This window comes from Mercenaria mercenaria, chromosome 14 (assembly GCF_021730395.1).
Source record: "Mercenaria mercenaria strain notata chromosome 14, MADL_Memer_1, whole genome shotgun sequence".
NCBI lineage: Eukaryota > Metazoa > Mollusca > Bivalvia > Venerida > Veneridae > Mercenaria > Mercenaria mercenaria.
Window position 1 is genome coordinate 66,722,565 of NC_069374.1, and position 288,358 is coordinate 67,010,922.

Consider the following 288,358-nt stretch of genomic DNA (forward strand, 5'->3'; position numbering starts at 1 on the left):
TATATTAGAAAATACCATATTTTTTGAAAGTATAAGATCAATCTGATTTGCCTCCTGTACAAACCAAACGCCAAAACTTTCTGCCCCTTTCTGCAAAACCGGATTCAGCATCCCTGTCACATAATGCCAAAACAAACTCTGCTCAGATTAAAATTCAAAAGCAACAGCAATTTCAGTCTGTATTTAACCCCATATCCCCGTGTTTTGTCACCAACTACTACTTGTACAATGAACTGCCAGAAGCTGTTACCCGTAGCAAAATACCTTGACGGGATATTACAAACGATGTCTTGTCGGGCGCTAAAATATTAAATACGTTAACTAAAAATGCCATTTGAACCCCCAGTTTCCCTTCGCGGGAATATAAAGGTCAGCTCAAAACGCCTCAAGCTCATGGCATACTTGGTCCAAGCTCCAAATTCTGGTCGACATACACACAAGCCCAGAGGGGATCAAGGACGCGCGTTGGACTATGCCCGACTTCGGTCGCACATCGTGTGTCACTGATATGCTACAAAGTCTTAAATGGCGCAGGTTAGATATCTGACGCATAGACTCGCGACTTTCACTTATGTATATGAAATTTCAAATAATCGTTTTGCAATACATTTTGAAGGTTATCTCATTCCCCTAACTAGGAAACCAACTGCCCCACGTTTCTTCAACCACTGACTACTATAAAGCTCGTTTTACCTAAAACTGTGTAGTCGTGTGAATAGTACCCCCACCTGACATTGAACATGCAGGGGGTATCCGGGTAAATTCGGACATCGGCATAATTCGTGCAGTTTTAAAGTCAAATCTATAATTATATGTTCTCACATCCGATAAGGCTAATTTATATCTCTTTTTTGAAATTGATATGTCTCCGTTAAAATACAATCAAGTCACAAAACATCTTAATATCGGATATAACGTAACAACTGAAGTAGCTAGTACATATTCTTTCTGCGAACAGCAAAGATGTCTTTGAAGGCGGGAATTTTTCGAAGAGAATTCAATTCATGTACCAGGCATTATATCATAGTATTGCTTTTAACTTTGTATTCAAAATGGAAGATAAATATGTTAAAAACTGAATAATATCTGTTGTTTTCCCTACCATAACTTAGCCTTTCACACGTTTTTTTTTTTCTTTGTCGGGATAACGCATGTTTTTTGTTGTTGTTTTTGTCGTGTTGAAACATCTACAGAATCCCGGAGATTGGTTGCTTTGGTACCCGAGCCCGATAGGGTGAAGAACTAACGTATCCCAAGGGACTCTGAAGATGTTAAAACACATGTGTAAAATCAAATAAATTTCCATGATAATGCACGGGAATGTCTGCGTTGTTTTATTATGTTGACGTCATTTCCTTTTGAACTATCCGTTTTGTGGCCCTTTCAGGGAACGTGCATATATAAAAAGGTGTTTTAACAGCACTTGAGTGCGAGATTTTCTCTGTTAACAGTTTTGTGCTAGAATTATCTTTTAATCACTAACTGCATTTTCCTTTCCCTTTTTATTTAGTCCGATTTCCATTTTATTTCTATTTACAATCTTTATGACTGGGCTATAAAAATACATACTCATTAAGCTGGTCCCTGGAAACCAGGGGTCAATAACATGCATTGTGGTAAGAATCCTGTGAAAGGATGTTTAACACCTGGCTCGATAAAGAACCAGGGAAGCTTCTGGAACTGGAGGTGAAATCGACTAGAAACTCGTGTATGTAAACAGGCCTACAGTCTAACTATCGCAGGTAAGAACGACCCATTACGGCCTCAGCAGGCTCTTTCTATTTGAGCAAAATGCAACCCAAACAGCAGGGAGACAAACAAATGTAGCAATAGAATAGAATAACAAAGAAGCTAAAATAAGCTGATCGGTTTGCTTCATTGCAGTAAGTCTTAAGAGCACTCACAGCACTTACAGCCCAGTCGGGCCTCCATTCCACGAGCTTATCAAGCTTCGGAACTGCTTGTAGTTGGTTTCGTTTGTTACATATTGAACGAAACCAACTACATTAAATATTGATGCCTGGTAAGCTCATATAATTTTGGTATCATTTTACAGTGTAAGATTTATCATTTCGCAGGGGGAAAAAGACATTTAGTGATTCGTGCATATATCTTTTATGGTCATCTTATTTACTTATTCCACAGGCACGGGTCCAGTGTATATTTTTTTTGTTTAATATAAAAAAAATCTGTTGTTTTTTTTTTTCACACAAATATATATGTTAGTCAAATGAAAAAAAAAATCAATGACAAAAATTCCGGTCACAGTATCACATACATTCAATGTATGTGATACTGTGACCGGATTTTAAATGTATGTGATACTGTGACCGGATTTTTTGTCATCGATTTTTTTTCATTTGACTAACGTATAAAAGGTTAATTGTGTGAAAAAAAAGGATTTTTTATATAAAACAAAAAAAATATATATACACTGGACCCGTGCCTGTGCTTATTCTTGTTCAGCAGACACAACCCTTGCAAATGAAACCAAAAACATCATGGGGGTCACCAGGCATCAAAATGTTACATATTTGTGGTTCGGATACCTTAAACAAGACTTTCTTATGGCTAACTTTTTCGAATGCTTTGCTAAAATCTCGCATCATGTCAACCTGTTTTTTGTTGTACACTGATTTGATCGTGTGCTAGAAAATATATCTACTTGATTCAGCTGGTAATCCAATAGTACATTATTTGATACTACTAGTAAGTACATTATCACTGGAATAGACTGGTATGCTAACAATAATTGTTTTGGTTGCAAGTGAAAAGAAAAATCGATATTGTTTTAGTCCAGTCCAATGGAAAAGGAAAATAAACAGGTCCTGTGACCAGAAATGAATAATGTTCTGTCGTCTGTACTTTGCAAATTATTTAATATACACACGTGACAATGAACTATGTTTACGGACGGAGCATGGTTGTGATGGATTCTTTAAATGATCGCATGCGACTTAAGGACAAAGTCATCGCAAATGTAGCAAAAGCAGTGAAAAGTGTAAGTCTTAGCCTCATTCTCTTCCACTGTTCAACTTACATGACTTTGGTCTTGTTACCCTAATTTCTTGTCGTTGGTGATTACCCTGTTTCATTGTTTTTCATTTCATAATTACTGATATTTGGGAAAAAATACCAAGGGCAAGGTCCCAACCTGGGCTCGAATACCATTCCCAGACATTGTGATCCGTAGTTGAACATAGTCCAAATAATTAGACGTGAAAAAGTTGTCATTTGACGTTCAACAGTCAATATTCTGACATTTTACATTTTTACTATCAAAGCCGTTTTCGACGTCTAAACGCTAAGTATGAAAGATGTGTTTCTGACATAACATGGAAAATAAAAAAGGCAGTGGCTAGGGTTACGGTACCGTAATCCTAGCCTCCGATTCTAGGATTACGGAAGTTTCGTATTTCTAGACAACCCTATGAGAATAGGCTAGGATTACGGAAGTATTTAAGAGGAATCATATATATGTTAGAACATGCATAAATGATGTTGTTAACTTAATTGTTTCACTTAAAATAGCGATTTTTCATGTCTGTCGTATTATGGGTTAGTAAAAGAAGAAAGAGAAAACAAAACAGAATAGAGAAAAACAATTAAAAATGAAAGAAAAAAATTGCATAATCATGACTATGAAATAATAACGTACTCTTAACAAAAACAAAATTACAACAATATTTTTTTTAAAAAAAAGAAAAAGAACGATTATTTTTTATGGAAATTGAAAAGTAAAAGAAATGGGCCAATTGAACTGAGCACTCCTCGTGATGTGGCCCGGATATAGTTGGACAATTATGTAAACATTGAAACATTACTATTTTCATTAAGAATATTTTAACTTTTATCATTCATAATCATTCATCAACAGCGCATAAATAACTGTCCACCTATATTTTACTAACCCAAAATGGCGGATCGATAACATGAAATAATATGGCAGACATGAAAAATCGCTATTTTAAGTGAAACAATTAAGTTAACAACATCATTTATGCATGTCCTAACATATATATTTGATTCCTCTAAAATACTTCCGTGATCCTAGCCTATTCTCATAGAGTTGTCTAGAGATACGGAACTTCCGTAATCCTAGAATCAGAGGCTAGGATTACGGTACCGTAACCCTAGCCACTGCCAATAAAAAATGTAAAATATCAATTAAAATGAACTTATAAAGTGATATGAGTTATGTCAGGTCTTATATTTAGGACTAGATGTGAAATAATTTTTCGGTATGATTAATTAGCTGCGCCTTTATACACGATGACATGTATATAATTATGTAGTCCAACTAATTTGATGCGATCCTAGGAAATATTGAGTTATTTATCTTATGGGCATTATCTCCATTTGCTTTAACATACCTGACACGCATTGTGCGTGTGTCACACGCATTTCGGCCCTAGATCACGCTCACATGCCTACTATTCAAGGTCACACGCATTTTAAAGAAATAATGCAATCAACTGTTTTTTTCGTAGAAAATGATTGAATCAAACATGCGGGGCAACTTTCACACGGTGTTTTTATACCGTATAATACAGCTTTTACATTCACCGGTGCAACGTGTTATTTCTACGGCATGAATAAACGTCACAAAAAATAAACATGGAGTGAGACTATTCAAAACCAGATCTATTTTGTGTTAAAAATCTAAATTTTCCATGTGAGGGCGTTTCTGGCTTTTAGGGATCATCGCCCTCCAGACAACCTCACCTTTGGACCCCGATCACACTCGTAGCCTTTGTGGAGCCTTGACAGCTATGCTTCAAACCCTGGAAAGACCAAAATTGTGGAGGAAATTTCAGATGAAATTGACATTGCTGCCGATTTAGGTTTAAATGCTGATTTTTTTTGCGAATATGAGATAAATTCAAATAAAATTTACATGTATCAAAAGGGGATTCAGTTCCTCATTGATTTATGTAAAAATTATCGAATAATTTCCAAAATTACGAATTTTCTGGTAATTCAAACCTATGTATGTACTGTACACAATTAACGTTCACTGCATCTACTCTGCAATATGCACAAATGATAAAACCTATATTTTTACATGACTGTGTACTGTGATTTATCCTCCATTATTTTGGGCCGTTGAAGTTTTGACTGTTAGATTGCATGTCACAATATAAATAAATCATCAATCTGACTGTTGAAGTATTTTGACTAGTATATGAACATGAGAGTTTTAAAAAGTCCACGCTTCTCCAACCAGCCGGTGAGTGCATGTCTTGAGAAGGCACCTGTAGGGCATTGACGGAACCAGGTCGTAATTATATTGGCCATTTTTCTGTCAGTGTCCTGACTGAAGCTGGCGGGAGTGGCACTGAAAAGGGTCCATTTGTGTTCGAAAGGTGCTACCTTCTTGGTGACAGTCTGCGGATACTAAGACAGCATGCAGGAAAGACCCCAAGCCTCCTAATCCTTACACTCAAATTGGGGTGCGGGACTCGAGGGGCACATCACCACCAGTGACAGCAGCAGCGAGCATTTGCAGCTCCAACTGCCATTGTTAGGGTGACCTTGCTTACGTTTTGGTATATTTGTCAGCAACCACGTCTGTCGGGTCTCTGTCGTTTATGGTGGCATTGGCTGTGACAGTGATCCACTTTTTGATTCAAAATAACTTGGAATTTTTTTTTGGCTTATACTCTACAGAAATTGTGTAGAGATAAGTTCTCTTCACCATAGACTAGCCACTAGACTAGTAATTAAGATATTTCTGTGATTTATTTCTTTTTCTGTGACCAATTCCATTTCATAGAGACAAAAGCCGGTCTATTCTAGTGATTATTGCTGAGCCAGCTTCCGGAAGCGAAGACATAATTGTCCAAATTTATGGCTGTTCGGTGTATGTGCATGTGTCCGTCCGGATTTGTTTACATACAAACCATAACTTTGACATATATGGAACAATCTTGTTTATATTTTGCATGAATGTTAACCTCAGTGAGACGGAGTGTCATGCGCAAACCTCAGGTTCCTATCTCGAAGGTCAAGGTCACAGTTGGAGGTCAAAGGTTATGTCGGATCTCGTCCGGCCCATAAATTTTGCATGCATGAGGAATCTTGTTTATATCTGGCATGAAAGTTAGCCTCAGTGAGACAAAGTGTCATGTGCAAACCTCAGGTTCCTCTCTCAAAGGTCAAGGTCACTGTTGAGGTCAAAGGTTGTGTCCGATCTTGTCCGCCCCATAACTTTGACATGCATTGAGGAATTTGTTTATATTTGGCATGAATGTTTAACTCAGTGAGACATACTCTTTCTCAAAGGTCAAGGTCAGAGTTATGGGTCAAAGGGCGGGCTTGACATGTTGCCCGTGGGCATCTAATAGATCTAAGAGGACTGATGTTAAAATATGATATTGGACATTGGATATAGACTGGCTCAGTTCACTACATTAAATCATAAAAATGTAAAAAAATATATATCATAGTCTAGGAGTTAGTCTATCTTCACCACTTTAGCTTCAGAAATTCTCTAACTGCATGCCTGGTGACATGACAGGGGTCAGTACTCTTACTTAGCATAATGCTAAACTGCACTGTGGTTGTTAAAGCCAGTTGGACCCTTTTTAAAATTCAAGCGAAATGTTTGAAGATTAATTTCAGCTGTTATCATCAAAGAATTTTCATGGGCTGAATTAAAAGACAATGCCAGGTAGTAAATGAAAAATACACATGTATCTGTTAACTCAGGGGTCTTTTTACCAGGAGGGGAATGGGCCCAGGCCTGTGATTTGGGTGAAAAAATAGCTAGATATTTGGGCAAAGGGGAATAAAAAACCTGATGTAAAGTCAATTTTGGGGGAAAACTGCATGATATAAAAGAAATTTTCTGAGGGGAAGGGGCCTATTAACTACCCCTATTATAGAAGGGGAAAAAAACTGTAACTCAAGGCAATCTTTTAAGTTGTATAAATGATTTATGTATGTTTTTTATACCCGAATCATGAAAACAATGTTTGAAGTTGCAACTTTCTTATATTTTGTAACAAAAAATCCACAGGTGCTGGATGAATTCTACCCATGCCTGGAAGTAAGTCTTTTTGATAGACCATGACAGATTAATAGGACATCCGTGAATATTTCCAAGAAGTTTGAATCATAGTTTGATTTTGACAAATTACAAAGAAACACTGACATTTAAGTAAAAAAATAGCATTGGTTCAAATTAACTTTGGTCAAAGAAAATAAGTTAGAAATTGTTACTTTTATGAATGACACCAGCTTTGAAACATTTCTGTCGTTTGTCAAATATGATTTATATATTTGATTTTTGGAAAATTCTGGCCATTTATAGATTGATTATGCAAATGATATTTTTAAGTTGAAATAAATGCGTGAAAATGCAAATATATGTCTGATTTTGCAGCATAAGCTGTTATTTTTGAGAATGAATATGCACATGTATACAGTTTCGGGTGGCCCTAATTTTTATTTTGGCCACAAAATATCTTAAGTCAGTGGTGCATAGGGGATGGGGGTTATTCTCCAACACACTGCAATTTGAAAACATCAAAGTTGCGATTTATTTTTAATTCCTTTGAATAGCTTTTAGATGTATCTGTGGATATTTCAGTGAGGTCTAGCTCTCCAGCTAGAATGACTGTCCTTGCCCTCCACAGGAGGGTTAAGTTTCTTTAATCTTTAGTCTGCTGGCGGTAATTGGTTGTGCCTTTGCGCCCAGTGCAGACCAAGATCAGGTTAATGATCATGGTCTGCACTGTTTGCCATTCAGTCAGTATCTTTTTGGTAAACACCCCTTTTTAACAGTTAATGGTACTTATGAAATGGAAAGATTTACGTGTTCATTAAAGAAATTTAGCAGGGTAAGGGTTAAAGATTTGATACATGTTCTTTCAATTTATTTTGTTACTTACTTAAGTTAGTCATAGTCAATGGATGTGACAGTTGTTGCATATCATCACCCACATCAGATCATACACCCACATATTTTACAAAATGTGAATTTTTATTTTATACTAATTATATGCTTAGATAAGTTCTGGTTACCAAATTTAGAATATATAAATGAAAAGGAAATCAGCAGCCACTCGTGACTGTATTATGCATCACATTTGAATGATTAATGTTTTACTTGATAACATTCAAAGATTGGGTTTTGATAAAATTCCATTTTATATTAGTAAAATGAATGAACTTAACTTGATTGATGGGGCCTCTGTGGTCGAGTGGTTAAGGTCGCTGACTTAAAATCACTTGCCCCTCATCAGTGTGGGTTCGAGCCTCACTCGAGGCATTGAATTCTTCCATTGAGGAAGCCATCCAGCTGGCTTACGGAAGGTCGATGGTTCTATCCAGGTGCCCGCTAATGATGAAATAATTCACGGAGGGGCACCTGGGGTCTTCCTCCACCATCAAAGCTGGAAAGTCGCCATATATGGCCTATAAATGTGTCGGTGTGACATTAAACCTAACAAAATAAAATGAATAAGTAACTTAATTGATTATATTATACTTTGACATATGATAGATCAGTCTTGCAGAAATCAGAAATTTGTTTTCAATTTCTCTGACTTTAAAGTTCCATACTTATTAGGTCTTTTGTATTTATGCTAAAAATAGATAAAGCAGCTGTTCATATATAAAGAATATGGGTATTTACAGTAAAAAAGTTTTAATGTTGCACATGAACTAATACTGATGGAGAAAAACAAGGATGTATGAAAAACGAATGGACCTAATACCATTTTCTACCACCACATTTCAAAGAAAGGCTCTTTTCAAGAATTTTGTTGAAATTTCAAAAAATTGCTTTTTTTAAGCAAGCATTTGTATTGAGAATATAAATTTATTAATTCAAAACTGAAATAGATATATAATAAATCACTAGAAGTTTTTATCAGCTCACCTGTCACATCATGACAAGGTGAACTTTTGTGATCACCCTTCGTCCGTCGTCAGTGCGTTCGTCCGTGCGTCCGTCAACAATTTCTTGTCTGCACGATAGTGGTTTCATTTATGATTTGATTTTTACCAAACTGGCACACAACTTGTATCACCATAAGATCTTGGTTCCTTTCTTGAACTGGCCAGATTCCATCATGGGTTCCAGAGTTATGGCCCCTGAAAGGGCCAGAATTAGCTATTTTGACCTTGTCTGCATAATAGCAGCTTCATTTATGATTTGAATTTAATCAAACTTGCACAAAACTTGTGTCACCATAAAATCTTGGTTCCTTTCTTGAACCGGCCAGATCCCATAATGGGTTTCAGAGTTCTGGCCCCTTAAAGGGCCAAAATTAGCTATTTTGACCTTGTCTGCACAATAGCAGCTTCATTTATGATTTGATTTTAACCAAACTTGCACACAACTTGTATCACCATAAGATCTTGGTTCCTTTCTTCAACTGGCCAGATTCCATCATGGGTTCCAGAGTTATGGCCCCTTAAAGGTCCAAAATTGGCTATTTTGGCTTTTGCAGCCGTATCGAGACCTTATTTATGGTTTTATTTGATACAAACTTCCAAAATACCTTCAACAACAATAAATCTTGGATTCCATGACAAATCAGATTCAGTCGTAGGTTCCAGACTTATTTTATATATGATTACCTCCCCTGATTGTAATCAAAATGGATTTATATCAGTAAGTACTTATGAGACTTATTTGAAATTTCATTATTGTTATTAGTTGGACTGAGACACTCAGGGTAGATAACTATGGACTGATTTTATGTCAAATTACCTCCTTTTATTTCAAATTAAAATGGGTATATGTTTGAACTAATGAAGATACTGATCTGAAATTTCATTTATGTCAACAGATTTATTTGGCAGATTCTTTTTTTGTTCACTTACAATATTTTTTTTAATTACTTCCCTTTTATGTTACTATAAATAGCTTATTTAGTAACTTTTTTATTATTGGCCATAGGGAAAAACCGAGACCACTTTTCTGTGGTACAACATGGATGGTACCTCCAATTTTTAGGTGTATTTTGACATATCTATACATTGTAAGAATTTTTTTTTTCTTTTTGGTTAAATTTCTTCCTATACATTGTAAGAATTTTTTTTTTCTTTTTGGTTAGATTTCTTCCCTTTAGATATTTTTGCTGAGGGCCTTCTTGTCCTCAAGTGCAATGATAACAGGTGAGCGATATAGGGCCATCATGGCCCTCTTGTTTACAAAGTCTTAAGGTTCAAAACAAATGTGGCAGCCACATATGACCAGAGTCCTCATATATTTATATATATTACATTTTTTTCTGAAATTTTGCTCATTTATTTTTAGCTTACCTGTCACATAGTGACAGGGTGAGCTTTTGTGATCGCCCTTCGTCCGTCGTCCGTCCACAATTTCTTGTCTGCACAATAATGGTTTCATTTATGATTTTATTTTAACAAAACTTGCACACAACTTGTATCACCATAAGATTTTGATTCCTTTCTTGAACTGGCCAGATCCCATTATGGGTTCCAGAGTTATGGCCCCTGAAAGGGCCAAAATTGATTGGCTATTTTGACCTTGTCTGCACAATAGCAACTTTATTTATGATTTGATTTTTACCAAACTTGCACACAACTTGTATCACCATAAGATCTTGGTTCCTTTCTTGAACTGGCCAGATTCCATCATGGGTTCCAGAGTTATGGCCCCTGAAAGGGCCAAAATTGGCTATTTTGACCTTGTCTGCACAATAGCAGCTTCATTTATGATTTGAATTTAATCAAACTTGCACAAAACTTGTGTTACCATAAGATCTTGGTTCCTTTCTTGAACCAGCCAGATCCCATTATGGGTTTCAGAGTTCTGGCCCCTGAAAGGGCCAAAATTAGCTATTTTGACCTTGTCTGTGTAATAGCAGCTTCATTTATGATTTGATTTTAACCAAACTTGCACACAACTTATATCACCACAATATCTTGATTCCTTTCTTGAACTGGCGAGATTCCATTATGGGTTCCAGAGTTATGGTCCCTGATAGGGCCAGAATTAGCTATTTTGACCTTGTCTGCACAATAGCAGCTTCATTTATGATTTGAATTTCATCAAACTTGCACAAAAATCTGTGTCACCATAAGATCTTGGTTCCTTTCTTGAACTGGCCAGATCCCATAATGGGTTTCAGAGTTATGGCCCCTGAACGGGCCAAAATTAGCTATTTTGACTTTGTCTGCACAATAGCAGAGCTCTTCATTTATGATTTGATTTTAACCAAACTTCCACACAACTTGTATCACCATAAGATCTCGATGCCTTTTTATACACCCTAAGAGACATATTATGTTACCGCCTCGGTGTCCGTCTGTCTGTCTGTCTGTCTGTTGGTTAGCAATTTCCCTTCTGCTCTGTAACTCTTGAACCCCTTGAAGGATTTCAAAGAAACCTGACACAAATGTTCACCTCATCAAAAACGGTATGCAGAGCGCATGTTTTGGATGGCTCACTTCAAGGTAGGGGTGACTATTGAGGCCGATTTTGACTATTGCAATACTTTTGATATTGCTTAAAAACTATTGCGATACTATTCTATTGCAGGTTACTATTGCGATGCTATTGCAATAGTTATCGGCCATCCTATTTTATACAGTAAAGCTACCAACTGGCATTGTTACACAGTGTAAGAGACGGCACTGTTTATAATTGCTGTTAACACACACTGAGATGTTTGTATAAATGAAATGGACAGAAATAATTCTAACATTAAATATTTCTTAACTTCCTTAGCTTTGGAACAATAAGTAAAACAATAAACCTATGCAAGGTATACTCAAACGAATCGGCCATTTTGTTGAGAGTGTCAACATGTTTAATAACCCAAAGCATCGAAAAAGACGAAAATTAACGGATCGGTTTAAGGTGTACTAGCACTAAATGAAGGGCCCTACCGAACAGTTTGCTGTATAATACAAGTATCCTTCTTTCTCCATGTCCATAGTACATTTTCTCATCTAAGATTAACAGGTTATTTAAATATATTTAATCAAAGTTTCTAAGAAACTAAATTTATTAATTATCTCCAGACTTCTCAGTCCTTTATGGTAGTTAAATTCCGTGAGGGTAATTATTGTAATGGAGATTTTAACATTTTCCGAGGCACAAATGAAAGCTGGCTCTATTTCTTGGTTTATAAATTATAATTTATTTCTGTATTTACTAAAATTTCAAAACTATCAAAACTATCGATTGTTGAAGGAACTATTGGCGATAGTTATTGGATCATGACTTTTCTATCGATGCATGCTATCGGGACACTTAGTATCGCAATGCATCGATAGTTCGATGTATCGTTACACCCCTACTTCAAGGTCAAGGTCACACTTAGGGGTCAAAGGTCATATGACTTTGTTTTGTGTGTATATTGCTCTGCATTTGCGTTGCATTGCAGTGCTCTTGTTTTTATTTGGCAGATCCTTCTTTTGTTCACTTACAATAATTTTTTTTTAATTACTTCCCTTTTATGTTACTATAAATAGCTTATTTAGTAACTTTTACCGAGACCACTTTCCTGTGGTACAACATGGATGGTACCTCTAATTTATAAGTGTATTTTGACATATCTGTACCTTTAAGAAAATTTCAACTATATTTTCTCATGATTCTTTTGATTGATCTTGATTATGATTTTTTGACCTTCTTGTCCTTACATGCAATGATGACAGGTGAGCAATATAGGGCCATTATGGCCCTCTTGTTTAGATCAAAGAATTGAGAAAAAAAGATAGTATATAATGTCACCACATTTGAAAAACATGAGATTGCTGTTGATTAAATTTTGAAATTATTTCTTTTCATCTACTTTTTACAAAATGCTTACAGAATGGATCCCAACACTAAATAACATTTTATGTGATTTACGGTAGTAATGTTAAGAGGTCTAAACAATAAGATGGTCCCCAGGAATTGATTAAGTTCAGCCTTAAAATAGAAAGCCTGCCAAACAAATGCTACCTTGGCATCTTCACTATGGGTGTTTTTTAATTCTTTTGAGGGAAGTTTAATTTACTTCTCCTGTAAAGTTATTTTGCAAATAAGTAAATAAACGTGAAAATTGTCCTGAAATCAAAATATTTTATTTTCAGATACAAGAACTTCAGATCCTGTCTAGTTCAGGGACCTTAACTTTGGGGAATTATGACTGGCAGTGTCACAGGTTATGTGAGCACTTGGATCACACATTACTTCATGGGTAAGTGTTGACTGACAGTTTGTTTGTTTTGGGTTTAACGCCGTTTTTCAACAGTATTTCAGTCATGTAACGGCAGGCAGTTAACCTAACCAGTGTTCCTGGATTCTGTACCAGTATAAACCTGTTCTCCGCAAGTAACTGCCAACTTCCCCACATGAATTATCAGAGGTGGAGGACGAATGATTTCAGACACAATGTCTTTTATCAAATCGACACGGAGAACATATGCCCCGCCCGGGGATCGAACTTGCGACCCCATGATCCGTAGACCAATGCTCTCCCTACTGAGCTAAGCGGGTGGGCTAGTGTCGCATATAATGTGTCACAGGTTATGTGAGCACTTGGATCACACATTACTTCATGGATAAATAATGACTGTTAGTGTCACAGACTATGCGAACACTTGGATTACACATTACTTCATACCGGTAGATAAATAATGACTGGCAGTGTCACAGGTTATAAAAGTTTTAGCTCGACTTTCCGAAGAAAATGTAGAGCTATTACACTCACCCCACCGTTGCCATTACAGTTAAAGTTTTTGATAAAGTCAAATATCTCTGTTACTATCAAAGCTATTGACTTGAAACTTAAAGTAATTATTTACTATCAAAGTCTACACATGAAAAACAATCCGTATAACTCTGATTTGAATTTTGACTTAGTTATGCCCCTTTTTAACTAAGAACTTTTTAGTTAAAGTTTTTGATAAAGTCAGATATCTCTGTTACAATCAAAGCTTTTGACTTGAATTTTGAAATAGTTATTTACTATCAAAGTCTACACCAGAAGAAACAATCCCCATAACTCGGATGATATATTTGATTGAGTTAAGCCCCTTTTACTGGCAAAGCACTAATTCAGAGTCAAGCACTGAGAAAGGTCGAGCGTGCTGTCTTACGGACAGCTCTTTTTTAACTTTTTTTCAAAATGCTGCTATCTTGATTTTGAAAAACAGATACAAAAGACATATGTTTTCTATGTCTTTTAAATAAACAAGTTTTTATCAAGTACATGAGACCATAAAGAAGGTATATGCAATTACCACAAAAATATTTTAATACAGTATTGCTCAAAGAAATGGAAGCTGACTCGTCCATAGTGTTTATGCAGGATTTTAGCTTTCAGCACTTGAATCAAAGAATATTGCATCTGAAAAGGAATGTTTTTGAATTCAGATTGTTGAGAAAGCAGTTATTTGTTTTCTGAATCAGGTGGCATTATAGCTTGTACTAGGGGGCATGAGAGGTGTTGCAAATTTCATTGCCTCTCATGAACAGACTCAATCAAACCGAGTCTGCTATTATTGTTCTTGGTTGCATTCTGTGCTTCCAAAGGATCTTTTTACAGATTTTATTATGCCCCCGAAGGGAGGCATATTAGTTTTCAACTGTCCATCCGTTAGTTAGTTCGTTCGTTAGTCACAACATTAACTTTTTGAATGAAGGCACTTTACTCGCGAACCACTGCACCCAGGACCTTCAAACCACATGCTGATAGTACTTATTGAGTACACCACCCCTACTGACTTTGGGGTCACCAGGTCAAAGGTCAAGGTCACAGGGGCCAACGTTAATTTTTTGCATGAAGGCACTTTTCTTGCGAACCACTTCACCCAGGACCTTCAAACTTCACATGCTGATAGTACTTATTGAGTACACCACCCCTACTGACTTTGGGGTCACCAGATCAAAGGTCAAGGTCACAGGGGCCAACATTATCTTTTTGCATGAAGGCACTTTACTCGCGAACCACTGCACCCAGGACCTTCAAACTTCACATGCTGATAGTACTTATTGAGTACACCATCCCTACTGACTTTGGGGTCACCAGGTCAAAGGTCAAGGTCACAGGGGCCAACGTTAATTTTTTGCATGAAGGCACTTTACTCGCGAACCACTTCACCCAGGACCTTCAAACTTTACATCCTGATAGTACTTTATGAGTACACCAACCCTACTGACTTTGGGGTCACCAGGTCAAAGGTCAAGGTCACAGGGACCAACATTAACTTTTTGCATGAAGGCACTTTACTTGCAAACCACTTCATTCAGGACCTTCAAACTTCACATGCTGATAGTACTTATTGAGTACACCACCCCTACTGACTTTGGGGTCACCAGGTCAAAGGTCAAGGTGCTGCGGGGACATTTGTCACCATTAGTGACAGCTCTTGTTAATGTATAAATTAAATCAAATCCTAATGTTTGCATTTTGAGAATGGATATCCAGCTTGCATCTGAACTTTTGATAAGAATTTACTTGGCAGCAAATTTAATTTTTGTTTAGTAACATATTTTAAACTGTTGTTTAAGACACAAATGCAATTGATGGGTAAGTGTAATTAAAAAATGATTTTAAATTAGAAGATAATGATAAATAGAACCTTAGGTAACTGTAGGGGTTACACATGTTTTTTTGTGTGTTACAACATCTGCAGAATCGTACGGGATTGGTTGGTGCCAGAGCCCAGTAGGGCTAAAGTACCAATATATCCAGAGGGATTCTGCAGCTGTTATAACACAAAATTTATATGTTAAACTTTCCAGCTTAAAAGGTGTAAAAAGCTAAAAAATGAGTATATTGTCCAACGTCTTCAAATGTCTGTCAAATGCACAGAATATTAACCCTGTTTGATTACATTGACATCATTTCCTTTTGAATTATCCATTATGAGGCCATAATACATTTACGCTTTGCCACTGAATGCATATTAGTGAAAAAATATGTTAACAGCAGGTGAGCGTGAAGAATCTGTTAACACAACTTTGCTCTCTGGTTAAAAGACCCGCTGAAAACAACAAAAGCAGCAGGTTAATACTAGAATGGCATCCTAAATTTAAAATGATTTTGCTTGTTTACAAACAAAAAGTCTCTGCTGAGCCTCCACTTAAATAATTTCTTCGACTTGCCTAATAGATTTAAATTTTATGAAACAGTAACTTAACATTCTCCATCACAATGTTCTATATAAAATTAAGCTTTTACAGTTCTGCATCATTATTGACGTAAGCAATATTTGTTAACTTCAGATTGCGGCATGTCACCCCTGGTTACTGGAAAATTGTGTCCGAGTTCACACACAAAGACTGTGTGAAGGAGATTAAAAGAATGAGAAATGTCACGACAGACCTTGGAAGAGGTAATTATGGAGCCTTTTAAAACAGTGCCAGTATTTATAAGCACTTCAAGTCTGAAATTTAGACTGACTTATAAAATTAAAAATCTTTTTTTTTTTTGCTCTTTATTGTTTTGTAAGCATAGATTGTGATTGAACTTTGTATGCATGTTTAATCTGCAATTACAGGCTACTCGGCAAACTTTCATCAGTACAATTTTACTTTGGACAAAGTTTGAGTTTCAGGTGTAGACTTTAAATTTTGCTGAGCAGCTGAAAAGAGGAAACCGCTCTAAACTGAACAGTTGTTTTAGTGTGGAATAATCTCCCTAAACCATAAACCTCACAAAATTTTTCTTTCTCTTTGGTCAATTGAGTGTTCAGTTAAGAGAGGTTCCAGTGTACTTGCTCATAAGTTAGTAAAATTAGTCTCAATTTTGAGGTTCTGAATTTAACTAAAATGGGTAATTTTTTTGTTTGTTTTTGTGTAGTAACTCAATTATAAAAAAAATGTATAATGTTGTTTGTTTGTGTTACATATATATGATTATTGTGAATAATAATTAAGCTATGTTCACTGACCTGAAAGAATGTGTTATGTTACTTATTTTGAATTGTTTGACCCCAACTGCTGTCGGTTCAAGCAGCACCAACTGAATTTGCAGCAAATGTCTTAGGGTACATATTTCGGCTCCTTCATTGATGTTCTGTATGTAAGAAGGGCAGGCTGGTGTATAAAACAGTTAAACTTCTGTTTGCATTAAATTTGGTGGTTTCCGCCCAGATGCCTATTCAGTTAGTATATGAATTTGCGTGTGTCTAATTCTAAGGATGAAGCAGTTTTTTTCAATATTCATTGGAATGTGGGCTGAGGTACTGTAACTAGGAAGTACAAGATTAGTCTCCCTTAAATAATAATGATTTCAAAGAAATGAACACAATGCTAAACTAAACAACAGCAAAATATGTAAGTTTTATAATAAAATAGAGTAAAGGGCTCAGATAAAATGTATTTATTTCTACTGTTATAGGCAGAGCTTGGTTATTTATGGCATTGAATGAGTGTCTACTGGAGAGCTACCTACGATGTTATCAACAAAACGAAAATCTGGTGGAAGAATATTATGTGAGGGATGCTCTAGTCAGAGACCAAGATGTAAGTAAAATAGTGAAACATTCTTTGTTGTTTTATGGGGAAACTAGAACTCCTGAAAACATTTTTAGCTCATCTGATTTTTTGAAAAAAAATGATGAGTTATTGTCATCACTTGAGCGGTTGTCGGGGTCGGCGTCTGCGTCGGCGTTGCCTGGTTAAGTTTTATGTTTAGGTCAGCTTTTCTCCTAAACTATCAAAGCTATTGCTTGGAAACTTGGAATACTTGTTCACCATCATAAGCTGACCCTGTATAGCAAGAAACATAACTCCATCTTGATTTTTGCAAGATTTATGGCCCCTTTTGTACTTAGAAAATATCAGATTTCTTGGTTGAGTTTTATGTTTAGGTCAACTTTTCTCCTAAACTATCAAAGCTATTGCTTTGAAACTTGGAATACTTGTTCACCATCATAAGCAGACCCTGTATATCAAGAAACATAACTCCATCTTGCTTTTTGCAAGAATTATTGCCCCTTTTGGACTTAGAAAATCAGTTTTCTTGGTTAAGTTTTATGTTTAGGTCAGCTTTTATCCTAAACTATCAAAGCTATTGCTTTAAAACTTGCAACACTTGTTCACCATCATAAGCTGACTCTGTACAGCAAGAAACATAACTCCATCCTGCTTTTTGCAAGATTCATGGCCCCTTTTGGACTTAGAAAATATTAGATTTCTTGGTTAAGTTTTATGTTTAGGTCAACTTTTTCTCTTAAACTATCAAAGCTATTGCTTTGAAACTTGCAACACTTGTTCACCATCATAAGCTGATCCTGTACAGCAAGCAACATAACTCCATCCTGCTTTTTGCAATAATTATTGCCCCTTTTGGACTTAGAAAATCATTTTCTTGGTTGAGTATTATGTTTAAGTCAACTTTTCTCATAAACTATCAAAGCTATTGCTTCAAAACTTGCAACAGTTTTTCACCATCGTAAGTGGACACTGTACATCAAGAAACATAAGTCTATCCTGCTTTTTGCAAGAATGATGGCCCTTTTTAGACTTAGAAAATCATGGGTAGGACAATATTTCTATTATACAAAAAAAAATCAGATGAGCGTCAGCACCCGCAAGGCGGTGCTCTTGTTTTTAACACATCATGCTGAGCATGACTGATTCTGCATTTGCGACCAATGTAGTTTTGATCAGCCAGCACATCCTTGCAGTCTGATCAAGATCTGCACTGTTCGCCATTCAGTCAGTATCTTTTGGTAAGCACCCCTTTTAACAGTTAATGGTGCAGTACAAATTGAAAGATGGACAAGTTCATTATAGAAATTTAGCAGAGTAAAGGTTAAAGGACATGTGCATTAATTTTATGTGATCTTAAAAGGAGGTGGATAATTGTTGACAATGATCAATACTAGCTGGGCTTCTAAAATACAAATTCTGTATAAGAATCACAGGGGTTTTTTTTACGACTGGGGGAAGAGGCCCCAGCCTGTCATTGGGGGAAGAAAATAGCGCGCGACGAGCAGTTTTGGGGGATTTTTTCACTCTGGGGGAATTTACAGTTATGTATAATAAACACTTTAAACTATGTTTTTATTACATATTCTTGCAACCTTTAGCAACTATACACACTGTCACTTAGCAATAGATGGACTTACACTAATGTTCACTTATCATTGTAACAAGGTGGGTGGGGAGAGTTGAAATGCTCAAATCATTGAATATTTAAAGGTCACATGCTTTTATTCACAAAAAATGCTTTAAAATAAGAGTTGCTTTTGCTCTAGCAAAATACCTCGGCAAAGATAATAAATTTGCGTAACGGCCGACCGGCTTATTTAATCGAATCAAGCACATAAAATAATTACTTTAAATTAACAACACATATTACACAATACAGAATAAGCTGTTACCGCTAATTAAGAAGAGGTACAAACACGATAATCTGACGCTGCATTGTTTATCATACTGATAATAACCACGTGTCAGTCGGCGCGTGGCGTGATTGACATCTTTCAGTAGCTAATTAACATACGACGCTCCGCCTACTGTCATACTTACGCTGGTGTCGACAAACAGTATGAAGTTCACTGGGATTTTGATTGACAAGGGGCAGAGCTTTCGAACTCGTTACGCATCAAAGGGTATTACCGCGAGACAAGCAGACGCCAACGGCATATTATGTGCGGGTCAGATACGAGTTTTTATCGATTTTCGCTGGTCTAAACCGGAACCTCGGGTCCACTGAACGCTCTTCTAACATTTTTCTACTATTTCTAAAGGTTTTCACACCCACTGAAAATTGTGAAAGACCGTCTGCAATTGTGAACGGGTCCGATATTCGGTCGGGAAAATCGCTGGGAGTAATCTCCATTGCTTTGTTTACGATTTTGGAGGGGGGAATTTCGGACGTAGGGGAATTTCGACTGAGGTAGGGGAAATCCTTGGCTGTGGGGGAAATCCTCGGCTGGGGGACGAGGCCGATATTCGGCCTCTGCTTTAGAATAAAAAAAATCCCTGAATCATATTGTCTTCTTTGCATGAGCTGTCTTTATTTTGAAGACCAATTGTAGAAAGATTTTAAATTATTTAAGACATGTTAAAGTAATGTCACATTTTTAGCTCAACTATACGAAGTATAAGGAGAGCTATTCTACTCGACCCCGCGTCGACGTCTTTCCGCCTCCCCACCTTGGTTAAAGTTTTTTACACTTTCTCTTTTTTAGCTCACCTGAGCACAAAGTGCTTATGGTGAGGTATTGTGATCACACTGTGTCCGGCATCCATCGTGCGTGCGTCCGTCCGTCCGTCCGTCGTCAACATTTGTGTTTAAACAACATGTCCTCCAAAACCATTGAATGGATGAAACTTGGCCGTGATGTTCCTTGGGTGGTCCTCTACCAAAGTTGTTCAAACGATTCTGCTTGGTTGCACATAGGGGCTGCCAGAGCTGAAAGTAGAAAAAACTTCAAACGACATCTCCTCCTAAACCGATGGTCCCATTTTGAAATAATTTCACACAAATGGTCCTTATGTCATCCTCTATCAAGTTTATTCAAATTATACCGATTTGTCAAAAAACATGGCCACTGGAGGGTGTGGTCACTTTTTCCTCTATGCATATAGTGGAAACTTTAAATATCTTCTTGTATGAAACTGCTTGTCCGATTTTAGAATCATTTTACACAAATGGTCCTTGTGTGACCCTCTACCAAGATTGTTCAAATTATTGGATTCGTCAAAAAACATGGCCGCCAGAGGGCGTGGTCACTTTTCCCTATATGTATATAGTGGAAACTTTTAAAATCTTCTTGTGTGAAACTGTTGGCCCGATTTTATAATAATTTACACAAATGGTCCTTGTGTGAGTCCCTACCAAGATTGTTCAAATTATTTTGATTCATCAAAAAACATGGCCGCCAGAGGCGTGGTCACTTTTCCCTATATTTATATAGTGGAAACTTTAAAAATCTTCTTGTGTGAAACTGCTAGCCCGATTTTAGAATGATTTTACACAAATGGTCCTTGTGTGACCCTTTACCAAGATTGTAGAAATTATTTTGATTCGTCAAAAAACATGGCCACCAACGGGCCAGGTCACTTTTCCCTATATGTATATAGTGGAAACTTTAAAAATCTTCTTGTTTGAAACTGCTAGCTCGATTTTAGAATAATTTTACACAAATGGTCCTTGTGTGACCCTCTACCAAGATTTTTCAAATTATTTGGATTCGTCAAAAAACATTGCCACCAGAGGGCGTGGTCACTTTTCCCAATATGTATATAATGGAAACTTTAAAAATCTTCTTGTTTGAAACTGCAAGCACGATTTTAAAATAATTTTACACAAATGGTTCTTGTGTGACCCTCTATTAAGATTGTTTAAATTATTTGGATTCGTCAAAAAACATGGCTGCCAGAGGGATGGTCACATTTCTTCTCTGAATCAATAATAGCTAGAGCCTTGATATTTGGCGTGTGATATCAGATTTGTAATGTCTACCATAATTGTTCAAATTGTTGCCCTAGGTTCAAAAGTGTGTGTGACATACATGTACAGTGAAACACCGCTCGCTCGAGCATCGATGACTCGAGCACCCGGGCTCGCTCGAGCAATTCATGTGGTCCCGGCCGATTTCCTTCTATTTTCTATGTGAAATTACCATGGCTGAGTCGAGCATCGATAACTCGATCGCTCGAGTATGACACCTGGTCCCTGGGTATTAACTTACTCTTTGTTGCTTATGGCAAACTCGAGCAGAGGTGTCAAAATTTTTCACACCACCGGCGGTCAGAATGTATCGGATAATTTAAAATTTTCTCACATCGTGAAAATTGCATAGTCTATTCCCCGACTATCTTAAATGTTTGTTTGTCGGTATATTTGATCTGATAATGAGATTAATTATTGATGAAAGGTGGAATAAAAATTTTATTGATCAAAATTGTTATTAATTATTACTTTTTTTTCTGCGGGATCGAGGAGATAATTATGAGGTCTTGATATTTTAATCAGCAGTTGTTTGCATACAAATAAAGGAAATAAGATAGCATTTTCATAAAATTGAGACGATAATTATGAGATCTTATTTTGGAAAAGAAAATTGCGAATTCGATTACAGTATTTCAAATAAAAAAATGTCTTAGCTGTTTCTTCACATGTGCCATTTACGATCTCTCATAAATAACGTTTGTAATACGTTTTTTGAAAATGTCACGTGTGTGTTATTATAACGCATCACCGTTTCCTCTGCAAATGGTCTCGATGACAGTTGGTAAAACAAACTTCAATTTTCTTCGTATGGTGGTCAATGTTTGGGTCGCTCGAAACCATGGATAACTCGAGCATTTTGCTCATCCCCTTGCGACCTCGAGCGAGCGGTGTTTCACTGTATATAATATAGGCTAACATAGAAGAAACCTAACTCTGTACTTATATAAACACACTTGAAGCCTTGTACACAGGTGAGCACTTTAGGGTCAATCACCCTCTTGTTCTTCTTATCTCTGTAATTAGTTGATGGATTTGATTCAAACTTAAAATAGCTATTCCTCATCATCACCCACATTTTCTGACCTAAGGGCCATAACTCTGGCACCAATATTTCATGATTTGTCCCCTCTTTTCACTTAGATTTTAAGGTTAAAGTTTTGGTGCACTTTCACTCTATGTCTGTTATTACTAAATGGATTTGATTCAAACTTAAAATAATTGTTCAACATCATCACCCACATCACATGACACAAGGTACATAACTCTGGCACAAACTTTTAATGAATTATTCCCCCTTTTTACTTAAAGTTTCAGGTTAAAGTTTTGATGCACTTTCACTCTATCAAAGTTATTCCTAAATGGATTTGATTCAAACTGAAAGTAGTTGTTCCACATCATATGACACAAGGCCCACTCTGGTACTGATATAAAATGAATTATCCTCCCTTTTCACTTAGATTTTCAGGTTAAAGTTTTGGTGCACTTTCACTCTATCTCTGTTATTACTAAATGGATTTGATTCAGACTTAAAATAGTTGTTCAACCCCATCACCCACATCACATGACATTAGGTGCATAACTCTGGCACAAATATTTCATGAATTATTCCCCCTTTTTACTTAGAATTTCAGGTTAAAGGTTTTGATGCCCTTTCACTCTATCTCAGTTATTACAAACTTAAAATAGCTGTTCAACATCATCACTCACATCATATGACACAAGGCCCATAACTCTTGCATCAATATTTTTTGAATTATGCCTAATTTTTGCTTAGAATTACACTTTGGTATTGTTTTGGTACATTTTATCTTTACCTTTCTTATTATTACTTTAGCTATTGTGCAATATCATCATCCACCATTGTAGTCATTAAACACTCTAGTGACAGCTCCGCTTTCCTCAGATGTGCCCAGTTTCACTATATAGCATCGAAATAGTCGAGCGCAATGTCTCCTGTGACAGCTCTTGTTAAGTTTTGTTTTCTGTCTTTCAGAAATTCAATGTATTACTGACTGTTATCTCTGGTTTAGAGAGTATTGAATTTCAGCTTGAATGTGTGAGTACCTGAATTACCCTATTAATTGTATTGACTGATAGCACATAACAGACATTTGACATGGATCTCAACATGGCTTTGGTTCTGACAATGACATGGAAATAAATAAAATGTAACTGTTTTCTTGAAAAACCATTGGTTCACTGTCAAATAATAAAGTCCATGTTTATGCCAATCTGCTAAACTGACACATTTTTCTGAATGATTAGTAACTGAAAGATATATTGTTGTTGTGAAGCTTGTATTGCCCTTGCATCATTCATATTGGCCGAAATTTTCATGTACGGGCTAAGTTTAGTTTAGAATTGACTCCATCAGTTTCATGTGATATAAACAAGAAACAATGCATCGCATATGTGGTCCAGTATTTCATAGTAACTGTTGAAAAATGATAACCTGTATTTTCTCTATATATATTACACAGGATATGCCTTATTTAGATCTATGTGTGTACCCGCCAAACAGCAAGCATACCTCCAATGTAGAATCGACAGTAGATTTTGACAGATTGTCAGTATGCAGCATGGAAAGTGTACATATACATGCATCTAGGCCTTTACCCCAGGTAAGTACTTTGTAACAGTAGTTGAAATATACTGTATACCAAATATTGATGTATTTTTGTAATGATAGAAATATTTTCAGATTTTATGGTAATTTCTGTTGTTAAAAGTTAAAGTTCCATAGGGCTCGTATTAGGGCTGTCATCGATAGAAACGATATTGATGTATCAACGATATTTTTTTGCCGATCGATTATCGATTCCCATTTTCAAAAATCGATATTTTACAGAGAGAAAAGACTATCCAGATAAACACTCAGACCCTCAAAAACAATTAAGCTTACAAAGTTGTAAATTTAGATAAATGCAAAAGAGAAGTGAAGGCAAAATGAAAAATGAAAGATTTTATTAATTTTTATTTATTTCTTTTATTTTATAAATACAAAAACAAAACACAGTCAAACAGTAATATGAAAAGTAGGCAACTTAAAATAGCATTTACAGGAAGGTATATAGTATGCATATGAACAAATAGGTTGTTAATCTAACTTAATAATCGATATATCGATGTATTGTCGATATTTGTTTTCTGATCGTCAATATGCCTAAGACCCAATCAATGACAGCCCTAGCTCGTAATTTTTATGTTATAAACAGGTAAGTGCTGTTAGAGACTGCACCTAATTAAATAGTTAGAAATATCATGCATGAAATTTTGAAGTCAAGGTCACAAAGGGAGATATCCAAACAGTGCATTTTAAAGTACTTTCTATTAAGTTAATTATATAGTCAAACCTATGACAAATACATGAGAAAACAATTATCAAACATTAGATTTAACAAGAAAATAATATATTTCATGAACGTAACAAAAATTGTGGCAGCCACAGTTTAATGAAAAGCATTATGTCCCTTTAATGCATATTCTACTTTGATATCAGATCTTAGGATTGACTTAAATTACAGAATGTTTTTGTATAATTTAGCAAGTTTTTTGTTTAGCTAAAAGCGTTCTGTCTAAAAAATTCGAAATAGAAATGATATTGGATGTTTATTTTAAAACAGTTTTCATAGTGAAGTACATGTATATTGCATTCATCAATACATTTATACACATATAACATCTAAACTGTGTTGCTTGGAAATTCATCTTTAGGATAAACTACCTTCTTCTCAACAGGTGTCACACAAATTGATAACGTTATTGGAAGTTGTTGATAAACCTTCAGCCTGCTGGCGGCAATAGGTTCTGCCTTTGCGACCAGTGCAGACCAAGATCAGCCTGCATATCCGTGGTCTTTCGTAGTATTTCAGAAATTCAGGAATCCATGAAAATTAGCCTTCTCACAAAAATTAATGATTTTACCATAGATTGTAACACAAAAAAAAACGGTCTTATTGCAGAGATTTTAGTCTTGCTTAGAATTTTAGAGATTGAGAAATCACTTGTTTAGTTGTTAATTAAAAGTGAAAACTGTTATCCAAGAATATGCTAGCATGATTTGTTTTATGTATAGAAAATTGTTTTTGTCATGTTAGTCACAGAGTAAAATTGTGAGGAAAGATAAAATGCATATATCAATATTCTGTAGGAGTTAGCAAAATTTATCAACTTAAATCATATTCATTTGTGATATTGTACATGCCTTTTCATCTGGTTTGAAAATTAAGTTAATTCTACCAATCTGGTGGTGAATTCTTTTTGAAATAGTTCCACCAGAGTTATTCAAACATATTGTATGAAGTGATCCAGTGGCATACAAAATTTGTCTGTGAACATTTTTGTCTAATGCAGAAAATTTCAGGCATCATGATTGACAGATTTGTCTATAAGTCTCTTGGTAGAAACAGTATTTCAGACTGTAGAGTTTTAAATGAACACTAGGCCTGTTTGTGAGGAGTCCTGTGGTATTTTCTGTGTTATTTAGCATTATAGACAAACTGCTGAGAGTTTTCCTACATGATATACTCAAACATTTTTCGGGGTGCTGGGTGTAGGGGTGGTGATACAGTTTCTGCCGTGTCCATCTGTCTGTGTGTCCTCAGTCCACCTGAGTTTTATATGGATAAATCCTACTGTTTGTAAGGCATTTGGCCCAAGCTTACAGTAATATATCAATCTGAAGCATATTGTCAGAACATGAATGTACCTTGCCTACTGCAGGAGTAATGGCCCTTTGAAATTTTACAGTCTGCTTTACATTGCTCAGTATTGATACATGCTTTCTGGGTAACTCCTACAGTTTTCAAGCGATCTGACCCAAACTTACAGAACAATATTGATCAGTATTAAAGTGAACTTGCACCTGTTGCCAGGACATGAATGTACCATGCCAGAATGTAAATACAACTGAAGGGCTTGTGCAGATAAATCTTACAATAGTTTTCAAGGCATCTGACCCAAACTGACACCTGTAACAGTGCTCAAACAAATATTGCTGTTAAGTTACCTTGCACATATTGTCTAGATATATAGCCTCCTTGTACCAACTAGCGAACGCTACCATCTCTCGACCGATTGCAATATATCACCGGATTACCGCTTTCTGCAAAGGTACTTTACTAATCTATTGGCATTTTCATAGGTCTTTTGCCAGTTTTTAGCAAAGAATTGGTAAAAAATTGCTGAAATATTTGTCTGATTTGGTGTCATGACACCGTAAAGGTAGTACTGGTGAAAGGTTGAGAATTGGTTCTCTGTAGAATGTGATTATCGATCAAACCTACCTACATGTACATTACTGTATTACGTCATGTAGTAGAAGTGAACATCCCAAAATAGAATACACAGCTTTGAAAAAGGTCAGTCTACCAATCAATGTCGATATCTTATATTTGATTATTTCTTAACCTATATAATTACTACAAAATAGTGTAAAACTGGGTCGAGAGATGGTACATGGAGGCTAATTATGTACTAAAATACATGCAAGTATAAACTGGTCCGCTTTATAAATGTAGTTACAACTGCTGTTTCCAGGATATATTTGGAGAGCATACATCAGTTTACTGATAGATATTGTACTTTAAATAAATGGATAATTAATTATTTTATTATAAGCTAGTAATTGAATGCACATGACAACAAATGTACATTTTAAAGAAGCTGTCACATGCTGTGTTGTTTGGCTAATTTCACATGGTATGTTCAAGTGTTTTCATATCATAAGATAAGTACTACTTGTGAAAAAAACAAAACGTTTTGATCTATTTTGAAACATTATTTTTAGCTCACCTGAGCAATGCTCAGGTGAGTTTTTGTGATCACTCAGTGTCCGGCGTCTGTCTGTCGTCTGTCGTCTGTCAACATTTAGCTTGTGTATGCAATAGAGGCTGTATTTTTCAACAGATCTTCATGAAATTTGGTCAGAATGATTACCTTGATGAAGTCTAGGCCGAGTTCGAAAATGGGTCATCTGGGGTCAAAAACTAGGTCACTAGGTCAAATCAAAGAAAAACCTTGTGTATGCGATAGAGGCTGTATTTTTCAATTAATCTTCATGAATTTTGGTCAGAATGATAACCTTGATGAAATCTAGGCCGAGTTTGAAAATGGGTCATCTAGGGTCAAAAACTAGGTCACTAGGTCAAATCAAAGAAAAACCTTGTGTATGCGATAGAGGCTGTATTTTTCAATTAAGCTTCATGAATTTTGGTCAGAATGATTATCTTGATGAAATCTAGGCCAAGTTTAAATATGGGTCATCTGTGATCAAAAACTAGGTCACTAGGTCAAATCAAAGAAAAACCTTGTGTATGCGATAGAGGCTGTATTTTTCAATTAATCTTCATGAATGTTGGTCAGAATGATTACCTTGATGAAATCTAGGCCGAGTTTGAAAATGGATCATCTGGGTTCAAAAACTAGGTCACTAGGTCAAATCAAAGAAAAACCTTGTGTATGCAATAGAGGCTGTCTTTTTCAATTAATCTTCATGAATTTTGGTCAGAATGATTACCTTGATGAAATCTAGGCCTAGTTTGAAAATGGGTCATCTGGGGTCAATAACTAGGTCACTAGGTCAAATCAAAGAAAAACCTTGTGTTTGCGATAGAGGCTGTATTTTTCAATTAATCTTCATGAATTTTGGTCAGAATGATTACCTTGATGAAATCTAGGCCGAGTTTGAAAATGGGTCATCTGGGGTCAAAAACTAGGTCACTAGGTCAAATCAAAGAAAAACCTTGTGTATGCGATAGAGGCTGTATTTTTCAATTAATCTTCATGAATTTTGGTCAGAATGATTGTCTTGATAAAATCTAGGTCAAGTTCGAATATGGGTCATCTGGGATCAAAAACTAGGTCACTAGGTCAAATCAAAGGAAAAGCTTGTATATGCGATAGAGGCTGTATTTTTCAATTGATCTTCCTGAAATTAAGTCAAAATGATAACCTTAATGAAATCTAGGCCGAATTTGAAAAGGGTCATCTTTGGTCAAAAAGTAGGTCACTAGGTCAAATCAAAGAAAAACCTTGTGTATGCGATAGAGGCTGTATTTTTCAATTGATCTTCATGAAATATGGTCAGAATGATAGCCTTGATGAAATCTAGGTCAAGTTCGAATATGGGTCATCTGGGGTCAAAAACTAGGTCACTAGGTCAAATCAAAGAAAATACTTACTTATACTCAAGATTTTTGCTCCAATTTTAATGATAATTGGTCAGAATATTTTTTCCATGAAATCACTAGGTCAAACATGTTTACTCTGTTTAATATGTTGTGTTATGGTGTGTTTCTCAGGTGAGCGACCTAGGGCCATCTTGGCCCTCTTGTTTATGAAAATATTTTCTTTGTTTATACCAAGGGCCAAGGATTTCTGACTTGATTTGAAGCAATTTACTTTTTTTCTAAACAGACAAAGCTTTCAAGGAAGATAACAGTAAGATATGCATGAGTGGTGACTTGCTGTTGTTGGTGAATGCTATTCCCTTTTATTTTATTTTTTCCATGTAGATAAATGCGTAAATGTTGTGCTGGCCTTAGTATTTGTATGTTTGCGTTAATTTGTCAGTGATGTTTGTCACTACATTGCTTCCTACAAATGTGAAAGAAAATATTTTTGCACATACATTGTATGGCTAGACAATTATTGTAAATCAAATACTGTTTCTTATATGATGATTCAGAAAATTCCTGTAGGTTGGTTTAAATTACTTAGAAAAAAATTTTAGTTACTTTTGCATGCATTGTTTTAAAGAAGTTTGCCTCTTACACTCTAAATTTGCTTTGAAAAACTGAATCAGCCTGTGAGTTTAGAGTAAGCAGAAATAAACAATGTAAGTCCTACTACTTTACCAAACCTTTTTACTTTGTGACTGACACATTTAAGAGATTTTCTATGTTATTTTGTAGACAGTGTTAATGTTTTTGTGCACCCTACTCCCCCACCCCCTCACTGAATTACACTTAAATGAAGAGGGCACTTTGATTTACCTTTGTCCATCTGTTTGTCCCTTCAACCATCTGTCCAACATTCAGTTTTGTTTATCTCAAAAAGTATTTCATTAAACATGGGATTGCTAATTTGCTATTCAGCATTTGCAGTTGGATATCTGGGTTTTAGCTTGGGTTTTCACTCTTCAAGACTAGAGTTATGACACTTGACATAGTCAAAAATATGCATAAAGGGTCGAAAAGTGTCATATGCATCTCAGGTACACACCTCCCCAACATACGCAGGCCCACCAGCACCCTCACCCCAAGGGTTTTTTAATCATTTTGGGTTTCTTGCACTTTTACCTCACCAGAAGAGCTCAGCTGTGCTATTGCAAATACTCCCAATCCTTACACACTTTCCTTCAGATGAAAACTCTTGTAAAACAACTGATCAGAATTGCCACAAACTTGGTCAGTAGCATACTGACATGGTCCTCTATCAGGTTTGTTCAAATGTTTCAGGTTAGCTGCTTTTAGGTGCTGCCAGACCTAAAAATAGAAAAACGTTTAGATGACTTTTTCTCATGAACCGCTTGATTGGTTCTCTCCCAACTTTGATCAAATTTGGGTGCTTGGCCCCTATTAGGGTCCGCTAGAGCTGAAAATAGAAAAAAAACCTTTAAACAACTTCTTCTCATGAACGGCTTGGTGGATCTTTGCCCAAACTTGGTCTGTAGCATCATTGTAAGGTCCTCTTCCTCACTTATTTAAATGAGGGCACTCAACTCCCTTTTAGGGGCCACTAGAGCTTGATATAGAAGTACCTCTAAACTTCTTCTCATGAACCACTGGACACAGATAACCATGATTGTAAAGAGACATTCCAAAACATCCTCAGACTATGATCTGTCTGTATTTTTTTTTTAGCTCACCTGTCACATAGTGACAAGGTGAGCTTTTGTGATCACCCTTCGTCCGTCGTCAGTCCGTCCGTGCGTCCGTCCGTCCGTCCGTCAACAATTTCTTGTCTGCACGATAGTGGTTTCATTTATGATTTTATTTTAACCAAACTTGCACACAACTTGTATCACCATAAGATCACGGTTCCTTTCTTGAACTGGCCAGATCCCATCATGGGTTCCAGAGTTATGGCCCCTGAAAGGGCCAAAATTAGCTATTTTGACCTTGTCTGCACAATAGCAGCTTTATTTATGATTTGATTTTTACCAAACTGGCACACAACTTGTATCACCATAAGATCTTGGTTCCTTTTTTGAACTGGCCAGATTCCATTATGTGTTCTAGAGTTATGGCCCCTGAAAAGGCCAGAATTAGCTATTTTGACCTTGTCTGCACAATAGCAGCTTCATTTATGATTTGAATTTAATCAAACTTGCACAAAACTTGTGTCACCATAAGATCTCGGTTGCTTTCTTGAACCGGCCAGATCTCATAATGGGTTCCAGAGTTATGGCCCCTGAAAGGGCCAAAATTAGCTATTTCGACCTTGTCTGCACAATAGCAGCTTCGTTTATGATTTGATTTTAACCAAAGTTGCACACAACTTGTATCACCACAAGATCTTGCTTCCTTTCTTCAACTGGCCAGATTCTATCATGGGTTCCAGAGTTATGGCCCCTGAAAGGTCCAAAATTGGCTATTTTGGCTTTTGCAGCCATATAGAGACTTCATTTATGGTTTTATTTGATACAAACTTTTGAAATATCTTCAACAACAATAAGTCTTGGATTCCGTGACAAATCAGATCCAATCATAGGTTCCAGAGTTATTTTATATCTTGATTACCTCCCCTGATTGTAATGAAAATGGATTTATATCAGTTAGTACTTATAGGACTTATTTGAAATCTCATTATTGTTATTATTTGGACTGAGACAATCAGGGTAGATAACTGTGAACTGATTTTATGTCAAATTACCTCCCTTTATTTCAAATTGAAATGGGTATATCTCCATAACTAATGAAGATACTGATCTGAAATTTCATTTATGTCAACAGATTTATTTGGCAGATCCTTCTTTTGTTCACTTACAATTTTTATTTTTAGCTCGACTATTCGAAGAATAAGTAGAGCTATCCTACTCACCACGGCGTCGGCGTCGGCGTCACACCTTGGTTAAGTTTTTCGTATCAGTCCACATTTTGACAAAGTCTTTTGAGATAAAGCTTTGAAACTTTCAACACTTATTTACCATCACCATGGCCAGTTATAGGCAAGAGTACATAACTCCATCAAGGATTTTGGCTGAATTATGGCCCCTTTTGACTTAGAAATCATGGTTAAGTTTTTCGTACCAGTTCATATTTTGACAAAGTCTTTTTAGATAAAGCTTTGAAACTTTCAACACTTGTTTACCATCACCATGGCCAGTTATAGGCAAGAGTACATAACTCCATCAAGTAGTTTGGCTGAATTATGGCCCCTTTCGACTTGGAAATCTTGGTTAAGTTTTTCGTACCAGTTCATATTTTGACAAAGTCTTTTGAGATAAAGCTTTGAAACTTTCAACACTGTGTTTACCATCACCATGTCCAGTTATAGGCAAGAGCACATAACTCCATCAAGGATTTTGGCTGAATTATGGCCCTTTTTGACTTTGAAATCTGGGTTAATTTTTCGTACCAGTTCATGTTTTGACAAAGTCTTTTGAGATAAAGCTTTGAAACTTTCAACACCTGTTTACCATCACCATATCCAGTTATAGGCAAGAGTACATAACTCCATCAAGGATTTTGGCTGAATTATGGCCCTTTTTGACTTTGAAATCTGGGTTAATATTTCGTACCAGTTCATGTTTTGACAAAGTCTTTTGAGATAAAGCTTTGAAACTTTCAACACCTGTTTACCATCACCATATCCAGTTATAGGCAAGAGTACATAACTCCATCAAGGATTTTGGCTGAATTATGGCCCCTTTTGACTTAGAAATCTTGGTTAAGTTTTCCGTACCAGTTCATATTTTTTGTAAAGTGTTTGACATATGGCTTTGAAACTTTTATCACTTGTTAAGTATAATAGTCTCTATCTGTAGGAAAGAGTACATAACTCTGTCATCTATTTTGGCTGAATTATGGCCCTTTCTGGACTTCGAAATTGGTTCTGTTTTCATACAAGTCCACCTTTTGTCAAAACTATTTGACATATGGCTTTTAAACTTTGACCACTTGTTTATCATTATGATTTCCATCTGTAGGCAAGAGTACATAACTATTTTGACTGAATTATGGCGCTTTTTGGACTTTGAAATTGGTGCATATATTGCCATTTAGTGCAAGACTTATCGAAATCAAAGAAATACAGGAACATTGTTTGTCTAATCTATTTATTTCTTTTGTCTGAATATCTGTGGAAATATTTTGACCCCATTCTTCAATCAACTCTTCGAATAGTCGAGCGCGCTGTCATCAGACAGCTCTTGTTTTAATTACTTCCCTTTTACGTTATATAAATAGCTTATTTTTAGTAACTTTTTTTATTATTGGCCGTAGGGAAAAACTGAGACCACTTTTCTGTGGTACAACATGGATGGTACCTCCAATTTTTAGGTGTATTTTGACATATCTATACCTTGTAAGAAATTTTTTTTCTTTTTGGTGAAATTTCTTTGCTTTGTTGTTCCTGTCCTTTGGAATTAGATATTTTTTCTGAGGACCTTCTTGTCCTCAAGTGCAATGATAACAGGTGAGCGATATAGGGCCATCATGGCCCTCTTGTTTTTTTTTTGCGCTCAATTTTAAAGACCCAGTGCTTGAACTGTTTGTCTTCTGTCACAACAGTGTTTAAGCTCTTAAATAAGGTGAGAGAGATGAGAAAGATGATTTAGCTGCAACATGGCCCTCTTGTCTTCATTGGTAATATCATCCTCAAGACATAACTTTTCCTGTCTGATTTCAGAACAATGAAGTGAAAGGTTTTTTGTCTTGTTTTGTCAACAAGTAACATGTACCTATACCGTGACAGTGGGTAGGGGTGGGGGGCACCTGTGTCCTATGGACATGCATCTGGTTAAAAATAGATAATTCCATAAATCAACAAATTGCTTTATTATGTCTCCCCCAGGAGACATATTGTTTTTGCCCTGTCCGTCCGTCCTTCCGTCCGTCCGTCCGTACGTCACACTTCATTTCCGAGCAATAACTGGAGAACCATTTGACCTAGAACCTTCAAACTTCATAGGGTTGTAGGGCTGCTGGAGTAGACGACCCCTATTGTTTTTGGGGTCACTCCGTCAAAGGTCAAGGTCACAGGGGCCCGAACATTGAAAACCATTTCCGGTCAGTAACTTGAGAACCACTTGACCCAGAATGTTGAATCTTCATAGGATGATTGGTCATGAAGAGTAGATGACCCCTATTGATTTTGGGGTCATTCTGTCAAAGGTCAAGGTCACAGGGGCCTGAACATGAAAAACCATTTCCGATCAATAACTAGAGAACCACTTGACCCAGAATGTTGAAACTTCATAGGATGATTGTACATGCAAAGTAGATGACCCCTATCGATTTTGGGGTCACTCCATTAAAGGTCAAGGTCACAGGGGCCCGAACATTGAAAACCATTTCCGGTCAGTAACTTGAGAACCACTTGACCCAGAATGTTGAAACTTCATAGGATCATTGGTCATGAAGAGTAGATGACCCCTATTGATTTTGGGGTCACTCTGTCAAAGGTCAAGGTCACAGGGGCCTGAACATGGAAAACCATTTCCGATCAATAACTAGAGAACCACTTGACCCAGAATGTTGAAACTTCATAGGATGATTGCACATGCAAAGTAGATGACCCCTATCGATTTTGGGGTCACTCCATTAAAGGTCAAGGTCACAGGGGCCTGAACATGGAAAACCATTTCCGGTCAGTAACTTGAGAACCACTTGACCCAGAATGTTGAAACTTAATAGGATGATTGGTCATGCAGAGTAGATGACCCTAACGATTTTGGGGTCACTCTGTGAAAGGTCAAGGTCACAGGGGCCTGAACATTGAAAACCATTTCCGGTCAGTAACTTGAGAACCACTTGACCCAGAATGATGAAATATTATAGGATGATTGGTCATACAGAGTAGATGACCCCTAATGATTTTAGGGTCACTCTGTTAAAGGTCAAGGCCACAGGGGCCTGAACATGGAAAACCATTTCTAATCAATAACTTGAGAACCTCTCGACCCAGAATGTTGAAACTTCATATGATGATTGCTCATGCAGAGTAAATGACCCCTATTGTTTTTGGGGTCACTCCGTTAAAGGTCAAGGTCACAGGGGCCTGAACATTGATAACCAGTTCCGATCAATAACTTGAGAACCACTTGACCCAGAATGTTGAAACTTGATAGGATGATTGAACATGCAGAGTAGATGACCCCTATTGATTTTGGGATCAGTCTATTAAAGGTCAAGGCCACAGTGGCCTGTTCATGTAAAATCATTTTTTGGTAATAACTTGAGAACCACTTGACCCAGAATGTTGAAACTTCATAGGATGATTGGACTTGCAGAGTAGATGACCCCTATTTATTTTGAGATCACTTGATCAAAGGTCAAGGTCACAGAAGCCTGAACAGTGACTTGAGAACCACTAGGCCAAGAGTGTTGAAATTTAGCGGGATGATTGGACATGCCAAGTAGATGATCCCTATTGCAACCAACCATCAGTGTCTCTTTGACTTTTGCTCCTGACCCCTATTGACTTCTTGCCTATAGGACTTTGCATTGGGGGAGACATGCGCTTTTTTACAAAAGCATTTTCTAGTTTCATTTACAGTCATGACGATTGTATTAAATATAAAAGATAAACTTGCTTTATGTTGAAGAAAAAAAAACATAAATCAGGAGGCATGTCCCTTTAATGCATGCTTTATAGAATGTCAGCCAAAGTGGCTGTGATTTTAGTAAAGCTTTTGTGATAACTGCAAACTATATTTAACTATGAATTGCAAACTATAAATTGTATTTTGTAGTCAAATGGGTTCTCTAGGCTGGGGTTGTCTCTTATTCTAGTAATAGTAATGCTCATGCTTTTTAGTTTGTGAATATGTAAATTTTTTTTTCGGGGAGGGGGGGGGGGAGGTTTCTAGTACACCCTTTTCATTTGCTTTTTGCAGTATTTCAGGAGAAATAATTATCTGTGCTGTATCTTATACTTTTATTTGATATAAAACAGTCAATATTCAAACCTTTGACAAATATATGAGAAAATAATTATTGAACAAGAAGTTGGTATATTTATGTTCATAACAAAAAAATAGCAGCCACATTATTAAAAATCCTGATGATCTTTTGGATATTTCTGAAATTTCAGAAGTTATTGAGGTTTGTTCTATTAAACATCAAAGAGAATGAAAATTCTGAACTACTAGTGTTGAGCTCTTTTCCGAATTTTTTTTCCTCCTTGACATAGACCAGAATGTCGAGACATTTAAATCCTTGTAGCTTCAGTGAAATGCTACGAGCTGGAACAAAATTGTTTGAGAACTCTTGCTCGTTCGAAGAGTTCATTTGTTTTCTTTATGTTTACTATACATGTTTGGATTGCTTGAAACCCTAAATAACTCGAGCACTGTGCTCATCCCATTCATTGCGACCTTGAGAGATAAGTGTTTTACTATGTGTATGCCCATTTAATTCCTGACTTCTGTAATTTATAAAAAGTGGTTAATACATTGACAGTAATAGTAGAAAGTGCTGTATGAGACATGCTGTTGTTTTGATATTGAACTCTATATAACAAAATCTCAAATGTTTGCAGGCTGTGTTTGAGACAGGTGAGAGTAGTAGATGTGGTGACAAGGACACATCAAGCACGGGGAGTGGAGAACGACACTCTCCCTCACTAGATAGCGGTATACACTCGGACTGGAACTACAGGCAGAGAAGTATAACACCTGTTGATCAGATGAGCATTTCAAGTACAAGGTGAGTTTGGGAATTGTTCTGCTCATTAAAGAATTTCTTCTCATTATTGCTGTCTTTTGGACAATAAACATTATTGCTTCAGATTGTGATTAGCGAAATTATCAGTCTATTTAAAATTTATGATCACCTATGTTGTGACAATAAGGTTGTGCTACAGTGTGATGAAACACTCTCCACAACCAAACCCCGACAAAAAGAGTAAGTTTTCTAATTTTATAGGACGTAAATTGTCACTGTGACTCAAAACTCTACAAATCAAACCAAAAAATAGCAAGTTTCACTTAAGTGTGAAAATTTCACGCTGAAACAAAAAAAGGAGGAAAAAAATATTCAAAACTCGAATATAAATTGACCTTGCCCTAAGAATCATTAATTTTGTTCTTATAAAATATTCATTTCTCCTGAAAGGTTCATTACCTATCAGTTTTGTTTAATGTTTCAGTCAAGATTCTGAGTCCGCTAAAGGAGCAGGTCTAGAAGTCATTCATCTTAGTAAAAAAGGAAAGCCACAGAAACATAAAAAGAAGAAAAGGCGATTTGTGTCGGTATCTAACATTCCTGGACCTGATGTTAATGAAATTCATGAATCTGTTGAAGGACCTGTTATAGAAATACCACCAATAGATGATTTTAAACTCTCTAGTGCAATAATGAATAGTCAAAATAATAATGATCCAGATGTAGAACAAAGTGGAGACAATTTAAAGATTTCTAGAACTCGTTCGCCAGGAGATGGTATTGAAAATGACATTGACAAAATAGATGGAAATGTTAATACTAGAAAACATGTAGGTAAAGATGAACATCAGGATCAGAGTATACTGCAAGCAAAAGGTTCTAAAGTTCAGGAAAGTAATGTTAAAGATAAGACAACAGAAAATACTGGAAACATTGAGAATGTTTTAAGTGATTCTGGAAACAAAGTTAACAATGATGCAGAAAAGGCAAAGTCTGAAGAAAACTCTAAACCAGATCATAGTATTTTCACAAAACTTATTGAAGCAAGAGTTTCAGACATTGTAAGTGCAGGAGAACAGATAGAGAATGAGGAAAACAGGCATGAAAATGGTGCTGAATTTGAAAATGAGAATAAAGATGGTAGAGATGTTTTTGAATTCAGTGAAGATGCAAATGAACCAGTGAAAGATTACTCTGATCTTTATAGTGGAGACAGTGTCCAGGATGAAGTAGTTGAGAGGACTAAAGATGAAATTGATACAATTAAAACTGTAGAAGTTATTCCTGAAGTGCCAAGTATATATAGCAAAGTGGAGGATTCAGACTTAAGTAGTGACGAAGATACTGAAAGTTTTGGACAAAATTTTGACACATCTAAACTGAAAGATAGAGTGTCTAATAACAGTACACCTACAAGGCAGCCTAATGCAAGCACTCCAGTAAGGGATATTAAAAATTTAGCGAATGTTTCAGATCATAGAAAAATGTCGGATGACTTGGACAAAATTTCTGTCTCAAGTGATAAAGGATTATCAAGAAACCAAGGAGCCATGAAGTCACAACATTCAGATTCATCTCTGTATGGAAGATTATCCAATAGAAACACTCCTGATATGATAGCAGCCAATCAGAACAGGAGTAAGTCAGCAATGTCATACTCATCCGCCAATGAAACTGAAGATGAGCTCTTAATGAATAAGATATCAGGTAGCAGTAGAAGTAGTAGCAGAATGTCAACCAGTGAAATGACAGTTTACAGAAATTCTCCTGATCCAAGTACAGATGAAGATAAATTAAGTGTTAATACACATTCAAGTACACACTCGCCAAACACAGATATGGAAGGTAAATATTTTCTTACAATTATGAAAACCTAATTATTTACTAGTCTAGTTAGTATTTAGTGGAGAAGTGATGGTACTGTTAACTCCACTTTCTACTCTAATTGGAATGTCAGAATTTTTTGAATATCTGTTGAAGATTTTTTCCCAGTTGTTGTGCACTACTCCAGGGATCAAACTAGAGGCCTTGGAGTACTGCTCTGATGCTCTACTGAGATTTTTGGCCACCAACACTTTTCCCTGCATAATTGTAATTTCTACACACATAAAAATGTGCAGTTAGAGTAGGACTTGGGCTATGGGCATTGTAATACTGTTCGAAAACTCTACTGACTGAGCTGTGATGTTGCTTTACACATTTTCTACAAGAATTATGTTCAGCAAGTTTTTAACTCCACTATTCGGAGAATAGGGGGGCTATTCTTCTCGCCCCGGCGTCCGCGTGACCTTTCTTGGTTAAAGTTTTTCAGCAACCTTTGTTTTTCTGTCATATCTTTGTTACTATTGTATATATCTTACTGTAACTTCACATGAACATTGTCCAGCATACAAAGTATATGCAGGGGCTGGGCCCATTATACATAAGGTCAAGGTCACCGAGGTGTTATACTTAGGTTATTTGTAAGGTTAAAGTTTTTCGGCAACCTTTGTTTTTATGCCCCCGGCATCTACTGATGCGGAAGGCATATAGTGATTGTCCTGTCCGTCCGTTCGTCCGTCCGTACGAGGTTAACCAAATTGGACACGTTTCGTCTATCATCAATACCCTTAACTAGAATGACTTGATACTAATGCAGATGTATCCTGTGACCATTCCTCATCTTCAGACATCACCTGACCTCATCTTGACCTTGAACTTGACCTCGTTTTGGACTTAGGCTGCTTTGTATCGGCAAGGATGCCACCGGGGGGCATCAAGCATTTATTGAACGCAGCTCCTTGTTCTGTCATATCTTTGTTACTATTGCTTATATCTTACTGTAACTTCACATAAACATACAAACAAAGTATGTGCAGGGGCTGGGCCCATTATTCACAAGGTCAAGGTCACCAAGGTGTTATATTTGGGTTATTTTTAAGGTTAAAGTTTTTCGGCAACCTTTGTTTTTCTGTCATATCTTTGTTACTATTGCTATTATCTTACTGTAACTTCACATAAACATAGTCCAGCATACAAACAAAGTATGTGCGGGGGCTGGGCCCATTGTACTCAAGGTCACCAAGGTGTTATACTTGGGTTATTTTTAAGGTTAAAGTTTTACGACAACCTTTGCTTTTCTGTCATATCTTTGTTACTGTTGCTTTTATCTTACTGTAAGTTCACGTAAACATTGTCCAGCATACAAACAAAGTATGTGCAGGGGCTGGGCCCATTATACCCAAGGTCAAGGTGACAAAGTTGTTATACTTGGAATTATTTTCATGTTAAATTTTTTTGAAAGTTTTGTTTATAGACATATCTTTGGTACTTTAAAAGGTAATGACTTGAAATTAAAGATGTTTCTTTATATTAAATCATCATCTGCATGTGTGGTTACAATCCCCATAACTCTTATTGTATTTTGATAGAATTATGCCCCTTTCATACTTAATGATTTTTGGCAGTCTTTATTATCTTAGCTTTCTTGATATAACTTTAGTACAATATAAGATAAAGACTTGAAACTTAAAATGTATCTTTATCATCATCATCTGCATGTGTGGTAATGATCCCCATAACTCTGATTGGTATTTTTGACCAAATTATGCCCCTTTCATTCTTAAATTTTTTGACAAACTTTGTTTTCTTGACATAACTTTGGTACTATATTAGATAATGACTTGAAACTCAAAATATATCTTTACCATCATCATCTGCATGTGTTGTAACAATCCCAATAACTCTAATTTGACAGAATTATGCCTCTTGGTGTATCTTCCTTTTAAAAGTAGAGGTCTCTTATTGAGACATATATTCATTTTACTGTCAAATCGCCGAATCCTGGAGCAGGCTGTCTTACGGACAACTCTTGTTAAGTATGATTTCAATATTGAACCTAAGAATAGTTTATGCATAGATCTATTTTTATGATACAATTGAATGGTTCCTGAGTATAGAATGTAAGGTTGAAATGTATATATTCTAGAAACAGAAATCAGGTTGTTTTTAATATTATTGTTTTTCTTCTTTAGGTTCTGGCAAAGTATTACAGAATAAAGTAGAGGAATTGATTGTCCAGAAAAAACTAAATCAGTACACACATCTAACATTTGGTGAGGATGAAGATGAGGATGAAAATTTTAACCAGCTGCCAAGTCTAATACGGGAACGTACATCTAGTCTGAAACCTGGAGAAATTGAGTAAGTTGTTTTAGTTTTAACCAGCTGCCAAATCCAATACGGGAACGTACATCTAGTCTGAAACCTGGAGAAATTAAGTAACTTGTTTTAGTTTAACCAGCTGCCAAATCCAATACGGGAACGTACATCTAGTCTGAAACCTGGAGAAATTGAGTAACTTGTTGTAGTTTTTACCAGCTGCCAAATCCAATAAGGGAACTTGTTCACATCTAGTCTGAAACCTGGAGAAATTGAGTAACTTGTTGTAGTTTTTAGCAGCTGCCAAGTCCAATACGGGAACGTACATCTAGTCTGAAACCTGGAGAAATTGAGTAAGTTGTAGTTTTAACCAGCTGCCAAGTCCAAAACGGGAACGTACATCTAGTCTGAAACCTGGAGAAATTGAGTAACTTGTTGTAGTTTTTACCAGCTGCCAAGTCCAATATGGGAACGTACATCTAGTCTGAAACCTGGAGAAATTGAGTAAGTTGTAGTTTTAACCAGCTGCCAAGTCCAATACGGGAACATACATCTAGTCTGAAACCTGGAGAAATTGAGTAACTTGTTGTAGTTTTTACCAGCTGCCAAGTCCAATACGGGAACGTACATCGTGTCTGAAACCTGGAGAAATTGAGTAAGTTGTTGTAGTTTTAACCAGCTGCCAAGTCCAATATGGGAACGTACATCTAGTCTGAAACCTGGAGAAATTGAGTAAGTTGTAGTTTTAACCAGCTGCCAAGTCCAATACGGGAACGTACATCTAGTCTGAAACCTGGAGAAATTGAGTAAGCTGTTTTAGTTTTAACCAGCTGCCAAATCCAATACGGGAACGTACATCTAGTCTGAAACCTGGAGAAATTGAGTAACTTGTTTTAGTTTAACCAGCTGCCAAATCCAATACGGGAACGTACATCTAGTCTGAAACCTGGAGAAATTGAGTAACTTGTTGTAGTTTAACCAGCTGCCAAATCCAATACGGGAACGTACATCTAGTCTGAAACCTGGAGAAATTGAGTAAGTTGTAGTTTTAACCAGCTGCCAAGTCCAATATGGGAACGTACATCTAGTCTGAAACCTGGAGAAATTGAGTAACTTGTTGTAGTTTTTACCAGCTGCCAAGTCCAATACGGGAACTTACATCGTGTCTGAAACCTGGAGAAATTGAGTAAGTTGTTGTAGTTTTAACCAGCTGCCAAGTCCAATACGGGAACGTACATCTAGTCTGAAACCTGGAGAAATTGAGTAAGCTGTTTTAGTTTTAACCAGCTGCCAAATCCAATATGGGAACGTACATCTAGTCTGAAACCTGGAGAAATTGAGTAAGTTGTAGTTTTAACCAGCTGCCAAGTCCAATACGGAACGTACATCTAGTCTGAAACCTGGAGAAATTGAGTAAGCTGTTTTAGTTTTAACCAGCTGCCAAATCCAATATGGGAACGTACATCTAGTCTGAAACCTGGAGAAATTGAGTAAGCTGTTTTAGTTTTAACCAGCTGCCAAGTCCAAAACGGGAACGTACATCTAGTCTGAAACCTGGAGATATTGAGTAACTTGTTGTAGTTTTTACCAGCTGCCAAGTCCAATACGGGAACGTACATCTAGTCTGAAACCTGGAGAAATTGAGTAACTTGTAGTTTTTACCAGCTGCCAAATCCAATATGGGAACGTACATCTAGTCTGAAACCTGGAGGAATTGAGTAACTTGTAGTTTTAACCAGCTGCCAAATCCAATATGGGAACGTACATCTGGTCTGAAACCTGGAGAATTTGAGTAACTTGTAGTTTTAACCAGCTGCCAAATCCAATACAGGAACATACATCTAGTCTGAAACCTGGAGAAATTGAGTAACTTGTTGTAGTTTTTACCAGCTGCCAAGTCCAATACGGGAACGTTCATCTAGTCTGAAACCTGGAGAAATTGAGTAAGCTGTTTTAGTTTTAACCAGCTGCCAAATCCAATACGGGAACGTACATCTAGTCTGAAACCTGGAGAAATTGAGTAACTTGTAGTTTTAACCAGCTGCCAAATCCAATATGGGAACGTACATCTAGTCTGAAACCTGGAGAAATTGAGTAACTTGTTGTAGTTTTAACCAGCTGCCAAGTCCAATACGGGAACATACATCTAGTCTGAAACCTGGAGAAATTGAGTAAGTTGTTTTAGTTTTAACCAGCTGCCAAGTCCAATACGGGAACGTACATCTAGTCTGAAACCTGGAGAAATTGAGTAAGTTGTTGTAGTTTTTACCAGCTGCCAAGTCCAATACGGGAACGTACATCTCGTCTGAAACCTGGAGAAATTGTGTAAGTTTTTAGCTCACCTCTAGTTATTGTGTTCGCTTGATGTCCGGCGTCTGTCTGTCGTCTGTCAACATTTAGCTTGTGTATGCGATAGAGGCTGTATTTTTCAACTGATCTTCATGAAATTTATCAGAATGATAACCTTGATGAAATCTAGGCCGAGTTTGAAAATGGGTCATTCTGGGTCAAAAACTAGGTCACTAGGTCAAATAAAAGACAAACCTTGTGTATGCGATAGAGGCTTTATTTTTCAATTGATCTTCATGAATTTTGGTCAGAATGATTACCTTGATGAAAGCTAGGCCAAAAAGTAGGTCACTAGGTCAAATCAATTTATTTATTTATTTATTTGGGTTTTACGGCGCACCAACACAGTATAGGTTATGTGGCGCCAAACAGGACTACAAATTTTGGTTCCACATCTCATTTACATCGAAATAAAAACATGAGGTATGGAATCAAAATTTGCAAACCTGCTGGAATCACAGAGTTACTGCAAAACCAAGTGTTAAGACCCTATTAGTCCCCTCTTACGATCATGCAAGGGTAAGGCAGTGGTTCCAATTCTTTTCATTCACAGATTGTCCCAGAACCACATGGGGCAGGTCAAATCAGAGAAAAAAACCTTTTGTATGCGATAGAGGCTGTATTTTTCAACTGATCTTCATGAAATTTAGTCAGAATGATTACCTTGATGAAATTAGGCCGAGTTTGAAAATGGGCTGTCTGGGGTCAAAAAGTAGGTCACTAGGTCAAATCAAAGAAAAACCTTGTGTATGCGATAGAGGCAGTATTTTTCAACTGATCTTCATGAAATTTTGTCAGAATGATTACCTTGATGAAATCTAGGCTTAGTTTGAAAATGGATCATCTTGGATCAAAAACTAGGTCACTAGGTCAAATCAAAGAAAAACCTTGTGTATGCAATAGAGACTGTATTTTTCAATTGATCTTCATGAAATTTGGTCAGAGTGATAGCTTTGATGAAATTAAGGTCAAATTTGAATATTGGTCATCTGGGGTCAGAAACTAGGTCACTAGAACAAATCAAAGACAAAACGTTTAGTGTGCGATAGAGGCTGTATTTTTCAATTGAGGTTGATGAGATTTAGTCAGAATGCTTGCCGTGATCAAATCTAGGTCAAATTAGAATGTAGGTCATCTTGGCTTAAAAACTAGGTCACTAGAATGTGAAGCTATGAAGGCTAGAAGAAATTGAGTAAGTTCATTAAGCTTTACCAGCTGCTGTGTCCAGTACAGGACATACAGCTAGTCAAAGGATGGAGAAATCAAGTAAGTTGTTTCAATTTAACCTGCTGTCAAGTCCAGTACAGGTATATACAGCTTGTCTGGAAACTGGAGAAATTAAGAAAGTTGTTTCATGGTGTAAATTATTAAAATGATGTCATTTTCTACAGTAGTGCATGCCATTTCAGCATATTGTGAGTTTGAGAATTTTTGCAAAAATGTGAATAAGTAAACATATAAGACATACTCATAGACTGTGAAATTCATATGAGCCTTGCCATGGGAAAACCAACATAGTGGCTTTGCGACCAGCATGGATCCAGACCAGCCTGCGCATCCGCGCAGTCTGGTCAGGATCCATGCTGTTCACTTTCATAGCCTATAGCAATTAGAGAAACCATTAGCGAACAGCATGGATCCTGACCAGACTGCAGGCTGGCTGGTCTGGATCCATGCTGGTCACAAAGCCACTATGTTGGTTTTCCCATGGCAAGGCTCAATGACTAATATTATAACCATTACCATGTAATGATCACAACTCTTAAGTAGTCAATATTTTTGTAATACTGTTATATTAGTCTATATGTAAGTAAGGGATAATCTTTCTTTCAGACTGGATAACAACACGATGCTTTACTTGATGCTAGATGTGCTGAATGAAGATGAAACTATAGTCAAGGTAAACAATCTGACATTCCTGTTTAATGATAAACATGTAAATACATGGATATGTATGTAAAGGTCTTCTGTTGGCTAGTGGTTAAGGTTGCTGACTTTGGTGGGTTCAAAGCCAGGCTTATCATGTGCTTGTAGAATTCTTTCGTGTGAGGAAGCCATCTAGCAGGCTTGCGAAAGGTTAGTGGTTCTAGCGGAAGGTTAGTGGTTCTAGCGAAAGGTTAGTGGTTCTAGCGGAAGGTTAGTGGTTCTAGCGAAAGGTTAGTGGTTCTAGCGGAAGGTTAGTGGTTCTAGCGGAAGGTTAGTGGTTCTAGCGGAAGGTTAGTGGTTCTAGCGGAAGGTTAGTGGTTCTAGCGGAAGGTTAGTGGTTCTACTGAGGTGCCCACCTGTGTCTGAAATAAGAAAGAAAAACTTAAGATACAGTACATTGTGAGTTACCCTTATTATGCTGAACACGACAGATTCTGCTTTTGTGACCATGCAGTCATGCAGTCTGATCATGATCTGCACTGTTCGCCATTCAGTCAGTATATTTTTGGTAAGCACCCCTTTTAACAGTTAATGGTACTGTCCAAATTGAAAGTTGGACAAGTTCATTATAGAAATTTAGCAGGGTAAGGATTATACATATTATCAGCGCTTAAGCCTTAAAGATATGCAATAACCATCAGCCACTAGAATATTTTATAGAATATTTACTTCAAATGTAGAAAACCCTTGTCACACGCATTTAATGGTACTAAATGTGTATAAAGTAAATGTGTAATGTAGAGCTACATTCCTGATTATATGATATGCAGTAAATGTCAGTTGTTTAAAAAAATATATCAGTTATTTAGTGGTAATACACATTGATGTTGTGTTTATCGATACATTTATCAAGTGTGTATCAAACCTAATGCATATTACTGTTAATAGTGTGGTAATACTTGTAAACTAGTTAATTTTATGTTTACATCAGCTGTATTCAGATAAGAGTGTTCTTTCTTTCAGATGTTTTGTTGCCTGCAAGGTCACACAGAGGGTAAAACAAAGACAATCTTAGTTCTGATCTCCTTGGACTCTGTGTATATACTTGAGCCACGACCCGGCAAGAACAAGTTCTCAAAGCTAGCTGTGATATCATTTAAGGATATAGATTTTGTTTCAGTATGTTCAAGTTAATAGTTTATTCCATGTTGTCTTTAAAGTTTGTCATGTTCGATGTCATGAGTGTGAAGTAATGTCATGTCATATTTTTGATGCTGTACTAGTGTAGTAGCTTTTTGACATTTACATTGTAGTATAGAAGACAATGGGCGAATTAACCTTGTCTGTGATAGTCTCTAATTATAGACAAAGAAAGAAGAAAATTAATATTTCCGTAGAAAATGCTAAGATGTGTCTTCAAATTGAAGCTGAAACTTGATTAATAAATTCACTAAGAAAAGATATAACTGTAACATCTTCTATTTATGCCGTTGCATTTCTTGAGGGCATTAATTAATCAATAGAACTTCTGTTTTTCTTGACATTTAAAGTCAGTGAAACTAGATTGTTATTTTTTCTGCAATGCAGTTTATGTGATTAATTATGCCTGCTAGGTTATGGGTGTTTTGCTGACATAACACCAGTTTGATGATATTACATTTAAATTTAAAGCTTGTTTCTTTCAAGTGGCAAACATTATTGCTTGATGCAATAAGCTGTAAATTGTTTATCTAACAAAATGTTGCTATGGTAATGTGAAAATGGCTGTGTTTAGAGGATTGTCTTCAGAAACTGTTGCTGCATTTTACACAAACAACTTCAAAAAGTTTACATTTCTAACAATATTTATTCTTTCAAAAGTCAGAATATGAAATGTTGTATTTGTACGCTTTGCATGACATTCTTGTATTTCACAGATTGGGTTCAACAATCAGATTCTGCACTTGGCCTGTAAAAGTAAAAGACATAAGTACTGGCTTACTCCTGGAGAGGAAAGGATCACTATGTGAGTATAGTGTCGAAATTTATATCAGTAGATACCTCTTATGTTACACAGATTTTTAACCCCTTCTAAATCTCTTCTTTCGTTTTCATTAATCCCCCGCCACAAGTGATGGGGGTTTATAGGAATGGTTTCCGTCTTCCGTCCGTCTGTTACATCTCCTAAACCCTTTGAAGGATTTTCATTTAACTTGGGTCAAATGATCGCCTCATCAAGACAATGTGCTGAACCCATGAGTCAGCCATGTTGGCTCAAGATCAAGGTCAAAAGTTTGAGCCTTCCATTTCTTGTCCTCTCTGTATCTCCTAAACCCCTTGAAAGATAATCATGAAACTTTGGTCAAGTGATCACCTCATCAAGACAATGTGCAGAACCCATGAGTCAGCCATGTCTGCTCAAGATCAAGGTTACAACTCAAGGCCAAAGGTTTGAATCTTCCATTTCGTGTCCGCTCTGTATCTCCTAAACCCCTTGAAGGACAATCATGAAACTTTGGTCAAATGATTACCTTGTTAAGACGATATGCAGAACCCATGAGTCAGCCATGTCGGCTCAAGGTCAAAGTCACTACTAGAGGTCAAAGATTTGAGCCTTCAATTTTGTGTCCGCTCTATATCTTCTAAACCCCTTGAAGGATTTTCATGAAGCTTGTGTCAAATGATCACCTCATCAAGACAATGTGCAGAACTTATGAGTCAGCCAGGTTGGCTTAAGGTCAAGGTCACAAGTCAAGGTCAAAGGTTTGAGCCTTCCATCCATTTTATGTCTGCTCTGTATCTCCTAAACCCCATGAAGGATTTTCATGAAACTTGTGTCAAATGACCACCTCATCAAGACAATGTGCAGAACTTATGAGTCAGCCATGTCAGCTCAAGGTCAAGGTCACAACTCAAGGTCAAAGTTTGAGCCTTCCATTTTATGTCTGCTCTGTATCTCCTAAACCCCTTGAAGGATTTTAAATTTTTGCTGTGTTATTCCCCTTATCAAGACAATGTGCAGAATTCAAAATTCACCCCTGCCAGCTTAAGATCAAGGTCACAATTCAAATGTTTAATGGTTTCACCCAATACCATCAACCCTTTCACTATCCATAACAGTGGCGGGGGATATGGTTGTCTTTCAGACTGCCTTGTTTTACCTCAGAATTGACCAGAATATTTCCCAGGATTTTTGTTGCCAATTATATACTGGTACGCTTATATGAAGCTATTTGATGTTAGAATCACAAAACTTTAAGGAGCAGCCATATCGTGTTTAAAGTATTGCTGCTCAACTTTAGGGTCATGGGTTTGTCCCCTGCTAAGGTCAGGAATGCACTTCATAAGACACCAGTGCTTTGATTTTCCATGCAGCGGATTTGAAAGTGTTTCATATAAGATGAAAGTTTGGTCACAGTAAAGCTAAAATAAATTAGTTCATACATTAGCCTGGCTCCCTAGCTGCATGGTTATTGTCTTTATAAATACTGCAAACATTTTAGATAAATTTTAAGCCTCTAAATAGCACATTTTTATCTGATGGCTAAACCATACCCTTTGTTTGGAGCCGGGGGGAATAAAAAATGTCAGTATAGAAACAACCTGTTGGAGTGACTTCCACTGTTAAAATAAAATCATATATGAGAAATATACGAGATCAAACATAGGGATGGGAGCCAGTCTATTCATACATATTTTGTTTAAAATTGAATATATAGTGTTTCTATATACTGAGAAAAAAAGTATGATACATGTTTCAGAGCTCTAGTTGACTGTCTAGCAGACAGCATGGAGAAGAGTGAGAGTAAACCAGGAAGACTGGAGGTTGATACAGGCAACACTATACAGAAAATCTCTCTACAAAAGTATATCGCTCACGAGTGTAAATGCGAGGTAGGTATTTCAGCATGCTTTTTTAGACCTTAGGTGAGTAGTGCATTAATATGCATGTTTGTATTAAATAATTCCTAATGGTAAATTGTCTTTCTTGTGCATGAAGTCATGAATTGATATTTGCAAACACTTTTATGAAAAAAAAAACAAAAACAAAATTCTTTCTATAATAAACCTCTTATAAGGAACTTGGATATAAGGAACACTTGGTTATAAGGAACACTTTTTCCAGCCCAAAAGTACGAATTTCAATGGAAAACCCCTTGATTATAGCGAACAGACATGAAGAATAAAAATTAAAGAAAACCAGAAGTAAACAGGAGAATCGCTGATGACTGAGTTACGTCGGCATTTTCACGGCCTTTCATGCACATGAATAAAAATAAATAATTTTATTTCTATGATCCTTAGTTTGTTAATTTACAGATACGATAAAAAGAAAATGTATAATATCAGCATTAACATTTACCAAATACTAGACGATAGTAGACCTATATTTAGTCAAGATTATATTCGAGAGCTACTTGTATTAGGTATTTCATGTTAACAGTAGTGAACGAAAATCAGTCACGGTCATTTTTCATATGGTCTCATACTATCCTAAATAAATATGCTAATTACGCGTGATTAACAATGACAAACAGTCCAGTTTACCAACAATTATAGCAGGTGCTAAAATGGACAATAGCAAAACTATACTATAGGTATAATTTAAATTTAATCCATATGTATGGCGCCGTTGTCTATTCGTAATGCGCTGTATGTCATAAACACCTGCTTTTAAATTTTAATGGATAGTCTAATTTAACATTGTTTTCATTTTGCTATATTAATGCAGTCGAGCATGTTAAGGGGAATAACTGCAACATATCTTATAGACGTAATGTAGCGCTGTCTAAAAAAGAAGATAGAAATAACAGACAGAAAATAAACACAAATTACGGTCATTCTTACCGACATACATTTTGGCTTAGTTTAGGTTTAACACTGTGTTTCAACACTATTTTAGTCCTATGTATACATACAGGCAGTTTACCTTACCATCTCTCCAGGAAAGGACCAGTACTAGACTCGCAACTTTCTCACATAAAGATTCATGGTCGGCCCGGAGTGTGAGCACCCTTTTCTAACCTCAGTCAAATACAGTGCTCCAGCTAGGATTAAAAAAGGGCAGGGTGCTGGCACTGAAAAGGGCACTTCTGGGGTGGTGGTCAGTCCGGGACCGTGCTCCCCCGGGGAAAAATATAACTGGTCCATGCATACAGTTCATTTTAACATACTTTAGGCATGGAATTTGGCATAATTTAGACATGTTTTTTGGCACACTTTAGGTATGGTCTTTTAATAGGCTATGTCTGTCATCTCTAATGCACCTATTTATTAACTAAAAATTCTGCTGTTTGTATTTTACTTGGCATTGATTTTCAACTTGTAACATTTCTTTGTAATTGCATACTGAATAACAATATCTAAGTGTTTAGGCCTATTTTGTTGCAATTTCAGTACACATCTTCTCCATGTAGGCTACTTGATATTAATAAAATTTATACTGCAACATATTATATACAGAAAATAAAGTTTAAACTTCCACTTAAATAAATGAAATCAGGCAAAGTTTTTAACTTACAACAGTCTAAAAGCAAGTTTAGCACTTGTAATAGACATATTCCGGGTATCCAAAATTTTATATCCGGATATGGTTACACTTTTTAGCTCGACTATTCGAAGAATAGTCTAGCTATTCTACTCACCCTGGTGTCGGCGTCGGCGTCACACCTTGGTTAAGTTTTTGCATGCAAGTACATACAGCCATCAATTAAAGGCATATAGCTTTGAAACTTATTTTTTCTTTTTCTAGGTCAATTACCAACCTCTCTGGGTCAAGTCCCATAACTCTGACATGTATTTTGAGCAAATTATGCCCCCTTTTGGACTTAGAAAATTTTGGTTAAAGTTTTACATGCAAGTTACTATCTCCAAAACTAATGCAGATATTGATTTGAAACTTCACATGTGTCTTCGGGGTTATAAAACTAGTTGATAGCAGCAAGTCCCATAACTCTGACCTTCATTTTGGCCAAATTATGCCCCCTTTTGGACTTAGAAAATTCTGGTTAAAGTTTTGCATGCAAGTACATACAGCTATTTCTAAAAGGCATATAGATTTGAAACTTATTTTTTCTTTTTAGCTCACCTGTCACAAAGTGACAAGGTGAGCTTTTGTGATAGCGCAGCGTCCGTCGTCCATCGTCCGTCCGTGCGTGCGTCCGTGCGTAAACTTTTGCTTGTGACCACTCTGGAGGTCACATTTTTCATGGGGTCTTAATGAAAATTGGTCAGAACGTTCACCTTGATAATATCTAGGTCAAGTTCAAAACTGGGTCACGTGCGGTCAAAAACTAGGTCAGTAGGTCTAAAAATAGAAAAACCTTGTGACCTCTCTAGAGGCCATATATTTCACAAGATCTTCATGAAAATTGATCAGAATGTTCATCTTGATGATATCTAGGTCAAGTTCGAAACTGGGTTATGTACCGTCAAAATCTAGGTCAGTAGGTCAAATAATAGAAAAACCTTGTGACCACTCTAGAGGTCACACTTTTCATGGGGTCTTTATGAAAATTGGTCAGAATGTTCACCTTGATGATATCTAGGTCAAGTTCGAAACTGGGTCACGTGCGGTCAAAAACTAGGTCAGTAGGTCTAAAAATAGAAAAACCTTGTGACCTCTCTAGAGGCCATATATTTCAAAAGATCTTCATGAAAATTGGTCAGAATGTTCACCTTGATGATATCTAGGTAAAATTCGAAACTGGGTTACATGCCGTCAAAAACTAGGTCAGTAGGTCAAATAATAGAAAAACCTTGTGACCACTCTAGAGGTCATATTTTTCATGGGGTCTTTATGAAAATTTGTCAGAATGTTCACCTTGATGATATCTAGGCCAAGTTCGAAACTGGGTCACGTGCGTTCAAAAACTAGGTCAGTAGGTCTAAAAATAGAAAAACCTTGTGACCTCTCTAGAGGCCATATGTTTCACAAGATCTTCATGAAAATTGGTCAGAATGTTTATCTTGTTGATATCTAGGTCAGGTTCGAAACTGGGTCACGTGCCTTCAAAAACTAGGTCAGTAGGTCAAATAATAGAAAAACCTTGTGACCTCTCTAAAGGCCATATTTTTCATGGGATCTGTATGAAAGTTTGTCTGAATGTTCACCTTGATGATATCTAGGTCAAGTTCGAAACTGGGTCACGTGTGGTCAAAAACTAGGTCAGTAGGTCTCAAAAAAGAAAAACCTTATGACCTCTCTAGAGGCCATACTTGTGAATGGATCTTCATAAAAATTGGTCAGAATGTTCATCATGGTGATATCTAGGTCAAGTTCGAAACTGGGTCACGTGCCTTCAAAAAGTAGGTCAGTAGGTCAAATAATGAAAAAACCGTGTAACCTCTCTAGAGGCCATATTTTTCATGGGATGTGTATGAAAGTTGGTCTGACTGTTTATCTTGATGATATATAGGTCAAGTTTGAAACTGGGTCAGCTGAGATCAAAACTAGGTCAGTAGGTCTTAAAATAGAAAAACCTTGTGACCTCTGTAGAGGCCATACTTTTCAATGGATCTTCATGAAAATTGGTCAGAATATTCACTTTAATGATATCTAGGTCAAGTTCGAAACTGGGTCACGTGCCGTCAAAAACTAGGTCAGTAGGTCAAATAATAACATAACCTTGTGACCTCTCTAGAGGCCATACTTTTTATGGGATCTGTATGAAAGTTGGTCTGAATGTTCATCTTGATGATATCTAGTCAAGTTTGAAACTGGGTCAACTGCGGTCAAAAACTAGGTCAATAGGTCTAAAATTAGAAAAATCTTTTGACCTCTCTAGAGGCCATATTTTTCAATAGATCTTCATGAAAATTGGTCTGAATGTTCACCTTGATGGTATCTAGGTCAGTTTCGAAACTGGGTCACATGCGGTCAAAAACTAGGCCAGTAGGTATAAAAATAGAAAAACCTTGTGACCTCTCTAGAGGCCATATTTTTCCATGAAATCTTCATGAAAATTAGTGAGAATGTTCACCTTGATGATATCTAGGTCAAGTTCAAAAACAGGGTCACGTACTATTGAAAACGAGGTCAATAGGTCAAATAATAGAAAAACCTTGTGACCTCTCTAGAGGCCATATTTTTCAACAGATCTTCATGAAAATTGGTCAGAATTTTTATCTTGATGATATCTAGATCAAATTCAAAACTGGGTCACATGAGCTCAAAAACTAGGTCACTATGTCAAATAATAGAAAAAATGACGTCATACTCAAAACTGGGTCATGTGGGAACAGGTGAGCGATTCAGGACCATCATGGTCCTCTTGTTCTAGATCAATTACCAACCTCACTGGGTCAAGTCCCATAACTCTGACATGTATTTTGAGCAAATTATGCCCCCTTTTAGACTTAGAAAATTTTGGTTAAAGTTTTACATGCAAGTTACTATCTCCAAAACTAATGCAGATATTGATTTGAAACTTCACATGTGTCTTCGGGGTTATAAAACTAGTTGATAGCATCAAGTCCCATAACTCTGACTTTCATTTTTGCCAAATTATGCCCCCTTTTGGACTTAGCAAATTCTGGTTAAAGTTTTGCGTGCAAGTACATATAGCTATTACTAAAAGGCATATAGATTTGAAACTTATTTTTTCTTTTTCTAGATCAATTACTAACCTCACTGGATCAAGTCCCATAACTCTTACATGTATTTTGAGCAAATTATTCCCCTTTTTGGACTTAGAAAATCCTGGTTAAAGTTTTGCGTGCAAGTACATACAGCAATTACTAAAAGGCATATAGATTTGAAACTTATTTTTTCTTTTTCTAGATCAATACACGTCTAGACAGTTTCGAGCGCTCGATCGATGAACGATCAAGTACCCGGATGTTCGAGTAAAAAATCAATAGTCCGCCATATTGGATATTGCCTAATGAAGTGTTGAAAGTTACTCTGTAGAATTTGTTGGTTTTTGACTTTGATAATGGCAGATTTAAGTGATATGACGCTTGAGAAGTTCAAATTATGGTCCACGAACGCCTTACGGGTGTTTTTATCAATGAGAAATAAATCGATCAAAGGAAATTTTGACGAAATAGCCGCAAGGTAAGTCAAAACTGACAAGCGAGTTTACGATGTCTATATGTATAACTACTTCAAGTACACACCAGTTCTGTGTGGTTTAATAACGTCATTTTATGATGTTTTAAACATAGTGTAATTATGTCTTACCGAACTGAATGTATGCAAGATAAATCTGAATGACTGAATACTTCAAATATTGGAGTTTTAGCATGCCATCGGAGGAATGCCTACATGTACATTGTACTGTATATATTGGGAGTCTGGACATGTATGCTGTATGCACTTCTTTAAATACAATGTTTGTTTGTGTAAAATGATTGTTTGCTACAAAATGGATTTAAGTAAACATTTTTTAATTATACTAGCTGATTTGTCACGCGTTGTTCACTTTTTTTCTTCATGAAATTGAAAACGAAAGTAGAAATTTAAACATGTGATGAATAGAAAACGAAAGTACACATGTCATGAATACAAAACGAAAGTAGATTTTTTATTGTTTTGTGAAGAAAACAACAAGTCAGTCATGACTAAATAACTGCTTTGTTTTTTCAGAGCCTTTTGTTGCTTGGAGGAGAACATTACGGTGGATGTGAGTGCAGAGCAGGAGCAAAGACGTTTGCTTGCGGAATATTAAGGAAAGCTAGTGGTAGAAGGGGAAATTATACCCGATCTGATCTCGATCAAAAATGGTTGGTTGACGGAAAAGCTTGGTCGTCCTAAATGGCCATCTGTATATATCACTGACATTTCTGACTATTTAAACACCAAAAACCCAGAAACATTAATGAAACGTTTGCTGAATGAATATAAAGAAGGCAAAGCGTACAGGTACTTTTCAAGTGAGTGGGTAAAAGAAGTACATTATCATGACTTAGGTGAACATTCTGACAAATGCATTATCAAATCAAAGGTCACTCCATCTCAAGCAGTGAATAACAAAGCATACGATGTATGGATAGTGATACGAAAGGACAAGAACACTGTACCAGGCGGTCAAATTTTAAATGCGTATTGTTCATGTACAGCTGGCATGATGAGTTCGTGCAACCATATTGCCGGTGTCCTTTTCAGAATGGAATATGCTGTCAAGACAGGAATGACGCATCCAACCTCTACAAGCAAAGCCTGTGAATGGACTATTCCAAAAAAGAAAACCACCGTAAAAATGGGAAAAGCGAGAGATTTTACATGGAAGAAAGCAAAATACACACAACTACCACGCAACAAAGACAAAGAAAATGAGACTAATATAAAAAACTTAACTTCACACCATTGAATAAGAGCCAACAAAACAAAGTTAATTTGTTTGTTTTGGGTTTAACGCCGTTTTTCAACAGTATTTCAGTCATATAACGGCGGGCAGTTAACCTAACCAGTGTTCCTGGATTCTGTACCAGTACAAACCTGTTCTCCGCAAGTAACTGCCAACTTCCCCACATGAATTATCAGAGGTGGAGGACTAATGATTTCAGACACAATGTCGTTTATCAAATAGTCACGGAGAACATACGCCCCGCCCGAGGATCGAACTCGCGACCCCGCGATCCGTAGACCAACGCTCTTACCTACTGAGCTAAGCGGGCGGGCAAAAACAAAGTTAAAGACGGTGAAAAGTTCAGGAATGAATTGAAAGAACTGTTAGCCGAAGATATGCCAAACTCGTGCTTCATGCTTCTTATGAATAAGAAAAAGTTAAAAAAAATCCATCTGAAGCTGAAAATGTTAAATTAAAATTTACCACCAACTTTAAATGAATTAAGCAAAAGAGTGGAATCTCTAGATATTCCTGAATATGCAAAACAAGCTGAATTTAAAAAACATGTGTGTCACGCAAGATGAGATTGACTCTTTGAATCGAGACACAGTATCGCAAAGTAAGTCTGAGTCCTGGAAGGAGCACCGCAGAGGTCGTGTCACCGCAAGCAATTTTCACAGAATATGTGAGCGCGCTTCGTCTCTGAAAAAAGATTCCTCTGAGGACCCAACATCTGTGATAAAACTTGTAATGGGAACAACTGAGGGCATCCAAACCCATGCTATGAAGCACGGTATTTCTTTGGAACCGGTTGCGAAAAGAAATTACCAGGTTGAAATGAAGAAGGTTCATAAAAGGTTCCAGTCGTCAGACTCTGGGATAATTTTAGACAAGGATCAGCCATTCATGGCAGCTTCGCCAGACTTATTCGTGTCCTGTGTTTGTTGCGGAGATGGCCTTTGTGAAGTCAAATGCCCAGAGTCTATTAAAGACCAACAACCATCAGCCGACAGTGTCCCTTACCTTATCGTTAAAGACGGTGTAATGTCCTTAAAAAGAAACCATCCCTATTTTTACCAAGTTCTAGGACAGATGGGTATAACTAAAAGGAACTTTTGTGACTTGTATATATTTACCTACCATGGAAGTTTGAGTTTGAGAATAAATTTTGACTCCACCACATTTAATGAAATTGTTCAAAATGTATCTTGGTTCTGGGACAATTTTATTATTAACAGACTCCTGACTCACAGAATTTTACAGGAAAAAAGTGATACTGAAAATAGATTAAATATGTAATGACTAATGTTCAGGAAAAAAAAGGCAGAAAAGGAACTCATAAATTGAATAGAATCTGGATTTCAGATAATGTTGATTGTAAATATTTTATTGTTCCTTCTTTTATGCATGATATAAAAGCCTATTATGCATTATTTCTTTATTTCGCTTTTGTTAACATCCAGGGACCAGTGTCACCATTAGGTGACCAATAGAGCAGGTTTTACTGTACTAGAACAAGACCAAAATTCTTCGACCGAAACAATAAAATCTTCCCTGGGTAACAGTTAAAAAGGATTATAATAATTATCACAAAACATGAACTAGACAGTTTTATTTTTCAAATCAATAAACCTGAGTTTGATAAATATAGACAGTGTCTGAAATTAATATTCAAGAAAATGTTTACTGCAGACCCTTGAATCCTTCGAGGGTGATCACATTTTGTTGCCATTGGTTCGATTTACAAGTTGTTTCCATCTCAGGCGTCCCTTTGGGTTTCTCTTTTGAGTCGGAAAACTGAAAAGCCTGAAAAATAAATAAAAAGAAATATACACTTTGTCCTTACACAAATAAAATATGAAAACTTAAGTAAATAGGTAATCTACATCTCATTTCATGACTTAATTTTGAAAAAGGAAGAAAATGCATCAGCAACCGGGTAGCTGAGTCAATAAGAGCATTTGCCTTTAGCCTGTAAGCAAAAGACCCTGGGTTTGAGTCCCTATTAGGTAGCACATCCATTTTTTCACCTGTTTGCATATTTTGCCTAACTAGGGTCATGACCATAAATGCTCCGCAATACATGGGAAGTCATGGTATATTACTAAATTATTAAATGAAATGTGTAGCCGTCCATTAACCGTAACCTAGTCAGTCTTCTAGCAGTCCGGTAAAAAATTTATTTAGAGATTGAAGTGTAATAAATTAATTTATCAAATTCTGTTTGCAAAACATAGCAATATATACACTCATCCATATACTATGCTTAGTTAGATATATGTTTTAAATTTCTATTTCTCAACAAGTAAACGCTCTGGTGTAAAAAAATAATTATTTGATGACATTTCATTAAAAATTTCCAACAGAAAAATTCATAATTCACAGATAGATTGATTACTGGACAGATGGGAAAAACCAAAGCGGATGGGCTAGGTCAGTAGGTGACGGTTACCGGACGGTTAGAACGCAGACTAGGCCTCTGGTTACCAGATGGCTAGATACTTCTATATTAAAATTGGGAGATGATGTAGCTGTAAGAGACCGGCTCAGTAAAGCATTTGCCTGGTCCTGTTTTCGAGTTTTTGGCCAGTCTGGGCACCAGTCTTTGTCAGGCTACACATTTTTTTCACCCAGAGACATCATCATATTAAAATAAAAACGTACGTCATGCAGGTCAAATTGTTCACATTATGTGTTGACATGTAAAATTTCATCTGGAACATGATCCGATTTATAACTTTTGTCACATTTCCAAGATAAAATATTGATACTGCACGATGTCATACACGACAGTCTTTAAAAAAAGTGAACATATAATACTTGTACCGGATAATTATGCATTCTAACAAAGAAAGTAGACGGAAGAATTTCATTTCCACATTACCCCACCCACTGCGTGTTTCGTGTTTACAACCAGTTTTTCTAAATTAGATATGATATTTACCTTAAAGGAGGATTGCATTTGCAATGTTTCTCACTATGAAGACAGCCACAAACAGTACAAAGCTGCTTCTTCCACTTGTTTAGCCAATATCCGCTGTTAGAACAATTTTTAACAGAGCAGGTGAAAGCCATTGTTGTATTTTTTTTACTCGATAATAAAGAAGGATAACTCTAGCTGAACTAAGAGTATGCGCATGCGCACTTCGGAACTATCTAGAGGTGTATTACCAACCTCACTGGGTCAAGTCCCATAACTCTGGCATGTATTTTGGGCAAATTATGCCCCCTTTTGGACTTTGAAAATTCTGGTTAAAGTTTTACATGCGAGTTTCTATCTCCAAAACTAATGCAGATATTGAACTGAAGCTTCACATGTGCCTTTGGGGTTATAAAACTAGTTGATAGCAGCAAGTCCCATAACTGATATGCATTTTGGTCAAATTATGCCCCCTTTTGAACTTAAAACTCTTTTGATATTTAACCTTTTTGGGTAATATTTTCCTGCTTCTGGGACAATATTTGGAATAGTCGAGCTTGGCTGTCTTACGGACAGCTCTTGTTTCTAAAAGTCGTCGAATGTCCAGTTTAAACAATATTTTTGAAAAATTGTTATGATGCAAAGACTGTTTAACAGCATTTTACAGTATCTGACATTAAAGTGTATCCTGTCATTACATCTTAGTAAACTAATTTCAAAGAAATATTCATGAAAAATCGGCAATTTCACAAAACAGACGACAACCTACTTTCGATTTCAAAAACTTGTAAAAAGATAAAATCAAAATATTTTCCTATTTAAACTTGATTGTGATCAATTTTTATTAATTAGATTTAAATGTCTGTTGTCTGGACTTAAGTTTCAGATATGTATAAAGGGGTATTTACGACTATATTACCGAAAACGAAAGTACACTTTGACAGGTGGCGCGAAATGATAATGATTTCAGACTGGTTTGCAAACTGTTTTAACACTAAGGTTCAGTGATTTTAATGCTAGTTTAAATGCTAGTGGAGCAGTCTAAAATATCATGGTCTGCCTCGGGCATGATTACAGCAGGTAACTGTTTAATTGCTTGTTAATTATGTCAATGCCCCCCGGCGTGTATCACTCGATAAAAAGGGGGCAATAAAGCAGTGTATTATAATCACTGAGGCAAAAAGGGAAGTTTGGCTTAAAAAAGAAATGAAAGGTTGTAAAAATGGGCAGGGTGCCTGGTGGGGCAACAGGGCGGAACGAATTTCGGAACGGGCGATGCGCCCTGCTGTAAATAGCTAGCTGGAGCACTGAAATAGTGTTCGCTATACAAACTTTGGTTACAAGGAACTAGTTCGCTATATAGATATAAGGAACCTCGGTTATAAGGAACAATTTTTAAAGGTCCCAAGCTGTTCCTTATAAACGAGGCCCCATGAAAGAGCTTTTTTGGCAAGAACCACAAAATTCCATGTTAATGAAATATTGGATGAATTTACATTATAAATCAGTTTGTAGTATTACTCATTGGCAAAATACCACTAAAGTATAAAGGTTTTATATGAAAAGGATTTGACAGAATTGAACAAATAAACTCTGTAGCAAACAGATATTTCAGTACTTATTCATAAATTTGCTGTATGTTTTGTCACAGTCAGATGATTCTGAAGTGATATGTTACTCTCTGGTACACTGGGAAGACCCGACATCTGACAAGGGTTCCTGTGAGTGGGATAGAGAAGGGACGTTGTATTACAAGTCAAACGAAACAACAAATATTCTGGGAACTCAGACCTGGAGATTAGCATATGCAGCATTAAGGTAGGATGTTTTATGATATACATTACATATGATTGAAAAGGAATAAAAAAAATAGTGGTATGTTACCAGGTATTACAGATTGCAATTAAAGTCATGCATATAAAACGCTTACTGTTCTGTATTAAGGGAGTAAATAGATCTATAAGGTCTTCAGGAAGTAAAGGATGCAACAAAGTAAATTAATCTATAGCAGACTCTGATTTGGTCTATTCATGAGAGATAATGAAAAGTGAAGCACATTTCTTGACCCTTACCCCCAAGCATGGGCATAACTGGAACTCTTGTGTGTGTCTAGGCAAGGAGACTGTAACAGCTGTTAGTTACAAAAAAAATTGTTTAATTTGTTTCAATATTTTGGTTTGTTGCTTCGGTAAGATATTTATGGCCCAAACCTCTTTAGATTGAACACTGGGGAACTCATGTGTTTGTTGTACATGAGTGGTTTATTTTCTCGTATTTTTGTCTATAGTAAAACACCAATCAGTTGAGGTCACAAAGGAATGAGGAAAATGTTTGAGTTATCCAGGTTTTCCAGCAATCCAGTGGACAAACACTTGGGGATCACATAACTTGCTCTTGGTAGAGTTCTTAAGCAAATTATGCTCAAGGGAATAATGATTTACTGTAATTGGAAAGAAAATATCTGCCTTTATTGGGTAGTGTTTGCCCCTTCAAAGGTGTTCTTTAACACACTGAGGTTATACACTCGGTATGAAGATTTTATGTTGGTCCATTTAAGAAATAGTAAGTTCCCAAACGTGATTTATCGTGGAATTACCCGTGTTTTGAGTTCTTATGCGTAAGAATATATCACGAAGGCCGTAGGCCTGAGTGATATATTGTTTCGCATAAGAACGAAAGACTCTGATTATTCTACGATAAATCACACTTGGGAACTTATTATTTCGATTCTAACACGACATACTAGTATCAACCGTGTCAGAAAAAATGGTAACTACTTTTTACGACCGTGCTACACACATGGATTGGATGACGTCATTGCACGCGAGTGGTTTATTGCAGAATAACCCGAGATAGATTTTGCTCTACGTGTATGTAGGTTATTTGCTGGTCGTGTTAGAGTTTGTCATATTTCTTCTCTATTTCAGGGATAGTATGTTGTGTCTATACAATGATAAAAATGATGCCAAACCGTCCCACTTCCTTAGTATGGGTGGAGGTCAGTGTGTTGGTTGTAAAAGAGACTTCAACTGTGACAAAAACAACGCCATTAAAATTATGTTGTCTGATGGTAGTTTCTGGAGTATTGCACTAGATACAGAGGAAGAGGCAAATAAATGGTTACAGGGCTTGTGCCAGGCTGTGTCTGAGGGAATGAAGGTAAAAACATCAAAAACATCATCTGGGTTGAAAGGTTAAATGATGGGGCCCATATGGCTGAGTGTTTTAAGTTGTTGACTTTAAGACTCTTTTGTCTGTCGCTGTGTGTTCAAAACCTTGCTTGCGATGTAGAAATCTGTAATGTGAGGGAACTATCCAGCTTGCTTACAGAAGGTGAATGGTTCTACCATGGTGCCTGAAATAATGCCTGTATTGATGGTCTTTCACCATCAAAAGCTTGAAATTTACCATATTTCTTTAAATTACCGGTATGTATTTAAGTGCAACAACAAAAAATGTCATTGATTTCAAAGGCAGAGGTAGCTTTCTAACTGCAAAAGAAGAGTCCTTTCGATTTATAACGTTGCCCTCTCCTTTACTTCTGCCTAAAAGAATTGGTTGAATTTTTGTATTCTAGGACAATTTTGTGAGGGGACTTACTTTTGCAGAATTCAAAGTTGAACAAACCAAATCACAGTGATAGAATTTCAAGGTTATTTCATTCATAAACTCCCATCAAAGAAGTCGTTTTAACTGAAACCACGAAAGTTTTATGCTGATAAAATTTAATAAGTTCATAGTAGTCATAAAGAGATAATTTATTTGCATTGAAATACTACAAAAGTAGATATAACATGCCTTTACACACTCAATTAAAACATCATAGGACATGTATCAGAAAGGTTCTTTGCGTTGGTTTAATGGAAACTTTAGAAGTGATCCTTTTGAATTTTGAAATGTGTTCATTGTAAGATTTTGTTAAAAACTGTTCACTATTGCAAAGTTTCACAGTATTAAATGACCTTATGAATGAGGTTTAATCATATAATGAAGGGAATGGTTGGGTGTTCATTTACAGATGAATTCTGTTAGAGCATCATGTGTCCCATGCTGTATGGTGTTGAGTAAACAGAAGTTGTTGATGTGCCATGAAGACTTGGATACCAACTTTATACGTACGCTCGGTAGTGCTAATCTACATGACATCACATCTGTCCTCCACGATGATCTGCACAAGTCTTATATCGTTCTGGTAATGTGCAAATTCTTATTGGCAAAATTATATTTTCGTGTTTCGAGAATGATTGATTGCCAGGGTTAAAATCTTTCTTGTAATCATGCTACCAGATACTGTGAAATCATTAATATTTGTGAGAGACAAATTTTCATATATTTCATGCTGAAGTTAATCTAGTAAATTAAATACCAACAAACCACTGAAATTCTCATGCATTTTATGTAAAAAAGTTGAAAATTGATAATTTCAAACCCCCCTATGAAATAGCTGTTCTAGCGAACACAACAAAATTTCATGCCGACGAAATGAGTTTATTTCTCTGTATATATTTTCCTGTCATACCTGAGCCTTATACTACGACAAGAAGATAACGTTTGGCTGGGACATTACCATACAATAAAATTTACAACCAACCTCTTACTGATATGCAGTTAAGCCTGTATATGTAAACAACACTTGGAAGCTTTAAATTTCAGATGGTCCCTACATACAGTAAAATGCTCTGCAATCTGGTCTTAAAATCCAGGCCTGAACCTTGCCTGATCAGTATATGTATTATTCACAGGTGTTTGAGTCAGATGAAGAGACTGTATCCAGTGAGAAATGGGTGTTGTATTTCAACAGTGACCATGAGTGCAACAGGTTTAAAACAGCGCTGTCAGATTGCTGGTTCAAACATTTTCAGGTATGTAATTTTACAAGATTGAAATAAGGTGATGAAATGGTACATTGCTACACTGTCAGACCTGTGAAAGATATTGGGGGACTAAAATTAAAATGCAGAAGTGAAATGAAACACAACTATGTTAAATAATGTGAAAAAGAAAAAGCAAATATAGAAATTGACAGCAAGTTGGTGTCTTCCTTCACGGTCAAAGCTGGAAAGTCACCATATTACCTATGATTGTGTTGGTACGACGTTAAATTCAACAAAATCAAAATTGTTTTTCAAATATGAATGGTGTACATGTAATGTCAAACTAAGAGGGCTTTCTTTAGACTGTTTCTTTAGACTTCTTTTTCCACACTAATATGCCCCCCTTCGAAGAAGGTGGGGTATATTGTTTTGCAGTTGTCGGTCGGTAGGTCGGTATGCCGGTCTGTCCATAGACCAATTGGTTTCTGGATGATAACTCAAGAATGCTTGGGACTAGGATCATGAAAATTGATAATGAGGTTGGTCATGACCAGCAGATGACCCCTATTGATTTTGAGGTCAATTGCTCAAAGGTCAAGGTCACAGTGACCTTGAATAATTAAACGGTTTCTGGATGATAACTCAAGAACGCTTGGGGACTAGGATCAGGAAAGTTGATAGGGATGTTGGCCGTGACTAGCAGATGACCCCTATTGATTTTGAGGTCAGTAGGTCATAGGTCAAGCTCAAAGTGTTAAACGGTTTCCAGATGATAACTGAAGAATGCTTGGATTTAGTATCATGAAAGTTGATAGGGAGGATGGTCATGGCCAGCTGATGACCCCTATTGATTTTGAGGTCAGTCTGCCAAAGGTCAAGGACACAGTGACCTGGAACAATTACACAGTTTACAGACTATAACTTGAGAATACTTGGGCCTAGGATCACGAAACTTAATAGGGATGTTGATCATGACCAGCAGATGACCCCTATGATTTTGATGTCAGTAGGTCAAAGGTCAAGATCACATTGACCCAGGACATAAGAACTTCTTTTTGCCAGATAACTGGAGAATGCTTTGGTCTAATACTGTGAAATCATTTAATTTTGTTGGCACGAAATTTCGTGGTTTTGACCAAAACGACTGTTTCGTGGGGACGTAAATTCGTGGATTTTCAATTTTTGAGAAAACAATCATAATTTCTACAGGAATAGATCTACTAGTACTTCTGTCCTTACATGTAAAACCTACACGTGTCAAACGGCGCTACCATGGTTACCGAATTTGCAATCTACACCGCGGGAGATTAGCGAGTGATCATGTGCCAATTAACGACCGCGTTATCTATAATTATACGACCCCTAAATTGCAAAACTTTTTTAAAACTGTGAAATATTCAAAAAGATGAGTCGGCGCCAATTAAAAAGTGTCAAAACCGTAGCAAATTTCACAATTAGCATTCGTAATCGAAACAAATATAAAGTTGATTATTGATCATTTGATCGTGTTTTAAACAAGAACTAGTTATTGTACTGCAAATTAAAACAAACTGTCATAGATTTAAATAATGTTGTTTTTATTCCGTAGAACTTATATAACCATAAAAATCCTTACATAAACTGGTCCGATTTTTTTGCAAAATTAATGCGCGTCTGCATCTAAAATTACAAGCTGTTGAACCTCGTGCATGTGTTATTCCTGCCGAGAAACGTGAAATGTGAATTAGGTATTAATGCATCGGATGTAAATCTAGCAATTAATTTGTAATATTTAGTAGTTCCAAAGTCGTAGTATTTTACATGTCAGTAAAAATAATGGCTAGTGTTTAAACATTGCATAGCGCGGCTGAAAAAAATCAACAGCCCTACTATAGTGCGGTTGGCACGTGACGCTACGTCAAACTTCTATTTTTAGTATCTACTTTTACTTTGACAAGCATGTCATAAACAAACCACGGGTAAATGTCTGAATAAAATAGTCAGTTTTGTTTCCACGCATACATATGTTTATCGTTGATGGAGTCTCCATGAAGTACAGGAAAGCTGCAGGTTAGTACTGCCGCATGCATACAACTACGGATCAGATCGAATGGCTATGGCGTCTTTTTTGGCGACTTTACGTACAATCAAAAATTATCGTGGGCACAATTTGTTCGTTGGGACTTAAATTTGTGGTTTAGCTCAACCACGAAATCCACGAAAATTAATCCCCCACGAATAATAATGATTTCACAGTATCACATTTGATACAGAGTTTACTTATGAATGGTCAATGATCCATAATTATTGATTTGAGGTCAGTATGTCAAACATCCAGTGCAAAGTGACCAAATAATTTCTGTTCCTTGTGCAATTACTGAATGCATCAAGGGGGGCATTTCATGTTCTCTTGTTGTTTAATAGCTAGATTTTCTTAAGTTTTTGACAGAATTTCCTTGTAATTTCAACATTCTTCTTTAACTGCAAAAAATTATTCACATTTAGAGACAATGTTGAATGACTATGCAGAAAAACAAGTTGATCTTTGAGATATACTGCAGAAAATGTAAACTAACTATAAGTCAGCCTAAACAATCAATGCTGAAGACAATAGTATAGTGTAAGTAGGTACCAGTGTTAGGTCTGGTGTTCGCACCATACTACAAAACCCTGCTTTCATTTCAGGTTGAAGTCCCAGTTCTTCCAATAGATGACTTTTCTCTACAGAAGAAGTGTAGTGAAATGGTGCGCCTTTTAAAATCTTCCCTCACCATGACCAACAGATGAATTTAAACAAGTGTAAAGAAATTTTACACACAAGCTCTAAGCTTATCCTGTCTGCTGTTGAAGAATATCACACTATACTGTGGTTATGTCAGTACTGCAGTATACTCATTAATAAAACAAAAAATGTTTTCTGTTAATTTTTTTGCCTGTTGATTTAGTATAAGTCGAGTGTCTACAAAGATTTATGCAGCTGTGTGACTTTATTAGAAATAAGTAGTTTCATAGTGTCATCAATAAAAAAATAAGTCTCCATTAACAAAAAAAGTATGTTTATTTCTTTCTCTCAAATTTGAAATCCATGAATTCATACGCTGAGGAAAAATTGTCATTTTGACTCTTAAGATTTCACACTACACAGTATATTTCTACAAATATTTTTAAACTTGTTTAACTAACTAAAAATATTGACACATTGTGTATATTAGGTCATGTGTTTTGGATAATTAAAAAAATATATCTGTCCTTCATCAAGTTGAAGTGGTATGAAAATTATGCATTTATTTTGTTGAATTGACTACAAAATCCTGACAAACGACAAGAATTGATGCATTGGTATCTATGCAGCTTTTTAGCAGCAAAAGGGTTTTTTTATAGGATGTACCGGTATCTTCTTTGTTGATATCTACAAGAAAGGTTGTATGGTCCTTCAGAATTTTATTTTTAAAAAGTTTTGGTTGGTTAGATCATTTTTATTTTACACTTTTATGTACTGAAATGTGCTAGAATGTATTTACATTGTGTTATATCAGCTTAATGTATTGTTAAGTACAAGTTTATATGTATCTGCAAGTTTAATGAGACATTGATTAAGTAGTTAATTAATTCATTCATTCATTCATAATAAGTAAATCAAGTACACTGAATCACATTAAAATCCAAACATATTATGATGTTCAGCCAAGAATTATTGTGAAAATTGAAGGCAGAATTTTGATAATAAAATAAACATAAAGGGTTGATTATAATGTCTGATTTTTTGAGAAAAAAAAGAGTTATTGTCATCACTTGATCGGCGTCGGCGTTGGATTTGCCTGGTTAAGTTTTATGTTTAGGTCAGCTTTTGTCCTAAACTATCAAAGCTATTGCTTTAAAACTTGCAACACTTGTTCACCATCATAAGCTGACTCTGTACAGCAAGAAACATAACTCCATCCTGCTTTTTGCAAGAATCTTGGCCCCTTTTAGACTTAGAAAATATCAGATTTCTTGTTAAGTTTTATGTTTAGATCAACTTTTCTCCTTAACTATTGAAGCTATTGCTTTAAAACTTGCAACACTTGTTCACCATCAAAAGCTGACTCTGTACAGCAATAAACGTAACTCCATCCTGCTTTTTGCAAGAAATATGGACCTTTTGGACTTAGAAAATATCAGATTTCTTGGTTAAGTTTTGTGTTTAGGTCATCTTTTCTCCTGAACTATCAAAGCTATTGCTTTAAAACTTGCAGCACTTGTTCACCATCAAAAGCTGACTCTGCACAGCAAAAAACATAACTCCATCCTGCTTTTTGCAAGAATTATGGCCCCTTTTGGACTTTGAAAATATCAGATTTCTTGGTTACGTTTTGTTTAGGTCAACTTTAAAACTTGCAACACTTATTCACCACCAGAAGCTGACACTGCACAGCAGTACCGTAACTCTTCATTGCTTTTTGCAGCATTGAAGGAAACTTCTTTGGTTTACATTTGAAACTTGATGTTAATAAGCACAAGTGTATGATCTTAACAGTTTTCAGTAGGCAGTCAAGAATACACTAAAAAAACATTTTGATGAAAAATGATATCAGGCAGAAGTCCTTATTTTAACACTTTTCTTCAGTCATTTTGTGACTTTTATATTTGTATGGTGTGTCTTGTGAAGCATACAGTTATGGGGATAGGCATTTCTTCATAGTGAAATTTTAAATCGAAATCTAAGCCTAAAATAGGAGTTATTTAGAACTATCTGAGAAATGCTTTTTTAAGAACTATGTAAGTGTTGAGTTTTTTAAAGTGGTTCAGTGTCTTAGCCAATGTAACCAAACTCATATTTGTTGTTAGTTATGATTCTTAATCCAGTTGTTGTTATGCAGAAATGTTCATTAACACTGAGTACATGTTCTACACTTAGGGATGTTTAATGTGTGGTTAATGAACTCTGTATTCACCATCGGTAAAACTGGCAAAAATTGAATGTATCAAAATTAGAAGTGGTATTACACTGTACTGTAACATATACTCTTGTGTCCATGAGTTGGGTGTCCTTTAGTGATACATAAATGAAAACAATGTATTATCTAACTTATTTTGAAATTTCAGTTGTTACTACACTGTAGTAAAGGAGTTATTCACCCTATTTAGTATTTATTGAATATATGTTACAGTTTGAGTTAAGTACACAATGTTTGATGTAAATTCTTAGGAAAGGCAAATATATCACTAATCAAACTCAGACCATCTTTTATGTGAAATTTTCCAATGTTTTAACCATTGTAAAACATCCCCTAATACTAGTATTCCATTTACATTTATGCTTCATTCCTGCAAACCTTCCAGTCCTTTTTTACATCATAATATTTATTAGAAATCTTCAGCTAGAGTATATTTAAATATTAGTTTTCAAGTGCAATATTATTTTTACTTTGACTGCATAATGGTTCTAGAGAGATTTTGACATTAAATTTTATAATTTAAGAGTGAGTTATGCCAAGAGTAAGAACATTTTTATCCAAGAGAGCAAGAAACTTGTTATTTTAAAACTGCTTATTTTATAATGGTTTCTTTTATTGTCTTTTTGAATTGTTTATATAACAATGCTGAGAATCGTTAAAGAAGCTGTTCAAGGTCCTAACATCAATGTAAAATAACTTTGTTTTAGTCAAGAGTTCCAAATAATTGAGCCGTGTCGTGGTAAAACCAACATAGTGGCTTTGCGACCAGCATGGATCCAGACCAGCGCGGATGCACATCCGCGCAGTCTGGTCAGGATCCATGCTGTTCGCTTTCAAAGCCTATTGGAATTAGAGAAACTGTTAGCGAACAGCATGGATCCTGACCAGACTGCGCGGATGCGCTGGCTGGTCTGGATCCATGCTGTTCGCAAACCCACTATGTTGGTTTTCCCACAGCACGGCTCATATATAGGTGTATAGGTAGTATACTCCTGGAATCTGAAACAGCCAGAAAAGCTTCTAGAATAGGAGCATCTTCAGTATCTTACAAAATCCCCCTAAAACTTAGAATTATTCACCTTCTTCTAGGGGAGTCATTGACGAACACAGTAGGTAACTGTGGGCGACTATGTTGTATTTTGTTGTGTATTTATACCCACTTCCTTGGTTGAAGTTCACAGTGTAACTAGCCCACCAATAGGGAGAGCCCAGATCTATGGACCATGAGGGTATGAGTTCTAAGCCGGGGCGAGTTGTATGTTCTCCTTGATGTCTTGATAGGAGATAGTGTTATGAAATCATTCATCCCCCACCTCTTATCCAAAATAGAGAAGTTACTTGTTAACCGTAAAGTTTCCAAGAACACCCACTTTTACCTAACTGAAATACCTTCATAAAACAGCGCTAAACCCAAAAACAGACATTATTATGAATTATTTTTATCTATCTCAGTTCCCGGTATAAATTGGGAATTAGTTTATTGTGTCCCATTAGTATCATCTAAGTGTAAAATCTTATGCTTCTGTGACTAAGAAATTTTAAAAAAAATATGACAAGTTCCATCAGGTTGTTAACAACAGCGAGGAGTGGCATCTTGTTGTAAAGATAGTTGTCAAACATAGTTGTTGTAACTTCTGTTTGATTATCCTAATTTGTAAAAAGTAGTTTTCATGAATAGAAGCCATATATCCATTCTAATGGTCACAAGGGTGTTAGTATGAAATTTTTTAGTTCTAAAGACACCTTGAATTACCAGTTACATGCCCAAAAGTGTAGTTTTCCCTTTGTAAAACTATAAGTTTTTTCCTAATTTAAAAAAAATAACATCATAATGTTACATTTATGCTAAGTTAGATATCCTGGAAGTTACAACATATCAATCATGAGCCAAAAAAAAAATGTAAAATTTAGAACTGTATTTTATCCAGAATGGCAGAACTTTACAATAGAAAATACCCTGTCAAAATTTTGTGGTTTACTGGTCAATTTTAAACTAATGCATTGTGAAAAAAATATCCCATTACCACCCTAAAATATCTTTAGAATAATATATATATATATCGTACTGTTTTATATTTAAAAATATTTAAAGGGGAAAAGCCCTGTTCTGAATTAGATGGATGCTAGTTCTTAATCTTACCTTCCCAGGACCTTCCCAGGAAAATAATCCCAGGAAAATAATAAATGTGCAATTAATTAGAAGATTATACCTTCAATTTTATTTTGTTTTAAATGTTTTTGTTGATTTGTTTTGCTTTTGTTGTTTTCAAGAGAATTTTTAGCTCGACTATTCATAGAATAGTAGAGCTATTGGACTCGCCCATGCGTCGGCGTCCGCGTCCGCGTCCCGATATGGTTAAGTTTTTGTATGTAAACTTCACACACTTATTCACTGTGATAAACTGACTTACATTGCACAGGTTCCATAACTCTATTTTGCTTTTTTACAAAATTATGCCCCTTTTTTGACTTAGAAATTTTTGGTTAAGGTTTTGTATGTAAGCTGGTATCTCAGCAACCACTTGTGGGAATGGATTAAAACTTCACACACTTATTCACTGTGATAAACTGACTTACATTGCACAGGTTTCATAACTCTATTTTGCTTTTTTACAAAATTATGCCCCTTTTTCGACTTAGAATTTTTTGGTTAAGGTTTTGTATGTAAGCTGGTATCTCAGTACTCACTAATTGGAATGGATTGAAACTTCACACACTTGTTCACTGTCATGATCTGACATACACAAAGCAGGTTCCATAACTCTGTTTTGCTTTTTTTACAAATTTATGCCCCTTTTTCGACTTAGAATTTTTTGGTTAAGGTTTTGTATGTAAGCTGGTATCTCAGTATCTACTAATGGGAAAGGATTGAAATTTCACACACTTGTTCACTGTCATGATATGACATGCAGTGCAAAGGGTCAATAACTCAACTTTGCATTTTACAAAATTATGCCCCTTTTTAAACTTAGGAGTTTTGGGTTAAATTCTTATATGTAAGCTGGTATCTCAGTACCCACTAATGGGAATGGATTGAAACTTCACACACTTGTCCACTGTCATGAGCTGATAAGCACTATGCAGGTTCCATAACCCTATTTTGCTTTTTTTAAATATTGCCCCTTTTTAGACTTTCGTATTCATTCAGTCGACAAGGCTGTTGAATAGTCGAGCGTTGCTGTCCTCCGACAGCTCTTGTTATTTTAAAGAGAAACCCTCTTAAGGAGGTAGGTTACCTTTATATTTGTATGTGCGCATGTCCAACCGGAAGCTAACGTGATGATTTACGACGACGTTTACGACAAACTAAATGTGTTTGTATATTCATTCTTCTGAAAACAAATCATAGACCTGTCTTCGATCTGACGCTTTATGGTTTAATAATGCAGAAATAATGAATAAATTGCCGCAGAAACGCTTCAAAACAATGTTGCCTTAAAATGACGTCATTGACGTCATGGCGTTACGTGTCAGTTACCGCGCAAAATAAATAGCTTTTATCTTGAAAGTATGTAATTCTGTGCATTTTCTTTATTTAAACTATTTTCAAATAACTATTATTTGCTGAAATATTCTTTATGAGTCTTTTGCTCTGAATAATAATCAATATTTTGCTTCTTTTATGTAGTTATATTGAAATGTTACGCGGAATGTAAGAAAATGGATGATGGTAACTAATGTTATTTGGAATATAGCTGGGTGAGAGGTTACTTGTTACAGCCATTTTCAAATACAGAATCTAGCAGTTTGATTTGTAATACCTATTTTTCAGGTTCCGTTGATAATTTGTTACTTATATACTAAAACTAAGATCTAAAATTGTTCAAATTTCAGTAGAAAATCGTGGTTTCTTGAATTGAATTGATATTACCATGGAAACGAAGCCCGTGACCTATGTATCTAAATGCAAAATTCAAAAGCGTTGACACTAGTCTATTTAAGAAACACAGCTTCGGCTTTTTATTTTCATTTCAACAATATCCATGAGAATAATAGTAGCATGCTGAACGATTTTTAGATGAAAAAAGCCAGACGAGGGGTACTGCTGTAAGTATTTTAAGCTTAGAAATTTGTTTGAATAAATGCAGATAACACGAAAATATAACTTACGCTAGAAATTATATGTTTTAAAGCTACATCAGCTAGAAAGATAATCTTATTCAATATTATTTTATAAGAAATTACGACAAAAAGCAAGATATAAGCCATTTTAAACATCTCTGTTGCCATGGTTACTTTAAACATTAAGAAAAATAGGGTACCATGTATAGTGATTGGTATGTTGCTAATAATATTACCCAAATATTCCATGTTGGTCATTAACAGAATGGCACTGAAGCCGTCGAAAACCCCTATTTTTATACATAGTTGTTTAAAAATGAGAGAAAATGCGTTACCATGGAAACACGAATCCCGCGACATATACATTTTAAGCTTATATTAGAAAGCTAACATGCATACTAGTAAAATTATAGATTATGCGGACTTCTACGAATATCAATGAAACTGAAATACACTGAAAAGTGTTAAATATCCGTATTTTCCTTCTTCTTTCAATATGAAATACCTTTGGAGGGTCATGTTCTTCAGACCTGGATAAAAATTGAATTTGAAGGGACAGAGACAAACGAAACTGAGATTTTAGCTGTTAAAACTTCATATTACACGAAATACAAAAAGATGCTGCGTTTCAACTAATTTGAATTTACCCTTGTAACAAGGTAACCTACCTCCTTAACTGGTTAATTGTAACAATTTAGTGTTGTATTAACTAGTGATATTGCCATATGGAATACTTGCATTGTTTTTACTTTAATAAACTGCCATAGAATCTGATTTAACAAAATTTCATTACTTCAGCTTCAAGTATTTTTATACCAGACAAGAAATTCAATTCTAGAAATGGTACAATTGTGTACATTAATTTTATATAGTTTAACAGGTACCCGAATTTGAAATTCATGCTTATTTAATGTCTTTTTTTCATATGTTAATTTGAAGTGGTAAAGGTCCCTTACTTTAAATCTTTGCCACTTACTGCTGTGTGCTTCGAAACCTGGTTTGGATGTAGAATTCTCTTACGAAGAGAAGATGTCCAGCTGGCTTGTGGAGGCTGTTGGTCAGTTGTTCTACTGTGCCAGATATAATGTTTGGAGGGGCATTTTGGTTCCTTCCCAAAAATCAAAAGTTTGAATGTTGCCATGTGACTTAAATGATGTCAGTGAGACATTAAACCTAACGTAAGAAAAACAAATATCTGTATATGGTGGTAAATAACCTCTAAAACTTAAGCCTCTTTGTTTACACCTAGTGAGACATTCCATTGAATTACCATGATTTATGTCTTAATACATTACAAGTGAAAAAACAATTCTGCCCAATCATTAGCTATTAAAAGGGGTGCTTACCAAAAAGGTACTGACTGAATGGCTGACAGTGCAGATGATGATCAGCCTGCACATATATTTTCCAGTTTTAAATAATATTAGGTAAATTAGTATAGCATAAAGGACACTGCCTTCCGGAAGTTCTGCATAGCATGAGTGCTTATAATTCCATACTGGCCTGGGGAGAACCCTTGGCAAATTTCCAGTCTATCTCAGATTCAGACAAAAATAGTAATTTGTGACATTTTCCGATGATATATCCAAATTTATAACTGGAATCTGCTGATAATTGTAATCGGTATCACATAGATTTTTTGTTAATGTATGTCACTTTTTATGTACAAATACACTTGCCCTGTTTATAAAAGAGGTTGTATCACATACATTAACCATCTTAAAGTGAGTTTACATTTTGTTGTAAGTGTAGTACATGACAGTTTTTTCTGACAGGATGGATATTTGGCAATGTCCCAAGTCCTTGTTTACCTGTTAGAGATTAAAACATAAAACAGGAAGGTATGTGCACCATTTACCTGTGGATGTCTTCTGTAAAGTTGGTAACTTTTGTGTCACTTTTTATTTCGCAGTTTAGTGGACAGCAGCTATATTTGCACTGTCAGTATTTTATACCTCATAACTTGGTTATGCTGCATGATATTCACACGTGTTTTAAATCTGCATGTAACACTGTTTTGTAAATTTGAGCAAAAATAGAACACCACAGATATTACCAAGTCTGCATTAGCAAATGCTGTATTGTTCGAACCAAATAAGATATGTTTAGTACAATGTACAAGGAGTTAATTCTTAACAAAGAATTTTTTATTTTTTTTTTGTTATGTCTATGTATATATGGTTTAAACACTGTAAAATATGTTTGCTAAAGTTTCTGTGATGCTAAACCTGTGATAATCTCATTAGTTGTAACTTATGCTACAAAAGGCAGTTTGTTTCTTCCATTAATTTGCACACAATATGCCTGCCAATCACACATAATCACACAATAATTGTATCTCTTTCACAGGCATAAAAAAAGTTGTTCAAAAGTTTTTTTCTTCTATTTTTCAGTTCTCACTGTAAAATTATTTCAAAATACCAGTACTTTAAGAGGTCTTTGAGGATTTTTGTAATTTTACCTATGACCCTACCTGCAGTAAAGCAAATAAAATGAAAAAACATCCCTTGCAATAAGTCTGATTTTACAGTCTGCTCTCTTATGTTTATGGGCATAATATTTCAACCAGGTTAGATAACCATCCAGATACTCCAAGTCTCTCTGGAGTTATTACCCTTGTATTACTCTAAATTACAAAAATTGACATAGTCCAATCTAACTTGAGCAGTTCCTATCCATTGTTCACTAAACCTAGTCTGAATGTTTATTGACAAATTTGATAAATAGCTGGATAATCTTTATGGTTATGGAGTTATGGCCCTTGAATTATTTGAAATTGAGAAAATTGGAAACTAGCCTGCTCATTGAGTCGAGATATTTTGACAGTTTACAACTATTGAACTTTTTAAAGGAAGTTCATATTGTTCCACTTGACTACAGTAAAGGACTCGAAAATCTCAAGATAGACAAACATTTAGTCTCATGAACCGCCTGATGAATGTTAACCAATTTTGGTCAGTAGCAAGGTCATTTTTAGAGGAGCAACTTAGGCCCAATTAGGTCACTTGTAATTTCTTTTGTGCAGACTTCCTATATAGAGATGATTGTATTCTGTGAAGTAAAAATTTCAGATATAAATGATATAAATGAGGTGCAGATGATAGAACTTTTCCATTTTATGTCACATTTGAAGCATGGAGATCTTGTAAAGATTGAATTATTAGAACATTGTCAGAATTCCAAGTTCCAATTTAGAACAGGCCAGTATTTGTCACATTATAGAATCTTATCTATATTAGTAAGTCATGTACAAGTGCTACTTTGCCAAGTGTATTCTTCATTCATTCATTCATTCATTCATTCAGTGATAAGAGTTACGTACTATACACATACTTTATGTCCCAGTAATTACACAGCTGCTTGACCTGACATAATTTAACCTGACATTGAAAATTTTCATGGTGAAATAAAATTTTTTAAATAGTTTTTTTACATGTAAATTATGCTTGTGTTGAATTATTATTCAATATTTTGCATGAAAACTCACATGTTAATAAGCAGATTTAAAAATTAGTTTAATTGCAAGGAGACTCGGGTATATTTAGCCGAGGCAATCTTGTATTTTTCTTGGCTAAAGGTTTAGAGAAGTTTCCAAACACTGGCATCTGATTGGCTGGTTTTTAGCTCAGTCTTGGAATTGACCAATAGTAAGCTTGCATTCACTGACTGGTTTGTAAGACTGGAGCCAGGTTTTTATAACTCAAGAGTTAAGAAACATCTCTTTTTTTGAGGCAGTATCACCGGCTATTACATAATTATAATGTATTTGTATTTGTGCTTTGGTTATTGTTCTCACAGGAATAATGAACTGTTGTCATCATTCCGTTTATGGTATTAGTAATAGGTAAGCTGTGATTTTTCAGATTAACCAGTTGCTTTTTGCATCCCTTACTTCCACATAAGAAATAATTATCTTGCATATGCATTATGTATATACTGTGGTATGACAGTGCAGTAACTCATTTTAAAGATATTTATATCAACTGCACACATGCTGCATGAATAGTACACTTCAATGATTCTAATCAATCCTTTCATTGTAATATTAAATATTTAGAAATTAATATTGCTTATGTATTTTCAAAAAAAGACCAACAATTGATAATTTATTCAGTCTTAAAACTCTTCAAAACAGTTCTAATATAAAGAAAGAAAATGCATACATTTAAGGGGAAATGTGACAATTGTGTGGTTTTTTTATATAGGCAAAGAAGGAAAACTTTTAACTAGTGGAGAGAATTTTCTTAAACTTTGCATGATCATAGGGCATCATATTAGAAACAAATTTATGCAAAAAAAATTTGGGGTCCCTGTGCTTCTTTTTGAGTTATCTGCCCCTGAATGCGAGTTTTTTGCTCTGTTAGGTTATTTTTAAAAAGTAGCACCGGGACCCCCAATTTGTTTTGCATACATTTGTTTCTAATATAATGCTCTATGGTCATGCAAAGTTTAAGAAAATTCTCTCCGCTAGTTAAAATGTTTCCTTTTTTGACTATATAAAAAAAAAACACACAACTGTCCTATTTCCCCTTAAATCTTCAGTAGGTGGATTATCAGATTTGTTTTTAATGCTACATTCTTCATTCCTAGCCAGCTTAAATCCTGCATACTAATTGATTAAAAATAGGTTTGGACCATTAGCTTCAATGGCTGTTTCATTAAGTTAAAGGCAAGCTTGCACATACAATTGCTTAATTAATGAAGATATCTTTTAATTATTTAAGTGTGTAATATGGACTGTTTAGTTGTTGTATTAAACACCTGCAGTTATTGTGTTAGTTTTTGTTGCAGTATGACTAGGACAAAATATTATGTGTGTATATCAATTCTGTGCATCTTTGATTAAAGGAAAGCAAGATCACAGTGTTTAGTGATGGAAACTTATGATATACTGTTGGTTTCTGTTCATAAAGCTCCCTGTAAACTCTATATTGTAATAAATGAGAAAAATGACAAAAATTTCAATGTGCAATAAAAGCTATATTATATCTAGATTTGTTCTTTTCATTTGCTAACCAGACCAATTCACCCCAATTTACATCCTTTGGTAATATCGTCTGGCCACTTCCTACCAAAAAGTAGCAGCTTCCCACAAGGACTGGTCAGCCCAGTGTCCGTTGATTTTGACTGGATGAGATCATGTCGGGTTCCTATGGTATGATATTCCAATGGGGTAGCACTATAAAGTTATACATTGTGTTCACTGCTGCAAGTAGACATGATTGTTTATTTTGCATGACGTATTGTTGAAAAAGATGCAAAACCGAACACACACATAACACCATCTCAGCTACTTCCTGCATTTAAATTTTTAGCTAACCTGAACTTTGTTCAGTGTTAGCTATTAGTATAGGTGGATGGTCCTGCATCAACATTTTTACTTAAACATCTCCATGGAAAGTACTAGTTAGATTTACACCAAACTTGGTCAGTAGCATCCTGGCATGGACCTCTCGATCAAGTTACTTTGGCCCGCCAGAGCTAAAAATAGAAACAACTTCTCATTAACTTGGATCTTCATTAAACTTGGTCTGTAGCATATTTATAATGCCCTCTCATTAATTTGTTCAAATGGGATTGAATGGCTCCTTTTAGAGGCCACTAAACCTAAAAAAAGAAATACTTTTAAACAACTCATGAACTGATGGATCTTCATCAAACTTGGTCTGTAGCATCGTTATAAGGTCCTCTAAAATTTGTTCCTACGGACACGCTTTGCCCCTTTAAGGGGGCACTGGAGCTAAAGTTAGAAATTCTTTCTATGAACCTGTTGATCATCATCAAACTCGATTTTTAGCATCAGTATAAGGTCCTCTACCAACATTGGGCACTTTGTCCCTTTAAAGGGCTACTAGAGGTGAAAATTAAATTACTTCACACGAGTCGCTTGATGAATTTTCATAAAACTTGTTCTGTAGCATCATTACAAGTAGTCCTCTTCCAATTTTGTTCAATTAGAAGCACTTTGCCACGTTTAGGGCCCGCTAGAGCTAAAATGGAAAAATAGCAAAATACAGAAAAAAAAATATGTTTTATCTTCGCGAACTTTTTTAAGGATGTTCACACTAAACTTGGTCAGAAGCATGGTCAGAGTGGTCAATGTCCTCTTCAGGTGAGCGACATATGCCCATTTGGACCTCTTGTCTTCATTTAGTGTTCTGTTTTCATTTAGTACTCTTGATTCCTGAGTAGATGTTGATCCTGCGTGGCTCACAGCCAGATTCCATGGCCCACCATGGGATAGTATATAGTACTATACTACCTCCACGGGCCCACTGACTATTGGACGTCCCCTGCAGAAAACAAATCTCGGTTTCATTTAGTGAGTAGGATGATGTTTGCATTATTAAAGGTGAAGCCAGTTTTCGCTTGTCTTAATCCCACCTGACACCAATACGGAGTGGCCAAAAACGTAATCCGCCGTCTACTTGGGATTGTACAATGGCTAAGGAAGCCATTGATATATTCGGATTGTGTTATCAGATCCGAGCCCTCCAAGCATGACGCAGTTCCAGAGCCTCAGCACGAACGCTCGGCGAGACTCGCCTGTCATGTGGAAGCACCCGTCGGTGCTTGCAGAAAGGTTCAACATCTGCACGTCGAAGCTACATGATGCGTCATTCGATGGCTCCGTTTTAGGGTCATTTCCTCGGGTTCTGTACCGTAAACTAGGTCAAGCGTTGGCCCAGGTGACTGTTATCCTGTCACACCAAACATATCCTTTCTCACTGGTATGTTCGTGTTGTCATATTTAATATCAAACCCGTTTACTAGCTTTTGATGTGTGTTTGGAAGCTTCATTTTTTGATAGGGTCATGTTGATCTATGTGAAAAGCTAGGTGTGTAATGAGGATCACAGAACATCTGATTTGGTGATGTTAAACGGAGTTATGGTCCTTGCATCAAGTAAGCCTGTGTTTTCCAGTTGGTAGTATTTTTGGTGTATTTCCTTTGTTTCCTGTTGGACATTTTGTTCGAGAAAAGTAGTGCTTCAGTATCTGAGTAGGTTTTCCAATTCACACAACGACGTGTACGTGTCAATTATTTAAATGCCAAAAGACTTATCAATAAGTAATGTATATACAAATGGTGGTTTTAATACGTGGTTCGTCTCCCTATCTTCATTAGAGGGATTTTGATTAATATTCAACACAAATATTACTAATAACAAAGCAACAAGTCGCGCTCAAGAGTCACGCCATTAGCTTCCTGATCACTCATGTCACTGGACCTGTTTAGAGCCCTGTCCATAGTTGCCATCAATTAGAGTCCCGAGAAAATGCGTTAGACATAGAGATATGCCTTTAAAATGTCCTCCACAACAAGAAAGACGAATACAGAAAGAAAAAAAAAAGAATATAAAGGTTTCTATGGTCCTAGGATCTGTTAGGGAATTTCGATATCAAATGAAACAAATCTATAGCTGAAGGCTTTTTCATGTAATAGCTCGACATGTGCAACACGGAAGATTTGGAAGTTATATGTTACATTGTACAAAAACTTCAGGCCATTACTGAGCGCGGGTGGAATCACATTCTTATTAGCAGAGATATGGCCCTTGCAGTTAGCTTAAAATTGCCACGAAGATTTATTATAAAGATAATAAATTAGTATTATTTTACAGCGTTCTCCGAGATGTTCTAATTGTCTATGAATATCGACCTCCTTTTCAAGATATTGTGGGTTATTTACATCTAGTGATATAACATTTATCATCTCAGGGATTCTCATATACTCTTTTTAAAAGTTTTTTGCCTTAAAGTTGTCAAAAGATATAATGTTTGTTATTTTCAGACAGGTATAGGCCAAAACTGTCACGCTGAAAATTTCAAGTGATTTGAACACAAATGGATAAAATTTTGACATTTTACTGAATTTTCAAAAAAAAAAAATCCATATTTTTTTCTGGTGGGGTAAGCAAAATTGATATAAATGATTTATTATGCTATTATAATTGTCATATATCTCTTCATTGCATCATGGTAATTTAAGTGTTTTAAATTTTATAAGTTATTTGAGCCGTGCCATTGGAAAACCAACATAGTGGCTTTGCGACCAGCATGGATCCAGACCAGCCTGCGCATCCGCGCAGTCTGGCCAGGATCCATACTGTTCGCTAACAGTTTCTCTAATTACAATAGGCTTTGAAAGCGAACAGCATGGATCCTGACCAGACTGCGCGGATGCGCAGGCTGGTCTGGATCATCCGCGCAGGCTGGTCTGGATCCATGCTGGTCGCAAAGCCACTATGTTGATTTTCTCATGGCGCGGCTCATTTGTGCTGAAGAGTCCGATCTAAATCCACGCGAATACGAGCCTGAAACGTTGGTCCATTTTTGGGGCTAGGGGTGGTATCACATATTGTATCAAAACAATTAAATGGGATAATCTCTGTAACATCTCATGTTTCCATCTGAAAGATAATGGAATTTCCTACAAAATTACACCCAAATACTGTTTATGAAAATCTGTTACTAGGAATAAAACACCCCATCAAGCCCCTGAGAATATGAGAAAACAGCATAAGGTTTTGAAACCGAGTTTACTACTCGGTGGCCATTATGAGTTAGGCCTACGGGGAAGATGATTGCACAGACAATTCATTGTAATCGATTACAGTACTGTATACTGTATGGGTACTGTATACTGTATTGGTGCACATGTTCCTTTTCACTTTCCAATAAACAATGGAATATCGATTTTCATCAGGTAGCAGATAATCGAAATACGTTAATCCTGTGGTCTTGCCTAAGGGAAGCAATCCAAAAATGCACGAATTGCCAGGTAATCAAGGGAGGTTACAATGTAAAATTGGCTATGAAAGCTGGCAATGGGGAAGATGATTGCGCAGACAATTCATTGTAATCGATTACAGTACTGTATACTGTAAGGGTACTGTATACTGTATGGGTGCACATGTTCCTTTTCATTTTGTAAATAATTCTTGTATATCTGTTGTTTTTTTCGTTCTTCAGCGGAATTTCAAATATAATTCATTCAAGAGTTTGATACGTTTGTCAATCTGGTGTTTGATACAAGTCAACCCGGCTTTTATCAACGGTTTATTTTACAATAAAATAATGGCAAGGAACAGCAAATTTATTTGGTGTCCCTCAGTTAATTACGTTTCGAAAGAAAAATTTAATGACTAATGTAAGCAATCGATAGAAATTAAAATAAAGAGAAGATAATTTAGTTATTTAACGTCGGTAGATGTTTTCATGCTTGCATCCGATTGTATTGATACTTCATTTTCAACAAAATTTAAAATTGAAATAACCCACAATACAAATGAGGTCCGTACTCATAGATAATCGCAAGGAGGGTCGTCCGTGCTATTTGAAGTATTTCCCAGTGTGGACCGTCAGGTGAGGTTAGGGCAATGATTTCAAACATATTGTCAGTGATTCACTAATTGAAATTAAAAGGTGTAATAAATACATTTTAGAAAAGATAACATCACACTGCTAAGGTAAACAAAACCAAATCAAGTTATCATTGGCTGACTTCCTACACTCTTGTACTGCATAGACAGACCTACATTGTTACATTGCACAATTTGTACCTCAAGTACTTTGATTTATGTTTACAATAATCCTTCTAGCCGCAACCGTGACCCAGTTATGTGAAGAATATGAGGGTTAAAACTCCATTCACGAGGTCACGGAATGATAGTTCCGATTAACCAATGAAATAGCACGACCGAATTAAAGTGGCAATCTGATTGGTTTACAAATTTCTCACACACAGAGCGTGTTGGAAATTTTTCCAAAACATGTTGTCTTATCGAGTGTAAAATACATTTCGATGGAGGATAGAAAAGACTAAAAGTCCATGGCTGCGAACAATAATTATGGAATACATCTGGTTGCAGGAGGGTGAGCCATTATTTTAAGTTATTTGCTCGTGTAAAATATGTTTTTGTGCGTTCTAGTTATTTTCGGCAGTGGCAGACTGCCCAGAATGTGTATTTTTTTGTTATTATTGTACACACATGTATATTCGGGTGAACGTAAAACGAAACACGGAAGGCTGCCACACGGAAGAATATTATCCACATTATTACAAATGTAATTACAAAGTCCTTAATTTGATTGTTGCAAGGTGGCATTGTCGAAGGAGAGGTGGTCACATCCCACTGTCTGATGAAATTCATAATGATACCCAAATCATTGGCAAATGACATTAATTACATCTGTACGTGAGTCGTGACATGCTGTTTACAACTATAAATTTGTGGACTAGATTGTATATATATATATATATATATATATATATATATATATATGCATTTGGCATCATTTGAGGATAATAGTCTATTCTTAAAAACGCACTTGGGGAAAGAGGCTGTTATTTCATTGGAAGTGTCTAGGGGTACGGATCCATACCTCTAGAATCTGATTCTAGAGGTACGGATCCATACCTCTAGACAAACCTGTTAGGTGTTTTCTAGGGGTACGGACCTCCTTTTTCTAGAGATTTAGGGTTATTTATATCTTAAATTTTGTTGAAAATGAAATAACAAGTAAGACTTAACCAGTCTTCACTTAAAACTTGGATCTAATTGGTTTACAGATACCAGCGTTCACCCGATTGTTTACCATCTCTTTCAAAACCTAAATAACCGTGGAATTCCAAATGAATACACTGTTCCGTGCCGATTAGTTTTGTTCTCAAATAAACTGTTGATAACAGCGAGATCAATGAATGAATCTATCTCTTAAATGAATTCTATTTGAAATTTAGCAAAAAAATAAAATAAATTAGGCATAATAATATGCACCTATTTATTTTGTTATTTAACAAGGTATAATGATAATCTGCACGGAACTGATTGTTTAATAATCAATTAAGCGACATTAAGTAGAAGAAACGGTTTGTGAAAACGTCTCTTGTACCTCGATCGTAACGGCTACCAAATGTGTGAAAAACATAAATACACTAAGGGTTAATTAGAAATTAAAAAAAAAGTTTTATCCCAACATATATAACATTATTTTGTTTAATCTTTATATCTTTTTTCTGCCAGTTCGAATCCTCGTGATTTATTTGGTGTTCCTCGGTTATTTACGTTCCGAAAGAAAATGTAACAAATCAGATGATTATTGTTAATCTGTAAACCATTTAGATCCAAGTTTAAGTTGAATTTTGATGTGAAATGTAAATGACCCTTAATCTCTAGAAAAACGGAGGTCCGTACCCCTAGAAAACCCCTAACAGGCTTGTCTAGAGGTACGGATCTGTACCGCTAGAATCAGATTCTAGAGTTACGGATCCGTACCCCTAGACAGTGCCTATTTCATTAACATTAGCCCCGACACATTGGTCGGGAGGGCTAAGACGCTTTCATACGGAGGTGAAGGCCCCAGGTTTGATTCCTGGCTACTCCCATTGCGGTGAGACCTTGGGCAAGGCACTTTATCATAATTGCACCAGTCGACCAGCTGTAAATGGGTACCAGCAAATTGCTTTTAACTTTTAGGAAGTGTCTAGCCATCCGGTATACTGTAACTGGACGCCTAACCTGCGTTCTAGTCGTCCGGTAATTGATTTCCTAATGAATAAGACATGATATTATATAGCTTTAATGTTATTTACTTGAGATATCGATACTTATCTGTAAACAAAAGTTTGTGTAAATACATAAAATAAACATTTACGATAAATCACTGCATTATTCAGCTATTAACATGGAAGTTTGCCGATCTCAATAATGGCGAAATCGACGTGACGTCACTTATTAAAATCTGTTCATCTTGAGGCTTTTATAGGATTGGAATTTTTAAATTTTAATAACTTTTTCACTGGATTTTCAAAATTAAAACAGTTTTGAAGAACTTTCAATTTTCATATTTTAGAATTCAAATATTTTTTAATGAATTACTGTTTTATATGACATCTAATTTCAAATGCGGCAGCGTGATGTTCAAAACTTTAAGAAAAACAGTAGTTAAGCGTTCATAATTAATCCATTTTAATTTGAAATAATCATAGTCTAAATTAATTAATGCATTACCTTTTTTAGCTCACCTGAGCACGAAGTGCTCAAAGGTGAGCTTTAGTGATCACCCTGTGTCCGGCGTCCGTCGTCGTCCGTCGTCCGTCCGTCCGTCCGTCCGTCGTCAACAATTTGACTGTTAACACTCTAGAGGTCACATTTTTGACCCAATCTTAATGAAACTTGGTCAGAATGTTACCCTCAATAAAATCTTGGACGAGTTCGATATTGGGTCATCTGGGATCAAAAACTAGGTCATCAGGTCAAATCAAAGGAAAAGCTTGTTAACACTCTAGAGGTCACATTTTTGGCCCAATCTTAATGAAACTTGGTCAGAATGTTACCCTCAATAAAATCTTGGACGAGTTCGATATTGGATCATCTGGGATCAAAAACTAGGTCATCAGGTCAGATCAAAGGAAAAGCTTGTTAACACTCTAGAGGTCACATTTTTGGCCCAATCTTAATGAAACTTGGTCAGAATGTTACCCTCAATAAAATCTTGGACGAGTTCGATATTGGGTCATCTGGGGTCAAAAACTAGGTCATAAGGTCAAATCAACGGAAAAGCTTGTTAACACTCTAGAGGTCACAATTTTGGCCCAATCTTAATGAAACTTGGTCAGGATGTTACCCTCAATAAAATTTTGGACGAGTTGGATATTGGGTCATCTGGGGTCAAAAACTAGGTCACCAGGTCAAATCAAAGGAAAAGCTTGTTAACACTCTAGAGGTCACATTTTTGGCCCAGTCTTAATGAAACTTGGTCAGAATGTTACCCTTAATAAAATCTTGGACGAGTTCGATATTTGGTTATCTGGGTTCATAAACTAGGTCACCAGGTCAAATCAAAGGAAAAGCTTGTTAACACTGTAGAAGCCGCATTTATGACTGTATCTTCATGAAACTTGGTCAGATTGTTAATATTGATGATCTTAAAGTCCAGTTTGAATCTGGGTCATGTAGGATAAAAAACTAGGTCACCAAGCCAAATCAAATGAAAAGCTAGTTTACACTGTAGAGGCCACATTTATGACCATATCTTAATGAAACTTGGTCAAAATGTTAATCTTGATGATCTATAGCTCAATTTCAAATCTGGGTTAGGTGGGGTCAAAAACTAGGTCACTAGGTCATATCAAAGGAAAAGCTTGTTAACACTCTAGAGGCCACATTTATGACTATATCTTCATGAAACTTAGTCAGAATGTTAAACTTGATGATCTTTAGGACAAATTTGAATCTGCGTCATGTCGGGTCAAAAACTAGGTCACCAGGTCAAATCAAAGGAAAAGCTAATTAACACTGTAGAGGCCACATTTATGACCATATCTTAATGAAACTTGGTCAGAATGTTAATCTTGATGATCTTTAGGTCAAGTTTAAATCTGGGTCAGATGGAGTCAAAAACTAGGTCACTAGGTCATATCAAAGGAAAAGCTTGTTAACACTCTAGAGGCCACATTTATGACTGTATCTTCATGAAACTTAGTCAGAATGTTATACTTGATGGTCTTTAGGTCAAGTTCGAATCTGGGTCATGTCGGGTCAAAAACTAGGTCACGGGGGTCAAATAAAAGGAATAGCTAGTTAACACTTTAGAGGCCACATTTATGACCATATCTTAATGAAACTTGGTCAGAATGTTAATCTTGATGATCTATAGGTCAAGTTTAAATCTGGGTCAGGTGTGTTAAAAAACTAGGTCACTAGGTCAAATCAAAGGAAAAGCTTGTTAACACTCTAGAGGCCACATTTATGACTGTATCTTCTTGAAACTTAATCAGAATGTTAATCTTGGTGATCTTTAGGTCAAGTTTAAATCTGGGTCATGTGGGGGCAAAAACTAGGTCACCTGGTCAAATCAAAGGAAAAGCTAGTTAACACTTTAGAGGCTACATTTATGACCATATCTTAATGAAACTTGGTCAGAATGTTGATCTTGATGATCTTTAGGTCAATAGGTCAGGTGAGCGATACAGGGCCTTCATGGCCCTCTTGTTTAAGCTTTCCATTCTTCAAAAAATATATATAAATTTGTGTTTTAAAAATTAAAGTTTAGACCGTTAGAAAAAACATCACTTTTCAGCTCACCTGTCACAAAGTGACAAGGTGAGCTTTTGTGATCGCGCGGTGTCCGTCGTCCGTGCGTGCGTCCGTCCGTAAACTTTTGCTTGTGACCACTCTAGAGGTCACATTTTTCATGGGAACTTTATGAAAATTGGTCAGAATGTTCATCTTGATGATATCTAGGTCAAGTTCCAAACTGGGTCACGTACCGTCAAAAACTAGGTCAGTAGGTCTAAAAATAGAAAAACCTTGTGACCTCTCTAGAGGCCATATATTTCACAAGATCTTCATGAAAATTGCTCAGAATGTTCACCTTGATGATATCTAGGTCAAGTTTGAAACTGGGTCACGTGCCCTAAAAAACTAGGTCAGTAGGTCTAAAAATAGAAAAACCTTGTGACCTCTCTAGAGGCCATATATTTCACAAGATCTTCATGAAAATTGGTCAGAACATTCACCTTGATGATATCTAGGTCAAGTTCGAAACTTGATCACGTGCCATCAAAAACTAGGTCAGTAGGTCTAAAAATAGAAAAACCTTGTGACCTCTCTAGAGGCCATATTTTTCATGGGATCTTCATGAAAATTGATCAGAACATTCACCATGATGATATCTAGATCAAGTTTGAAACTGGGTCACGTGCCGTCAAAAACTAGGTCAGTAGGTCAAATAATAGAAAAACCTTGTGACCTCTCTAAAGGCCATATTTTTCATGGGATCTGTATGAAAGTTGGTCTGAATGTTCATCTTGATGATATCTAGGACAAGTTTGAAGCTGGGTCACATCCGGTCAAGAACTAGGTCAGTAGGTCTAAAAATAGAAAAAGTTTGTGACCTCTCTAGAGGCCATATATTTCATGAGATCTTCATGAAAATTGGTCAGAATGTTCACCTTGATGATATCTAGGTCAAGTTCGAAAGTGGGTCATGTGCCTTCAAAAACTTGGTCAGTAGGTCAAATAATAGAAAAACCTTGTGACCTCTCTAGAGGCCATATTTTTCTTGGGATCTGTATGAAAGTTGGTCTGAATGTTCGTCTTGATGATATCTAGGTCAAGTTCGAAAGTGGGTCACGTGCCCTAAAAAACTAGGTCAGTAGGTCAGATAATGGAAAAACTTTGTGACCTCTCTAAAGGCCATATTTTTCATGGGATCTGTATGAAAATTGGTCAGAGTGTTCATCTTGATGATATCTAGGTCAAGTTCGAAACAGGGTCATGTGCGGTCAAAAACTAGGTCAGTAGGTCTAAAAATAGAAAAACCTTGTGACCCCTCTAGAGGCCATACTTGTGAATGGATCTCCATAAAAATTGGTCAGAATGTTCACCTTGATGATATCTAGATCAAGTTTGAAACTGGGTCATGTGCCTTAAAAAACTAGGTCAGTAGGTCAAATAATAAAAAAACCTTGTGACCTCTCTAGAGGCCATACTTTTCATGGGATCTGTATGAAAGTTGGTCTGAATGTTCATCTTGATGATATCTAGGTCAAATTTGAAACTGGGTCAACTGCGGTCAAAAACTAGGTCAGTAGGTCTAAAGTTATTAAAATCTTTTGACCTCTCTAGAGGCCATATTTTTCAAAGGATCTTCATGAAAATTGATCTGAATGTTCACCTTGATGATATCTAGGTCAGTTTCGAAACTGGGTCATGTGCGGTCAAAAACTAGGCCAGTAGGTATAAAGATAGAAAAACATTGTGACCTCTCTAGAGGCCATGTTTTTCATTAGATCTTCATGAAAATAGTGAGAATGTTCATCTTGATGATATCTAGATAAAGGTCAAAACAGGGTCACGTACCTTCGAAAACTAGGTCAATAGGTCAAATAATAGAAAAACCTTGTGACCTCTCTAGAGACCATATTTTTCAGTGGATCTTCATGAAAATTGGTCAGAATTTTTATCTTTATAATATCTAGGTCAGGTTCAAAACTGGGTCACATGAGCTGAAAAACTAGGTCACTATGTCAAATAATAGAAAAAACGACGTCATACTCAAAACTGGGTCATGTGGGAAGAGGTGAGCGATTCAGGACCATCATGGTCCTCTTGTTACAAAATAGCATATGGACGTTTGGCGATCAATGTTATATCATTTCTAAAAATAGAATATCAACGGATTTGTAAACAAACACGATCTCTTGCATTTAATCAACTGAAAAATCAGATAAGTACTGATATTTTAAGTAAATAACAATTAAAACTGTATAAAATCATTACTTATTCTTTAAGAAATCAATTACCGGATGACTAGAAAATCCCCAGAGGATTTGCTCGCCGTCCGGTTACCGGACGGCTAGACACTTCCTAACTTTTAACTGTTCATAAAATAGGGTCGCTCAAAAGCTCTACAGAGCTTATGTTTATTGTTTCACAAAGCGACGGTAAATAAGATTTACCTTAATCTTTACCTTCCAAGTAATGGTCTATGATTTAAGGACATTGTGATAACTTTTGACCCAGGCACTGGCCATTTAGAGAGATGGCACGGATGAGCCAAATGAGTAAGACTAGTATTTCAGTGATTTTCATTAGCCAAACCATTTTTTCATTATTTTGGGAATGGCAGACCTCTTGAAAGTTGTCAGTCTGACGGACATGACGGGAAAATTTGGATGCAGTCCGCCTTTTCTTAATTTGGATGCGGTCCGACTGACCGGCATTTGTCGTACCCCGAGAACCGCAACATCTCGGACAACAGACAACATGTCAAATGGCGTCTAAGAGAGTTGACGGATCATTTGACAAGAAATGGACTGAAAATCACACCTGGCTGCTCATATGTGTTGGAGAAAAGCAACATATGCGGTGCACTGACATTTTTTTTTCGGTCAGGCAAAGGTCTGGCCATTTTTTCCAACTCCTGAAGTCTGGAATGGCACCAACACCATGACACCTAAATTATTTCAAATTTTTAATCACTTTAATAAACACCCGATTTAGATCCTGGGGTGTAAACCAGGAGTATAAATAAGGCAATGATGGTAGACTTTGCAACATTGAGTGTGTAAAAGTCATAAGAATGTGACAGTGTAATTCATTCGGTAGAAATAGGTGGGATTTTTAAGACCAGTTTTTGAAAAATTGAGATCTGCTGTCTTACTAGCATCAGAGAGCCTCATAGTCGGAAACCATTCCAATAGCTTTTCCATGGCAGTTTATTATTATTAAAAGAATTGACTTTGTTTTCCTCTACTTTCAGGATTGGAGGCACTGTTGGTGCAGTTTTGACCTGTCCATTAGAAGTTGTAAAGACCAGACTGCAATCATCAGTTGCAACATTCGAACCTGTGTGTTTAAAAAGTGTTAGTTCAAATATCAATCTCCTCTCAAAAAGCAATATAAACTTTAGTGCCTTTTCAAATAGTGCACATACAACTAGTTGCCAAGCTACACATGGGACAATAGCTGCCGAGAGGGCTCTGCAGCTTGCTCACAGTAGATCTGTCGGACTATATTACTGTCTCAGGTAAAGTAACTTCTTATCTTAAAATAGTGGGGGTGAGTGAAATATTAGCAGACTCAGATGGATTGAGTTTATCCATTGGAGGTTATGAAATGTGCAACACCCTTTACCCGTAGCACCTGCTTAAGTTGAATTCTATCTGTCATAGTAAAATTGAATGCTCTTCGTGATTCCTAAGGACAATGCTGAATCCGATTCCAATGGAGACTATCCGGCTGCCACATGGCACTTAGGCTACTGTTACTTGTTGGATAATTGACAAGATCTGAGAAGATCATTTTGGAAGTAATAAAAGTTGAAGTATAGAACACAACCAAGAGGTAAATGAAAAATGGAACACCCCTTGCGCCTCGCTGGCACTGGCGCTGAAGTAGAATTCTGTTGTACAAAATATTTCATTCAGTACATGTACTTGATATTTAATGATAATATTGACATTTATATATCTCTATTTGCAGGTATATTATACAGAATGAAGGGCCAGCAGCCCTGTTTAAGGGTCTTGGACCAAACCTAGTTGGTGTTGCTCCATCAAGGTGAGTTATCACATATATAGGCTGATGTGCCAAGTAGAATACGTGTGGGATATGACATATTCAATTGATCTAAATGTGAAGGGGACCTCCATGGTCGAATGGTTAAGGTTGCTGACTTCAAATCACTTGCCCCTCATTGAGCCTCACTCGGGGTGTTGAATTCTTCATGTGAGGAAGCCAGCCAGCCGGCTTACGGAAGGTCGGTGGTTCTACCCAGGTGCCCTCGTGATGAAATAATACATGGAGGTGCACATGGGGTTTTCCTCCACCATCAACGCTGAAAAGTTGCCATATGGCCTATAATTGTATTGGTGCAATGTTAAACCCAACAAAATAAATTAAATGTGAAATCCCAGTATCATTTATTAAGTTGATAATTTGATTTATAGATATTCTCTAATGTAAACTATTAAATATATTCATTGAAAAGGGATATCATATTGATAACATCTGACTATTATTTTGAGACAAGTGTTTTATGGCCTGGTGCACAGTAAAGTGCCCAATTGGGTTAGCATCTAAGTCAAAAAATAAAGTTTTTACTTTGCCTTGAAAAATACCTTTTTTCTACACTTCAACATGTTGTGCACAAGGATCAGTACCCAAATAGATAACTTTTTGGGATTTTTTTTCAAAAAAGTGGATTTAAGTTGCCATGTCGGGTTGGGGACGGACATTACACCTTCATTTAAATTAGATTCCTACTGTAAATGTTTTATACAAAACCAGTTCTTTTATGTGTATTTTCTAATAGTTTGAGGTCACAGATCAAGAAAATATAAGCCTTAACCCTTTGCTTTTCCATTTTTAAAAAATAATAGCTAATTTCTTTGAAATTACGATTATTTTCTGTTAATCGTAAAATTCACTTTAATATAAAATTTGGAAAATTGAACATTTACAGCAGGAAAACACCTTTAAAGCAATTAATTAATACAAACAACAAAGTAGAAACATAAATACTCTTATTTATATTACATTTAAGCAGAAAATATCATAAATAAATAGTGCCGGAAACGGGGGACGGACATTACATAAAATGACTGGTTCAGCTTTTATAACTACTTTGGAACATAAATTACTCTGAAATTCAAATTTCTTAACTAAGGGAACATTTGTGTCATTTCAATAGGTAATATGTCTATAAATATAGTAAATGGTTTTACTAAATGATAAAGGAAATTCATTTCAGACATTCATTTAAATAGCAGTTAAAAAGTGAGCGAGATTGAAGTATTTCATTTTTACTAATTTGCCAAAAAAATTCTAATAGTATTAAGCAGTATTTGTCAAAATCTGCTTTATAATCAATTCTTCACTGCATATTATCATAATATGCAAGTACTGTTCTGTTTCAAAGAAAAAAACATACATGCAGTACAAGCATTCCCATAAAACTAATCCATATCTAACAACCTTCCAGTAGAATACAAGCATATTAAATGTAGATGACCATAACATTACTGTATCAGTTTAGCTTTCTATCAGTGCTGTGTTAATGGTACAAAATGAAATAATGATAACATAATAATGTTCTGTCTATGATTGAAAAAATATAACACTTCAACAATTTTTTTTTTTTGTATACTTGTACCAGTATTTTATTTTTCACGGTTTAATTTAATATATGCTTTTTTTTTAAAGGGGGAAGTCTTTGGCAAAAAAGGCAAAATATATCCTAGGGGTTTTAATTTTATACAATACACTGGATTATAACACTTATATCAAAGAGTGTTGTTTTAGGTAAAGATTCCATAATGATCAATTAAGATCCAGTTTAGGGTTTTATGGTCCCTTGTATATTGGCACCCTGTTGAGAAAGTGTAATTTTGTGATCTTCTTTGGCCACCTGTGTTTTATGGCATGTTGTTGCCATCTCAATAGGTCACTAATTAATTATGTTGTTTTAATTAAGGAATGACTATGATGCATCTTATGACCTTTTATTGTGTAGATGAAAACATAAGAGAAAATATAAAAGATAAGAAATATACAGTAGGGCACTAGGGGAGGGGGATCAAGTGTTTATGGTAGCATTTCAAAAAGTTTTTGTAATTACTAAGGGACAAAAGAGGGGCATAGTTTTCTGGATATGATGTTAAAACCTATAAATTACAACACTATAAATTTCAAGAAGACAGAAGACTAAAACTCTACTTACTTTTTTCAGCATGTAGTTTTAGTACAAAAATGTAATGTCCGTCCCCCAACACTTTAAATGTGCTTGTAGATAATGTTTTGCAAAGTTTTACTTTATATATATACTCATTAGTATTTTTTCATGTTTTTGCATGAGTTCTTTATATGAAAGTAAAATTCATGTATGAAACTGATTCATTTTGCTGAAAATTTCAACAAATTTTGACATTTCTTTTACACACACTGTTTTTAAGAAAAAATGTCACAAAATAATGTATTTTACTGATTTTAAATGCATTTTTTTAAAATTTCTGTTCTTATTGGTAAATCAGAAATAAAACAAATTGAATTTGATAGAAAATAATAATATATATACAACATTCAAAATCAATGATAAGTGGGGACGGACATTACGGGGACGGACATTACAGATAACTTTTACACTTTTGTCAATATCTAAAAAACTGCTTGATGGATTTCAACAATTTTTGAAAATGTTACTCATGTCATCATATGTAATAAAAATGTGCTGCAAATTTCTAGTTTTATAACAATTAATGAAGTTTATGGCAGGGGGACGGACATTACGGATTTTTTGTCACAAACTAACTTTTGATGAGATATTCGGCTATATTTATTTATAGACTTGATGTACCGAAATGATACTTTGACTATTTCAACTTACATATTTTTCAAACTTTTCAAGGCCATCTCACATGTTCTAGCACCAAAAGATACTACTTTTTTCTTCACTTTTTTAAGTATAGCATTTTCAGATTTCTAGGGCGTTACATCCATACAACTTTGGTTCAAACCATGATTCTCAGAACAAGAATTAAAGAAGAACATGATGTTATATATCAAATGAAAGCAAAGATATTTTTCTTTCACAAAATTTAATAGTGAAAATGTAAAAAAGAACAGAATTTCTGTGAGACAGCTTACAAAAATGATGAAATTTTAGATGCTAACCCGTTACATGCAAAAATGGCTAATTTTTGCCTACTTAAACTTGTCGCACTACTTTATTTCTAAATTTTCATGATAAATGTTCACCTCCACATCTACATCTGTATCATACCTTACTTATAAACTTTATTTCATAGTTCTATCATGCATTGTTTGAAAGATGGGGCTATGTACATGATTTTTTGCTGAATTGGGCACTTTACTGTGCACCAGGCCTTATTGTTGAATAAATTCATATAAACTATCTTTATGCCTTACATAAGCTGAAATGTTTAAAAACGTTAATGAGATATGGACTATTTCTGATTTTTGGATCAGAGTCAAATTGCTGAATACCATTCCATGGTATGGCATAGGTCACAAGTTTGTCAACAGTGGAACATTTTGAGCTAAAAATAGATGGTCTGTAGTTTCTAGAAAATGTACGAATATATAGATGGAAAATTTGATTTATGTGCAGACATGTTAGAAAATAATGTGTTTAATTTTATTTTTTATTTGTTCAAGACATTAGTGTAATTTATATCTATAAAGTAATTATATTGCCGACTTGATCATAATGCCTTAAGGTCATACCATTAAAACAGTTTACAAACTGAAAGCGCTAAAACTAGGTCAAACTAAAGATCGGTCAAATGTGGCGAGTGTTACTTCAGATTGACCAGTCGATAACCTCAGGGAATATATCATTTTGTATTTATAATGCTATCAAATAACTGCATTTTTTAACTGTGTCGAGTTACAAATGCTTTTCAGTTTTGAATGGAAAAATTAGTAAAAACAACTACTAGCAGCAGTTTCCTTAATATAATCGGTCAGTCACTAAGTTTCAAAGCCTTCTTAAAAAATATAGCAGTAATTGAATTTTTATTTTTTATTGCTGCATGATCTAGAGGTTAGTGCCTTTAGAGTGACTTCTTAAAAGAGGGCAAACTACAAAAAATAACAGTGAAGCGGGATGAAATTATATATTGAAAAGTAAGATCCCCCCTAGAAATACAACCTGTAAAGCTGTTTCTGACAAAAGCTCCACATTGTCATGTATTTCTAAGACATTTAGTGGGTCTCAATGCCAAATGGTTAAAGGTTCTATTAAAGGACCATTTGCAACCTCATCTTTGTCAGTGCTTTCATTAATTATTAAGATAGAGAGGTTGTTAAGTAGACTGTATGGGTCTATCCATTTAGAACTTTGCTTGCTGTTGGAAAAGAAGTTGGTAGCTGGCTTCAGACCACTATAGAAGTTAAAGTCGGGTCCAACCACTGTTCTTTTGATTCAATCTCTGCACGGTTTATGTGATTCTATTTATTCAGAAATAGCCAAAATTGGGTAATGATTTATGAGAGAAAAAGTTGGGTATAGGTACATGTTTTACACAATTATTATATATGCAATATTTCTTTTCAGAGCCATCTATTTCTTCTGTTATGCAAACTCTAAAAAGTACCTGAACACAGTTTTAAACCCTGACACCCCTCTGGTTCATATTGGTGCTGCCGTCACTGCAGGTAATGAGCTGCTTTTTTTTTTTTTGATGCATACCTTGAGTTGCATTCTTTTTGTTTGCTCCAATGATTTTATGCTACATTGATAATCGTTATATTTACATGAAAAAATGTGTATAAACAGGTTTATTGATCCACCCATCAGTTATTCGGAAGTCACTATTGCATGCAGTTACATGAAAATCAGATTGAAAACTTTCATCTGACAGTAGTTCTGGTGATGGTAGGCATTTTGATTAAATATTTATTTTCTGTTTATTTCATATTTGGCTTGTTGGAAACACTTACTGAACCTTAATATTTTGAGGTTAAGAAACATTTTTAAAGTTTGAAAATTTTTTAGTTAAGTTTTGCTAAAAATGTCATAATGTAACTCACGACCTTCCCAAAGTACATACTGAAGGAAAAATTCTCTGCACATTAAATAACCAGTCTATTTTAATAATCTGATTGATTTACCTATAATCAATGCATGGAAAATAAACCTGTTGATAAATTGAACAAAATCATTTTGTGTTCTTTTGTATACACGTGATACAAATCTTAAGTTACTATCTGGCAAGCATTCAATAAACTAGTTTTATCTGGTCACTTGACAAAGAATTTAGGTCGGTTTTCCATTCATGAAAATAAATATTGCGTTTTAAAGTTTACAAAACAATAAATCGTCATATACTTATTTGTACATTTATCACACTCATTGGTAGTGCCTAACTGTTTTAGAGAGAGAGATAAAAAGAAGGCTGTGGAACGAAGTATATTATTATAAAGGAGCTTTTCATTGAGTATCATTGGAAAATATTGGCAAATATTTCATGATTCAATGCATGTCACTTGGAAATTGCATAATGAAGGACTTTCTGAAATTTAATATATAAATATTATTAAATGTTTGCGAATTTAGGTTAATGTTTTTGTTATGATTGGAAAACCAAAATGAAATGATTTGTCAATTGAAATACTTTCAGTAATTACCTTATTATAAAAATTGGTATATTTATAAAACCAAAGTAAAAAAGTTTGGTATTTTCAGGGTATTATCTGTCAAATTTGATCATTTATTACGCAGTATAAAATGTGCTGTTCATTAAAAAAAGTATATACTTTTCCTGTCCAATTAAAAAATGAAGCTATTCTAACTGCCTTGTAATAATGCCACATTCACAGATTTTGAGTAATAAAGAATAAAAAACTGGTTCATGGTACTATATCAAGATTACTATAATTGATTTTAGTTGATAATTAATGGAAGAACAGAAAGAAAAATCCTACATGGCTACTTGGTTTTGGCCAGTTTCACTGTTCATATATATAGAAAATAGAAATACCCATATAATCTGGGTGAAGCAAATAATTTTCCAATTTTTGTTTGAATATCTTGTCTTGAATTGATTGTTTAGTATTGTAAATTGGACAGAAAAAGTTGTTGCTATTCTGTTGAGAAATTGATCGTCCGGTTGGACATTTTTTGTTGACAACCGCGTGTTGGAATGTTTTTGCTTCAACTGAACATTTTTTCAGATGTAAGGACGATAGATCACATGACAGGCCCCAGTTGCCGCTTGAAATAGTCTAGGCGGAAAATTGTTACGATTAAACAATATATACTCCGACCTAGGTCTGCTAAGACCGCCATTTCGTGGCAATTTGGTTAAGGTAACGTCAAGGAATTTCTTGGCAACAATTTACGACATCACTATTTATAACTTTTGTGACATCATTGAAATATCTCTTCTGCCTTTATAAATGTTTCAAGTGTTTTAAGTTGTAATACTAACAATATCGAAATTTTTGATTTTGTTCAGTTTATTACAGGTTCATGCCTTGATCAAATCCTAAACAATAACCCTGTCTCTGCATTGTTGTATGGTTCTTAAGGCGTTGAATATTTATAGGTTATTAGCTTTGGATGGGGAAATATGCACATGCTTTGCAGCGAACAGATTGTGCGACTTTAGCACAATTTTCTTCAGCTAAAGAACAAGCTGTATTTCCCAATGCAAAGATAATAACCTTTTTATTTGAAAGATGTTAATACATGACAGAGCTGGGCCAGGAGGTGATAATCGGCCCGGTATTCATAATGGCCTGATAATCAGCCCGGAAAATGAATAATGGATTATGAATACCGGGCCGATTATCACCTCCCGGTCCGGCTCTGGCGTGTATCAAAGTTTTTAATACATATATTTGGTTGAATTACTCAAGGGGAGTAATTACAACTCCTGACGCTAGTTTTCAGTGGCTAAATAGTTTGGGGGTACTTTTGTCTCAAAATCTGTGTTTAGTCGTACCCGGAAGCAATATAGGGTCAATATGGGGAAAATATAAGTGAGTGCACTAAACTTATTCTTGCACTTTTAGACAAATTACAGACTTTCTTGGCGGTAAGGAGGCAGCAAATTTGTATTTATGTACTTATCAAACTCATCAAATTGTTCACCATTCTAAAAATATGGAACAACACATAATTTGATTCTCTGCGGTAGATCTATGTTTATGAAAAGCAGCCATAACATTTTCATTGAGAAGAAACCTGCAACTTCATCAAATTTTGAAACACTGTTGAAACTCGGAATTCTAGCTCCAATGTGAATATGTGCATGACCTATTTTATTCATAAAAAGCAAGCATTGTAATTCTATGATTAGCAACAGTTTAACCAGACCATTATGACATCCAATAACTTTTCCAACATTCGCTCGGCCGCCATGTTGAAAGCGCACTGACGATGATGACGTTTAATGTAGCCATTGGTTTCACGCGCACATGTTCACAGCACGGATTATAATTATGAGTTTTCGGCCCAGGCAGATAAGTCATAATCAGTGCTTGAAAGCAATAACCTGCTGAAAACACATCCATTTTTGTTACTTAACCATATAGTATATATAGTAACATATTTATTAATACATAAGTATCTACACGTATAAATGTAATGTAAATATTATGAACTTGTTCAGTAGCCTGAATAAGATTGACAATACTGAACTAAATAATAGAATTAATGCAACGACACACGTAAGATGACGTCACGCACCCGATGTGAAATTCAGATGTCAGTGTATGGAAAAATTTTGTTTACCATGGTTTGCACAGGTCCTTGAAAGTCCTTGAATTTGATCCTAAGTCCTTCAGAAGTCCTTGATTTTTTTCTTCCAAAAATCCCCTGAAAAAGTACTTGAATTTTGAAAAAAAAAAAGGTAGAAAAGTCCTTAAATTTTGCTAAAAACGGGGGTGCAATTGTATTGTAGGGGAAAAATACAAAAAATAAATAATAAATAAGTCAAAACGAGCGAAAAAAACAGTGTAAAATAAAAATACATGCACACCCACGGAGGGAACGCTAGTTGAACACCGTTTCGCTACGGAAGTAAGATACGGAATAGCGATTTTCACAACGTTAAAATATTATGCGCAAGGTCATTGTAGCGTGACTTATCAACAACAACAATGAGTGGCCCAAAAAATAAATGTAGTTTCGCCAATAAATGGCTTACACAGGATGATTATTCATCGTGGTTAAAGGAGTTTAAGTCAGACAAGCATAAGTGTATGTGATAAACTCATTGATGTCGGAACTATGGGAGAAAGTGCATTGAAATCACACGCGAAAACAAGAAGTGAAGTCCCTTGAGGACGAATTGAAAACTAGTCTTGAGAGCTTGAAAGACTTATAAGAAACATGTACTAAGTATGTATACAGGCAAATATAGCTCATAAAAGGTAATCCCATTGAAGATCTCATAAAGGTTAAGATATGCTATTGTAGCTTATGGAAAATAAAACTGTTCTGTAACTTTTCTTCTGTCATAATGCCTTATGAAGAGCCTAAATGGTTTTGTAATTTAAGATTTAAAGCGATTAAAATAGTCCTTGAAAATCCATAAAAAGTCCTTGAAAAGTCCTTGAATTTTTTTTGTCAAGTCCTGTATGAACGATGTTTACGGTACCATTGTAACTTAATGTGGAATAGAAACGAGTATGTAATAATGAAATATGTGTCCATTAATGTATGTTTAGAAATGTTAAATGCTGCATCAGCTTCCATTTATAACTATAATAAATTATGTTGTTAAACATTGTTTACTTGAAGTACAAAATTTAACTATGTTACAAAGTTATTCATTAGCAGAAAGTTTGCACTAGAGCGTTACCGCTTGTTTTCATACCTGACGCAACCACAAAAATGTTAAAATTTGTACTGTGCATAGCTGAACATTTCACTTCAAGATGAGGGCTATTAGAAATTTAACTAGCTGAAGTGTTGATTTTGCCCTGAAAGATGATTTTGAGACAGTAAGACATACTTGGCATAAGGCCTGACACACATTATAATAAAAGCATTAATAATCATACCTAGACCATGTGATATCAAGAGATATGTCCTTGACTCATTTATGTTAAGATCACCAAGAAAACCATTTAGTTGGTAGCTGATAGAGGATTTCTTATGCGGCATGTAAATAAAGCAGATATTTGCAGAGGTCTATTTTATTTAGGGTTGATATTATGGTTTGCTATTATAGTGTGAATTCATTTAAACTCTTTGACAGCCAAGGTAGCTGTATGAATGAAATACATGATGATTATTCTTATCTTCAACAAATTGCTATAGTTTAATAATTGAATCTGCATTAGCGACCACCTGTATTAATAAGCCACTTGACTGAAGCAGCCAGTCAGCTAACATGTGATACTAACTTTGTTCTGATTTCAACTTGTCTAAGCAGCCACCTGTGTGCAGCAGCCAGATAGTATTGCTGCATTTGATGATTTTGACTGTATACAATTTGTTAAACATTTCTCGCCTAGAATGATAAAAAAACAACAAGGTAATTAACATACAAGTGTATATAATACTTAAGTATTTGATCTGGGACCTATATTTAAATTTAATGAGTACAGTTAATCCATAAATGAAAAGAAGTATTCAAATAAGATGATAACCAAATTAAGAACCATACAACCCTGTATACAGAAAGTATAAAAAATCAAACTCTGATTTGATATGGGAATATTTACTGTCTTTTCAAGTCTATACTTCATTGATGTCAGTACATATATACATGTGTGTATTTCTTTAATTCATTGACAAAAGATTAATTATATATATAACCTTTTAAGGGTCGCAGGAAAAATTTCCGTAACTTTACATCAGCTTAGAATAAATAAGGGCAAATGGAATAAAATGTATTTCTGTTTGATAAATAAGGACAGAATAAAAATTCAAAACTTTCTGATTTCAGGAGTGACGGCTTGTACAGCGACCAATCCAATATGGCTGATAAAGACACGGTTACAATTGGACCAGAAGTAAGTTTTGGAAGTTTCTAAATTAAAGCACAAATACATGTTGAGGGACTCAAACTCGGGAGTCCTTGATTTGTAGTTTCAGTCTCTTGAATTTTCATGGATTAAAAATCACGCAACAGACATGATTTCTAAATGCCACAGATATGAAGCCAATCTTGATCTCCCATATCTGATTGGCTGCTTTCAAAACCAATCTCTAAATTGACCAATGACAAGGCTAAATGATATGAGACTGGTCTTCAGATTTGATTAAACCCTTGCGAATCCAGTGTTTGCAATGTCTAACCTTTTAGTTGGTACTATTTATTTTAGCTCTATTGTGATGAAAGCTTTTAAGCTTGTTTGAACCACTCTTGAGTCAGCTTCCTGGAAAAACCAGTACTGGTGTCATATGAGAGTGAGAAGTCATGGTCCTGACCCAATGGGGCTCGAACCCACAACCCCTGGGTTGACCCTCCAACACCTTAACCACTAGACCACCGCTCCCCTTGTGATGTTTGATACATGTATTAAGAAAAAATGTTTCTCTAAAGTGAGTCACTTTCTAAAATCTGTGGGATAAATTGTATGGATAGTTATATTACTGTTTTCCCCAAAACCTATCATGCGAATAGTCAAACACTTATTTTCATATTTAAAATTAATAAGTTAAAATATTTAGGAAGTCAAATTAAACAGATACATCAGAGATAAAAGTGCAGGTGAATTAGTTTGTGTTATGCATAGATAATTATGGCAAAGTGTATTTTCTTAAGTTAAAGAGAAAGGTGGCGCCACTAGTGTTGTTGATTAAGAATCTAACCTTTGATTATATGTATCACACAAAGGAGTTGTTTACACAGAAAAATATGTTTAGGTACTTTAGTATTGAGGGTAAAAAGGTCGGAAACTTCTAGTCCATTACACCTTATGTAAATATAGCACACTGCTCTAGCTGTAAACAGTTGGATCTATAATATCTAAGAGTACTTTACTCTTTGGTGTGGAAAGCTTTTTATGTCAGTGTCACTTACCGAGGTGATAGAAAATACTGTTTTGACTTTTTCCCTTGTATTTAAACTCTTTCTTTTTACAACAAAACATACACTCATACATAATTTGATTACATGCAAGATTTTAAAAGGAGAAAAATTTGCAAATACATGTAAAGTGCAGCCTGTCTGGAATAAAAACTACATGAAAGAAAATAGGAAGACTTAGAGTCTGTTGTTGTTCTTTAGTTTATTGACCTAGAATTTCATCTAAATATGAAAGAACTGCCATTGTAAGGCAGAGATGTTGGGAGGTGTGTGAAAGGGTTTGTAATGCACTTGCATAATGAAGGGCTGGAAAAGATAGAATTCATTGTACTGTAAAATCATTAATGTAAGTTGGGAAATTATTTTCATGGATTTTGCCATTGCCTCATCTGCACAAACAAATAGAATTTCCTTTTCTTTCATCCTCAGATGTTAAATCAATGAGTTTGTATCCCCTCAAAACAGCCGTTTCAAAATGGCCACTTTGGACAAAAGCAGTCTTGAGATGTTTTCACAGTATTTCACTAGACAGTAGACCTAAAAAAAAAATTATGTTAAAGCCAGAAAGATAATGTTCTTCGTTCAAAATTAAACAGGGGGCTCCATTGCCAAGTGGTTAAGGTCGCTGCACGGAGGGGCACCTGGGGTCTTCCTTTACTTGTGTCATTGCGACTGTTAAACCCAACAACGACAAAAAATTAAACAGGATGTTAAAGTAAAAATTATGAGCCTTTTTGGACTTTTCGGAATGTAGACACAGAAAATAATCAAAAGCAATGATTAGACAAAATATTTTTAAACATTTTCATGTACGTTTGTCAGAGTTTGTCAGACATTGAAATCTTGACTTTTATAGGTGATAAATGTATTAAAGTTCATTATAGTTGACCTAGACTCACCTTTTTTCTGTCATTTTGCATACCTATGTTGGATCTTATCTGGTAATGGCCTAGATCAAAATTTAGTTGATAATATATATGTATCAAATTTGTAGGTTTCTTAGTACTTGTACAAAAATAGCTTCGGTTTAGATGAAACGGTCAAGTTTGGGGAACAAATAGAGAATATGGTTAAATCTTGGTGGAGTTGATAACATTAGGAGTTTATTGCACTGCGAAGGTTTACTCACAAGGACTCCTGCTAATCTTAAATGTATAATAATGACCAATCAGAGAGCTGTAATTTCAAGTACATGTTGTTTCCCACTTTGAGTAAAAAGGGCATTTTACAATGAACACATAATGACTTTAGAAGCATTCATCACGGTTATTATTCCATAAGGAGTGGGGCAGGGGTTACTTAAGGTTACCCTTGTCTGTCCATCCTTCCATCCGTCTCAATTCGTGACATTCATATTTCAAAAAGTATTTGACCCAGAGTCATCAAACCTCACAGGATTGTTATTCAGCACGGGAAGCTGTCAACTAGGTGTTTTCATTTGGATCTCACACGGTCAGACCAGAGTTATGGCCAATTATGGCCCTTGACTTAGTCAAAAGTATGCATATAAAGGGCCTAACATTGAGTCATAAAACCGTGTACAGTGACATGATAGGGGGGCACCTGTATCCTATGGACACACATCTAGTTTGTCCAGTAACATCCAAGGTAGTCTGTCAGCTAAAACTGAATGTCTTTATGTTAACTGGGTATGTAGAAATCAGCAAATTATCAAATACACAAATTTTGAAATTAAATATATTAAATTTGAAAGAAACCTTTCCAATGGTCAGCTGTGAATGATTGAGATCATTTTTATTTCTGTGTATTTGTAGCAACCACATACGGTATGTAGATTTGTCACAGACTGTGAGACATATGTGACCTGAAATAAGAATGACCTTAGACGAGTGATTCATGTTCCGTCAATAAACAACATCTGAGTAATGCAGGGCACTGTAACAACAGTGTGGATTAGACAACGTAATTTATGCATGAATTACTTCTTCTGGCAGACAGAATATACTATATAGTAGATATATTACCTGTTCACATGATTATTTTACATTGGACTACTGGTATAGTTATATGTAATACCAGGTAACCTGTTCACGAGAGGATATAATGATAGAATTTTAGACTAAAGTGCATTCTCGAAGTGAGAATTAATAGGCCTAGTAAATGGATTTATCAATGTTTCTGTCTGTATTGCTCAGAATTTTTGAGAAGATTACTTCATACTTTCCTCCAGGAAGGTGTTTTGTAGTTGGCTGTCTCACAAGTTTGCCAGTTTACAAGACAGTTACTATTTCTGTAGATATACCTGTTCCAAAACCTGTGGAATATTAGTAATATTATTACAACAAGGATTGTTTTTGCTGTAACCTTGTAATACTCTACATCATCTATGGCTCACTTCCAAGTCTGAATTAAACTAACATTATGCAGATCAAGTCATACAAGTCGTATGCATGATACATGAGCTTATATGTAATTAAGAATTTTTAGTGTATGTATTATGTCCTACTTTACATGTTTTTGTTTGAAATGACATAAGAAGATGTCAGACTCGTGATAGGAAGATGTCACTTTGACAATAAAAATATTTTAGAAACTTTCAAGGTTTTCTTTCTGACGCAGTTTGAAACCATACAAATGATGTAATTTCCAGCTGCGTCGCCTTAGATACCTTACAGTGGCAGCATCAGGAAAACTATCGATTGTTACATTCTTGTTTATAAATTTAATATCACACCAAATGATAGGTCTTATGGCAACTTTCCAGCTTTTCATGGAGGAGGAAAACACAAGGTACTCCTCTAAGCTTTAAATCAGGCATTGGTGAGCATTTGGATAGAACCACTGGGCTTCCACAAGCAAACTGAATGGCTTCCTCACATAAAAGAATTCTGCGCCCAAGCAGTTGGTTAAAAATCACACACCGTAACCACTTGTGAAAGGAGAGACCAACTTCCGCTCTTTGTAGAAAAGATCACAACTTATTTTGTGAACTTTAGCATTAGGTATTAAAAGGGAAATAATTGTTAGATTATTGTTTATCAGATAAGTCGTTGTGACAGATCTAAACATCAAACGTAGACGGTAGATGTATTTATCAGGGCTCCAGAATACTTCTGTTGCACCTTCCACAAAATTCCAGAATCACCAAAATCATCATTATTTAAAAGATTATATCTGTGGAGAGACTGTCGATTTTTATGTCGGGTTAAGCTAAAAAGAACTGGTTGAAAAAAAAAACCAGTTATCGGCTTTGTAAATTACCTTGCATGAAAATATGTCCGGTCAGTATGGTAAATGGGCAACAGGGTGTTACAAACCCCATATATTCTGCAGAGGGTCACTAGCATCTGCCGGTACATCTACATGATACTCCCAATAGTCAATAACTGACTATGACTGGGAGGAGACTGTCTGGGGGACACTTTGTAAAACCCAATAATTACTAATGTAGTGGTTTCTGGAATTGCCTCTTGTTTGAAATTAATAACTTTCTTGCTGGAGGTATTCTTTAATGCAGAAATTGTAAAGCAGCATATACTTTTTTATCATTTCAGGAAAAACAACAGTCTTACAACCAGGCAGTGCATTAAACAAATATATGCTAAAGATGGTTTACCCGGGTTTTATAGGGGTATCACAGCGTCTTATGTCGGAGTGACAGAAACTGTTATTCATTTTGTGATATATGAGTCGGTGAAAGCTCAGCTTCTAGATTTGAGTAATCATTCCACAGATGAAAGATCCTACACTGATTTCCTGAGGTTCATGTTGGCTGGGGCCTGCTCAAAAACCTTCGCTACATGCATAGCATATCCACATGGTATGGAGAATTTTTTTTTTATTTTTCTGCTATTTCATCAATTTTAGTTCATACTTGCTCAATCTTTTGTGTATTCTTACTTGACCATTGACCTTATCTGAATATTATAAGGCAATGGAGTCCACTGCCAAGGAACAACTGGCACTGATTTCTTAAGAGATGTAGTTTGTATTATTGACTGCAGTGAAATTTTAGACTTGCCTGGCACAAGATATTATGTTATATTTAGATCTTGGCTAATATGCAGTACTCAAATATTAGAAGCAAAAAATTGAAGTATACTGAACCTGTTTAAAACGTAACTGTTACAGTCAATGATAAATTGGATTTGCTATATGAGGTCATTCATGATGAAAATCCCTTCCTTATTAACTCTGTCCAAAAAAAAAAAAAATTGCCTTTTGAAGATATTGACATGGGTAATGTAAACAGGGACATGCATTTTTAAAGCGGTTCAGTGTACGAAGAAATTGCATGAATGAATTAAATAGCTTTTTAGCGAGTGACACATGACTGTATAAATGGAACAGAATCTCGATGGTTGAGCGCAATACTGCCTTATCTCTTATTAAACAAAGAAAGAGTTACAGCAGTATTGAGATGTATCTGCTTCAGGTTTTAGTGCTCTCAGTCATGAAATTTTGATTTGGTTTTGAGATGAAGAGACAGTTTCCAAAAGATCGCATTTCTGTGGATGATTCTTAAAGATCTTTGAATGTTTTCTGTCACACCTTGAACACACCGGTAATGTTTCTCTTTTCTTCCTTTACAGAGGTTGTTCGAACACGTCTGCGTGAGGAAGGGAACAAATATCGATCATTCTTCCAGACGTTACTGCTGGTTGGTAAAGAGGAAGGATATCGTGGACTTTATCGTGGCCTTCCCACACAGCTTGTCAGACAAATTCCAAATACTGCCACAATGATGGCAACTTACGAGCTAGTAGTCTACCTGTACGAGTGTTGGAAACGAGACAGTGCAACTTGAATTTTGTTAGGTTTCGTGAAATGTTTTCCAGTACATTGAAGAGATATGATTTCTGGTTCACTTGAAAAGTGCTTTAACCAGTGAAATCTCTGACAAAGTTTGAAAAATCTATTGGTGCTTAGTCCTATTTCTACTCAAATGTTGCCATGCCAACTGGTAGCTAGAGAAGGGCATTATGGGTACAGAAGGATGGAACTTGTCAAAATAGAACATCTAGTTGGGGATTGGTTACAAATGATATTCTGTTGGTTCAAAGAACAACATGACATAACTGAAACACAATCAATCTTGAATAGTGGATATACAAAATAGCTGATACATACTGCCATATTGCCATATTTAGACACTGTTCATATTTAGTACTTAACTATGTAGTGAAAACAAATCTTATGTGTAAAGAAAATAGAACAATTTTATGATCAGCCCTTGATGCGTTACGAAATATATCTCCAGTGCAGAAAGAATGCATTTTCAATATTGATTTCTGTGATATATAGAATTAAAGTAATTAACTTTATGTATATATTGTTTTTGGTAGTGTCATTTGAAAGTTGCGTTTACTGTTGGTGTTGAATAACGTGCTTGCTGTAAGCCATGAACTGTATAGAGAAAATTAAACATGTAGGCTTTCTAAGGACGATTATGATGTACTTTTTTAATTCTTTCTACTCTACTGGAAAAAAAAGCATTATGTTAAAAAGCAAAAAGAAAATTCATATTTTTTTTTACCTTTTTGCTTCTACTTTATTACTTCAAAGAACTTAATTTGATCATGTATACAGTTAGATTTTTTAGCTCATTTTTATTACTGAAGAATATGCATAATAATGTGTTTTTTACGTTTGTGTAGTTTGGAATTTTCAATTTCATCGAATGAAACTTGACAAGTATTATTTGTAGGTTTGTGATAAGATTTGGTTAGTTATTTTCCCCCCTAGACATTGTAATCTTTGTTTGAAGTAGGAAATTGGAGTGATAATATAAATCAGATCTCATACATATTGTCACCAATTGTTCAAGGCATATCACTGATGCTAAAAAAAACAACTCCTTTGGGTGTTAATTTCTTCATGTGAGGAAGCCATTTGGCTGGCTTATGGAAGGTCTGTGGTTCTACTCAGGTGCACACCTGTGATGAAATAATGCACCCAGGTGAACATGGGGTCTTCTTCCAACAAAAGCTGGAAAGTTGCCATATGAACTACAATTGGGTCTGTGTGATGTTAAACCAAACGAAAACAATGGAAAAAAGCCAAGTCTTGCGCATGACTGTTTCATATTGTGTTGCTGTGAGTTACTATTGGAATTTTGTAAATTTGTTTCTTAGAAAGTGCACTGTAGGCTTACTGATATTAAAATAGTTTTCATAAGGGCACACCAGCTAAACTTGATAAATGTGCCTTGTAATGAATGGGTACATGTAAAGATATTGATCTAGTCTCCAGTTGGCCAAAATATATGGTGTAAGGGAGGTAAATCATTTTGGATAAATTAAAAGTTAGAGGTTTCCCTTTAGTCATGTCAGCAGTAAACATGCACTGTATATAGTTGTAGATAAAAAATCTTTTGTATATAAATGATCAGTCACTTCTCGTTTCTTGAAGCCATTGAAATGTATTGAACCCCAAGATTGTATGCATGGATTTCATATGTTACCTAAAGCCAGTGTTTTAAGATGATCTAGGCATTTTCAGTTGAGATTATGCCTGTATTAACCTTTATCCTGCTGGTGGTGAGTTATTCTGCCTTTGCGACCAGTGCAGATCAAGATCAGCCTGCACATCCATGCAGTCTAATGATGGTCTGCACTGTTTGCTGTTAAGTCAGTAAATTTTCAGTGGACACCCCTTTGAATAATAAATGGTTTTGCCCAAATTGAACAATGGACCAGTCCATTTTGGAAATATAGCAGAGTAGAGGTTAACAGTATACATGTCATTTTCTCAGACTATTAGTAAAGCTTGTTTCCGATGGTACTGTCATTTTTGAGTCCAGGATTTGATTAATTAGCCCAAATATATTTAGCAGACACCTGTAACAACTATAAGGGTCTGTCTGCACTGCATATAGAAACTCCTCTGTGAGATTAATATACTTTCAATTGTTACATCAATTTTTCACTTGTCACTGTTTAAGTTGGAATGAACTGTTTTCTGATTGGGGATTTTGTCTTGCATATCATCAAATAAGGAATAATTTGTAAGTACTTGTTTTATCTGTAGTATAATTAGAATTTGTATGGATATTTCTATTTTGATTTTAAAAACAGTTTGTGAAAAAACAGAATTAAGGTCTACATAGTTTAAAGTTTATTAATTTATCTGATTTTGATAAATTTTGTTTTACAGAAATACATGTCAGTATATAAATTAACACTTAACAGCAGTATTTTTAAGGGCTATTTTCGTATTTAAAAGTCAGTCAATTTACTTGTATTCATTAGTACCATTCTAGGTTATTATTCTGAGTGCGTTTCTGTGTAACAAATGATAATGTCCAAATGCATGCATTCTTGGTTTATAAAAAGCGGACTTTGGTCCCAGAAAAAATCGATGTTTAAAGAAAAAAATCAATAAAAGTTTGAAAACTTACATAGTTCTTATTTATCACTTGAAAAGAGATCTGCAGAAATGTTGACCAGAAACTGGACACAACTGAAAATTTTTTCCCTGTTTGTACAGTTACTCATGAATTGAAATTGAGTGGAAGTATTCTGTTATCCCCCGCCAATGAAATCGGGAGGGGGGTATTGAAATGGGGTTGTCTGTGTGTCTGTCCGCAGCCATTTCTCAGTAACTAGCAGGTAGAATTTCATAAAACTTGAAATAAACATGAACCAACATACTGCGATGATGCCCGTCAAGTTTTTAGCTCACCTGAGCACAAAGTGCTCAGGGTGAGGTATTGTGATCGCCCGGCGTCCGTCCGTCCATTGTACGTCCGTCCACACTTCCCTTTAAACAACATCTCCTCCTAAACCAACAGGCCAATTTTGATGAAACTTCACAGGGATGTTCCTTGGATGACCCCCTTTCAAAATTGTTCAAAGAATTGAATTCCATGCAGAACACTGGTTGCCATGGCAACCGAAAGGAAAAACTTTAAAAATCTTCTTCTCAAAAACCAGAAGCCCTAGAGCTTAGATATTTGGTGTGAAGCATTGCCTAGTGGACCTCTACCAAGTTTGTTCAAATCATGACCCCGGGGTCAAAATTGACCCCGCCCCAGGGGTCACTTGATTTTACAAAAGAAAATCTTAAAAAATCTTCTTCTCAAAAACCAGAAGCCTTAGAGCTTAGATATTTGACATGTAGCATTGCCTAGTGGACCTCTACTAAAATTGTTCAAATCATGACCCCGGGATCAAAATTGACCCCGCCCCAGGGGTCACTTGATTTTACATAGGAAAATCTTCAAAAAATTTCTAAAAATAAACCAGAAGGTCTAGAGCTTAGATATTTCACATGTAGCATTGCCTAGTGGACCTCTACAAAATTTGTTCAAATCATGGCCCTCGGGGTCAAAATTGACCCCGCCCCAGGGGTCACTTGATTTTACATAGGAAAATATTTAAAAAATCTTCTTCTCAAAAACCAGAAGCCCTAGAGCTTAGATATTTGACATGTAGCATTGCCAAGTGGACCTCTACTAAAGTTGTTCAAATTATGACCCGGGGGTCAAAATTGACCCCGCCCTAGGGGTCACTTGACTTTACATAGGAAAATCTTCAAAAGTTTTCTAAAATTAAACCAGAAGGCCTAGAGCTTAGATATTTCACAGGTAGCATTACCTAGTGGACCTCTACAAAATTTGTTCATATCATGATCTCCTGGGTCAAAATTGACCCCGCCCCAGGGGTCACTTGATTTTACGTAGGAAAATCTTCAAAAATTTTCTAAAAATAAACTAGAAGGCCTAGAGACTAGATATTTGACATGTAGCATTGCCTAGTGGACCTCTACAAAATTTATTCAAACCTTGTCCCCTGGGGTCAAAATTGACTCCGCCCTAGGGGTCACTTGATTTTACATAGGAAAATCTTTAAAAAAAATTCTAAAAATAAACCAGAAGGCCTAGATCTTAGATATTTGACATGTAGCATTGCCTAGTAGACTTTTACAAAGTTTATTCAAATCATGACCCCTGGGGTCAAATTGACCCTGCCCCATGGGCATAGAAAAATCTTCAAAACTTTTCTAAAAATAAACCAGAAGAGCTTAGATATTTGACATGTAGCATTGCCTAGTGGACCTCTACAAAAAGTTTTCAAATCTTGTTTTTAAAGTTACTTAAAGAAAATTTCAACTATATTTTCTCATAATTCTTTTGATTGATTTCTGTTATGATCTTTTGACCTTGAAGACTTGTCCTTAAGTGCAATGATAACAGGTGAGCGATACAGGGCCATCATGGCCCTCTTGTTTTTTGGATTGGTCAATTTCCTTTAGAGTTTTTGCCCTTGATTTAATGAAAAATCCATGTCTGCAGCCATTTTTCAGTAACAAGCTGGTAGAATTTCATAAAACTTGAAATATGAACCAACATACTTCGATGATGCCTGTCTTTTTTTTTTTAATTGGTCAATTTTCCTTAGAGTTATTGCCCTTTAATTGTTTAAAAACCCATAGATTTGTACATAACAAACCAACCAATTGGTAGAATTTCATTAAACTTCTTTCATTCTTTTCCAGGAACATTTATTATAAACATGTGAAAATTTTTTTTTTTCATTCCTTTTTTAGCTCACCTGTCACATAGTGACAAGGTGAGCTTTTGTGATCACCGGTCGTCTGTCCGTCCGTGCTTCAAAAACTTCTTGTCTGCATGATAGCGGTTTCATTTATGATTTTATTTTAATCAAACTTGCACACAACTTGTATCACCATAAGATCTCGGTTCCTTTCTTGAGCTGGCCAGATCCTATTATGGATTCCAGAGTTATTGCCCCTGAAAGGGCCAAAATCAGCTATTTTGACCTTGCCTGCACAATAGCAGCTTTATTTATGATTTGAATTAAGCCAAACTTGCACACAACTTGTATCACCATAAGATCTTGATTCCTTTCTTGAACTGGCCAGATTCCTTTATGGGTTCCGGAGTTATGGCTCCTGAAAGGCCCAGAATTAGCTATTTTGACCTTGTCTGCACAATAGCAGCTTCATTTATGATTTGAATTTAATCAAACTTGCACAAAACTTGTGTCACCATAAGATCTTGGTTTCTTTTTTGAACCGGCCAGATCCCTTAATGGGTTCCAGAGTTATGGCCCCTGAAAGGGCTAGAATTAGCTACTTTGACCTTGTCTGCACAATAGCAGCTTCATTTATGATTTGATTTTAACCAAACTGGCACATAACTTGTATCACCACAAGATCTTGGTTCTTTCCTTGAAATGGCCAGATCCCTTAATGGATTCCAGAGTTATGGCCCCTAAAAGGTCCAAATTTTGCTATTTTGGCTTTTGCAGCCATATAGAGACTTCATTTATGGTTAGATTTGATACAAACTTCCAAAATATCTTCAACAACAATAATCTTGGATTCCATGATGAATCTGTCAGATGCAATCGTAGGTTCCAGAGTTATTTTATATCTGATTACCTCCCCTGATTGTAATCAAAATGGATTTATATCAGTAAGTACTTATAGGACTTATTTGAAATTTCATTATTGTCATTAGTTGGACTGAGACAATCAGGGTAGATAACTATGGACTGATTTTTATTTCAAATTACCTCCCTTTATTTCAAATTAAAATGTGTATATCTCCGTAACTAATGAAGATACTGATCTGAAATTTCATTTATGTCAACAGGTGGACTTGGACAATCAGGGAAGATACATGTTGACTGAATTTATGACAAATTACCTCCCTTTATCTTTTTTATCTAAATGAATACACCTTAGCAGCTTCTAATGAGATTGGTTTGAAACGTTATTTATGTCTTCCATGGTAAGAAATAGTGGTATTAGATAACTCTTGATTGAACATTTATCGATTTGAATATTTTACTTGGGGTTTAAAAGTTAATACAACAAAAACAAAAATAATGGTCTTTCGAAAACGGGGGAGATTACGCCATGATGAAAAATGGTCCTATAATGGCCAGAATATTGAAGTACTTGATAATTTTGATTACCTAGGTACTGTTTTTAAATACAGGTAATTTTCCATTAAACCAGGAGCATTTAGTTGGTAAAGCCCTTAAGACAATGAACATACTATTATTTAAATGTAAACAATTTGATATAAAACCAAAAATATTATGTCAGTTATTATGCTTCGGAAATATGGGGGTATAGAAAATCTAAAGAGATAGAACGTTTACATTTAAAGTTTTGTAAAAGACTATTACAAGTCAAAATAAATACGTGTAATGCTGCAGTGTATGGAGAATTAGATATATATCCTCTATATCATTGTTAGATATGTAAGAATTATTAAATATTGGTTTAAACTTGTATATAGTAATAACATTATGCTCAAAACAATTTACAATATGGCATTAGACGTTTGTAATAGTGGTTGTATAAACTGGGTATCAAATGTTAAGAAGTTACTAAATGATTACGGATTTTCATATGTGTTTGATAATCCTGATACTATTCATATTGATAAATTCATACATGATTTTCGATTATGAATAATTGATACATATAAACAGGAATGGAATATAAGTGTTAATAATAGTTCAGTACTAGATATGTATAGAATATTTAAAACAAGTCATGACTACGAATGCTATTTAGACGTACTACCCCGAAGTCTTAGATTTTATTTTGTTAGACTAAGTCTTTCAGCTCATCCTTTAAGAATACAAACGGGAAGATATTTACGTAACAATATTCCACGAAATGAACGTTATTGTTTGTGTTGTAATAAACGAGACTTAGAGGATGAATTTCACTTTATTTGTATTTGTCCATATAATCAACAAATACGTAAAAAATATACTAAGCGACAGTATTTTGTAAATCCATCAGTTTTTAAGTTCTATTCACTACTAAATGCGACCAACAAAGATGAGCTTATTAATGTGTGTAAATATATCAAAGAGGCAATCAAAAAAAGAAATTCGGTTATTAATAATACATTATAAAGAACCCATGTCATTGTATTCTCACTTCCTTTGTTAATTACGTTATATTTGATTATATATTATATGTCTAGGTATTGTTTTCTCTTTTCTAGTTGTTAATAACATGTTTGTTACTTTCTTTAAAATTGTATGAACGTGATTATGTATATTGTAATATTGGTGTTTAGACGATGTACGATGTACAAGTCTCAATAAAATTCTGTTCTGTTCTGTTAAATTTCGGCAAAGATAGTCACTGGTTTTTACGATATCATTTTAACTATAATTTTATCATGAAAGGGTAAGGCAGTGGTTCCAATTCTTTTCATACACAGATCGTCCCAGAACCACATGAGTTCTTATATTGCTACACAGAACAGTGGTGCGGTGCAATGACCCGGCAACTTAAATGAACTCGTACAAAACATGTTTGACACAGTCTTACACAATTCACTCAACCTTTGTGATTTAATCAACGCGTTATTCCCGAGGCACTGTTTATGCTCAGTTCACTTAGCACCTGACTTTCGTGACAACATGTTGTTATTGTTAGAGCAAGCGCGGGTTTTCAGAGAGGCGAGTCAACAAAATGGTATGTAATTTTTTTATTCTCTGTTTTCTTTTCTATTTTCTTTCTATTGCTGTCGTTATTTCTTTTCTCATTTCTTCCGTTAAACTTGTAAATGATTCATTTTGTGGTTTTCGCCCATCTTTACCTGTGATTATCATTCAAATTCCTGTAAACGCAAGAAACTACTTCTAGAGAAATATCTAATACAACAGTTTGTTTTCTTTACACTGATTATAAAGATTGATTCCAAAGAATATTCATTAGCTTTAATGTATTTTACTGGGGGTGAAAAGCCAGTCGTTCTCGAGATTTTTTCAGCACGCATTCATTCCGTATAGGGACCGATGCCATTATTATGCACAAACTAGATAGATATGATGGAATTTTCGCCTGTACTTTTTGCTATTGCCTGAAGTGAACGGTTGCTATGGAAACAATCAAATTATGTTTTGTGCACGTATTTTTTACTGGGAACATGTGACTGTGACAACAACTTGGCATCCATCAAAAATTGTGCAAAAAAGGGACGCATGGCGTGGCTTACAACAGACTTCCGCTCTACCATTTAAATTGAAAATTAATTTGAAAATATTTATTTAAAATAAAGTTATATACTGTTCTATTACACCATATGTTGTCAAACCATTATAGACAAATAATCGTTAATTGGTTTATTTTAGGGCCAACTATTAACGTTAATCATATCCTGGAATACAGATTCCGGGTCTTTCTATCGATTGCAAAGCAGTATACTAGTAAACAAATATTTTAAAAATTGCCTTCATAGCTTTAACTGCAAGTGAGACATTAACGTTTAACAAATCATGTTTTATTGCAGTTTTTCAGGTTGCTATGGTGGCATTGCATAGATGACAGACCATCCATGATTCATACACAACATCGACTGACGTGGATTCAGATTTGGAGCAGGAAGGGTGTGTATTTTTTCCTTTTTGTTTAGTTCGTCGGATTTTTGAGAATGAGTCTACGCGTAATTTCGTCACTTGATCGTCGGCGTCGGCGTTTGTTAAATTTTTTGTTTAGGCCCGCCTTTTCTGATAAACCATAAGAGCTACAGCTTTGAAACTTTGCGTACTTGTATGTCATCATTAGGTGACTGTGTAGGCCAAGAACCACAGCTGTGATATGCATTTTGTCAAAATTATGGCCCTTTTTGTACTTAGAAAATTTGAGTTTCTTGGTTAAAGTTTTTGTTTAGGTCCACCTTTTCTTAAAACTATACGAACTACAGCTTTGAATCTTTGCACACTTGTTTATTATCATTAGGTGACCGTGTGTAGGCCAAGAATCATAACTCTGTTATGCATTTTTTTCAGAATTATGGCCCTTTTTGTACTTCGAAAATTTGAGTTTCTTGGTTAAAATTTTTGTTTAGGTTCACCTTTTCTGAAAACTATACGAGCTACAGCTTTGAATCTTTGCACACTTGTTTATTATCATTAGGTGACCGTGTGTAGGCCAAGAATCATAACTCTGTTATGCATTTTTTCAGAATTATGGCCCTTTTTGTACTTCGAAAATTTGAGTTTCTTGGTTAAAATTTTTGTTTAGGTTCACCTTTTCTGAAAACTATACGAGCTACAGCTTTGAATCTTTGCACATTTGTTTATCATCATTAGGTGACCGTGTGTACATACAGATCATGGACTAAGATGTTGTCAGATCTGCAGCATAAATGGTGTGTATGTTTTCATATTTTCTTTGTCTGAAATGTCTAAGGTACCCCTAGAATTAATATAGGTTTCTGTTTTACACATGACTTTCTGTTTTTCCCCCTAAATATTAAATGGGCAGCCGCGGAAACATACGTCTAGGCAATGAAATAAATAGATGGCAGCCGTTCAGATGTACAAAGTTATACAGTCAGCAGATTTTGGAAAATACAGGGAGTGTACATGTATGTTTACTTTTTCTTTTTTTGTGGCAACATTTTGATACATTTGTTTCTGTTTTTACACATGTCTTTCTGTATCTATACACTCAACGCGAACAGTGTTACCATGGAAACGTTTCTCTACATCTAGGCAATGGTGAAATGGATGACCAATGTTCAGATGTTCTAAGTTTTATAGCAGATTTTAGAGCATATAGGTTGTGTATACATACTTTTTCATTCTTGTACATTTGTTTATGTTTCACACATGCCTTTTTAGCTCGACTATTCATAGAATAGTAGAGCTATTGGACTCGCCCATGCGTCGGCGTCCGCGTCCGCGTCGGCGTCCGCGTCCCGATTTTGGTTAAGGTTTTGTATGTAAGCTGGTATTTCAGTAATCACTTGTGGGAATGGATTGAAACTTCACACACTTATTCACTGTGACCAACTGACTTACATTGCATAGGTTCCATAACTCTTTTTTGCTTTTTTACAAAATTATGCCCCTTTTTCGACTTAGAAATTTTTGGTTAAGGTTTTGTATGTAAGCTGGTATCTCAGTTACCACTTGTGGGAATGGATTGAAACTTCACACACTTATTCACTGTGACAAACTGACTTACATTGCACAGGTTCCATAACTCTTTTTTTTGCTTTTTTACAAAATTATGCCCCTTTTTCGACTTAGAAATTTTTGGTTAAGGTTTTTTATGTAAGCTGGTAACTCAGTAACCACTTGTGGGAACGGATTGAAACTTCACACACTTATTCACTGTGATGAACTGACCTACATTGCACAGGTTCCATAACTCTATTTTGCTTTTTTTACAAAATTATGCCCCTTTTTCGACTTAGAAATTTTTGGTTAAGGTTTTGTATGTAAGCTGGTATCTCAGTACTTACTAATGGGAATGGATTGAAACTTCACATACTTGTTCACTGTCATGATTTGACATGCACTAAGCAAGTCCCGTAACTCTACTCTTTTTTTTCAAATTTATGCCCCTTTTTCGACTTAGCAGTTTTTGGTTAAATTGTTGTATGTATACTGATATCTCAGTATCCACTAATTGGATTGGATTGAAACTTCACACACTTGTTCACTGTCATGATCTAACATGCACTGTGAAGGTCCCATAACTCTGCTTTGCATTTTTACAAAATTATGCCCCTTTGACTTAGCAGTTTTTGGTTAAGTTTTTGTATGTAAGCTGGTATCTCAGTATCCACAAATTGGAAAGGATTGAAACTTCACACACTTGTTCACTGTCATGATATGACATGCAGTACAGAGGTTCAATACCTCTACTTTGTATTTTACAAAATTATGCCCCTTTTTCGACTTTTGTATTCATTCAATTGACAAGGCTGTTGAATAGTCGAGCGTTGCTGTCCTCCGACAGCTCTTGTTGTATCTGTACTCTCAACCTAAACAGGGTTATCACGGAAACGTACCTCTACATCTAGGCAATGGTATAATGGATGGCCGATGTTCAGGTGTACAAAGTTATACAGCAGATTTTGGAGCATAAATGGTGTGTATGTTTACTTTTTTAGCTCGACTATTCGAAGAATAGGGGAGCTATCCTACTCGCCCCGGCGTCGGCGTGAGCGTCACACAAATGTTAAAGTTTGCGTACCACCCCAAATATTTTAAAGTCCATTGAGATATTGCTTTGATATTTTGCATACTTGTTTACCATCATGATCCCAGTCTGTAAAAAGGAGGAGGCAACTCTATCAAGCATTTTGACTGAATTATGGCCCCTTTTCGACTTAGAATATGCTTATTGTAATGTTAAAGTTTTACTCATAGCTTATATTATACTATCAAGCACTGAGAATAGTCGAGCACCCTGTCCACTGACAGCTCTTGTTCTTTTATTTTGGCAAAACTTTGATATACTTGTTTCTCTTTTTACACATGCCTTTTGTATCTATACACACAATTGCAACAGGGTTCCATGGAAACGTTTCTCTATGTCTAGGCATTGGTATAATGGATGGCCGACGTTCAGATGTACAGTTTTACAGCAGATTTTGGAGCATAAAGGGTGTGTATGTTTACTTTTCAGCTCGACTATACGAAGTATAAGGAGAGCTATCCTACTCGCCCTGGCGTCGGCGTCGGCGTCTTTCCGCGTCCCCACCTTGGTCAAAGTTTTGGTGCACTTTCTCTTTTTAGCTCATCTGATTTTTTGAAAAAAAAAATGATGAGTTATTGTCATCACTTGAGCGGTTGTCGGCGTCGGCGTCGGCATCGGCGTTGCCTGGTTAAGTTTTATGTTTAGGTCAGCTTTTCTCCTAAACTATCAAAGCTATTGCTTTGAAACTTGGAATACTTGTTCACCACCATAAGCTGACCCTGTATAGCAAGAAACATAACTCCATCTTGCTTTTTGCAAGATTTATGGCCCTTTTGTACTTAGAAAATATCAGATTTCTTGGTTAAGTTTTATGTTTAGGTCAACTTTTCTCCTAAACTATCAAAGCTATTGCTTTGAAACTTGGAATACTTGTTCACCATCATAAGCAGACCCTGAACATCAAGAAACATAACTCCATCTTGCTTTTTGCAAGAATTATTGCCCCTTTTGGACTTAGAAAATCAGTTTTCTTGGTTAAGTTTTATGTTTAGGTCAGCTTTTATCCTAAACTATCAAAGTTATTCCTTTAAAACTTGCAACACTTGTTCACCATCATAAGCTGACCCTGTACAGCAAGAAACATAACTCCATCCTGCTTTTTGCAAGATTTATGGCCCCTTTTGGACTTAGAAAGTATCAGATTTCTTGGTTAAGTTTTATGTTTAGGTCAACTTTTTCTCTTAAACTATCAAAGCTATTGCTTTAAAACTTGCAACACTTGTTCACCATCATAAGCTGGCCCTGTACAGCAAGCAACATAACTCCGCCCTGCTTTTTGCAATAATTATTGCCCCTTTTGGACTTAGAAAAATCATTTTCTTGGTTGAATATTATGTTTAAGTCAACTTTTCTCATAAACTATCAAAGCTATTGCTTTAAAACTTGCAACAGTTTTTCACCATCATAAGTGGACACTGTACATCAAGAAACATAACTCTATCCTGCTTTTTGCAAGAGTGATGGCCCTTTTTAGACTTAGAAAATCATGGGTAGGACAATATTTCTATTATACAAAAAAAATCAGATGAGCGTCAGCACCCGCAAGGCGGTGCTCTTGTTTCTACTTATCTCTGTAGTTACTTGATGGATTTGATTCAAACTTGAAATACTTATTCCTCATCATCACCCACATCATCTGACATAAGGACCATAACCCTGGCACCAATATTTCATGAATTATCCCCCCCCTTTTCACTTAGATTTTCAGGATAAAGTTTTGATGCACTTTCATTCTATCTCTGTTATTTCTGAATGGATTTCATTCAAACTTAAAATAGTTGTTCAGCATCATCACCCACATCATATGGCACAAGATGCATAACTCTGGCACCATTTTGTCATGAATTATTCCCCCTTTTTACTTAGAATTTTAGGTTAAAGTTTTGGTGCACTTTCACTCTACCTCTGTTATTACTGAATGGATTTGATTCAAACTTAAAATAGTTGTTCAACATCATCACCCACACCATATGATGCAAGGTGCATAACTCTGGCACCAATTTTTCATTAATTATTCCCCCTTTTTACTTAGAATTTTAGGTTAAAGTTTTGTTCAACATCATCAACCACACTATATGACACAAGCTGCATAACTCTGGCACCAATATTTAATGAATTATGCCCCTTTTTGCTTAGGATATACTTATATAGTGTTTTGATACATTTTATCTTTACCTCTCTTATTACTTTAAGTTGATATTTTTGACATAGACTCAGGCTATTGTGCAATATCTTCATCCACAATTGGAGTCATTAAACACTCCAGTGACAGCTCTAGTTTCCTCAGATGTGCCCAGTTTCACTATCCAGCATCGAAATAGTCGAGCGCGCTGTCTCCTGTGACAGCTCTTGTTCCTTCTTGTGGCAATACTTTGATACATTTGTTTTTGTTTCACACATGCCTTTTGTATCTATACACACAGCTGCAACAGGGGCTCCATGGAAACGTGTCTCTACGTCTAGGCTTTGGTATAATGGGTGACCAACGTTCAGAGTTTGGTGTGTATGTTTACTTTTTATTTTTTGTGGCAACAAATTTGATATACTTGTTTCTCTTTTTATACATGCATCCCTGTATCTATACATTTAACAGGGTTACCGTGAACCCTTACCACCACATCTTGGCAGTAGTATATATGGATGACCGACGTTTAGATGTACAAAGTTTTACAACGATTTTGGAGCATATAGGGTGTGAATGTTTACTTTTTCTTACATGTGGCAACACGTTGATATATTTGTTTCTCATTTTACACATACCTCTCTGTATGTATACACGCAACAGGGTCACCATGGGAACGTACCGCCACAAACACATATAGACAATGACAGGGTTCAGATGAGCAGATTTTAGAGCATATACGGTTAGTACATGTATGTCTACTTTTCCTTTTATGTGGCAACGCTTTGATACGTTTGTTTTTGTTTTTACACATGCCTTTCTGTATTTATACATTCAACTTTAACAGGGTTACCATGGAAACGTACCTCAATATCTAGGCATGGGTATATTGGATGAGCAACGTTCAGATGTACGAAGTCGTACATCAGATTTTAGAGCATATAAGGTGTGTATGTTTACTTTTTCTTTTTTTTTTGTGATGTCACTTTGATATACTTGTTTTTCATTTTACACATGCCCCTCTGTATCTATAAACACAACAGGACTACCGTGGAAACTAACATCTACATCTAGGCAAAGGTATAAATGGATGACGACGTCCAAATCTACAAACAACAGTGAGAGAAATCCTGCAACCGATAACGATCACGTGACAAACGCTTAGCTTTAAATAGTCTAAGCTTTGCTAGGACCCGTAAATGAATTCAGGCAAAACTTGAATATAAACAAACATCTGGATGAAATGTGCGGTTATTGAAAACTCAATCTACCTTACATGTGCTTTGCTGCGTAATTCTTGGTGGTCGGTGTTTGCTGTTTTGTCAGGGATTTGTTTGGCTATTTGATGGTGTTTGTGGTGGTTTTGGTGTTTGTTATGGTGTTTGTGGTGGTGTTTTGGTGTTTGTTGTGTTTTTGGTGCTTTCCATGTGGTCTTCTCGGTTGTATTCGATCATGTTTGTGTTGTTTTGTTAAAATGGGCGTTTGGTGCGAATTGTATGTCGCATTTGGTTCTTCATCGTACGTTCCGTTACAAGGTGAATTTCTTTTTGCCATTAGCAGTACATTATAACTAGATTTATTCATGTACACAAAATTAATCGAATAAGTTAAATATTGCGTTTTTTAGCTCATCTGATTTTTTGAAAAAAAATGATGAGTTATTGTCATCACTTGAGCGGTTGTCGGCGTCGGCGTCGGCGTCGGTGTCGGCGTCGGCGTCGGCGTCTGCGTCGGCGTTGCCTGGTTAAGTTTTATGTTTAGGTCAGCTTTTCTCCTAAACAATCAAAGCTATTGCTTTGAAACTTGGAATACTTGTTCACCATCATAAGCTGACCCTGTACAGCAAGAAACATAACTCCATCTTGCTTTTTGCAAGATTAATGGCCCCTTTTGTACTTAGAAAATATCAGATTTCTTGGTTAAGTTTTATGTTTAGGTCAACTTTTCTCCTAAACTATCAAAGCTATTGCTTTGAAACTTAAAATACTTGTTCACCATCATAAGCAGACCCTGTCCATCAAGAAACATAACTCCATCTTGCTTTTTGCAAGATTTATTGCCCCTTTTGGACTTAGAAAATCAGTTTTCTTGGTTAAGTTTTATGTTTAGGTCAGCTTTTATCCTAAACTATCAAAGCTATTGCTTTAAAACTTGCAACACTTGTTCACCATCATAAGTTGACCCTGTACAGCAAGAAACATAACTCCATCCTGCTTTTTGCAAGATTTATGGCCCCTTTTGGATTTAGAAAATATCAGATTTCTTGGTTAAGTTTTATGTTTAGGTCAACTTTTTCTCTTAAACTATCAAAGCTATTGCTTTGAAACTTGCAACACTTGTTGACCATCATAAGCTGACCCTGTACAGCAAGCAACATAACTCCATCCTGCTTTTTGCAATAATTATTGCCCCTTTTGGACTTAGAAAATCATTTTCTTGGATGAGTATTATGTTTAAGTCAACTTTTCTCATAAACTATCAAAGCTATTGCTTTAAAACTTGCAACAGTTTTTCACCATCATAAGTGGACACTGAACATCAAGAAACATAACTCTATCCTGCTTTTTGCAAGAATGATGGCCCTTTTTAGACTTAGAAAATCATGGGTAGGACAATATTTCTATTACACAAAAAAAATCAGATGAGCGTCAGCACCCGCAAGGCGGTGCTCTTGTTTGTTTTTGTTTTTTTTTTTTTACTTTTAGATAGCTGCAGAGACATACCATGAAAAATGCAGACGACAGATATATGGTGCAGACGACATCTCGGTAAACGCGCGCAATTGTTCTGTTTTATTTCTGTTGTTTATTCTTTTCGTTTTGTACTGCTGTTTTTTTTTCTACTAGAATGTCGGGGTACTTGGAGAATAAAGACGCAGACGGATATGGAGACGCGTACTGTCCTATTTTGTATACATTTCTCTGCAGACTTCCAAAATGGTGGATGATGTTGACTAGAAGCACGTGTGAATATATCTTTTGTAGATATCATGTAATGGTTCAGTGGATGGTGAAGCCATGGTGTTTGATATTGACTACAAGCTTGTACATGGATGTCATGTTGTAGGTTTCACAGAGGGTAAATGGACGGTGCAGCAATGGTGGCTTATGTTGACACTTTCATATGTTTGTTTGTTTTTTTGTTTGTGTTTTTTTTTCACATGCATTTCTGTATCTTTACTCTTTACAGGTGTACCTCTACATCTAGGCAGTGGTACAATTGATGACCGGCGTTCAGATGCACACAAATATATAGCAGATTTTGGAGCGTATATGGCGTGTATGTTTACTTTTCATTTCTTGTGTAAACAGAATGATGTGTTTCTGTTTTTATCCCCCGACGAAAGTCGGAGGGATATAGTTTTGGCGTTGTCCGTCCGTCCGTCTTTCCGTCCGTCCGAGCTCACATTTGCATACTTAGGTGGCTATAGGAACAATAGGTAACTGTACTTTTTCTTTGATGTCATTCATTCCGTAAGGCTTTTATCTGGCTATTTTTCTCTTACGTGGCTAAAAGAACAATGGAGAGAACAAAAGAGTAACCACATAAGTATCCATATGTAGGAACGTCCGTCCGTCCGTCCGGAGCCATATCTAGGAAATGGTTGGGAATATTTATATAAAACTTCATATACATGTTCACCAGTATGAGTTTTTGCGGCCCGTCAAGTTTCAGTCAGATTGCTCTAGTAACACCAGAGTTATGGCCCTTATAAGTTTCTAGTGTTAACTATATAGGGTACTATAAGTATGGCAATTTCTGCATCATAACTTTTGATATATTTAACCTAGAACTATGAAACTTAAACAGAATTTAGATCACCATAATGTGGTTGTGTACACACAATTTCGTTTATTTTGTAAATTAAGAGTTATTGCCCTTTAATTGTATAAAAATCCACTTAGAATTTCATTAAATTTCGTTCATTCTTTTCCATGAACATTTATTGTAAACATGTGAAGTTGTGTACCCACACCTAGTCACCCCCTTACCTTGATCACACCACTCCCCCTCTGCCCACCCCCCCAAAAAAATAATTCCTTATTTTAGATTTTTTTCAAACAAACTTCATATACATATTTACCACTATGAGGTTATGGGGCCCATCAAGTTTCAGTCAGATTGCCCAAGTAACACCAGAGTTATGGCCCTTAGAAGTTTCTAGTGTTAACTATATAGGGTACTATAGATATGGCAATTTCTGCATCATATCTTTTGATATATTTGACCTTGAACTATGAAACTTAAACAAAATTTAGAGCACTGTAATGTGGTTGTGCACAACAATTTCGTACGGATTTCTTTTGTAACTTCAGAGTTATTGCCCTTTAATTGTCTAAAAATCCACATATTTGTACATAACAAACTTACCGTTTGGCAGAATTTCATTAAATTTCTTTCATTCTTTTCTGTGAACATTTATTATAAACGTGTGAAGTTGTCCACCCACACCTGGTCACCCGATTACCTTGGTCACACCCCCTCCCACCCACCCCCACCAAATGATTTTTTAGCTCGACTATTCATAGAATAGTGAGCTATTGCACTCGCCCATGCGTCGGCGTCGGCGTCGGCGTCTGCGTCCGTGTCCGCGTCCCGATTTTGGTTAAGGTTTTGTATGTAAGCTGGTATCTCAGTAACCACTTGTGGGAATGGATTGAAACTTCACACACTTATTCACTGTGACAAACTGACTTACATTGCATAGGTTCCATAACTCTATTTTGCTTTTTTACAAAATTATGCCCCTTTTTCGACTTAGAAATTTTTGGTTAAGGTTTTGTATGTAAGCTGGTAACTCAGTAACCACTTATGGGAATGGATTGAAACTTCACACACTTATTCACTGTGATGAACTGATCTACATTGCACAGGTTCCATAACTCTATTTTGCTTTTTTACAAAATTATGCCCCTTTTTCGACTTAGAAATTTTTGGTTAAGGTTTTGTATGTAAGCTGGTATTTCAGTACTTACTAATGGGAATGGATTGAAACTTCACATACTTGTTCACTATCATGATCTGACATGCACTAAGCAAGTCCCATAACTCTACTCTCTTTTTTTTTCAAATTATGCCCCTTTTTCGACTTAGCAGTTTTTGGTTAAATTTTTGTATGTAATCTGATATCTCGGTATCCACTAATTGGAATGGATTGAAACTTCACACACTTGTTCACTGTCATGATCTAACATGCACTGTGAAGGTCCCATAACTCTACTTGGCATTTTTACAAAATTATGCCCCTTTGACTTAGCAGTTTTTTGTTAAGTTTTTGTATGTAAGCTGGTATCTCAGTATCCACAAATTGGAAAGGATTGAAACTTCACACACTTGTTCACTGTCATGATATGACATGCAGTACAGAGGTTCAATACCTCTACTTTGCATTTTACAAAATTATGCCCCTTTTTCAACTTTTGTATTAATTCAATTGACAAGGCTGTTGAATAGTCGAGCGTTGCTGTCCTCTGACAGCTCTTGTTTTTTTTATTCCTTATTTTAGATTTCAAAACTTCCATGAATATATATCAACATGCAAGTAGTACCATTCCCCCACCTCGCTCCTCCACCCAGTCATGTCCACCACAGATTATGCATCCTCTGCCCCTCCGCACACTTCACCCATTTTTTTTTCAATCGACATGTGAAATTTTGTTTTCTCACCCGTTCCCCCGCACCCCCACCCCCTAATAAAAATAAATATCATATATTTATATATATACATATATATATATTTCTGTTCCTTTTTTTTAAAAAAATGTTCAAACCTTCAACATGTTAAGTTGTGACTGAACAAACCTTGCCCTCAGCCATGTTGAAGATATCTTACTTGATAGGTTCTCTAAGACATCTGTTTCTTTAAAGTTCAAATGTACCTGTTTTAAACAGCAACACCTGGTGCCAAACCACTCAAAAACAAATATTTGTTCCAGTTAAACTCAAGCTCACATTTCAATTAACTGCATTAATTTTAATTCAAAGCTAAGCTTATTTACACAGTAAGCATATCTCCATACAAAATAAATTCTTTAGTCAGATCAAAGTATTAATACAATTTATCATGTACTCTTTAATTAAACAATTGTTTATCTGTTACTTGATTTTGACTAATGAAATTATTTGCTTTCTTCTAACAACCCTTAACTTTTTCCGATAATTTTTTTGCCATTCCTCACCACAAACTACCTTTCGGCGGGTGATACCAATTCATCGAATTTGCTTGTGCACATACCTTTCTGTATTATACACTCTATCTAACATGGTTACCATGGAAATGTACCTCTACTCTAGGCCATGGTATTCTGATGACCGACTTCAGTGCACACAAATTTATAGCAGTTTTTTGAGCGTATAAGGGGTTATGTTTACAACCGAATTCGTAAACATCATGTTTTGTAAAACATTAAATATTGCTTTTGTAACCTTAACTCGGCGTTCCATAATTAGCGCGGCTCTTTGTATAAGAAAAATGTGAGTCAAGCTATTTAAACAAAACATAATCAAAAAGCAGAAAGGTCGTTTTGTAATTAGAGAAATTTTAGTTTGAAAATGTGTAAAGTTTGTAAACACGTATGACCTATTAATCGAACTGTACTTTTCATTTCTCCTAAACAAATGATATGATTACTGTATTTGCAAATGCTTCTGTATTTAGACATTCAACCTCAGACAGGGGTATTATGAAACGTACCAGCATTAGTAAAACTGGTGGCTGCGTTTTGGATGGTACAAAAACACACTAGCAGATTTGATCATTATAGGGTGTGTATGTTTACTTTTTTCTTTTTTGTGGCAACATTTGATATACATGTATTGTTTTTTAGTTTACACAAGCCTTTCTGTATCTATACATTCAACAAGGATAAACATGGGAAACTAACATCTACATCTAGACAAAGGTTTCAAGCAGCAGTGAGAGAAATCCTTCAACAGATCACTCGGGAAACGCTTAGCTTCAAGTAATCTAAGCCTTGCCTAGGACCTGTAAATGACTTCAGGCAAAACTTGAATATAAACAAACATCTGGATAATAAGTGTGCTTATTGAATTATTGAAAACCCAATCTACCTTGTATTTTTTGCTGCGGATTCTAGGCTTGCTGTTTGCTGTTTTGTCAGGCTTTTGTTTACTAATGGTTCTTTACTTGTGGTGATTGGGTTTGTGGTGTTGTTTGTGTGTTTTGTGGTGTTGGTATTGGAGTTTGTGGTGGTAGATTTTGGTGTTGGCGGTGGTGTTTTGTGTTTGGTGGTGGGGGGTTTTGGTGTTTGCGGTGGTGGTTTTGGGTGTTTGTGGTGGTAGTTTTGGGTGTTTGCGGTGGGGTTTTGTGTTTGTGGTGGTGTTTTGGTTTGCGGTGGTGGTGGGTTTTGGTGTTTGGGTGTTGGTTTTTTTGGGTTTGTGGGGGTTTGGGTTGGTGGTGTGGTTTTGGAGTTTGTGGTGTGTTTTGGTGTTTGTAGTGTGTATTCCATGTGATCTTCTCGGTTTTATTCGATTTCGATAATGTTTCATTGTTTTGTTAAAAATAGCTTTTGATGCGAATTGTATTGTCGCATCGGGTTCTTCACACTTTCGATCCGTTACAAAATGATTTTCTTTTTGCCATTAGCACTAGCATTATAACTAGATTTATTGATTACACAATTAAATATTGCCTGTGATTAATTTTTTTTACGCTTCCCATCAGTTGATAGCTGCAGAACATTCAATGAATTTGCAGAAGACAATATATGGGGGTGGGCAGGCGAGATCTGGCTGAACGGCGCGAAAGCTGCAAAGACGTGTCATGAAATATGCAGACACAGACATTACTGTGCCAGACGAGATCTGGGTTTGAACGCGCGAAATTGTTTTATTTTATTTCTGGGTTTCACTCTTTAGTTTGGCTATTTGTTTTTTTCTACAGAATGCTGGGTATGCATACTTGAAGAAAAAAGACGAAGACGGACAAGGAGATGCAGACAAGCAAAAATGTGCGTTTCTCTTTAGATGAACAGGTATGTATAATGCACATATGTTTCCTTTTTTTAATGCATTTTTTTTCAACCTGGTGGCTGATGAATACAAGCACGTGTGAATATATCATGTTGTAGACAATGCAATGGTCTAGTGGATGTGCAGCTATGGTACATGGTATTGACAACAGCACGTGCTGGATGTCCATGTTGTAGATTTCACAGTGGTTAAAGTGGATGCAGCAAACTTTAGACCCTTTTACTGAGTATGTAATTTTTTTCTGACAGGTACAATTAGATTACATCGTTTGATAGTATTTTTTTTGTGCAGTATTTTCATCCCGCAAGTTACGCACATTCATTTTCATTTAAATAAATTTTTCTATAATATTACTATTTTTCTGTTATCGTGAGGGCGTAAATGGTTTTATTCTTTTTTTAAAAAATTTAACTCATTACTGTTAATTGTTAGATAATGACTACCAGTATTCAGTTAAGCAGTGCATAACTTTAAACCTTTAGAAAATGGCAAAGAACTAGTTCTTCTCGTAGTAATTATGGAGCGTAGGTCGTAGGTGCATTCAACTTCTGGCTATGTGAAAGAAAAACTCGAAGTATCGACAAGGACACTCAAAACTATTCGATGAGAAACTCAGGCTATCAGACGAGGAACCCGAACTATCCGACAAGAAGCAGTTTCCTGTACCATACACGTAAGGACTTGCTTATAATGTAGGGATAACGCATGTTTTTTCGTGTTATAACATCTGCAGAATCCCGAGGGATTGGTTGGTGCCCTAGCCCGTTAGGGGCGAGGGTACCAACGTAATCCCGAGGGATTCCAGCACATGTTATAACACGAAATGAACATTGCGCAAACGCTATTCTAGCATAAAACGCTAAAACTGATAAAATAATACAATGACCACTCAACTTACATTAAATGCGCGGGAATGTCTGAGTTGTTTTTCTACGTAACCGTCCATATCCGTTTTGGGGCCGAATGACGTTTACGCATTGCCACGGAACGCGCAAATATAAAAACGTTTAAACAGCACGTGAGCGCGAAAATCGCCTGTTTAACAACACGTTTTCTCTCCTTTACAACACCCCGAAAAGTGACAAGAACAGCATTTAGCTAGAATATATATTGCACTTTGAATATAGGTCGGTAAATCAGTTATAATTACACCAAGTAGGTTTTTCATGATTGGTGTAATTGTACGACGGCTCATTGCTGTGTTGGTGGTCTAAACATGCATGCGTTTGCTATTACCGTATACACCTGAGACTTGGTTCGAATTCGTGAATTTTGGTGTGTGAGTTTGAACCCCATTTTCTTTCTTCGTAAACCGTATCTAAGATTTTATAACCAACTTTTGTTTCTGTCAGTAAATAGAAAACGGGGCTTGTAACTATCTTCATATGTGGACTTTGGTGTAAGTGTTGGTTTCTGAAAAACAGTGTGGCTGTTTATTTTATTGTATTAAAACAGAAGGAAAAATTCGTTGATGTAACTACAGATGTCGTATAATGCCTTGTACTAAAAAGAAGCCGATAACCAGAGGGGCACTGGTAACCAATCGAAGGTCGCTCATCAGAGGAGTTCTGACCCCTTATGTCAACATATAATCAACTGTTCTCGACAAGATAGGCTACTAAATCACTTTATTAGAATTGCTAATTACGCGATGCGAAGTTCGAGCACAGTCTGTAATACATTCTACGGTTTTTTTGACTTATCTGACACAATGTTAAATGTGACCGGCATCCCGAAAGCTATTGTTTTGATATAAGGCTGACATCTGGTTCTGCGACATAACTTACCTTTTTCCTCTGAACATATTGAGAGATCTGTGTCAAGTTATGTAATCGCTGGAAGTTTATTTAAATTTTACAAAATAACAATTTCAGTACGAAACTTAAGTAATATCATATCCTTATGTAATAAGAGGATTAATAAGCATGACAGTTAGTTCCAAAATAACTAGCAGACGACACCTTGCTGCTTTCTACCAGATGACGCCAGTGGCTAATGAGATGGGAACCTTATGCCTATGAGTAACTTTGCAGTATATAAAGTTTGTAAAAATTTGATTTTTTTTGTCGTCATACTTCCCAATATAAAACTTTCATAAAATAATTTACTTTATGTTGTCGTCATTATGTACACTGATACTGGATTGTATATCGTGCAGACACCTATATGCGATGCATTTATGATGCGTTTGTTCCGGAAAGGAAATGAAAAAAAAAATTATACCAACCTTAAACTTGAAGAGTGTATAACTTTGCAAAGCACGGGTCGATCTGTTTCACAAGATTAACTGACTTGAAAAATAATTATTGGCATATACTGTCATTTCTAATAGTGGCATAAAATGATCAAGTAGGGACTTATAGTAAAAATAAAAAGGGGGGGGGGGAAAAAAAAAAATAATAATGGGGAGAGGGGAAATTAATGGGATATTAAAATTAATTTGTAGCGAGAAAGATGCAGAGTATGCAGCGGAATAGTTGCGCGACTTCAGACCAATATTTCGCATAAAACGAGTGAATATTTTTCGATGCAAATCTAAGCATCTGTAAATTACATACGCATCTAAAGTAATAATAGTTTATATACGATATGAATTAGTTTTTTAACAGAGCAAAATTAATCCTTAATACGTCGTTAAAGACATTTTCAATCGACGACACACGTAAAAAATACATCACAAATGACACACCACCGCACCTGACGTGAAATGTGAAAATATACATTTCTTAACGGAGTTTATATCAGAGTAGTAATTGAGGTATGTAATACAACATTTCAGCACTGTTCGATTGGTCCCCCAGATAGAGTGGTTTTTAGTGGATTCAGCCCTTTGATGGACATATCATCTGTATTTGCCCTGTCCCTGGTGATGGTAGAGACTCTTCAACACCTCGTGCACAACCAGAATCCGCGAGGTAGGCGACGATTTATTAAGGTAAAGAGAAATTTACTTCATAACGTGTTTTAAATGCCCTCGCATCTACTGATTCGGGAGGCAATATAGTGATTGCTTGTCTGTTCGTCCGTCCGTACGAGGTTTAAACCAAATGGGACCGTTTCGTCTAGCATCAATACCCTAACTAGAATGACTGATACTAATGCTGATGTAACCTGTGACCTTTCCTCATCTTCAACATCACCTGACCTCAGTTTTGAACCCTTGACCTGAACTTGACCTCGTTTTGGACTTGGGGTTGCTTTTATATCGACAAAGGATGCCAACCGGGCATCAAGCGTTTATTGAACGCAGACTCCTGTTTTATTAGTTTGAAAGTTATTTTACTGCTTTGTATGCAGATGATGAAGATTAGGTTCAATAAACATGGCATGCGGAAAACAATTCTTCTGGCATGTATGTACTTTATAAATTATTTTGCACATAAATTCGTGACATGGTGTGCTCACCCGGCTATCATGGCGAACCATTAGACTCCTGTTTGAATCTCTGATTATGGGAAACAAATCCCGATTGGACAGAACTTTGACCGCAATTTTGATGAGGTGCCGGGTACTAGTTAGAAACCAGTCTAGCCAAAATAATGAAAATACACATGATTTCAAAACTACTATCTATGAATCTTTTTAAATGAATTCTGTTTCAACTAAATGTATTTTAAAATAAGCGAGCAAGTCACTCTGAAATTCAGAATTTATTTGTATTTAATTTATGTCCCAATCGGATGTCCAAGAAAAATAGCACATTGTTAATTGCAATTGTTTCAACCTCTAAGAACTTCAGAAGACATAAAAAAATAATCTTTTATTGCCTGCTTATAGTAAAACTAGGAAACGACGTAAATAATAGATATATTTTATTACCAAGTGTCAAAGGACAGTGTTTAAAATATCTCTCCGTCCGTCAGTCCGTTAGTCACATTCTTGTATACTCAACTGCTCATACAGTAATAACTAACGAACTATAACTTAGTATAACCGATTACATTGAAATGTGTGAATTGTGGGGAATGTCATGTAATTATTCTTTCGGGGTAATGGCCCTTTTTCGACTTTGAAATGTTACTTCTATATCAGAAGATTGTGTACCCAAATTCTCATACACGTTTCTATCCAATTTAAACGAACATGAAGTGACAATGTGTAGTATTGGCACTTCCATGTCTGATTTTCTGCTCGAGTTATGACCGTTACTCGGACGTCGAAATTTTACACTACCATAGAACACTTTATGTACTTAAGTCCTCCAGCTGAAAATAAAGAAACTTTGTACAACTCAGCTTGAAGAAACATTTTGCTTTATTTCTGGAATTAGGTGTCCGATGGGGTTTTTTTTTTTTTTTTGAGTTTGCCTCTTTTTTACTTCTTAGCATTTTCCATCGAATATATCATGGTCCATGTTCCATACAATATGGACATCATTTTTTTTGTTCTTATTAGACCAATTACTGACTACGAAACATTATCTGATACATTATATGATTACATTGTTTGATTTTTTTACCTCTGTTTTAATGACATTGATTCGTATCCCTTGAGAAATTCTGCATTTAGAAGATACAGCTTACTCCATGTCTAGAGATAAACACACTTTTAGCACAATTGGCGTGATACTAGTAGTTCACAGTAACGACATGCAAAATGGGTTACTCGTTATCAATCGGGTTATCACTTTACTACACCGGACTTTATCACAGAACCCCTGTTTAAAACCTCAAATTTATTTATAAAAAGTAATCAATAGAGTATTCAAATAAACTTTAATATGTTTCATTTTATGCTTCCTCTAAGACAATGTGAGATTAAAAACTGAAGTTTGATTTTCTAAATTACCGCGAGTCAGTACATGTTCATTGTTAAAACTTGGAAAATGACAGAACTTGAAATGCATCTTTCTGATTAGTCAGTGTAGAATTTCTGACCGCCTAAATATCCATTTTAATTTGTATAAACAATGTTATAACCATGAATTTCCCCCGCTTATTGCTCAATCATTATGGTATAAATATTGGCTCACCAACTTCAGCAGACAAACAGTTTTCCTTAAAGTAGACAGAATTCAACGACCTCGAAATCGGAACACACACAGATTGTGCAATTGCCAATTATTAAGCGATATTAGCATACTTTCATTGGATTGCATGAATTTCGTTTGTTACAGTTATAAGTATAGATAATTTTTCAGGTTTAAAACGACAGGAAGACAGAGTTTTACATCGTTGAAAGACAAGAAAACAGAATCGATATCCAGAACGGGCGTCCGTGTTGTTTTCGAACAGTTGAGGGGAGAGTCCGGTGCATGTCCATACTATCTGTAAGAAATTTATGATTAATACTGTACCATAATCTGAAAATAGCTTGTTTGAAACACAATTATGCCAAATTATAAGAAGCTAATCCTACTCGGCGTCCGTGCCATTTCTGCTAGTTTCTTGGCAAAAGTATTTTTTTTCATTTTTAGCTCCACTATTCGGAGAATAGGGGGCTATTCTAATCGCCCCGGCGTCGGCTTGAGATTTCTTGTTTAAAGTTTTTCGGCAACCTTTGGTTTTTCTGTAATATCTTGTTACTAATTGCTTATATCTTACTGTAACTCACATAAACATTGTCCAGCATACAAACAAAGTATACGCATGGCTTGGCCCATTATACCCAAGTCAAGACACACGATGTTATACTAGGTTATTTTTACGGTTAAAGTTTTTCGGCAAACTTTGTTTTCTGTAATATCTTTGTTACTATTGCTTTAAATCTTACTGTAACTTCACATTAAACATAGTCCAGCCATACAAAGTATGTGCAGGGACTGGGCCCATATACCCAAAGACAAGGTCATCAAGGTGTTATACTATGGTGGGAAGGAATTAATTCCCCATGTTAATTTTTTTTGAAAGCTTGTTTTATAAGACCAAAACTTTGGTTCTTCTAAAAGATAATGACTTGAAATTAAAATCATTTCTTTATAAGTGTGTTACAATCCCCATAACTCTAATTGTATTTTTTTTTTTACAAAATTATGCCTCTTTCATACTTAAATTTTTTTGGAAATCTTTGCTTTCTTGATGTTACTTTAGTACAATATAAGATAAAGACTTGAAACATGAATGTGTTCTTTATCATCATCATCTGCATGAGTGGAAACAATCCCCATAACTCAGATTTGTATTTTTGACCAAATTAAGGCCCCTTTTCACACTAATTTTTTTTGACAATCCCTTGTTTCGAGATATCATTTTGATAACTAATAAGGTAATAACTTGAAACTCAAAATATATTTTTACATCATCATCTGCATGTGTGGAAACAATCCTAATAACTCTAGTTTGGGTTCTTGACAGAAGTAGGCCCTTGGTGTATCTATCTTCTTTTAAAAGTAGAGGTCTCTTATTGAGACTTATAGTCATTTAACTATCAAATCGCCGAATAAGTGGAGCGCGCTGTCTATGGACAGCTCTTGTTCACGTTATCTCATTTGTGACTCGTACCTAAAACATCACATCCATAAGTCCTGGCAATAATCCGTCATAAACTGCTCTCAGCGTTTAGTTCTTATTCTATGCCCCCAGCTGTCGAAGACCCGGGAGGCAGATATAATTGAACTGTCCGATGTCACACTTTTCTTGAGATTTACCTCCTGCCTCATTCCCTTCGAATACAAATGAATTTTTAGGACTTCATAATGGCAACTACGTTCTGTACATGTGTACCAATTCGATGAGCCCAGTATTCATCACCATTAAAGCACCCACGCGTGCTTATAGGACATTTCATGTTGTCTATACTTAGCTCCTATTTTTAGCCCCGAAGGTGGGCATGTAAAAATCGCACTGGCCGTTCTCCGTCCGACCATGCGTGCTTTAGTCCTCCGGTAAATTCCTAGTTCCGGCTGTAACTCTTCCATCCTTAAGGAATTTGAAATAACTTGGCATAATATTTCTCACCATAATGAAACGACCGTGTCATGAGCAGACCCAGACCCCTAGCTCCAAGGTCAAGGTCACAATTAGATGTCAAAGGTTAACATAGTCTGTTTTCATTTCGGGTCCATAACTTTGCATGTGAAGGATATTGAAGTCACTTGTCAAAAGTTTTCCCTATAATGAGATGATGTTCCCTGTGCAAGACCCAGAACCCCTAGCTCCAAGGTCAAGGTCACACATATAAGTCAAGGTGTTCTTGTCTGGTCCCTAACTCTGTTGCCATTTATCAAGGGATTGGAAAATAATTTGACACAAAGGTAACCATATTAGAAAATGTGTTCACACTTATGAACGCGAGGCCTCATAGGTCAAGGTCACAAAATGATAAGTGAATTTTTTGCGATATAGCGGTGGCATTCTTAGGCCACTTCGGGGGCATTTGTCACCAATAGTGACAGCTCTTGTGTTTTTTAATTTAACAATATACAGCTACAAGCTTTGAGCATTCAACTCTTCGATACACCTTCCATTCATTCAAACAAGACTTTGTACAACAAAACATGAACATTGGTGTTGGTAATTCATTGTTTCCGACTTGTGTTGAACTTTGTAGCAGGCTCTTTTAATTTAATTTCGTCTAAAATTTGTAGGGTGGGGGGGGGAGAAAGTCGACAAAGGCGCTTGCAGTAATTTACTACGAAGAGGGCTATATTATGACACTATGAAAGTAAGTACAGAGCCTTTTCAAACGTGCGCACAGTGCTATTGAAACACCTTGATCTAGTTGTTTTGCTTACTGCTTTTCTCAAATTAATATTAATTGTTAATATGCTGACTTTTGTCAAATATTCTATCCCCCAGCTTATTAGCCCTCGGCAATACGAAGTATATGAGAGCTATCTACCTACTCCACACCGCGTTGGCGCGGCGTCCTTCCGCGTCCCCACCTTAGTTAACAGTTTTTTTATACACCTCACCTTTTACTCCATTATCACAGAAAATACAGATGGATTTGTTTCAAACTAAAAATAGCTAAATTCCTCATCATCAACAACCCACATCATATGGGCACAAGGGCCATAACTCCCCACACCAAATTTCATGAATTATCTTCCTTTTTTACTAAGAAGTTAACGTTTTGTTGCACTTTCACATATCTTAATCATACAACATGGATTTGATGCAGACTGAAAGCAGTTGTTCCACATCATCTCCAACATCATATGACACAAGGACCAAAACTCTGGTACCAATATTTAATGAATTATCCCCCACTTTATTATCTAGAATTTTAGTTAAAGTTTGTTGGCAATACCACCTATCTCATTTATTACTAAATGGAATTGATTGAAACTTAACATAGTGTTCAAATCCTTAATCATCCACATCATATGACACAAGAGTGCATAACCTTGCAACCAATATTTCATGAATTAATGCCCCCTTTTACTTTAGAATTAAAGGTTCATTTTGATGCATTTCACACTATATTTTAGTTTATTACTATATGGATTTGATTCAAATCTTGAAAGTAGGTTGTTCAGTCATCATCAATCACATCATATGACAACCAGAGCATAACTCTTGCCTTAGTATTTCATGATTTATCTCCCTATTTAGCGCGACTTTTTCGAAGAAAAAGTAGAGCTATTGCCACTCGTCCGTCCGTCGCGTCGCCGTTGGGTTAAAGTTTTTGATAAAGTCAAATATTTCTGTTACTATCAAAGCTATTGAGAGTTTGAAACTTAAATAGTTCTATTTAACTATCACAGTCTACACCAGGAGAAAACAATCCACATAACTCTGGTTTGAATTTGACAGAATATGCCCCTTTTTAAATCAGTTAGAATTTTTGGTTAAAGTTTTTGATAAAATCAATATCTCTGTTACTATCAAAGCTAATTGACTTGAAAACACAAAATAGTTATTTACTATCAAAGTCTACACCAGTAGACACAATGCCTATAACTCTGATTTGAAATTTGACAGAATATCGCCCCTTTTAACTTAGAATTTTTGGATTAAAGTGGTTTTTAATAAAGTCAAATATCTCTGTTTACTATCAAAGCTTTTGACTCGAAACTTAAAATACTTTATTACCATCAGACTTTACAGGAAAACACTCCCCCATATCTCTGATTTGAATTTTGACAGAAATAATGCCCCTTTTTAACTTAGAATTTTTGTTAAAAAATTTTATGAAAAAGTCAAATATCTATGTTACTATATAGCTTTTGGACTTGAAACTCAAAATAGTTATTTACTATTCAAAGTCTACACCATGAGACACAATATCCATACTCTGATTTGATTTTTAACAGAGTTATGTCCCTTTTTTTAACTTGGGAATTTTTTTTTTACTGGCAAAGCTCTAATTATACAGAGTCAAGCACAGAGAAAAAGGTTCGAGCGCGCTGTCTTAAGGACAGCTCTTGTTACGAAAAATTACACTATCACTCTATCTCAGTTATTACTAAACGAATTTGATTCAATACTTAAGAGTTTTTTTTTATAGTATGTTCACCTTATCACCCACATCATAAAACACAAAAGGTGGCATAACTCTAACACCAAGTATTTCATGAATTATTCCTCAATTCACTTAGAATTTCAGGTTAATGTTTTGTACACTTTCAACTCTATCCCGTTATTACAAAATTGATTTGATTCAGACTTAAAGTAGATTGTAACACATCATCCCCCCACATCATATGACACAAGGTGATAACTCTGAACCAATCTTTTATGAATTATGCCCCCTTTTGCTTATAAATATTTTTTATACTTATTTAGTGTTTTGAATACACTTTATCTTTATCTTTCTTGTAACTTGAATTTTTCCTGACACAGACACAAGCTATTGTGCAATATCTACATCCACCATTGGAGTCATTTAACACATCCAGTGACAGCTCCAGCTTCTCAGATGTCCCCTGATTCACTAATTGCAGCATCAAATAGTCGCGCGTGCTGTATCCTGTGACAAGCTCTTGGCATTTTTTTCTTCCTTGCAAAGGAAGGGGAGAGTATAGTTCTACTGTTTATTATCTGAGAAAAAAAGTAGGAAGATTTGGTTTACGTTGATTTTACTAGAAGTACATCTTGAAGTATTTTATCCTAATTATTTTGTCATCATTTTCAGATTAGATTTCAAAACACTCTAGTGACAATCTATGCAGAAGAAAGAACCAAGTATGAAAAATTCCACGACAGACCTGGCCAAGCATATAGCATGACACCATCAAACATCCGCCATGACAAAGACATAGGTTTTTGTTTTTTAAACAAATAGACAAAGCAACATGTATATAATTATAACCCCAACGTACAAAGTATATTTGGGCTATGTCGGAGTCACGCATGTCCAGTCCATCCGTCCGTCCGTTCATATTAGTCCACCATGTGCCGCTGGATGATTTTATCATAAAACTGACATATATTGTAAACCACATCATGACGATGTACAGAGCCTCAACCTAGGTCACAAAGCCAAGGACAAGGTTACTCGTGGAGGTCAAAGTGTCAGATACTTTAGCTTCATGTCCGCTCTATAATGTCCGAAACTCGACTGTTAGAAGAATAAGGAGGAATGCTGTATTTGGCCTTGGCAACTGTTGACACTGTCCACCGTTTACATTGAAAGTTAAAATTTTAGGACAAGCTTCTCAGTGTCACTATATCGTCTTATACTGCCCTTTAATTAACATCAAACTTCACATAAGTGTTGGTTCTTGGTAAGGGAAAGAGACTTCTACATGTACTAGTGATAGGAACAAGTATCCTAAATGTCGAATCACTGGCTTAAATATTGAGATAGTTCCTGTAAAAGATTCATGATAAGCTTCTCATTTTCACAGGATATCCTCACATAAGATTGATCTTTAAAACTGCAGAAATCTTTTTGGGGGGGTTAGGGTCCAGGTTGCTCAAAGGTCCAAGGTTACTGGGGTCAGATTTTGTAACAGGTTGTTAAAGTCTTGTGGCACATTTCCTCAATGTGACTTATATCCTATAAAGTTTCCTAGAACTGGTATCCCTTCATGTCCTACCTTTTTAGCTATACCCACACTTCATCTACATTCCGACCACCCCACCCAAAACTAAAACGCGTTCCATACAAAACTTATATTCATGTTTCCATCAACTTCCTATTCCTGTCTTCACCTACCTCCTCCACCCCGTTTCACCGAAACCTTTACCCTCGCCCCTAAAACCGCCCGCCCCCTCCATAAGGGGGAAAAGGAAACAAAACTCCTCTTCGATCTCCCAAACTTACTTTATAATAAAAACAATATCTTGTTAAACATTTTCTTTATAGTCGAGCAGACAAACAATTAAATCAGATCACTAGGTCCAAGGTCAGGACACACCCTAAAAATCAAAAGTCGTGATGACAACATTTACTTTCCTTATCAAAGTGAGGTCTGTTGGGTATTAATCGACTTCAGTGATAGCCTTAGTTGATCAGGTGTTAGTGACATAAATGTGTAACATTTGCTTTATTATGGGGGAGGTGTATAGGAATGGTTTCTGTCCTTCCGTCCGTACTGCCCGGTCCGTAACACTTTCGTGTCCCTGGGTCCATATCACCTAAACCCCTTGAAATGGATTTCAAGAAACTTTTTGGTCATGATCACATCAAGACGATGTGCAGAACGTATAGTTTACCAGTTGCTCAAGTCAAGGTCACCACTCAAGGTCCAAAGGTTTTAAGCCTTACATTTCGTGTCCCGCTCTGTATCTCTCAAAACCTCAATGAAGGAATTATTAAAACTCAACTCGGTCAGATGATCACCTCATCAAGAGGATTGATGCAAACGTATCAGTCTGCCATGCCGGCTTCAAGTCAAGGTCACAACAAGGGTTAAAAGGTTTGAGCCTTCCCATGTTGTGTCCGCTTTGTATCTCCTAACCCCCTTGACAGATATTCCATGTAACTTGGGTCAAATTCTCCACTTCATCAGACGATGTGTAGAACTCATGAGTCAGCCATGTTGCCTCAATTCAAGCCACAACTTGGGATCCAAGGTTTGAGCCTTCCATTTTGTTTCCGCTCGGTATCTCTCTAATCCCTTGAAGGATTTTTTTCATGAAACCCGGGGTTCAAATGATCCATCATCACGATGATATGCAGAACCATGAGTAGCCATGACGGCCCAATGGGAGGTCAAGATTCATAAAGGTTTGAGTTCTTCCATTTTGTGTCCACTCTGTAATCACCTAACCCCTTTGAGGGTTTTTCATGTTAAACATGGGCCAAATGATTTACCACATCACAGAACTCATTGATTCAGCTATTCAAGTCCAAGGTCCACCACTCAAGGTCAAAGTTTGAGCTTCTGTATCTCCAAAACCCCTGATAGGATTTCGATGAAACTTTGGTCAAATGAATCAGATTCATAGTCAGTCATTCAGTTCAACCGTAAGGTTTCAGCTCAAGGGTCAAAGGTTCAATTTAACCCTTTCACTATCCAAACCAGTGGTTGGGTTTTAGCAGCCTTTCAGACCTGCCAAGTAATAATTGATTTAAAAGGACGGAGATATTTCTTTTCAATGTCAAAGATCGATCAAATCATTCTAAATACATCTCGTCGAAAATGTAAACTCTAGAGTTCAAGCGTGAAAAATAAATCGATTTTCTAAAGAATCAAAGAAATTTTAATATTATGGCAGTTAAATTTCTGTGTACTATAAATCAAAGAAATTTTATATATGCAATTATTAAATATATGAGTACTATAAATCAAGGAAATTTTATATTATGCATTTAAATATAGGTGTACTCTAAATCACAGAAATATTATAGTAGCAATTAAATATATTGTGTACTAAATTGTAAACAATTTTACAAGTATAACATCTCACCCAACGCGCAACGTTACGCTTAAACTTATGGCAAAATAAATGTTGGAAAAAGTTATATAGTTCTACCTAGATTGATCTCTTTTACATTTTTAATATAATTTATTTTTTAATGTTTTTTTTTCTATAAAAACATCACTGATATATAATCATATTCCTCGCGATAAATTGATGTTGCGTGCAAGTGAAAACCCTGATTATGAATTCTTGACTTCTGAAACAGTGGTTTATCAGGGTATAAACTATCGTTATATTTCAATAATATCTGAAAACCCTTGGCAAGAAATTCAATAAACCTACAAAATTTAGCGATAAAATCATAGCTCTTTTATTATTCAAACACACTATCTACTGCACTTTGTCTGGTTGGTATTAATGTAGCTTTTAAAAGTAATTTTAGCCTCATTTCTTGTTCACTGAATTTTACAGTTTGGTATAACTCGTAAAGCGACAACCTAACTTTATGCACAACATTACTCTAGCGGCTAAAATGACTTTTTAAAAGCACGTCGGTCTATTATCATAACAATGTGTTAAACTGTAAAATCATATAGGAACCGAATGGGTAGAAAAATAAAGCTGATCAATATTTAGTAGAATTGTTTGGCAAACTTTAGGTTTTTTAGTCCTCGCTTTAAATAAATACTGAAATATTAACATTAATAATCGTTTATAATATTAGATTTCAAAACGAGAGAAATACAATATGATTTTTCACTAGTACGGAACAACACTTGAACGCAAAAGGTTATGAATTGTATGTAAGGACTGGAAAATTTGCCTTCAAATAGAAAAAAAAAGATGTATAATACGCTACAAAACACTAAAATAATACACGCCAAACTATTAAAAACTAAAAGAAACATATATGTATATCGCGTAGACATATTTAACCAATTTTTTCCAACAGCATTGCGAACAACATCAAATATATCGTGGGGACGTTACGCATGGCGCAGGTCTCAGCGCGGTTGAATAAGAAAACATGAGATCAAATTAAATATTTAACTGCAAAGATAATAAAGCGGTCAAAATAAGTCGATGAGATTTTATCAATTAAACCGACTTTTGAGTTTTATTTTCCGTAAGCATTCAAATGAATGTGCAATACATAAATAATTCTGGGTATAATAATAATAATAATAATACAAATAATAACCTAATGATGATGATGATGATGAAGATGATAATAATAGTTAAAATAGATACGTTTTTCAATAAATTAAACATTTAAGAATAAAAATGAACGTGAATACATATATACATATAAAATCTGGTATAATAATAATAATAATAATAATAATACTAATGATTAATATTCAATAATAATAATAATAATAATATGAATAATATCAAAAATAATAATATAATAATTATGAATCAACTTCCACGAATGCCGAATTAACTTTCCACTCGAACACCAGCTTTCAGTTTCTTTTCGGTGAAAGAAATTTCGATCTTACACGGAAACCAACCCATGCCCCAATTTCAATATATTTTTACAGCAGCAGTAGGTAACAAACATCCATTATTTTGAGGAGAAAACGGCTTAAAAGTAATGGTTAGACAACTAGGACTGAAATCATTTAACTGATTGTTAATATTTTTGTTTATATGTTCCCACGATATTCCCGTGAAGAAATTTAACTTCACATTTTTATTCCTCAAGACCAGATGACATGTTGAACACATCAGCTATGTCTGATGGTCAAAGGCCAAAGGTCACAATTCAAGGTCAAATGTCAATATTTGGTTTTTGCTCCAAACGTCTGTGCCAAGAAAATTTAACTTAACTTAATGGATTTGAATTCAAACTTAAGATAGTTGTTCCACATCATCACCAACATCATATGACACAAGGTACATAACTCTTGCACCAATATTTCCTGAATAATCCCCCTTTTGGTAAAAATTATATTTATTTCATGTGTTTGATGCACTTTACTGTACCTCTCTTATAATTTGATATTTTTTAACACAGAATCACGCTATTGTGCCACATTTACCACCATTGGAGTCAATAAACACTACAGGACAGTTCTTGACATATTTACATGTTTTTGGGTACACCAGGTGTAACATAATAAAGATACATTTTGATGAGCATTTTCACGATATCTCAGTTATTACGAAATACATTGATTCAAACATGAAGAATTTGTCCACAACATCACCACACATATGTCACAAGGTGGCATGAAATGACTCTTGCAACCAATATTTCCTGAAGTATTCTCCCCTTTTTGGTTAGAATTATACTTATATAGTGTTTTTCATACACTTTATCTGTACCTCTCCTTATAATTTGATTTTTTTTTTTTGTGATTTTTTTAACACAGACCTCAGGCTATTGTGTAATTTCATCCATCAAATCACTACTTCAGTGATAATTTTTGACAGATATAAAATGTTTTGGGAAGGGGGTGGGGGGGGAGGGGGGGGGGGAGGTAGGGAGGGATTATATGGGGGTTTTGAGGGGGGGGGGGGGGGGGGGGGGGGGGGGGGGGGGGGTTGGTTATTGGGGGTTATGATTATTTAAGGGATGGGAGTGGGTTTGGGATAAGGAGTGGGGAATTGGATGGAGTGGAGGAATTTAAGAGGGTAATATAGAGGGGGTGGAGGATATAATGGTATGGGAGTGGTGAGGATTATGGGGGGGACGTAATGAAAAGTCAAAAATTATATGAGATGCCTTCGATTACAGTTTGTGTTATGACGGTGTTTTTCGTTTTTAGTGAAACATAGGTTAATAAGCAATGATTTTTATTGTAACAGTTTTAAATGTAAAATATTCTCAGAGTGAATTTTTTCATTATGATTATACTTACAATGTCGTGTGACTACGTGTGCTATTTATTTGCCGCTTGAGAAATGAATAAAATACCATACAGTTTGTGTTGTTTATTTTGTTTAAATAAAATAGGACAAACAGTTCCATTGATTATTGATGTTTCGATTTTCTTTGAATAGGGTATTCCTTCCAACCAATTTGCAAAATGCAGGTTGTTCAATTGTCCATACTCCTTGTCATTTGCAAAATACATTACAAAGACGAGCATCTTAACAACCAGCGGCTTTGCATCAATAGTTACCCTTCTTTCATTGACGCCATTTGTAAAAATGCAGGTAGTAACACTTTGTTACCTCGTACTGTCAGATTACCCCGACACGTCCGCAGTCATCCAGTACTTTCCCTTCCCATATTGGCGCCATCTGCAAATACTCCCTTTATAATGTACTTATGCCCTACCCCTTTGACACAATTTGCATTAAAACGAAAGGTTACCTAACCTACTTCTTTTTCAATGCAGATATATATATATACACCCGACCTTTTTCTAATCCTTAGCTTCTTTATTTCCTCCTAGTACTTTTGTAGGGAATTTGTTGTACTGCATTTGCAAAATCAAGGGGAGTTAATGTAACAACCTCTCTTTCCATAAAAGGGGAGGATAACTGACTTACACTTTTTATTCCAAAATTACTTCCCTTAATACCAAATAGACGCACATCCTAAATGGGAGGTTCACCTAACACCTCTTTTCCATGCAAAGTTTCTTCCCAATCCCCTTTTTATTTGCAAAAAAACCTGTTTTTTCATCATTAAAATTACTTCCTCATACACTCTGTCTGCCATTGCAAACATAAGGAGGTCACCAGACCTTTTTCCATTAAGGTTACTTCCCTAACCCCCATGACCTAATTTGCAAAATTAAGGTCCTGGTCACTAACCGTCCCTGTGTTTTTCCGTTAAAGATTACTTCACCACCCTTCCCGCCTTGCCGGCCATTTGCCAAATTAAAGGTGAGGCCCCGTCGACTAACCGACCTGATGTCTTTTTTCATTAAGATTACTTCCCCCAACCCCGCATTTAAAAAACCATTTGCTAAATGAAGGGGAGGCCACATACCGACCTGTTTTTTTCCATTAAAGGTTACTTCCCCTTCCTGCCTTGACACCATTTGTTAAATTAGGGGGAGCTCACTAACTGACCTGTTTTTTTTCCAATAAAGATTACTTCCCCCCTTCCCGCCTTGACGCAATTTGCAATTAAGGAAGGCACTAACCGACCTTGATTTATATTTTCCATTAAGAAGTTACAATCCCCCTAACCGTCTTGAACGCTTATTTCCAAATAAAGGGTAGGTCACCTCTAAACCGACCTGGATTTTTCCATTAACAGTTACTTGCCCTACCCGCCTTGATGCCATTTGCAAAATTAAGGGGAGGTTACTCTAACCGACACTGGCTTTTTTCCATTAAGACGACACTAGCGCCTGACCCGCCTTGGACGCCAGTTGGGGGGGGGGGGGGGGGGGGGGATGGGCAAAAATTAAGGGAGTTCACTACCGACTTGTTTTTATTTCCATTAGTTACTTCCCTCTACCCGCCGTGACGGCCATCTTTGCAAAATTAAAGGAAGGTCACACTACCCAACTGGGCACTTTCCATTAAGAGTTACTTCCCGACCCTGCCTTGACGCCATTTGCAAAAGTAAGGGGAGGTCACTCTACCCAACTTTGGGGTTTTTCCATTAAGAGTTACTTCCCCTACCCGACTTGACGCCATTTGCAAAATTAAGGGGAGGTCACTTACCGACCTTGTTTTTTCTATTAAGAGTTACTTCCCCCTTCCCGCCCTTGACGCCATTTGCAAAATTTAAGGGAGGTCCACTGGCCAACTTTAGGGTTTTTTTTCATTAAGAGTTTACTTTCCCCTACCCGCCTTGACGCCATTTGCAAAATAAATGGGGAGGTACTCTCACCGATCTTGTTTTTTTTCCAGTAAGAGGTTACTTTCCCCTCCCGCCCTTGACGCCATATGCAAATAAGGGGAGGTCACTACCCAACTTTGGGATTTTCAAACCATTAAGAGTTACCTCCCCTACCCGGCCTTCACGCAATTTCCAAAATTAAGGGGAGTCACTATCCGACCTTGTTTTTTTCCAGTAAGAGATAACTTCCCTACCCGCTTGAATGCCATTTGCAAAATTAATGGGAGGATCTACTCTAACCGTCACTGGGCTTTTTTCCCGTAAGAGTCACTTTCCCCTACCCCCTTGACGCCATTTGCACAATTAAGGGTAGTTCATTAACCGACTTGTTTTATTTTCCATTGAGTTACTTCCCCTACCCGCCGTGACGCCATTTGCAAAATTAAGGGAAGGTCACTCTACCCAACTGGGACTTTTCCATTAAGAGTTACTTCCCCTACCCGCCTTGACGCCATTTGCAAAAGTAAGGGGAGGTCACTCTACCCCAACTTTGGTGTTTTTCATTAAGAGTTACTTCCCCTAAACCCCGACTTGACGTGCCATTTTGCAAAATTAAGGGGAGGTCACGCATCCGACCTTGTTTTTTTTTTCCAGTAAGAGTTACTTCCCCTACCAGCCTTGACGGGCATTTTGCAAAATTAGGGAAGTCACTCTAACCGATCCTTGTTTTTTTTCTATGAAGAGTTACTTCTCCTACCGCCTTTGACGCCATTTGCAAAAGTCAGGGGAGTCCACTCTAACCCAACATCTGGGGTTTTTTCCATTAAGAGTTACTTTCGCTTGACGCCATTTGAGCAAAATAAGGGGAGGTCCACTCTACCCAACTTTGGGATTTTTCCATAAAGAGTTACTTCCGCCCTACCCCCTTGACGCCATTTGCAAAAGTAATGGGAGGTCACTCTATCCGACCTTGTTTTTTTCCAGTAAGAGTTACTTCCCCTACCCGCTTTGACGCCATTTGCAAAATTAAGGGGTCACTCTAACCGAATTCATGATTTTTTTTCTATTAGAGTTACATACTTCCCCTACCCCGCCGGTGAACGCATTTGCAAAATTAAGGGGGATGTCACTCTAACCCACTTTGAGGAGTTTTCCATTAAGAGTTACTTCCCCTAACCCGCCATGACGCCATTTTGCAAAAGTAATGGGAGGTCCTCTAATCCGACCTTGTTTTTTTCCCAGTAAGAGTTACTTCCCCTCCCGCTTTGACGCCATTTGCAAAATTAGGGGGTCACTCTAACCGATCTTGTTTTTTTTCTATTAAGAGTTACTTCCCCTACCCGCCGTGAACGCATTTGCAAAATTAAGGGGAGGTCACTCTACCCAACTTTGGGATTTTTCCATTAAGAGTTACTTCCCCTACCCGCCTTGACGCCATTTGCAAAAGTAATGGGAGGTCACTCTAATCCACCTTGTTTTTTCCAGTAAGAGTTACTTCCCCTACCCGCCTTCACGCCCTGTTCAAAATTAAGGGGAGGTACTCTAAAAACCGACGTTGTTTTTTTTTCAGTAAGTGTTACTTCCCCCAACCGCCTTGGACGCCATTGCAGAAATTAAGGGAGGTCACTCTATCCGACCTTGTTTTTTTCCAGTAAGAGTTACTTCCCCTACCCGCCTTGACGCCATTTGCAAAAGTAATGGGAGGTCACTCTACCCAACTTTGGGTTTTTTCCATTAACAGTTACTTCCCCTACCCGCCTTGACGCAATTTGCAAAATTAAGGGGAGGTCACTCTATCAGACATTGGATTTTTCCATTGACAGTAACTTCCCCTATCCGCCTTGACGCCATTTGCAAAATGAAGGGGAGGTCACTCTATCTTACTTTGGTCTTTCTCCATTAAGAGTAACTTCCCCTATCCGCCTTGACGCCATTTGCAAAATAAAGGGGAGATCATTCTAACTTCCCCTGCCGCCTTTATCCCGTTTTCAAACTCAAGGGGAGGTAACTCCAACCAAATGCAGTTTTTGTATAGTTACTTCCCCTACCCCATTTGCGAACAGTAATTTTACCCTCATCCTTTTTTCTATTCATTTACTTCCCCTGCACGCGTATTGATGCCATTTGCAAAAAAAAGGGAAGGAAACTCCCTTACCAACCGCCTTTTTTCAATCCAGCACACGCATTGACGTTAACCTAATTGTTTTTTCTCCTTACTCACCTAAATGCCAGATGGAGGTTACTGTCAGCGGCCTCGTCTTTTTTTAATCCAGTTACTTCCCTTACTCACTTGACGGTTTTTGTAAAACATTGGGAGGTTACCCTAAACTTAATAAACCAAAGTTACTTATCCCTACCCTTTAACATCACTGAGTTTTCGAAACTTTTAATATGGGTCACCTATTTCTGCCGAGTGATAGCAAGGTAATATCCCGATACTGTTGTAACTTTCCAAGAATTTTATTTCCAAATATCTGAAAACGTTTCAGCAAACCATAAAATATTCTAGATATTTCATTTTGTCCTGAAAATATTTAGCGCAAACATTACGTTAGTTGCTTAAATTGCCACAAGATACATGTACTTGGTAGCTATCACGATAATATTCTTCACTTTCCAGAAAAGTTGTGCATTTTTCTGAAAACATTATCGCAATAAAGTATTGTTTTCAAGATATACTTTTAATTTCCAGGAACTTCAGGCTATTGTATGGTGGCATAGCTATCAAGATAATTTGTAAACTTTCCAGGAAATGTGTGTTTTTTTCTCAAAACATTTCAGCAATACATAATATTTTCTAGATATTTTTATTTAGAAATCTATATTCTGAAAATGTTTTAGCGTAAAATTTCGAGTAAGTGCTTGGAACAGCCACGAGATGCTCGGTAATATTTTAAACTTTCAGCAAAGACGTGCATTTTTCTGAAAACATTATCGCAATACATAAGTTATTTCGAAGATGCTTTCGGCTTTTGCGATAAACTTTTCAGAAAAGTTCGAAATATCAAGATAATTAATTTCTGAAAGTATCGAGAAAACTTATCTTGCTAATAAATGGCAGTTGTGGGCACTAACACAAAATATATCGAGAAAATAATGTAAATTATTGCAATAATATTTCCAGGAAACCTTCCACTATTGAGAAAATTGGTTTTAGAAAACTTTGCTTTATCAAGATAATCTTTTAAGTATCTCGTGGCAGAAAAATGCCACCATACTATTGAGATAAAGTTTTCAGAAAAGTTAAAAAATCAAGATAATTGGTGAAAATATCGAGATAGCTACCTTGCTAGTAAATGGCACTTGTGGGCACTCACAGAAAAAAATGTAAATTACCGCAATAATATTTCCAGGAAACTTTCGACTATTAAGATAATCTTTTCAGAAAACTACGCTTTATCAAGATAACGTTTTTTTAAGTATCGCGATAGCTACCTTACTATCTCATGGCCGATATATTCCACCATGGTAACCTTATTTTCAGAGGCATTATATTTTGGTCGCAGAGCGAATAGACGCTAAATACCGTATTCGCCCCCTGTTCCTACTTTTCAGCGAGCTTCCCTCCTCGATCTTGTTAAGAAGTGTTTTCGCTTGGTGGGATTGAGGGACGAAAAGACGAAACAGCTCAATTCAGCCCTCATGCTATGCAGACACATATCAAACTTGTATCCTCTCACTCTAGCTACTGTGTATATCAATGCAGCTCATCAGCATGTCACGTGGCACCATTTTCGGAGATTCATTCCTTCCAACAAATGCATCTCTTGTTTCATCCTAACACTCTATCATGGTTTGTTCCCCCAGCATATGTCATGTGACATTATTTATTTTCACAGAATATTGTTGCCTAACAAATTCCCCTTTTATCCATCCAAAGACTATCACTGGCGATTTATGTAATATTTTTACTATTGTACTATTCACTTGTAAGCATTTCAATATATGTGTAATAGTGGCTCATTTGACATTGACTTTTATAACGTCATATTGTAACGTGCAAATAAATAGACTGATATAAAATTTTAGTGACAATTAGAAACTGGCAAATTCTTGCAATATCCACAACGAAACTATAGATGTCAGATGTCACTGTTTTAACAGCCACACGCTAAGGTATGGTAGAGACTTTATATAATATGACAAAATGTATGACTATTTGTGTAATGTAGTGGTTAAAGTTCATGCTGAACAAAGTCCATTAATTCGAATTTCTTGCTGAATCTTGTGCGTCGCATGTCCTAAAAGTTTTCTTTAAAATACATGCATATACGAATTGTGATGTACAATTCTTCCATTTGAGGAAGCCATTTCGGATGTGGATCTACCCAGGTGTCAGCTCGTGTCTGAAAAAATGCCAAGGGTTTTCTTCCACCATCAAAAGCTGGCAGCTCGCAATATAACCTAAACTATGACTTAATTTTATAACCCAACAAGAACATCTGAACACTCAAATTACACCGGTATTAAAGTGAGAAATGTCTGACAAATGGCGATTTGAGAAACAATGACGTTTTGAAATATCCTCAAATATAATATAAACAAGAACAAGCGGTTATACTTCAAAACAAAATATCACACAATTTATTGACATACTGGTATACCATTGTACACAAAGCTCAACTAATGTTTCAGGTGGGTGTTCTGTTCACATTATTCATTTTACTTGACAAACTCTTCAGTAACAATAGCTAGACCCAGCTGACTTAATTCATGTAGGTCGTTTTAAAGCATAAGTAAATACTTCCCGGATATATCGACCGTGTCCACTGCTACGCATGCGTGTACCGCCCCGTGTTTTCCCAGAAACACAGACTCGTCTTTGATTGAATAAATCGGCTGGTGCCAGATATCTGCATGAATTTGGACACCGAAACTTCCATCGAAATAAAACGCGACAAAGTTTTCAAGTTTTATATCATCCCCAGACAGAGCAAGCAAAGCAACAAATTTTAAGGCTCTTTATTCTTCGGGAAGAAAACTTGACCACCATCTGGGTGATAGTTTGCCTCTCTGACGAGCACGTGCGTCCGATCTGTAGGTGAAATATTTATTAGCAGTCTGTCAGTTATAAAATCTCCGTCTTCTGTATCGTCAGTTACCATGGACTGATCTCCGACCCATTTGTAGGTTAATTCATCATTAATTAGACCACCGAGTGTACCCGTGCCGGGAAACAGTCTACGCCAGCCTGAAATGGTGTTCCACATTCAAAGACAAGATAATATTTTGCTAAGATTATTTCAAAATTTAGATATTTCAAAAGAATGCGTTTCCATGTTCACACGTATATAATGACCTAATGGCGTCATCATCGTTAAAATATGCAATTAGATTATCATTTAAAGAAAAAGAACGGATGAAAAATAACAGCTGAATCTCAGAAAAATGGCTTATTATTCATTAGGTACAGATATATGATCGAGGTTTAAATTTAAGGAAAGTGTTTATAAATGATATACAAATGTTAGTGGCGGTATTCAACAATAAACTTGATATTAAAAGGTTAATTATGCGAACAACAAAATTCGAAACTCATTTGTATGTGGAAATTAAACTGAAAATATAAAGTCATCAATAGTGCTAGACACTAAATCCATTTTTGAAACCTTAAGCATTTGTACACTACGGCAGTCGCCAGCCAATACAGCTTTATTACCGCTCATGGTCCTCGGAATTTTTTGTGGCGTCATGCGTCAACATACACTTTAAAATATATATAGACATTTACACAAGCTATTTAAAAGGCCTATTTAAAAATCATTTATGTATACCTTTAACCGGCCATGGAGTTATTTCAACTTCTTCATTTTCAAAGTCTGTGACAATAGTACCATACCGTTTCAATGCGTCTGCCGTTGCCATGACAATAGGAACCGGAAATGGTTCTCCATACTTCGGATCATGCGCATTCTTCATAGCTAGCACATCTGCTCATCTTGTGAGCTAAGTCCTAAGTTCAGTTTATCTAGAAATTTCAAAATTCGATGATGCATTCAGAGGTTTTATAATGCATTGAATTGGATTATAAATTAAGATATCATTACATGTATTTTCTGAAGTTCAGTTTATCTAGAAATTTCAAAATTCGATGATGCATTCAGAGGTTTTATAATGCATTGAACTGGATTATAAATTAAGATATCATTACATGTATTTTCTGAAGTCCTAAAACGATATCATAAAAATTATTTCGGAATATCACAAAATCAAAAATATTCCGTGGACACCTCTTAATACGATTACATTTCTTATCCTTAATTCGAATTATTGATATTCTAACTCCGTTTTGTGAGATCTAAATTTAAAAAAGCTCTCATTGTTTTGGGGTTTCCGCATAAACTTCCCGAATTTGCGCAATACTATCACATTTCACAGAGTGGTTTGACATGATCCACCCTTAATATATTAGGCATTCGTATCAGTTGCTGTTTTGCTTTCGGTCATGTTAAGGTGTTGTAAATTTAGACCCCGTCGGTAATTTACATAGGGGTCACTTTACAACGTTGTAAATTGACCTCCTGGTTCATTTAAACGTATTTGACAGACCTATGAAAATCTACATGTGTTGAAAAAAGAATGTTATATCCAAATGGACACTGTTACAATCCTGTTATATTAATCAGAGGGACCTCCGTGGCCGAGTGGTTAAGATCGCTGACTTCAAATCACTTGCTCCTCATCGATGTTGATTCGAGTCTCATTCGGGACGTTGATTTCTTCCTGTTGGCTTACGGAAGGTTGGTGGTTCTACCCAGGTGCCCTCTCTTATTGTGCGAAGCAGACGAGAACTCGACCTTTGTCAGAACATACTCCATAAATGTCTAGCTGACACGGAACCCCAAGCTGAGAGGGGATGGGTCATAGGATCCGCCCTCCCGACACACTCTTGATTTTACAGATATATGTTGAAACTCTTCAATCACTTTGAAAATGACACATCACCAGACACCTTGAAGATAATGGACTCTATCCAGGCGCGTAGGAAGGCTTCACCAAATAGGTGAGGGGTATGGAGACGTTAGCGTCCAGAGCCCTGGTAGATGGGCCAGGCGGGCGAAGCCCCCCCCCCCACCACCTCCCCCTGCGAAAAAAATGGTTTGCAGAAAATTATGTAATATTTCAAGCTCTTATTGTTGATATTATCTATCAAAATTTTTCAGTTTATGGTAATTTAAGAAACCTTATAAACCTATACAATTTAAAGCTGTACAATTATTGGCCAATTTTAGACCATAATTTTAAAAATTTAGAGACAAATCCTTGCACCCATTTTACATTTCGGCAAAGATGGTCACTGGCTTTTACTAAATCATTTTATGATTTAAGCATTTAATTTCAAAGAATTTTGACGTAAATAAAAGTCAGAAATCTGGGTCTTTGTGTTTTCGTTTTTCGGCAAAGGCCGACTCTGATCAAACTTTATTCAATTTTAACAATTTTTAACAGTATAAATTTTAATCTAAATAAAATTAATAGAAATGGCCTCAAAATATAAAATTATTCACGATTCCCATCGTTACTATATTCCAGTTCATGCTTTATTTCATGCTTCAAAGTCTTTACTATAATTTTGTTTATGCAATTTTGATCATGATTTGCATGATATTTTCGTGATTAAGCGTCAGTGTATAGTATTTAAATCTTGCATTACAAGTGTTCTAGTTACTCGAGGCAAGAACTTGACACCAGCAAGTTATTTCTTACTTACAACAATTTGTCCCACCCACCCGCCCGTTATTGTAAAATGGTTTTCACAACTTTATCATGACATCAGGAGCTCTAACTGACCAATCAGAGAGCTGAATTTTCAATTATCTGCCAGTTTTCACTTGGGTTTAAACAAAGTATTTGGTTTATGAACATATAGTAACTTTAGAAATAAATATCACATATTTCAAAAATTTTGGTTGGCATACCACAGATGATGCTACAAACTACAAAATTTTGAAGTTTTATTGAGATATTTTATGGATTTACTTTGATTTTAGTTTAAAGATTGAAATTTTACACAAGGTGTCTACGATCAAATCCAAGTAAAATGTAATCTTTACCCAAGTGATAAGAGTATCATTCCGCAATGCTTCGGACATGTTAAAATTATTATTCCTTTCTCTCTTAACATAGGCACCTTTTGGTGTCTTTTTATTGCTGTTGCTTTACAGTGTTTTAGTATTTTTCAGGTAAATCAAAGATTCCCTGGCTCCTGGAAAAGATACAAAATACATTGAAATAAAATATTCAATTGTTTTGTTAATCGAAATGGTGTCAAATAAAATTGTCTGTATCCTATTCGGTTTTTTTGTTGTATTTGTAGTTTTAGTAACAAGGGATAAGTGAATAATTGATTTACTCACGAGTAAAAGTGAGTAAAACTTTATAAAGAACACAATCAAGAACATTACAAAATAAACATCCAAAGTTAGGCCAGCATTCTTTTATGTATGTGTTAGGGACCTATGGTGGCATACAGCGCACTGTCCGGGACACCAGGTATATGAAAGAGGCCACTATAAGAAAGTTCAGTATTGATGATGAACAGATCAAAACTAGACGCCAGGAAGAAGGTAAATAAAGTACAATGAAATAGGTAGTCAAAACACCGCGAAATTTAGGCGTTACGTACACAAAAAACGCGCGTAGTGCATTCATCATTTAATATTACAACCTGAAACTTTCAGCACCGCCAGAAAATAAACACAGCTCGAATTCTATAGCAATTTTGATATGATAATAGCAGCACGTTAAGGTTATAATGCAGTAATTCGGCCAAAAATGTGCTTCCGTGGTGTAGAAAGAAGTCCCTAATAAATAAATCCTAATTTTTCCATTTCTCGCGCATTTGCGCGTAAATCGGGGGCCAAATGGGCATTATTTCACTCGTGGAATGAATTTTACATAAAATAGGACACGTTTTATGCTAATACTCGCATGTTTTCGAGTTGTTTACTTGAAAACGAAAGTAGGGTGTTTATTCTGCGGACCGCTTTCTGAAATGCGGCAATATGAGGGTACCTGACTTCAGTTGACTTGCATTTCACTGCATACTATTCAACACCCCTTTTTCTTTTCGTTTTCTTGAAGCAAATGTATGGATATCTTGTGGAAAATAGGTCTACTACGGAGTGAAAATCTAGAAACTGTAACAAAATTGGTCTGAAGTAGCTGAATTTTATATGAAACAAAGAACAAATTCTTTTATTGGTATATAGCCTTAAGCAAAACTATGTAAAAACAACCGATTTTTTTTATATAAAATTACCTTTAATATTTAATACAGCGCGATCGTAAATAGCTGTTTCGTTTTTATCGTTAATAAATGTGAAATACTACGGGCATAAAATTCAGACTTTCAGAAGATATCAAAAACAGAACAGATTTTAGCATTTTAAAAACATAGGGTAAACAGTGTTGTCAAACAAAAGTAATTTCTGTTAAATTACATATAGCTGCATTGTACTTATCGAACGAAGCGTTTAATTTTTTTTCCAGGCCCCCAGTGAAGGGGTAACCCCATTTATTTTCCCCGTAATTGGCGTGATAGGGGTCGAGGAGCATCCTCCTACCAGCCTTACAAATAAACATGTAAATATAAGAATAAACAGAAACAAGGTATTTACAATAACGTATCGTTTAGAGTAAAATCAGGGTACTTCTGCACACAAGTTATTCACAACCGAACATTTGAGCACTGTAGGACCACATTCGTAACAGATCGCATTTGTAACAGGTGTTACAAATGCGATCGCATATGTAACAGGTGTTACGAATGCGATCGCATATATAACAGAAATCAATCACATTTGTAACAATTTTTGAGACAAATGTGATCGATGCCGATTTTTGATGTGACATCTGATCACATTCGTCACATGTCATTTTCAATCGGAAAAATGAACAAAAAAGTGCATTTTTACATCTGAAACACATTTGTAACATGTTTTAGCTCACTTACAAGTACGAAGTGACAAAGTAAGCTGTTGTGATCATCTTTTGTACGTCGTCCGTCGTCCGACCGTCCGTCCGTTCACATTTTTCTTGTGAATACGATAGAGACAACATTTATTATTTGATTTTGACAAAACTTGCACAAACTTATATATACCTATGATATCTCGGTTTCTTTCAAAAAACCAACCATATCACCTTATTCGTCTTAGAGTTATAGTCCCAGAGATGGCAATAATTACTGATTATAGCCTTGTGAACGCGATAGAGACCATATTTTTTGTTTATTTTGACTGAACTTGCACACAACTTCTATATCTATAAAATCTACGGCCCCTGAATTGGCAAAACAATACTGTTTTTATCCTTGTCAACACAATGGAGACTACATTTGTTATTTAATTTTTATTAAACTTACGAACGATCTCACTTCCTTTAATAACGGCCATATCGCTGTGATATAATGGTTTAAAGAATCCATTATACCAAATACTTCTTAGGCATTCTTTTCAGATAGCTTTTCGGTCAATAATAAGTCATGTACTTTAAGAATATATTTCGCATTCCTTTTCACACTTAGCTTTACGGTCTAGAAATTAGTCATGTGCATTAAATGACAGGTTACATTATATCGCCCAGTTAATGCATTGTCCAGCAATGCATGTTTCAAAATTACTAGTTGTTTTGACAACTGACTAACTGGATAAATGACAGGGTAATTATAAACACCCGGTCTTTTGATCACGCCGCATGACTCAAGTCACGAATCATTTCTTTCATAAGCAGAAGTTTTGAGACAAAACTTCAGTATCATTCTGGTACTCAGTTAGGTTAGATGCGTATGTCCGATACGCGCAAAAATGAATAAGTTAGATACGGACCGAGGCAATTAACGTTGAAGTTATTATGTCGAAGAATAGAAGTTCTGTTAATAACTGAGGAAATGTTAGTGAACTATGTTAGTGAATTATGAAGAAAGACATTGATGTATATATTATCTTAGAATTTAGTACAATATAAAATAGTAGTTATTATAGAGAATTGTTGTTGTTGTTGTAGTTAGAATAGTGAACTTTAGACCCTGTTACACCACACGGGTATATTTGGTGCCTTAAAAGAACCAGGATTTAAACGAATCTTCAAAACGTCGCGGACACAACACGAAAGAAGTACTACCAGCTACCACGAGGCCACTATGACGAATAAAATGGAATAACAACACTTGCGATTTGGCAGACGACTGGAAATGGAACTGACGACCGATAAACCTCTACAGACAGCTGTCAGAACCCCCATGAACAAACGAAACGTACGGACAAGATGCAATTTAAGGCTCGGCAAGGAAAGAGAACATCCATGGTGTATGGTTATGGAAAAAGAAATCGATACTTCATCAGGTTAGTGACTGTTCATTTTAACTCGTATACCAACGATGCTATTCGGGAATTCTTTAGATACATTTTTGATTTTATGATATTTTTAGATCTATTTAACATTTTATACATTTTATATACGTACCAAAATAAACTTTAATCTTAAATATAGCGAATTTTCGTACATTAAAGTCATCATTTATAATTTTTTATTAATATTACAAAATATTACGGAGAATAATTAGGAAGATGTTATTATTCATAATGAAAATACGTAATTGTTGTACAGATAAATTTCATACAGCTTACTTATTAGAACATAAGATTGACAAAGAAAATATATATAGTCCAGCTTCATTATTTTTGTTATATTAAGTGTGGAATACCCTTAGGGAAGTAAAGTAGTAAATTGCTCTCAATTAGTAAAATGACAAGGTAACATTTTATGAATCATAACCCAAATGCTCTGAACTCCATGAGATTTTGATATGACGTTAATAACGTCTGTGAGGCGTGTGTAACGCTAAATGTATTATTATAATGTATCGTTGTATGATGTGTCAAGAACCATCATAGAGCATGTGTAATGCTTATACATAGTAGAATGTCGCAAGAAATGCGACCGTTGATGAAACAAGAAGTTTCTTATATTATGAGTCTTAGGGGAATTATGTCGCTAGGAAAGCGACCATGTATTGATGAGGAACATGAAGTTTATTAAGTTGAGTTGTAGTGAATAATGTCGCTAGGCATGCGACCCTTGCAATCAGACATAGAGATTGCTTCTTATGTATGAGTCAGAGTAGTTGCGGTTATGTTTCAATATGAATTAGTATTACTTGTTAATTAGCTGGAAATTCATTAGCAAAATATTTCATTGCATTACTGCTATTTAAGGCGGAATTCCGTAAAGAGAAATAATAAAACATGTTTTTATGAGTCTAAGTGTAAGATTTAAGGACAAATTTGTGCATGATAAATACATAGTTTTTCAGCGTAGAGATAACTGTTATTAAAATTATTTTGAACATTTATGAAGAAACTATCATTTTGTATTTTACAATAAATGTATCCCGAATAGTTATTAGAGGTTTACGGAGTTTTTAACAGTCCTGACATAAGACGACGACGCTTTGTTACTAAAATGAAATAAAAACTATGAAAGATTGAAAAACAGAAAACAGGAAATCAGACTGGCATACAAAAGACAAATTTATAAACATTCTATTGAGAGATTCTAAGAAGGCATCCTTATGTAACGTTCATATATAGACAAACTAATCTTTTGACAATGTTAAATGATTGCTTGTATCTTCATTAAATCGAGGGAATGCTCAACAACAAGACTTCGTGAAGGTACACTTCAAACCTATCAAAAGAACATTCCTGAAGACGGGCAAACTATTACTCAACAAATAAGGCTATAATAATGTGATGCGACATACGAAGATATTTCATGGCCGTTTGGAGAAACCATGGAACGGGAATGAATGATGTCACTTTTCACGTAAAAACAAGTATCGTTCCGATTCTTAAATATGATTCTAGAACATTGTTTCATTTTTAGTATATACTAAGTTGTAGATTTTTATTATTTCATTATAATATAAAACAGGTTACGGGATTTTTCTTATTAATATTACTTTCGCATATTTAATCTTATTTTCTAGAGATTTGCGAACTTATATATATATATCATTACATATCAGTAATTGACATTTTACGCACGTCTAACTGTTACTTGAAGTATTTCCTAATGATGATATTCTTCTTGACAGGTATATTTTTGACAGTTATGTTGTGTATAAACAATTATTTCATTTTTTATTTCAGTTACAATCTTGAAGGCAAAACCCCTGTGGGCAAGGGAGGAAAAAGTGCATTTTAGTATTGTGAAAAATATTGTGAAAATTGTGTGTAATGCAGTGTTTTATTTAAATTAAATGGGGTTTTGACTTCAAAACGCAAGAACAACAATCTAGGACTGAAACAAAAACGAAAACAAATTGAATATTCTAGGACTGAATCAAAAATCTGTGAAATTGTGAAAAATGATATCTACGAATACCTTGTGTTTTATCTTATTCATTGATTGTGTATATTATATCATGCATTGATCTTATATATTCTTGATTTTGTGTTCTATTCTACTTAAAGGCATTAATCTTCAGTATTACGGCTAAAACTTTAAAAATGAAATTAAGTATTAATTATCAGCCAGTTTTATGTTGCCTCATGTTTAATTTGTTGATTGCCTCATGCAAATTTTTGTTTTTGTTTTTATTTTTATTCTCTTATAGATAATTAAAAGAAAAACTCACAAGAAAGGGGCGAGTGTGATATAATGGTTTAAAGAATCCATTATACCAAATACTTCTTAGGCATTCTTTTCAGATAGCTTTTCGGTCAATAATAAGTCATGTACTTTAAGAATATATTTCGCATTCCTTTTCACACTTAGCTTTACGGTCTAGAAATTAGTCATGTGCATTAAATGACAGGTTACATTATATCGCCCAGTTAATGCATTGTCCAGCAATGCATGTTTCAAAATTACTAGTTGTTTTGACAACTGACTAACTGGATAAATGACAGGGTAATTATAAACACCCGGTCTTTTGATCACGCCGCATGACTCAAGTCACGAATCATTTCTTTCATAAGCAGAAGTTTTGAGACAAAACTTCAGTATCATTCTGGTACTCAGTTAGGTTAGATGCGTATGTCCGATACGCGCAAAAATGAATAAGTTAGATACGGACCGAGGCAATTAACGTTGAAGTTATTATGTCGAAGAATAGAAGTTCTGTTAATAACTGAGGAAATGTTAGTGAACTATGTTAGTGAATTATGAAGAAAGACATTGATGTATATATTATCTTAGAATTTAGTACAATATAAAATAGTAGTTATTATAGAGAATTGTTGTTGTTGTTGTAGTTAGAATAGTGAACTTTAGACCCTGTTACACCACATCGCGCCATTCGTCTCGGAGTTATGGCTGAAATGGCAAAATTTGCTTATTTTAGTTTTGTGAAGACAATAGAGAGAGACCATATTTATTATTTCATTTTGACCAAACTTGTATAGAAGTTATATATCTATAACATCTCGCTTCCTTGCGAAAACCAGCTATATAGCACCATTTGTCCTGGAGTTATGGCCCCTAAAATGACAAAATTTGCTGACTTTAGCATTGTAAACATGACAGAGATCACATTTGTTATTTGATTTTGACCAAACTTGCATTGAAATATTATATCATTAAAATCTTGTTTTTTTTCCTCGATGAGTAGCCACATCACACTATTTGTCTTAGAGTTAGGGCCCCTGAAATGGCAAATATCGCAGATTTAATAACATGTATAATGTAGTATTACTCATGTGAGAGATAGTGGGTCATGACGACCCTTTTGTTGATTAGAGGGATATTTCCGGTCAGGTTAATATCTTGGTACAGGTTTGTTATCTGGCAATTTAACTTGGCAAGAATACAGTTATCATGACTGGTCTGTTCATAGTACCATGGTACTACATGTACATATCACTTATAAATTTCCCATATCGGTTTTGGTTTGTAAGATTTCATTTTTACTAAATGCATATGAATATGTATGATTAAAGGGGAATATGCACACCACATGCAATCCCTGTTTAACTTTTATAATCGGTAAATCGCTGGTTGTATCGCTTCAACAACAAATAAAATGCACTAAAATCAAGATCAAGGCATTCTCAGCTAACACAGAAGTCTTGTAAAAGCTTGTTTCCGTAGAACACCGGGTATATATACATTTATGTATACTTTAAAATAGTGACTAGCTTGACTATTCTTAGACTGCTCATGACTATTGTTCTGATCCTGATGTCGTCGGCGTCCGCGGGTTCGCTGCAAGACAGGTTTTTCGTTTTCGTTTTGTTTATCTTTGTCAATTCGCATTGCTTTAAACATCAAAAATAAAAAAAAAACTTAAACTGACGACAATTGATACATCAAATGAAATATGTCCCATTTAAAACCCTGACGTTAACTCTATTGGATTACATTTAATAAGAGAGTTTTCTTGCCAGGCCTGGTGTCTGCATTCGGGCCGGAATTTCCAGAGATATTGTGTTTCTTATCCACCCAGTTAAGACTTTACGTGTATCGGTGCGTTTTACCAGACCCGTAAACGAACGTACGAGTGTAAACTCGTATATGAGCCAGGGTATAATTTCAATTGAAATTAATGGGAAGAACTAACCATCGGCTAGAGTGTCAAGGGACGAACGTTCGAGACCGGGTGAAAGCTACTCGTATCTGTTGCGATTTTCGCCTATCGGTGCTGTTTCAAGCTGGGAAGTTGTCTGTTACTAACAAAGATACTGTTGTACTGATTTTAATATTATTGACATTTTTATTATCATTATCATCATCATCATCATCATCATATTCTGATCATGATTATCATCTTGGACTGGTCCGTTGTAGGATCAATGGTAAGATTGTAACTGCTCTAAACTGTATTACCTAAATACTGTTGAAAACAGGCGCTCTGAATCCAACAAACAAACATAATATTCATCAAAACCATTCTACAGGGTGCCAAACTTTGAGACGTTTGCAGTAATAAGTGTAATATGATCACTACAGATTGTCACTAAATGGTGGTTATTTGTACCAAAGTATTTGGAAATCTGACTAAAGCGAGTTATGATCTGGACATAAACGTATCTATTACAACAAAATAACAAAACAAATCTTAGTTCAAAGCTGTGACCTTGATCTTGGATAATAGCAACATGGATCATGATCGCAACAAACCTTCTATCCATGCTGATCATTTGTACCAAATAATTTGAAATCTAATTATGCATGGGCAAATTATACCAAGGACAAGAACCTATATATAACTGCAATAACGCACAAACTCCGCATTTCACGGCGGGATTATAATAAAAGAAGGCCTATTACCTCTGAGGCGGGCTCAGTGGGGTGAGGGTAATAAAAAATAAAGTGTAATTTCTTAAAACCTCATCGACATTAGTCCGCAGCACAAGATCGGCCCCTAGACTTAACGCTAACGACTCCGTCCATGACAAGCTATATATAATTTGTCCCACGACATAGCAACTTCCTGTTTGTCACCCAACAGCTCTGGATAACGAAAGATAGCTACACATGTTGACGCCACCGGGTTCGAACCAGTGACCTGAGCCTGTAGGTCTACAATTCAGCTAGTCGAGGTAACAGTAGAAGTAGCTGAAGTTGTAATCATATTATAGTGGTAGTGGCAGTGGATGCAGAAATGATAATAAGAAGTTGAGCCACGTCACGGGAAAATTGGCATTCGGACATTTTCGTGAATTTCCGGAAAGTCTATATTCAGGTTGACCTGTGCATTTATGCATCTGAATTAGGGTCAGAAAATTCCATATTCAGGTAGAATAAGCCTTCTTTGAAATAACAGCGAACGGTGTGTTCCCGTGATCAGACTGCGTGGATGTGCAGGCTGATCTGGGCCTGATTTGGGACTACAATGGTTGCAAAGCCTCGAAGATTCCCGAAGGCCCATTTTCTCATGATGCGGCTCAAATAATTTATGACGTCGATGACGACGAACTTGTGATGGTGCTTATGGCAGTCATTTAATGATGTTGCGATGGCAACCGACTGATTGAACATTTGCAGTATAAAACTCAACATGATACATATGTGCTTCTCATGTCAACCCCCATGTTTGACAAACACATTCGTAACACATTTTACCTGTTACGAATGCGATCGCATACGTACGAAATCTGTTACAAATGTGATCTGTTACGAATGTGGTCCTACAGAGCACTGAGCAGTAATATAACAATTATTTTTCAATAAAAAATATTTATCTTATATCGTTCCTAACTATAGGAAAATAAATCTATGTGATCAATACGAAACCAATAATTCGCTGTTATATCATTGACTTGACCGAAAGATCGAAAGCTGACAAGGATGAAAAACGAAATATAACTGTATCAGTATTGAAAGTTTTGGAGTTGCGTCCCTTTAATAGCAAAACGTATTTATATTATATCGTTCACATCACAGATGTTTAAGTAAGTCTGCGGCAATCTTATCCTTGTTTTTACATTTATACTCAATTTGATCTTTTATAACGTTAAACAAATTTTTGAAAAAGTAATGCATTGGCTGTCGTATATTATTATGTTAACAGTTATTTCGGTATTTCCGAATGGCCCATTTTGTTTCAAAGATTACAGTGTTTATCAATCTGTTGGTATCAGAGTATTCAAAATGGCCAAAAGGAACAGCAGATTTACAACTGAAAGTATTATTATTTAGTTTCTGTTCAATATATTTCCAGATGTTTCTTACAACGGTACATTCCCAAAATAAATGGACTAAGGTTTCTCTGCTTGATTACATATACAACATTTCCCGTCAGACAGATTCTTAAGACAAAAGTTTGTGTTCAGTAAAAACAACATTATGAACAAATTTCCATTGAAATTGTATTGCTTTACAGGAGGAAAATGAGTTTTGATTTTGGGCCCATATTTTTCTCCATGGTAAAGTTATGCTAAGTGCAATCTCCCATTTAAGCTCAACTTTAAGTGTGCCTGCCTTTTTAATCCAGACTTGAGATATTTGTTTCAATTTAATGTTTTCAGGCTTTATTACGGTTCTTGACCTTGTTTTTAATACACTGCCTTCTAAGTAAATAGGAGATTTCTCCGAATTATATTCCTGTCTTTTTAAAGACTTTATATATATTTTTGGAATACTTGATTTGATAATTTGCCATTCGGCAATCCAGTTCCGCCTATCTTTTAATATGTGTCCCCACCCAACCACCTGTCGAAAATCATTGTCTTAAACTTTCGTTAACAGTTCCCTGTCAAACATATAGATGATCTCGCCTACCTCGGCAAAGTTGTCAGTTTGAGTCCGGGCTCGGCCTTGTGAAATTATTTTTAAAAAAGCTATCCAGCAAGCCTGCGACAGTTTCTGGTTCTTTCCAGTGTGTTTCTCTACTACAAACAGACGATTATCGACGTTTAACTTAATTTTGACTAACCGTTAAAAAATGACCCCATTACTGATCAAAATTTAACGACTGATCAGGTCTCAAAGACTTTTTGATCAAAATTTAATGTTGAAATGTTGGCAGGGTCAATTCTCAACGTTGAAAAATGACCATTTCGGGAAATGTCATTCAGTTTAGTAGAAGGACTAATTCAGCTGATGGAGTATCAAATCCTTTATCAAGAATTAACTTGCAGCCCTTTATTGAAATTTAACAGTTCTGTCTTATAATGAAGAACAGTTACCCCATATATAACAATAATAGTCAATGTGTGGTAAATATATGAATTGTAGAACAATATTCTCATAGGCAATTAAAGAAATAGTTTAAAACGAGACAGTAATGAATTGCATTTTTAATACATTATCAACATGTGTATTCCAAGACAAGATATTGCCTATAATAACTACAAGAAGTTTTTCTTTTGCGATATACAAGCAAGTGGTTCATTTCTAAATTAAATGACAGGGTTATAATTATATACCTGCTAACTTTGTGTTTCGATGCTATAGCCTATACGTGACTCTAGGTTTTGCAAAATTAATTGACATACAGTTATTTATATACAATGTTTCAATATTGTGAATGTCTTTAGACAATATTTCAGCCATAATTTTAAGACATGAATGTGAAGTAGAAAGCGTTTTATCAGCTGCAAATTATCAGAAAGTGCAAAGTATTCAGATAGTGGCGGGTCTTTATGTATATTAAAAATAACAGGGGGCCTAGCACTGAGCCTTGAGGAACACCAAAAGAAACCACATTTGAATTTGAGTATACGCAATCATGAAGATAGGATGCAACCCAAGATAAAGAAGACCACCCTTTTTCATGTGTACTGCTACTAGGCTTCCTAGACATACAAAGTGTGTTGAGAAATCCTGAAATCTTAAAACAAATTACTCCTTTTACTTAGTTAACTGACACCATTTTTTTGAAAACCCCTTTGTCTCTACGCACATAAGAAATCATGTAAAACAATTATGTGCTGTTAAAGAGGAGATCTTCATTAGATGAGAATTGATACATGCCACATGCACGTAAAGGAGTATAGTGCACAATCAGACATTTACATTGAAACTTAATTTGTAGCAAACTGTGTGTTAGTATCTACGGATTTGAATAATTGATCCATTCACTTAGATTGGGGATTAATGTCCTGTTTCGTATACAGTTCATATAACTGCTACGTTTCACATACATTGTAGACTTAAACCATTTTCTGGTACATAACTGAAGAAACTGATTGAAGCGATTTTTCCCAGTATTGATGTTTTGATGGAGACGGCATTATAGCTGGAGTGAATGTTTACTTTCTTTTTTGTAGTAGTTGTTATTTCAAGTCCTTTGGCAGTACGGACTCATTTAATATTATTTTGTAATAGGCTTCTTGTTTTTGTTATAGTCGGAGCTAGTAAGCATTAAAGTTGTGGTGCACATTTCATTACCTCTCACGAACAGACATAATAAAACCCGAGTCTGCTATCAAATTGCTTGCGTTCTGTACTTCAAAGGAATTTCTAATATATCTGAATAACATTCGCTAGAGCAGTCTTAATGTACCGGATGAAATGTAACGCCCCTTACTTGGACTCGATGTTGTGATTATTACTGTTCCTTTAGGATTACGGAGTCCGCCAAGTGTTATTTTCATAACATAGAATTCCAGTAAAAACAGTGCGAGTCCGAGAGGAGTGTTACACATTTGAAATCGAGTGGGATATTATATCGCCCGGCCGCGTTCTTTGCTTCCATAGTATCTCCTTGTACACGTAGACTGTACGAACCATACTAAAAGCATCCTTTAAATGCTGTGTAGAATGTTGCCCTCTACATGGACTCAGTGCTGTTATCGTTTCTGGCCCTTTTAGAGTCCTAGAGTCCATTTAATTTCATAGACAACATGGTTCCGTTTAGATTACTTAAATCCAGATTTCGGATTCATTGCTATAAAATTCGCAATAAAATAAATTTCAAATTTTCTTCTATCAATATTATCGTAAAACTGGACATTCAGTGAAAAGTGTTTGTGTTTAGCCAGTAGAGCGGTCCGAGTTTGAAGATAGAATGGTTTCTGGTTTGGTTTTAAGTCTAAACTTAGACATGTCTCCGAACTTAAATGGATTAAATTTCTAAAAACACCGTTTCCCCCTAAGTTTAATTGATAACATTGTCCCCAATAGGACGAAAACTCGTCTAATATTTTCTACATGGAAATGGAAATATTAAACGTAAACATCGTTAAAGAATAACTGTCACTAATTGCAATAATATTATATTACATTTGTATTATACTCTGGTAGATATGCTGTGCTGTCATATTCAACTTCTTTTCTGGTTTCTTCTTTACAAAAATTTAATCAAGAAACTGACAATATTGTTATCCATTCACATTTATTTTATGAAGATGCATTCCTGATTTAAAGCTACATGCAGCATTTCCTTAGTCCACATACATGTACCGATTCTGAATCTTACCATGAACACAACTTCCTCAAATCATGTGTCATAGAAAACGAAACAGAGGTTATTTATTTATTTTGTAGATTTAGAGACAAATTTAGTTCATTCTACTCCTAAATATTCAAGAATTTGGAAGCATCTTTTATCTGTTACAAAATATAATAAGGGGCCGACCATTTGAACTTCCTAGGACCTGGTATTTACCTTTCAGCCAGAACTGTTTTTACTGTGTATGAAAGTCAGACTAGCTTTTTCAGGGTACTCCATATACATTTTCTTTAAAAAAATGCCTTTATACCTTCCTTCTTCAAAAACTAAAAAAAAACCTCGGTAACGTTATTAAATTTTAAAAGTAAGAAGCAGTTCACTCAAATTCTAGCTTCTAATTTTGACCACTGTCATACAAAATAGTCAAAGTGGTTCAAATTTGCTGTTAATATATACGTTATATAACATATACTTAAAAAGAACTAATGACATACCAGTGGCATTGCCCGCCATAAATCGATGTGCAAGGGGACATCATTGACATAAGATTTTTGTAAGATATTCTTATGAATAACCAAAACTATTGTGCAGAAGGTAGTAAACCGTTGAAACGCTTTTGAAATAATGCAGAAAATTCACAATTTTTACCAGTACCTATTTTTTATTTTCACCCACTTTATCATTACATCGTCATGTTAGCGCAATAACTCAATAAGTGCTTATATAATATATATGCACTTATTGAGTTATTGCACTGACATGACGACATGTATTCAGTGTCATGTACATTCTATGTCAAACTTGGTGGAAATGAACATGTTTAAAATTTTCACCCTAACTGTAGGCGGGTAGTTTTAAAGTGGTACTTGTAAAAATAAATTTATGTTCAATAAATACTAGAACTTGTCATTTTATGCAGTCTGCCTTTAGATCTGAGTAAATATGATAGATATAATAAATGATAAGTAAACAATAACCTAACAAAATCCTGATATAATTACTTTAACATAAATAACATAAATTATGGATAAAACAACAAACAGTTTTTATCAGAAAGGATCTGAAGGAGGAAAAATATGAAGAAGTTTTCCTCTTTTCCAAAAATGTTTGAATTACCGATTCAAACCAAGAATGAAATAACACTGTTTATAATAAAATTCGATCGTTCGGTAAGTGGTATATAAATGTATCTTTTTTTAAAATGTTTACAGTCACACAGTTTTATTCTAACTATGTGACATTTAACATTACATATGAGTAATTTTTATCAAAAAAGATAAGTGAGTCAAAACAGAACAAAGTACTGATTACGACTATAAAGAATAACATAACAAAATCTTGATTACGATTATAAAATCTTAACAAGAATAACATAAGCAATGAAGAAGTGATCAAAATGAGAAAACTGCGATGAATTATTTTTATGTATTTTTTAACATGTTACATTACATTTTTTTAGGTGGCGGGGGAGGATTTTGTCCGGGAAATTGTATGTGAGGAAAAGATCTTTATTCTAATGTGTTCATTCAACATGATTTGTTACTTAATATTATAATAAAGTACATTCACAGTCTGGATTATGATAAGCTTAAGGAAAGGGATACAAAAAAACAGTGCTTTATTTGAAAAAGATAGATTGAGAAATAAATATGTCTAAATCATCAGTTATTCCAAAGATTGCTCACAAAGCTAAATTAAAACAAAAATCTTCTTCCTTACTCCGAATGTTGTCCAAAAAACTGCAAAATAATGTTTCCGTTCTTTCAAAGCCTTACCTGAAAAGATACATGTATTTTAAATAAATCCTTTTTGTTTATTCATACAAGTTAGAATATATGCGATACAACAACATAAAAGGATGACAAAAGTCACTTCAAGAAATTGTCACACATGCTTCATAGACAGAGATGAGAGGTAAATTACAAAAACGGTAACACACACTCTTTTAATGATATAACAATGATGACTTCAAATGTTGATTCAAACACAGAAGAAACATCTGTTCGACTTTAAACGTAATTCAAGCACAGAAGAAACAGTTATTCAAATATACTTTAAATGTTATTCAATCACAGAAGAAATAGCTGTTCAAATACATTTTACATATTACTTCAAACACAGAAGAAACAGCTGTTCAAACAGACTTTAAATATCAATTCAAACGCAGAAGAAACAGCTGTTCAAACAGACTTTAAATTTAAATTCAAACACAGACGAAACGGTTGTTCAAATAGACTTTAAATGTTATTTCAAACACAGGAGAAAAAGTTTTTCGAATAAATGTTTTGTGCAATTATATGGTTAGGAAAGCTCTTCCTCAATTACTGCACATGAACTTATAATGTAAGAGCTATAAAGGGAGATTATAATAAAAACAACGAATTCAATAAAACTGTCGACTGTCTAAATCAATGATTAGACATTTTACAAATATTAGAGAAAACTATTCTCTAGGAACTAAGATTTAACAATAAATACATTTTGATGTTCATAGCAAAAAATGTTACAGCCACGTTGTACACAAAGGGGTTATGAGCCTTTAAAAGCAATTTCTTGCAGTCTTTGAAGAAAGTAAGTGGAAGTTTTCGGCTCACATTTCAACTGATTAAGGGGTAAGTAACAAAACAACCATATTAAAAGTTAAATTACCTCTAACATTTTATAAAGTTTAAACATATAAAGACTTAACATCTAAGGTTAAGACCAATGAATAAATTTTGATGATGTAATTTTTACTTTATTACCAATTGATCGGCATTTTTAACCTTCAGCTTTATGTTCGAGGGACGAGGTCGTCTGAAAAAAATCCAAAGGTGGTCATAGATATAAAACAAAGTTAATAAAATAATACGAAATCAATAATTCCTTCGCAAAATATTTAGATGTAAGTGCCATGGTTCGAGAAAATCGGAGCTAATTAGGACCCCATGCTAAAATATTTACTACACTCAAATAACAAGCGGATCTAGTTCTTAGTAGTAATAGCAATGCACTTTTAAGCATTGAAAATAATATCACACGTTCATAATGCACATGTTCTCTACTATATATGATATTATTTACAACTTTAGAAACGCTAAATATACCATGTACCATATATGTTCTCTTTATTTTCAAGTTGACATTATACCTATAAAGAAAATGTGTTGTAGACGATGTACTGTATATAAGTCTCAATGAAGGATCTAATTTGTTAAATCTTAATCATAAAGGGTGTGTAAAAAGTTCGTTCCTATTTTCACCATAAGCTTCATTTTCAAATGAGTAGGCAACTGCCGCAGTTATTTAAACATTCAAACAAGAACGCATATCAGTTTTATGTAACACCACCACTGGTTGCATAGATTTAGAAAGTCAGCAGTTTTTTCACACTCGGTTTTATTTACAAGGTTATACAGACGTCAACTATACTAACAGTCAATTCAGGTATAAATACATCACCTTTTTAAATAGTATTTTCCCGCGCGCGTCAAACTTTTAATTAACTTTTATTCTTAAGTCCAAAAGTTCTTTAACATAATACTCAGTTCTAAAACTTCCACATTTATTTTTAACCCGCTCTTAAACCCGAGCCCAAAAATCGAACTTAACCGAGCTGATCTGAACCGATCCGAACTGCCAATTATCCGATCCCATTTTTGTAAAACATTTCTAACTTCCTGATTCTGTCTCTCTCTTCTTAACTCCGTCCTCTCTTTTCTTGACTCAGTCCTTCTCTCCCCATTCTCCTCTCTTCTCTTAATTCTCTGAGTATTTATACCTTTTTCACGAACTACAACGCAGTAACATGTTTACACGTATTTCAAAATATTCGAAGCAATTTCAAAAACATTTCAATCAAAACGTCCATTATGTACTCATATAATAGTAAACAACAGATGTAGAATCAATCACATTTGTGTATTTTCGTAAATAAATGACTGTTACCGAAACAAACAAAATAATTAGGGTCAAATCTAATAGATAAAACATTCAACGGTGATTCATTTTGTATAAATTGTAAACAACAACAATATGCTGAACAGGTAAACAAAGTAATTAACATTTCTGGCCAATTAATGAAAATTCCATCGAAAACAAAAATAAAGTAATTAAGGCTGACCAAATCAATTTCTTTTGAGAATTTCGAAATATCTGATCGGTAATAATAGTAAACAAAGTCACTTAGGCCAAAACTTAATGGATAAAACACTCCGATGTTACGAAATTTGCTTGAGTAGTAAATACCAACAATAACCTACGCATGTAAACAGAATGCGTATCATTTGTAAGAATTATCAGGATTATCTACCAAAATCAATAACAGATAAAATAAACACAATGATTAATTAACTAAAAACTGACCTGCGAGCTATCATTGTGTTACATTTAGAAAAATGAATAAAAATATCATAATTTCCGAACAAACTGGATTATTTGTCTATAAAACATATATATTTTGAAATCACTCAATTTCGAAAAGGAAAATATTTTCACTGCCCCAATCCACTTAATTATACAGTTTATATGTACTGGACACTTAAATAAATTCATGAGTTTGGCTAAAGTAGCTTATAGGCATGTTCATCAGAAAACGAAAATATTCAATCAATATTAGTTACGAAATGTAAAAGATAGCCTGTAAAATATTCAACAGCTCGATTTTATCCGAAATAGCATTATCCAAACTTGGCACACTTTTTAAATGTGAAATCTACATGCCGAATTGCATTTGACGGCATTCTTGTATACCAAACAGGTTTTACAGTAACGATGCAAGACGTGCAACAAAATCCATTCGATACTACTCAGTTTATTAGGGTAATAAAAACGAATAGGAACGAATTTACTACACACCCCTTACGTGTCTTTCTACCTTTTTAAAAAAATAAATTCTTTGATGTTTTTCATTGGTTATAATATGTTTAGTTAAAAGCAATATTTACAGTAGTATATTCTTACCAACTCCAACAAAACAAAATATATAGCTTTTCATACTTAGTCTCAGAAACATCAACAAGTTCTAGATTACATACATGTCGAACTGCTGGGCAACTTTATCCACTTCTCCTCGCAATAAGCACCCATGAATCTGTAATCTCTGTATGCTGGACACACGCATTTATATCCACAAGAATTGTCTTGGCTTAAAATGCCACCATTTTCGCAGCGACAGTTCTCTTAAATTTAAAGCCATATCAACCAATAGACCAAACTAGTAAATTTAAAAATGACTTTTTAAAAAACAAGTGCAAGAAAGCATTTATCATTTATGTATAATGTACTTGCTATATATAACGGGAGTTTTTGACAACTTTTCGGAACCTCTTAATCATGCATTTTTGAGCATTTTCCCCAAACAATTGTGGCTGAGTTTGAAGTTTTCTTCAAAAATCTAAGTTATTGAATTTTTTGTCATTGTAAATTGCAGACATTTCTGTCGATTGAATATTCTTGTACTGTAATTTGTGTTTATTTGTTTTTTTTTTTAATTTGTATGATGAATATTTTAGTTAGCTATAATAAATGTATGATACTATTAAGACTATTTTGTAAAATTGAATTTTGATGAGAATTAATGAAATGCATTTCAAATATAACTATAAAACAATAATGCCATCAGGAATCTTACAAAGAGAGAAAAAAGACCAAACAACAATGCACAACTTTTGTAATCAGTTCAAGACCCCAAATGATGTGTGTAAACGTAAATTTTAGAAAATCAGGTTATTTACACTAAAACTTTTACCAAGATTCAAAATTCAAGATATTTTATTATTTATTGTCATTCATTGAATAATTAACAAATAAGCAAGGCCCTCGCGTTGTTTATCGTCTAATTTACCACGGTTCAGAGTTCAGATGCGTAGGAATTGAACCACGAGGGCGGTAGCCCGAGTGGTTAAATACTGAAGCATCTGAACGATGAATATGGCGATTACAAAACAGCGTTTGAGTAAAGAATGAAATTCAAAATAGCGTGATAAATTACGTACTATGAAAAATTCTGTGTTCATAATCGTATAATTTAAAACACATTTAAAACATATTGATAAAGATCTGTATTACATTTAATTCACCAATAATAAGTACCTGCTTGAAGTTATGCACTTGTTGTCCGACACTCGCATTTTCAACTAACAAAAGCGTAGGAAAGCATATTCATGCTATATGTTGCTCTGTACGATCAAATATTGAGTCTTGAATCTTGTAAAGTTCATTGTAACTATCGATAGAATTAATACTTGACGAAATGTGCGTGTTATTTAAATTTTATTCCGGATATTTACAGGGGCTTTTAATACTTTCTAGAAATATACAGAAGCGGAAAAACACATGGATACTGGAACTAAATGTTGAAGATATACCCCTCTTTAAATAAAATCTGGAATGTAGATCCCTCGGAAGCACCGAGAACAAGGCAAACAGTGAAAATTGCAGACTCGGTTTGATTGAGTCTGTTCATGAGCAGTAATGGAAAACGCAACACTGCTCACGCCCCCTAGCACCGGCTTAAGCAGTATTCAATCTTCAAATCTAAATTAGTTGAAATCAATGATCCCGAAGGACAACAAAAATATAACAACCCCCTTTCTAAAGGAATAGCAGCAATTCTTTTGTAGAGCCGTGACATCATTGTTTCTTAATGCTGGCATTGTTATATGTAAAATCAATGAATTCCATTACAACTAACAGGAACATACAGTTTGTCAAAAATTATTCAAGATGCTAATTTAAGTGTAAATGTACATCAACTTAAACAAAATCCAACATTTATTGTTTTTAAGATAATCTACAAGTAGATATTAAACAACAACAACAGTTACTACAACGATACCTTTATTTAGCAAACTCGGCAATAGTTATACCCTTAAAAAGATTTCTATCTTTGTCTTAACGCGCATATATATATATATATATATATATATATATATATATATATATATATATATATATATATATATATATATACGAGAGTACTTGAAATTATTTAACAGTACGGCAAGCATACACAAGACAATGTCATATATCAAATAAATACGATGATGTCACTGCTTCTAAAATGGCAGCCGTTTCATTACTGGTTTTGCATAAATTCATTCAACAGACTACATTAAAATACGTCGTAAATTTATTTAATACCTAGTATTGCGTACACTTCGACTTCGCACATGTGAAATATTCCGTTAATAGCCTGAAAAAGTTTCACGTATCTCCCTCTAGTATTCTTAGGCAAAGTGACAGTCTTTGTCGAACCCATTGTCTCCACAAAGCCAACCTCGCTCATTTCATCGAGTGTGTCACCCACCAGAATTTTAAAATGTCCTGCTCTTTCGACTGCAATAGAATACCACATTCATTATGTATCATGTCAAACTTTATATTTTTTTCTAATCAGAATATAAACTGAACAATTTTTATTCATTTTATGTCTAAAATGTCAGCAAAACAATAATGTTTATACTTAATTTTTTTTTCAGGGAAGAAATCAAAATGTTAAGGATATTGAGTTCAATGGAAACGAGATCTTTTTGTAAGCATAAACACAAATACTAATTAACGGTAATAAACCAACGATTCATTTAGTGTCAAGAATCAATCCGAAATGTTGAAGAAATGTAGATTTTGCAACTTTCAATATGTCTGTAAAATTTAAGCTAATGGCTTGCTTTTTATGTAGAATGAAAGGAAAAATAATGTATGTACTTAAACCTTTGTCTTAATCGTTTCTTAAGTGTCCTTGATCGTTGATTATAAACAATGTTTTTAGATCAGACTAAATCTTTCTGTTTAGTTTTTATTATTGACAATGTCAGATTTTGTTTCTGTACTACAAACTCTGGTATATAATTTATTGGAATACGTATGACAACAATCTATCCGGTTATAGAACTTCAGTCTTTCTATTATGTATCTTTGCTGAAGATCCACATACCACCACTTGTTAGCGTGAGGTGTGTCCCAAGTAGAAAAAACAGTACGTTTTGCTTCCTCCTGAGCCGCCAGAAAATCTCTGTTCCAGGTTGCCGTCAACAGCTAAATTAGCAAGGGAGTACCGACTATAAGTTGAGGAAGCTTTTGCCGGTTTATGGAGGGCAACATTTTTGACAGCACATGACTCTGCAAGGAAAACATGAAGTTAAAAATAGAGAAGATATTGAGTAGTTTTTTTCATATTGAATTTATTAAAGGAGTTGAATAAAATATTAAATTATCAATTGTATTCAACAAGTTTAATACATTCAATGCGGAAAGTCTATCACTATTTATAGACGATGGGCGGTTATACGTAGGGCGCAATAACAGCGTTAGGGAAGTCAGTCAAGGACATTGCTGATAGTGACAGGCGGGTAACAATAGTGGCATCTGCGATGGTACTGTTACGGGACAGTTCAGCGTGTTATCACTGAAGAAATGAACATGGGAAGATTATTTCGAGATGGATACCTCAACTACTCGCGGAACCGGGTAACTGCCTATAGAAAATTCCTACATCATTATCGTCGCGAGGGCGCAAATTTTATGGACATTATCGTGACCACTGTTGAGACGTGGATATATCTGTTCAATACCAAAACCAAAGAGTAGTCGCGAACATTCGGGTTCCCCAACTCCGAAGAAAGCGAGAGTCTGCAAAATAAGCCGAAAGCAGACGTTCATCTTCTTTGCCGACCAAAAGGGCATGATATTGCAGCATGCCGTTCCAGTTGGACAGACCGTCAACGCTGCGTACTACGGAAAAATAAGTTTTAGTTACTTACTATTAATACTTATTACCTATTGATATAATTAATTGATCTTTTTTCTTATAGATCTAGATCTAGATGCTATATTGGTTCTTAGAAATGCAGAATATGAAGAATATATTTTTTTACGATTATTACATGTTGAATGAATACCTTGTGTTACAGGTTCTACAAAGTGACCACACACGACCGTTATTGAAGAAGAGGCCCGAAGTCAACTTTGAAGCAGGACAACGCGCCTGCGCACTCTGCGCAGACCACTTTGCTACAGATAGAAATTCTCGGATTCAAGCTCATTGAGCACCCAGTTTATTCACCGGACCTTGCCGGGTGTTCTTTTTAAACTGACATTTTCGACCAGTGGATTGCTAGACAGAAGTGCGTTTCTTGTGAGGGCGATTACTAAGAAAAGTGCCTGTCCCGAGCACTTTTTAAACTGTTGTTACACGACGTTGCCGATGTCATTTACTGTTATGTAATGTGCCCCGCTTACCTGATACTAGCTTTGTTTATGTAAATGTTTTCAATGTTTGATGTACTAATGTCATGATATTTTCAAGAACTGTGAATAAAGAGTGAACAACTAAATATATAAAGTTTACGAAAGCTGCAGACCCGATTAAGGATAACATGGTGTAATAGCCATATTTCATATCTTGTAACTGGATGGTAATATTTAAATGGCTTTTGGTCACTTTAAAGACTTTCAAAATTAAAAACGTTTCACCGAGAGATTTTTCCAATTTTACCATTTTTAGGGGAGATAATCGGTATTGAAGTTAACATTGATGCCTATGGGAAATACATAATTTCTTTGATTATGAAAATCTGAGCTTGAGTTTCGTGAAAATTTTGCGGTAGAAAGCTGCATCATATGATTCTGATACAAATATCAAAAAGAAATCTAAAATTCACCGTAGGGAAAAGGAGAAAATCATTTTTTTCTAGTTTTCAGGGGAGATAATTCACGAAAAACCAAAATTATCAGGGGATTACGGAAATTTTTGTGAACTTCTGTCACTATATAACTTGTCAATATGCACCTTATTTCTATCGTTTGATATTTTCAAAGCTTACATTATCAAGTTGCATGTACGCTTTTGGTGAAATTGAGACCTATTACGGGTAGTCATCCTTAATTTAAGATCACCCCTCGTACAGTATCATCATATTTGAAACGAAATTCTAATATGACTATCAATTCTTAATCATCGCAACGATATTATGCTGACGTCACGTCGACGTGATATTTAGCGCCATGTATTCATCTAGAAAGAACACTTTCCAGTTTGATAAAATATTTTACTTAATAGCATGTTTAAAACGAAATATCACATTGTACAACTGTCTTGATTAATTTACATACATTCTGATTTAAAAAAAAATCGCCATCATTTTCGCCCAAACTGAACTCGTCCGCAAGACGTATTACCATTACCAGTCTTTTCGTGCGTGACGACCTACCATTTGGCGCGATGCATGCGCGAAGAAACTGTTCTATCATATTTGATCTAGATTTTACAATAAAAGACATATTAGAATCGAAATAAGTTATAGCAAAACCGTGTTTGAACACTATTTATACACTCAAGCGGTTATACGTCGTTCAAAATAATTTTATTCGGGCTGCGCCTTCATGAAATTATTACGCCCGACGTATAACCACCCATCGTGCATAAATAATATTAAAACATGGTTTTGCAATAAATTATTTCTTAAAATATACTTGAGTTTGGAGGTTAGCAGGTAAAAGAGATTGACCTGTCGTTACGTTACTGGCCTATGTACAGGAAAGTTGATGACACTTTAACAAACTTAGGGTGTCATAAAGTGTACCAAGCGCTGCACCTTAATTTGCATCTAGTTATATAGCAATTGACTAATGTTCTTGTCATAGAGATGTACATCCTTGTAAATATTTATGCATTTACAAACAAGAGAATATCAGCAGTTTCTGTTTAAAGGTTCACAATGCCTTTATTTATAATGTGGCTGATACATTGATTGTTATGAACATAAAATATGTTGATTTCTTGTTGGATCCTATTTTCGATAACTGTTTCCTCACATAATTACTAAAGGTTTGAATATTAATGAACATAGTGGAAAATAGTATTGAATCAATTATTACCTCCCTTTATTGCTCTGTTGAAATTAGTGATCTTGTAATCGTGTAATTCGGCATATCTTGTAAATGGTTTTATCTGTTTTTTAACATAAAATTTACAGCCCTATGGAACTTTAGAAAAGGGTTAACAAAGGCAAATTGTTCATGATGCTACAGTAATTATGTTGTGTCACATTTGTTTTATTATATGTCATCCTTATTTCAAAGAATTTTTGAACGGTTTCTAGCAGGCCTTTTGATAACAAAAATGATCACAGTTGGTTTCCCTGTACCTGGACACCTCTAGTGGTATAGTAAACGTAATTTACGAAGAGAAATTGTTTAAAATTTAATACAAGCTTTTGGGTGACAGTTGCTGTTTATCAAAGGTTTGTATGTTTCAATAATCTATGTAAATATGGATGACATTGAATACTCGATAAACGTTTAAACACAATGAAAATATAATAAAACTCACCTTTATTTCCATACATACGTGCATCAACCGTAGACGAAGATAGTTCATCCTCCTCAACATCAGAACGTGCTCCAACAGCATCAAGGGAATCAATAACAGCAGCCAGATCGACATTATCAATACCTGCATGAGCATCAACAGCAACACATCCTACTAGCAAGATCACGATAAACATAGTTTCCATCTTCTTTATTTTCAACGTACTGTTATCTGCTGTATGGTTATTATCTTTTTTTAAAGTCAAACTTTTTTTAAAGTTATGGCAAATTGTGTATCTATAATGCAAGAGGGCCATCCAATAACTGATACCAAAATCTTAGCGACATTTGTTTAATCTACTAAAACGTTAACATAAATAAGTAGATGTAACATTGAATCTTCTTATCAACCCATCTTCTATGGGGCATGGGGCAGATTAAAAAAAATAAACATTAAATAAAATAGTAGAATAATAAACTGATCTTGCAAATCTGTCAAGTGCAAATCTAACAAAACGCGCCACTTATTACAAAATAAATTTGCCATACATGTTAAATTATAACGCACATGATGGTACTCAACTGGTGCAAATCAAATAAACAGGTAAAATCGGGCAAAATACTGCACTTAAGTTTACAATCCTTCTAACGTGATAGGCCAGTCGTCAAGTGATGAGGTACGGCCTTTGAAATACCGATTCCAAAATTATGATAATGGCTAAGGAGGAACGGACCTTTGTCTTGGAAGATATAGATGGACTCGCAAAATGACGCAAGATGTAGATCCCGAACTTTAAATTTTAGCTCGAGATCAACATGTCGTTTTCTTACACGCATCATTTACATTAACATCACTCAATGTATGCAATGTATGATAAGAGTTGTGGAAAGGACACGGAAATTAACCAATAAGACCTTGACCTTTAAGTGTGACAATGATATTCGAATTCTGGTCCTTTATCTCAGGCGTGACATGTCTTTATATTAAACAAAAAAGTTGTTTACAAAAAAAAAGAAAAATGAATTAAACCTTAATTTAGATAAGACTTTCACTTTTCACTTTTTTTACAAAGGTACGGCACGCCGTGAGTTGGGAAAAAACTTGCAGGGTCACCTTTTTCAAATATCATATTTTGCATGTTCTTTATTTTGTTATGTAAATAGTCTTTTTTGTATGTGTGGTTTTTATTAATACTTTTTTATTCAGATCATTTGTATTGTACTGTTGAATTCACGCAGCACAAATGATATAGTATTCAAAGCGTTATGACCTATTTTGGCTCTAAGACAGTATCAGTACCACTGTCATCCATTTTTGTGTCAGAACCAGCTTAAAAGGCTATACCTGTCAAAGACTCGTCGCTGCCTTAATCACTTTCTAATTGTGTGATCATTTTATCCTTTTGTTTATCGACGGCATTGTCTGCTAAATCCCAGTACATGCCATCGACATTTTGACATATTTAGCCTGAGAATTTTCTTTGTAACAGATGTATTAAACAAAACTTTATACTTACATTCCCTTTATTCAGTGTTACGAGTCTCTGTATAAATGTATGTAAGTCTATAATCCAGTTCATATTAAACTGACAGAGATTACACTAGCTCGACTTCCGTAACTACTGAATAAAAATTTTTGTTGTACACAGTATATATGCTTTTAGAACAAACATAAAACCATGCTTTTTACTTCCTTCTGGGAAAAATGGTAACCTTAAATCAAAGTGCATACCGAAAATATCTTTTGGACTGTAACAAGGGGAACCACCCTCCCCAATATTGTTCATACTTTTTATTAATGATGTTTGTACCAATGTTGAACTTAATAATCTATCAGATTACGATTTGAACCAGTTATGTGTATATATTTGCAGACGATATGGTTATATTTTCTACTGATGCTAATACTGATTACTCTGAAAAGGACCTAAAAGTCCAAAATATGTGTATTTGAGAAACGCAAATCCCAAGTTCAGCACAAATGGCACATTCATACTGAAACTATCTAAGTTATCGATAGTTTCTGTTATCTAGGTATTACATATTTATCTCAAACGGCAGCATGTCTAAAAACAGTTATGATTCTTTCGGAACAGGCATTTAAAGCTATGAACAATCTTTTACGTTTTTTCAAAAGAATAGCTATAGATGTTAAAACAAAATGCAAGATTTTTGATGCATTGGTCTTACCTATTATGCTCCTTTCAATTACTATATTAGGTGTAAAGTCACAAACACCAAACTATACAATATGAGATGTGAGATGTGAGATAGGAAGGTTCCTCTTGCACTCATTTTTCAAGAAAAAGCTCGTAAATATTACACTAAATGACTCTCTTATGTACAAGTTATTTACTATTCAATATGATAGTGCCAATAATAAAAAATCGGGCTCATTGTGATAATAAACTGATAGACTAGGATTCAACAAGAGCCCGGAATGCCCCCCACACCCCTTGATGCATTCAGTAATTGCACAAGGAACAGAAATCATTTGGTCACTGTACACAAAAGTTCTACTATTCTGAGTCAATGTGACTTTGACCTTTGACCTACTGACCTCAAAATCAATAGGGTTCATCTGCTGGTCATGATCAACCTCCCTATTAAGTTTCTTGATCCTAAGCCTAAGCATTCTCAAGTTATTGTCCTGAAACGGTTTAACTGTTCTGGGTCACTTTGACCTTGACCTTTGACCTACTGACCTCAAAATCAATAGTGGTCATCTGCTGGTCCTCCCTATCAAGTTTCGTGATCCTAGGCCCAAGCATTCTCAAGTTATTGTCTGGAAACGGTTTAACTGTTCCGGGTCACTTTGACCTTAACCTTTGACCTACTGACCTCAAAATCAAAAGGGGTCATCTGCTAGTCAAGACCAACCTCTCTATCAACCTTCATGATCCTAGACTTAAGCATTCTTGAGTTTTCATCCGGAAATCGTTTAACTGTTTCGGGTCGCTGTGACCTTGACCTTTGATCTACTGACTTCAAAATCAAAAGTGGTCATCTGCTGGTCATGACCAACCTTTCTATCAAGTTTCATGATCCTAGGCACAAGCATTCTTGAGTTATTACCCGGAAACGGTTTAACTGTTCCGGGTCACTGTGACCTTGACCTTTGATTTTATCACCTCAAAATCAATAGTTGTCATCTGCTAGTCATTATCAATCTCCCTATCAAATTTCATGATCCTAGAGCCAAGCGTTCTTGAGTTATCATCCGGAAACCGTTTAATTGTTCCAGGTCACTGTGACCTTCACCTTTGACCGACTGACCTCAAAATCGATAGGGGTCATCTGCTGGTCATGACCAACCTTCTTATTAACTTTCATGATCCTAGGCTCAAGCGTTCTTGAGTTAGCATCCGGAAACCAATTGGTCTACATACCGACCGACCGATATCTGCAAAACAATATACCCCTCCTTCTTTGAAGGGGTCATAAAAACATACATTGCGGTTAAAGTCATTTTTGTTATTAGAGTATTTTATAATACTCAGTTCAGACTATAGTTTATGTGTGGTTTAAAACGGATTTATTTTTCAATCCAAATGTGGATAAAATGTGGATTATTTGAAGGTAAAGTGGATTAAAGAAATTAATATCCAGAGGTGGTTTAAATGTTACATTAAAATTCAATTTACATTTATTTCACAAATGTATATACACAGTATGGCTTTCCCATCAAATCTTATATATTTGCGGGAGAATACCGCATGGTTATCTTTTATCGTTAATAGTTAATCTCCAGTTTATTTCAAACCTTAAAATTGGATCTTTTGATAAAACGGTTTCCTCTTTATTTTTTTATTTGTTTTTATTTTCACAGAAGATCGTTATAGTAGGGCATAAAACTGGACGTGCCCGCACATGTACATAACATTTTTAAAGCAACTTATTTTTTTAAGTAATCAATATAATGATATTTTATGAGAGATATATTACTTATTTTTTCATGCATGACTAACTGCAGAATTTTTAAGAGATATTTGCATAATAGTCTGTGGCGAATTGTATTTTGTTTTTTTCCTGTGGATTTTTCCCTATTTCCTATATTTTTGAAAAGTTATGTGATACCTTTTAAGAATTCCATTGGTAACATTTTCTTCGGCCATCAGTGTGGCAGCCATCTTGAATTTCAAGATGGCTGCTATATTTCAGTAAGTATGCTCTTATGTATTCAATCTAGCCTTCAAATAAACCCTCGGCGATATATGACCATTTTGTGTCGATTCGCCGTAAAACCCAACTCACTCACTCACTTTAAATAAAGCTGTTTTTCTGACTTAGACATAGAATGTATATTTCTAAATGGTAAAGGCTTGTATTTATTAGGTTTCTTTAAAGTTTTAATCAAGTATTGATTTTTATACATGAAAAACATAATTTTCAAATGCAATTATAGGCAGAAAATCGTCTTTTTATACATCTAATTCTTAAATGGTAAAATGCGGTCATTCTTTACAAGGAATAGTAGTATATTTGTCCAAATACATGCTTAAGACATTGAACTTAAACATAGTATCAATTATTTAAAGACATTGTATTGACAGGGTGTAGCAAAAGTCCCTGCTGCAATGAATACCTATTATAATGTAAGAAAACACAAATATGGTGATAAGATTAGAGTTGTTATCTGATTTTCCATTCATTTAAACATCATCACTTAAACTACAACACTATAAACATGTAAGAGTACAGCTTTTTCAAAATGTAATACAGGAAGCCTGCTACAAATGAAATATGATAGTGTCATAAATTGGGATACTGTTGTAGAAGGCAACATGAATTAGCATTAGCAGTATAATAGTTAGATATGACTTTAATAAACTGTCTGCAGCCTTACACAAACAAGCATTGTTAATAGCCAAATTTCAGCATATGAACTTGTTGATGTAACATGTGTGCATCTAAATTTGGATATAAATAAGCATATCTGTATGAAATATGACGAATTCCACTCCCATCCCTCTCCATCACGCGCTCACTGTATTTTATAACTCAGACTTTTATTCTGACTGTAACTATTATAGTCCCAAATATCTATATGAATTAGAAATCCATTGTGCTAAGAAAGGTATCAGTCAAACGGAATAAATGCATGCAGTTGACTACAAAATGTGATATTTTTCACACACAGAAACATTTGATACGTGTTCTTTCGTGATTTGATGATTTCAGTCACATTTTATTCAATATCTTCAGTCAAGTATTAACAATTGGCAAAAGGGAACTGAAGTATCACAATCACTCAATGATTGAGTCCTGAACAAGGTCTTATTATAACATTTTCTTGAAGAAAACATGCATGGGCAAGCCCACTTAATTAAATACATGCAGTTTAATGGCTTGTTCTCTGTGCTTCCGAGGGATCTACTTTCTAGATTTTATTGCCAACCGTAGACACGGCAGTAACAATGTTAGACCTTAGTAAGCTTGTAGGGGAATTAATCTTCAAATCTATTTCCTTTCTATATTGTATTAACAGTTTGGCTTAACTATTGATCAATCCTAGGAAATACTGAGATTATCTTTTCATACGGGCAATATCCCCATTCGCATCATACACTCAAAAGACAAAAATAGTGGAAGCAACATCTGACGAAATTTTCATCGTTGCCGACGTTTTAAATGCTATAGGTCTGAATGCTGAGTATGTAACGAACGGGCCATAAATTCAAATAAAACTTACATGTATCGAACATGTATTCCATTCCTCGTAGATTTATGTAAAACATCAAATAATATCCAAAATAACCAATTTTCTGGTGATTAAAATTTAAATCTATGTATGCACTGTACACAATTGTTTACCCTGTCTATGTCACGGTACAGACTTGGTCACGTTAGAGAAGATGTGTCAGGCAGCTGGTTAGCTCAGTCGGCAGAGCACTAGCCCTATAAGCGAGGGTTCCCGGGTTCGAGCCCCGGACTGACTGCACATAACACCCTGTGACATTTGGCACCCAACCTGGGGCCGTGGCATGCTTGCTTGGCCAGTCTTACGACGCTTGCAATATTATGTACCTCTGGAATCCGAGCACGAATTTCCAATTTGTGGGTGTGTATGTCACGGTACGGACTTCGTCACGTTAGGGGAGAAGATGTGTCAAGCAGCCGGTTACCTCAGTCGGTAGGGCACTTGCCCTGTAAGCGAGAGGTCCCAGGTTCGAGCCCCGGACTGACTGGACATTTTTCTCACCCTGTGACATCTACACGCCAATATGCCCAAGCGATAAAACTAATAACTTTACATGAATGTGATTTTACCCTCATTATTTTCGTCCTTCAAAGTTTTGACATTGATTGCCCTGTCACAAATATAAAACAATCTGTTTGTCGAATCATTTTCACTAACAGCGACCCTAACCTTTAGTCCAACTTATTTGACCCAATCATATGAAATATTGAGATAATTTTTCATGTGGGCAGTATCACCATGCAATCACGTCAAACACTCGAAAGACCAAAATAGTTGAAGCAATTTCTGATGAAATTACCTCAATTTTGGCGTACATTTAGCCTCACTTTTATTGATTTTCTTTGTATATAATACTTACAATTGTAGACAGCATGTTTACGATAAGCAGACGCTTGCATTATCATGCCATTCAATGACGCGGCTGAAGGGGAAGTAACTACAATCGACTGTTTACAAATACAAAAACCATTTACAGAAACACCATTGTAATTTTTCAACTTTCAATTGGGAATTTTGAAGGTAAAATTGGGAAAAAACATACTATTTCTCATTGGGATTGGGGCCGAACTTCGGCCCCAAATAGACCCGAAAAAAAAACACTGAATTAATTTCACTATCCTAACCGTATGTTTTGTATCGTTCCTTCAATTCTACACAAAAGTTTCAGTTCCTGTTATAACATGTATAATATGGCATTCAATACTGTAAACACTTGTACTAAAGTAACAAAAGACTAAAATAAAAAAATAGGTCTGCAAACTCACCTCTACTGACAAATTCAGAATCAAGCTTTTTTACTGTAGATCTACATATGTTTGTTTGCTTGATACCAATATACTGTATAATTTATTCTAAAAAGTTAGGGGATTTTGTACTATTGGAGGACGAACAATCTTGGAGCGAACTGACCGGAGTATTTCGACGGATTTAAAAACTGATGAAAACGTTATATGCCGATAAAAGTGAATATTTTTAGAAGTAATTATTGACAAATTAACTCGGCTGCGTAAAGATTACCACAAGTTTTCACCAGAAATAACTAATTTATATTCTTTTTTCTTTACCTGTTACCATTCCGGTCTACAAAGCCCGCCATTTTTTTCATGAACTGCACGAAATTTCGGATACAACAAACCAACCAAACCGCCTCTAGGGGCAGTTTGGTCGGTTTGGCAAACCGGTTTGCAGTTTTTGAAAACAAATGACACAAACCTTTTCGGGTTCCAAACCAGTTTGAGGAAACAAACCGACAGTTTGACAAACCGGTTTGAAACCAAACTGAGTTAGTTGCAAACAAAAGCGCCCTTAGTAATAAGTGTTGTTACGTTTAGAAACAAGAGGGCCTTGGTGGCCCTAGATCGCTCACCTGAGTTCCACACCTTGCTTGAAGAGTCGCGCAAGAAAAATATCTATAAAATTATTTTGTAATAGGGCCAGTGTTTTAGAACAGAAATATTTTTAAGTTTATACATGTACTAACTAAATACGATTTGGAAATTGCGATATGTTTTCAGGGTTGGCACAGAAATCTAAGACACCTATAATACCAAGACAATTGATAGAAAATATATTAATTTTACATTTTTGAAGAGGGAGAGGGAGGGGGTTTATGTGGGTTTGGGTGGCGGAGAAAGGAAGATAATGTTGGCAGGGGGAATGAGATAAAGCCAGACAATTTTAAGAAACTTAAAGTAATAAAAAAAGTATATAAATGCCCGTTCGTACCTGAAATAATGTACAGAGGGGCACATAGGATCTTCCTCCGCCACCGAAGCTGGATAATCGCCTTATGACTTTAAATGTAAACCTCCAACAAAGAAATAGAACCCATGACTGATTACTATAAAAATCTTCGTTTTCTACAGCTACACTGGTACCAAACACAGTAAAACTAGGTTTACTGGCTGCGGGTATGGTATATAATAAGTGACAGGGTCAAGTCTCTCGTATGCACCCTTTTATATAGACTGGCTTAACAAGATCGTGCAGTTCACATTATTCGTATGTGCATCAAATTGCGATTTAATGTCTTTCAACCTATCGAGGTTCGATTCTTTGGTGGAAAGGCATTTTAATGTCGTATATATCTTATATTTTCCCATTGCAAAAATATATTTTGTAGCAGCTTTTACTGAAATGAAACAGATTGTGCTACGCCGGGCTAGTTGTCTATGTATTTTGATAGAAGCCACTCGCTTTTTATACGCCCGAAGGAACGTATTATGTTATGACCCCGGTGTCCGTCCGTCTGTCCGTTAGCAATTTCGTGTCTGCTCTGTAAATCTTGAACCCCTTGAAGGATTTCGAAGAAACTTGACACACATGTCAACCATATCGAGACGACGTGCAGAGCCCATGTTTTCGATGGCTTGCTTCAAAGTCAAGGTCACGCTTTGGGGTCAAAGATCATATAACTTTGTTTCGTGAAACTTAGTACAAATGTTCAACGCATCGAGACGACGTGTAGAGCGCATGTTTTGGATGCCTCGCTTCAAGTTCAAGGTCATACTTAGGGGTAAAAATGATTTTGTTTCGTGTCTGCTCTGTAGCACTTGAACTGCTTGACGGATTGTAAAGGAACTTAGCACAAATGTTCACCACATAGAGACGACGTGTGTAGGACCACATTCGTAACAAATCGCATATGTAACAGGTGTTACAAATGAAATCGCATATGTAACAGAAATGAAGCACATATGTAATAATTTTTTAGACAAATGTGATCGATGCCGATTTTTGATGTGACATCTGATCACATTTGTCACATGTCATTTTCAATCGGAAAAATGAACAAAAAAGTGCATTTTTACATCTAAAACACATTTGTAACATGTTTTAGCTCACTTGTACGAAGTGACAAAGTAAGCTATTTTGATCATCCTTTGTACGTCGTCCGTCGTCCGACCGTTCACATTTTTCTTGTGAATACGATAGAGACAACATTTATTATTTGATTTTGACAAAACTTGCACAAACTTATATATACCTATGATATCTCGGTTCCTTTCAAAAACCAGCCATATCACCTTATTCGTCTTGGAGTTATGGCCCCAGAGATGGCAATAATTACTGATTTAGCCTTGTGAACGCGATGGAGACCACCTTTTTTGAGTTTATTTTTACTAAACTTGCACACAACTTATATAAATATCTATAAGATCTCGGTTCCTTTCAAAATCAACCGTATTGCACCATTTAACTTGGAGTAACGGCCCCTGAATTGGAAAAAAAAACAAAAACAAAAAAACATGCTGATTTTATCTTTGTCAACACAATGGAGACTACATTTGTTATTTGATTTTTATTAAACTTATAAAGGACCTCACTTCCTTTAAAAACAGCCATATCGCGCCATATGTCTCGGAGTAATGGCTGAAATGGCAAAATTTGCTTATTCTAGTTTTGTGAACACAATAGAGACCATATTTATTATTTCATTTTGACCAAACTTGTATAGAAGTTATATATCTATAACATCTCGGTTCCTTGCGAAAACCAGCGATATAGCACCATTTGTCCTGGAGATATTGTCCTTAAAATGACAAAATATGCTGACTTTATCATTGTAAACTTGACATAGATCACATTTGTTATTTGATTTTGATCAAACTTGCATTGAAATTATATATCATTAAGATCGGCAAATCGCTGGTTGTATCTCTTCAACAACAAATAAAATGCACTAAAAACAAGATCAAGGCAGTCTCAACTAACATAGAAAGTCTTGTAAGGCGTAAAAAATGTTTGATTCCGGTATCCCGACCTACCCTAAATTTTTGGCCCGACCCTAAATGTTTTTATGGCCTTGGAGAATTTTTTTTCAACTTTTTAACAAAAAATTGCAAAACTGCACTTTTTATGCTTTAAACATGGCCAGTGATGCTAGAAATCAACTCACTGATGCTCTAAAGGCATAACTCCCTTATTTTTATTCATTTTTTGACACAAAAATAATTTCCGAAAAGTCTCCCTTAATAAAAAATATCAAAAAATAAAAAAAATTCCGACCTACCTACCCTAATGTTTTGAGCATGTTATCGGAAACAAAGAACTTTTTTAAGCCTAAAAGCTTGTTTTCGTAGAACACGGGGTATATACAAGTATACATTTATATATACTTTTAAATAGTGACTAGCATGGCTATTGTTCTGATCCTGATGTCGTAGGCGTGCACGGGTTCGCTGCAAGATAGATTTTTCGTTTTCGTTTTGTTTATCTTTGTCAATTCGCATTGCTTTGAACATAAAAAATTTAAAAAAAAAACTTATACTGACGCCAATGGATACATCAAATGAAATATATCCTATTGAAAACCCTGACGTGAACTTTATTAGATTATATTTACTAAGAAAGTTTTCCTGCCAGGCCTGGTGTCTGCATTCGTATGGAAACACTCTTAGTTTGTATCTCTGTGGGAGCGGCACGAGTAACTCCATCAGTGAGGGTAGTGCAGTGGATAGTTTTGCAGATTACGAAACCGGCGGAACCTGTTGAATTCCCAGACAGGGCCGGAATTTCCAGAGATATTGTGTCTCTCATCCACCCAGTTAAGATTTTACGTGTATCGGTGCGTTTTACCAGACCCGTAAATGATTGTATGAGTGTAAACTCGTATATGAGCCAGGGTATGATTTCAATTTATATTAATGGGAGGAACTAACCATCGACTAGTGTCGAGGGATACACGTTCGATACCGGGTGATAATTATTCGTATCTGTTGCGATTTTCGCCTATCGGTGCTGTTTCAAGCTGGGAAGTTGTCTGTTACTAACATAAAGATACTGTTGTACTGATTTGAATATTTTTGACATTTTTATCATCATTTTCATCATCATCATCATCATCATCATCATAATCAACATCATCATCTTGGACTGGTCCGTTGTAGGATCAATGGTAAGATTAACTGCCCTAAACTGTATTACCTAAATACTGTTGAAAACAGGCGCTCAGAATCCAACAAACAAACACGATATTCATCAAAACCATTCTACAGTGTGCCAAAATTTGAGTCTTTTGCAGTAGTAGGTGTAATATGATCACTACAGATTGTCAATAAATGGTGGTTATTTGCACAAAAGTATTTGGAAATCTGACTAAAGCGAGTTATGATCCGGACACAAACGTATATATTACAACAAAATAACAAAACAAATCTAAGTTCAAGGCTGACCATTTGTACCAAATAATTTGAAATTCTGATAATGCATGGGCAAGTTACACCAAGGACAAGAACCTATATATAACTGCACGAACGCACAAACTCCGCTATTTCAAGGCGGGGTTATAATAAACGAAGGTCTATTTCTTACAAGCGAGCTCAATAGGGTGAGGGTAATTAAAAACTAAGGTGTATTTTCTTAAAATCTCATAGCAACTTCCTGTTTGTCACCCAACTTGAGGCAGCTCTGGATAACGAAAGATAGCTACAAATGTATGCCCCCATCTGGTTCGAACCAGTGACCTGAGCATGTGGGTCTACATTTCAGCTAGTCGAGGTAACAGTAGAAGTAGCTGAAGCTGTAATTGATATTATAGTGATAGTGGCAATGGATGCAGAAATGACAATAAAAATTGAGCCAAGTCACGAGAAAATTGGCATTCGGACATTTTCGTGAATTTCCGGAAACTCTATATTAAGGCTGATCTGTGCATTTATGCGTCTGAATTAGGGCCAGAAAACATCATATTTAGGTAGAATAAGCCTTCTTTGAAATATGATCTGGGTCCACACTGGTTGCAAAGCCTCGGAGATTCCCGAAGGCCCATTTTCTCATGATGCGGCTCAAATAATGTTATGACGTTATTGACGTCGACGACGACGACGCTTACTTGTGATGGTGCTTATGGCAGTCATTTAATGATGTTGCGATGACAACAAACTGATTGAACATTTGCAGTATAAAACTCAACATGATACGTATGTGCTTCTCATGTCAACCCCCATGTTGGACAAACACATTCGTAACACATTTTACCTGTTACGAATGCGATCGCATACGTACGAAATCTGTTACAAATGCGATCTGTTACGAATGTGGTCCTACACGACGTGCATGTTTTGGAAGTCACATGTAAAAGGTCATACCTTCTGGCGTATATTGATCCGCATTGCGGTGCTCTTGTTATCTCTTGTTATATTTGGTTGTCGGCAACTGTCTAAAACAAATGTTATATTATAGTAAATTACGGTGTATAGGACGCAAACTTATGTTATATCACGAGCAATCGAAATAAGATGTTGTCCGATCAAAATAAGGAGTCGCGAGCTCCAGCGCTCTAGATAAGACTACGTGTGGTCGAGAAAAGAAGTCGTGAACTCGAGATAAGAAGTCGTGCTCTCGAAAGGAGTTGTCGTGCAATCGAGATTTGCTGTCTTGAACTCGTGATTAGATGTCATGCTCTCGAAACACGTCAATGCGACACGAAGCATGACAGCATGACATGACACAGGACAGTGCGACACGACGCGCGATATTGATGTCACGATGTCGTGTCGAAGTGTCGCCCGTCGTATCGTGTGTCAAGCGTCGCACTGTTGGGCATCATGCTGTTAAACAGGCCCGGATCGTGGCCCGGGTCGAGCCCCCGCCCCCCGCGCCCACACACACACCCCAAAATTGGCTGAAAAGTGACATATTCTCAACAATGTTGCATCAAACTACATGTATTTTGAAATAATATTTTCGCAAAATTTAGACCAAAATCGCACCAGAGGCCAACAAAGATATATATTTTTAGAATTTCCCTGGAGGAGAACCTGACCCCACTAAAATGAGGGGGAGGGGATACCCTTCCAATACCTTAAAATTAAGACAAAAAAATACACCAGAGGCCACCATTTCATACCTGTGTTTCAAAATTTCCCAGAGGGAGAACCACCTGACCACCCCCACCCCCATCTAAAATGACAGAAGTACCCCAACCAATACATCAAACATTATAACGATTTATGACAGCATTTCAAACCTGTATTTCAAAATGTTTCAAATGAGAGCCCCCCTAACCCCACTTAATGAAGGGAAGTACCCCTCTAGTATCTAAAAGAAATAGACTAGAAACACCACCACAGGCCAACATAACTCCCCCATCCCCACCCCAAATACGGAAAGAGGCCCCTCCATCGCAGGTAACGCCTTTTTTCTTAACTTGTGTCCCAACCCACAATCAACTATTTCTGGATCCCGGCCTTGTGTGTAACGAAATTCTTCCAGGCCTAGGTAAGACATGCGATACAACGCGCGACAATACGACGCGGCATATAATTACGTTGTCCTGAAATAATTTTAGTACTGTGACGAGTACCGCGTTAGTGCTCAAACCTTTAAATATTTAATATGTAACGTATGTATGGCGCGGACCATTGAAAATTCAACGTGCAGTTCAGAGCGGTATTTCATTCAGCCCTCATTCCATACTCCTGCATGGAAGCATGCATTCACCTAACTTATCTCTAAGTTGTAAAGACTGTTGAACTTACCTTATTTTGTTGTGCGACATTAAGCGTTGGCAATGCGACATATAACGGTGGGCAAATTTATGCGACATTTAACGTTAATGGTGCGACATTTAGCGATGGTTGCGACATTTAACGTGAACTTTGCGACATTCAACGGTGGTTGCGACATTTAGTGGTGTTGCGACAATTAACGGTGTCACAGTCATGGGCAATAAAAGTAAAGATTTCATGATTTTAGCAAGACGTAGAAGGGCATTTATCATTTCAGAAACAACTCGGCTTGATGTGATACCAAATTGTTTCAGAGCACATCCTATGTTATGTTAAGTATTAGTACACCCTATATGTTGACCGTCTATACCTTATACGGAAATTTATTTTTAATGCAATACTTACGCTTACATTTATTTTACTACCTGTTTTAATATATTCAAATATGAAGGCGATAGTGGTACAAGAAAGTTTCTGACTCGTATAACTATTCAGTATTTAGATTGTCAGTTATGTGATATATCATGTTATAAGTTTCCAGGTCGGCAACAATTATAGCCACCACACACAGCGCTATTCAACCAATCAATATACTCGTGGCTGAAACAGGATGGTCTGCACCATCCTCTATTGTTTGCACATGAATGGCTGTCAGAATCTGTTATCAGGATAAGAAAAGCAATGTTATTATTATCATATAAATAAATAGAAGAATCGAAGGCTACAAGATTATTTTTTCATAGAATCAATTGTTAAAACGTTTATGCTGCAGATTGTAATAATTTCGGTATGACTGAGTAACAATGTTTCTGTTCTAATCACATACCTTAACACGCATGCGCGCATGTTCGAACAAACTACCGCTAGAGATAAATTATCATGATGTGGCGCAACTATTAAATACACAGCTGCAACAAAAGAAATGATGCATACGTTTATGGTGCATCTGATGAATTTAGAGTATAGTCTCAGTCGCTGGTCTACTTACTTGTATGTTTAATGTGTAATTAAAATAAAACTCATTTACTGAAGAATGCCAAATAAGCATCAATGTTTATTGCAACAGAAAGGATACTCGTTCTTCTGACTCCATACCGGAGGACCATTGAAAGGCCGTAGGCCGCAACAAGGGCAACCCAGACCCAAGGTGAGACGGCAACTCCAGCATACAACGCAAGTGGGCCAACGGCAACTGAACGTCGTTCTCGAACTTGCGAGTCATGGTTAGGTTCCTGCTGGGCAAGTAGCTTCTCTTCGACTTGCTGCTGCACGCACAATGCCGGGGTTGTCATTGTTAGCAGGAGAATGTAAAGCACACAGTAGACTTTCCTAGTGTCCATTATGCGTGTCTGTAGATAATTCAGTTACCTAAATGACAGACAAAAGACCCTAATGAGCAGTTCTGTTATAATCATGTTATACTAACATTAAAGAAAGAATCGGAGAATTATGCGTCATATTTCTAACAATGAAATTCCTTGAATGTTTTCGATACAGAATCGATGAATTAGCAGTAGAATCCATCAAGGAAGTTACCTTAGTTTGCCTACTTATCTTTTGTCAAGAGAACAGGAGAATTACAAGGCTAACTCCATTTCATTCAACGTTTCGACAATTTATTATGTCTTCATCAGGAAGTCAACAAATATGATATCTTTTGTTAAGGAATAGTGTTAACGACACGAAACGATTGAGATATTTTAGAAAATATTGTATTGTATTTTTTATGCCCCCACTTTGGGGGGGTGGGCATATAGATTTGCCCTTGTCCGTCCGTCCTTCCGTCCGTCCTTCCGAGAATGTTGTGTCGCGCCTAGCTCCAAAAGTATTTGACGTACAGTCACAAAACTTTACAGGAATGTTGGTCAGCATGTGTAGTTGTGCACCTGGGGTTTCGCGTCCGGATTCATTCAGTCATGTAGGAGTTATGGCCCCTGACTTAGTAAAAATTTGGTCATTTTAATGTTGTGTCACGCGTAGCTCCAAAAGTATTCCAGATTCATTCAGTCATGTAGGAGTTATGGCCCCTGACTTAATTAAAAATTGGTCATTTTAATGTTGTGTCCGCTTTTGCACATGAAAGTACACTCAAAGATCAAAGATTACCAGGAGTTGTAAGATCTTTATTATACGACTAAAATGATCGGAATAATTTTAATATCAGTATTTTCAGAAATCAATGTCTTTAAATTTGCGAAAATGATTCTGAAATGCAGATTTTTCATGAAATAGTTACTAATTACATTAAACATCTTTTTAAAAAGGTATGTATAGCTGAAGAAATACAGCTGATTTAAGTTACGAAACTGATGTAATATATTTGAAACTGATAGATGAGATATTAATACTATAAATACAAAATGTTTTTTAAAAAAGAATATATTAGAATTTCTACTTACAGTCCCAAGCAGTTTTTAAACCTAGATGCAGTTTCGTATTCTCTGCAACAATAGTACCACAAATACGTTTCCGTAAAACACCGACGTTGGAAGAAACTGACACTGTAGCTCTTCTACAAATTAGTTCTGCAATATCATTATATTTCAGATGTTTTGGACATAGACCAATCACATTCTAGCATACAAGGAAGTACTTAAGCTACTTATGAATCCTAAGTACTAACCTGAATTCGTCTCCAACATGATACTGCTTAGTGTTGTTTTTGTTGTTGTTTTTAATCTTGAAAAGAACTTGTTACAGAGTAACCAACCTTTCCCCATCCTGGGGTCACAAAACATATTGCATGCGCATACAACATCTTCTTCTAAGTGTGGGGATTCCTAACAATGTTAATAAATTATAACTATAGTCATATAATTCATGAAGAGGTTATGTAGTTTGAAAATGTCTGGAGAATGGTTTTAAATGTTAAAACCTGTTTTTAAATTACACACCAGAGAAAGTTGATACCAGTGTTGGTCGTGCAGAGCTGCACTACATATCAAACTAATGTATTGCAATTATAATTATAATTATATGAAATTATAATGTGAGACTGTGTTTTGTATTTTATCATGCCATTACTATAACAACTGCCTGATAAAGCCTGTCTGAGAAAAGCAGCCTTTCTCAGGTCAGTGACTTGAGAACACTTTACACTGTGTAAACCTATGAAATCCAAGGACATCAGATTTTGTCTACCTTGCATTTAAAAATTAACACGATCTCATAATGCAATGAAATAGGTCTTTAAAATCATAAATGTTATCAAATAAAAGCGGAAAAAACAAAGGCTAACCTTGTGCTGAACATAAATGAATAATTTTAATTTTCTGCCAAGTTAAATTTTATCCGAAGTTCAGTTACAAGACGGATACCCATTCTCACCAAGCAAACGCTAGACGAAAAACAATAAGGAATGTCGTTCAGTTTCGCACTTAAACATTTCATACAAAAGGTAAAATGAGCCGCGCCATGAGAAAACCAACATAATGGTTTTGCATTCGCGCAGTCTGGTCAGGATCCATGCTGTTCGCTAACAGTTTCTCTAATTGCAATAGGCTTTGAAAGCGAACAGCATGGAGTCTTGACAAGTCTGCGCGGATGCGAAGGCTCGTCTGGATCCATGCTGGTCGCAAAGCCGCTATGTTGGTTTTCACATGGCGCGGCTCAATGTAAATTTGCAAAACACTCTTTTTTTTCTATTTTCTTGTCGGGGAATAATTAAAGAAACATATGTTTGAAAATAAAGAATTTTGACAGCTCCGTTTTAATTCATAGCGGATAAACTGATAAGATTTTTCTATACCCCACCCCCGTCGCCCCAACATTTTACTAACCAGATACGCGAGTTATGCAAGATTAAACATTTTCATAAAAATTTCAACCACTTATACCATATTCAGTAGTTATAGTACATGTTTTAGCGCGACATATTCACATTTTGTGACAAACTTGGTGAACATGAACATGTTGAAAAATTTCACCGAAAGTGTGGGCAAGTAGCTTTAACTGACTCTGATATATATTACTACATAATATACTTTGACTGCAAAATACGCAACAATGTACATCATGCGAATATAGTCAAATAAAAAAGATTCTAAAGATTTTTGTGAACTCTGAACGTCCTGTTTATATCAATGAAAGACTTAATGAAATCAGCGTTTGCGCGACGTTAACGCCGACATTGTGTATCAACGTCACAATATTTACATTACCAAAACAAATAAAAAGTAAATTTGCAAAAAATCTGCCGTGAAGACCCCCTATTTTTATTTTATTTTCTTGTTCAGAAAGGATTAAAGAAGAATATTTTTAAAAATCAAGAACTTTGACCGTTCCGTTTTATTTTATTTCGGCTAAACGGCCATGAAATACATTGAATATTTTCGCTATTTTTCCCCACCCCTACTACGGATATCTCTTTATCTAAGCATTTTCCAAATAAAATAATTTACAAAACGCAACATGTAAACAATAACATTGAATTTAGCTATATTCCTGAGTTTGAAAAAGTGTAATAACATTAATTTTAATGAGATTATAACAGTAAAACGGCGATTTCCCTTGAAAAATACATATGCCGCCAGGTGGCGCTCTTCAAAGGAAATGTGGACTCGGAACGATTTTCCTTTTTCTCCAAATGAAAGACAGGAGATGTTAGTACATACAGACCTAATATCAGTCTTATATCTCATACTTCGAAATTTTCGTAGGAACCCCGCAAACCATATCTAGCCTCATCTGAGAAACCCTTTTTCAAAAGACAGTAACCTGTTATTCTCTATCTACAGGTCTGTATATGTTAATTGTTTCTTTTTTTCGGCGAACGCCGTCTAAATTCGTTTTCGTTACCTATGCCACGTGACTTCAGTTTGCAAATCAAACTACTTGATAACGCATTATAGATAATTTATCAAAATGAAAGATTTATGCAACACTCTGCCTGATTGGACGAGAGTGTCAATTTCTTTCACTGTGTTGATTGTGCTACGCTGAGTGAAATGTAGTCAAAGCGTTTATCCTAAACGATGCTGTTCACAGTTTTAAAGCTAACTTTGGCTCAGTATATTTAGCAAGAATATTGATATATCTCAATATGATAAGTAAGTTTAATAAATATGACAAAAACCTGTTCAAATACCAACATATATCAAATTAAAGAAGGAGCTGAATACGGTCTGCGTATCACATGAATAAGGGTGTGATAAGAGTCTTTTATGTAGCGAAGTGCTTTTTAAAAGATTTTCCTTGTTACAATTGTCGTCTGTATATGAAAATATTCTTGCTTTTTTGATTTATTCAGATTGCATATTAAAATGAGTAGTTGTTTGCTTTGACATATTTGTTATAAATTATTTAACTGATTTATTATATATAAATATTTTTCTTTAGTACGGTATGCAAATATTGAACTCAGTTGAAATCTGTTTTATTATATATATGCTATATAATGACAGAATCTCATTACACTGAAATGAAGGTACGCTGCATACAGTTTTTCTGTGTGATATGACTACGGTCAAACTTTGCTTGTGAAACAGAAATATTGAAATAATTACAACTGTATGTTTTGCTTGACCTTCACTTTTTTATAGGTGTGACGTCATTGTCCAAAGATTCATGAATAGCGAATATTCGTTAAAGCGGGATCAGTTGGCCTATTTTAGAAATAAATAAAAATAATAAATAAAAAAATCTTTTAATTAATTTTTTTCTCATGTATTCTAATCAAACTTGATCTGAAGCATCTTTATTAGGCCCGCAGCCAACTTTGTTCAGCTGAGACATTTGACCCCTTTTAGGGGCTGCTAGAGCTAAAACTAGAAATGCCTTTATACAGCGTCTCATGAACAGCTTGGTGGATCTTTGTCATACTTGGTCTGGAGCATAATGTCCTCTTCCAAATTTATTTATATAGGAACTTGGGCCCTATTAGGGACCACTATAGCTAAAAGTAGATATGCCTTTCTTCGCATTAACCACTAAAATGTAATGGATTTTTATCAAACTCGATGTGTAACAATATCGTAAGGTCTCCTGCTATTTTGTTACAAATGGGGATAGGGACCAATTTAGCTAAAATATAAACACGTTTAATGACCTCTTCTCATGAACCGCTTCATGAATCTTCATCAAACTACTGCTGTAATTATTCGTCTAAGGATAAATGAAACAAAATTGCAACCCTACGAAACCTTTGCGAAAAATTAAAAAAGATCCATTTAAATTGTTAAAGTGCGATGTTTAGTTTTGCAATTTGAAAAATGTTAAATGAAAGATGAATGTTAGATGAAAAATTCATAAACTTCTTTCCTTATTACAATTCGCCGACCATCATTTTTAAAGATATTTCTTGTTTCTTTTGTATCTACAATACCAATACCAATATTCTTTTCTCAAAATGTAATTTCATTTTAGATGAGGTGGAATATGATAAAACACAACTATTGTTCTTTATCATATAAAAGGGAAGTAATTCTATGTACCGACAAAACATAAAGTAAATTTGGGTGCCTTAGACCTCGACAATGGAACAGGAAACATATCTTTTAGTGGTGAATATGCATAAAAAGTTACAGGCCAGACAAAATATTACAAAAACTGTTTAATCTCCACGTATGACCTTGACCTTGACCTAGAGGTCTGAGACTTACATGCAACAAACCAAATTCTTATGGTGACTATTTCTGCCAAGTTACTTAAATATCCGTCCATGTAAAGTACAGTTATTGACCAGGCCAAACAAAAAAATGGCCTATTATCTTTGACCTTAAAGACTGAGCTTAGCCTTTGAGACAAGGGCTTTAGACTCGCACGTGACACGTTGTCTTATTATGGGGAACATTTGTACCAAGTGATTTAAATTCACTTGATGAATAATAGAGTTATTGACTGGACATGAAATTGATTATCTAAAACTGAGACCACTTAGAGTGACCTTGACCTTAGATCTAGGGGTTTAAGTCTGGCACATGTCTAATTATGGGGAATATTTGTACCAAAATAATTCAAAATCCCTTGATGGATGTCAGAGATTTGAACCGGTCTCGAAACAGACCAGGTTAGCATTTGAAAGAGTTCTTTAAGTAAGACATTGACTTTTGAGACAGGGGCTTTGGTCTTGCTGGTGACAGGTTGTCTAATTATGGGAAACCTTTGTGCCAAGTAAGTTCAAAATCCCTTGGTGGAGTCATGACACGAAAACAGACCCTGTTAACCGTTGACCTATAAGTCAAACCTTGACCTTGGAGCTAGGATTAATAGCAGAGTTATGAACCGGACACGAAACAGACCCTGTAAACATTTGACCTCTTGGAGTGACCTTGACCTTAGAGCTATGGATCTCAGTTTAACGCATATTTTATGATGACGCTGTCCAATAAAATGTACCTGTAGTTCAGTATCTTAAATTATTTCTTAATTTTTGTATGAGACGCCTCAATGGTCTATAGGTTAAACACCCGTTTTGAAATAAAAATGTCTAGGTCCAAATCTAACCACTTAAAAAAAATACTTTCTTAATCTTTTTTTTTTGGTGAAAATTAGTTCTATTTTGTTCATGTTTTAGCATAGAAAAAATCTCAAAAAAACCCTATCAGAACAGAATATTAAATTACTGTTACAGTAATGTTTTCTTTTCATGTTTTGTTTACAAATCTATAACTATTAATAAACTTTGATAATGTGGCAGCTGACCTCAATACAATCGACACTGTTTATTTTCCAATAAAGGTAAATCCAATAATTGCTTTGCATAAGATCTATGACGGATTATCTTTGAACACCCCTGGACTTATTGGACTCAACCGCCACATTATCAAAGTTTATTAGTACTAATAAACTTTGATAATATGGCAGTTGACCTCAATACAATCGCCACTGTTTATTTTCCAATACAGGTAAATCCAATATTTGCTTTACAACAGATCTATGACGGATTATCTTTGAACACCCCTGGAGTTATTGGACTCAACTGCCACATTATCAAAGTTTATTATTAGACTGTTACACGTTTTGACGGAGTTGAAAACTTTCATTGTTACAGTTAAATGTTGTGACTATACTAAGGCAACAACTAGGACAAATCAAACAAATTGGGCATCGCCTTTGAACGGTCAGTAGAAAAATCACAATTGGGCACTTTTAACCGATTAACGGTGCTCGAAGTCTACTCTTACCCAACCATGGAAAGTGTAAATAAAAGTTATCCCCGTCAAGTGAATCCTTAATACATGCAATAGTACCAAAATTCTTGATTTCTAAAACACAAAAATGTTCATGTAAAATATATTAACAGCAATCCTTAAGGACCATAGACGCATGTACTCAAGGTCTCTGCAGAGGGCAACACCTTTAAGAGTACAGCGAAACAGGCCTGGAAAAAAATCAAAAGCTCATGACGTAGTCTGCCTGACAGTGTGCTGTCAGCCACATTCTAATATGTCTAACAATGCTTTAATCATCACAATGAGGTTATGTTGACGTCACGTCAACGTGATATTTAGCGCCATGTACGCATCAAGAAATAGCGCTTTCTAATTTCATTAAATATTTTACTTAATAACATGTTTCTTAAATCGAATAAAAAAACATGAATTTACAGTACCAGTATGCATTTTAACTGCCGATCTAAGTTCAGTCATTTACTTATAATTTGTACTTCCTTGAAAGGAACATATTTTGATGCACAGCTCTTACCATTAAACAGGATAAACAAGTAGATTGTTAATTTTTTTTAAAGCAAATCTATCAATATATAGAGGAAATTTGTATGATTTTGTGTAAGATTGAAATATCTTTCATGACTGAACACCAGATGCAATATTTTCACAAGTGACATAGCCATGAGTGAAAATGACAGGTATGGTGTGCACGAGATAAATGTATTTTATCTTACATATAACACAACTACATTTTCTTTTTTATGTTATGTATTGACTAAATATTACCCATCTTTCTAACCTGTGAAAAATATATTTGATATTTTTCTCTATGAAATTAACATATATATTTCACTCATAATATTTCAAAGATTCGGTGAAAACATGTAATAAATGAAGGTTATATACATGTATTTATGTTTTATTAAAATACAGTGTAATACTGTATATTTATACAATATGACACACATACTTACAAGGCCTAGTTATTATTCTTCATTTAACCTCTGTTTTTCTTATGGAGCGGAATTCATATAAGTTTTAAGTAGCTTATTCGATTAATTTTTTTTTGTACTATTTTGATTGATGTATGTTTTTTATCAAACTTTGTTCATTTAAATGTACTACTCGTGTTTGCATATATACTGGTGGAAATAAATACAGTTTAAACCAAAATACAGTGTCAGAAATCTATTACAATATGACAAAATCGTTATTGTTAGTAATTATTAATTGAGCCGCACCATGAGAAAACTACCATAGTGCATTTGCGACCAGCATGGATCCAGACCAGCCTGCGCATCCGCACTGTCTGGTCAGAGTCCATACTGTTCGCTTTCAAAGTCTATTGCAATTAGAGAAACCGTTAGCGAACAGCATGGATCCATGCATGAGCCATTCATATCATGATCAACACAATAAATAACCGCTAAGGTCCTATAGTGGAATCACAAGCGACACAGTTAGTAAAATAGAAATAATACATATTTCAATGCATTAATTCGTACTGGTGAAAAATATCAGTCATCAGTAATATTGATATGGCTATAAAATATGAAGAAATGTATCGAAATTCATGTATTTTGACGTTTTGAGACGTATTTTTCTTTGTTCAAAGTTCAGATAACTGAATTTGCCACTCTCCTTAGCAGAACTATACAGATTCAACTACAAAATGTATGTGATCGTATACTTGCAATTTATTTTTGTAGATAAAATTCAATTATATGCACCCTGTCGCTGTTTTTGATGATACCTCTGACGATGGATGAAAATAAACAAAGAAACCTATCTCTTCTTGAACAGACCTCTTAGTGTTTGTTCACACACTTCTCGCAGCGGTTACGTCACCTTACGCTACTTTAATTTACGTCAATAGTGGTAATCTGTGAGCACCCTATAAGTTGCAAATCAGGTATTTTTCTCATAGTGGCAACAGACAGAGCGGAATTTTAGAATTCTATTTCTAATCACGTATAACAACATTTGGGCACAAAACAGAGACTTAGTTTTGGACTTTTTTATTTTTGACAAAATTTTCGCACATGGGGTGATGGTTTCGTTCAGTCTGATGCATATCACATACCGTATTTCTATCATATAGACATGAAATCACGATGTATTTGTTAAATCCGTGGATTTTAGATGAAATAATGCTTATTTCACCTTCTGTGCATCAAAACATTTGCTAAACTCATGTAAAACTCTCGAAAAATGCGAAAACTTGCACATGAGGTGACATTTTGGAAACAAAAACGGACATGGGTTTGCCTTAGAAAAACGCGAATTTTTCAACTTTAACCTATGACTTGTAAAATGGAACTGCGCAGGCTATCTACTGAAGGTTTTCCGAAATATAAATGCAAAAATTTCCGAAAATTAAATAAACTAGTTCCCCTTTAGATTCATAATCACCATTTGCAATACATATGTTCACAACATGACAACAGACGCCAAAACAGGTAGGTAAGATGATATTTTAATAAAGTTTATATATCAGACAAAATAATAAACAAATAGTTACCTAGAACAAGCATATGGTGGATCAATGAGTTTAAGCAACTGGGCCCGCCAAACTGCAAAAAGTATATAGTTTCACCAAAATTTCTCGTGGATTTCATCTTTATCATGGTTGGTCATTGCATAGTTTCGCTAAATCTTAGAAAAGAGGTCTGCGTCAACGTAATGTTCATTTCAATAACGAGGACAATATCCGCTCCATTCACAGAAACAACGAGGATGGCACATCGCATCCCTTTTTCTACACAATGTCTTTAGAAAAAAAACGCTCCAAAGGCAGAACCAGTCGTGCCCAGCATAATGAGGGTTAAAATCCAGCATACATTTGCTTCTTTGAATTTTTAGATATGTTTCATACTGACATCTCGCCTAATGTTTTATAATTATGCCCCCCTTCGAAGAAGGAGGGGTATATTATTTTGCAGATGTCGGTCGGTCGGTCGGTCGGTAGGTCGGTCGGTCGGAATGTAGACCAATCCGTTTCCGGATGATAACTCAAGAACGCATAGGCCTAGGATCATGAAAATTGATAGGGAGGTTGGTCATCACCAGCAGATGACCCCTATTAATTTTGAGGTCTGTATGTCAAAGGTCAAGGTCACAGTGACCCTGAATAGTTAAACGGTTTCCGGATGATAACTCAATAACACTTGGGCTTAGGATCATGAAACTTGATACGGAGGTTGGTCATGACCAGCAGATGATCCCTATTGATTTTGAGGTCAGTATGTTAAAGGTCAAGGTCACAGTGACCCTGAACAGTTGAACGGTTTCCGGATGATAACTCAAGAACGCTTAGGCCTAGGATCATGAAAGTTTATAGGGAGGTTGGTCATGACCAGCAAATGACCCCTATTGATTTTGAGATCAGTATGGCAAAGGTCAAGGAGACAGTGACCAGGAACAGGAAAATGGTTTCCGGGCAATAACTCAAGAACGCTTGAGCCTAGTGTCAGGAAAATTGATAGTGAGGTTGGTGAGGTTGGTCATGACCAGAAGATGACCCCTATTGATTTTGAGGTCATTAGGTCAAAGGTCAAGGTCACATTGGCCAGGAACAGTTAAACGGTTTCTGATCTTTTTGTCCAAAACCACACGGCCTAGGGCTTTTATATTTGGTATGTAGCAAAATCTAGTGGTCCTCTACCAAGATTGTTCAGATTATTTCCCTGGGGTCAAATATGGCCCCACCCCTGGGGTCACATGGTTTATATAGAATTATATAGGAAAAACCTCTTGTCCAAAACCACAGGGCCTAGGGCTTTGATATTTTGTATATGACATCATCTAGTGGTCCTCTACTAAGATTGTTCAAATTCTTCCCCTAGGGTCGAATATGGCCCCGCCGTGGGGGTTACATGGTTTATATAGACTTATATAGGGAAAAACTTTGAAAATCTTCTTGTACAAAACTACATGACCTAGGGCTTTGATATTTGGTTTGTAGCATCATCTAGTGGTCCTCTGCCAAGATTGTTCAAATTATCCCTCTAGGGTCAAATATGGCCCCGCCGCGGGGGTCACATGGTTCATAAAGACTTGTATAGGCAAAAAACTTAGACTCTTCTTGTCCATAACCTACATCATTCAAATTTGGACCACATGTATTGTTTTGAGTGGCAAGATGAAGCTTGACATGAGTTGACCTTGATCTTGACCTAGTGACCTACTTTCACATTTCTGTAGCTACAGCCTTCAAATTTGGACCACATGCATAGGTTTGTGTACCGAAAAATACTTTGACCTTGTTATTGACCTAATGACCTACTTTCACATTTTTGAAGCTACAGACTTCAAATTTGGACCACATGCATAGTTTTGTGTACGGAAATAAAATTTGACCTTGATTTTGACCTGGTGACCTACTTTCACATATCTCAAGCTACAGCCTTCAAATTTGAAGCACATGCATAGTTCTGTCTACAAATATAAACTTTGACCTTGAAATTGATCTAGTGACCTACTTTCACATTTCTCAAGCCACAGCTTTCAAATTTGGACCACATGCACAGTGTTTTGTACCGATATGAATTTGACCTTGAGCTAGTCTTGAAATTTGGAACATTAAAAAATGGCTCAGTGGTCGGTGCCAAGATCACTCTGTGATCTCTTGTTAGGTTAATAGGTTTAAGGTCAAGGTCAGATTGAACCAGAACGGTAGAACTTTTGTTTACAGTGAGCATATAATTTCTGTTCCTTGTGCAATTACTGAATGCATCAAGGGGGGCATTTCGTGTTCGACGAGCTCTTGTTACGATTAATTGTGAATTTATGGTAATTCATTTATTTACAGATGGTATGAACGTTTAGATACGTCACTTCCCCATGCGAAACGGGTAGAAATAGCGAAACAGAACCTGACAACGTGGCTGGGTGCTATGTTCCACTCCGTAAGAAGCATATCTTAAATAATTACTGAAAAGATAAACATTAATTGAGCCGCAGCAACATAGTGCGTTTGCGACTAGCGTGGATCCAGACCATCCACGCAGTCAGGATCCATGCTGTTCGCTTTCATAGCCTATTTCAATAAGAGAAACTGTTAGCGAACAGACTGGTCTGGATCAATGCTGGTCGCAAAGGCACTACGTTGGTTTTCTCGTGATACAGCTCATGATTTATCAATTACTGTTGACTTGCTGGCATATTCTTGTGCCCTGTATAAAAATAATCAAACACTTTCGCAGACTAAACAGAATTACAGTTTGTTCTAGCTTGAATTTAGAGAAACATGTTATTCTTTTTACTGATGTAAGAGACCTTCTAAACAAGTCCGCTGCTGGTGTTGAGGAGCGGTTATCACGCAAGTTTGGCCCGAACCCTCGTTATACTATCGAAAATACTATCTCAGTACACTCAGATTTGCACTTTTGAACACCAGTTCCTTAACATAGATATAGATCTTCATCGAAAAGTACGGAACGAGTAAAAGTTAAGAGTTTAGAAATGTCCATCAAGTTGCATGGATTCAATGAATAACTTAAAAAAAAATATTTAATTGTTGTGACGGTAACAAATATTTGTTGTTCTTATTACAGGCGAATTTTGTGTACAGACGCCTAGAGGCCCATGGTCTTTTTATTTCTGTAAAACTTGTAGACGTAAAAATCATGACGGTAAGGAATTTTCTTGTGTAACAGTATGATAACTTTTGAGAAAATCCCTTGTCTACACATTTCAAGATATTTTCCGCAGTTGCTGATTTTAAAACCACTTCAGGTTAGATCTTAGTTAACCTTTAGCCTATTTTGTTAAATTACCTCTTAAAATATTAGAAATATATATATTCCTGCAAAGTTGTTAACTCTTTTGACACAAGCAAATTATTAGTTTTACTGAAATCTGCAAATTCTCGCAAACCGAATGGATAAAAAGAAAAGTTCTCTTTGTTAGAGGTTTTTTATTAGTAAAATCTAAAAGACGATAATTTTACATCCAACCGATTATAATGATGTGTTTTTAAAAATCAACTTTTCAAAATTATTTAATTTAAGAAAGCTAAGAGTACACTCCCTCTTTTTTCAGACTGTTGCAGACTCACCTTGGACAGAAACAATCAAGTTCAAGCTCAACTCAACTTACAATGTAGACCCGTACGTTGTACATGATCTTTTCCAAGTGAAGTCCATAGAGCTACAAAAAACTATTCCACATGACCACGCTATGTTATTTACAAGGTATCTAAATTATGTGATATATTGTGGTTTTACAGGTCAGGCAGGTTATGTATTCTCCACATGATTTATGCAGTGAGTGTTGAGCGGCGATAACCTGCGAAGAATTCCGAATGGACTCACGAATTCACGCGGAAACTGGCGAGTATCATCATGGATCCACTGTTATTGCTATTTTTGTAAACAGGACTGAGATGAAAAAGCGCAATTTATAAATAGAGACCATCCCTTTAGCTCACCTATGGCCAGAGGTAAACAATACGCCCTTGGGATCACATTTTACAATTATTGTATAATACATACACATAGTGTTTGACTCCTTTTGCATTCTGATATTACTATGTTATGGCCGCATCACTGTTAATGATAGGAGTTCGCCAGTTTATGGTGTATTTCTCACCGCTTAGTCCTAGTATCTCGTATTATCTACGAAATAATATAGGGAACCAGCCATTTATTAGAACAAGGACCCGTTGTAAAATACTATGTACGGATTTAGACAAATCAGAAGTAGCTTCTATAAATAGCACCAATCGGAGCGCATTTCTGTAGACAGAAGAGGAGCGCTGGGGTATGAATATGTTTGCAAATGGCAGTGAGTTCATTAAGAGCGAACGCAATGGTCCATTGGTACGACTGCTTGACTACGAAACCAGGGGTCATGATTTCGAGTCCCCGCTTTTTCAAATAAAAATGACTAACATTAGGATAAGAGTCCTAAGTATGGGTGCTTTACTCCTGACATGTTAAAGAACCACGGAAGCTTCTGAGTTTGAGCGCCTTCTGTATCTTGAACTATCGTCCCACTTAGATTACTAGTTGCTAACAGTCTTCTGGAGGAATCGCCAATATGGGTTACCGGTGGCGACTAATAATAAACTTTTATACAAATAAGTAAAATTTTCTAACATTGGGATAAGAGTACCGTGCATATGTGATTTACACCACGCACGATAAAGAACAAGGAAGGCTTCTGGAATTTCGGCGTATTCTGTATCTTGCACTAACGGTGGCGGCTATAAATAAACTTACACAAACATACACTGAGATCATTATGTATCCACCAACTGACGTAGACAGATTAAGGATTGAACGAATAATTTATCATAGTACTTTGATAAGGAAACCCTTGCAGATTCACTGTCAAGGCGATTTTTTATCTAAAAGCAGACTTAAAGGAAAAGGAGTTACCCCATCGTAACTATGAGTTGACCTTTAAGGCCAGCGGATAGAACTTATACAATGCTATTATAGGCGATAGAATTGGAAAACTGAGACAGACATTTTGGCAGTCTGCTGAGGCAACAGGAAAGTTCCAGCTTACAGATGAGAGATCAGCGTTAATAGCGAAGTACATCATGGGTTTACCCTTATGCTTAGTTAAATGCAATAAATACAGGCGCTGAGCATCACAGGAGTCAAGGCATATATAGAGAGTCGAAGCTACAGTTGAGAAGTCAAAGACTGAACATTATACGATAGGATTTGTATGTTGTAGACGGAAAATTCAGACCACTCAAGTATAGCAATTATAGTGGATTTGGGCATGTACACGCAATTCAATATTTTGTTGTACATGTACATTATGGAATTAGCTACCAGATTTTTTCACAACCGAACTAGGGCCATGGTTGATTCTACGATGCTTTCAAGGGAATGTAATACTTTTCTTTTATAGATACACACTGATTCCAAATGGGCGTAATGGAACGGCCACTTTTGCAGGTATGTTATATTTGAAACTGTCAAATTATTTTGAATTCTCATATTTAATTGAATTTCTTGGTATCAGTAACAATCAAATGCATAAGACAACAGTTGCCTCAATGCCTTTAAAATGGAAAATTAATATTATTAACGCTTAGATCTTTCAGTGTTTTTTTTCCGAGTCAGACTTGTTTAATTGTTACAGTTATTAATACAAAATGTTCTGGTTTAAAATTGCTTTAACAAAAAAGCACGAATAAACCAACCTGATATACTAGTAACTAGCGTTAACAATGACTACTTCTGTTGCATTTTTATTTATTTATTTATTTTATTTATTTTTTTTTTGCTATTTCAGGCAATGCAGTCCTTGGCGCAGAATGCAAGACCACAAGTCTGTCTATCGTAGAGGACAGCGAATCTTTGTATACAGCACACACCATTGCCCATGAGTTGGGTCACAGGTACGTAATGTATAATTATTGATAAAGAGCTACTGATATGTGCTAAATCGTTATTCTAACACGACCAGCAAATAACCTTTCATACTTTTTTCTATCCCCTATACAGTGTAGATTGACAATAGCTTTGCAATCAGTTTTTGATAGTGTATAGTTCTAACTTTCCTTCATTCAACTGAATATGCTATACACTATCCAGTGTTTAGTAATTTAGATATGCGCGAAACAATGTTTATTGTGGAGTTGTGGTAGCTTCACGTGTACGTACGTCATTATGTTAAAAGAATACGATTAATTAATATAGCCTAGGATGTATGCATGATGGTGTCAACAACACATGTACAGTTGGTGCTGGTTACTGTATGGAGGAGAAATACGTCTTTAACAACAAGAACAAATGGATCTTCTCGTCGTGTTCGGTAGATTATATACGGCACTTTGTGGAGGAAAGTAATAGGTTAAGTATCAGTTAGAGTCATATCTGAGATCAGTTTCAAAAGGCAGTTTTTGAATTTGCTTTTGTTTCTTTCTTTTTTTTTCGAGGGTGGGGGTGGATAAGTTAAAAAGAAGTCGTATCAGCATATTTTCCGTTCGATTGATAATTCTCCGTATGTCATTTCGGCATTATCCGTTTCTTACGGAAAGCCATGAGCCACATTTACCATAAAAGAATGCCAAAAGAGCATACCAGATTACAAAAAATTCTTGGAAACTACAATGTCATTACGAACGCACTTTCTTGACCCTTATCCTGCTAAATTTCTAAAATGAACTTGACCATCCTTTAATTTGGATAGTATCATTAGCTGTTGAAAGGGGTGTTTACCAAAAGATACTTACTGAATGGCGAACAATGCAGATCATGAGCAGACTGCACGGATATACAGGCTGATCATATGCAAGCTGGTCGCAAAGGCAGAATCAGTCGTGTCCAGCATGGTAAGGGTCACAACTAAACGAGTCCGACACCTAAGGTCAAATGCTTTGTCATTTTTACTCAGAATTTGCAAATTCACTCAAGATTTAATAAGAGCTTTTGCTTAGTTCACTTAATAGGGTAAGTTAAGAGATATTGTTATATTCGTTAAGGATATGTAAAGAGCTCTTTGCATTTGACTCAAAATTTGTAAAGAACGAATGAAAATTTTACTTAAGAAGATTAGTAAAGAGATATTGCCGTATTGTCTCTGGATTTGTAAAGATCACTTGCTACACTAGTTCAAGATTTTTTCAAGAGATATTGCCATATTCACTCAGAATTTGTAAAAAAATATTAAAAAGCGATTGTCATATTAACCCTGGACTTCTAAGAGATATTGTTATATTGACTCAAGATTTGTAAGATTTAAAAATTTACTAAAATTATTATAGAAATCACACTAACTGCTTGGCGAAGGTAAATGACCACCACCGTAACCCGGAGATTGCCTTGGCTTCGCAGCAGTGGGTTGGCCAACTTTATGATGTTGACGAACAATGCGTCATTGCAGAGGGACCCGGATCATATCTGTGCAGGGTAAATGATACTTTGTGACCAAGACGCATCGTGTTAGATACTGACATGCCCTTTAACATACTAAGATATTGTAAGGTTGTAATTAGCAATGTGTCAAAAGAAAACAGACTGAGTCAAATTTATTTTAAATGGTCACCTTCTTTTCAACGATTCTCCTATTGAAATGGTTACCTGTTTGTATTTACTTATTATTAATAGCTAACTCTATTTCTCGAAAGTTTATGAATTATAGTAAATGCTTAAATCATCTTTTGTTGTGCGTATATGTGTAATTATCATATTTACAGCATTATTACCGAGGTAATTACAGCGAGTTCTGTTTACGAATGTTTTGCTACAACCCTAAGCATGGCTTTTGCTATCAAGAAGATGGCGGCGATGGTACACCGTGTGCTAATGGATCTGTAAGTGGCGGGTATTTTTGTTACATTTGTTTTTTGTTGGAAGATCGTAAGATATGGTGTAGGTCGTATTTTTTTAAATTTTGATTAGTTTCATGCAAAAATGTTCTAATCTATTGGTAATTGAACCATAATTACCTCGGTAATATCACTTCCTACTAAAACCAGTAAGGACAAACAGAAAGAAATAGCCGTGTACCGTGAACATAGTCTCCACAAAATGAATCTTTACAACTGATTATGTATTTTACATAGACAAATTAACACAATAAGACAATACATTGTGTACACTATTGTACTGAAGCACTAATGGTTATAAGTGATGGCATCACGTTCTATGTATAGATTGTAAGTCAACAAGGACAAAAAGAAACCACCTTTGAATGGTAAGTATTAAATACATCGCAGGAGACGTTAAGCTGATCAATGCTGCGTACCAAACTTCTTAAAAATTGAATAAACAATGTACTTTTTATATAATATAAATATACTGTTGGACAGGATCTATTAAAACATTTGGGTTTCAAGTTAATGACTGTCACAACAGTTTCGTTTGCATGCTTTGAAGTTTTTTTTTTTTAGAATATTTTGCATACAATTGTGCAATAATATTCTCGACAAGAAGTTTCAATTCAGTCAGTGTTTACCATGTGTTAATCAGTGTTTTATTTCTATTTTAGTGGTGTTTATCAAATAACTGTGTAAAGGACCAAAGGGCACCCTCTGTCATTGGTAGGGACAATATCTATTGATTATCACATATCGTCGTGGTCACTTGAAAATGCCGGAACTACAAAATTTCGATTTTTCGCTTTTTGCAATTTCCGTAACTACATGCCTTCCCGCGTCGCTCTGTTCGATATTCATCCCAATAGACCAATCAGAAGTGTTTTCTCACCGATACATAAACATAATAATTACACGTCTATGTATTTAGTTTGTAGTTCTTCTTCTTATGTTATTTGATCTGATATATACATTCATACGATTTAATACGACTATAGAATAATTGCTGAAAAGGCTCCTCCTCAGTAGTCATTCTGTTCAACATAAAAACATTTTATTTTTAGATCAATAACACACTATTTCAATTTTCTAGCTGTAACATTATTTTGGTTACAGACGACACATGTCCATTTGGTGAACAACAAGGTGTGGTACACAAACAGCTCACATGTAAGCAGATTGCAGCTCAACGTCCAAATGACTGTCTGCGACCGGAAGTCAAGTACAGATGTTGTATATCATGTAAAACAGCACAGACAACTTCCGTTTCCGTTGACGAACAATGCAAAGAAGCACTTGGCCCAGGATCGTACATGTGTAGAGTAAGAAACTTTCTAAGCTTTCTATTTCAGTTTTTGTATAGGAGCTCAGTCGGCACTTTTACTTATCACAAATTCGTTTAGTAATATATCTGCATTATTCTATGCATTAGACTATCGGATTTTTCAAAATTCTGTACGTTTTAACGTTATAATCTGATTGCCAAAAAAGATACACTTTCGAATGATAAGAATAAGTTTGCTTAAATATGGTACCTTAATATAAGAGAAAGATATGAGAACTTTGTAACTTATCTAATATAAATTTTCATGGAAAATCACATTTATCACTGTCCATATCATGAAAATGATGATCGCATGTTATAAAAGCCTATTATTTTCACACAGACGCTCCGAAAAGCCAAATGGTTAAAGTGGCATGCCTCCAGATCGTTCGACAAAAAAAAATAATTTTTAGATATCTTGAAATAAATGCTATATTTCTAAAGAAGGCTTTAAAACTAATTTACTGACAAACTATATGTTACGGAAACACATGAGAATTTGCTGTTTTTACTGCTTTTTACCATGAAAATTGAAAAGCGTTTGTCACGCTTTTACTCCAGGTAAGCTGTCTCGATTATAGATATCTATATTTTGCAGTCATTAGTCACTACTTCAGCAAAAGCGATATTGGTTACGACGAAGGACAAATATCTTTATTACCGCGGCGGTCCGGGGTTCGATTCCCGTCGCAGTCATCTTTTTTTCTTGATTTGGAACTTTTAAAATATTTTAGAAACAAAAATTCATATTCTAATGTCCATAATATAACCAAACTTCAATTTGAAAGAAAGTGTTTTAGCCAAATCTGGAAGCATGCTGCTTTAAACCTTTCACATAATTGCTCATAAACGAAGAAATTTGCGTAAACTTTTGAAATTTTGTAAGCATTTTCAGGCTGAAGAAATTGTTAGGATATTTCTAAAAATATACGATCGTTTTTATACCAGAAGAGTGGTAGATGTAAGACATGCCCATTCCTTCACATAACTGCCAAGTTGAATTGTAAGGATTGGCTTCGTACCAAGACATAAATGAAAAACTCTACCAACCCATTTACAACGGTATAATTTTTCCAGTGTGGTATTTCGTCCAGCGGGCGTCAGAATAGCCGGTTATCCAGTGTGTACAAAATATGGCATTCATATTTCTTATATTGTGCTATTTTTTTAACCTGTCAAAGTGCATACATTACACGCTCTGTGCATTCGATATTATAATATTCGGCCCAACTTCGGTTCTATCCGTATGTTTTACGGAAAGAAATTTTGGTTAAGTGTCCAGATTTCATTATTAGTATTGTAAGTGGAACACGTATTCGTCGTTCGTATCTGTGGCTCAGTGGTTACAGCACATGACTCAAATGCTGGAAATCGCTGGTTCGAGCCCATTAGGGAGAGCATTTTTTTATTTTTCATTTTTAATTGTTTATATGATTTATATGACTCCGATGACAGCAGTACCGACACCGCGAGTGAAACTGAATGATGAATTTAGCTAGTTGTAATTTATATGTATGAAAATTGTAATGTAGTGAAATGAACTGTGAATAAAAATAACATAAACATATTTAAAATGAGAAATTAAAAAAAAACGAAATAAAAATATAAAAAAAATTACTTGTGAAAATACAACGAAGGGAACATTGCATAAAATGTACATGTACAAAGTGTTTCTTGAAATTTGTGAAAAACAACAACAACAAACAACAAAAAAACACACAGACTCTGAACGGTTTCGATCTTAAGACCTCCAGGTTTCAAGCTATTGACGATGACCACTGAGCTATCGTGACGGGAAGTTGCGTACATCCGTATGCATGCTTTAAATATAAATCACTTTAATTGCTGGTTACTTTCCGTATACTTTTCGGAATGTACCGAAAATCAACCGAAGATTAAAATATTCCGTGCACCGCCCATATAATCAGTATGCATTTGACAGTTCAATAAAATAGTGCAATACATGTATTCCAGACTACACAATCATACACCTCTTCCTCGTATTCACTACTTTGTTCAAACCTGTACTGCCTTAACACGTCTACAACCGATTCCTGTTCAGCTATCATGGCATACGACAAAACACCATGTGGAAATAAACAGGTATAGTCTAGAAGTTTATGTATTTACTTTCAACATTTGCTATAAATGGTTCATTGCCCAAACTGGCTTTACGTGAATGACCTTAATGTCATTTTTTCTAAAGAAGTAGGGACTAAATACATGTACAATTTGTTTGTTCAAATGAATGACCTGGTCTACGAACAAGGTAAATAGTCCGTAAGGTTTTGATTATATTTGTTGTGGTTTAAAAGAATACTTAAGACATTGGCCAGGTGAAACACACAACTCGAAATTTATCTGTATTCAAAATTAAAGAATTATTACTGACATTTTGGTTTTTCAATTGCAACTCCTCTTCATGACATATTCATCTTTTGAGCTGCACCATGCGAACACCAACATAGTGCATTTGCGAAGTCTGGTCAGGATCCATGCTGTTCGCTTTCAAAGCCTATTGTAATTGGAGAAACCGCTACTGCCTAAAAACTTGCAACACTTGTTCACCATCAAACGCTGACTCAGCAAGAAACATAACTCCATTCTGTTTTTGCAAGAATTATGGCTCCTTTTGGACTTAGAAAATATTATAAAGATACAAAAAAAAATCAGATGAGCGTCTGCACCGGCATGGCGGTGCTCTTGTTTCTCTATTTGTGACCTTGACCTTTGACTTACCGACCACGTTCATGCGCTCTGCACATCGTCTGATAGCCAGCCACCTACCTAAATTCCAAGTTTGGAGCCAATACCTTTAATAGTTATTGAGTTAAGCTTCGGTCACGAAATATCACGGACGGACAGACTGACAAACGAACAGACATACGCCGTACGTTTCCAAAATGGGCGTATTAATAGGTACAGTCGTGGTTTTCACTGTCTTATCATCTAGCAGTTGTAGACTTCGGGCGTTTTATTTAGATAAACTTGTATGATGTAAATATCTAGATAGTTATGTCTCCCTTGACTTAGGGAGACATAATTATATTGTTTTGTCTTATCCGTCCGTCTGTGCATCCGCCCGTCAGTCCGTCTGCCCGTTTGTCCTTCTGGGATTTATGGGCTCTGGTCAGCGCATCATCTCATAAATTGCTGATCGTATATTTGATTAAAATCACTCAACTTGGGCAAGCATTAACATGTCAAACATGATTACTGTTAGATGTATGGGGTTTTAGCACGGTTAAGTGTCATCGAATAAATAACCTACTCAACGAACAGAACTATGACCATATGTCGGGTGCATCTATTATTATTATATCAAGTTTTTGTCACTTTTTCTCCGATTTACATGTTTGACATACTATTAACAATAACTAACATTCGTTTGGTGAGATTTACATGCTTTCAAACTGTAGTACTAGAGAATTTATACATTAGATTTTTCTGTAGTGGTGCATAGATGGACAATGTGTCAGCGACCCCAAAGCTCCAGCAGTTTCCGGTATGTCGATACCCTTTTATTTGTCTGAACCCTTACCCTGCTAAATTTCTATCATGAACTGTTCAATCATTCAATTTGGACAGCAACACTTATTATTCACATGGGTGTTCACTCAAATTTTACTGACTGAATAGCGAACAGTGCAGACCATGATCGGCCTGCACGGCCGTGAAAGCGGATCTGGGTCTTCACTGGTCGCAAAGGCAGAATGACATGCCGCCAGCAGGTGATATCAGTGAATTAAATATATCATTTGAATACTAGACATTATCTAACATACGTAATTCAGTTACATAATTATAATTATGTTGATAAATATACAAGTAAATGGTTGGTCGTTGGTTAAGAAAAAGCAATTCAGTCTCTCTAATGCTGTATATATTACATTTGCCAGATTAAGTCAGGTTATCCATATTATGAGTTAGAAAGATTCTGTCACATTGAGAATCATTTACATTTCAAACATTCCTATCATGTGCAGACGACTGTCCAATGGGTGATCGAGAAAATGATCCGTCCGTATCCTACAGAAACCTTACTTGTGCCGAAATCAGACAGCACAAAAACAACGCAGAATGCTACAATTACTTTACTTCAAAAGCGTGTTGTAAAACATGCTCCGACATACGACGCACTATTAAAGGTATTGCTTTATTCACTGTTCTAATTCTCAAAACGCATAACTTGCAATTCCGCCGTAAATCGAGAAAATGAAATGTTTTTCACAAATAAACACGATTACAGCAAGCACATCATTCCTGTTCTTTATTGTTTTGGACATCAAGCTTTCCTTTGTTTTCATCTCGTGACAGTTTTCCATTTTGTTTATTAGTCTGTTCTGTAAGCTTCATTCCTATTGCAGTACAATTCATTTGTACTCACTATTGTGTCAGTACTAGTCACTAAGTATATCGTTTCATTTCCTATTGCTGTACAAGACAGGTGTATTCGTTCCTGTGCATGTATGATAAGCCATTGTTTTCATTCATATCTTTATACATGTCTCATTTTCATTGCTGTACAAGCGAACTTTTAATACCTATAGTGCTGTGCCAAACACTTTCGTTTATCCATTATATTGCTTTGTAAGCCACGATTTGTTCATTCGTTTTGCCGTATATGCCACGATTTATTCATTCCTATTGCTGTACACGCCACGATTTATTTATTCCCATTTCTTTACACATCCCAATTTATTCATTCCTATTGCAAAGCACACCATAACTTTTCATTTTTCTTTCCACGCCACGATTTCTTTATTCCGATTTCAATACACGTCACGATTTATTTCTTCCTATTGTTGTACAAGCTACGATTTATTCATTCATATTTCTATAAACGTCACAATATATTTATTCCTACGCATGGCACGATTTATTAGTTCCTGTTGTTATGTATAGACGCCACCATTTTTTTTTTTCATTCTTATTGCAATACACGCCTCGATTTATTCATTCCTATTGCTGTACGTACCGCGATTTATTCATTAATTTTGCTGTGCACTCCATGATATGAGCCGCGCAATGAGAAAACCAACATAGTGGGTTTGCGACCAGCATGCATCCGCGCAGTCTGGTCAGAATCCATGATGTTCGCTAATGGTTTCTCTAATTGCAATAGGCTTTGAAAGCGAACAGCATGGATCCTGACCAGACTGCGTCTGGATCCATGCTGGTCGCAAAGCCGCTGTGTTGGTTTTCTCATGGCGCAGCTCACGATTTATTTATTCCTATTGCTAAACACGCCACAAATTATTGATTACTATTGCTGTACATATCACGATTTATTCCTTCCTATTGCTGTACATGTCGTTATTCATTCATTCATTCATTCATTCATTCATATTGTTGAACACGTCATAATATTCATTTACTCCTAATACGGTACAAGTAACGATTCGTTCATTTTTATTGCTATACTAACCACGAGTTCTTCATTTCTGTTTCTTACGATTTATCCATACCCTTGGATATACTCGCCACGATTTATTCATTCCTACTGCTATACACGCCACGATTTATTCATTCCTACTGCTATACACGTCACGATTTATTCATTCCATTTGTTAGACACGCCATGATTTATCCATTCCTTTTGCTGTAGGTTACATTCTTCCAATTCAATCTTTTCTTTATTTCATATTAACAATAAAATATTCAGACATCATTTTCAGCACTTTAGAGCATTTAAATGATATGAAAACCATATATGGTCATTTAGTATGACATGTCTTCTTATCAAAAATAGAAAAAATATTGACATGTTATGTTATATATAAGAAAAAAAGATCTGTTCTGAGAAACGTCACCCGCTAAAAATGCCCTCATGAAAACAGCCGTTTAGCAATTACGCGTATGTAGACATTTCTCGCAAAGAATAAAACTTATTCCAGGAACCTCACAAGGAAAATGGTCTAGATAGTTTTTCAATACAATAAGCAATAAAACAACAAAAACAAAATTATAACTGTCACCTCCTCATATAATTCATTTTACTAGATTTCATCCATAGCATGGAAATACATTTTTGACTTCCGGTTTGGTATAATCCGTCCTGTACACGACGCGATTATTCATTCCTATTTCTATACACGCCTACCTGTTGCTTTAAATGCAAATATGTTCTTCCTTATCGCTATTCACGCAACAATTTATTCATTCTTATTATTGTACACGCTCCGATTTATTCATTCTTATTGCCTTTTGCTGTTCTGCATACGTCATGATTTATTAATTCCTGTTTCTATGCATACCACGATTAATTCATTAATGTTACTGTACATACAACGATTTATTCACTCCTATTTCGATACACGTCACGATTAATTCATTAATGTTACTGTGCATACAACGATTTATTCATTTATTCATTCCTATTTCTATACAAGTCACGATTTATTCATCAATGTTGCTATATTCATTCCTATTGCTGTACATGCCACGATTTATTCATTCCTATGGCTGTATAAGCCAGGTGCATACATATATATGATTATTTTATTACATTGCTTATGATGTTTCAGTTCATACTCTACTTTGAAAATATGTCATAACAATAACACAAAAAGACCAATGTTACCCAAAGTGTTATATGTTATAATCATACGGCTTTATATCCAGGTTGCGAATTTGGTGATCATCACGAGAGTTGTTTTTCACTAATTGCTTCACAAAAAGATGGCTATAATTGTTACAATCCAAAGAATGCTGAGATATGCTGTGAATCATGCACAAAATACAAAAATCCTTCCAATGTGGGTAAGAACTAATATTATCGACTAATGCAAATCACATGAATTATTCTACTCGCAGTATTGATTCCAATTGACACGCCCAGGTCACTGGCACCAGATCAGAAAGAAAATGCCTCCGTACGTGTTATACCCTACCCCTAGGTATTCTATAAGAACCATGGTCATGAACGGGAAAGTGCACTAACCCGTTTCAATCGTAAATTTCTCAACTTAAACGCGCAGTTCGGTGAATGGGTACCTAGTATATTGAACAAGCGATAATTTATCTTCCATCTTGCACCAGTCATATTGTCTCAATATTCCATATTGCTGAGATTATCAACATATTTATGCTTTCGTCAACGTTACTGAAAAAACTTGCTTGACCTTCCCTAATGAACATCCGGTCTAGAGGTCACGGCAGTGTGCACATGTTTGGCGAAACGTAAACAAACAAAAACAGAATTAAATAAAATCACAATTTTACACTAAAACTCGAAATGATGAATGAAATTCATCTTGTATATGATCTTTAATTTGAAATCGTACATTGGTCTGCATCTGTTCTGTTTATTTTATTCATTTTGCACATTTATGCTGCATTTTCACATTTTAGCGAACACATGTAGTAAAATGACGATTGACATACATTTTCACAACAGCCAATCAGAATGGTTTTGTAATCTAGAACGGAACTTCACCAGGGAAGTTCAAGCAAGTTTTTTGTGTAACGTTGAAATAACTATAAACTACGCGTTGTTTTTCTAAGATAAGATGTATTGAAAACATGTGACCGGTACACAATGCAAGATAAATTACCACTTGCTTGATATCCATAGTAAACATTTACCGCACTGCGTGTTTTAGATATGAAATGCGCGATTGAAACGGGTTAGTATATTTTCCCGTTCATGACCATGGTTCTTATAGAATACCTAGGGGTAGGGTATAACACGTACGGAGGAATTTTCTTTCTGATCTGGTGCCAGTGGCCCAGGTCAGTCAAACTTAACCTCACAATACAATGTTACCTTGTAACAAAACTCTCCGGGATATTTATGCAAGTAGCTCAACATTGTACTTAATCGATGACAGACGTTTGTAAGGCAATTGAACGTCTTACAGGACAAAAAGTCATCTATAAGGTAATCAGGCGTCTTCCAGGACAAAAGTCGTTTATAAGGTAATTGGGCGTCTTCCAGGACAAAAGTCGTCTATGAGGTAATTGGGCGTCTTCCAGGACAAAAGTCGTCTATAAGGTAATTGGGCGTCTTCAAGGACAAAAGTCGTCTGCAAGGTAATCATGCGTCTTCCAGGACAAAAGTCGTTTATAAGGTAATTTGGCTTCTTCCAGGACAGAAAAAACGTCTGTAAGGTAATTGTGCGTCCTCCGGGACAAAAGTCGTCTATAAGGTAATTGTACGTCTTCCAGGACAAAAGTCGTTTATAAGGTAATTGGGCGTCTTCCAGGACAAAAGTCGTCTGCAAGGTAATCAGGCGTCTTCCAGGACAAAAGTCGTTTATAAGGTAATTGGGCGTCTTCCAGGATAAAAGTCGTCTACAACGTAATCAGGCGTCTTCCAGGACAAAAAGTCGTTTATAAGGTAATTAGGCGTCTTGCAGGACAAAGGTCGTCTATACGGTAATTGGGCGTTTTTCCAGGACAAAAGTCGTCTATAAGGAAATTGGGCGTCTTCCAGGACAAAAGTCGTCTGCAAGGTAATCAGGCGTCTTCCAGGACAAAAGTCGTCTATAAGGTAATTGTGCGTCTCCCAGGATAAAAGTCATCTATAAGGTAATCAGGTGTCTTCCAGGACAAAAGTCGTTTATAAGGTAATTGGGCGTCTTCCAGGACAAAAGTCGTCTATAAGGTTAATGTGCGTCTCCCAGGATAAAAGTCATCTATAAGGTAATAAGGTGTCTTCCAGGACAAATGTCTTTTACAAGGTAATAGGGGTGGGTGGGGGTGCGGGGGGTCTTCCAGGACAAAAGTCGTCTATAAGGTAATTGTGCGTCTTCCAGAATAAAAGTCTTCTATATGGAAATCAGGGGTCTTCCAGGACAAAAGTCTTATATACGGCAATTGGGCGTCTTCCGGGATAAAAGTCGTCTATTTCGTAATAAGGCGTCTTCCAGGACAAAAGTCTTTTACAAGGTAATCGGGCCTCTTCCAGGACAAAAGTCGTCTATAAGGTAATCAGGTGTCTTCCAGGACAAAAGTCTTCTAGAAGGTAATGAGGCGTCTTTCAGGACGTCTATAAATTTATTGAGCGTCTTCCAGGACAAAAGTCGTTTATAAGGTAATAGGGCGTGTTCCAGGACAAAAGTCGTCTACAAGGTAACAGGGCGTGTTCCAGAACACAAGTCGTCTGTAAGGTAATTGGGCGTATTCAAGGATAAAAGTCGTCTATAAGGTAATCAGGTGCCTTCCAGAACACAAGTCGTCTATAAGGTAATTGGGCGTGTTCCAGGATAAAAGTCGTCTAAAAGGTAATCAGGTGCCTTCCAGAACACAAGTCGTCTATAAGGTAATTGGGCGTGTTCCAGGATAAAAGTCGTCTATAAGGTAATCAGGTGCCTTCCAGAACACAAGTCGTCTATAAGGTAATTGGGCGTATTCCAGGATAAAAGTCGTCTATAAGGTAATCAGGTGCCTTTCAGGACAAAAGTCGTCTATAAGGTAATTGGGCGTATTCCAGGATAAAAGTCGTCTATAAGGTAATCAGGTGCCTTCCAGAACACAAGTCGTCTATAAGGTAATTGGGCGTATTCCAGGATAAAAGTCGTCTATAAGGTAATCAGGTGCCTTCCAGGACAAAAGTCGTCTATAAGGTAATTGGGCGTATTCCAGGATAAAAGTCGTCTATAAGGTAATCAGGTGCCTTCCAGGACAAAAGTCCTCTATAAGGCAAATTGGCGTCTTCCGGGAGAAACGTCGTCTATAAGGTAATAAATCGTCTTCCGGGACAAAAGTCTTTTGCAAGGTAATAGGGCGTCTTCAGGGAGAAACGTCGTCTATAAGGTAATAAGTCGTCTTCCAGGACAAAAGTCTTTTGCAAAGTAATAGGGCGTCTTCCAGGACAAAAGTCGTCTATAAGGTAATTGTGCCTCTTCCAGGATAAAAGTCGTCTATAAGGCAATTTGGCGTCTTCCGGGACAAAAGTCGTCTAATAGGTAATAGGGCGTCTTCCAGGACAAAAGTCGTCTATAAGGTAATAGGGCGTCTTCCAGGACAAAAGTCGTCTAATAGGTAATAGGGCGTCTTCCAGGACAAAAGTCGTCTATAAGATAATCAGGTGTCTTCCAGGACAAAAATCGTCTATAAGGTAAGTAAGCGTCTTCCAGGACAAATGTCACCAAGCGGTAATCAGATGTGTTCCAGGACAATAGTCGTCTACAAGGTAATCAGGTTTCTAAAAATATCATGTGTCTTCAAGGTAATCAAGGACAGCAATCATGCTTATACAAGAATAACAGTCGTCTGCAGGAAAATCAGGCATTTATAAAGTAATCGGGCAGTTAAAATGTAGTAAGGCATCTACAACGATAACAGACTATTCTATTATAATAACGTCTTTGGCAAATGATCAATACAAATTGTTAGATTTAATATCATAGACTGATTAAAAAATTTCATCAGAACTTAGATATTCAAATTATATTTCCATGATGTAGGGCAAATGTAGGATCTGTTTCCTTGAGCCAATTTTCGTCTTACGCCATTGAATAACCAATATTCGCCTTACGCCATTGAATAGTCATTTGAAGTTTACAAGCAATTAAAGGATCGTTAGAAAAAAAAGAAAAGAGCACATTTTACAAAATATATTCGTGCATCATTTACTTAAATACTACCTAAAACTAGCAGAAGCACTTTCTGTTTATCAGAATATGAAGAGTATTTCTGTATTTATATGTTACTATAGTATATATATAGGATATATATGCATTGTAATGTTACTATTTTTAGGATGTGAATATGGAGATAAGTACAGCGGCTGCTTGAATCTGATCCCTTCACGATCTGAAAGCTACAACTGCTACGGCAGAAACGCCGACCTCTGTTGTGGTACATGTCAGCAGTACTTCAACGCCTCAAATACTGGTACGACTGTACGAACTTCTTCGGATTATGTTTGTTTCTTAAGACAGATATTTCGCTCGTTTTTCTCGAATTATTTCATCGAATAAGTCCAGATTGTTCCTCTGTATGAACGACTTAATTTTTTGCCGATGTATTGTACAGCATTCTTCCGGAGGACCGGAGGACCTAATCTGCTGGCAAGACTTGATTGTTTTTTATGCATTAAATATATCTTTGTATTGTTGTAGCATTAATAAGTTTGTTAATTGAAACATAAATGAACTACATTGAATGAAATTCATAAAGAGGCGGTATTTTCCCTCGTTATTAAAATGCGTTATTTTTTTCAATTGCAATCAAGGATGCGAGTACGGTGACAAAGCCAATAATTGCGGCACATTGGTGGCTTCTAGGGCAGACACACCAAACTGTTACTATGGTAACAATGCTGATCTTTGTTGTGCATCGTGTGGCAAATACCATAATCCTTCTAATACAGGTAAGCTTTTTAAGATTTATATACACTGACGTGTTAATCAGGTTGAATGTAGAGTATGTGAGTCTGGCATACCCTAAACCAATTATGTTTCTTTAACAGACCGTTCCACGGTGACGTACCAGTATTCGACTGGCTAGTTAGTACTCGAATATGGATTTGCAAGTCATCATTCGGTATGACATTGTGATGTCCTTATCCGCCTTTTCTTCTAGCAAAGGATTTTTTTCGTGTCCGTCTGTGTGCATTTGTATTTCCGGTTTGAATATTGATATGCATTAATTAGTATTGAACAGTATCAGGTTGTATGTTGTTAGTTTTCAGAACAACTTTCATTGATAAAAATGATTGATTCATTGTTAGTTTTCTCAACTACGTTAAACGTATAAAAGGTAATTTTATAAAAGGCTTGATATTGAACTTGGCTCTAACTTTCCGAAATAAAATGTCCAGTCCGGATCCGTGTTTTAATTAAGAAATAATAAGTTCCCAAACGTGGTTTATCGTAGAATAACCCGAGTTTTGAGTTCTTATGCGTAAGAATATATCACGAAGGCCGTAGACCTGAGTGATATATTGTTTCGCATAAGAACGAAAACTCGGGTTATTCTACGATAAATCACACTTGGGAACTTATTATTTCGATTCTAACACGACATACTAGTATCAAAAGTGTTCGAAAAAAATGGTAACTACTTTTTACGACCGTGCTACGCACCTGGATCGGATTACGTCATTGCACACGAGTGGTTTATTGCAGAATAACCCGAGATAGATTTTGCTCTACATGTATGTAGGTTATTTGCTGGTCGTGTTAGAATCATGTATATTTGCTAATGAATTTGTATTAATTCGATTTACTTTATTTGTATTCAATACAACTGGAATTCGGTATCTCGAATTCAAAGGGATCGAGCGTTTTTCTCCGAGATAACCAAAATTCGACTTAAAACGATATTTTGCGCATGTGTTTTCGGAACAATGTGTTCGAGATAGCCGGAATATTGAAGTAAGCAAGTTGGAGATATTTAGTTTTAACTGTGCATGTACAGTACAATTAAATGCCAATTTACAAAATTGTAGAATGTGAATATGGTGATAAACTACGTGGGTGTTCATCGGATCGTTGCTCAACATTGAATGAGGAGTCCAGGAAAGGTTGTTGCTACAGCTGCAAGTCGTCTGTAATTGTTGGATAATAGACCTAACATAAATAAAACATTTATAATTTTTCCATTTGTTTCTGCAAATATTTGGTCAACTTGCATGTGTATTTTTTAAAGCTTTAGCCCAGTTAAAGTATTTTATTAAAAAATAGTATGGTTTTAAGTGTTTCCTTGATATGTAACACTCTCAATTGGCAAATCGAAGCTATTATATTTTTTTTAAGCAAAATATACTTCCTTTTTAAGACATTCGTGTTTGATGTAATATGTTGGCGAATCAAAACTAACTTCATAACAATATGAATAATGATAGGTTACAACTATAACTGTAAGCCATTTAGTTTCACATGTACAATAATTGTATACATTTAAGACATTTTAGTAGTCGCTAGCCTACAGTAAGACTTTAGTGTTCTTCTAAATAAATGATCCCCTAACAAAACAGAATAGAATAGATTTCCCAATATTGATATCTCATTCGGGCGCCTCCTCACACATGCAAACAGTGTTCTTCCGAAATTGGCACCATTTCTTGTATTTCTGGGCATCCAATAAAAAAATCCTTACTAATGGAGTGTGAGAGTGTGATTTTGTATCTTGGGCATTTCAGAAAACCTTTATGAAGGATTTATCCTCTGTGATTGTGTATAATCAGAGTGTCGATATCGGAGTAGGGGCGAGAACAGTAATAGTTTGTCTATGCAGTTGGACAATATATCAGGTTAGCTGCAGCCCCGAATTCTAGAAGTTTTACACTTGATGTTGACCCAGATATCTAGGCATAAACTTAGAGAAATAACTATTAAGCTGGGGTTACTTGATTGTACATTGGAAAATCTTCCAAAAAATTTCTAAAAATTATCAGTTTGACATTTGAAACATGTAGCTCATATTTCTCAGGTGAGCGATCCAGGGTCATCATGGCCCGCTTGTTTATCCATAGGACAGTTTACACCAAGACTGAAGTGACTACTCAGTGTTACATGTGAAGTAGTCCAAAATGTAGTTGCGTGTTGATGAAATCTGATATAATGAGTCATATAAGGAAGTAACAGTTAGTTTTATTCATAGATTAAATGTCTAAATACGTGCTATTGCTTAATAGGTAATAAGATACAGCTATCTGTCCCTCGTTGTCCAACTCAAGGATGTTTATCCGAGAGAAAAGTAGCCCCAACTTTCAAAACAGATTTATTTGAAAATAGATAACCTGGGCTTTTAATGTATCCAACTTTTATGGAACTAATGTGACTGAAAAGAAAGGGTTAAAAGTTTGCTGGAAACTAATGATTTTGTTTGCGAATGATCGTCTGTGGATTTGTACAGGCTCGGTCGCTTAAATAATAGAACACACTACTCATTCTGACGGTTTGAGGGGAAAAACCCAAAAAGTCATTTAATAGGGATTTTTATGTTTCTATCAGATAGTTTTCTAAAGAGAAGTTATCTACTTTGGTCAAAGCAATTTTTAATTGTACTTTAGGGCCGACAGCAGTTTTCTGGTGACATTTTCAGAGAATGTCCTTTTTCATATCTTTTACTCATAATATAAAATAACAATTAAATGTCTTTTATTTTTGGTAAGAAGACATGTTATACTAACTGGTTATGTATAGTTTTAATATCACTGAAATGCTCTAAAGTAGTGAAGACGGAGGTCTTTATATTCAATTGTTAATATGAAATAAAGAAAAGTACTGATTTATTATAATACGGTAACTTGTACAGACAAGGAACATAACTGTACTTCAGTAAAGGCAAAGGGAATACCTCAGTTCCTTCCCTTGTATAAATTTCTGATAGATCGAGCAGCTGATATTAAACGGCAGTTTATCATTTCTAATTTCAAAGCATATTTTTTGCATTTTTTAACATAAAGTAAGAAAGGCATTCCTTCTGTTTGGGCCAGCTCAGTAAGTACAACTTCAGTTAGTTATTGTATGTTAAGTAGAGCAAGTCATAAGATGGTGTTTCTATGTTTACTACAAGCGTAGTAGCACATTTTTCGTTCAGCAGTCTTGGATGCAAGTAAATTAATTGATTCTTCCTCTTTAAAAAAGCTTTTTTAACCTTCTTCTTTTTCTTTTCTTCTTCTTCTCCTTGTTGTTGTTGTTGTTATTATTATTGTTGTCATCGTAGTTGTTTTTATCATAATGATTTTAATTATAATTATCAACAGACAGTTTATGTAAAATTGACGATAGGCAGTGTCACTTTTTCTATGGCTGTATACTAGTACTTAAATGAAAACAGATTCATTCATAATCATTATTAGGTGTATGTCAGTATATTGAATTGTGATCAAAATTTCAAGCAGTGTTACCTTGGGAGTTTCAGGATACATGTGATCAAAAACATACTCGAAAAGTTGCAAATGTCTTTCTACTATGCACGTATTGAATGGCTTGTCGGTCAATAGTTCTGACTGTTGCCCGACATGTCATTCAGTAAGTGTTTTATTACATAACGTCGGAAATAAATTTAAATAGTTTTCTTTTTCAAGTTCTACGTTTAGCCGTTGACTATAGACCGGCCATATATAGATAACCGTTGTTACAGTTTGACAGCCTGGATAGATATTGATCTACAGCGTATTTTCTTTTTGATACAATATCTGAATATTCTTTTAACCCTTACCATGCTAAATTTCTATTATGGACTGGTCCATCTTCCAATTTGGGCAGTACCATTTATCATTTGAAGGGGTGTTTATTAAAAATTTATTGACTGAATAGCGAACAGTGCAGACCATGATCAGACTGCACGGATGTGCAGGCTGATCTTGGTCTGCACTGGTCGCAATGGCAGAATCACTTGCCGCCAGCAGGCTAAGGGTTAAATACATGTTTATTTTGAAAATAATATCATTATTGTTAAATGTTTGTGACCTGATTTCATCATTCATTATTTCATATATTTTATTCAAACTTTCAGCAATGATCAATATTGATACCTAGTTGTGCATAAAGGATTTTGTGTTAATTGCTCTTCTGTTTCCTGGATTATGGTCTTGTGTTGTCAACGAAGTCCAGGTGAATGCAAGAATCACAGTTGTGAACGCTCTACTAAAGTATTTCAATATAGTCAAGGAACGTGACCAGTTGAGCTTAAAGTTATGTTATACATGTAAGGAATATATAGTTATTTTTGTTCAAAATAATAACTTTCAGAATTAAGAAATACATAGTTCATAGATCTACTTGTAAATCATGTAGATTGGAGTAATATTTCCTACATTAAAGTGTAATGGTATAATAAGAAAAACAAGTACGTTATTCACCCATACGTTACTTTTTAGGCTGAGTGGTCACACATACATCCATCACAATTTCTGGTCTGTAACTTCTGGTGGCAGGAAATCTTTCGACTTGTCGTTGATTTTGAATTTGATTGAAAGGAGGGATATAGTACCAAAATTCTGTTCTGTTTTATACCTAGTAGCCGCGGGTAAATTGTAATGAAAGGTAATAGAAGAATTTATAGCGAGCATCAGAGATAAAGAAATAGAAGCCTACTCATTTGTGATTTTAACGATCTCTATTTTGACAACTATATACTTTAGCATTAATCTGGGGGCAAACATGATAAAACATACATATATGTATCTTCTCAGAAAAATGAATACGCGCACTCATAATAAATTAACGTCACCTAACTCCTTAAATCTTTTTTCAGTAACCTCGGAATACACTTGAGTTATCTCCCGTTATCACCCACCGGTAAATTAATGACACATTGTTTCAGCGAAAATATTTTGCATTATCTAAGGCCGGGACCTCACTATCTTGTCTGCTCCCTACGTAGAATACCTGACGTGGGAAAACAATATGCCACTACATTTTTGTAACATTTTCTTTCGGTCTGAGCTTTGTCAACTGTTCAAAAAATCTACTATTTTGCTGGTTCCCGTCGTGAGAAAGAAGGCGAGAATGCGGATTTTGTTCCACCCTTTTTAATGTATATTTCATTGCTGCAAAAAAAAAATGCCAGAAATTACTTCCTGACCGTCTACATGTATACACTACAGACAGAAGAAAAGTTACTCAAACAAGTAGTGTTTTCTGTAATTAGTCTTGGCGGTGACTTTTAGAAATGTCATTTAAAGATGATTTTAGAGGGAAAATGTAAAAACGATCATAAATTACAAAAATGACATGAAAACATTAATTTCTTGTCCTCACTTCAACTAAGTCGGATGAACATTGTTATATCCCTAGCCTCACGGTATGGGTGGGTCTTATAAAATAGTTTGTATGCTATTATGGAAAAATAATATCTGCGCGGACAAACTAGGCAATAATCTACACATTCAATGCCGGCGAATCACCTTGTTATTACGTATTGTTATGTTTCGCGTCAATACAATAGGGTTATAAATCGGGTGAAGTAGGCGCTCTATGTATAGAGTTAGATTATGCGTCTAGATTGATTAAACTGGACGAGTCTACTTACTTATTACTTGAGGATGAAAAAAACGTGTCTTTTAAATGTTGCTCTTAAACAAGGGTGGCGGTTGAACTACTAAAAGTACAACAACAACAAATCGCACGGTATGTTTTATAATCAGTAGAAGCTAGTCGTATTTACGCTTATGAGACCTGTTTCACCCATAAGTAAAGAATTCACAGGTCCATCATGAAATATTTTCCCCAGCGCGCATATACTTTACCTATTCTTCAATTATAATAGTAGCTTTATCTAGGATGCTGTATTCGGCTCAAATTGATTTTTGCCAGATCAGATCCTCCAGGCGCGCAAGCGCCGTATGTGATACGACCTTGCAAAATCCACGAGTGACGAATACCAAATAATTGTTATAATGACCCTTTTATTATATACCTTCAACTTTTGGTTTGTTGTTTTGTTATTGAACGAAATCTTTAATGTTTATCTATTTTAAATTGAACTTAATGATATTTTATAGCGCTATTTGAAGAACTGTGTCAGGTCATGCAAGTAGTCCGGCAACATACAATGCAAAAGGTACAATACGGATTTTTTTTCTGCCTGATCAAATTTATTTGTGAAATACAAGCCGATTTTTAGCTCGACTATTCATAGAATAGTAGAGCTATTGGACTCGCCCATGCGTCGGCGTCGGCGTCGGCGTCTGCGTCTGCGTCCGCGTCCGCGTCCCGATTTGGTTAAGTTTTGTATGTAAGCTGGTATCTCAGCAACCACATGTGGGAATGGATTGAAACTTCACACACTTATTCACTGTGATAAACTGACTTACATTGCACAGGTCCCATAACTCTATTTTGCTTTTTTACAAAATTATGCCCCTTTTTTGACTTAGAAATTTTTGGTTAAGGTTTTGTATGTAAGCTGGTATCTCAGTAACCACTTGTGGGAATGGATTGAAACTTCACACACTTATTCACTGTGATAAACTGACTTACATTGCACAGGTCCATAACTCTATTTTGCTTTTTTACAAAATTATGCCCCTTTTTCGACTTAGAATTTTTTGGTTAAGGTTTTGTATGTAAGCTGGTATCTCAGTACTCACTAATTGGAATGGATTGAAACTTCACACACTTGTTCACTGTCATGATCTGACATGCACAAAGCAAGTTCCATAACTCTATTTTGCTTTTTTACAAAATTATGCCCCTTTTCCGACTTAGAATTTTTTGGTTAAGGTTTTGTATGTAAGCTGGTATCTCAGTATCCACTAATGGGAAAGGATTGAAACTTCACACACTTGTTCACTGTCATGATATGACATGCAGTGCAAAGGGTCAATAACTCAACTTTGCATTTTAGAAAATTATGCACCTTTTTAAACTTAGGAGTTTTGGGTTAAATTCTTATATGTAAGCTGGTATCTCAGTACCCTCTAATGGGAATGGATTGAAACTTCACACACTTGTCCACTGTCATGAGCTGATAAGCACTATGCAGGTTCCATAACCCTATTTTGCTTTTTTAAAATTATGCCCCTTTTTCGACTTTCGTATTCATTCAGTCGACAAGGCTGTTGAATAGTCGAGCGTTGCTGTCCTCCGACAGCTCTTGTTTTTTAAAAAATTCATAAAGGTATACAATAAATTCCCTTATTCATGCCTAGATTTCATTGTACGTGTGTGACGTCATTTTGATGAGTTTCGTCGATATTTTAACGGCGATAAAGCGAAATAACAGCGATAGTTTAAGGAAAATTTCTGTGATATTACGAGTGTAAATGAGTATGTAATAATAAGATTATTTGCTTTTTATCGAAAAAAATATGCACTCGTTATTTTTTCTTGTTTCCTCATTGTTTTCACAATAATATGTTAATCCTTTCAACCTCAGCTACAATAAACGACCGATAACTTGATTTATATCGAAAACTTTCGGGACGAAAGTTTAAAAAATTAACATTTGGTATACGGTGCCGGTTGTCCAAGAAATTGTTAAACGCTCGTACTTAAAATATTTGGCCTATACAATTATAACGTCATAGCTCTTTCAATATCATTCTTGTATCTTGTTAAAAAAATGTTTGTGTCAAAGATAGAACTCGAAAGGATACCACCTGATTATCTTAAATAAGTAAAAGATCTAAATGCTCAACACTAAGAAAATGTATGTATTCAAAATGTAAATAATCTTTTACGAGAATTCAACCAATACAAACGAAGATAATGTTATTTAATATTATCTTTAAAAAACCTTTTTTTCTGCAAAACAATTACCAGGTGGTCACCTCACAAGTAAATCGTTAAACGGACATCAAAAGTGACTAAATATGTTTAAATCCTGACGATGCATAGGACTTGTTCAAAATCCCATGACACATCTTGTAAAAAAATGCGTAAATCCTTCAAAAACAACTGATTGTTTAATATACTTCAAAGTGTCTGATTTCCCTTTGAAATACTTCTACAGACAGCGGTGGTCTAACCACAAAATTAATTTGAATAAAATTGATATTGCTTAACATTTGTGCAGGTTTCGTTTTGAAAGATAATTGTACACCTTTGTGCGAATAACATACTTTTAACAAATTTGTTACTATTATTGTCATGGTATAAGATATACATAACAGTTGGTGAACAGTTTTTCGTATTTTCATTATGCACTTCCATAATCATTTGTGTGTGTGTGTGTGTGTAGTTCGTAATTATATAATGTGGTGTCAGTTCTAATTAAGGAAATATGCGTCATTTTCATATGAAAACTTTTCTGTTGATGCAAATTTCTTATTTCTCTTTCAAAACATTTCACGTTTTAGATAAAACTACATTTATTTAAGGTATTAGACCCGTAAAAGAGTACCCCCTGTTTGAAGAGTATTCAATTCCTACCATAAACCTTCTTTGACTGCAATTTTCAGTAGCCCCACTTGGACCAATTTTCCCCTTATTATTTTTTTCTAGTAAGCTTTTATTTATTTCAAGACTTATTATTGATTTATTGTACAAAAATGGAAACAAAATTCATTTAATAAGCGATTTCTTGTTGTTCAAAGTGAATTTACCTCTAAAACAGAAAGGGTAGAGTTAGACATCTTTAAAAATACTGAGTTACATGCGGTAAAAGTTCTATATTTTGCCTTCACTCTTTAGACAAAATGTAGGTAGGTTTAACTTCCAAGGTTATTTTAAAATGAAGTGAACAAAATTCAAAACGGACCCGCAGGATTCTACCATAATTTTTCAATGTTGGAGTTAGAATTCTGTCTCATTAAATCCCTTTTCTTTGAGACACCCTAGAAAACATGATATTTTTTGTGTGTGTTTAATAATTGTTTGTTAATAGTTTGCTGTTTCTTTTATCAAAATTAATGGTAAAATGAATTTTCATTTTGGATAGCGGCCATTCACTTTGAAATTTGTCTCTATTTGAGCTTTAGGAAATTCCATAAATTATACAAAATCTATATAAAGAAAAAAATAACGGCACGATAAAATTTGTTTAAAAAATGCAACACATTGCGAAACACGGTCAACTGTAAGAATATACCAAGCAAATGCCATTATTTAAACACATTACTATTAGGGGTCCAATACCGTAATACACAGTACTAAAGGAAATGCCTGGTGGATTGTAGACATTATTTGGGATATTTCGGCAAATGCCCGATAAAATTTTATATAAATTATCTATAGTAAATTTCTAATTACTTCTCAAAACGTTACATGAAGCAATTCAAATATTCGTTTTAAATCAAATCATAAAATATTTTCAAAATTTTTAAATTACCAGTTTTTCAAACTTTTCGTTCCTTAAGGTGATGCGTAGTGCTAATGGTAGTGCCAGAAAGTAAAAATGACTTTACTGCGTATAAATCTACATTGGAGCCGCGCCATGAGAAAACCAACATCGTCAGGATCCATGTAGCCTGGGATTCAGGCGTTGATATTTTTTGCTTTGTCATAACATACGCGCTATTTCATATGCATGAGCAAGTTGCTGTTACTGGCTCGTTTAGTTTCTGATAGTATCAACGCCTGTCGATTTGCAGAACAGAAACACATGAAAAATCGACAGACTGGAACCCAGGTTAGGATCCATGCTGTTCGCTTTCAAAGCATATTGTAATTACTGTTAGCGAACAGCATGGATTCTGACCAGACTGTGAGGATGCGCAGGCTGGTCTGGATCCATCCTGGTCGCAAACGACTCGCAATGTGTTGGTTTTCGCATGGTGCGGCTCAAATTTTCTTGCAGAGACCGAAAATAACTACTAGTAATCTAAATGATAGGCAAACAAGTACCCCCACCCCACACTCTATCCCGTAGAATATGTATCCACCTTGGCTTATGGAACGAGGTATTTCGATGGTGCAGTGGTCGTGATTTGCCTTACACAGGTGAGGTTATTGTTTTACTGCAAACGTATTGCAGAAATCATAATAATGTATAAGTATGTAACAAGTGGTTTTATCCGCACATGTAAAGTCTAGTGTTTTCTTGCATTATTAAGTAGAAATTCAAGTAAACCCGGTAATAATGTAACATTCTGAAAAGTTTGACCTTCAGAGATGACATTGCCACTATGTTATAAACCTTGGGATGACACAACTGGCACGTGGTTTTGATGCGAGTAAAATTTCGTCCAAGTTTCATAAGTATCATTTAAGGGGTTCAGACAATAATATTTTTCGTTTGATCCTCACCTCTCTGCAAGTTATTAAATAATCGGTTCATCCATATCCGTCGAGGTGTTTAAGATGATATGAATGGAGCACTAAATCTAAAGCTCAAAAATTTATAAACCAATTGTGACCATAACTTTGGGTCGATGAAATTGGAAACTAGTTTGGAAAAATAAATTCTGCAAGTTTTCTTTATGCATGTAAGATTTAACTTAAGTTTCATTAATGTCGGACAATAGATTAGAAAGATAATTACAGACCACACAAAAATTAGGACAACACTTAACTAATGTCATAAACTCCTTGATATGAACCGGATATAAAACCAAAAGATCAATTTTTTAACGTTCAGTAGCAACAATGACTCAGTCGACGTAAAACTGGAATGCGGGTTCTTCAAACCCTCTTTTTTGGAACATACCATTGAAGTTTTACAAATGCTAGGGGTTTAGAAGATATGGACTGGACACAAAATCCGAGACTGAAAACTTCAACCTTCAGTTGTGACCTTGACCGTTGGTCTGTACATATAAAACAAAACTGAAGCATGTCGTGTTTAGAATAGATCATTATTTTGCTCAAATTTCATATAGACTAAAAAGAAATAGACCGACGGACAAACTGGCTGGTGGACGGGCGGACGGAAGATCAGACTTTACGTTAAATACGCTTGTGTGCATGCTTTTGGGCTATGCTTGTGGACAACGAAGGCTTGGAATCCGTTGAAACGTTTGGAAAACATTGATAAGGAGCTTGGAATGAGCTCTGAGCTGCATTTTGTACGGAAGAAGATACGACAGACTTGAGTATAATGTAATCTCATTTTAATTTGCATTATAATCAACACTGGTACAAACAGGAATAATTAAAGTGATCGTCAAGTTTCTAAAATTGTAAAAGAGGATTGTCATTTTATAGAAAATAAGTGTTACTTCACAGCTATTAAGAGACCCGGTGTTTTTTATGAGTCTTTAACGCAATTACAAGCCTGATTATATAACTACGCATTTTCTGTCTGAATTTAAAAGTAACGAGAATCAAACTTAAAAACAAGAAAAAAACAGTTACCTATGTTAACAGAGAGGTTTAAATTTCAACATTAACTAGTGCGCTAACTACTTCTAGAAATAAGCGTGTAAACGTTTAACTTAAATTTTCTGACTGTCCACTATACGTGTCTGCAAACGTGAACATTGTAAACTACAGCTTACCCTCTACACGTGAATGGTGTAAACTTCACGTGAATGGTAGAAATTTTGATATAACATTTCCGGCTAAATTGTGTGAAAAGTGCGATGTTCAGTATTTTAGACTTCATAAAGATGTTTTTATATAAAGAATAAAACCCTGACAAGTGCCTGAACATGTATCAGTTTTCAACCTCACTGATATAAATTAAGTTAAACAGCAATTCAAAATGTAAAGTTTGAAAATAACAGTTATAAATACGAAAAAAAATCTTCTATCTTTTTAAAAATAGTATTTTTGTTTGATACCAAATTCTTGCTTGACAGGCGAAGTAATATACTGTGGTAAAATATAAATTATTTTTAACTACGGAAGCTAAGAGGTGACAAGTGTGCGTTTTCTTTACCTCGTGGGCCGTCGTCGCTAACGGACACTAACTCATTGGAACGAGATAGTGTTTCGTAGCCACGAGAAAACTTAAAAGTGACCACGAGATAGTATCTCATGGGAACGAAGTAGTGTTACGTTTGAAAGGGATAGTTATCTCGTGGCCACGAAAGAGGGGCTAATAAAATACAGACGTAACTTGTTTTCTCGGAGCTTCCATGTTAACATAGAAAGACAGTGCTGACTTCTTTATACAGAAGCAGCTATAATGGCACATCGTCGGTAATGCAGTCGAAAGTTATATTTAATTATTTACAGGTGTATATGAAAAAATATCAATGAAATATATAACAAAAAATAAGAATGGGTATAAAAATAGCACATTTATCAGCTGAGGTACCATGTATAGGTCGCTGGAATGACGAAATACTGTTTCTTGGTGCAAAATATACAAAAATAAATACTGTACATTATTTACACTAAAGCAATGAAAATTCCATTCAAAGTACTATGGTCCAAGACGTAAGGATGAAAGCAACTCCGACAACCGTCTGTAGTAATGTTCCTTTTTATAATCAGTTCGTGTTTGATGAGACAAACGTCTATGGTAATGTTAAGTTTCCCTCCACTAACAGTTCGTTATTTGTAACTGGTTTGGTGACGTATTCAAAACTTGTGGTCCAGCTATCACAGATGACGATTTCGGTAATTTAGGTGCACGCGATGCTTTCAAGATGGTTGCTCCATCGGAATTGTTCTGAAATTATCGATAAAAGTGTTAAAGCAGCGCTAAATACCAGATTAATTAACAAAATATGAAATAATGATAAAGACTACCAATGTGTGGGAAAGTAAATGAATAAGTACACATAGACTAACTGCAAAGACACATTGATTATCATTTATAATTATTTGAATGGCCTTAACCTTTGTCATGCTGGACACGATTGGTTCTGCATTGGCGTTCAGTGTTGATCATGATCAGCCTGCACATCCGTGCAGTCTGATCATGATCTGCACTGTTCGCCATTCAGTAAGTAACTTTTTGGTAAGCACCCCTTTTGAAAGTACTGTCCGAGTTGAAAGATGGACAAGTTCATTATTGTAAGGGTGAAGTCACAGCTAGAAGTTATATGACAAATTTCAACTTTTCGAGACGAAGAAAGACTCCAGATGCCCTATCGGGGATTATTTCAGGAACTGCTGGATCCATAGACCTTGTGTAAACAAGTTGAATGCCTTACACAAAAGTATAGAACCTACATAAACGGACCAAGTGTTTCGAAGTCAGAGACCGTAGACATTCGGCCGAGGCGACTCTCTGGCCCAAAATATTATTATGTACATGACTAAGAATATGTAAAATGTACCTGATGTAATGTCTTGTGTACGGCAAGAGTTCTTGATTGGCAGAAACCCTTCCCACACTCTGTACATTTAAAGGGCTTCTCTTTTGAATGAATATATCTGAAATACATATCATATAACAATTATGTCACGTTACTAAACACTGTGTAAATATAATGCAAAAGCTTTATTTAAAAAAATATTTTTGTTGTTTTAAGAATATCAGGCATTTAGAAGAAAACCTTTTCATGTAAAGGTCGTTACAAGGCAAGACTAACATTGAAACCTAAAACCATGACATGTCGTCAGAATTTTCTAAGTTGCAAACAATAGTAATTTCTTGTCTCCCTTACTTAAACATTTTTTTGATAATATATTATTCAATCATTATAAAAAAATATTACATTTTCTAATACAATGATTATCTTTTAAGCCTGTTAAAGTCCATCCTGGTGATCAATTTTAACGCGACAAGGCACATAAGGCGTAAAAAAAAAACTGTTCGTTTCCGGTATCCCGACCTACCCTAAATTTTTGGCCCGACCCTAAATGTTTTTATTGCCTTGGAGAAAATTTTTTTCAACTTTTTGACAAAAAATTGCAGAACTGCACTTTTTCTGCTTTAAACATGGTCAGTGATGTTAGAAATCAACTTACTGATGCTCTAAAGGTAGAACCCCCTTATTTGTATTCACTTTTTGACACAAAAATAATTTCTGAATAGTCCCACTTAATAAAAAAAATTCCAAAAAAAAAAAAACAAGAGGGCCATGAAGGCCCTGTATCGCTCACCTGACCTATTGACCTAAAGATCATCAAGATCAACATTCTGACCAAGTTTCATTAAGATATGGTCATAAATGTAGCCTCTAAAGTGTTAACTAGCTTTTCCTTTGATTTGACCCGGTGACCTAGTTTTTGCCCCCACATGACCCAGATTCGAACTTGACCTAAAGATCATCAAGATTAACATTCTGATTAAGTTTCATGAAGATACAGTCATAAATCTGGCCTCTAGAGTCTTAACAAGCTTTTCCTTTGATTTGACCTAGTGACCTAGTTTTTTAACACACCTGACCCAGATTTAAACCTGACCTATAGATCATCAAGATTAACATTCTGACCAAGTTTCATTAAGATATGGTCATAAATGTGGCCTCTAAAGTGTTAACTAACTGTTCCTTTTATTTGACCCCCGTGACCTAGTTTTTGACCCGACATGACCCAGATTCGAACTTGACCTAAAGACCATCAAGTTTAACATTCTGACTAAGTTTCATGAAGATATAGTCAAAAATGTGGCCTCTAGAGTGTTAACAAGCTTTTCCTTTGATATGACCTAGTGACCTAGTTTTTGACTCCATCTGACCCAGATTTAAACTTGACCTAAAGATTATCAAGATTAACATTCTGACCAAGTTTCATTAAGATATGGTCATAAACGTGGCCTCTACAGTGTTAATTAGCTTTTCCTTTGATTTGACCCGGTGACCTAGTTTTTGACCCGACATGACCCAGATTCAAAATTGCCCTAAAGATCATCAAGTTTAACATTCTGACTAAGTTTCATGAAGATATAGTCATAAATGTGGCCTCTAGAGTGTTAACAAGCTTTTCCTTTGATATGACCTAGTGACCTAGTTTTTGACCCCACCTAACCCAGATTTGAACTTGAGCTATAGATCATCAAGATTTGACCAAGTTTCATTAAGGTATGGTCATAAATGTGGCCTCTAGTGTAAACTAGCTTTTCATCTGATTTGGCTTGGTGACCTAGTTTTTTATCCTACATGACCCAGATTCAAACTGGACCTTAAGATCATCAATATTAACAATCTGACCAAGTTTCATGAAGATACAGTCATAAATGCGGCTTCAACAGTGTTAACAAGCTTTTCCTTTGATTTGACCTGGTGACCTAGTTTATGATCCCAGATAACCAAATATCGAACTCGTCCAAGATTTTATTAAGGGTAACATTCTGACCAAGTTTCATTAAGATTGGGCCAAAAATGTGACCTCTAGAGTGTTAACAAGCTTTTTCTTTGATTTGACCTGGTGACCTAGTTTTTGACCCAGATGACCCAATATCGAACTCGTCCAAGATTTTATTGAGGGTAACATCCTGACCAAGTTTCATTAAGATTGGGCCAAAATTGTGACCTCTAGAGTGTTAACAAGCTTTTCCTTTGATTTGACCTGATGACCTAGTTTTTGACCCCAGATGACTTAATATCGAACTCGTCCAAGATTTTATTGAGGGTAACATTCTGACCAAGTTTCATTAAGATTGGGCCAAAAATGTGACCTCTAGAGTGTTAACAAGCTTTTCCTTTGATTTGACCTGATGACCTAGTTTTTGACCCCAGATGACCCAATATCGAACTCGTCCAAGATTTTATTGAGGGTAACATTCTGACCAAGTTTCATTAAGATTGGGTCAAAAATGTGACCTCTAGAGTGTTAACAGTCAAATTGTTGACGACGGACGGACGGACGGACGGACGGACGACGGACGACGACGGACGCCGGACACAGGGTGATCACTAAAGCTCACCTTTGAGCACTTCGTGCTCAGGTGAGCTAAAAATTCCGACCTACCTACCCTAATTTTTTTAGCATGTTACCGGAAACAAAGAATTTTTTTAAGGCCTAATAAGAAAGAAGGAAGAGATGATTCTGTACCTGTGGTCTCTGAGATGATCCTGTCTTCTGAAAGCTTTTCCACAAATCTCACAGCTATATGGGCGTTCGTCCGTATGTGTGCGTTCGTGAATGAGTAGATTGTAACTCTTCGTAAAATGACGACCACAGTATTTACAGATAAATTCTTTCTTTGTCCTGCAAAAAAGAAAAGAAAGCAATTTTATCAGATGCTGTGATAGCAAAAATAGTAACTAAAAACGTATTCCAATATAAAACAAGAGATCACAGAGTGATCTTGGCGCCCACCAATGTGCCATTTTTGAGTGTTCCAAATTTCAAGACTTACTGACTAGCTCAAGGTCAAATTTCATTTCCGTACACAACACGAAAGCTGTAGCTTGAAAAATGTGGAAGTAGGTCACTAGATCAATTTCAAGGACAAAGTTCTTTGTACACAGAACTAAGCATGTGCATCAAGTTTGAAGGCTGTAGTTTGAGAATTTGAAAGTAGGTCACTAGGTCAATCTTAAGGTCAAAGTTTATTTCGGTACACAAAACTATGCAAGTGGTCCAAATTTGAAGGCTGTAGCTTGAAAACTGTGGAAGTAGGTCACTAGGTCAATGTCAAGGTCAAAGTTTGTTTCGGTACACAATCCTTTGCATGTGGTCTAAATTTGAAGCCTGTAGCTACAGAAATGTGAAAGTAGGTCACTAGGTCAATCTTAAGGTCAAAGTTCATTTCGATACACAAAACTATGCAAGTGGTCCAAATTTGAAGGTTGTAGCTCAAGAAATGTGAAAGTAGGTCACTAGGTCAAAATCAAGGTCAAATTTTATTTCGGAACACAGAACTATGCATGTGGTCCAAATTTGAAGCCTGTATCTTCAAAAATGTGAAAGTAGGTCACTAGGTCAATGTAAAGGTCAAAGTTTGTTTCGGTACACAAAACTATGCAGGTGGTCCAAATTTAAAGGCTGTAGTTTAAGAAATGTGAAAGTAGGTCACTAGGTCAAAATCAAGGTCAAATTTCATTTCGGAACACGAAACTATGCATGTGGTCCAAATTTGAAGCCTGTACCTTCAAAAATGTGAAAGTAGGTCACTAGTTCAATGTCAAGGTCAAAGTTCTTTTCAGTGCACAAAACTATGCATGTGGTCCAACTTTGAAGGCTGTAGCTACAGAAATGTGAAAGTAGGTCACTAGGTCAAAATCAAGGTCAACTCATGTCAAGGTTCATCTTGCCACTCAAAACCATACAAATTTGTATGTTGTAGGTTATTGACAAGAAGATTTTAAAAGCTTTTCCCTATATAAGTCTATATGAACCATGTGACCCCCAGGGCGGGGCCATATTTGACCCTAGGGGGATAATTTGAACAAACGTGGTAGAGAACCACTAGATGATGCTACAATACAAATGCCAAAGACCTAGGCCCTGTGGTTTTGAACAAGACGTTTTTCGAAGTTTTTCCCTATATGAGTCTATATAAACCAAGTGACCCCCAGGGCGGGGCCATATTAGACCCCAGGGAAAAAATTTGAATCATCTTGGTAGAGGACCACTAGATGATGCTTCATACCAAATATCAAAGCCCTAGGCTCTGTGGTTTTGGACAAGAAGATTTTCAAAGTTTTTCCCTGTATAAATCTATGTAAATTATAGAAATAAATAAAGGGCCATAACTCACTAAAAAATTATTGAACCAGTCTGATTTTCAGGGTGACACAACTAGGGTACCAATACATCATTCTGACAAAGTTTAGTCAAAATCCCCCTGGTAGTTTCTGAGGAGATGCGATAACGAGAAATTGTTAACGGACGGAAGGACGGACGGACGGACGGAAGGACGACGGACCACGGACGCAGAGTGATTTGAATAGCCCACCATCGGATGATGGTGGGCTAACAAAACCCCCAAATTCATGACAGTTACGAGTCTAAAACAAATTGTCAATCACTTATTTTAAGATAAATTTATCAAGCTGGCATTTAAGTAACTGCCTGTTACTGAAGGAGTGTTTAATCACAAGTTGTGCTAAATTAATAATGGCAAATCATAAAGGGACTGAAGCATTTCAAACTTAAAGTTTCAATGTCAAACTTAAAAGATTGAAGAAAATGAATTCAGCTTGGCACACAGTCATATCGCGGACATACACGGAGGTTATGTATATGTTCAACCCGGAAGCCACACGTTCGAACTCCGTTAAACTCACGGTACAATTTGATGACACTATCGCAGAAACTAAACTCAAATGCATAAGCTTTCTTTACAAACAAATTTAATTATTCAAAAAACTAAAAAAGCTTTTATTCATTGATAAATATTATCTTGTCGGCGGAAGAATGAAAGAAAGACTGTGAATAAGGTAACTAAATGTGCAAAATTTAAGTATTATTTCATTTATGCTCCAAGCTCACAGGTGCATGCCGTATAAATATCAGGCTCCCATGGCGTTGTTGAACCATATATCTTCTACATTAAACTTATCACCATTACAAATTGGGGGATAAACAGGTAGTTGTTAAAATAAAAGGTCAGCCAAAACACTAATTGCGTGCATGACTTGCAATACAAATTGATGAATATTTTCCACCGATCGTCAGTCCTCGATATGCCCGGTGCCAGGCAATTATCGAATTAGATTGCAAATTTAAATTCTGTCACTTCTGTTTTTAAACTATAATTGGAAATGGCGCCGTTTGTAAAATGAGCGTTGATAGCTATGTATGATGCTCATTGGTTTAGTATATAAACTTTTTTTGTAATATCTCCAAATTAGTATGTGCAGTGCACGACAGAGCGGGAACAGAACGGAACAGGACAAAACAACAAAGCAGAGTAGAACACAGCAAAAAACAGCGCGGAACAAAACAGAACAGAACACAAAAAAAACACCAAAATTAGGGCGCTTAATACCAGGCTTTATCTCAGTTATGGGGCCTCTGTGGCCAAGTGGTTTAGGTCGCTGATTTCAAATCACTTGCCTTTCACCGATGCGGGTTCGAGCCTCACTCGGGACGTTGCATTCTTAATGTGAGGAAGCAATCAAGCTGGCTAATAGAAGGTCTGCGTCTCTACCCAGGTGCCAACCAGTGATGCAATAATGCAATAAGGGGCACCTTGGGTCTTCGTCCACTATCAAAGCAGGGAAGTCGCCGTATGACCTATAATTGTGTCGGTGTAACCCAACAAACGCAAGCAAGTTTGAGAAGCGAAAGCTTGAAGATAAAACCAGAAATAGGGTTTGCTATATTATTTCCTCTTTCGAATTAATTCTTCTGTGGCACAGTCCGAACTAAAAGCTTTCCCAAACCCATTTAAGCACTGTGATCTCTCCTACGCGACGTTATGTTACAAGAAACGTAAGTTTCACTAACCTAGCTGGTCCCCGTCCTCTGGGGCGCTTTAATGTTTCCGTTTGTTGTTTAGAAGCCGGACGAAAGCTGCTTGTTAACGGATTATATCTGAAAATAGATATTTAAAACATCAACTTAGATTAAATTTTAAATGGCTATGTTCTTGTTAAAGACGGTAGCCATGTAAGGATATTATACTTATTAATCAAATGAAAGAAAAAAATGTCATTAACATCCATTGTTGTGTAAGCACTTTCGTAATTTTACTTCAAATAAAGATTCTTTGGAAACATAAAACACAGGCAAGCAAAACACTATCAGACTGGGTCTGATTGAGCCCGATCATGGCACAGACTTAAATGGACTTCTATTATGAGAAGATACCGAATAGACTCGTCGATCTCAAAAGATAAAATGGCATCGTATTAAATAAGCCTGCTGGTGACAGGTACATTAGCCCTTATAATGCTGGACACGATTGATTCTGTCTTTGCTACCAGTGTAGATTATGAACAGCCTGCACATCCGTGCAGTCTGATCAAGATCTGCACTGTTCGCCATTTAGTCAGTATCTTTTTGGTAAGCTCCCCTTTTAACAGTTAACGGTACTGTCCAAATAAAAAGACGGACAAGTTCATTATAGAAATTTAGCAGAGTAAGGGTTAAAACTAGATAGAACATAATATAGTGTGTTGTGTTACCTTAAAGAACCTGCATTTATCATCATGTGACTGAAGATTTGTGCGTCTTTGTTTGAAGACATTCTATCATGGTGGCACTCTTCATCGCCTTCCGTAGCAGACTTTGCTAAATTGGCAAAATCAAACTTTGGTTTGGTTTTCACTGGAGACGGTGACTCTGAAAAATAAGATTTTCGAGAAAATAAACACCATTGATTAAAATTTAACATCTTCTAAACTTGCATTTTAATCATCTCTAAAACGCAAAGAATTTGCATCAAAGTTATCCGCTGTGGTGCGTGTATACAGATCACGTGTTGTAAGTTACTGTTGTTGATGTTTCTACTTTCTTTTTCTCATAAACTATTAACTCTATTTCTGGATTATAGCTGCGTCTAATTAATGCATCAAAGCTGTGCTAGGCAGTTATTTTCTATATCAACGTTTGTCTGCTAGAATAAGTCATAAGGTATGCAATGGACGTATTTTAGAATGTGTTTAAGCTATTTATTTACCTGCTTTAACTGTTTTGGCAATGGACAAATCTAGTGATCCAACACTGTTTGGTGATGAAATCCCGCTGTCTCGTGACTTTGGAGAGTATCGTACGTTATTCAGCTGATACATCGACGTAAATGACGTCATAAAGTTATAATAATTCCATTGATTAACAGAAATACTGTTCAGAGGCCAATGGGCCATGCTCCCGGAATTAATATATGGGGAAAGTATATCCGCCGTATATCTGTACGGTAAATTCAAATCTGACGTCTGGTAGACCGGAAGTCCAGTTACACTCGCCATCTTGATGTAAGTTTCCAGTGGAGATTCTGTCGACTTGCTCACGTGGAATTCTAAAAACAGGTAAAAATATTTCATTTAACAAAGCTGTTGAGTATATTTGATCTTATACTATTTGTCCTTTTCTTGTTTCTCAAACCCTAAAAAAATGTATCATATTTATAGTGAACTAAATAAATAAATCCAGCTAAATAAAGGGAATCTTGCAGAAATTTTCGAACATCATATTGCCTTGATAATTTCTATAATGAAAACTGAAAACTTAAATACTAAATGTATGCTTTACTTTCAAAACAAAACAAAAAACGTTAATATTTATTGTACTCAATTCAGCAGCCGAGTTATCTGTCGGCAGACGACCAACGCTGCGTTGTCACGCGCTACCTCCTAGAGAGCGTTAAATGTCTACTGTCGCACTGCAAAGACCTTAGTAAAAATTATAAATTTAACTTCCGAAATTCAAACATGAATATGTATTTCCATTATTATGAGAAACATACACACAGACAGATTGTGATTTCATTTCAACGTGTCTTTTCTATTCTCTCTAATTAATGAAGTAAACCTTTTTGTTAGCATTATTTCAATCGACCGAGTTAGTAGATCAGATATATACGTTGAATAAAGAGCTTCAAGGTTGATCATTATACCATTATATAATTTCCCTTTTTTTCCCTTTTTATTACTACTGTCAACTTAAACATTTATACTCCAAAATTATCGAAAATCACACATAACTTACAAAATAACTGTATAATAATTTTAAAAAATGTATCCTAAGGTTGTTTTTTTATTTCAGTCTATTAATTATTATGAGTAGATTGCCTAGAAAAAAAAACTGTAGCTATATTTTTTCGGTACATTGATTTTTAAAGTAATTTTTTCTCAAGAAATGTCATATTTTCATTTGCACGGAATAAAAATGGATTTTTAAAACAGAATTTAACTGGTCGCAAAAAAATGCAAAATATTCCCATTACGAGCTTATTATTATAAGTTTTGACCTTCCACCTCAGCATGGCGCATTGCAGACGACATGAAATTTAGATATTTTGGGGGACCGAGCGCGCATTAAATCTGTTGTCATATTTATATGCAATGTCAACAATTGTTTTGAAAATACTGACTCCAAGTTTATATAACAACAGTCATATCCGGCTGATCACAACAAAGCTAAAACATAAATAGTTTTAAAAATTAAAAAAAAAAATGCGAGACTGATATAGCACAGAAATTGTCTATTTAAAAAACAAAAACAAAAAAAAGACTAAAGTACACGCAGTCTATGTCCTTTCTGACGCCGATTTCTCCTGAAAAAAAAACCCCACCTTTTTTCAGTAAATTAATGTTATCCCGACATTACAACGCAAAAGAACCTTTGTTTTTATATTTCTGTTTATCATTCCACATCAGTTACAATTTACTGCAATGTGTCAGATATCTTAATTTTTAGAAAGGGAAAACATTTATAAATTTTAATTTCTAAACGTATACACTTTTAAGAAAAAAGAAAACGTACTTGGGCTAAAAAGAATGCACTGAGTTTTCCAGCCACTATCCTCAGTCTGACCGCCAAATCGTCCTGACCCTCTTTTTCCCCACTGATCATTATGCGCCTAATTAATACTATCAAATATATGTCCCCTTTCGCAATTTATTATTTAGTTTCAAACAACTCCCTCGTCCCGGTTATCAAGCCCAGGAACAATATAGAACCATAAAGAATGATATGATATCGGAAGAGATTTTATGGCTATTTGAAGTGGCTACTTCAATTAATTTGTTAGTGGCCATCTTGTAGAACAATCATTTAATGGCGCATTACAAGCAATTTGGAATTCTTTTAAATTATCCGAGGAATCCGAAGTTATCTTGTCGAACGCTTAATTGGAATATTAAAATTATGTAACAAATTAATTCAATCATGATAAAAGCAACCCAAAGTGCATAAATTTCTACATTTCGTGGCTCTACATACGTTAATATTTTTTTTAGATTAAACACCAGTGTTGAAAACTTAACGAACTTATTTTTTTACAGTTATGTTTAACAAAAATGGAAAACTTATTTATTTTTCTCTGGAATTTACGGGAAAAGATTAACAGTTTTATATGGTTATGACTGTTAGTATTTTAGAATAATGTAATAAGTTAACTTTTAGGGACATCTGAATATTTGACTTATAAAACTCCAAAGCACTGCTTCAGACCATAAATTATCATCATCAGCATCACCATCATTAGAATCATCATCATCGTCATTATTATTTTTGTGATTATAATACTGATGATGATAATAACTTATTGTTATTGTTATTATTTTCATTTTTATTATTATTACTATTACCATTATTATTATCGTAACAACACTATGTAGGTATACAACCATGTAAAACGCTGACAATAATGAATAAAAATGTTTTAAACAATTACCTTTTTACATCAAGAGAAAATCATAAAAATGCACATTTAATTCCAAACACTTTTCACATTTTAACCACTTGTTGCGTTTCGTGCCAACTTCATTTTGGAACTATTTATTTGGTGGAAGCCACCTGTTTATTTAAGTGGTTATTAGGCTGCCCGTGATTGGTAGCGCTCTTGTAGCTTTATCACTTATCTGATATTACTGCGCTTTCTAATCAGAAACTGTCAGGTTTTATTTGTTTATACGCGGTTAATTATGAGTTTTAAACAATGCTTCCCGAATACCATGCCCCTCATTTTGACACCCAGAAGAAAGGTTTAATATTTTAGGGGTCACTTCAGCTTCTGGGGGGGCGTACAAAAATGGTTTAATCTAGAAGAAAATTAAAACTGAACATGAAAGTGATTTAAGATTTTTTTTCCAACGGGACAGAATTAGACTTGGTGGCTTTACGCATATTCTAATGAAGAAAAGGCAAATTCACGAGAATATTGACGTCGGTTCATAAATTATTCGACGCCATGCAGGCGCCGGCAAAGAATGCCACAATATTTGATCTACTATTTTATACAAGAGACATCTCAGAACCGAAATGATATAACGGAATTTTAATACAGTCTAAATCGAATATAACTCACTCGACATTTACGCCCTCCATTAAGTATTCCGCGAGACGTGTTATCTCCCTTCTACTATTTACAACACGGTAACGTTGACTTCGCGTTGACTTACTGTATTTGGCGCAACACAAGCGCAATGAAATGGTGTCTCCCTATTGCATCCATTTAATTGATTACAAAAAAAAGGCATAATAGAATCGAAATGATATGTAGCAAAAAAAAAACAACATGTTTTGGTATGCTTAACGCGGGTCCAAATCGGATACACGCAGCGTACAACCTCCGTCGCGTTAAATATATTAAAACGTAGCCCTGCTATGTATATATATATCATTTCTTAAATTCCATAATCAACTTATGAAATAGTGAAGGGATATATTCTGTAAGTCAGTCAGTTGGTCAACCAGCCGGTGCCCCAGTCTTCCCATTCGTCCGTTAGCCGACGGTCAACGATCCAACTTGAATGAAAAAAGTGGAAAATAGACCGACTGTCTAATTTTATGTTTCTCATTTACTTACAATTTTAAATTAAATGCTATTTAAAATGTTACTTGAAAGTTTTAAGACCTCTTGAAACGTTAAGCTACCCCTTTTTTCAAAGAACCATAATTGCTCCACGTCTCCCGATCTTGCGTGGGCTAAAAGTCGCAACTACAGACAACATTTCTGAAAATTCAACGAAAAATTGCTATACACAAATAAATCTACAGGATTAAAAGCCTAATAAGTAGGCGTTTAATTCTTCTTTCGAAGTTAAATTTACTTTTTAATGTTTATGATCTTTGTTTGTATTCAAATCTCTATAAAATGAGTTAACAAGCACCTGCAAGCTTTTAAAGTCACCGCTATCATAGTCTTCTATCCGGTTTTAAGTCAATAAGATTCAAATTTAAAGCAAATTACTTCTGATTTAATGTCATTAGTATTCTAGATGGATGCTTTAAGATCCACAATAGAGAGATCAAACGAAAGGAGTTGTTTATGTCTCACCATTGGGCGTTTTCAAAGAAAATGGGGTCGAAATGGGTAGTGCACGAACAATAAAATTTGTCACACTGAAACTAAAACCAGTCTCGCGGGGGCACTAAATATGGTTTTCGGACACTGAAGAGCTGGTAAGATTCAACCGAAGAAGTGAATTGAACATTACCTCATTTACATGGGAATGATGACCGCAACTATAGGATTTCTAACGTATTTGCAATAAAAGATGACTTGTTTAACATATTTTGGACTTCAGTCATGAAAAGAAAGCGAAATACGACGTCAAAAAAATATACCGCAACTTTTGATATTGTTCAATTAAAATGATTGGTTCTTGCGTTATTAATTTATTTAGCATTATCATTACTATTCTATACTCCAAATCAATGACATTGTGAAAACGGAATACTGTTGAATTACTGATCATCATTAAACGAGTTTGCCTTGCTAAAGCCCCACCTTTCAGCCTCAACAACATCAACCTTGTTTGTGTGCATACTCATTCATTTTTATACGTAATAAACTGGTTATATGTCTACCAGAAAATACAGAGTTTCTTGCATGTGTGGCAGTTGTGAGAATCTTGAGTAGAATATTGTTCGACTAAACATAAAAAATAAGGAAAAAAATTCGACCAATCATTTGCATGCAAATACGCATCTGAAGTCAAACTTGACTGCCATTCCCACCAGAAATTCCAGCTCTGTGATTTATAGAAACACTTACAGAAAGTTTTGGAAAACGACTCAGTGAATATTAATTATTATGTTTTGTGGCAAGAACGATCATTACATATTCCTTAATTCAAAATAAAAATTATCTGAATAATCAAATTTTTTATTGCTTTATTGCTTTAATTTTTTTCACGTTTTCATGATGAAAACGTCAGGTTTTCAGTAACCGTCTAACGCGAAAAATTATACTTGCGCTAAGAATGCAGATTTTCTCCGAAAACTAAAAACTTTTATCTATGGCCTTAAGTGAAAAAATTATATAGATGCGGATAACGCTAAGGCAAAAATTAGTTGCGGTAATTAAAACGCCCAGATAAGACCGCAACTCACCGTGTGCTTGTGATATGGTAATAACCGACAATTACTGCACATTTCTATATTTGGAAATTTTATTTATTCTAGATATAATCCAGATCAAGCTGGGGACATTTCAGTCGCTGTGGCATTGGTGTAAAGATTTGATACGTTCTTTTTACCATGTCGTCATCATGTTTATCATAAGAATTTGTTCCTCCTTTTAGATATATGATTAATTTTGTGCATTTTATTGCTGTTATTTGTACTGGCGCAATCATTTGCACAACCGCAGGAAAAAATTATAATGAAAATATCAAACTTGAAGGAAGCAATTACTAAAGTTCAAAATTGATGCTGAACAGGCTTATCAGCAACAACGAAGATTTCAAAGATGCGTTATGGTCACCGTTTACTAAAATATTTTCTCATTTAGATATTGCTTTAAATCTTTGAAATCGTTTTCAAATATATTCAACTTGGCCTAATATATAAACAAACTGTGTAAATGTGGAGAGGCAATTACCATTAAATGCCAAGATTGTAAAAAAAAACTTCCACTTTTAGTGACATTTTAACTAATGTATCTATATATTTATCAGCATGATGTATTTTGATCCCAAGTATATCACTAACAAGTTTACTTTGTTATTTTTACACATTTTTTTTCATATTTTCAAACAAAATATATCTTTAAATAAAACTTTCAAAACTTAAGTTATGCACTCAGTTCATTTCCAGTCCAGTCATTGTCTACAAGGGCGGATACCTGATTAAAAACACCTTTTTTCTGCGTATTTATGATAATGTACGTAAATTTTGAAAATTGTTTCCGACTATTTTTTTTCTTCATTTATACAGGATAATTCATATAGATCTAATGTAATATCACAATATCACTATATAGTTTTCAGTGAATCTGCACTTTATTTGAGCCGTGCCATGAGAAAACCAACATAGTGGGTTTGCGACCAGCATGGATCCAGACCAGCCTGCGCATCTGCGCAGTCTGGTCAGGATCCTTGCTGTTCGCTTTCAAAGCCTACTGGAATTAGAGAAACTGTTAGCGAACAGCATGGATCCTGACCAGACTGCGCGGATGCGCAGTCTGGTCTGGATCCATGCTGGTCGCAAAGCCGCTATGTTGGTTTTCTCATGGCACGGCTCATTTATTAAATAAGTATTATCCTCTAAGGTTATATTTGTTTATTTATTTATTTCTGTTTACTATTTTATTTCTTCATCCGTTCATTTATTTACTTTTTGGAAATGAAATTGCAAGAAAGCTACTATTGTGTAGATAATAGAGAGAATGAATATTTGAACTATCCATAGAAAAAATCTTTGTAATTCTTATATGGTATTACTATCATTTGCATGAGGATATATATGAATACTGCCACTAGGCTTTTACTGCATATCATTAAAATGCATGTTCTATTCTACTGATTACTATTTTCGCGTGAAAACTGAGCAAGCTTCAAAATTTCAAAATAGACCAGCTAGTAAGATTATATCAAGCTTTGGATTTTTACATACATGTGTTAAAGTGTATTTTTTCTGGTTTGTTTTCTTCATTTGTATTTGAGTTTATTTATAGAAATAAAATGAAGAAAAAATCCAAAATATTACTTATAATGACGTTAGTTAACTGTAAACGACCAATGTATAATATAATGTGTGTCCCGACTGACATCTTTTCCTTTTTTCTGAAATTTTACTGTCCATAGTGATCCCAAAATCATTACATACAGAATAATAAAAGTAATAATAAAGAAAATACAAGACGTGTGCTCTATTTAAAAACAAAAAAAAAAAGAAGAAAATAATGTCCTTACCTGCAGTTTTGAGCCTTTCACTCCGATTGACGAGAAAAGATTTTGGCATTGTTTTCTGACGTCGTGTTTCTTGAACGTAATTTCCAGCTAAACGTATTTTTTTCAAGCAATTCAGATAGTTTTCTATTAATTAGCGTTTCAATATAGTATTCAAAGTACGTTTTCTTTCTCTGTTCAGTTTCTATCGTCAAAACTGATAAATGGAGTTAATTGTATTCATAAAAATCACTTCATCCCTTTAAAACAGAAACAGATCAGCCGATACCAATCAGTAAGACAATTATCAAATGACTGAAAATTGTAAATTGACTCCGTCTTATAAACTTGCACCGTTTTGTTTACAATGCGGCTCTGTAAATGATTGGGGTATTATCCTTGTAATTAGAAGGATGAAAGATTTACATAGTGTTCCTGTTTGTAAAATGCGAGTGGACGAATTTACGACTGTTTGCCAATAAGATAGAGCAGAATTTATTTACTTTTACAACTTTCGGGTACTTGAAAAATTGACTCATGACACTTAAAGACAATTTTATACCCCGTCTCGAGTTGTATACCTGTATGAAGAGATAAACATAACTACAACACAGGAAATTGGGATGTAATTTGAATCTATATAAAATGAAAACTTTTAAAAGTTTTATTTCTCTCGGAAACTGAAATTTCCATTCATAAAATCTTGAAATAAATTTTAACCCAAAACGTGACAAAATTTAATTAAAACGTTATCTATTTCAAATGGTTAAGATATACTTTGTATGTCATATCAGAGCACACTAAAGACTTATTCATTAGGGTGCAGCAGTGGCAAACAGCGATTACGTCTATATAACGTTAAATGTTTTCCGGACTTTGTAATATGATACCGGCACCCGTATGCCAAGCCGGGTGGTCCGTGCGTCCGTGCACGGTGTAAACACTTCTTTCAATATACGTCTTTACTTATTTTTTATTAAGATTCCTACTGTCATATGATACTACTATACGTTACCATTAAATCTCAGTGCGAAAATATAAAACTTTATGTAGCGCATGCTTACGCATATTTTCAGTTACTTTGTTACTTTAGATGTCAAAATTTCATTTAAATGTTGTTTTGTTGTTGTTTTTTTTTGCAAACAAACAAATCAATTTTCAAGCAACGTCATCTATCTAGATAAAGTAAAAGAAAAAAGTTATATAATTTATAAAGCTGGTAAGGGCATTAACTCTTGTACCATATAGTAAGAGGACTAGATAATCAAGGGTCTGTCAAACAGACGACGGATAGAAATTTTATTTTCATCACAATTACAAAAAAAAAAATAAAGTGCCAATAGCTATTATAAAAAGTTATAGCAGAAAATGCGTTGAAACTTGACGTTTACGTTTATATTTCTGAATAAACGAAAAAAAAAAAAAAATAATAACATTGCAAAATTAAAAAGATACGCCTCCAGATTTTTCAGTTTGTTTGAAATAACGTAGGTAGAATCGTAAACACACTGCAAAATGTGTAGAAAATTTACTGCGTTCGTCACGCAATAAATTTTTATGTAAAGTAATGAGGATATTTAGATATACTATACAGTACTTCTAATATAAAAGCTGGAAAAGAGAGAACATAATTCTATCTCTAAAATGTGAATTCATGATTATGCCTATGTCTTTGTTATCTTAAAATGTATGACAAATTTCCCCTTACATTGTATCCGCATGACCTCTTGTTGAAAGATTTTTTTCTTTTCCGCATAATTCTTTTTAATTGCATTTGAATGAACTCTATTAAAATGAAGAAAAAAACCAAAGGCCTTCTGAGGTTGGGGTGCTTTTGGTCCGGACAAATAAAACTTGGAAATAATACTTAGTGGGTTCTTTAATCTTCAGTCATCCTTTGAAATTTACTGTTAACAATTTGCAAAGGTCGTGCTGTATCAGAAACCAAATTAGCTGCCTTTTTGATGTCTCTTTACCGATTACTGCCCCTTAATAAGCTCAAATTTCATTTTCCACCCTTTATTAGGTTAGATAACTCGACGGTTTGTATTCATCCGCCTTTTTGGCGGGTGATTTATCGTTCATGTGACAAAATATGGGGTAACAGATGGATAGACAGGTAATTTCACAGCGGAAAAGCAAATAAAGGTTACTAAAATGAGGCGATTTATATTAATTGGATGAACCTACGGTAAGCACTGGATAGATCTCACGTGAAAACAAATTGGGAGTGGTAAATTTGCTGGTGGTTTAGAAAAAATTAAAAGTTCCGTGTAAGAAACACCAGCTGCGTAAATGCATAGTGAATCACTCTTACCATGACACCTCACCATGATACAGTTAAGGACATTTTGCTTTGTTTTATCTACACGTTACACCTAAGCTATGATACTGTTTTTTTTTTCGTTTTGTTTTTTCTTTTTAAAATTGTTTCCGACTCATTTCTAGTTATAAACCCGATAACCCGAAATGTTCTCCATGGAAGTTTGAAAAAATACCTTATTTTATCGTCTGAATTTATTCTAAATTGTGCAGAGAACAAACTAGAAAAAAAAGTTGCTTTTTTTTACATTACTGAGATACCAGAGCACGAAAAAAAAAAAAAAACAAACTCGTAACAAAACATAACTTAACTGTCAATAAACCGTAGATGTTAACTGATCTCCAAGCCTGGGAATCCTTTCAAAAATAATATCAGAAACTCAGTCAGCGAAAAAATGAAGGGAGTTACAAAACATAAATGTCTGGTCCTCCACTAAAACTCGTTTCAAGAAAACCTGTTTAACTGTTAAAGGAATTAACTGAAAGAAACCCAACCTTCAAATTTGATGCCCAAGAAAAACTAGATTCTTCTCGTTTTGTTATCAGCTTCAAATCAGGAGGCCATATGGTTCGAAATTCAGGTCCATGGTGAGTGACTGAATGCTACCTGTGTCAGGCAATTCTTCCTCCATCTCTAGTTGATGAGAACAGGTAAATACTGGTAAGAACCCAAACACATTTGTTAGGTAAACTTACTGAAATCACAGACACTTGGGGTTCGGACCTCCACACACACCCCATTCTCCTCCGCCCCAGGTTAAGTTTAGAGAATATATTTTAGCGTTTTACCATGTATTGAGTATAGGTGACGATCATAAAACGCATTTTGTAACATTTCATCGTGTTTTTAAAAAATGTATTTTTACCTCTAATGCTCTCAATATTACAAGATATGAAACATCACACGAACACTAGGGAAACAATAGCCAGTGAAACTTTTAAATGAACCCCTACCAATGAATCTCTGGTATCAATCGTCAGACCTGTTACCATTCTGTCAAATGACACCGGTCCCGACAACTGTCATTTGTATTCCGGCGAGAAATCAATAAATAATATAAATCAATCAATCTAAATTCTATGGAATACTTCCTTGCGAATTGATCCCTGCTTTGAACTGCGCATACCGTTGCCGGGTGCCAAAATTGATACCGTTTCGACTACATTATACCGGATTATCGCTTCAGCACGTGTTACACGAGGTTTGTTTACATAAAGAAGTGATGATCTGGTTTAACATTGCCGTAAGAGTATCAATTTTGGTACCCGGTTTATGACATGCGCTACACAAAGCGAGGGTCCAGCGCAAGCAAGTGTTCCCATTGTTCGTGCGATGTTGCATATCTTGTAATATTGAGAGCATTGATGGTAAAAATACATTTTTAAAAAACGCGTTGAAATGTTACAAAATGCGTTTTATGATATCTACCTATGCTCAATACATAGTAAAATGCTAAAATATATTGGCTAAACTTTACCAGGGGCGGAGGAGAATGGGGTGTGTGGAGGTCCGAACCCCGAGTGTCTGTGACTGAAATAATATTCTGTTGAAAATAAACTTTTGCTTTTTGAAGGTTAAAACCAAGACACACACGACTGAGGAATAAAGGAACATTTTTATTAAAGATAAATCATTTAGCACCGGTGTGTCAAACTACCCACATCATTAACATGTTGGCCAACCCAGCGGGCGGTTTAACGGGTCTAGAATAGACATGTGTCAGCATTATACGAGAAAATATGATACCAAACGCTATCTTATAAAAACAATAAAAGACATATTATTTATGCCAATTTAGAATGATAAATTGTCGCCTGGTTTATGTGTCATTAGTGAACTTGTTAAAGGGAGATACTTAAGTGAAAATAAATCACTATTTTACTAAGTTTATTAAAAATCATAAACATGTGTCAGCATTAAAAGAAAAAAAAAGAATAAAAGTTATTGAATCCTTCCGAACATAAGTCTGACAATTAATATCCAAGTGTGCTATTCAGGCAATTGTAAAAAATCGGATCCAAAAGGATGAAGTCTCTGTTCAGAATCAAGAAAACTTCTCGCCGTTTTTAAAATAAAAAAAAAGGAGAAAAACTCATTTTTTTTCGTAAACTCCTTTATTTTTAGAAATATTAACCTACGAGATAAGTACAGTAAACTATTTGAAATTACATGTATTTTAAAGGGACATTGGCAGGGATGAGCAACGTTCTGTGAGTATATACATGAGCCCTTAAACGGATATGCCTCAAGATGATCATTGAAAATGAGATAATAATTTATATTAGATACCGAACGTGATAAACCACTATTGTTTAAGTAGAAATTTTAATTAGTGTGTATCATATAATTAAATACAGCCAATTCCTTCTATTTTGCAATAAATTAACAGAATCACTTTATTTTTTTCTTTTCTTTTTATTACAATAACTAACATAATGGAAGTATTTTCTAAATTTCGAAAAATTCGATATTAATCTGGAGACATGCAGCCTTAACAATAGATTATAGTTTTATCTGTATTTTCTGTTCTAAATGACCTTCCGCGATCGTGACGACAAATCCCGACCTAGCCCATTTTGTACATGGTGCTTAGTAGAGTTTAAACGAATTAATTAAATCTATAAAAAGATCATAGACCGCAACCATGCGATGTAATAACTGAGTCGGTTTAATTGAGTTGGTTGATTAAAAATGATCAAAATTGCTCCTCCCAACCCAACCCAACCTCTGTCCACCATACCAGTATTAGTCAGTTACACGATGGCCAAATAATTAATTTACGTTAATGTTTCAATCAAAATTGATATCTTGTATTTTGATATAATATTGACTGAAAATGGTTAACTTTGTCTGCTTAAACATTAGCAAGGGTTGGGATATTCTGTTCCATATTGTTGCCTGTATATGCATGGGTTTCGCGTTATTTTCCAACAGTCTCAGTTACGTTACATATCTGTTCTCTATGGATACCTAACAACTTCCCAGATAAGCTTCTTTGAGGATAATGGAGTGCTGACGGTTATGGAGTACATTCACCTCACCCGTGGTACGAACTCACGACCTATCGATTCACAGCAGGGCACTCTACTCAGCGAGCTAACAGGGCTGCATCATACGGGTCTCAAGCCTGTCGTTCTGGGCGATTAATAAACTTTATATATATTTTTCCTGACTGAACAATAAAACCTATTATTTGACTACTAACATTTGTGCGAGTTGCTCATTTCATTTCGCATAAATTAATTATATCATGGTCGTATTATCTAAACAAGTTGGTAATTGGGAGAGTTTGATTAATTTACTCAGTAGAAATACGAGTTGCTAGATGCATACCATTTATAGGTTATGCAAAGTGGAAACTATTTCATTAACTGATTTAGATAATGTTTATTGCAACGGCAGTTTTTATCACTCTGTGGCAAACTCACGATTTTCAAATGACCGAGACCATGGCCCGTGTATAAACGCGGTGTGATACTACTGCGTTGGTAAAGGAAAAAGTAAAAGTAAATTTTAATTACCGTCGCTTTAAGTACATAAGCTCTGTCGAGCTCTTGAGCGACTCTGTTTCAAGAATAGACAAATTATACCTTACCCCCAGCTGGTACCCATTCACACACAGCTGGGTCGGCTGAGGCAACTGTGCCAAAGGACACAACACAATGGGAGTAGCCAGGAATCGAACCCGGGGCCTTCACCTTTTGTAGGAAGGCGTCTTATCTCTCTCGCCCAATGCGTTGGTGTTGTTAATTGTAAAGTAATATGGCTTGCATTTCACAAATCGATACTAACTGAAAGAAAACAAAATCCGTATTGCACTGTTAGTGGAAATCTGTGTCCATATTTTACATATGCCCTGACTACCTTTGTTAATATTCATGATCCGATTAGTGTAGTCATTTCTGGCAGGAAGGTCTAATACGGCCCCGTATCAGTTGTTCCAGTTTCTGGTTTCAACAAAATAAAAATACTTTGGAAACATAACAAAATAATAATTATAGAATTACCTTGATTCAGGAAGTATCCGGCTTTTCTCGATTTAAAAAGACCGAAGCACACTTGGTGCTTGTGCGTTACGTCTGCGGCAACCAAATGAATACCATTCAGAGATAAAGTTGCATCTGCCTTCATTGTATTTTTAGGTAATTTTGTTTCATTTTGCAACAGTTATGCCACAAAGCGATGTTGTATTCATCCCCTTGTTATGCCTCGGTCACAACCAAGGTCCAGAGTTTTACAAAAGTTGTTTTAATTCAAGTCAGCAAAATTCTTTGTAGCTTTCTTTTTTTCCATAAAATGTCTAATGGATCTTTATTTATTTCTACAGGGTGTGACTATGCAGCGGTTTTAATTGACCGCATAAACAATACTGCATGCTTGTCTTTGAAAAATGTTCAATGAAAATTGTCTTCCAAACAGTACATGCTGCTGGAATTTGAAATATTTAATCGAAGTCAGGAAATAGGATCTATTCTTAATGTTACAATTTGTGCAGTTACTTTCTCAAGAAACTTATGTTCGTGTGTAAAGATAAGTTAGAATGTTCAAGTCCCTCATATATCATACATAAAATCCCCTGATATATTCCCCTCACTTCTTCAGAAGTTCACTTGAACAGGCGGGTCAATATCAGAGTAAACAGTAGTTTTATGGTTCCATTATATTAAAATTAAAAGTATATTTGAACAAAAAATTCTCCCATTAGATTATCTTTTTAAGCCCACTCTTCATTTCATATTCATATTAATTTATAGCCCATTGAATATAAGTACTTTTACTTATCTTCCATTGCTAGACTTCATTTTCTGATAACACACTAATAATAGTGAAACTCCTTACTGTAAAGGACCTGTAATAAAATTTTGGAAATAAATAAGTAGGCATTTTTGAATTCTTCAACAGCGTTGTGTGAGATTTTTTGAGATTAGCCATAAACTATTCTTCGGAGAACATGTCGTAAAAATCGGGTCATAAGATCGATGTCGTAAACATTGAAGAGCAGTAAATTTTCATTGACACTCTTGTTTCAGTGGTTTTTCATAAACCTGCAAAGAATTAAAGTCGTGTTCAAGTAGAATTAAACATTATTTTTTACAATGAAATATTACAGAAAGTAATATGAGTAGGGATGTTTTTCCCTTTATTCCCTTTAATTTACCTATTTATTTATCTATGAGGCGCCCTTTTTGTCATATTTGTCTGTGCCATAATATCAAGTATACCAATTTTGCTGTGAAGAGTAAAATAACATGCAGTTTTTTTCTTCCGATTTTTTAGCGGTTGAAAATGACAGGAGCAAATTTAAACACGCACACACGTATATGACATTCACATGATTATGAAGACGCTTTTGCAAGCGGGGCCTCCTTAGGTTGTGTCGTAAACTTCATATTACTTTGTCATTTGATGTAGTCACGTGCGGGATGTGATTTATTCTACCTCGACAAATACTAGTACACTACATAGGTATAGAGTCTTCCCTTACAATAAAAATTGGAAAAGTCGCCATAATGGTATAAAATTGTGTCAACACCCAATAAAAATAATACACAACACAAAACTGTGATGTAATTTCGTTGTTTCGCCTTTATAGCAATGTGCCGTCTACTAGTATTTCATTTCTCTAAAATGGAAATTTTAACACTGACTCATTAACATGAAGTTGTTTATGATTACGCCAGATCTTTCTTTCTAATGCAAAAGGTATGTTGCAAATATGTGGCGGCGCATTTTTGTTTAATATTTACTCACTTTTTACTCATATCTGTGTAAAAATGAGTAAAACCGCGTCCACTGGAGCCATCACTGTAACGTTTGAGACGGAACTGTTTACTGTAACGGCCGCCATGCAAACATTTATGTTTACCCATCAAGCATAATCATTGTCGTAAAAACAAAGCGTCAAGTGATCTGGAGTAGGATTTTATGTAAGAAACATTGAAGCAAATTTGAACAAAATTTAGTACAAAGTAGCAAAAACGTAAGAAGTTTCTTAATCCTACAGTAACATCTAGTTGGCATTTTCAATGTTGATGTATCAATTGAAATTTGTTTGTTTGATGGTCGAAAGGTGCCCATTAACGAGCCCAAATGACTGGGAAAAGAGGCGAAAGGTACAAGAACAAGAAGTAACTTGTGAAATTAACTTAACCTTAATAGGTATGGGTCGCTGTTACTGGAAACTACAAAGCAAGAGGGTGGATGATTGATAGAATTTGTCAACACGACAACATGATTTTTGTTATGATAAATTCGTGAAATCGGACGAGAAATGAAATGTTGACCAATGTAAAATATGGCGTCCTATGAGAAGCTGAAATAGTTAGATCTGTTTGAAATAAGTATGATAGACTTAAAGAGTCTAAACTTATGAAATGAAGATATTTTTTTTCTGATCGAAATGAATCAATTTATTTTCACTGCTTGTGCAGTTCTATTGTTTCGACAGAATCTGAAAGAAGAGGAAACAATAAATAGAAAAGCGAAACAAAACTACTTGAGTGTTCACTGCTTCTTTAAAAACGTCGCCACAATATGTAGTTTGATTCCAGACATATATATTTAACTTTTCGCGGTCATTTATAGGACTTTTCGGACATCTGACTCGAATGAAATAGATATAAATTTGCTTGCAAGGATTTAAAAGCGGGTTTCGTTATGCTGTGGAAGGTTTTGAACCAGGAGAAAGGATCACTCCTCAAAAAGATAAAAAGAAATTATATATATACATATATATAGTTCCTTATTCCGTCGTTAAAAAAAGAAATAGGTAATAAGGAACTAGCCTACCCGTCACAGGTTAAAGAATACTGCAAATCGAGTGGTGACAACTAAAGATAAAGAAGTAGACAAACATTTTTCGCTTTCACTCGTCGAAATATTTAATGGGAAATAAAAAAAAATGTTGTCGCCGACGATGTTTCGCAAGGTCCAACGCCTTCTGACTTATATTATACTGGATATGTGCGAAGCGCGAGATCACGAAAGAGAGACGCAAGACCACGATGGCGAAGCGTGAGATCGCGACGGTAAAACGTGAACTTATTTCGCAATTTTGACATTGAGATATCGCGCTTCGCCATTGTGATCTCGCGCTTTGTGCATCGCACACAAACGCGACATCACATTAGTGAAGCGAGAAATGGCAAGACCTTTATAATTTCGCCATTGTAATCTCGCGCTCCGCAATTGAGGCCTACGAGTTGGTGTATCGCGAGATCATGATGGCGATGCATGATGACAATGCACGAGATAACGATAGCGAATCGCAGCTTTACTAAAATTTCGCAGTTTCTCTCTATCGTGATTTTGCATTTCGCGTTTCGTCATCATATGAAAAAGGATACACATGATCTTTTGGCTTCGCCCTCATGGTTTTGTGGTTCGCTGTTGTGATGTTACGCTTCGTGCATCATCGGATTGTAGGCGATGGCCCTAACGGAACACCGTAATCTTTTCACCAAGATTGTCTGTTTCCACAGGTGTCTTCAGTACAGGTTTGACTGTTAGCAAGTTGAAAGAGATGTTCGATTGTTTTGTGTACTGTATTGGCTGTGTTCTGGAGTTTAATTAATTGACAACTTCTCCGAATGGCAGACTCTTGTTAAGGAAAATATCCTTTATCACGGGTAGTGTCTTGTCTTTGGCATCGGATTCTTTTTTATTGAAAAGACATCTTGAGCTTTCAATACTCAGTGTTTACTGATCTGACTCTGGTAAATTACATTACGGAAAACAATAATGGCATGATACTATTGTTAAAGTCGCAAGTAAACAAGCTTCTACTTTCTTAATTGTTTTTGTTGTTGTTGTTATTTTAGAATTTGTACATCATAACTGTATTACCGGCAGAATATACATGAATCCAACCTTAATCGGCGCCTCATCCCACTTTATACAGTCCACAAATAAAACAAAATGTCCTTTCTATGCAGACTACAAAAATATAGGCTAGGAGTTACTGGCGACCGACATTGCGTACAACAAGGAGGCAGACCTTAACTAAACACTCTGTTAGGTCCTATCCTTTACAGTAAACCTCTTAAGTATGTAGAGAGAGGAAATGACACCTTTTAAATGGGTTCTTAATATTCGGTAGCAAGCTAAATACCGTAATTCACCCCAAGTCTCCACCTTAAGTAGTTCGGGTCGCCGGCTAAGCCATTACACTGTTTATTTTGCAAATTTCAAATGTTTGATTAATTTGTTTGCCATTTTAAAGTGCGAAATATTCACATTTTCACTTTCTTTAAAAGTCAATTTCAATGGCTGGTACGAGACTACCATTCAGTAAAAGAAAATGTGGGTTTTACTACACGCATAAAGAAGGTAAAAATTAACGAAAAATCGGAGAAAAAAATCACACCTTTAATTTTAATGAACTTGTCAAATTGATTTAGATCTAGACTCTTCCACGCGTTAGATACTACATATTAACAGATCTGTGTAACAGACTAATTTAGATCAGGCCATACCCAAAAGAGCAAAATATCTTCTTCTTTTTTAACTTTCATATGTGTTTGTGTGTGTGTAATTTCTTTATAAATTGTATTTATGTACTCTTCCACTAACTGTAAGAAGATTGATCGGTTTGAGAAACTACTATAAACTGAACTGCGAAGATACGAGTTACTTCTCATAGCAGGGCGAGATACGGCACTGAACATTATTGCGACGTTACCAGTTACCTGTCATGAGGTGGCGATACGATTATGAAATTATTGCAGTGATATGATTTACTCGTCATAGCATGGCGATGCGATTGAGAAATTATTGCAGTGATATGATTTACTCGTCATAGCATGGCGATGCGATTAAGAAATTATTGCAGTGATTATTTATCAGGTTTTCCATTAAGGGTCTTCGGAAACCAAACAGAAATATTTTACTCCGCATCAATTTTACATGCGTAGGCATAGTCCGAGATAGATATTGCATAAATCAGAGAGGATACCAAGTAATTTAGTAGTGATCCGTTTTTAATTCAATCAGCGCCTATAATTAGTCGACCATTCCTATTCCTCTCTTGGGACAGAGACTCATTCACAAGATATGATGACGTCATAACCATCTGCGTTAATCGATATGGCGCCGTGACCAGTAAAGACCTGGCTCGGATGCCCATCTCGGTCTGTGCAAATTTACCTTGTGAACGGAAGGCATATTTATTGAGGTGGAGGACAAATATCCTTAATGAATTATCAAACATAATTCTACATTCATAGAATAAGTGGAAGTCCAGTGGCTCTGTTTATTGAAGTCTGCATAAACAAACATATTTAGTTAGATCATTAACCGCAAACAAGAATAAAAATATTTATAACCTACATTTCTTACCCTTTACAATGTTACCGTTTCTATTATTGTTGCAATGCCCAACAAAAAAGTTCATTAAGTCTTATTTACATAGCTCAACGTTCATTTGTATGGAACAGAACAGGAACAGAACAGAAATTTTATTTGGCATAAAATAGCATGTGCACATCTATAGCCAATACAAAAGTATACAATTGCACGATGTGAAAAAGATTATCACAATATACGATATCACATTTGCAAAACAATTTTTACTGGGAAAGTATCTATGTGATCGAACCTTCCTGTTAAGATTAAACAATTAAGTGGTTTCTCTAAGTTTAAATGCAAAATATAAATATTTAGAAAGATTGCTTAAGTTCTTTGACATTTCTCTTGACATTAATGTTTCAATTATTTTCATAGTCGGCCATTTGCAATAGTATGGTTTTAAATATTTTCGTCTTATGTCATTATGTCAACTTGAAGTACTTTGGACAAATTGGTAAAAAAATGAAATTCGTTTTTGAGGACATTCATTGTACAGTTTTGGCGTATCCTTTCTCCCCGAGGTATTCCATGATATCTGCCTGTCTCGATCGCAAGGTTGTGGGAAGAGAGTCTAAATTTGGTCATGATATTCGAAATAGTATTAAGTTATCAAATTCGTCAAAAAAGCTTTGAAAATCAGTCGAGTTTATTTTTACCAACGTTTTGGCTAATCTGTTCTTCGAGGTATCAAAATATAATCTAACAATGGATAGCTCGATCGCAAGTCAAGAGATAAGTCTACAACTATGGTCAGTGATATTCGAAATTTCTTTTCATTTATGCAGTTTAGATTTCGTTCTTGTTTAAATTCATGTCTATATATGCTATATGAGAATAATCTGCCCGAGTTCTTAATATTTGAATACCAATGTTGTTTATAGATGTTTGAATAGTCTGGTTTTGATAACATAAAAATGATTTCTAAAATGGAATAAGCTCGCCATTTCCGGCAGAAAAAGTCAAGAATAAGTTTCTACGGCCAACCTACTGAGGTCGTGTTTGAGTGATGCATCATTAATTAGTAGTTTTCGAAAGAAAGAAAACCTAGTTTGAATTTTAGGCACTTAAAAATGTTAAAAATGGGGGCTGTTTTTTTTATCTTTTTTTTCAGACTTGTCCTTATATAACAGCTTGGTTAGAATATTCCGTTATATCTCGGCTTATGTAGCGCATTTCGTTATTGTCGTCCTGACCGTCACGCGCCAAAGCGCCATAACAAAATTTTGGATTTTTTATGTTTTGGCTTATCATATATAAATTTTGTCCAGACGAATTTCAGCGGTCAAGTTCATAAAATGTATAAAATCACCATATAAAGACCCTTGGATAGACGTTACTTTATATTGATAGATCTACAATTGACATTGTATTAATTAACACCTCTAATTAGAAGCGACCTGTTAGGCCACTTTTGTTGCTTCCCTTGGATTCAGCAGTCTAACTGTACGTAATAACTCGAGGTAAAATAATTTCTCTGTTTAAGAAACTGAGCAAAATACTTACCTCCTGTTTTCCGAGTACTACTCTATCACGTGCAATGGTGAGATATGTATTACAGATAAGCCCATTAATTTGATGTACACGATAACACGTGCACGATAGAGAACTCCTTGTGGTCCCTGGTGAAAGATTTATGTATAATTATCTTACTCCTGCCGAGATATTTATTGGGCATCAAAAGTTTGACATAGAACCGTTATTCTTAATTACAAGAACAGTGTCTGGTTTACAAAGTGACATCTGATTGTTTTGCTTAGCAATGATTTATTTATACCGACTTCAAAGTTCAGCCTCTTTCTTTCTTTACCCTCTTTCACGGTTTCGTTCCAAAAAAAGTTTCAATCCAATGATGTAAAATTCATTAGCAATACACAAGCACACATTTTTGGCAAAGATAATCATATATGATATAAATGCATCAACAGATAAATAGAACTTCAAACAGTTTAAATACTATTATTGTAGAAATTCAAAAGCTTATTTCAATAATGCGTTATAGCAAAATGCTTAAACGAAGTATTGATCTAAATATTAAAAAATGTTGATATCGCAATTTTATAATCGCACAAGTAAAAAGCAGAAAATATCTACAGTTCATGTGTCTTATAGACTACAGTCAAACTTGCTTAAGAGGTCACTCTATTCATGGACCACTTTTTCAGTGTTGTGTGTGTGTGTGTGTGTGCCGATAAAGAACAAATTGCGTTGCATTAAGACACCAGTTGTGTTAAAGGGCGGTAGTTTTGCCCTTCCCTTCGTTGGTTCCTTAGTACATGTATACATATGAAATAGATAAAAACAGTGAAATTCTACTGTATTTGTCTAAGACATGAGTTTCTGTCAAACCGAATTACTTTATATTCTCTGGCATCGGGAAAATATCAACCTCAATTACTAGCACTTTGTTTTCTTAAAATACAACCACTAAACCGCTAACTTTATAGCTGTCTAAATTACCACAGCTAATATTTTCAACCCCAGAAATGACAACCAGTGTCCATGTCGTGGAAGAAGAATTCTAGCCTCGGTCAAAATACAAAAACTAACATTTTTGACTCCACATAAAGAACCTATTTTTCCTTGTCATAAAAAGCCCAGGGACGAACGTGACTCCTGCAAAAGTTAGAAATATGCAAATGTTAGACATAGTGTTGCTTTCGTTTTGATATAATGTCACCTTTGCATAAATTATAGTAGCTGGCTTCCGACGGTGTTATGTTCAAATCTAATTTGTTTGTGAAATAAACATAATGAATATGTATTTCTAAACGACAGTAAATACTGCAGACAGCTGCAATACGTAATAGGCCGTAACATGCAAATTTTTGATATTTTAGGAAAATATTTGAAAATTGAACAAGGGCTACTACAAACAGTGTCACACTGTAGAACACAATACGATAGTGGGTATAATAACAGGAAATGACCATCTTCAATATGACATGTCAATTTATTGTTATAGGTGAAACACAATAATTTGATTTTATCCCATTATGTTATATTCCAGTAACAGTGATTACACGTTTATGATAAACTCATTATTTTATTGTAAGTACTGTATACAAATATAAAGGTATGATCACTTTCACTAATATGACCTTTTTCATTATTATACTATTGGCAGATATTGTTTATTAATAAAACGAAAATAACTAGTTTTCACTATAAACCCGTGCCCCCAAGGGCAACATATTACACTAATCTACAATTTTTTTTTTCGCGAATTGCGGCTTAATTTCACAAGACGAAGACATTACTTTTACATAATTTCACTTTTTGTTTTCCACGGGCGGCAGAAGAATATTTTTGAATTTTAAAATATCCATATAATAATGTCAGTTTCATGACATACAAAGTACTCTTCCCTGTCAGCGCTGGCCAATAAAAGAAGATTGTTTTATGAAATTTTACATAATTTTTAATTTATGCTAACTTAGATATTAGAATTCAAAAAAAGGGTTCTGCAACAATCCATACAGACAGATTAATATATTTATACAGTGTAGTTCTTTTTATTAAACCGTGATTTTTTTAAAACTTCAAGATATACTAGGAACATTTGGCAAAAAAAATACAGAACAGAAATCTTATTATAGACTTGTACATAGTACACCATCTTTCAAACATTTAGTATTTTCATATGGTATGTAGTCATGGATTGAGCCGCACCATGAGAAAACCAACATTGTGCATTTGCGACGGTTTCCCCTCATTGCAATAGGCTTTGAAAGCGAACAACATGGATCCTGACCAGACTGCGCGGAAGCGCAGGCTGGTCTGGATCCATGCTGGTCGCAAATGCACTATGTTGGTTTCCTCATGGTGCGGCTCAAATATACATGTAATGTGTTGTAAACGCATAGAAAACAATATAAAGCATGGTATACCTATCAGATATTACCAAATGAAGGATTCTATCCTGTATTCAAAAATAAATCAAAAGGAAAACCATGTTTACGCAAAGCATTAAGCATAGATATTGAGCAGAAAAATAAAATTGATGGAAGAATTTTTTTTTTTTTATTTGCACATATTCTATTATAACGCTTCCTCTGTACAAAATAACCAGTACTCGTAAAATGTAAATATTTGTTTTATATATTCGTCAACATAAAAAAACGGATTTAATAAAAATGCGCAATTATGAATAGATATATATTTCTTGTTGAAGACCTAAACATTCAATTCAGATGTGGCCTTTATCAAATTTACGATGCAGAAAATTTAAATGATTATTTGCCACGCCACTGTAAAGTGTATGCGACCTGACACTGTGGTCAGGAGCCCATGGTTTGGAGGTTCATTACCGGACGGAAACATAAACTAGCTTCATAACACTTCAACGGGTCGTTAATTCTAATTGTTGTCTAGCTGCAGGGGTTAGAAATAAACTAGATTTCACACCAACCGTTTCCAGTCCTGTTTATTTACAATTTATTTCGATCTTATTCCCGATTTATTTCTAATTTCGCACTTCTTTATTTCAAGATAGGCTTAAATTTATTACAAAAGACGCTCCTTTCCTGAAATGTAAGTGCTTTGATTTTCGAACAACCACGGAAGTTGTACACATTAATTCAGTAGTTTATGGGATAGAAGTAAGTTTAAAATGATTAAACAGACTGACCATTAGTCTGTACACCAAGCTTGATCATGATAACAAAACGTCTTTCATTTCATTAACTTTTAAACAACCATTTATCTAAGAATAAGTATAATTCCGAATGTAAAACAAATCTTTAAAAGTCCAGTTTACAAAATCGCTAAATAATTAAATGATAATGCCAGTAAGGTAGAATTTCACAAAGGCAAAATACATTTTTATAAATAATGTGTTTTGTTATGTCTACCTAAAGATCATGGCTGCCGCTAATTTCATTTAAGGTTTAATCCATTATCCAATTATTAAAGAGAACCGGCAGGTTTGGCAATAACTTGGTATACATTTTTAATCCCCCGCCGTGGCGGAGGGATTATAGGAATGGTCTGCGTCCGTCCTTCCGTCCGTAACAAAATCGTGTCCGGTCCATATCTCCTAAACCCCTTGAAGGATTTTCATGAAACTTGGGTCATATGATCACCTCATCAAGACGATGTGCAGAACCCATGAGTCAGCCATGCCGGCTCAAGGTCAAGGTCACAACTCAAGGTCAAAGGTTTGAGCCTTCTATTTTGTGTCCGCTCTATATCTCTTAAACCCCTTGAAGGAATTTTATAAAACTTGGGTCAAATGATCACCTCATCAAGACGATGTGCAGAACTCATGAGTCAGTCATGCCGGCTCAAGGTCAAGGTCACAACTTAGGGTCAAAGGTTTGAGCCTTCCATTTTGTGTCCGCTCTATATCTCCTAAACCCCTTGAAGGATTTTCATCAAACTTGGGTCAAATGATCACCTCATCAAGAACTCATGAGTCAGCCATGTCAACTCAAGGTCAAGGTCACAACTGAAGGTCAAAGGTTTCAGCTCTGTATCTCCTAAACCCCTTGAAGGATTTTCATGAAACTTTGGTCAAATGATCACCTCATCAAGACGATGTGCAGAACCCATGAGTCAGCCATGCCGGCTCAAGGTCAAGGTCACAACTCAAGGTCAAAGGTTTGAGCCTTCTATTTTGTGTCCGCTCTATATCTCTTAAACCCCTTGAAGGAATTTTATAAAACTTGGGTCAAATGATCACCTCATCAAGACGATGTGCAGAACTCATGAGTCAGTCATGCCGGCTCAAGGTCAAGGTCACAACTTAGGGTCAAAGGTTTGAGCCTTCCATTTTGTGTCCGCTCTATATCTCCTAAACCCCTTGAAGGATTTTCATCAAACTTGGGTCAAATGATCACCTCATCAAGAACTCATGAGTCAGCCATGTCAACTCAAGGTCAAGGTCACAACTGAAGGTCAAAGGTTTCAGCTCTGTATCTCCTAAACCCCTTGAAGGATTTTCATGAAACTTTGGTCAAATGATCACCTCATCAAGACGTTGTGCAGAATTCATGAGTCAGCCATGTCAGTTCAAGGTCAAGGTCACAGCTAAAATCAAAGGTTTACCCTTTCACTATCCATAGCAGTGGCGGGGGATTTAGCTGTCTTTCAGACTGCCTTGTCCAGAATTACTATCGATGTCGTATTGATTACTAAATGGATTGCCACTGACTATGTTGTAGCCACTGACGGACGGACCGTCAGGGGAGGTAACTAGAGTCACGGATTTGGACTAATAATGTTGTTACTATGGTGAAATATAATTTGTTTTCCTTTTTCCATACATATTTAATGCTAAGATAATCATACTTAAAAATATAAACTATCCATTTTATTTTTTTTTAAATAAGATTTAGGTCGGGTATGATTTATTTGTACATGTATTTTGGTAATGCTTTAGTAAACTAATGACATTATACGGAAGACTATGTTGACAAAATAAATAAAAAATCTTACATCATTCTAAATATATGGCTGAGGTGATTTTGTTTAAACAAGGATCAGATCTGTTCATAGCAGTGGTAATCTAAATTCGTATTTACGGAACTATTTGACGAAAAGATTTTTGTAAGTCCACAATTTAACAAGTTTCATCGAAATAAGATTATAAAGATTGTAAATAAACGAAAATTTTTAATCGCACTCATGTCTTTCAATGATTTTTATATGATCGCGTTAATAGTGTATTAGGATGTAAAAAAAAAAAGATTATAAAAAGCACTAAAAATTAAGTCATGGTAACTTAATCAAATAGAGCCGGTAGATAGCAGACGTTTGAAACTGTTTTATGAATAATTTGCGAAAAGCATTTTCCTTGTATCATTTATGTGATTTATTTGTTTGTCTATTATTACATACAACATTTTAACTTGTGTAACCATCTACTTTTCTGTGAAGGCAAGTATTGGCTAGGCCCCATGTGGTTCTGGGACGATCTGTGTATGAAAAGAATTGGAACCACTGCCTTACCCTTGCATGATCGTAAGAGGCGACTAATAGGGTCTTAACACTTGGTTTTGCTGTAACTCTGTGATTCCAGCAGGTATGCAAATTTTGATTCCATACCTCATGTTTTTATTTCGATGTAAATGAGATATGAAACCAAAATTTGTAGTCCTGTTTAGCGCCATATAACCTATACTTTGTTAGTGCGCCGTAAAACCCAAATAAAATAAAATAAAAAGTATTGGCCAGAAAAAAAAATAAATACGGTCGATGTTTACCTTGACAGCAACTTTTTGTGCCTAGAAGTTACAAGCTAGATTACCATGAAGAAAGGGAAAAATACTAAAGTTAGTCTGGTATCGACTAGATAATTTTTATAAGCACTTTTAAACGTGCAATGTGCATGAAAAGAGTGCTATATAAATGTGGTATAATAATAATATTTGTTTCTAAATTTCTACTTTCACGCTTTTACTATATCAGCAAAATTCCTCTTAGCTCCAATTACCTACAAGAGGCACAATTATACAAAATTAAGTTATCTGTTATTAACAGAACATAAAGTCTGCATACAAACTGAACTAAAGTAATACCGAAAGGCAATGGACCTGTTGCCAAACACACTCAGCCTACATAAACAAACAATTAACACTAAAGTTTCAAAAAATAAAACATTTAAAGCTCAATTTACGTCAAGGATGTCCTCGTCAGTTTTCTTCATACAAGAAGGCTTACCAATGTCTGTTTAGGTCGCGGACAACAACAAAAAAAGCCTCTGATGGAAAACTTCTGGCGTAATAGTGGGTTTAAGGACCCTCAGAATACTCCTATGAAATTCCTGCCGCCTCGACTTAACCAAAGATTCGTACAAGTTTTAACTTGATGGCGTCATGGGTACGGAAAAGCCATTTTCTATGACTAAATCGTCCTTCTTCTGACGGGAGTGATGGATGACTTATTTTGATATTGTAGTACAAGGCACGGACGGCTCGGCGGGGAACTGCCGAAAGTACAACATGTTTCTGATCAAATTCTTCATCAGATCACTGACAAGCTTTCTTTGATTTCACCTTTCACTCAAGTAAATTACACACCATAAAGTCAACAGATGAACTGGATTATGAAAAATGTAAACACTTGGGTCAAAAAATGCAAATAGCGGTGGCGGCCCGGGCTCTTCAAATGTATTCAAATTGGCGGCGTAATATGGCTACTGATTAAAAACATTGAGGTTTGAGAGAGGTCTATGTCCTTTCCGACATTTAGCATCTTGGTGATATGTTTACGTGTTTGATAAGGTATAATATACTGTCCGATTTCCGTTTACTTCAATAGTTTTAAAGGGCCCTCATAATTACGTAAAATATCTGATATTGGGAAAACACCTTTAACGTTAGTGATATAAAAGTAAATAAAATGTAAAAAAAAAAGAACATGAACATGATGTTAATGGCAGAAAATACAACCTGTGTAGACGGGATAGTGTTCGCCGCAAACGAGGTTTCGAGCCCACAGAGGGACAAGTGATCAAAGTCAGCGCTCTTAACCTCTAGGCCAATGAGGACCTTTTTGACGTTAATCTAGAGACCTATCTATTTAAGATTAATTGTAAACATTGGGCTGCTGTTTGTTAGTGTTTTTTTTTTGGTAATACTGTGAAATCATTAATATTCGTGGGGGACTAAATTTCATGGATTTCGTGGCTGAGTCAATCGACGAAATTTAATCCCAACGAACAAGTGAAATTCCCATTCATTTTATGTTGTAAAGTTGAAATCCACGAATTCATATCCCCACGATATTTCCGTTTAGACCAAAACCACGAAATTTCATGCCCACGAAATTAAATGATTTTACAGTACTTTATAATAATACTGAGGTTTTCAAAGTACCATTACTAGTTCGAAAGATATTTTCCTTTGTTAATCTCCCTTGAATTTTGTGATGCAATTTCAGGCGCTGCATTTTGCTTACATTATGCTGTCGGACAGTTTACGCCAGTGATATTCCTTTTTTGACTTTTTGGCCATAAAATCAAACTACATTTTTGTAATTGTAAATGTTGCTGCTGCCGCTTTTGTAGATCTTAATAGTAAAGTAAAACAAAATAATCAGAATTCTATTAAAATAACATGTGAATCTTTTTGATGTCTTTTTTATTTTCTTTAAGCAATATTACTAATGTGGTACATAAATTATATTTTAGCTCATCAACAACCGAAGGATGATGCTGTGCTATTTTGATCACGTTTTGTCTGTCTTCCATCCGTACGTAAGTGTCTTAAACCACATTGTCAATGTTGATAAACAAATAACAATTATGATTCTTGAATGGTACTCCACCTTATTAGCTATACTAAAGTAACCTAGAATTATACAAAAACAAAACTTTGCGTCTATATTGGAATCACTTTGCCTGGTCCGTCTGTCCGCCCACTTTGACATTAAAAAGAAAAACTTGACAAAATTTGACAACGGAACAGATTGCAATAAGAGAGTTTTGAGCACTAAACCATAACTCTATTTTGAATAATTTTAGATTTTTTCTCCTTTTTTTACCTATTTTTTCACATTGTACAACATTAGACAACATCTTTATTTCCTTTGAATGGTATTTAATGTATCTTGGCATCATGATAGAGAGCACATCTACAGTATTAGAACCAAAACTCTATCTTGAATAATCTTAAATTTCATTTCCTTAGGGTACTTTATTTTTAACATTTTATGACATTATATTCTATCACTTTAACCCTTTGAAAGAAAAAAGTTAATAAATATTTCTTTACATAATAATAGACGGCAATGAAAATATACGGTCCAAGAAGCTTAACTTAGTCTTGAATGTTTGTAGTATTACCTTCCCCTTTTTGCTTAATGTTAAAAAAACCACTTTACTTAATACAATGGAAAATAGGTTGTGTACATTTATTTTAAAAGATATTTACTTAGGTATAAAACACCTTATGTTATAGCAAACAGCTAAAACTACTTTAAAAAGCATCTGGTCAATTAAATTTTCACGACAATTCAAACTAATAGGATATCTGTTAGAAGTATGTGGTTCTTGAACTGTTAATTTTGACATGACCAGATATGTCTCATTAACATTTCGACTATTTCGTAAAATATGTATAAAATGGAATTAAATACGTTTAGATAGTTTTTATATAGGCTATAACATGTGGGGGTCCCTATACAGGAAAGTGCTCTTTGGTGTCTTTAGTCCTTTTAAGCAATGGACACTGAAGCCAGAGTTATTAACGTAGAAAAAAGATGAATTTCAAGGAAAAGCTGCTCAAAAAGTAAATGTTTTATCAATGATGCCCGCCTACCTGTAAAACAAACATAGTTCTGTAGAGGTCCCCAATGTATTGTAAAAATAATGAGTCGTGAATTTTGCTTCATTCTTATACAAGCCAACCAGAAGTCAAATTCCCTTATCAGGGAACACCACCATTAAATGTACATTACTATATCTGCATGGCCTTAATGGCAATTAAAACATGTGCTTATCAGTAACAGAGGAGTTTCCGAACGTCAGGTCACTACCGGTATATGTCTGGATTGTGTCCCTTTAATTAGTGCGAATTACGGAGTTATCTCTCCATAAACTATAAAATAGCCATTAAACGTTTACAAATTTCAGAACAAATGCTGAAAACAATGCAGCTAATTCCGCTTCTTTTAATTACGAATATATCAAAAGTACCTGACTGAAGGAATAAGGGAAGAATATGTTGATGCTATATCTCATTGAAAGTGGAGAAATATGGCAAACTTAATTCTTGAAGTTCGCTCTTTTTAAAGTTTTTCATAGTTGAAAAAATGAACAATTACTACACAGTATCCTTGTAAACAGAAAATAAATATATAATTTGTGTGTATAAGCTCAGTTAATTATTTTTATTTATTTTGTCTAGTTAACTACATCTAAAGTTCCATAAGGCTTTAAATTTTATGTTAAAAACAAATGGAACAGCTGTCCAAATAGATGCTATGCACAATTACATGTTAAGAAAAGTGCTATTTTTAATACTGTACATGAACATTTACAGTTACAGCCATAAAGGGAGGTAACAAAAACCAATAAATTCAAATTAACTTTCCACTGTATTTATCAATATTCAACCCATTGACAAATTTAAGAGAAAAAAGTTACCGGAAATAGGATTTAACCATACATTAAAAGTTTTTTTTTAATCATGGCGGAAAATGTGGCCGCCACATTTCAAATAAAGGCATTATTAGCCTTTAATGAAAATTTTTCTACAGTGGACATATCAAGTTAATAATGCGTATAATATTACGTCTTTAACGTTTATTACGAGTATAACTATTTTTGCCTACGGATGAACATATTGCTGTATTATTGTACGGCTCCTAATGTAAATTGCCGGTCAATAGTGTGTGCTATATAAATATAATAATAAAGATACAGGCCTTTGAAGATTTTAGCGAACAATTATATACAGTTCATATGCGACCTTTATACTCTTTACTTAACAGTTTGTTCAGATTTTACACAGTGTGACTATGGCCTTGTGACCATCATATTTTCTCATTCTGATATGTTGTGTAAACTTATTATGTTAATATTTTGCCAAGTATTCTTACAATGGGGAAACTCTATACGTTTGAGGAAGTTAGCGTCTGGGCGGTATAAGAAAATCTTATATATTGTTCTGAGAATAATGAAAAAAACACTACCTGAGGGTGTTCAAGTAGATATCTCTCTGAGTTATTCACTCGGGTAATATTATCTGTCAGTATTATCAGCAGTGTGTGAGCTTTACGAAAAAAACCATTTTTGTTACTTCTCAATGTCAGACATACATTATATAGCAAAACATGTGCATACTTCTCAATATCAGATACATTGTAAACATTATATAGCAAAACATGTGCATACTTCTCAATATCAGATATACATTATATAGCAAAACATGTGCATACTTCTCAATGTCAGACATACATGATATAGCAAAACATGTGCATACTTCTCAATATCAGATACATTGTAAACATTATATAGCAAAACATGTGCATACTTCTCAATATCAGATATACATTATATAGCAAAATGTGTGCATATTTCTCAATGTCAGATAATACATTATATAGCAAAACGTGTGCATATTTCTCAATGTCAGATATACATTATATAGCAAAACGTGTGCATACTTCTCAATGTCAGAGATACATTATATAGCAAAACGTGTGCATACTTCTCAATGTCAGAGATACTATATATAGCAAAACGTGTGCATACTTCTCAATGTGAGATATACATTATATAGCAAAACGTGTGCATACTTCTCAATGTGAGATATACATTATATAGCAAAACGTGTGCATACTTCTCAATATCAGATATACATTATATAGCAAAACATGTGCATACTTTCCAATATCAGAGATACATTATACAGCAGAACATGTGCATACTTCCCTATGTCAGATAAACATTATACAGCAAAACGTGTGCATACTTCTCAATGTCAGATATACATTGTATAGCAAAACGTGTGCATACTTCTCAATATCAGATATACATTGTATAGCAAAACATGTGCATACTTCCCTATGTCAGATATACATTGTATAGCAAATCATGTGCATACTTCCCTATGTCAGATATACATTGTATAGCAAATCATGTGCATACTTCCCTATGTCAGATATACATTGTATAGCAGAACATGTGCATACTTCCTTATGTCAGATATACATTGTATAGCAAAACATGTGCATACTTCCCTATGTCAGATATACATTGTATAGCAGAACATGTGCATACTTCCTTATGTCAGATATACATTGTATAGCAGAACATGTGCATACTTCCCTATGTCAGATATACATTTTATAGCAGAACATGTGCATACTTCCCTATGTCAGATATACATTGTATAGCAGAACATGTGCATACTTTTCAATATCAGAGATACATTATACAGCAGAACATGTGCATACTTCCCTATGTCAGATAAACATTATACAGCAAAACGTGTGCATACTTCTCAATGTCAGATATACATTGTATAGCAAAACGTGTGCATACTTCCCTATGTCAGATATACATTGTATAGCAAAACGTGTGCATACTTCCCTATGTCAGATATACATTGTATAGCAAAACATGTGCATACTTCCCTATGTCAGATATACTTTGTATAGCAGAACATGTGCATACTTCCCTATGTCAGATATACATTGTATAGCAGAACATGTGCATACTTCCCTATGTCAGATATACATTGTATAGCAGAACATGTGCATACTTCCCTATGTCAGATATACATTGTATAGCAGAACATGTGCATACTTCCCTATGTCAGATATACATTGTATAGCAGAACATGTGCATACTTCCCTATGTCAGATATACATTGTATAGCAAAACATGTGCATAATTCCCTATGTCAGATATACATTGTATAGCAAAACATGTACACACATCTCAATGTTAGATATACATTATATAGAAAAACATGTGCATACTTCTCAATATCAGATAAACATTCTATAACAAAATATATTTTTTGTAAAGAAACCCAAATTTTTTCACCTTAAGATTTGAAAAATTCATTTTGAGAACGAAATGGATAAATTTTATGATCAGAAGTTTACCAATTTACTCAGACATACAACATGTAATAACATTTCCTCTCGGAGATAGCGGAAAGTGTGTCTGTTCTTTTATCATGACATATGACCAAAATTAGCCAGATTTTCACGCAATTTACCAGTGATTCACTTAATAGCTATCTTTCCTGACGACACTATCTATTCAGTTCCCTATCTTGGCACTTGAAATGGGCTACTTATATTAAACATTTGGCCGAATATGTGCTACTTATATCGTAAGAACATAAACAAATGGCCTATATTAAAATGATTATGAAGTCATAATGAAACTACCCCTGATAATTCAAATAGAAGAATTATATAATACCCTTATATCTAGTGCTGTCAACCCTCTTTGAAGATTGAGGAATGGACTCCACTGCGAGAAAGTATTCACACTTTACCTTAATGTCAAAATGCCACCATAAGATAGTGGTATGCAGTGAACAACTGTCAGAAAGTCGGGAAAATACTGCAAATTAATTTATGCCGAAGACTAGGTTAATGATAATACTACGCAACAAAAGGATGTAGCAATTTCCGTTTTTAAAAGTTTGTAATAGTAATATTGAGAGTTATGCTTAACTCTTAATATCTACAGTTCAATTGACTGCAACTTTATATGTACAAAATAATGCCTTGATGATTAAAATGTCATGCATCAATGTATTTAAAAAGAATGTTTTTCTGTCATTTAGTGTCATTGTTATTGTATACAACAGTATCGAACTAATTATCAATCGAATAAACATCAAAAATTTCATTTTTCATTAGTTTTTCAGTACTTGACAATTTTCCCTTTCGTTTATGTCTTTCGTACAAGTAACGGTTTTTATTTCTTTTTTAAAAATACGGTATAAACTGATTTCGATTTAACAGAGAAGCAAAGATAAAAAATAACACCCCCCCCCCCCCCCCCCCCCCCCCCCCCCACACTGTCAAATGTAATTGATTTTGTTGACCTTGTATACAGTATTTGAAACATTTCATATCTCATTCATAAGAATAAAGGTCATAAAAAGCAACAACAACTAAAAAAAAAAAAACATTGAAGAAAAAGTTTAAAAAAAAAAAAAAAAAAAACAAAAAAAACCCAGATATCTAAAGACTATTTATCATACTATCAGGTTCTGACTATCAAATACGAAAGTCGCATTTCTCGTATGAATATGTTGATACAGACTACTTTGAGTTTGAGATCGTTTGATACCGAGCAAAACAAATCTATGAATGGAAATGTATTCTAATCATTCATACTTTCCCCACATTATAACTAAATGGAATTAATTGCCAGCCCCATACTTGCTTTTATTATAGAAAGAGGGAGGTAACTTCAAACAGTTACGTTTATTGCCTGTGATAATTTACTTCCCTTAACTGTAAAGCTTAATCTTGTACACTCATGCTATTCGGTTAATTTGCACTTGCAAATAGAATATTGACATGTAAGTTTTAGAGAGAGTCAGAGAGTCATTCATAGCCAACCAACTGCATAAATAATACCACGGAGTAGCTTAAGTTTATATATAAGTACAATCGTTAACGAGAAAACTCATGACTGGCTTCGAAAATATCCACTGCAAATGTGTAAGAAACTAGTAGCACCATTGAAGTCAAGGTTTGATATATTATATCAGAACGAGACCACGCCTAGATCTTGACTTATCATCTAGTTCTCCCGGAGGTCTAATGATCACAATAAAACGTGATCAAAGTAGCCTTACTTTTTCTAGGTCATTCAAAATAATATCAGGAATAAAAATGGTCGACACAAAATGTACGTATTTCATTCCTTTTGTATCTTCGCTAATAACTTTAGTGTTAGTTGGTGCCGCTGATATTCCATACAATGTGCAGATAAATTTTACGGATCTTGAAATCTATATAGAAAAACTAGTTGATGACCAAGTTGAAAAGAGACTGGCAAGTCAAGAGTTTGTTCGCCGAGATGATGTAGACGCATTAATTGCAACTAAACTGGCCACGCGAGAATTTGTTCTACGGGAGGAAATGGAAGCTACCATTGCAAAGAAACTAAAGGTCCAAGAACTGGTTCTTCTTGAGAAGCTGAAAGCGGAATTTGTTGAGGAATTTGCACCTATAGATTTGTATCAAAATATAGAAAATGAAACCGGAACTGAAAATGATTTAAACAGTAAGTTTATTCGTAGAAAGGAAACGAAATCAGAGTTTGCAGTTCGAGACTCGGGTAGAAAAGATCTAATGCAAGAACAGATTGAAAAAGAACTCACAATCCGAAAAACAAAGCAAAGAATCAAAGTTGAGACTAAACGAAGAAACAAAAGAGACCCGAGCGTTGAAAACGAGTATAGTAAAGAGTTATTTACGGACGAAACGATAGAAAAGCAGGAAGGAAGGCAGAACTTTGCCGAAAACAAGATAATGGTAAGGCACGTTATATTTCTTCCTAACAATTATATAAACCATTAGCCTGGCTCCCTGGCTGCATGGTTATTTTTTATATAAATACCGCAAGCAAAATAAGAAAATCTTTAGCCTCTAAAATAGCACATTTTATCTGATGGCTTAACCATACCTATGTTCGAAGCCAGGGGCAATAAAAAGTCAATGTAGTAACAACCTGCTGGAGTTACTTCCCGTTTAATGAATAAACATATATATGTTGAACAAACATAGGGACAGGAGCCAGTCTAATAAACCGTATGAATATGCATTTTAAGTTTTCCAAAGTTTAAGAGGAACATACTCCTGTAACATATTTTTTTCTGTTCCAGTTATTGCTATGTACAAAACATAAACGTTGTGATAAGAAAAGATGATTTAATAACTCCTGTTGTTTACTTCTTTTAAGGAGAACAGTAACAGAGATACTATAACGAGAGAGATAAGATCTACGGTGTACAACAATGACCGAAATTTCAAGAGGTTATCGCTAAATGGTAGGAAGTAATTAGGTTCACTGCAGTAGTTATCTGCCATCCTTTCGTCCACTTTAGCTTGTTGAAACATTCGCTGCCCTTTATCATGAGCCCCGTTTAAATATATATTATACATAGTTACCTATTCACCAGATGAAATTAGAGCAGATGCAGTGGTCCAGTGGTAACACTGAAGGACTTAGAAAACCAGCTCAACCCCTTGCTTCTCCAACTTAAAATTGAATATATCAGGATAACATTATAGGATAAAAGTCCCGTTTATGGTCATATGGGTGCTCTACACCTGGCACGGTTAACAACCAGGGAAGGCTCTGGAATTAGAGCGTCTTCTGTATCTTGCACTATCCTGCCACTAAAATTACTAACAATCTGAAGAAGTTGTGGGTTTCTGTTGCCGGCTATAAGTTAATCTAAATACAAAAAAATAGCAGGTGGAATTGCACAATTTTAATCGTTTGTTATCGTTGCTACTGAGGCGGTATATTTCCCAGGTAGTAATAACAATTTCACGGTCAATGTTTCCTTAACACCCGAGGTTCTGAGTCTAAAATGCAGAGATGTTGTTTACATGCCAGTCACAATGGCCGTAATAAAGTTGTTGCTTTGTCCAAGCCTTTTCTATGTTTTGTCTGGGTATAGGAGAAAATTAAAAGAGTTAGTATGACTTCGTTGAAATGTTGGCAATTATCATTAAATAAAATTGTTAAGGAGACGCTTTGGAAGCATAAAACGTAACTAAGCAAAATGACTCGGTCTGGTCGTTTGAGGTAATTAAATTTGCAACCACCCTCGTGCTCATGGGAATCTTAAATGGAAAGTAAAAATGAAACATTGAAAACTTGAAAATACTGGGAAGATATTTAGGAACACATTGATAGAGTCACTTCTTTAGCATAGAAACAAATAGCAACCATTTTATTTCTTTTTTGTCCTCCTGTCTTCCAGTGGGACACCAAGTTGGTTTCACTGCTTGTGTTTCTAGTGATGTAGTCACTCTTGGGGACAAGCATACGATTATCTTCGACAAAGTCATCTCTAACATAGGAGGTGCATATCATTACCACATCGGCATACTGATAGCTCCAGTAAAGGGAATGTATGTCTTGCATTTGTCGGCAACGTCTAGTCCAAACAGAGCTCAACAGTTGGCTTTCATCAAAGATGGTGTTGAGATAGGTACGGTATTTCCGAACGCGGTCGGTACGAATACTTACCAGACAGCCGGGTGTCACTGGGTCATTGAACTGGAACAGGGATCTGAAGTATGGATTCAAACAAAAGGGGCTGGTCAAATGTTTGGACAATGTTTTACAGTATTTTCAGGCTTCTTGTTAAATGAAATGGATTAATTAATATTTAGTGTATATCTTCAATGAAATAACAGAAGTTGTGTTCACAAGATGAAGAGACAGAACAGAAATTTAGATAATAAAGGTCTTTAAAAAAGCATCAATGTGCACAACTGTTTATGAGTAGTGAAACAAGAGGACCATGATGGCCCTTAGCCGCTGACACGATTTGGACTGTTGTACCTTGAATATAAATCATGAAGACCCAATTGCAAACTTTATCTAGATTTCATACAGAAAAACATTCTGATCAGGTTTCATATATATTATGTGGAAAATTTGGCCTCTACAGCTGCGTTACAGGCCTAGATCACTACTATACAAGTGCCCCCCCCCCACACCCCACCCACCTAACCCCACATAGAGTAGACGCAGTGGGTCATATGATAGCACTGAGAAACCATGGGTCGTGAGTTTGAGCCCCAGCTCCTCCAACTGAAGATTACTTACACTTGGGTAAATATCTCGTGTATTGGCATTTTACACCTGGCACGCTGAAAAACAGACAGAACTTTAATATATTAAAAACTTGCTTTTCTTCCTAAAACATGGTAAAAGTTGTAACATAATCCTAAATAGGTTTCGTTTTTCTTATTATAATGTTGTTTGAACAACAACATTTTATCTTTTAATACAAAAGTGCCAATAAACAGATATAACGTTTTAAAGTTATCATATATTCATTAGATAAAATACACAGTTTCCTTTTACCGCTTACCGAAACAGTTACATGCGAAAGGGGTAGTCTGGATTACCTGCCCCTTCACTGTACTAAAATACATAGTACGACGGGAACCAGACTAGCGAAAGGGGAAGATTTAATTTCATTGACATACATTTCGTTGTTTCGGTAAATAAAATCTATCCGAAGATCTTTTGAAAGCTTAGGATTCAACCAAGGAAAGTAATAGCAGACTCTGTTTGACTGAGTATGTACTTGAGAGGTATTAGAAAGTGCAACACCTCTCACGTCCCCTAGCATGGGCTTAAGCGGAATTCTATGGACTCGACGATCCCAAAGAACCAGAAAATACTACATCACTAAATCTGAGCACAGAGAGAACGTTTACGGCCGCCACACGTCATTTCAAGATTGATGTTGTGATAGTTAACAAAATCCTCTGGAAACATGTATTGCAACCAGCAAGAGGGTTTGGGTGGTTGGGTGGGGGTTTGGATGAGGGGGAGGGCAATTTGTCAAAACTATCCACAGTTTTCACGAAACTATTAAGATAATCGAAAAATTCGTTTTCAGAGGAGAATACCTCTATTTACTATAATTTATATCAAAAAATGCAATTCAGTGAGGGTTTTCAGCTATATTTACTGTTTCTGCGTAAAAACACTTTGGAACAATGTCGGGGCTAAAGTAAATATACGCTCTAGAATAGAGACTTGGTGCCTCTATTGCTCGTGCAACTTTGACTTGCAGAAATTACTTCCGGTAGTTTCAAGCATTTAAAAAAAATCTTACTTGTATTTGTATCAAAATAAAGATACAGCATTGACTGGTAGTAAATATAGGAAGGCGTTTTGAATCAATTCAATATCGCTCACAAAATTTATGTTAGTTTCCACGTCCATTTAATTGCTGCATGCTAGTTTCCTCGTACTTGTCTTTGTGTTGACTTTGTTACCTTTTCAAGTTTGCCTGTATTGAGTAGCTGTCGATATAACACTTGCATCTATGACGCTTTTATGCTGCGAGCTGAACACCTGCATGCAGCAAAAGAAAAACACATTTTTTTTAATAAAATAAAATATGAAATCATACACGTTCGGCTCAGCTTCATAACTTCTGAGCTTTTTTATCTTCGTATAAAAATGCCTGCACCACTTCTGAATTTCCAAAGAAAATCAAAACACAAGTACGAGAGGAAGTACCAAATGAAACAGCTCTCAAACAAACCGCCGGCAGAAAGATATATCTAGAATGTGCAGTACATATATTTAAGAAATAATGTACAGAAAAACCGTGTTTTAACGTTATTAATACACGGAAAAAGGTTAATCGGTCCGTGGAAAAATTTCACGTGTGCGTAACCCGAGTGAATTATTCCGGCGACGTAGAACCGATTTTGAGTGTATTAATTTAGGTAAAACACGATTTTGCTACACATTATTTCGATTCTAATATGCTCTTAATCTAAAACAGTAGATAAAATATAGTAGCGCTCTTTCTTGGTCGCAACAAAAACAGTGATGTCATCGCACGTTAACGTGACGTCATTTTAGCCTAAGCGTGTTTTAACAGAAACAAGCATATTAGCATATTAGCATATTGACAGTGAACACCATAAATTTTATTCATATACTTTTTCCTGTTTTGACATAGGCTTGTGGTATATCAGACAAAATAAAACGAGATTTTCATCATTTTGTCAAATACTTCAAATAACAAAACGCCTCGAAAATTCCCTATTTTCAAACTAATATCATGTGATTACCGTTATACTAGAAAGAAATCTTCATAAACAAAAAGTATATCAAAATAAATTATCTGAAAAGAGTTATACCCCCTTCACATCTACGATTTTTCTTACGATTTGTAACGGATTCCACAAAATCGTAAAAGTTCACCGATTCCCCACATTTACGAACTATTTAAGAGCTGTGTACGATCAAATTGCGATTGATTCCGAGTAATTACGATGCATTTACGACTAAAATTACCGATTTGTTCCGAGTAATTACGGATCAATACGATCGTTTTACGAGCTATTTACGAGTTATTTACGAGCTGTTGCGAGTGAATTACGGATTATTATGATTCGCAAAAGGCTTTACGAGTACATTACGATTTGTTTACGAGTTGTTACAAGTAGTTACGTGTTAGATACGAGTATTTACGAATATCATGTTTTTGCAATTCAAATTTGCATTCTTCTTGTTGACTACCTCCTTTTTAGGTGGCATTGTTGCAGATATGATTGAGGTTTCACTCCTTTGACGTATTGTCAGCAACTGAAAGGAACTGTCGATTCGGTAGCTATTATGCCTCTCAAAATCGAAAGCATACGTATTTTATCGTAAAGTACTCATAAAGTGCCCCTAACATATCGTAAACCCCTCGTACCGCATCGTGAAAGAAAAAAAAGTCTTTAAAATACGTTTACGAGCGCTTACGAGTGGTTACATGTTGTTTACGATACTTACGACTTGTTACGAGCTCTTTACGAGCTCTTTCCGACTATTCACCAATAATTCAAATCGCGGACGATCGTAAGAAATTTTGACATGTCAAAATATTACCTCAACGTTCACGATAGCTTGCGGTCTTTTGCGAGTGGTGCCGAGCTATTAACGACTACCGACGAGCTATGTACGATTGCCTGCGACTGCCTACGAGTTGGCAAATCGTAAGGAATCGTAAGAAAAAATCGTAGGTGTGAAGTGGGTATTACCCGTGTCTTATTTAAAAGGCCTTCCTGCAGCACGTTCACGGTACTTTGCCGGTATACCTTCCCTGATGAACGCTTAAGCCTGAACGAATGCTGAACCCTCTCCCATATATCCAACACGTCTGAAAAGAACATTTACATGATTTATATACGATCAGGCAACAGACTTTCAAGATTTTTGCTATATAACTGGTAAAGGTGTCGCTCGTGTATTCGCGTAATTCAGTATCAGGAAAGAGTGTTTTAACTTTAGGTAAGCATATTTTCTTAAAGATTTATAATGACATTAGCACCATCCAAACGTAAAAAGCGTATTGTTTTACATGCATTTTCATGCATATTGTCAGCGATGCATACCGCCACCAGAGTGCAATACCCATTTACATAAAATTCATCCATGTGATAAATGGTATCATTGCGGATGAAATAGTCCCCTGATGATAAATAGAGAATATATTAGGCGACTTGGAGGAAGTATACAGGGTGAGATTATGCCGAGAATTGTGGTGTTTTTTTTGTTTGTTTCGAAGACGAGCTTAATAGATCTATACATGGTCGTCATGTAACATCTGTAAATATGTTTTTAGGAATTACGAACCTCAGGACCCAAGGCGTCTTTCTGTGAAGGCAAAGATCAAAGATGCCAAGGCGGAAACTAACAGGAACGCCATAGCATGTTATGCTTGAATTTGAGATGGGGAAACGGCGGGAGAAACGAAAGCAACATGCTGCCGACACACAGGGTTGGCAGTGACATAAAGTAACTCGATTAAACTACAATGATCTTTCAAATTAGCAATGCAGAAACACCTGTTTTCAGATATTCTGTCAAAATACCTTTTTTTTCATGTATTTCATGCTACCATTTTCTTGTATCGTCGTGCTTCGTGGCTTTGGTCCGACATATCTTGCTGGACTTAAATACTTACTTTTACATATTGTTGTAAAAATGTGTAATTGTGCAAATGCTTAACATTTATCATAGATCAGAGAAGTAATGTCTACAAAAGTCAAATACACGTTTTTACTTTATTTCAATTTAAAAACTTATAAAATATAACATCAAGTTGGAATCAGTAAATAACAATTTGTTATCATTTTATGTAAAGCAACACAATATAATTTCTGAAAAATGATATCGGGGCCTTCGTGGCCGAGTGGTTAAGTTCGCTGACTTCAAATCACTTGCCCCTCATCGATGTGGGTTCGAGCCTCACTCGGGGCGTTGAATTCTTCCTGTGAGGATTTCATCCAGCTGGCATACGGAAGGTCGGTGGTTCTACCCAGGTGCCCGCTCGTGATGAAATAATGCACGGAGGGGCACCTGGGGTCTTCCTCCACCATTAAAGCTGGAAAGTCGCAATATGACCTATCATGTGTCGGTGCGACGTTAAATAAAAAAAATGATATCGGTTAAGCCGTTGAAAGGTCTTTAGAGCACCGTTGTAATAATTATTTTAAGGTGCCGTTTTGGCTTGAGGAAAGTTTTATTAGCCAAAATCTTCAAGTGTTTATATTTTACGTATTCTTTTCGGGCCCGGATCCAGAAATGTTTTGAGCGCCACCCCCCCCCCCCCCCCCCCCCAGTCAAGAACGAAGACGTCACCGCCGAGGCGCATAGCGAGGTATTGGAGGGGGCGCTTTGCCTTTGAAATGTTTGTAATAGAGGGGTTACTCCCCTCTTGCTGGGGGGTGGGGGATCCAGGGAAAATTTGAAATACAGGTATGAAATGGTAGGCTCTGGTGCGTTTATGGGTCTAAATTTTGTGAAAAATATATTCCTTTGCCAAAATAGTAGGGTGCATCTTTGATGAGTATAGGTCACTTCTCAGCCAACTGGGGTTGGTGGGGATGCACGGGCCCCCTCGGTCCGGCCCTGGAACCGGGCCTGTCTTTTTTATAAGAGTATTCATCGAAGAAAGGCCACCATAATTTTCTGGTTCGCGAAAGACAGGAACAAACTTTCCGGGCACCTTTATAATTCATATTTGTATCAAAACGCCAAAACTGTTCTTTTTATTCTTTTTTTTTTATATTAATAAAATTACATGTATTTTTTAATTAAAATAATTTGATTTATTTATTTCGAGAAATGTTTTGTTTGTTGTCATAGAAACGTATCCAATCAGCTGTCAATCTGGTTTCCGACTCTGTAGTCCTTTATTTATAGCACTAAACCATTCAACCGAGAGCCAGTCGTCTAAAATAGCAGTGTTAGTAGTAAAGTAATTGTTTGTGCGAAGTCAATCTAACCTCATTTGACCTTTTGACCCTCGGTCCGAACCGACCAATGCCGGCCAATTTAAAATCCACAGGTTTTGACAACTCATTGTGAAAACCTTCGGTTTGATGAACGTAAGTCCCTGGGAGCTTTTAACTTCCATAAAGTACTGAGAAAATACATATTTAACTTTCAAAATATCTTAAAAAAGCCTTAATAAAAACTTTACACCCGGACCGAAAAACAATTTACAAAATAGTTTTAGCCTCCGGTAAACAGATATTGGGTTTCCATTATAGTATTTCGCAATATTGCATCAGCCGGTTACGACTAGTTTTATCAATACACATAACATTCTTTACTGTTTTAAGTATTTTAACGAAAAAAGTGGAATTTAAACAACTGAAATGTAAGTTTTATTTTATTATTTTTTTTTATTTGTTAACAAGCTTATGTGTGTGTTCGGGTTTAACGTCTTTTTCAATAATTTTCCAGTCATATAAACGACGATGTCTGCTTGTAACAGTGAGCACAATGCCCAACTTTATTTTGCTGCCTCACTGGAATATCACGCCGTAGACACGTGGCATGATACCCCACCAGTCCCAGCACTATCCCCATAAGCTGAGCGTCAAGTGAGGAAGCTGCTTGTGCATTTTTAACGTCTTTGGTATGACTCGGCCGGGATTGAACCCACGACCTCCCACACTTGAAGCGGACGCTCACCACTAGGCTACCGAGGCGGTTTTTTAACAACTTTAAGAAAATAATTATATGTTTAACTCTTTACCGGTTGTTTTTTATTATTTTCACAATTAAAACGTTGTAGGAATAAGTATGGGTTTGATATGGGTTTATTAATGCTATTTTGTTTATTTTATAGGTATTCAAAATTCTAACACAAAGATATTATTAGCCAGAAAGACGAATTACAACGTTGCCAAAACCAAGACTTTATAAAGACAACGAACGTTAACACAAAATATATCATCGGAAGACTTCACGAAAAGAATGTTAACCATAACATGGTTGAATATCATTATCGATTTTTCAGTTGTTAGAATCACTCAACCGTTTGAGTATGCCATACTCATAATACGCATGGTTGAATATCATAATACTTCATGTTGTTAGAATCACTCAACCGTTTGAGTATGTCATAGGCCATATCATGATGAATAATCATAATACTTTCACGTTGAGAATCACTCAACCAAATGAATTATCCATAATCAAACAAGCATGCTTAATGTGATGATATTTTGATGTTTGAAATCAATCACCGTTTGAGTATGCCATAGGCATATGCATGATTCATTATACGCTTTTGGAGTAGTAGGAATATAACGTTTATAGTGCTTTTTTGATAGTAGTAAAGAATATTATGTTTTTGAATACAATTTAACCCTTTTATTAAAATAATTTATAATTTTTTGTTCATTATGTTTACTTTGTTTACTCTCAGTGTTTTTATACAATAAATCACAATGTTTATACCATTTTGTAACAATTTTAAGAAAAAAAACAAAATAACCACAAACTGTGTTTGTTTTGTCTGATATTGTCATGTTATATACTTAAACCCCAGGTATATAATCAATCACTGTCCTTTATTCATCCGATATATAGAATTTTTTTGATGTAAACTATCCGCCAAAAGCGAAAATGTTACTTCTGTCGATCCGAACCGTCATAAGGAGAAATATCAATCACTGTCCCTTGTTTTAGATAAAATTTAATTTTTTTCTTATTCCACAGATATTTACTAGATCAGTGGTCCAAAGTCCTCGAGAAGTTATCTTTACATTATCAAATACATCATAAAAACCAAGAATTGTATGAGTCTTCAGCAATTCCCACTTTCTAAATCTAAAATGTGATATTGGGCTTTTACTCGGTTTTTTGGTTACTTAGGGGCCGGTCCCGTTAATAAAATCTTAATAACTATTATATACATTCCGGATTTTTTAAACCTCTTAACAACGACTCACACACACCACTCCCAATAATACACAATCTTGTGCCATAATTTCTATTCTTGTTTGTGTTTTAACAAATCTTAAAAATCAGTAACTACATAGCCTAAATAAACCCCGGTTTAACATTTAAATGCATATTCATAATAGTTCAGACACCGAGGTCAAATTTATCCATATATGACTGACAATATATTGACAGCACCACGACGGTTAAAATACGTTTACATCTTCTCCTAGCATCTACATCGTATAAAAGAGGTGTCTATTATAGTATTCCAAACAGAGACAACACGTTCATGTCCACATATCTGGGGGGGGGGGGGGGGGGGGGGGGAGGGGGGGAGGGGGGGGGGGGCTGGCGAGCTTTTCTTACTATCTTTTCCTGCTTATCTATTTTTAAGTTGAAGAATTATTATTTCAGCTAATCATCAAGTCGGGTGTGGGGGGGGGGGTGGGACAAACTTCAGAAGCAAGATAAGATTTGTCAACAGCGTATTCTCATGTTCTAAAACGCTCCAATTGTGTTCTCTTGTTTTAAGAAACAATTTTTCTCTACTGATTTTGCTCAATTTTCTTGGGATAGTTGCGAGTCAATATTCTCCGACACCTTACGTCTAATCTGCTGCTATAATTCCTACACACTAGCAGTAATCTACTTAGCAGTATTAACGCAGTGAGTGATTCTATCCATGCTCTTACAAAGCTAATATTTACAACACCAAGCAGTCCAAACTCATCTATTACTTTCTTTTCTTATCTTTATCATTAATTTATCATTAATATGTATCTTTAAATTCATTAAATAAATCTTTTTTTGTAAAATTAACCTTTACTAAGTTTTGACTTAACGCGCGTACTTATATTGTGATATGCCATCGAATTATTAATCAAGTTTTTACAATTATTTGTTCCCAATTTTCTAGCTCCTGATTATTAAGATGTACACATACTTTCGCTCTCTCTCAGTATTAGCAGTAATTCAACTCTCCTCTGTGATTAACTCATTTCTTATCAACATACAGAGTCCAGATACATTCATTTTTATAGCGTTTCTCACTTTAAGCATTAAATATTCTTTTATATCGATCTTGAAATTTGTTTTTGTACTATTACATAAGAGATCACATGTCATCTTTACAGAAACTTATGCACGTGCGTACTCCTACAACAACTACTCCACATTCATACCACCTACTCAATTGCTTCGAGAAATTTGCTCTCTTACTACTCTAAACGTCACATAAAACATCGATTTTAGAACCGTATAATTTCTCTCTTCTTCTCTTCAATGCCCTACTCATCTAAAAATGCTGACTGTTCAATGATCCAATATCACCTCTCGTTGAATGAACACACTGCGCATTGTCGTCTCCAAATCAGAACAATACTTCGTAAAATAATCTCCTGCGACAATGTCTATGAATTTGCAACAAGTAAGTTTAACTAATAAAATCTTTATGCAATCTATCTTCACAAGACATATCCGTAAATTAGCGCTTTACTCTATGTCAAGGGACAGGCGGATGGGAACTCACCCATCATCCATATATTCCGTCGGCTGAGAACGACGTGTGAGAGCATAGTAGATTGTTGAGTGAAAGAGTGCGGATAATGTCTTTCATGTTTAAATCTACCCTAATCTTTTTAACCATTCTATCGCGAAGTTGCGGTGATTAAAAGTTTAAATTAACTCGAAAAACGTCTTTTATGTTGTCATTCTGTCAAATCAGAATTTTCTCTATTCCAATTCTTTAATAGAATCAACTATAAGCTTTTCCATTTCCTTCTTCAATTTTACCTTGTAGTGATTAATTATTAATGAATCCTATGGTAAAATCTCTTTCGACTTAATTCTTCAATATTCTTTAACTTCTTCTTCTAATTCTGTTTATAGAGTTTTTGAGGTCTTCAAGAGTAGATAGTCATACTATTACACTTTGAACTTTTTAAACATAAATCGTCTTGAAAACACATCGCTGGATTTATCTGGATTTCCTCGGTTGATTATTTAATTACCAACATATCTAATCCTCTGGTCATGTGGTTTTATCAAAGTTCCCTTATTTCTGTGAATAGGATTCCATGTCCCTTTCAAGCTTTTTGTATTGTTTTTTCAGTAGCATACATCACTTTAAATCCAAATCAAATTAACTTTACTTATACTGTCAGTTTGATTAATTTCTGCGTTTTACATCATTAAAAACTCCCATTTATAGAACTTAATGATATATTCTACCAGTAAAGTTTGTTCGTAAAAACTTCCTTGGTTTGTCATATATTAAGAAATCATAATATTGATTTTGTTGCATTAGCAAAAGATCACGAATCAATATTTTGTCATACACAAATCTATATTTTCCCATTTTAACCCGGTACTTACCCATAAATATAATGGGAACAGTTAAATCCGAATATCCTTGGGGGGGGGGGTGGGATAGTAAGAGCGACTGACTTAAATAAATAACACAACAGTTTTTTGTGGCGCCTTGAACTAAAGTATTGTCATGCCTATTTCATTTGAACCTTTTATCTACAGCATACAAAACATCAAATATTACTACTTTTTGTTTTTTCTGATTCAAGGATCTCACAAGGATCAATTTGGTCTGGGATCCGCCTGAATATTCAAAGTATTTCTTTGGATCTAAAATTCTATATAATCTCTTGTGGCAAAGGGGGAGGTATTGCTAGAGAATACATCGTGGAATATGTGAGATTGTTCATAAGAGATTATTATGCATGATAAGTATAATTTAATCATAATATCTAGCGAAGTTTTTCGAAGATATAGCATTAATGTAT

The 288,358-nt window shown here is 35.5% G+C and overlaps 8 protein-coding genes and 1 long non-coding RNA gene across 12 annotated transcripts; 4 read left to right on the plus strand and 5 right to left on the minus strand.

Annotated features, from left to right (window-relative positions):
• The first annotated feature begins 2,751 nt into the window (after positions 1 to 2,751).
• On the plus strand, positions 2,752 to 69,649 carry LOC123526983 (pleckstrin homology domain-containing family M member 2-like). Of its 2 annotated transcripts, XM_053523767.1 has the most exons (19): positions 2,752 to 3,001; positions 13,066 to 13,172; positions 16,205 to 16,314; positions 17,322 to 17,446; positions 23,386 to 23,448; positions 23,873 to 24,013; positions 28,809 to 28,832; positions 36,099 to 36,265; positions 36,708 to 38,068; positions 40,237 to 40,405; positions 44,546 to 44,612; positions 45,602 to 45,757; positions 46,495 to 46,583; positions 48,319 to 48,451; positions 59,421 to 59,587; positions 60,697 to 60,928; positions 61,788 to 61,961; positions 62,512 to 62,631; positions 65,248 to 69,649. In XM_053523767.1, exons 1-19 carry the CDS (start codon positions 2,897 to 2,899, stop codon positions 65,347 to 65,349), a joined length of 3,612 nt encoding a protein of 1,203 aa, XP_053379742.1. In that variant the 5' UTR covers positions 2,752 to 2,896; the 3' UTR covers positions 65,350 to 69,649. The 2 variants fall into 2 exon arrangements, with proteins under 2 accessions (XP_053379742.1, XP_053379743.1); XM_053523768.1 differs by lacking the exon at positions 28,809 to 28,832 and having other exon boundaries at positions 2,783 to 3,001.
• Positions 69,650 to 81,281: 11,632 nt separating this feature from the next.
• On the plus strand, positions 81,282 to 107,942 carry LOC123527783 (solute carrier family 25 member 36-like). Its single transcript, XM_045307447.2, has 7 exons — positions 81,282 to 81,439; positions 88,835 to 89,101; positions 89,557 to 89,634; positions 94,151 to 94,251; positions 99,498 to 99,564; positions 104,099 to 104,364; positions 105,137 to 107,942. The coding sequence occupies exons 1-7, from the start codon at positions 81,396 to 81,398 to the stop codon at positions 105,349 to 105,351; spliced, it is 1,038 nt and encodes a 345-aa protein (XP_045163382.2). The 5' UTR covers positions 81,282 to 81,395; the 3' UTR covers positions 105,352 to 107,942.
• Positions 107,943 to 125,732: 17,790 nt separating this feature from the next.
• LOC128548223 (uncharacterized) lies at positions 125,733 to 126,134 on the minus strand. Its single transcript, XM_053522684.1, has one exon. The coding sequence runs from the start codon at positions 126,132 to 126,134 to the stop codon at positions 125,733 to 125,735; it is 402 nt and encodes a 133-aa protein (XP_053378659.1).
• A 38,742-nt stretch (positions 126,135 to 164,876) lies between these two features.
• Positions 164,877 to 170,105, minus strand: LOC123526126 (uncharacterized). The gene is made up of 3 exons (XR_008367157.1): positions 169,966 to 170,105; positions 167,687 to 167,746; positions 164,877 to 166,725 (listed from the first exon to the last, which is right to left on the minus strand). It is a non-coding gene; the product is annotated as an uncharacterized LOC123526126 (long non-coding RNA).
• Positions 170,106 to 172,778: 2,673 nt separating this feature from the next.
• LOC128548300 (uncharacterized) lies at positions 172,779 to 176,482 on the minus strand. The gene is made up of 2 exons (XM_053522784.1): positions 176,262 to 176,482; positions 172,779 to 173,050 (listed from the first exon to the last, which is right to left on the minus strand). Exons 1-2 carry the CDS (start codon positions 176,443 to 176,445, stop codon positions 172,875 to 172,877), a joined length of 360 nt encoding a protein of 119 aa, XP_053378759.1. The 5' UTR covers positions 176,446 to 176,482; the 3' UTR covers positions 172,779 to 172,874.
• A 13,811-nt stretch (positions 176,483 to 190,293) lies between these two features.
• On the minus strand, positions 190,294 to 192,447 carry LOC123527780 (big defensin-like). The gene is made up of 3 exons (XM_045307444.2): positions 192,292 to 192,447; positions 190,968 to 191,260; positions 190,294 to 190,550 (listed from the first exon to the last, which is right to left on the minus strand). The coding sequence occupies exons 2-3, from the start codon at positions 191,230 to 191,232 to the stop codon at positions 190,420 to 190,422; spliced, it is 396 nt and encodes a 131-aa protein (XP_045163379.2). The 5' UTR covers positions 191,233 to 191,260; positions 192,292 to 192,447; the 3' UTR covers positions 190,294 to 190,419.
• A 9,943-nt stretch (positions 192,448 to 202,390) lies between these two features.
• LOC123528358 (A disintegrin and metalloproteinase with thrombospondin motifs 10-like) lies at positions 202,391 to 222,782 on the plus strand. Its single transcript, XM_053523769.1, has 17 exons — positions 202,391 to 202,907; positions 203,556 to 203,633; positions 204,043 to 204,194; positions 205,870 to 205,916; positions 206,257 to 206,362; positions 206,664 to 206,816; positions 207,731 to 207,875; positions 208,163 to 208,279; positions 208,957 to 209,008; positions 209,399 to 209,604; positions 211,581 to 211,709; positions 213,060 to 213,111; positions 213,593 to 213,754; positions 216,231 to 216,368; positions 220,314 to 220,448; positions 220,789 to 220,926; positions 222,007 to 222,782. The coding sequence occupies exons 1-17, from the start codon at positions 202,896 to 202,898 to the stop codon at positions 222,120 to 222,122; spliced, it is 1,938 nt and encodes a 645-aa protein (XP_053379744.1). The 5' UTR covers positions 202,391 to 202,895; the 3' UTR covers positions 222,123 to 222,782.
• A 9,205-nt stretch (positions 222,783 to 231,987) lies between these two features.
• LOC123528357 (protein odd-skipped-related 1-like) lies at positions 231,988 to 248,765 on the minus strand. Of its 3 annotated transcripts, none has more exons than XM_045308108.2 (7): positions 248,488 to 248,765; positions 241,305 to 241,643; positions 240,811 to 240,967; positions 240,131 to 240,217; positions 236,786 to 236,941; positions 234,124 to 234,220; positions 231,988 to 233,510 (listed from the first exon to the last, which is right to left on the minus strand). In XM_045308108.2, exons 1-7 carry the CDS (start codon positions 248,534 to 248,536, stop codon positions 233,382 to 233,384), a joined length of 1,014 nt encoding a protein of 337 aa, XP_045164043.2. In that variant the 5' UTR covers positions 248,537 to 248,765; the 3' UTR covers positions 231,988 to 233,381. The 3 variants fall into 3 exon arrangements, with proteins under 3 accessions (XP_045164043.2, XP_045164044.2, XP_053379745.1); XM_045308109.2 differs by lacking the exon at positions 248,488 to 248,765 and adding an exon at positions 244,023 to 244,138; XM_053523770.1 differs by lacking the exon at positions 248,488 to 248,765 and adding an exon at positions 241,915 to 242,011.
• Positions 248,766 to 275,341: 26,576 nt separating this feature from the next.
• On the plus strand, positions 275,342 to 278,239 carry LOC123526980 (uncharacterized). Its single transcript, XM_045306234.2, has 3 exons — positions 275,342 to 276,091; positions 276,519 to 276,606; positions 277,552 to 278,239. Exons 1-3 carry the CDS (start codon positions 275,375 to 275,377, stop codon positions 277,953 to 277,955), a joined length of 1,209 nt encoding a protein of 402 aa, XP_045162169.2. The 5' UTR covers positions 275,342 to 275,374; the 3' UTR covers positions 277,956 to 278,239.
• Positions 278,240 to 288,358: the final 10,119 nt, after the last annotated feature.

Coding starts and splice junctions, on each gene's coding strand:
- LOC123526983 (XM_053523767.1), top strand. CDS start 2,897: ATGAACTATGTTTACGGACGGAGCATGGTTGTGATGGATTCTTTAAAT. Junction 16,315..17,321: donor CACGACAGACCTTGGAAGAG/GTAATTATGGAG, acceptor CTACTGTTATAG/GCAGAGCTTGGTTATTTATG. Junction 44,613..45,601: donor AAGATGAAACTATAGTCAAG/GTAAACAATCTG, acceptor TCTTTCTTTCAG/ATGTTTTGTTGCCTGCAAGG.
- LOC123527783 (XM_045307447.2), top strand. CDS start 81,396: ATGGCTGCGAACAATAATTATGGAATACATCTGGTTGCAGGAGG. Junction 89,635..94,150: donor GTTGGTGTTGCTCCATCAAG/GTGAGTTATCAC, acceptor ATTTCTTTTCAG/AGCCATCTATTTCTTCTGTT. Junction 94,252..99,497: donor TGGTGCTGCCGTCACTGCAG/GTAATGAGCTGC, acceptor TTCTGATTTCAG/GAGTGACGGCTTGTACAGCG.
- LOC128548223 (XM_053522684.1), bottom strand. CDS start 126,134: ATGGAATACACACTACAAACACCAAAACACACCACAAACTCCAAAACC.
- LOC128548300 (XM_053522784.1), bottom strand. CDS start 176,445: ATGGAAACTATGTTTATCGTGATCTTGCTAGTAGGATGTGTTGCTGTT. Junction 173,051..176,261: donor ACGTATGTATGGAAATAAAG/GTGAGTTTTATT, acceptor TTTTCCTTGCAG/AGTCATGTGCTGTCAAAAAT.
- LOC123527780 (XM_045307444.2), bottom strand. CDS start 191,232: ATGGACACTAGGAAAGTCTACTGTGTGCTTTACATTCTCCTGCTAACA. Junction 190,551..190,967: donor GTATGGAGTCAGAAGAACGA/GTATCCTTTCTG, acceptor TCCTGATAACAG/ATTCTGACAGCCATTCATGT.
- LOC123528358 (XM_053523769.1), top strand. Junction 206,363..206,663: donor GCCCATGAGTTGGGTCACAG/GTACGTAATGTA, acceptor TAATTAATATAG/CCTAGGATGTATGCATGATG. Junction 213,112..213,592: donor CAAAGCTCCAGCAGTTTCCG/GTATGTCGATAC, acceptor TATCATGTGCAG/ACGACTGTCCAATGGGTGAT.
- LOC123528357 (XM_045308108.2), bottom strand. CDS start 248,536: ATGCCAAAATCTTTTCTCGTCAATCGGAGTGAAAGGCTCAAAACTGCA. Junction 236,942..240,130: donor AGAGGACGGGGACCAGCTAG/GTTAGTGAAACT, acceptor TCTTTTTTGCAG/GACAAAGAAAGAATTTATCT. Junction 233,511..234,123: donor TACACAAGACATTACATCAG/GTACATTTTACA, acceptor CGATAATTTCAG/AACAATTCCGATGGAGCAAC.
- LOC123526980 (XM_045306234.2), top strand. CDS start 275,375: ATGATCACAATAAAACGTGATCAAAGTAGCCTTACTTTTTCTAGGTCA. Junction 276,092..276,518: donor TTGCCGAAAACAAGATAATG/GTAAGGCACGTT, acceptor ACTTCTTTTAAG/GAGAACAGTAACAGAGATAC. Junction 276,607..277,551: donor CAAGAGGTTATCGCTAAATG/GTAGGAAGTAAT, acceptor CCTGTCTTCCAG/TGGGACACCAAGTTGGTTTC.